General features: G+C 37.6%; 1 protein-coding gene across 1 annotated transcript; it reads left to right on the forward strand.

Moving 5' to 3' along the window:
• Window positions 1-124,594: 124,594 nt before the first annotated feature.
• Window positions 124,595-240,516, forward strand: LOC310643453 (E3 ubiquitin-protein ligase UBR3-like; the record flags this gene model as incomplete). Its single annotated transcript, XM_083367884.1, has 37 exons — window positions 124,595-124,712; window positions 126,129-126,229; window positions 162,299-162,365; window positions 164,515-164,645; window positions 165,535-165,763; window positions 169,176-169,355; window positions 169,762-169,895; window positions 170,625-170,711; window positions 172,067-172,132; window positions 172,227-172,316; window positions 172,975-173,103; window positions 173,198-173,250; window positions 173,371-173,504; window positions 175,577-175,662; window positions 176,423-176,564; window positions 177,006-177,102; window positions 178,086-178,227; window positions 178,630-178,734; window positions 180,557-180,730; window positions 180,936-180,968; window positions 183,368-183,828; window positions 193,451-193,539; window positions 198,511-198,660; window positions 199,223-199,356; window positions 202,702-202,812; window positions 203,030-203,242; window positions 204,198-204,334; window positions 207,686-207,771; window positions 228,603-228,708; window positions 231,832-231,932; window positions 234,494-234,618; window positions 235,464-235,571; window positions 235,717-235,842; window positions 235,920-236,096; window positions 236,908-237,117; window positions 237,557-237,696; window positions 238,062-240,516. 37 exons carry the CDS (start codon window positions 124,595-124,597, stop codon window positions 238,177-238,179), a joined length of 4,890 nt encoding a protein of 1,629 aa, XP_083224010.1. The 3' UTR covers window positions 238,180-240,516.
• Window positions 240,517-269,044: the final 28,528 nt, after the last annotated feature.

A 269,044-nucleotide genomic window follows, 5' to 3' on the forward strand; every position in this document is an offset into this window, starting at 1 on the left:
GTCCAGGAGGTGAAATTTTTTTATTGACTCAAATGTAAAAACTGACACCAGAATGAAATTCAGGGTTGAATTTCTTCCTTAAAAATGGTGTTTTTCATAGTTTATAAAAATCAAGATTTTTTTGGTGTCCGGGAAAGAAAATTCCTGATGCCAAGGTCAGGGATTTTTGTGCCCAGGAGGTGAATATTTTTTTTGACCCAAATGTAAAAATGGATGCCAGAATTAGATTTGAGGTTGAATTTCGTCCTTCAATATGGTGTTTCTCATAGTTTTTAAAAATCAAGATTTTTTTGGTTTCCAGGGAAGATAATTCCTGATGCCAGGGTCAGGGATTTTTGTGCCCAGGAGGTGAAATTTTTTTTTCCACCCAAATCTATAAACGGACGCCGGAATGAGATTTGGGGTTGAATTTCGTGCTTAAAAAGGGTGTTTTTCATACCTTTTAAAAATCAAGATTTTTTTGGTGTCCGGGGAAGAAAATTCCTGATGCCGGGGTCAGGGACTTTTGTGCCCAGGAGGTGAAATTATTTTCCACCCAAATGTAAAAATGCACACCAGAATGAGATTCGGGGTTGAATTTCCTTCTTAAAAATGATGTTTTTCATAGCTTTTAAAAATCAAGAATTTTTTGGTGTCCCGGGAAGAAAATTCCTGATGCCGGTGTCAGGGATTTTTGTGCCCAGGAGGTGAAATTTTTTCCCACCAACAAATCTAAAAACCAACACCAGAATGAGATTCGGGGATGAATTTCATTCTCAAAAATGGTGTTTTTCATAGCTTTTAAAAATCAAGATTTATTTCGTGTCCGGGGAAGAAAATTCCTGATGCCAGGGTCAGGGATTTTTGTGCCCAGGAGGTGAAATTACTTTCCGTCCAAATGTAAAAACACACACCAGAATGAAATTCGGGCTTGAATTTCATTCTTAAAAATGATGTTTTTCATAGCTTTTAAAAATCAAGATTTTTTTGGTGTGCGGGGAAGAAAATTCCTGATGCCGGAGTCAGGGATTTTTGTGCCCAGGAGGTGAATGTTTTTTTTTTACGAAAATCTAAAAACAGACACCAGAATGAGATTCGGGGTTGAATTTCATCCTTAAAAATGGTGTTTTCATTGCTTTTAAAAATCAAGATTTTTTTGGTGTCTGGGTAAGAAAATTCCTTATGCCGATTTTTGTGCCCAGGAGGTGAAAAAAAATTTCTGACTCAAATCTAAAAATGGACACGAGAATGAGATTCGGGGTTGCTTTTTGTCCTTAAAAATGTCATTTTTCATAGCATTTAAAAATCAAGATTTTTTTGGTGTGCGGGGAAGAAAATTCCTGATGCCGGGGTCAGTGATTTTTGTGCCCAGGAGGTGAAATTTTTTCCCCACCCAAATCTAAAAACGGACACCAGAATGAGATTCGGGGTTGAATTTCATTCTCAAAAATATCATTTTTCATAGCATTTAAAAATCAAGATTTTTTTGGTGTCCGGGGAAGAAAATTCCTGATGCCGGGGTCAGGGACTTTTGTGCCCAGGAGGTGAAATTATTTTCCACCCAAATGTAAAAATGCACACCAGAATGAGATTCGGGGTTGAATTTCCTTCTTAAAAATGATGTTTTTCATAGCTTTTAAAAATCAAGAATTTTTTGGTGTCCCGGGAAGAAAATTCCTGATGCCGGAGTCAGGGATTTTTGTGCCCAGGAGGTGAAATTTTTTCCCACCCCCAAATCTAAAAACCAACACCAGAATGAGATTCGGGGGTGAATTTCATTCTCAAAAATGGTGTTTTTCATAGCTTTTAAAAATCAAGATTTATTTCGTGTCCGGGGAAGAAAATTCCTGATGCCAGGGTCAGGGATTTTTGTGCCCAGGAGGTGAAATTACTTTCCACCCAAATGTAAAAACACACACCAGAATGAAATTCGGGCTTGAATTTCATTCTTAAAAATGATGTTTTTCATAGCTTTTAAAAATCAAGAATTTTTTGGTGTCCGGGGAAGAAAATTCCTGATGCCGGAGTCAGGGATTTTTGTGCCCAGGAGGTGAAATTTTTCTCCACCCAAATGTAAAAACGCACACTAGAATGAGATTCGGGGTTGAATTTCATTCTTCAAAATGGTGTTTTTCATAGCTTTTAAAAATTAAGAATTTTTTGGTGTCCGGGGAAGAAAATTCCTAATGCCGAAGGCAAGGCAAGGCAAAGCAAGGCAAATTTCAAATTTCAAATTTCAAATTTCAAATTTCAAATTTCAAATTTCAAATTTCAAATTTCAAATTTCAAATTTCAAATTTCAAATTTCAAATTTCAAATTTCAAATTTCAAATTTCAAATTTCAAATTTCAAATTTCAAATTTCAAATTTCAAATTTCAAATTTCAAATTTCAAATTTCAAATTTCAAATTTCAAATTTCAAATTTCAAATTTCAAATTTCAAATTTCAAATTTCAAATTTCAAATTTCAAATTTCAAATTTCAAATTTCAAATTTCAAATTTCAAATTTCAAATTCAAATTATTTCAAATTTCAAATTTCAAATTTCAAATTTCATATTTCTTTAATTTTATTTAATTTAATTTAAAATCCCTCAGTCCAGGCCAGACAATTCAAACAACCAGGTTTTTAAGTCCCGGCGATTTTTGTGCCCAGGAGGTGAAATTTTTTTTCAACCCAAATGTATAAATAGACACCAGAATGAGATTCGGGGTTGAATTTCGTCCTTCAAAATGGTGTTTTTCATAGATTTTAAATTCAAGATTTTTTTGGTGTGCGGGGAAGAAAATTCCTGATGCCGGAGTCAGGGATTTTTGTGCCCAGGAGGTGAATGTTTTTTTTTTACGAAAATCTAAAAACAGACACCAGAATGAGATTCGGGGTTGAATTTCATCCTTAAAAATGGTGTTTTCATTGCTTTTAAAAATCAAGATTTTTTTGGTGTCTGGGTAAGAAAATTCCTTATGCCGATTTTTGTGCCCAGGAGGTGAAAAAAAATTTCTGACTCAAATCTAAAAACGGACACTAGAATGAGATTCGGGGTTGCTTTTTGTCCTTAAAAATGTCATTTTTCATAGCATTTAAAAATCAAGATTTTTTTGGTGTGCGGGGAAGAAAATTCCTGATGCCGGGGTCAGGGATTTTTGTGCCCAGGAGGTGAAATTTTTTCCCCACCCAAATCTAAAAACGGACACCAGAATGAGATTCGGGGTTGAATTTCATTCTCAAAAATGGTGTTTTTCATTGCTTTTAAAAATCAAGATTTTTTTGGAGTCCGGGGAAGAAAATTCCTGATGCCAGGGTCAGGGATTTTTGTGCCCAGGAGGTGAATATTTTTTTTGTCCCAAATGTAAAAACGGATGCCAGAATTAGATTTGCGGTTGAATTTCGTCCTTCAAAATGGTGTTTTTCATAGTTTTTAAAAATGAAGTTTTTTTTGGTGTCTGGGGAAGATAATTCCTGATGCCGAAGGCAAGGCAAGGCAAGGCAAAGCAAGGCAAGGCAAGGCAAATTTCAAATTTCAAATTTCAAATTTCAAATTTCAAATTTCAAATTTCAAATTTCAAATTTCAAATTTCAAATTTCAAATTTCAAATTTCAAATTTCAAATTTCAAATTTCAAATTTCAAATTTCAAATTATTTCAAATTATTTCAAATTATTTCAAATTATTTCAAATTATTTCAAATTATTTCAAATATCAAATTTCTTTAATTTTATTTAATTTAATTTAAAATCCCAAAGTCCAGGCCAGACAATTCAAAAAACCAGGTTTTTAAGTCCCGGCGATTTTTGTGCCCAGGAGGTGAAATTTTTCTCCACCCAAATGTATAAATAGACACCAGAATGAGATTCGGGGTTGAATTTCATTCTTCAAAATGGTGTTTTTCATAGCTTTTAAAAATTAAGAATTTTTTGGTGTCCGGGGAAGAAAATTCCTAATGCCGAAGGCAAGGCAAGGCAAGGCAAAGCAAGGCAAGGCAAATTTCAAATTTCAAATTTCAAATTTCAAATTTCAAATTTCAAATTTCAAATTTCAAATTTCAAATTTCAAATTTCAAATTTCAAAATTCAAATTTCAAATTTCAAATTTCAAATTTCAAATTTCAAATTTCAAATTTCAAATTTCAAATTTCAAATTTCAAATTTCAAATTCAAATTATTTCAAATTTCAAATTTCAAATTTCAAATTTCAAATTTCTTTAATTTTATTTAATTTAATTTAAAATCCCTCAGTCCAGGCCAGACAATTCAAACAACCAGGTTTTTAAGTCCCGGCGATTTTTGTGCCCAGGAGGTGAAATGTTTTTTCAACCCAAATGTATAAATAGACACCAGAATGAGATTCGGGGTTGAATTTCGTCCTTCAAAATGGTGTTTTTCATAGATTTTAAATTCAAGATTTTTTTGGTGTGCGGGGAAGAAAATTCCTGATGCCGGAGTCAGGGATTTTTGTGCCCAGGAGGTGAATGTTTTTTTTTACGAAAATCTAAAAACAGACACCAGAATGAGATTCGGGGTTGAATTTCATCCTTAAAAATGGTGTTTTCATTGCTTTTAAAAATCAAGATTTTTTTGGTGTCTGGGTAAGAAAATTCCTTATGCCGATTTTTGTGCCCAGGAGGTGAAAAAAAATTTCTGACTCAAATCTAAAAACGGACACTAGAATGAGATTCGGGGTTGCTTTTTGTCCTTAAAAATGTCATTTTTCATAGCATTTAAAAATCAAGATTTTTTTGGTGTGCGGGGAAGAAAATTCCTGATGCCGGGGTCAGGGATTTTTGTGCCCAGGAGGTGAAATTTTTTCCCCACCCAAATCTAAAAACGGACACCAGAATGAGATTCGGGGTTGAATTTCATTCTCAAAAATGTCATTTTTCATAGCATTTAAAAATCAAGATTTTTTTGGTGTCCGGGGAAGAAAATTCCTGATGCCGGGGTCAGGGACTTTTGTGCCCAGGAGGTGAAATTATTTTCCACCCAAATGTAAAAACGCACACCAGAATGAGATTCGGGGTTGAATTTCCTTCTTAAAAATGATGTTTTTCATAGCTTTTAAAAATCAAGAATTTTTTGGTGTCCCGGGAAGAAAATTCCTGATGCCGGAGTCAGGGATTTTTGTGCCCAGGAGGTGAAATTTTTTCCCACCCCCAAATCTAAAAACCAACACCAGAATGAGATTCGGGGGTGAATTTCATTCTCAAAAATGGTGTTTTTCATAGCTTTTAAAAATCAAGATTTATTTCGTGTCCGGGGAAGAAAATTCCTGATGCCAGGGTCAGGGATTTTTGTGCCCAGGAGGTGAAATTACTTTCCACCCAAATGTAAAAACACACACCAGAATGAAATTCGGGCTTGAATTTCATTCTTAAAAATGATGTTTTTCATAGCTTTTAAAAATCAAGAATTTTTTGGTGTCCGGGGAAGAAAATTCCTGATGCCGGAGTCAGGGATTTTTGTGCCCAGGAGGTGAAATTTTTTTTTCCACCCAAATGTAAAAACGGACACCAGAATGAGGTTCGGGGTTGAATTTCTTTCTTAAAAATGGTGTTTATCATAATTTTTAAAAATCAAGATTTTGTTGGGAAGAAAATTCCTGATGCCGGAGTCAGGGATTTTTGTGCCCAGGAGGTGAAATTTTTCTCCTCCCAAATGTAAAAACGCACACTAGAATGAGATTCGGGGTTGAATTTCATTCTTCAAAATGGTGTTTTTCATAGCTTTTAAAAATTAAGAATTTTTTGGTGTCCAGGGAAGAAAATTCCTAATGCCGAAGGCAAGGCAAGGCAAGGCAAAGCAAGGCAAATTTCAAATTTCAAATTTCAAATTTCAAATTTCAAATTTCAAATTTCAAATTTCAAATTTCAAATTTCAAATTTCAAATTTCAAATTTCAAATTTCAAATTTCAAATTTCAAATTTCAAATTTCAAATTTCAAATTTCAAATTCAAATTATTTCAAATTTCAAATTTCAAATTTCAAATTTCATATTTCTTTAATTTTATTTAATTTAATTTAAAATCCCTCAGTCCAGGCCAGACAATTCAAACAACCAGGTTTTTAAGTCCCGGCGATTTTTGTGCCCAGGAGGTGAATTTTTTTTTCAACCCAAATGTATAAATAGACACCAGAATGAGATTCGGGGTTGAATTTCGTCCTTCAAAATGGTGTTTTTCATAGATTTTAAATTCAAGATTTTTTTGGTGTGCGGGGAAGAAAATTCCTGATGCCGGAGTCAGGGATTTTTGTGCCCAGGAGGTGAATGTTTTTTTTTACGAAAATCTAAAAACAGACACCAGAATGAGATTCGGGGTTGAATTTCATCCTTAAAAATGGTGTTTTCATTGCTTTTAAAAATCAAGATTTTTTTGGTGTCTGGGTAAGAAAATTCCTTATGCCGATTTTTGTGCCCAGGAGGTGAAAAAAAATTTCTGACTCAAATCTAAAAACGGACACTAGAATGAGATTCGGGGTTGCTTTTTGTCCTTAAAAATGTCATTTTTCATAGCATTTAAAAATCAAGATTTTTTTGGTGTGCGGGGAAGAAAATTCCAGGGATTTTTGTGCCCAGGAGGTGAAATTTTTTCCCCACCCAAATCTAAAAACGGACACCAGAATGAGATTCGGGGTTGAATTTCATTCTCAAAAATGGTGTTTTTCATTGCTTTTAAAAATCAAGATTTTTTTGGAGTCCGGGGAAGAAAATTCCTGATGCCAGGGTCAGGGATTTTTGTGCCCAGGAGGTGAATATTTTTTTTGACCCAAATGTAAAAACGGATGCCAGAATTAGATTTGCGGTTGAATTTCGTCCTTCAAAATGGTGTTTTTCATAGTTTTTAAAAATGAAGATTTTTTTGGTGTCCGGGGAAGATAATTCCTGATGCCGAAGGCAAGGCAAGGCAAGGCAAAGCAAGGCAAGGCAAGGCAAATTTCAAATTTCAAATTTCAAATTTCAAATTTCAAATTTCAAATTTCAAATTTCAAATTTCAAATTTCAAATTTCAAATTTCAAATTTCAAATTTCAAATTTCAAATTATTTCAAATTATTTCAAATTATTTCAAATTATTTCAAATTATTTCAAATTATTTCAAATATCAAATTTCAAATTTCAAATTTCTTTAACTTTATTTAATTTAATTTAAAATCCCAAAGTCCAGGCCAGACAATTCAAAAAACCAGGTTTTTAAGTCCCGGCGATTTTTGTGCCCAGGAGGTGAAATTTTTTTTCGACCCAAATGTATAAATAGACACCAGAATGAGATTCGGGGTTGAATTTCGTCCTTCAAAATGGTGTTTTTCATAGATTTTAAATTCAAGATTTTTTTGGTGTGCGGGGAAGAAAATTCCTGATGCCGGAGTCAGGGATTTTTGTGCCCAGGAGGTGAATGTTTTTTTTTACGAAAATCTAAAAACAGACACCAGAATGAGATTCGGGGTTGAATTTCATCCTTAAAAATGGTGTTTTCATTGCTTTTAAAAATCAAGATATTTTTGGTGTCTGGGTAAGAAAATTCCTTATGCCGATTTTTGTGCCCAGGAGGTGAAAAAAAATTTCTGACTCAAATCTAAAAACGGACACTAGAATGAGATTCGGGTTTGCTTTTTGTCCTTAAAAATGTCATTTTTCATAGCATTTAAAAATCAAGATTTTTTTGGTGTGCGGGGAAGAAAATTCCAGGGATTTTTGTGCCCAGGAGGTGAAATTTTTTCCCCACCCAAATCTAAAAACGGACACCAGAATGAGATTCGGGGTTGAATTTCATTCTCAAAAATGGTGTTTTTCATTGCTTTTAAAAATCAAGATTTTTTTGGAGTCCGGGGAAGAAAATTCCTGATGCCAGGGTCAGGGATTTTTGTGCCCAGGAGGTGAATATTTTTTTTGACCCAAATGTAAAAACGGATGCCAGAATTAGATTTGCGGTTGAATTTCGTCCTTCAAAATGGTGTTTTTCATAGTTTTTAAAAATGAAGATTTTTTTGGTGTCCGGGGAAGATAATTCCTGATGCCGAAGGCAAGGCAAGGCAAGGCAAAGCAAGGCAAGGCAAGGCAAATTTCAAATTTCAAATTTCAAATTTCAAATTTCAAATTTCAAATTTCAAATTTCAAATTTCAAATTTCAAATTTCAAATTTCAAATTTCAAATTTCAAATTTCAAATTATTTCAAATTATTTCAAATTATTTCAAATTATTTCAAATTATTTCAAATTATTTCAAATATCAAATTTCAAATTTCAAATTTCTTTAACTTTATTTAATTTAATTTAAAATCCCAAAGTCCAGGCCAGACAATTCAAAAAACCAGGTTTTTAAGTCCCGGCGATTTTTGTGCCCAGGAGGTGAAATTTTTTTTCGACCCAAATGTATAAATAGACACCAGAATGAGATTCGGGGTTGAATTTCGTCCTTCAAAATGGTGTTTTTCATAGATTTTAAATTCAAGATTTTTTTGGTGTGCGGGGAAGAAAATTCCTGATGCCGGAGTCAGGGACTTTTGTGCCCAGGAGGTGAAATTATTTTCCACCCAAATGTAAAAACGCACATCAGAATGAAATTCGGGCTTGAATTTCATTCTTAAAAATGATGTTTTTCATAGCTTTTAAAAATCAAGAATTTTTTGGTGTCCGGGGAAGAAAATTCCTGATGCCGGAGTGAGGGATTTTTGTGCCCAGGAGGTGAAATTTTTTTTTTCCACCCAAATGTAAAAACGGACACCAGAATGAGGTTCGGGGTTGAATTTCTTTCTTAAAAATGGTGTTTATCATAATTTTTAAAAATCAAGATTTTGTTGGGAAGAAAATTCCTGATGCCGGAGTCAGGGATTTTTGTGCCCAGGAGGTGAAATTTTTTTCCACCCAAATGTAAAAACGCACACTAGAATGAGATTCGGGGTTGAATTTCATTCTTAAAAATGGTGTTTTTCATAGCTTTTAAAAATTAAGTATTTTTTGGTGTCCGGGGAAGAAAATTCCTAATGCCGAAGGCAAGGCAAGGCAAGGCAAAGCAAGGCAAGGCAAATTTCAAATTTCAAATTTCAAATTTCAAATTTCAAATTTCAAATTTCAAATTTCAAATTTCAAATTTCAAATTTCAAATTTCAAATTTCAAATTTCAAATTTCAAATTTCAAATTTCAAATTTCAAATTTCAAATTTCAAATTTCAAATTTCAAATTTCAAATTTCAAATTCAAATTATTTCAAATTTCAAATTTCAAATTTCAAATTTCAAATTTCTTTAATTTTATTTAATTTAATTTAAAATCCCTCAGTCCAGGCCAGACAATTCAAACAACCAGGTTTTTAAGTCCCGGCGATTTTTGTGCCCAGGAGGTGAAATTTTTTTTCAACCCAAATGTATAAATAGACACCAGAATGAGATTCGGGGTTGAATTTCGTCCTTCAAAATGGTGTTTTTCATAGATTTTAAATTCAAGATTTTTTTGGTGTGCGGGGAAGAAAATTCCTGATGCCGGAGTCAGGGATTTTTGTGCCCAGGAGGTGAATGTTTTTTTTTACGAAAATCTAAAAACAGACACCAGAATGAGATTCGGGGTTGAATTTCATCCTTAAAAATGGTGTTTTCATTGCTTTTAAAAATCAAGATTTTTTTGGTGTCTGGGTAAGAAAATTCCTTATGCCGATTTTTGTGCCCAGGAGGTGAAAAAAAATTTCTGACTCAAATCTAAAAACGGACACTAGAATGAGATTCGGGGTTGCTTTTTGTCCTTAAAAATGTCATTTTTCATAGCATTTAAAAACCAAGATTTTTTTGGTGTGCGGGGAAGAAAATTCCTGATGCCGGGGTCAGGGATTTTTGTGCCCAGGAGGTGAAATTTTTTCCCCACCCAAATCTAAAAACGGACAGCAGAATGAGATTCGGGGTTGAATTTCATTCTCAAAAATGTCATTTTTCATAGCATTTAAAAATCAAGATTTTTTTGGTGTCCGGGGAAGAAAATTCCTGATGCCGGGGTCAGGGACTTTTGTGCCCAGGAGGTGAAATTATTTTCCACCCAAATGTAAAAACGCACACCAGAATGAGATTCGGGGTTGAATTTCCTTCTTAAAAATGATGTTTTTCATAGCTTTTAAAAATCAAGAATTTTTTGGTGTCCCGGGAAGAAAATTCCTGATGCCGGAGTCAGGGATTTTTGTGCCCAGGAGGTGAAATTTTTTCCCACCCCCAAATCTAAAAACCAACACCAGAATGAGATTCGGGGGTGAATTTCATTCTCAAAAATGGTGTTTTTCATAGCTTTTAAAAATCAAGATTTATTTCGTGTCCGGGGAAGAAAATTCCTGATGCCAGGGTCAGGGATTTTTGTGCCCAGGAGGTGAAATTACTTTCCACCCAAATGTAAAAACACACACCAGAATGAAATTCGGGCTTGAATTTCATTCTTAAAAATGATGTTTTTCATAGCTTTTAAAAATCAAGAATTTTTTGGTGTCCGGGGAAGAAAATTCCTGATGCCGGAGTCAGGGATTTTTGTGCCCAGGAGGTGAAATTTTTTTTTCCACCCAAATGTAAAAACGGACACCAGAATGAGGTTCGGGGTTGAATTTCTTTCTTAAAAATGGTGTTTATCATAATTTTTAAAAATAAAGATTTTGTTGGGAAGAAAATTCCTGATGCCGGAGTCAGGGATTTTTGTGCCCAGGAGGTGAAATTTTTCTCCACCCAAATGTAAAAACGCACACTAGAATGAGATTCGGGGTTGAATTTCATTCTTCAAAATGGTGTTTTTCATAGCTTTTAAAAATTAAGAGTTTTTTGGTGTCCGGGGAAGAAAATTCCTAATGCCGAAGGCAAGGCAAGGCAAGGCAAAGCAAGGCAAATTTCAAATTTCAAATTTCAAATTTCAAATTTCAAATTTCAAATTTCAAATTTCAAATTTCAAATTTCAAATTTCAAATTTCAAATTTCAAATTTCAAATTTCAAATTTCAAATTTCAAATTTCAAATTTCAAATTTCAAATTTCAAATTTCAAATTTCAAATTTCAAATTCAAATTATTTCAAATTTCAAATTTCAAATTTCAAATTTCATATTTCTTTAATTTTATTTAATTTAATTTAAAATCCCTCAGTCCAGGCCAGACAATTCAAACAACCAGGTTTTTAAGTCCCGGCGATTTTTGTGCCCAGGAGGTGAAATTTTTTTTCAACCCAAATGTATAAATAGACACCAGAATGAGATTCGGGGTTGAATTTCGTCCTTCAAAATGGTGTTTTTCATAGATTTTAAATTCAAGATTTTTTTGGTGTGCGGGGAAGAAAATTCCTGATGCCGGAGTCAGGGATTTTTGTGCCCAGGTGGTGAATGTTTTTTTTACGAAAATCTAAAAACAGACACCAGAATGAGATTCGGGGTTGAATTTCATCCTTAAAAATGGTGTTTTCATTGCTTTTAAAAATCAAGATTTTTTTGGTGTCTGGGTAAGAAAATTCCTTATGCCGATTTTTGTGCCCAGGAGGTGAAAAAAAATTTCTGACTCAAATCTAAAAACGGACACTAGAATGAGATTCGGGGTTGCTTTTTGTCCTTAAAAATGTCATTTTTCATAGCATTTAAAAATCAAGATTTTTTTGGTGTGCGGGGAAGAAAATTCCTGATGCCGGGGTCAGGGATTTTTGTGCCCAGGAGGTGAAATTTTTTCCCCACCCAAATCTAAAAACGGACACCAGAATGAGATTCGGGGTTGAATTTCATTCTCAAAAATGGTGTTTTTCATTGCTTTTAAAAATCAAGATTTTTTTGGAGTCCGGGGAAGAAAATTCCTGATGTCAGGGTCAGGGATTTTTGTGCCCATGAGGTGAATATTTTTTTTGACCCAAATGTAAAAACGGATGCCAGAATTAGATTTGCGGTTGAATTTCGTCCTTCAAAATGGTGTTTTTCATAGTTTTTAAAAATGAAGATTTTTTTGGTGTCCGGGGAAGATAATTCCTGATGCCGAAGGCAAGGCAAGGCAAGGCAAAGCAAGGCAAGGCAAGGCAAATTTCAAATTTCAAATTTCAAATTAATTTCAAATTTCAAATTTCAAATTTCAAATTTCAAATTTCAAATTTCAAATTTCAAATTTCAAATTTCAAATTTCAAATTTCAAATTTCAAATTTCAAATTATTTCAAATTATTTCAAATTATTTCAAATTATTTCAAATTATTTCAAATATCAAATTTCAAATTTCAAATTTCTTTAACTTTATTTAATTTAATTTAAAATCCCAAAGTCCAGGCCAGACAATTCAAAAAACCAGGTTTTTAAGTCCCGGCGATTTTTGTGCCCAGGAGGTGAAATTTTTTTTCGACCCAAATGTATAAATAGACACCAGAATGAGATTCGGGGTTGAATTTCGTCCTTCAAAATGGTGTTTTTCATAGATTTTAAATTCAAGATTTTTTTGGTGTGCGGGGAAGAAAATTCCTGATGCCGGAGTCAGGGACTTTTGTGCCCAGGAGGTGAAATTATTTTCCACCCAAATGTAAAAACGCACATCAGAATGAAATTCGGGCTTGAATTTCATTCTTAAAAATGATGTTTTTCATAGCTTTTAAAAATCAAGAATTTTTTGGTGTCCGGGGAAGAAAATTCCTGATGCCGGAGTCAGGGATTTTTGTGCCCAGGAGGTGAAATTTTTTTTTTCCACCCAAATGTAAAAACGGACACCAGAATGAGGTTCGGGGTTGAATTTCTTTCTTAAAAATGGTGTTTATCATAATTTTTAAAAATCAAGATTTTGTTGGGAAGAAAATTCCTGATGCCGGAGTCAGGGATTTTTGTGCCCAGGAGGTGAAATTTTTCTCCACCCAAATGTAAAAACGCACACTAGAATGAGATTCGGGGTTGAATTTCATTCTTCAAAATGGTGTTTTTCATAGCTTTTAAAAATTAAGAGTTTTTTGGTGTCCGGGGAAGAAAATTCCTAATGCCGAAGGCAAGGCAAGGCAAGGCAAAGCAAGGCAAATTTCAAATTTCAAATTTCAAATTTCAAATTTCAAATTTCAAATTTCAAATTTCAAATTTCAAATTTCAAATTTCAAATTTCAAATTTCAAATTTCAAATTTCAAATTTCAAATTTCAAATTTCAAATTTCAAATTTCAAATTTCAAATTTCAAATTTCAAATTTCAAATTTCAAATTCAAATTATTTCAAATTTCAAATTTCAAATTTCAAATTTCAAATTTCTTTAATTTTATTTAATTTAATTTAAAATCCCTCAGTCCAGGCCAGACAATTCAAACAACCAGGTTTTTAAGTCCCGGCGATTTTTGTGCCCAGGAGGTGAAATTTTTTTTCAACCCAAATGTATAAATAGACACCAGAATGAGATTCGGGGTTGAATTTTGTCCTTCAAAATGGTGTTTTTCATAGATTTTAAATTCAAGATTTTTTTGGTGTGCGGGGAAGAAAATTCCTGATGCCGGAGTCAGGGATTTTTGTGCCCAGGAGGTGAATGTTTTTTTTTACGAAAATCTAAAAACAGACACCAGAATGAGATTCGGGGTTGAATTTCATCCTTAAAAATGGTGTTTTCATTGCTTTTAAAAATCAAGATTTTTTTGGTGTCTGGGTAAGAAAATTCCTTATGCCGATTTTTGTGCCCAGGAGGTGAAAAAAAATTTCTGACTCAAATCTAAAAACGGACACTAGAATGAGATTCGGGGTTGCTTTTTGTCCTTAAAAATGTCATTTTTCATAGCATTTAAAAATCAAGATTTTTTTGGTGTGCGGGGAAGAAAATTCCTGATGCCGGGGTCAGTGATTTTTGTGCCCAGGAGGTGAAATTTTTTCCCCACCCAAATCTAAAAACGGACACCAGAATGAGATTCGGGGTTGAATTTCATTCTCAAAAATGGTGTTTTTCATTGCTTTTAAAAATCAAGATTTTTTTGGAGTCCGGGGAAGAAAATTCCTGATGCCAGGGTCAGGGATTTTTGTGCCCATGAGGTGAATATTTTTTTTGACCCAAATGTAAAAACGGATGCCAGAATTAGATTTGCGGTTGAATTTCGTCCTTCAAAATGGTGTTTTTCATAGTTTTTAAAAATGAAGATTTTTTTGGTGTCCGGGGAAGATAATTCCTGATGCCGAAGGCAAGGCAAGGCAAGGCAAAGCAAGGCAAGGCAAGGCAAATTTCAAATTTCAAATTTCAAATTAATTTCAAATTTCAAATTTCAAATTTCAAATTTCAAATTTCAAATTTCAAATTTCAAATTTCAAATTTCAAATTTCAAATTTCAAATTTCAAATTTCAAATTATTTCAAATTATTTCAAATTATTTCAAATTATTTCAAATTATTTCAAATATCAAATTTCAAATTTCAAATTTCTTTAACTTTATTTAATTTAATTTAAAATCCCAAAGTCCAGGCCAGACAATTCAAAAAACCAGGTTTTTAAGTCCCGGCGATTTTTGTGCCCAGGAGGTGAAATTTTTTTTCGACCCAAATGTATAAATAGACACCAGAATGAGATTCGGGGTTGAATTTCGTCCTTCAAAATGGTGTTTTTCATAGATTTTAAATTCAAGATTTTTTTGGTGTGCGGGGAAGAAAATTCCTGATGCCGGAGTCAGGGACTTTTGTGCCCAGGAGGTGAAATTATTTTCCACCCAAATGTAAAAACGCACATCAGAATGAAATTCGGGCTTGAATTTCATTCTTAAAAATGATGTTTTTCATAGCTTTTAAAAATCAAGAATTTTTTGGTGTCCGGGGAAGAAAATTCCTGATGCCGGAGTCAGGGATTTTTGTGCCCAGGAGGTGAATTATTTTTTTCCCACCCAAATGTAAAAACGGACACCAGAATGAGGTTCGGGGTTGAATTTCTTTCTTAAAAATGGTGTTTATCATAATTTTTAAAAATCAAGATTTTGTTGGGAAGAAAATTCCTGATGCCGGAGTCAGGGATTTTTGTGCCCAGGAGGTGAAATTTTTTTCCACCCAAATGTAAAAACGCACACTAGAATGAGATTCGGGGTTGAATTTCATTCTTAAAAATGGTGTTTTTCATAGCTTTTAAAAATTAAGTATTTTTTGGTGTCCGGGGAAGAAAATTCCTAATGCCGAAGGCAAGGCAAGGCAAGGCAAAGCAAGGCAAGGCAAATTTCAAATTTCAAATTTCAAATTTCAAATTTCAAATTTCAAATTTCAAATTTCAAATTTCAAATTTCAAATTTCAAATTTCAAATTTCAAATTTCAAATTTCAAATTTCAAATTTCAAATTTCAAATTTCAAATTTCAAATTTCAAATTTCAAATTTCAAATTTCAAATTTCAAATTTCAAATTTCAAATTTCAAATTTCAAATTCAAATTATTTCAAATTTCAAATTTCAAATTTCAAATTTCTTTAATTTTATTTAATTTAATTTAAAATCCCTCAGTCCAGGCCAGACAATTCAAACAACCAGGTTTTTAAGTCCCGGCGATTTTTGTGCCCAGGAGGTGAAATTTTTTTTCAACCCAAATGTATAAATAGACACCAGAATGAGATTCGGGGTTGAATTTCGTCCTTCAAAATGGTGTTTTTCATAGATTTTAAATTCAAGATTTTTTTGGTGTGCGGGGAAGAAAATTCCTGATGCCGGAGTCAGGGATTTTTGTGCCCAGGAGGTGAATGTTTTTTTTTACGAAAATCTAAAAACAGACACCAGAATGAGATTCGGGGTTGAATTTCATCCTTAAAAATGGTGTTTTCATTGCTTTTAAAAATCAAGATTTTTTTGGTGTCTGGGTAAGAAAATTCCTTATGCCGATTTTTGTGCCCAGGAGGTGAAAAAAAATTTCTGACTCAAATCTAAAAACGGACACTAGAATGAGATTCGGGGTTGCTTTTTGTCCTTAAAAATGTCATTTTTCATAGCATTTAAAAACCAAGATTTTTTTGGTGTGCGGGGAAGAAAATTCCTGATGCCGGGGTCAGGGATTTTTGTGCCCAGGAGGTGAAATTTTTTCCCCACCCAAATCTAAAAACGGACAGCAGAATGAGATTCGGGGTTGAATTTCATTCTCAAAAATGTCATTTTTCATAGCATTTAAAAATCAAGATTTTTTTGGTGTCCGGGGAAGAAAATTCCTGATGCCGGGGTCAGGGACTTTTGTGCCCAGGAGGTGAAATTATTTTCCACCCAAATGTAAAAACGCACACCAGAATGAGATTCGGGGTTGAATTTCCTTCTTAAAAATGATGTTTTTCATAGCTTTTAAAAATCAAGAATTTTTTGGTGTCCCGGGAAGAAAATTCCTGATGCCGGAGTCAGGGATTTTTGTGCCCAGGAGGTGAAATTTTTTCCCACCCCCAAATCTAAAAACCAACACCAGAATGAGATTCGGGGGTGAATTTCATTCTCAAAAATGGTGTTTTTCATAGCTTTTAAAAATCAAGATTTATTTCGTGTCCGGGGAAGAAAATTCCTGATGCCAGGGTCAGGGATTTTTGTGCCCAGGAGGTGAAATTACTTTCCACCCAAATGTAAAAACACACACCAGAATGAAATTCGGGCTTGAATTTCATTCTTAAAAATGATGTTTTTCATAGCTTTTAAAAATCAAGAATTTTTTGGTGTCCGGGGAAGAAAATTCCTGATGCCGGAGTCAGGGATTTTTGTGCCCAGGAGGTGAAATTTTTTTTCCACCCAAATGTAAAAACGGACACCAGAATGAGGTTCGGGGTTGAATTTCTTTCTTAAAAATGGTGTTTATCATAATTTTTAAAAATCAAGATTTTGTTGGGAAGAAAATTCCTGATGCCGGAGTCAGGGATTTTTGTGCCCAGGAGGTGAAATTTTTCTCCACCCAAATGTAAAAACGCACACTAGAATGAGATTCGGGGTTGAATTTCATTCTTCAAAATGGTGTTTTTCATAGCTTTTAAAAATTAAGAGTTTTTTGGTGTCCGGGGAAGAAAATTCCTAATGCCGAAGGCAAGGCAAGGCAAGGCAAAGCAAGGCAAATTTCAAATTTCAAATTTCAAATTTCAAATTTCAAATTTCAAATTTCAAATTTCAAATTTCAAATTTCAAATTTCAAATTTCAAATTTCAAATTTCAAATTTCAAATTTCAAATTTCAAATTTCAAATTTCAAATTTCAAATTTCAAATTTCAAATTTCAAATTTCAAATTTCAAATTTCAAATTTCAAATTCAAATTATTTCAAATTTCAAATTTCAAATTTCAAATTTCAAATTTCAAATTTCTTTAATTTTATTTAATTTAATTTAAAATCCCTCAGTCCAGGCCAGACAATTCAAACAACCAGGTTTTTAAGTCCCGGCGATTTTTGTGCCCAGGAGGTGAAATTTTTTTTCAACCCAAATGTATAAATAGACACCAGAATGAGATTCGGGGTTGAATTTTGTCCTTCAAAATGGTGTTTTTCATAGATTTTAAATTCAAGATTTTTTTGGTGTGCGGGGAAGAAAATTCCTGATGCCGGAGTCAGGGATTTTTGTGCCCAGGAGGTGAATGTTTTTTTTTACGAAAATCTAAAAACAGACACCAGAATGAGATTCGGGGTTGAATTTCATCCTTAAAAATGGTGTTTTCATTGCTTTTAAAAATCAAGATTTTTTTGGTGTCTGGGTAAGAAAATTCCTTATGCCGATTTTTGTGCCCAGGAGGTGAAAAAAAATTTCTGACTCAAATCTAAAAACGGACACTAGAATGAGATTCGGGGTTGCTTTTTGTCCTTAAAAATGTCATTTTTCATAGCATTTAAAAATCAAGATTTTTTTGGTGTGCGGGGAAGAAAATTCCTGATGCCGGGGTCAGTGATTTTTGTGCCCAGGAGGTGAAATTTTTTCCCCACCCAAATCTAAAAACGGACACCAGAATGAGATTCGGGGTTGAATTTCATTCTCAAAAATGGTGTTTTTCATAGCTTTTAAAAATCAAGATTTATTTCGTGTCCGGGGAAGAAAATTCCTGATGCCAGGGTCAGGGATTTTTGTGCCCAGGAGGTGAAATTACTTTCCACCCAAATGTAAAAACACACACCAGAATGAAATTCGGGCTTGAATTTCATTCTTAAAAATGATGTTTTTCATAGCTTTTAAAAATCAAGAATTTTTTGGTGTCCGGGGAAGAAAATTCCTGATGCCGGAGTCAGGGATTTTTGTGCCCAGGAGGTGAAATTTTTCTCCACCCAAATGTAAAAACGCACACTAGAATGAGATTCGGGGTTGAATTTCATTCTTCAAAATGGTGTTTTTCATAGCTTTTAAAAATTAAGAATTTTTTGGTGTCCGGGGAAGAAAATTCCTAATGCCGAAGGCAAGGCAAGGCAAGGCAAAGCAAGGCAAATTTCAAATTTCAAATTTCAAATTTCAAATTTCAAATTTCAAATTTCAAATTTCAAATTTCAAATTTCAAATTTCAAATTTCAAATTTCAAATTTCAAATTTCAAATTTCAAATTTCAAATTTCAAATTTCAAATTTCAAATTTCAAATTTCAAATTTCAAATTTCAAATTCAAATTATTTCAAATTTCAAATTTCAAATTTCAAATTTCATATTTCTTTAATTTTATTTAATTTAATTTAAAATCCCTCAGTCCAGGCCAGACAATTCAAACAACCAGGTTTTTAAGTCCCGGCGATTTTTGTGCCCAGGAGGTGAAATTTTTTTTCAACCCAAATGTATAAATAGACACCAGAATGAGATTCGGGGTTGAATTTCGTCCTTCAAAATGGTGTTTTTCATAGATTTTAAATTCAAGATTTTTTTGGTGTGCGGGGAAGAAAATTCCTGATGCCGGAGTCAGGGATTTTTGTGCCCAGGAGGTGAATGTTTTTTTTTTACGAAAATCTAAAAACAGACACCAGAATGAGATTCGGGGTTGAATTTCATCCTTAAAAATGGTGTTTTCATTGCTTTTAAAAATCAAGATTTTTTGGTGTCTGGGTAAGAAAATTCCTTATGCCGATTTTTGTGCCCAGGAGGTGAAAAAAAATTTCTGACTCAAATCTAAAAACGGACACTAGAATGAGATTCGGGGTTGCTTTTTGTCCTTAAAAATGTCATTTTTCATAGCATTTAAAAATCAAGATTTTTTTGGTGTGCGGGGAAGAAAATTCCTGATGCCGGGGTCAGGGATTTTTGTGCCCAGGAGGTGAAATTTTTTCCCCACCCAAATCTAAAAACGGACACCAGAATGAGATTCGGGGTTGAATTTCATTCTCAAAAATGGTGTTTTTCATTGCTTTTAAAAATCAAGATTTTTTTGGAGTCCGGGGAAGAAAATTCCTGATGCCAGGGTCAGGGATTTTTGTGCCCAGGAGGTGAATATTTTTTTTGACCCAAATGTAAAAACGGATGCCAGAATTAGATTTGCGGTTGAATTTCGTCCTTCAAAATGGTGTTTTTCATAGTTTTTAAAAATGAAGATTTTTTTGGTGTCCGGGGAAGATAATTCCTGATGCCGAAGGCAAGGCAAGGCAAGGCAAAGCAAGGCAAGGCAAGGCAAATTTCAAATTTCAAATTTCAAATTTCAAATTTCAAATTTCAAATTTCAAATTTCAAATTTCAAATTTCAAATTTCAAATTTCAAATTTCAAATTTCAAATTTCAAATTTCAAATTTCAAATTTCAAATTTCAAATTATTTCAAATTATTTCAAATTATTTCAAATTATTTCAAATTATTTCAAATTATTTCAAATATCAAATTTCAAATTTCAAATTTCTTTAACTTTATTTAATTTAATTTAAAATCCCAAAGTCCAGGCCAGACAATTCAAAAAACCAGGTTTTTAAGTCCCGGCGATTTTTGTGCCCAGGAGGTGAAATTTTTTTTCGACCCAAATGTATAAATAGACACCAGAATGAGATTCGGGGTTGAATTTCGTCCTTCAAAATGGTGTTTTTCATAGATTTTAAATTCAAGATTTTTTTGGTGTGCGGGGAAGAAAATTCCTGATGCCGGAGTCAGGGACTTTTGTGCCCAGGAGGTGAAATTATTTTCCACCCAAATGTAAAAACGCACATCAGAATGAAATTCGGGCTTGAATTTCATTCTTAAAAATGATGTTTTTCATAGCTTTTAAAAATCAAGAATTTTTTGGTGTCCGGGGAAGAAAATTCCTGATGCCGGAGTCAGGGATTTTTGTGCCCAGGAGGTGAAATTTTTTTTTCCACCCAAATGTAAAAACGGACACCAGAATGAGGTTCGGGGTTGAATTTCTTTCTTAAAAATGGTGTTTATCATAATTTTTAAAAATCAAGATTTTGTTGGGAAGAAAATTCCTGATGCCGGAGTCAGGGGTTTTTGTGCCCAGGAGGTGAAATTTTTTTCCACCCAAATGTAAAAACGCACACTAGAATGAGATTCGGGGTTGAATTTCATTCTTAAAAATGGTGTTTTTCATAGCTTTTAAAAATTAAGTATTTTTTGGTGTCCGGGGAAGAAAATTCCTAATGCCGAAGGCAAGGCAAGGCAAGGCAAAGCAAGGCAAGGCAAATTTCAAATTTCAAATTTCAAATTTCAAATTTCAAATTTCAAATTTCAAATTTCAAATTTCAAATTTCAAATTTCAAATTTCAAATTTCAAATTTCAAATTTCAAATTTCAAATTTCAAATTTCAAATTTCAAATTTCAAATTCAAATTATTTCAAATTTCAAATTTCAAATTTCAAATTTCAAATTTCTTTAATTTTATTTAATTTAATTTAAAATCCCTCAGTCCAGGCCAGACAATTCAAACAACCAGGTTTTTAAGTCCCGGCGATTTTTGTGCCCAGGAGGTGAAATTTTTTTTCAACCCAAATGTATAAATAGACACCAGAATGAGATTCGGGGTTGAATTTCGTCCTTCAAAATGGTGTTTTTCATAGATTTTAAATTCAAGATTTTTTTGGTGTGCGGGGAAGAAAATTCCTGATGCCGGAGTCAGGGATTTTTGTGCCCAGGAGGTGAATGTTTTTTTTTACGAAAATCTAAAAACAGACACCAGAATGAGATTCGGGGTTGAATTTCATCCTTAAAAATGGTGTTTTCATTGCTTTTAAAAATCAAGATTTTTTTGGTGTCTGGGTAAGAAAATTCCTTATGCCGATTTTTGTGCCCAGGAGGTGAAAAAAAAATTCTGACTCAAATCTAAAAACGGACACTAGAATGAGATTCGGGGTTGCTTTTTGTCCTTAAAAATGTCATTTTTCATAGCATAAAAAATGAAGATGGTGGACGTGCGGGCGGCCGTGTGAGGTTGAGCTCTGCAGGTCCGAGAAGATAGGCGTCTTAGGAGCCCCTCAGGGCTTTTTTCTTTATGCCCTGGGCTGGGGGAAGGGTGGCAGCAATGAATTTTGCAACTGTCTAGGTCTTTTTACCAGCTTGACCGGCGTTTCGCTGGGCTGCCGGTTTGCTTTCTGCTCAGCTGCTCAGCTGGTCGTCGGGAGTTTCCGGCTATGTCGGGCGGTCTTGGCTTCTTCGGCGGCGTTTGGAGTTCCCGGCGGCTGGCGGCGGCGGTGCTACGGCGGCGGCGACGGAGCTGTTTGCGACCTGCGTGGCCTGCCTTTTCTACCGCTTTCTTTTCGACCGACCTGCCTCTGCTTTCTGCCTGCTTTCTGCCTGCATCAGCCTAATGGCGACGACGACGGCGGCGGCGGCGGCGGCGGCGTTGTTCCCGGGCCGTTTTCGGGCCACTTTACCATCGATTATTGTGGTTTGGCCTGCTTTTATCGAACCGTTTGTCCCTCTGCCTCCTGGACCTTTTTGGTCCGTTTCTTATCGGCGGTGGCGGTGGCTCTTCCCGGATTGTTTGCGGCCTTGGCGGCGTTCTGATGGCTACGGTGGCTACGGTGATGGCGGCGGCTGTGTCCATAGCGGCTCAGCGGCAGCGGCTTCGATGACTCAGCGATGGTGTTATGCCCGGTTTGCCGGCCCCCCGGTTGGTTTTGCATATCCCAGATGGGTTGGCACCCCCACTGCTTCTGATGGCCCTGAAGGTTCCTGGGCTAGCCGGTTGATCCCGGTGGAGCCCAGTGGGGCCTTGTGGACTTGGGCCATTTTGAAGGACTTTGGAAGATCGGCGGGGAATTTAATGGACCTGGGGGAGCCAATCTTTGTTGACCACAGTCTGGAAGGCCCCAATAATTATCAAACTGAGGGCCTATGGACTGGTGGTCAGTTACAACCTCTGGGAATGACGAGACAACGGGGGTCTTGGCTGTCATCAGAATTGACTATGATGGTTTGTTTTTGTTTTTTACAATCGACTGCGCATTGCCCCTTATACCCCAAAGGACAGAGAATTCTGGGTATGGGCCATTGTGAGAGGATGGCCGAATTTACATCTCCTGCCCCTAGAGGTGAGAGCTCTATGGGGCAGGCCATACCCAGTGGGGTTGCTCCAGACTTCCATCCTCCCCCCGAGAATTGGCTCTGTAACCGTAGTGAGAGGACGGTGGTAGGCCTGCCCGGGGGGCTTATCCAGCTGAGTGGCAGCGGCTGGACGGAGGCCTGGGACTCCCTCTCCGAATAGATCCTCCTCATGGACTATCATCTATGGACTGCCTACGATTCGGACTGCTATTTATGCCTTCCTTTAAATATTCGTCCACGGACTTATGCGCCCTCAGGGGTGCTCCCCCCTCCTGGGTGCGACCCGCCTTGCCAGCCGATTATAACCTCGAGGAAGGGCCCATTTATTGGGACCCTGAGAGTTGGCTGGGCACGGGTAGGGGCCTTCGTCGTAGACCTAATAAGAGGCCCCTGATTATTTTTCTTTCAAAATTTTTTAGGGGGTTAGGGAAGCGGGAGGGTTCTTTTGGTTGTTTGGATAAGGGGGGCTATCCAACTACCGCTGTTCTGGCTAGGGCCGATGGAGATCGCTGGGGGGAGGAGCGGGGGTCGGTCACCTCCGGGGCTCCAGGGCTGGTCGTGGGGCTACCTATTCCCACGACATCAGGGAATGGCAGCAGATGGAGGAGCAGAGGGCCGTATCGATCTCAGGGAAGGCCTCTCCGCTACTTACAAGCGGTGAGGCACTCCGACCCTCTGGCTCTACCCCAAGGTCCCGGGAGTGAGGGTGTGCAGCCCCCTGAGCTCCGGCTGGTGTATTTGAACGCCAGGTCCGTCGCTAATAAGGCTCCTCTCGTTCGTGATCTGGTCGAGGGTGAGCAGGCGGACCTGGCGTGCATCACGGAGACTTGGTTGGGCCCAGAGGGCGGGATTCCTCTGGTTGATCTTTGCCCACCAGGTTTCCGGGTGCTGCACCGGCCTCGGGCTCAGGGTAGGGGTGGGGGTGTGGCTGTTGTTGTGAGGGAGACCTTGTGTCCGCGGGAGGCCACTGTTCCTCAGATAGTCGGGTGTGAGTCTCTCTTTTTGAGATGCGGCCCTGGTGCGCAGTTGGGCTTGCTGCTGGTGTACCTTTCGCCTAGTCATGCAGCAGCAGCCCTGCCTGAGCTGCTCGATGTCCTCTCTGCGCTGGTGGTTGAGTTCCCGAAACTTATAGTTTTGGGGGATTTCAACCTACCATCGCTGGGAGGATCATCTGAGTTGGCCCGGGAGTTCATGGCTTCCATGACGGCCATGGACCTGACGCAGGTAATTTCGGGACCGACTCATGAGGGAGGCCACACCCTTGACCTAGTTTTTTTATCTGGACAGTGGTTAGATGATCTTGGTGGGGGCTCTCCAATTATTATGCCCCTGTCATGGACCGATCATCATCTCCTGCGACTGGTCTTCCGTTTTGCCACCCCCCGCCGTGGGTGTTTGGAACCAATTAAATGGTACCGCCCCAGACGCTTAATGGATCCCCAGAGGTTCCAGACAGCTCTGGGGTCCCCACCTGCCTCCCTTGCTCACAGCTCGGCAGATGCCTTAGTGGAAGCCTGGGAAAGGACGGCCACTGAGGCTCTTGATCGAGTTGTACCCCTGCGGCCCCTGACCCGGTGCAGATCCCGTCGAGCTCCATGGTTCTCTGCGGAGCTTCGGGAGATGAAGCGTCGGAGACGGGGCCTAGAGAGCGGTTGGAGGTCCAGCCGATCCGAATCCGACCGATTGCGACTAAGAGCCTACATTAGGTCTTATCTCGCTGCGATAAGGGAGGCGAGGTCTAACCACTTCGCCACCCTTATCGCGTCCGCAGATAATCGTCCGGCCGCCCTGTTTAGGGTGACTCGCTCCCTCCTAAATCAGGAGGTGAGGGAGGATCCCTTGCAGGGCCGTGCCGAGGAGTTTAACCAACATCTGTCGGACAAAATCGCTCGGATTCGGACCGGTCTGGACTCTGACTGGGCAGAGTCGACGATCAGGACACGGGTGGTCTTGTCGATATCATCTGGGAGGAGTTTGATTCTGTGACTCCGGAGGAAGTGGACAGGATCATGGGGAGGCTGAGCACCACCACATGTTTATTGGACCCGTGCCCTTCCTGGCTGGTTTATGCAGCCCGGGAGAGGACACGCAGCTGGTTCCAGGCAGTTATATCGGCTTCTTTGAGTGAGGGTATCTTCCCCGCCGTCTTGAAGGAGGCGGTGGTGAGGCCTCTCCTCAAGAAGCCTGCCCTGGACCCTGCTGTATTGAATAACTTTCGTCCTGTCTCCAACCTTCGCTTTCTTGCGAAGGTTGTTGAGAGTGTGGTGGCGCATCAGCTCCCTCTGGTCCTGGATGAAGCGGATTATCTAGACCCGTACCAATCGGGTTTCAGGCCCGGGCACAGCACGGAGACGGCATTGGTCGCGCTGGTGAATGATCTCTGGAGGGCTCGGGACAGGGGGCATTCCTCTGTCCTAGTCCTATTAGACCTCTCGGCGGCTTTCGATACCATCGACCATGGTATCTTGCTGCGGCGTCTCAGGGGATTGGGAGTGGGAGGCACAGTTTTACGGTGGTTCTCCTCCTATCTCTTGGGACGTTCGCAGTCGGTGTTGGCAGGGGGGCAGAGGTCGACCGCGAGGTCTCTCATTTGTGGAGTTCCTCAGGGGTCGGTCCTCTCGCCTCTCCTGTTCAACATCTATATGAAGCCGCTGGGTGAGATCATTCGTGGCTTTGGAGTTGGGTATCATCAGTACGCTGATGATACCCAACTTTTCTTTTCGACCCCAAACCACCCCAGTGATGCCCTCGACGTGATGTCCCGTTGCCTGGAGGCGGTTCGGGTCTGGATGGGGAGGAACAGACTCCAGCTCAACCCCGACAAGACTGAGTGGCTTTGCATATCTTCATCCCGGGTTTATTCGGACATTCCACCTCTAACTATGGGGGGTGAATTATTACCCCCCGTAGATAGGGCTCGCAACTTGGGGGTCCTCCTAGATTCACGGCTCACCTTGGAAGATCATATAGGAGCCGTGACTAGGGGGGCCTTTGCACAGGTTCGCCTGGTGCGTCAGTTGCGGCCCTATCTTAGCCGGGATGATCTGTGCACGGTCACTCATGCGCTCGTGTCCTCTCGTCTGGACTACTGCAACGCTCTCTACATGGGGCTGCCCTTGAGGACCACTCGGAAGCTCCAACTGGTACAGAATGCAGCCGCGAGAGTGGTGTTGGGAGTCTCCCGATACTCCCACGTTACACCTCTGCTCCGTGAGCTGCATTGGTTGCCAGTTGTCTTCCGGGTGAGATTCAAGGTACTGGTAACGGTATTCAAAGCACTCCATGGCATGGGGCCGGAGTACCTCAGGGAACATCTGCTGCCGGCATCAAGCTCCCTGCGCCCTGTGCGTTCCCACAGAGAGGGCCTCCTCAGGGTGCCACCGATCAGAGAATGTCGATTGGTGGCCCCCAGGGGGAGATCCTTCTCTGTGGGCGCTCCGGAGCTGTGGAATCAGCTACCGGTAGAGCTCCGGATGGCGCCCGATCTTCGCTCCTTTCGCCGCGATCTCAAGACATTTTTGTTTGTACAAGCCGGCCTAGCCTGAGGGGGAGTGTTGGGGTTGTTTTATTTTTTGTTTTTTAATTTTTCTGGGGGTTTTTAGCGTTGTATCATATTGTTTTTAACTAGGGCAATTGTTTAATCTGTTTTTAATGTTTGTATTGGTTATTTTATTCTGCCCTGTGAACCGCCCTGAGTCCTCAGGGAGAAGGGCGGTATATAAATGTTATTAAATTAAATTAAATTAAAATTTAAAAATCAAGATTTTTTTGGTGTGCGGGGAAGAAAATTCCTGATGCCGGGGTCAGGGATTTTTGTGCCCAGGAGGTGAAATTTTTTCCCCACCCAAATCTAAAAACGGACACCAGAATGAGATTCGGGGTTGAATTTCATTCTCAAAAATGTCATTTTTCATAGCATTTAAAAATCAAGATTTTTTTGGTGTCCGGGGAAGAAAATTCCTGATGCCGGAGTCAGGGATTTTTGTGCCCAGGAGGTGAAATTTTTTTTTCCACCCAAATGTAAAAACGGACACCAGAATGAGGTTCGGGGTTGAATTTCTTTCTTAAAAATGGTGTTTATCATAATTTTTAAAAATCAAGATTTTGTTGGGAAGAAAATTCCTGATGCCGGAGTCAGGGATTTTTGTGCCCAGGAGGTGAAATTTTTCTCCACCCAAATGTAAAAACGCACACTAGAATGAGATTCGGGGTTGAATTTCATTCTTCAAAATGGTGTTTTTCATAGCTTTTAAAAATTAAGAATTTTTTGGTGTCCGGGGAAGAAAATTCCTAATGCCGAAGGCAAGGCAAGGCAAGGCAAAGCAAGGCAAATTTCAAATTTCAAATTTCAAATTTCAAATTTCAAATTTCAAATTTCAAATTTCAAATTTCAAATTTCAAATTTCAAATTTCAAATTTCAAATTTCAAATTTCAAATTTCAAATTTCAAATTTCAAATTTCAAATTTCAAATTTCAAATTTCAAATTTCAAATTTCAAATTTCAAATTTCAAATTTCAAATTTCAAATTATTTCAAATTATTTCAAATTATTTCAAATATCAAATTTCAAATTTCAAATTTCTTTAATTTTATTTAATTTAATTTAAAATCCCTCAGTCCAGGCCAGACAATTCAAACAACCAGGTTTTTAAGTCCCGGCGATTTTTGTGCCCAGGAGGTGAAATTTTTTTTCAACCCAAATGTATAAATAGACACCAGAATGAGATTCGGGGTTTAATTTCGTCCTTCAAAATGGTGTTTTTAATAGATTTTAAATTCAAGATTTTTTTGGTTTGCGGGGAAGAAAATTCGTGATGCCGGAGTCAGGGATTTTTGTGCCCAGGAGGTGAAATTACTTTCCACCCAAATGTAAAAACACACACCAGAATGAAATTCGGGCTTGAATTTCATTCTTAAAAATGATGTTTTTCATAGCTTTTAAAAATCAAGAATTTTTTGGTGTCCGGGGAAGAAAATTCCTGATGCCGGAGTCAGGGATTTTTGTGCCCAGGAGGTGAAATTTTTTTTTCCACCCAAATGTAAAAACGGACACCAGAATGAGGTTCGGGGTTGAATTTCTTTCTTAAAAATGGTGTTTATCATAATTTTTAAAAATCAAGATTTTGTTGGGAAGAAAATTCCTGATGCCGGAGTCAGGGATTTTTGTGCCCAGGAGGTGAAATTTTTCTCCACCCAAATGTAAAAACGCACACTAGAATGAGATTCGGGGTTGAATTTCATTCTTCAAAATGGTGTTTTTCATAGCTTTTAAAAATTAAGAGTTTTTTGGTGTCCGGGGAAGAAAATTCCTAATGCCGAAGGCAAGGCAAGGCAAGGCAAAGCAAGGCAAATTTCAAATTTCAAATTTCAAATTTCAAATTTCAAATTTCAAATTTCAAATTTCAAATTTCAAATTTCAAATTTCAAATTTCAAATTTCAAATTTCAAATTTCAAATTTCAAATTTCAAATTTCAAATTTCAAATTTCAAATTTCAAATTTCAAATTTCAAATTTCAAATTTCAAATTTCAAATTTCAAATTTCAAATTTCAAATTTCAAATTTCAAATTCAAATGATTTCAAATTTCAAATTTCAAATTTCAAATTTCATATTTCTTTAATTTTATTTAATTTAATTTAAAATCCCTCAGTCCAGGCCAGACAATTCAAACAACCAGGTTTTTAAGTCCCGGCGATTTTTGTGCACAGGAGGTGAAATTTTTTTTCAACCCAAATGTATAAATAGACACCAGAATGAGATTCGGGGTTGAATTTCGTCATTCAAAATGGTGTTTTTCATAGATTTTAAATTCAAGATTTTTTTGGTGTGCGGGGAAGAAAATTCCTGATGCCGGAGTCAGGGATTTTTGTGCCCAGGTGGTGAATGTTTTTTTTTACGAAAATCTAAAAACAGACACCAGAATGAGATTCGGGGTTGAATTTCATCCTTAAAAATGGTGTTTTCATTGCTTTTAAAAATCAAGATTTTTTTGGTGTCTGGGTAAGAAAATTCCTTATGCCGATTTTTGTGCCCAGGAGGTGAAAAAAAATTTCTGACTCAAATCTAAAAACGGACACTAGAATGAGATTCGGGGTTGCTTTTTGTCCTTAAAAATGTCATTTTTCATAGCATTTAAAAATCAAGATTTTTTTGGTGTGCGGGGAAGAAAATTCCTGATGCCGGGGTCAGGGATTTTTGTGCCCAGGAGGTGAAATTTTTTCCCCACCCAAATCTAAAAACGGACACCAGAATGAGATTCGGGGTTGAATTTCATTCTCAAAAATGGTGTTTTTCATTGCTTTTAAAAATCAAGATTTTTTTGGAGTCCGGGGAAGAAAATTCCTGATGCCAGGGTCAGGGATTTTTGTGCCCATGAGGTGAATATTTTTTTTGACCCAAATGTAAAAACGGATGCCAGAATTAGATTTGCGGTTGAATTTCGTCCTTCAAAATGGTGTTTTTCATAGTTTTTAAAAATGAAGATTTTTTTGGTGTCCGGGGAAGATAATTCCTGATGCCGAAGGCAAGACAAGGCAAGGCAAAGCAAGGCATGGCAAGGCAAATTTCAAATTTCAAATTTCAAATTTCAAATTTCAAATTTCAAATTTCAAATTTCAAATTTCAAATTTCAAATTTCAAATTTCAAATTTCAAATTATTTCAAATTATTTCAAATTATTTCAAATTATTTCAAATTATTTCAAATTATTTCAAATATCAAATATCAAATTTCAAATTTCTTTAATTTTATTTAATTTAATTTAAAATCCCAAAGTCCAGGCCAGACAATTCAAAAAACCAGGTTTTTAAGTCCCGGCGATTTTTGTGCCCAGGAGGTGAAATTTTTTTCGACCCAAATGTATAAATAGACACCAGAATGAGATTCGGGGTTGAATTTCGTCCTTCAAAATGGTGTTTTTCATAGATTTTAAATTCAAGATTTTTTTGGTGTGCGGGGAAGAAAATTCGTGATGCCGGAGTCAGGGATTTTTGTGCCCAGGAGGTGAAATTATTTTCCACCCAAATGTAAAAACGCACATCAGAATGAAATTCGGGCTTGAATTTCATTCTTAAAAATGATGTTTTTCATAGCTTTTAAAAATCAAGAATTTTTTGGTGTCCGGGGAAGAAAATTCCTGATGCAGGAGTCAGGGATTTTTGTGCCCAGGAGGTGAAATTTTTTTTCCCACCCAAATGTAAAAACGGACACCAGAATGAGATTCGGGGTTGAATTTCTTCCTTAAAAATGGTGTTTATCATAATTTTTAAAAATCAAGATTTTGTTGGGAAGAAAATTCCTGATGCCGGAGTAAGGGATTTTTGTGCCCAGGAGGTGAATTTTTTTTCCACCCAAATGTAAAAACACACACTAGAATGAGATTCGGGGTTTAATTTCATTCTTCAAAATGGTGTTTTTCATAGCTTTTAAAAATTAAGAATTTTTTGGTGTCCGGGGAAGAAAATTCCTAATGCCGAAGGCAAGGCAAGGCAAGGCAAGGCAAGGGAAGGCAAATTTCAAATATCAAATTTCAAATTTCAAATCTCAAATTTCAAATTTCAAATTTCAAATTTCAAATTTCAAATTTCAAATTTCAAATTTCAAATTTCAAATTTCAAATTTCAAATTTCAAATTTCAAATTTCAAATTTCAAATTTCAAATTATTTCAAATTATTTCAAATTATTTCAAATATCAAATTGAAAATTTCAAATTTCAAATTTCTTTAATTTTATTTAATTTAATTTAAAATCCCTCAGTCCAGGCCAGACAATTCAAACAACCAGGTTTTTAAGTCCCGGCGATTTTTGTGCCCAGGAGGTGAAATTTTTTTTCAACCCAAATGTATAAATAGACACCAGAATGAGATTCGGGGTTGAATTTCGTCCTTCAAAATGGTGTTTTTCATAGATTTTAAATTCAAGATTTTTTTGGTGTGCGGGGAAGAAAATTCCTGATGCCGGAGTCAGGGATTTTTGTGCCCAGGAGGTGAATGTTTTTTTTTACGAAAATCTAAAAACAGACACCAGAATGAGATTCGGGGTTGAATTTCATCCTTAAAAATGGTGTTTTCATTGCTTTTAAAAATCAAGATTTTTTTGGTGTCTGGGTAAGAAAATTCCTTATGCCGATTTTTGTGCCCAGGAGGTGAAAAAAAATTTCTGACTCAAATCTAAAAACGGACACTAGAATGAGATTCGGGGTTGCTTTTTGTCCTTAAAAATGTCATTTTTCATAGCATTTAAAAATCAAGATTTTTTTGGTGTGCGGGGAAGAAAATTCCTGATGCCGGGGTCAGTGATTTTTGTGCCCAGGAGGTGAAATTTTTTCCCCACCCAAATCTAAAAACGGACACCAGAATGAGATTCGGGGTTGAATTTCATTCTCAAAAATGTCATTTTTCATAGCATTTAAAAATCAAGATTTTTTTTGGTGTCCGGGGAAGAAAATTCCTGATGCCGGGGTCAGGGACTTTTGTGCCCAGGAGGTGAAATTATTTTCCACCCAAATGTAAAAACGCACACCAGAATGAGATTCGGGGTTGAATTTCCTTCTTAAAAATGATGTTTTTCATAGCTTTTAAAAATCAAGAATTTTTTGGTGTCCCGGGAAGAAAATTCCTGATGCCGGAGTCAGGGATTTTTGTGCCCAGGAGGTGAAATTTTTTCCCACCCCCAAATCTAAAAACCAACACCAGAATGAGATTCGGGGGTGAATTTCATTCTCAAAAATGGTGTTTTTCATAGCTTTTAAAAATCAAGATTTATTTCGTGTCCGGGGAAGAAAATTCCTGATGCCAGGGTCAGGGATTTTTGTGCCCAGGAGGTGAAATTACTTTCCACCCAAATGTAAAAACACACACCAGAATGAAATTCGGGCTTGAATTTCATTCTTAAAAATGATGTTTTTCATAGCTTTTAAAAATCAAGAATTTTTTGGTGTCCGGGGAAGAAAATTCCTGATGCCGGAGTCAGGGATTTTTGTGCCCAGGAGGTGAAATTTTTTTTTCCACCCAAATGTAAAAACGGACACCAGAATGAGGTTCGGGGTTGAATTTCTTTCTTAAAAATGGTGTTTATCATAATTTTTAAAAATCAAGATTTTGTTGGGAAGAAAATTCCTGATGCCGGAGTCAGGGATTTTTGTGCCCAGGAGGTGAAATTTTTCTCCACCCAAATGTAAAAACGCACACTAGAATGAGATTCGGGGTTGAATTTCATTCTTCAAAATGGTGTTTTTCATAGCTTTTAAAAATTAAGAATTTTTTGGTGTCCGGGGAAGAAAATTCCTAATGCCGAAGGCAAGGCAAGGCAAGGCAAAGCAAGGCAAATTTCAAATTTCAAATTTCAAATTTCAAATTTCAAATTTCAAATTTCAAATTTCAAATTTCAAATTTCAAATTTCAAATTTCAAATTTCAAATTTCAAATTTCAAATTTCAAATTTCAAATTTCAAATTTCAAATTTCAAATTTCAAATTTCAAATTTCAAATTTCAAATTTCAAATTTCAAATTTCAAATTTCAAATTTCAAATTTCAAATTTCAAATTTCAAATTTCAAATTTCAAATTTCAAATTCAAATTATTTCAAATTTCAAATTTCAAATTTCAAATTTCAAATTTCTTTAATTTTATTTAATTTAATTTAAAATCCCTCAGTCCAGGCCAGACAATTCAAACAACCAGGTTTTTAAGTCCCGGCGATTTTTGTGCCCAGGAGGTGAAATTTTTTTTCAACCCAAATGTATAAATAGACACCAGAATGTGATTCGGGGTTTAATTTCGTCCTTCAAAATGGTGTTTTTAATAGATTTTAAATTCAAGATTTTTTTGGTGTGCGGGGAAGAAAATTCGTGATGCCGGAGTCAGGGATTTTTGTGCCCAGGAGGTGAATGTTTTTTTTTACGAAAATCTAAAAACGGACACCAGAATGAGATTCGGGGTTGAATTTCATCCTTAAAAATGGTGTTTTCATAGCTTTTAAAAATCAAGATTTTTTAGGTGTCTGGGTAAGAAAATTCCTTATGCCGATTTTTGTGCCCAGGAGGTGAAAAAATTTTTCTGACTCAAATCTAAAAACGGACACCAGAATGAGATTCGGGGTTGCTTTTTGTCCTTAAAAATGTCATTTTTCATAGCATTTAAAAATCAAGATTTTTTTGGTGTGCGGGGAAGAAAATTCCTGATGCCGGGGTCAGGGATTTTTGTGCCCAGGAGGTGAAATTTTTTTCCCACCCAAATCTAAAAACGGACACCAGAATGAGATTCGGGGTTGAATTTCATTCTCAAAAATGGTGTTTTTCATTGCTTTTAAAAATCAAGATTTTTTTGGTGTCCGGGGAAGAAAATTCCAGATGCCAGGGTCAGTGATTTTTGTGTCCAGGAGGTGAATATTTTTTTTGACCCAAATGTAAAAACCGATGCCAGAATTAGATTTGCAGTTGAATTTCGTCCTTCAAAATGGTGTTTTTCATAGTTTTTAAAAATGAAGATTTTTTTGGTGTCCGGGGAAGATAATTCCTGATGCCGAAGGCAAGGCAAGGCAAGGCAAAGCAAGGCAAATTTCAAATTTCAAATTTCAAATTTCAAATTTCAAATTTCAAATTTCAAATTTCAAATTTCAAATTTCAAATTTCAAATTTCAAATTTCAAATTATTTCAAATTATTTCAAATTATTTCAAATTATTTCAAATTATTTCAAATATCAAATTTCAAATTTCAAATTTCTTTAATTTTATTTAATTTAATTTAAAATCCCAAAGTCCAGGCCAGACAATTCAAAAAACCACGTTTTTAAGTCCCGGCGATTTTTGTGCCCAGGAGGTGAAATTTTTTTTCGACCCAAATGTATAAATAGACACCAGAATGAGATTCGGGGTTGAATTTCGTCCTTCAAAATGGTGTTTTTCATAGATTTTAAATTCAAGATTTTTTTGGTGTGCGGGGAAGAAAATTCCTGATGCCGGAGTCAGGGACTTTTGTGCCCAGGAGGTGAAATTATTTTCCACCCAAATGTAAAAACGCACACCAGAATGAAATTCGGGCTTGAATTTCATTCTTAAAAATGATGTTTTTCATAGCTTTTAAAAATCAAGAATTTTTTGGTGTCCGGGGAAGAAAATTCCTGATGCTGGAGTCAGGGATTTTTGTGCCCAGGAGGTGAAATTTTTTTCCCACCCAAATCTAAAAACGGACACCAGAATGAGATTCGGGGTTGAATTTCATTCTCAAAAATGGTGTTTTTCATTGCTTTTAAAAATCAAGATTTTTTTGGTGTCCGGGGAAGAAAATTCCAGATGCCAGGGTCAGTGATTTTTGTGTCCAGGAGGTGAATATTTTTTTTGACCCAAATGTAAAAACGGATGCCAGAATTAGATTTGCGGTTGAATTTCGTCCTTCAAAATGGTGTTTTTCATAGTTTTTAAAAATGAAGATTTTTTTGGTGTCCGGGGAAGATAATTCCTGATGCCGGAGTCAGGGATTTTTGTGCCCAGGAGGTGAAATTTTTTTCCCCACCCAAATGTAAAAACGGACACCAGAATGAGATTCGGGGTTGAATTTCTTCCTTAAAAATGGTGTTTATCATAATTTTTAAAAATCAAGATTTTTTTGGGAAGAAAATTCCTGATGCCGGAGTAAGGGATTTTTGTGCCCAGGAGGTGAAATTTTTCTCCACCCAAATGTAAAAACGCACACTAGAATGAGATTCGGGGTTGAATTTCATTCTTCAAAATGGTGTTTTTCATAGCTTTTAAAAATTAAGAGTTTTTTGGTGTCCGGGGAAGAAAATTCCTAATGCCGAAGGCAAGGCAAGGCAAGGCAAAGCAAGGCAAATTTCAAATTTCAAATTTCAAATTTCAAATTTCAAATTTCAAATTTCAAATTTCAAATTTCAAATTTCAAATTTCAAATTTCAAATTTCAAATTTCAAATTTCAAATTTCAAATTTCAAATTTCAAATTTCAAATTTCAAATTTCAAATTTCAAATTTCAAATTTCAAATTTCAAATTCAAATTATTTCAAATTTCAAATTTCAAATTTCAAATTTCATATTTCTTTAATTTTATTTAATTTAATTTAAAATCCCTCAGTCCAGGCCAGACAATTCAAACAACCAGGTTTTTAAGTCCCGGCGATTTTTGTGCACAGGAGGTGAAATTTTTTTTCAACCCAAATGTATAAATAGACACCAGAATGAGATTCGGGGTTGAATTTCGTCCTTCAAAATGGTGTTTTTCATAGATTTTAAATTCAAGATTTTTTTGGTGTGCGGGGAAGAAAATTCCTGATGCCGGAGTCAGGGATTTTTGTGCCCAGGTGGTGAATGTTTTTTTTTACGAAAATCTAAAAACAGACACCAGAATGAGATTCGGGGTTGAATTTCATCCTTAAAAATGGTGTTTTCATTGCTTTTAAAAATCAAGATTTTTTTGGTGTCTGGGTAAGAAAATTCCTTATGCCGATTTTTGTGCCCAGGAGGTGAAAAAAAATTTCTGACTCAAATCTAAAAACGGACACTAGAATGAGATTCGGGGTTGCTTTTTGTCCTTAAAAATGTCATTTTTCATAGCATTTAAAAATCAAGATTTTTTTGGTGTGCGGGGAAGAAAATTCCTGATGCCGGGGTCAGGGATTTTTGTGCCCAGGAGGTGAAATTTTTTCCCCACCCAAATCTAAAAACGGACACCAGAATGAGATTCGGGGTTGAATTTCATTCTCAAAAATGGTGTTTTTCATTGCTTTTAAAAATCAAGATTTTTTTGGAGTCCGGGGAAGAAAATTCCTGATGCCAGGGTCAGGGATTTTTGTGCCCATGAGGTGAATATTTTTTTTGACCCAAATGTAAAAACGGATGCCAGAATTAGATTTGCGGTTGAATTTCGTCCTTCAAAATGGTGTTTTTCATAGTTTTTAAAAATGAAGATTTTTTTGGTGTCCGGGGAAGATAATTCCTGATGCCGAAGGCAAGACAAGGCAAGGCAAAGCAAGGCATGGCAAGGCAAATTTCAAATTTCAAATTTCAAATTTCAAATTTCAAATTTCAAATTTCAAATTTCAAATTTCAAATTTCAAATTTCAAATTTCAAATTTCAAATTATTTCAAATTATTTCAAATTATTTCAAATTATTTCAAATTATTTCAAATTATTTCAAATATCAAATATCAAATTTCAAATTTCTTTAATTTTATTTAATTTAATTTAAAATCCCAAAGTCCAGGCCAGACAATTCAAAAAACCAGGTTTTTAAGTCCCGGCGATTTTTGTGCCCAGGAGGTGAAATTTTTTTTCGACCCAAATGTATAAATAGACACCAGAATGAGATTCGGGGTTGAATTTCGTCCTTCAAAATGGTGTTTTTCATAGATTTTAAATTCAAGATTTTTTTGGTGTGCGGGGAAGAAAATTCGTGATGCCGGAGTCAGGGATTTTTGTGCCCAGGAGGTGAAATTATTTTCCACCCAAATGTAAAAACGCACATCAGAATGAAATTCGGGCTTGAATTTCATTCTTAAAAATGATGTTTTTCATAGCTTTTAAAAATCAAGAATTTTTTGGTGTCCGGGGAAGAAAATTCCTGATGCAGGAGTCAGGGATTTTTGTGCCCAGGAGGTGAAATTTTTTTTCCCACCCAAATGTAAAAACGGACACCAGAATGAGATTCGGGGTTGAATTTCTTCCTTAAAAATGGTGTTTATCATAATTTTTAAAAATCAAGATTTTGTTGGGAAGAAAATTCCTGATGCCGGAGTAAGGGATTTTTGTGCCCAGGAGGTGAATTTTTTTTCCACCCAAATGTAAAAACACACACTAGAATGAGATTCGGGGTTTAATTTCATTCTTCAAAATGGTGTTTTTCATAGCTTTTAAAAATTAAGAATTTTTTGGTGTCCGGGGAAGAAAATTCCTAATGCCGAAGGCAAGGCAAGGCAAGGCAAGGCAAGGGAAGGCAAATTTCAAATATCAAATTTCAAATTTCAAATCTCAAATTTCAAATTTCAAATTTCAAATTTCAAATTTCAAATTTCAAATTTCAAATTTCAAATTTCAAATTTCAAATTTCAAATTTCAAATTTCAAATTTCAAATTTCAAATTTCAAATTATTTCAAATTATTTCAAATATCAAATTGAAAATTTCAAATTTCAAATTTCTTTAATTTTATTTAATTTAATTTAAAATCCCTCAGTCCAGGCCAGACAATTCAAACAACCAGGTTTTTAAGTCCCGGCGATTTTTGTGCCCAGGAGGTGAAATTTTTTTTCAACCCAAATGTATAAATAGACACCAGAATGAGATTCGGGGTTGAATTTCGTCCTTCAAAATGGTGTTTTTCATAGATTTTAAATTCAAGATTTTTTTGGTGTGCGGGGAAGAAAATTCCTGATGCCGGAGTCAGGGATTTTTGTGCCCAGGAGGTGAATGTTTTTTTTTACGAAAATCTAAAAACAGACACCAGAATGAGATTCGGGGTTGAATTTCATCCTTAAAAATGGTGTTTTCATTGCTTTTAAAAATCAAGATTTTTTTGGTGTCTGGGTAAGAAAATTCCTTATGCCGATTTTTGTGCCCAGGAGGTGAAAAAAAATTTCTGACTCAAATCTAAAAACGGACACTAGAATGAGATTCGGGGTTGCTTTTTGTCCTTAAAAATGTCATTTTTCATAGCATTTAAAAATCAAGATTTTTTTGGTGTGCGGGGAAGAAAATTCCTGATACCGGGGTCAGTGATTTTTGTGCCCAGGAGGTGAAATTTTTTCCCCACCCAAATCTAAAAACGGACACCAGAATGAGATTCGGGGTTGAATTTCATTCTCAAAAATGTCATTTTTCATAGCATTTAAAAATCAAGATTTTTTTTGGTGTCCGGGGAAGAAAATTCCTGATGCCGGGGTCAGGGACTTTTGTGCCCAGGAGGTGAAATTATTTTCCACCCAAATGTAAAAACGCACACCAGAATGAGATTCGGGGTTGAATTTCCTTCTTAAAAATGATGTTTTTCATAGCTTTTAAAAATCAAGAATTTTTTGGTGTCCCGGGAAGAAAATTCCTGATGCCGGAGTCAGGGATTTTTGTGCCCAGGAGGTGAAATTTTTTCCCACCCCCAAATCTAAAAACCAACACCAGAATGAGATTCGGGGGTGAATTTCATTCTCAAAAATGGTGTTTTTCATAGCTTTTAAAAATCAAGATTTATTTCGTGTCCGGGGAAGAAAATTCCTGATGCCAGGGTCAGGGATTTTTGTGCCCAGGAGGTGAAATTACTTTCCACCCAAATGTAAAAACACACACCAGAATGAAATTCGGGCTTGAATTTCATTCTTAAAAATGATGTTTTTCATAGCTTTTAAAAATCAAGAATTTTTTGGTGTCCGGGGAAGAAAATTCCTGATGCCGGAGTCAGGGATTTTTGTGCCCAGGAGGTGAAATTTTTTTTTCCACCCAAATGTAAAAACGGACACCAGAATGAGGTTCGGGGTTGAATTTCTTTCTTAAAAATGGTGTTTATCATAATTTTTAAAAATCAAGATTTTGTTGGGAAGAAAATTCCTGATGCCGGAGTCAGGGATTTTTGTGCCCAGGAGGTGAAATTTTTCTCCACCCAAATGTAAAAACGCACACTAGAATGAGATTCGGGGTTGAATTTCATTCTTCAAAATGGTGTTTTTCATAGCTTTTAAAAATTAAGAATTTTTTGGTGTCCGGGGAAGAAAATTCCTAATGCCGAAGGCAAGGCAAGGCAAGGCAAAGCAAGGCAAATTTCAAATTTCAAATTTCAAATTTCAAATTTCAAATTTCAAATTTCAAATTTCAAATTTCAAATTTCAAATTTCAAATTTCAAATTTCAAATTTCAAATTTCAAATTTCAAATTTCAAATTTCAAATTTCAAATTTCAAATTTCAAATTTCAAATTTCAAATTTCAAATTTCAAATTTCAAATTTCAAATTTCAAATTTCAAATTTCAAATTTCAAATTTCAAATTTCAAATTTCAAATTTCAAATTTCAAATTTCAAATTTCAAATTTCAAATTCAAATTATTTCAAATTTCAAATTTCAAATTTCAAATTTCAAATTTCTTTAATTTTATTTAATTTAATTTAAAATCCCTCAGTCCAGGCCAGACAATTCAAACAACCAGGTTTTTAAGTCCCGGCGATTTTTGTGCCCAGGAGGTGAAATTTTTTTTCAACCCAAATGTATAAATAGACACCAGAATGAGATTCGGGGTTTAATTTCGTCCTTCAAAATGGTGTTTTTCATAGATTTTAAATTCAAGATTTTTTTGGTGTGCGGGGAAGAAAATTCGTGATGCCGGAGTCAGGGATTTTTGTGCCCAGGAGGTGAATGTTTTTTTTTTACGAAAATCTAAAAACGGACACCAGAATGAGATTCGGGGTTGAATTTCATCCCTAAAAATGGTGTTTTCATAGCTTTTAAAAATCAAGATTTTTTAGGTGTCTGGGTAAGAAAATTCCTTATGCCGATTTTTGTGCCCAGGAGGTGAAAAAAATTTTCTGACTCAAATCTAAAAACGGACACCAGAATGAGATTCGGGGTTGCTTTTTGTCCTTAAAAATGTCATTTTTCATAGCATTTAAAAATCAAGATTTTTTTGGTGTGCGGGGAAGAAAATTCCTGATGCCGGGGTCAGGGATTTTTGTGCCCAGGAGGTGAAATTTTTTTCCCACCCAAATCAAAAAACGGACACCAGAATGAGATTCGGGGTTGAATTTCATTCTCAAAAATGGTGTTTTTCATTGCTTTTAAAAATCAAGATTTTTTTGGTGTCCGGGGAAGAAAATTCCAGATGCCAGGGTCAGTGATTTTTGTGTCCAGGAGGTGAATATTTTTTTTGACCCAAATGTAAAAACCGATGCCAGAATTAGATTTGCGGTTGAATTTCGTCCTTCAAAATGGTGTTTTTCATAGTTTTTAAAAATGAAGATTTTTTTGGTGTCCGGGGAAGATAATTCCTGATGCCGAAGGCAAGGCAAGGCAAGGCAAAGCAAGGCAAGGCAAGGCAAATTTCAAATTTCAAATTTCAAATTTCAAATTTCAAATTTCAAATTTCAAATTTCAAATTTCAAATTTCAAATTTCAAATTTCAAATTTCAAATTTCAAATTTCAAATTTCAAATTATTTCAAATTATTTCAAATTATTTCAAATATCAAATTTCAAATTTCATATTTTCAAATTTCTTTAATTTTATTTAATTTAATTTAAAATCCCTCAGTCCAGGCCAGACAATTCAAACAACCAGGTTTTTAAGTCCCGGCGATTTTTGTGCCCAGGAGGTGAAATTTTTTTTCAACCCAAATGTATAAATAGACACCAGAATGAGATTCGGGGTTTAATTTCGTCCTTCAAAATGGTGTTTTTAATAGATTTTAAATTCAAGATTTTTTTGGTGTGCGGGGAAGAAAATTCGTGATGCCGGAGTCAGGGATTTTTGTGCCCAGGAGGTGAATGTTTTTTTTTACGAAAATCTAAAAACGGACACCAGAATGAGATTCGGGGTTGAATTTCATCCTTAAAAATGGTGTTTTCATAGCTTTTAAAAATCAAGATTTTTTAGGTGTCTGGGTAAGAAAATTCCTTATGCCGATTTTTGTGCCCAGGAGGTGAAAAAAAAATTCTGACTCAAATCTAAAAACGGACACCAGAATGAGATTCGGGGTTGCTTTTTGTCCTTAAAAATGTCATTTTTCATAGCATTTAAAAATCAAGATTTTTTTGGTGTGCGGGGAAGAAAATTCCTGATGCCGGGGTCAGGGATTTTTGTGCCCAGGAGGTGAAATTTTTTCCCCACCCAAATCTAAAAACGGACACCAGAATGAGATTCGGGGTTGAATTTCATTCTCAAAAATGGTGTTTTTCATTGCTTTTAAAAATCAAGATTTTTTTGGTGTCCGGGGAAGAAAATTCCAGATGCCAGGGTCAGTGATTTTTGTGTCCAGGAGGTGAATATTTTTTTTGACCCAAATGTAAAAACCGATGCCAGAATTAGATTTGCGGTTGAATTTCGTCCTTCAAAATGGTGTTTTTCATAGTTTTTAAAAATGAAGATTTTTTTGGTGTCCGGGGAAGATAATTCCTGATGCCGAAGGCAAGGCAAGGCAAGGCAAAGCAAGGCAAGGCAAGGCAAATTTCAAATTTCAAATTTCAAATTTCAAATTTCAAATTTCAAATTTCAAATTTCAAATTTCAAATTTCAAATTTCAAATTTCAAATTTCAAATTTCAAATTTCAAATTTCAAATTTCAAATTTCAAATTTCAAATTTCAAATTATTTCAAATTATTTCAAATTATTTCAAATTATTTCAAATTATTTCAAATTATTTCAAATATCAAATTTCAAATTTCAAATTTCTTTAATTTTATTTAATTTAATTTAAAATCCCTAAGTCCAGGCCAGACAATTCAAAAAACCAGGTTTTTAAGTCCCGGCGATTTTTGTGCCCAGGAGGTGAAATTTTTTTTCCACCCAAATGTATAAATAGACACCAGAATGAGATTCGGGGTTGAATTTCGTCCTTCAAAATGGTGTTTTTCATAGATTTTAAATTCAAGATTTTTTTGGTGTGCGGGGAAGAAAATTCCTGATGCCGGAGTCAGGGACTTTTGTGCCCAGGAGGTGAAATTATTTTCCACCCAAATGTAAAAACGCACACCAGAATGAAATTCGGGCTTGAATTTCATTCTTAAAAATGATGTTTTTCATAGCTTTTAAAAATCAAGAATTTTTTGGTGTCCGGGGAAGAAAATTCCTGATGCCGGAGTCAGGGATTTTTGTGCCCAGGAGGTGAAATTTTTTTTCCCATCCAAATGTAAAAACGGACACCAGAATAAGATTCGGGGTTGAATTTCTTCCTTAAAAATGGTGTTTATCATAATTTTTAAAAATCAAGATTTTGTTGGGAAGAAAATTCCTGATGCCGGAGTAAGGGATTTTTGTGCCCAGGAGGTGAATTTTTTTTCCACCCAAATGTAAAAACACACACTAGAATGAGATTCGGGGTTTAATTTCATTCTTCAAAATGGTGTTTTTCATAGCTTTTAAAAATTAAGAATTTTTTGGTGTCCGGGGAAGAAAATTCCTAATGCCGAAGGCAAGGCAAGGCAAGGCAAGGCAAATTTCAAATTTCAAATTTCAAATTTCAAATTTCAAATTTCAAATTTCAAATTTCAAATTTCAAATTTCAAATTTCAAATTTCAAATTTCAAATTTCAAATTTCAAATTTCAAATTTCAAATTTCAAATTTCAAATTATTTCAAATTATTTCAAATTATTTCAAATTATTTCATATATCAAATTTCAAATTTCAAATTTCTTTAATTTTATTTAATTTAATTTAAAATCCCTCAGTCCAGGCCAGACAATTCAAACAACCAGGTTTTTAAGTCCCGGCGATTTTTGTGCCCAGGAGGTGAAATTTTTTTTCAACCCAAATGTATAAATAGACACCAGGATGAGATTCGTGGTTGAATTTCGTCCTTCAAAATGGTGTTTTTAATAGATTTTAAATTCAAGATTTTTTTGGTGTGCGGGGAAGAAAATTCGTGATGCCGGAGTCAGGGATTTTTGTGCCCAGGAGGTGAATGGTTTTTTTTACGAAAATCTAAAAACGGACACCAGAATGAGATTCGGGGTTGAATTTCATCCTTAAAAATGGTGTTTTCATAGCTTTTAAAAATCAAGATTTTTTAGGTGTCTGGGTAAGAAAATTCCTTATGCCGATTTTTGTGCCCAGGAGGTGAAAAAAAATTTCTGACTCAAATCTAAAAACGGACACCAGAATGAGATTCGGGGTTGCTTTTTGTCCTTAAAAATGTCATTTTTCATAGCATTTAAAAATCAAGATTTTTTTGGTGTGCGGGGAAGAAAATTCCTGATGCCGGGGTCAGGGATTTTTGTGCCCAGGAGGTGAATTTTTTTTTCCCACCCAAATCTATAAACGGACGTCGGAATGAGATTCGGGGTTGAATTTCGTGCTTAAAAATGGTGTTTTTCATAGCTTTTAAAAATCAAGATTTTTTTGGTGTCCGGGGAAGAAAATTCCTGATGCCGGGGTCAGAGAGTTTTGTGCCCAGGAGGTGAATTTTTTTTTCACACCCAAATCTATAAACAGACGCCGGAATGAGATTCGGGGTTGAATTTCGTGCTTAAAAATGGTGTTTTTCATAGCTTTTAAAAAATCACGAATTTTTTGGTGTCCGGGGAAGAAAATTCCTGATGCCGGAGTCAGGCCCTGGAGGTGAAATTATTTTCCACCCAAATGTAAAAACGCACACCAGAATGAGATTCGGGGTTGAATTTCATTCTCAAAAATGGTGTTTTTCATTGCTTTTAAAAATCAAGATTTTTTTGGTGTCCGGGGAAGAAAATTCCAGATGCCAGGGTCAGTGATTTTTGTGTCCAGGAGGTGAATATTTTTTTTGACCCAAATGTAAAAACCGATGCCAGAATTAGATTTGCGGTTGAATTTCGTCCTTCAAAATGGTGTTTTTCATAGCTTTTAAAAATCAAGATTTTTTTGGTGTCCGGGGAAGAAAATTCCTGATGCCGGGGTCAGAGAGTTTTGTGCCCAGGAGGTGAATTTTTTTTTCACACCCAAATCTATAAACAGACGCCGGAATGAGATTCGGGGTTGAATTTCGTGCTTAAAAATGGTGTTTTTCATAGCTTTTAAAAAATCACGAATTTTTTGGTGTCCGGGGAAGAAAATTCCTGATGCCGGAGTCAGGCCCTGGAGGTGAAATTATTTTCAACCCAAATGTAAAAACGCACACCAGAATGAGATTCGGGGTTGAATTTCATTCTCAAAAATGGTGTTTTTCATTGCTTTTAAAAATCAAGATTTTTTTGGTGTCCGGGGAAGAAAATTCCAGATGCCAGGGTCAGTGATTTTTGTGTCCAGGAGGTGAATATTTTTTTTGACCCAAATGTAAAAACCGATGCCAGAATTAGATTTGCGGTTGAATTTCGTCCTTCAAAATGGTGTTTTTCATAGTTTTTAAAAATGAAGATTTTTTTGGGAAGAAAATGCCTGATGCCGGAGTCAGGGATTTTTGTGCCCAGGAGGTGAATTTTTTTTTCCCACCCAAATCTATAAACGGACGTCGGAATGAGATTCGGGGTTGAATTTCGTGCTTAAAAATGGTGTTTTTCATAGCTTTTAAAAATCAAGATTTTTTTGGTGTCCGGGGAAGAAAATTCCTGATGCCGGGGTCAGAGAGTTTTGTGCCCAGGAGGTGAATTTTTTTTTCACACCCAAATCTATAAACAGACGCCGGAATGAGATTCGGGGTTGAATTTCGTGCTTAAAAATGGTGTTTTTCATAGCTTTTAAAAAATCACGAATTTTTTGGTGTCCGGGGAAGAAAATTCCTGATGCCGGAGTCAGGCCCTGGAGGTGAAATTATTTTCCACCCAAATGTAAAAACGCACACCAGAATGAGATTCGGGGTTGAATTTCATTCTTAAAAATGATGTTTTTCATAGCTTTTATAAATCAAGAATTTTTTGGTGTCCTGTGAAGAAAATTCCTGATGCCGGAGTCAGGGATTTTTGTGCCCAGGAGGTGAAATTTTTCAACACCCCCAAATCTAAAAACCGACACCAGAATGAGATTCGGGGTTGAATTTCATTCTCAAAAATGGTGTTTTTCATAGCTTTTAAAAATCAAGATTTATTTCGTGTCCAGAGGAAAATTCCTGATGCTGGGGTCAGGGATTTTTGTGTCCAGGAGGTGAAATTTTTTTATTGACTCAAATGTAAAAACTGACACCAGAATGAAATTCAGGGTTGAATTTCTTCCTTAAAAATGGTGTTTTTCATAGTTTATAAAAATCAAGATTTTTTTGGTGTCCAGGGAAGAAAATTCCAGATGCCAGGGTCAGTGATTTTTGTGTCCAGGAGGTGAATATTTTTTTTGACCCAAATGTAAAAACCGATGCCAGAATTAGATTTGCGGTTGAATTTCGTCCTTCAAAATGGTGTTTTTCATAGTTTTTAAAAATGAAGATTTTTTTGGTGTCCGGGGAAGATAATTCCTGATGCCGAAGGCAAGGCAAGGCAAGGCAAAGCAAGGCAAGGCAAGGCAAATTTCAAATTTCAAATTTCAAATTTCAAATTTCAAATTTCAAATTTCAAATTTCAAATTTCAAATTTCAAATTTCAAATTTCAAATTTCAAATTTCAAATTTCAAATTTCAAATTTCAAATTTCAAATTTCAAATTTCAAATTATTTCAAATTATTTCAAATTATTTCAAATTATTTCAAATTATTTCAAATATCAAATTTCAAATTTCAAATTTCTTTAATTTTATTTAATTTAATTTAAAATCCCTAAGTCCAGGCCAGACAATTCAAAAAACCAGGTTTTTAAGTCCCGGCGATTTTTGTGCCCAGGAGGTGAAATTTTTTTTCCACCCAAATGTATAAATAGACACCAGAATGAGATTCGGGGTTGAATTTCGTCCTTCAAAATGGTGTTTTTCATAGATTTTAAATTCAAGATTTTTTTGGTGTGCGGGGAAGAAAATTCCTGATGCCGGAGTCAGGGACTTTTGTGCCCAGGAGGTGAAATTATTTTCCACCCAAATGTAAAAACGCACACCAGAATGAAATTCGGGCTTGAATTTCATTCTTAAAAATGATGTTTTTCATAGCTTTTAAAAATCAAGAATTTTTTGGTGTCCGGGGAAGAAAATTCCTGATGCCGGAGTCAGGGATTTTTGTGCCCAGGAGGTGAAATTTTTTTTCCCACCCAAATGTAAAAACGGACACCAGAATGAGATTCGGGGTTGAATTTCTTACTTAAAAATGGTGTTTATCATAATTTTTAAAAATCAAGATTTTGTTGGGAAGAAAATTCCTGATGCCGGAGTAAGGGATTTTTGTGCCCAGGAGGTGAATTTTTTTTCCACCCAAATGTAAAAACACACACTAGAATGAGATTCGGGGTTTAATTTCATTCTTCAAAATGGTGTTTTTCATAGCTTTTAAAAATTAAGAATTTTTTGGTGTCCGGGGAAGAAAATTCCTAATGCCGAAGGCAAGGCAAGGCAAGGCAAGGCAAATTTCAAATTTCAAATTTCAAATTTCAAATTTCAAATTTCAAATTTCAAATTTCAAATTTCAAATTTCAAATTTCAAATTTCAAATTTCAAATTTCAAATTTCAAATTTCAAATTTCAAATTTCAAATTTCAAATTTCAAATTTCAAATTTCAAATTTTTTCAAATTATTTCAAATTATTTCAAATATCAAATTTCAAATTTCAAATTTCAAATTTCTTTAATTTTATTTAATTTAATTTAAAATCCCTCAGTCCAGGCCAGACAATTCAAACAACCAGGTTTTTAAGTCCCGGCGATTTTTGTGCCCAGGAGGTGAAATTTTTTTTCAACCCAAATGTATAAATAGACACCAGGATGAGATTCGGGGTTTAATTTCGTCCTTCAAAATGGTGTTTTTAATAGATTTTAAATTCAAGATTTTTTTGGTGTGCGGGGAAGAAAATTCGTGATGCCGGAGTCAGGGATTTTTGTGCCCAGGAGGTGAATGGTTTTTTTTACGAAAATCTAAAAACGGACACCAGAATGAGATTCGGGGTTGAATTTCATCCTTAAAAATGGTGTTTTCATAGCTTTTAAAAATCAAGATTTTTTAGGTGTCTGGGTAAGAAAATTCCTTATGCCGATTTTTGTGCCCAGGAGGTGAAAAAAAATTTCTGACTCAAATCTAAAAACGGACACCAGAATGAGATTCGGGGTTGCTTTTTGTCCTTAAAAATGTCATTTTTCATAGCATTTAAAAATCAAGATTTTTTTGGTGTGCGGGGAAGAAAATTCCTGATGCCGGGGTCAGGGATTTTTGTGCCCAGGAGGTGAAATTTTTTTCCCACCCAAATCTAAAAACGGACACCAGAATGAGATTCGGGGTTGAATTTCATTCTCAAAAATGGTGTTTTTCATTGCTTTTAAAAATCAAGATTTTTTTGGTGTCCGGGGAAGAAAATTCCAGATGCCAGGGTCAGTGATTTTTGTGTCCAGGAGGTGAATATTTTTTTTGACCCAAATGTAAAAACGGATGCCAGAATTAGATTTGCGGTTGAATTTCGTCCTTCAAAATGGTGTTTTTCATAGTTTTTAAAAATGAAGATTTTTTTGGGAAGAAAATGCCTGATGCCGGAGTCAGGGATTTTTGTGCCCAGGAGGTGAATTTTTTTTTCCCACCCAAATCTATAAACGGACGTCGGAATGAGATTCGGGGTTGAATTTCGTGCTTAAAAATGGTGTTTTTCATAGCTTTTAAAAATCAAGATTTTTTTGGTGTCCGGGGAAGAAAATTCCTGATGCCGGGGTCAGAGAGTTTTGTGCCCAGGAGGTGAATTTTTTTTTCACACCCAAATCTATAAACAGACGCCGGAATGAGATTCGGGGTTGAATTTCGTGCTTAAAAATGGTGTTTTTCATAGCTTTTAAAAAATCACGAATTTTTTGGTGTCCGGGGAAGAAAATTCCTGATGCCGGAGTCAGGCCCTGGAGGTGAAATTATTTTCCACCCAAATGTAAAAACGCACACCAGAATGAGATTCGGGGTTGAATTTCATTCTCAAAAATGGTGTTTTTCATAGCTTTTAAAAATCAAGATTTATTTCGTGTCCAGAGGAAAATTCCTGATGCTGGGGTCAGGGATTTTTGTGTCCAGGAGGTGAAATTTTTTTATTGACTCAAATGTAAAAACTGACACCAGAATGAAATTCAGGGTTGAATTTCTTCCTTAAAAATGGTGTTTTTCATAGTTTATAAAAATCAAGATTTTCTTGGTGTCCAGGGAAGATAAATCCTGATGCCAGGGTCGGGGATTTTTGTGCCCCGGAGGTGAAATTTTTTTTCCCACCCAAATCTATAAACGGACGCCGGAATGAGATTCGGGGTTGAATTTCGTGCTTAAAAATGGTGTTTTTCATAGCTTTTAAAAATCAAGATTTTTTTGGTGTCTGGGTAAGAAAATTCCTTATGCCGATTTTTGTGCCCAGGAGGTGAAAAAAAATTTCTGACTCAAATCTAAAAACGGACACCAGAATGAGATTTGGGGTTGCTTTTTGTCCTTAAAAATGTCATTTTTCATAGCATTTAAAAATCAAGATTTTTTTGGTGTGCGGGTGAGAAAATTCCTGATGCCGGGGTCAGGGATTTTTGTGCCCAGGAGGTGAAATTTTTTTCCCACCCAAATCTAAAAACGAACACCAGAATGAGATTTGGGGTTGAATTTCATTCTCAAAAATGGTGTTTTTCATTGCTTTTAAAAATCAAGATTTTTTTGGTGTCCGGGGAAGAAAATTCCTGATGCTGGGGTCAGGGATTTTTGTGCCCAGGAGGTGAAATATTTTTTTTTGACCCAAATGTAAAAACGGACTCCAGAAATAGATTTGGGGTTTTTTATAGTTTTTGTAAATGAACATTTTTGGGGTGTCTGGGGGACAAAATTCCTGATGCCGGTGTCAGGGATTTTTGTGCCCAGGAGGTGAAATTTTTTTTTGACCCAAATTTAAAAACGGACACCAGAATTACATTCAGGGTTGAATTTCATCCTTGAAAATGGTGTTTTTCATAGATTTTAAAAATCAAGATTTTTTGATGTCCGGGGAAGAAAATTCCTGATGCTGGGGTCAGGGATTTTTGTGCCCAGGAGGTGAAATTTTTTTATTGACTCAAATGTAAAAACTGACACCAGAATGAAATTCAGGGTTGAATTTCTTCCTTAAAAATGGTGTTTTTCATAGTTTACAAAAATCAAGATTTTTTTTGGTGTCCGGGGAAGAAAATTCCTGATGCCAGGGTCAGGAATTTTTGTGCCCAGGAGGTGAATATTTTTTTTGACCCAAATGTAAAAACGGATGCCAGAATTAGATTTGGGGTTGAATTTCGTCCTTCAATATGGTGTTTTTCATAGTTTTTAAAAATCAAGATTTTTTTGGTGTCCAGGGAAGACAATTCCTGATGCCAGGGTCAGGGATTTTTGTGCCCAGGAGGTGAATATTTTTTTTGACCCAAATGTAAAAATGGATGTCAGAATTAGATTTGGGGTTGAATTTTGTCCTTAAAAATGGTGTTTTTCGTAATTTTTAAAAATCAAGATTTTGTTGGGAAGAAAATGCCTGATGACGGAGTCAGGGATTTTTGTGCCTAGGAGGTGAAATTTTTTTTTCCACCCAAATGTAAAAACGGACACCAGAATGAGATTCAGTGTTGCTTTTTGTCCTTAAAAATGTCATTTTTCATAGCATTTAAAAATCAAGATTTTTTTGGTGTGCGGGGAAGAAAATTCCTGATGCCGGGGTCAGGGATTTTTGTGCCCAGGAGGTGAAATTTTTTTCCACCCAAATGTAAAAACGCACACTAGAATGAGATTCGGGGTTGAATTTCATTCTTAAAAATGGTGTTTTTCATAGCTTTTAAAAATTAAGAATTTTTTGGTGTCCGGGGAAGAAAATTCCTAATGCCGAAGGCAAGGCAAGGCAAGGCAAAGCAAGGCAAATTTCAAATTTCAAATTTCAAATTTCAAATTTCAAATTTCAAATTTCAAATTTCAAATTTCAAATTTCAAATTTCAAATTTCAAATTTCAAATTTCAAATTTCAAATTTCAAATTTCAAATTTCAAATTTCAAATTTCAAATTTCAAATTTCAAATTTCAAATTTCAAATTTCAAATTTCAAATTTCAAATTTCAAATTTCAAATTATTTCAAATTATTTCAAATTATTTCAAATATCAAATTTCAAATTTCAAATTTCAAATTTCAAATTTCAAATTTCAAATTTCAAATTTCAAATTTCAAATTTCAAATTTCAAATTTCAAATTTTTTCAAATTATTTCAAATTATTTCAAATATCAAATTTCAAATTTCAAATTTCAAATTTCTTTAATTTTATTTAATTTAATTTAAAATCCCTCAGTCCAGGCCAGACAATTCAAACAACCAGGTTTTTAAGTCCCGGCGATTTTTGTGCCCAGGAGGTGAAATTTTTTTCAACCCAAATGTATAAATAGACACCAGGATGAGATTCGGGGTTTAATTTCGTCCTTCAAAATGGTGTTTTTAATAGATTTTAAATTCAAGATTTTTTTGGTGTGCGGGGAAGAAAATTCGTGATGCCGGAGTCAGGGATTTTTGTGCCCAGGAGGTGAATGGTTTTTTTTACGAAAATCTAAAAACGGACACCAGAATGAGATTCGGGGTTGAATTTCATCCTTAAAAATGGTGTTTTCATAGCTTTTAAAAATCAAGATTTTTTAGGTGTCTGGGTAAGAAAATTCCTTATGCCGATTTTTGTGCCCAGGAGGTGAAAAAAAATTTCTGACTCAAATCTAAAAACGGACACCAGAATGAGATTCGGGGTTGCTTTTTGTCCTTAAAAATGTCATTTTTCATAGCATTTAAAAATCAAGATTTTTTTGGTGTGCGGGGAAGAAAATTCCTGATGCCGGGGTCAGGGATTTTTGTGCCCAGGAGGTGAAATTTTTTTCCCACCCAAATCTAAAAACGGACACCAGAATGAGATTCGGGGTTGAATTTCATTCTCAAAAATGGTGTTTTTCATTGCTTTTAAAAATCAAGATTTTTTTGGTGTCCGGGGAAGAAAATTCCAGATGCCAGGGTCAGTGATTTTTGTGTCCAGGAGGTGAATATTTTTTTTGACCCAAATGTAAAAACGGATGCCAGAATTAGATTTGCGGTTGAATTTCGTCCTTCAAAATGGTGTTTTTCATAGTTTTTAAAAATGAAGATTTTTTTGGGAAGAAAATGCCTGATGCCGGAGTCAGGGATTTTTGTGCCCAGGAGGTGAATTTTTTTTTCCCACCCAAATCTATAAACGGACGTCGGAATGAGATTCGGGGTTGAATTTCGTGCTTAAAAATGGTGTTTTTCATAGCTTTTAAAAATCAAGATTTTTTTGGTGTCCGGGGAAGAAAATTCCTGATGCCGGGGTCAGAGAGTTTTGTGCCCAGGAGGTGAATTTTTTTTTCACACCCAAATCTATAAACAGACGCCGGAATGAGATTCGGGGTTGAATTTCGTGCTTAAAAATGGTGTTTTTCATAGCTTTTAAAAAATCACGAATTTTTTGGTGTCCGGGGAAGAAAATTCCTGATGCCGGAGTCAGGCCCTGGAGGTGAAATTATTTTCCACCCAAATGTAAAAACGCACACCAGAATGAGATTCGGGGTTGAATTTCATTCTCAAAAATGGTGTTTTTCATAGCTTTTAAAAATCAAGATTTATTTCGTGTCCAGAGGAAAATTCCTGATGCTGGGGTCAGGGATTTTTGTGTCCAGGAGGTGAAATTTTTTTATTGACTCAAATGTAAAAACTGACACCAGAATGAAATTCAGGGTTGAATTTCTTCCTTAAAAATGGTGTTTTTCATAGTTTATAAAAATCAAGATTTTTTTGGTGTCCAGGGAAGATAAATCCTGATGCCAGGGTCAAGGATTTTTGTGCCCCGGAGGTGAAATTTTTTTTCCCACCCAAATCTATAAACGGACGCCGGAATGAGATTCGGGGTTGAATTTCGTGCTTAAAAATGGTGTTTTTCATAGCTTTTAAAAATCAAGATTTTTTTGGTGTCTGGGTAAGAAAATTCCTTATGCCGATTTTTGTGCCCAGGAGGTGAAAAAAAATTTCTGACTCAAATCTAAAAACGGACACCAGAATGAGATTTGGGGTTGCTTTTTGTCCTTAAAAATGTCATTTTTCATAGCATTTAAAAATCAAGATTTTTTTGGTGTGCGGGTGAGAAAATTCCTGATGCCGGGGTCAGGGATTTTTGTGCCCAGGAGGTGAAATTTTTTTCCCACCCAAATCTAAAAACGAACACCAGAATGAGATTTGGGGTTGAATTTCATTCTCAAAAATGGTGTTTTTCATTGCTTTTAAAAATCAAGATTTTTTTGGTGTCCGGGGAAGAAAATTCCTGATGCTGGGGTCAGGGATTTTTGTGCCCAGGAGGTGAAATATTTTTTTTTGACCCAAATGTAAAAACGGACTCCAGAAATAGATTTGGGGTTTTTTATAGTTTTTGTAAATGAACATTTTTGGGGTGTCTGGGGGACAAAATTCCTGATGCCGGTGTCAGGGATTTTTGTGCCCAGGAGGTGAAATTTTTTTTTGACCCAAATTTAAAAACGGACACCAGAATTACATTCAGGGTTGAATTTCATCCTTGAAAATGGTGTTTTTCATAGATTTTAAAAATCAAGATTTTTTGATGTCCGGGGAAGAAAATTCCTGATGCTGGGGTCAGGGATTTTTGTGCCCAGGAGGTGAAATTTTTTTATTGACTCAAATGTAAAAACTGACACCAGAATGAAATTCAGGGTTGAATTTCTTCCTTAAAAATGGTGTTTTTCATAGTTTACAAAAATCAAGATTTTTTTTGGTGTCCGGGGAAGAAAATTCCTGATGCCAGGGTCAGGAATTTTTGTGCCCAGGAGGTGAATATTTTTTTTGACCCAAATGTAAAAACGGATGCCAGAATTAGATTTGGGGTTGAATTTCGTCCTTCAATATGGTGTTTTTCATAGTTTTTAAAAATCAAGATTTTTTTGGTGTCCAGGGAAGACAATTCCTGATGCCAGGGTCAGGGATTTTTGTGCCCAGGAGGTGAATATTTTTTTTGACCCAAATGTAAAAATGGATGTCAGAATTAGATTTGGGGTTGAATTTTGTCCTTAAAAATGGTGTTTTTCGTAATTTTTAAAAATCAAGATTTTGTTGGGAAGAAAATGCCTGATGACGGAGTCAGGGATTTTTGTGCCTAGGAGGTGAAATTTTTTTTTCCACCCAAATGTAAAAACGGACACCAGAATGAGATTCAGTGTTGCTTTTTGTCCTTAAAAATGTCATTTTTCATAGCATTTAAAAATCAAGATTTTTTTGGTGTGCGGGGAAGAAAATTCCTGATGCCGGGGTCAGGGATTTTTGTGCCCAGGAGGTGAAATTTTTTTCCACCCAAATGTAAAAACGCACACTAGAATGAGATTCGGGGTTGAATTTCATTCTTAAAAATGGTGTTTTTCATAGCTTTTAAAAATTAAGAATTTTTTGGTGTCCGGGGAAGAAAATTCCTAATGCCGAAGGCAAGGCAAGGCAAGGCAAAGCAAGGCAAATTTCAAATTTCAAATTTCAAATTTCAAATTTCAAATTTCAAATTTCAAATTTCAAATTTCAAATTTCAAATTTCAAATTTCAAATTTCAAATTTCAAATTTCAAATTTCAAATTTCAAATTTCAAATTTCAAATTTCAAATTTCAAATTTCAAATTTCAAATTTCAAATTTCAAATTTCAAATTTCAAATTATTTCAAATTATTTCAAATTATTTCAAATATCAAATTTCAAATTTCAAATTTCAAATTTCAAATTTCTTTAATTTTATTTATCTAAAAACGGACACCAGAATGAGATTTGGGGTTGCTTTTTGTCCTTAAAAATGTCATTTTTCATAGCATTTAAAAATCAAGATTTTTTTGGTGTGCGGGGAAGAAAATTCCTGATGCCGGGGTCAGGGATTTTTGTGCCCAGGAGGTGAAATTTTTTTCCCACCCAAATCTAAAAACGGACACCAGAATGAGATTCGGGGTTGAATTTCATTCTCAAAAATGGTGTTTTTCATTGCTTTTAAAAATCAAGATTTTTTTGGTGTCCGGGGAAGAAAATTCCAGATGCCAGGGTCAGTGATTTTTGTGTCCAGGAGGTGAATATTTTTTTTGACCCAAATGTAAAAACGGATGCCAGAATTAGATTTGCGGTTGAATTTCGTCCTTCAAAATGGTGTTTTTCATAGTTTTTAAAAATGAAGATTTTTTTGGGAAGAAAATGCCTGATGCCGGAGTCAGGAAATTTTTTTGGCCAGGAGGTGAAATATTTTTTTTGACCCAAATGTAAAAATGGACGCCAGAATTAGATTCGGGGTTGAATTTCACACTTGAAAATGGTGTTTTTCATAGATTTTAAAATTCAAGAATTTTTTGGTGTCCGGGCAAGTAAATTTCTGATGCCGGGGTCAGGGATTTTTGTGCCTAGGAGGTGAAAAAGATTTTTTGACACAAATGTAAAAACCGAGGCCAGTATGAGATTCGGGGTTGAATTTCATCCTTAGAAATGGTGTTTTTTATAGATTTTAAAAATCAAGATTTTTTTGTGTCCAGGGAAGAAAATTCGTGATGCCGGGGTCAGGGATTTTTGTGCCCAGGAGGTAAATTTTTTTTGACCCAAATGTAAAAACAGACACCAGAATTAGATTCGAGTTTTAATTTCATCCTTAAAAATGGTTTTTTTCATAGATTTTAAAAATCAAGATTTTTTGGTGTCCGGGGAAGAAAATTTGTGATGCCGGGGTCAGGGATTTTTGTGCCCAGGAGGTAAATTTTTTTTTGACACAAATGTAAAAACCGAGGCCAATATGAGATTCGGGGTTGAATTTCATCCTTAGAAATGGTGTTTTTTATGCTTTTTAAAAATCAAGCATTTTTTGGTGTCCGGGGAAGAAAATTCATGATGCTGGGGTCAGGGATTTTTGTGCCCAGGAGGTGAAATATTTTTTTTTGACCCAAATGTAAAAACGGACTCCAGAATTAGATTTGGGGTTTAATTTCATCCATGAAAATGGTGTTTTTCATAGATTTTAAAAATCAAGATTTTTTTGTGTCCGGGGAAGAAAATTCGTGATGCCAGGAATTTTTATGCCCAGCAGGTAAATTGTTTTTTGACCCAAATGTAAAAACAGACACCAGAATTAGATTCGAGGTTTAATTGCATCCTTAAAAATGGTGTTTTTTATACTTTTTATAAATGAAGATATTTTTGGTGTCCGGGGAAGGAAATTCCTGATGCCAGGGTCAGGGATTTTTGTGCCCAGGAGGTGAAAATTTTTTTTGACCCAAATGTAAAATCCGATTCCAGAATGAGGTTTGGGGTTGAATTTCATCCTTAAAAATGGTGTTTTTTATAGTTTTTGTAAATGAACATTTTTGGGTTGTCTGGGGGACAAAATTGTCAGGGATTTTTGTGCCCAGGAGGTGAAATTTTTTTTTGACCCAAATTTAAAAACGGACACCAGAATTACATTCAGGGATGAATTTCATCCTTGAAAATGGTGTTTTTCATAGATTTTAAAAATCAAGATTTTTTGATGTCCGGGGAAGAAAATTCCTGATGCCGGAGTCAGGGATTTTTGTGCCCAGGAGGTGAAATTTTTTTTCCACCCAAATGTAAAAACGGACACCAGAATGAGATTCGGGGTTGAATTTCATTCTTCAAAATGGTGTTTTTCATAGCTTTTAAAAATTAAGAATTTTTTGGTGTCCGGGGAAGAAAATTCCTAATGCCGAAAGCAAGGCAAGGCAAAGCAAGGCAAGACAAGGCAAATTTCAAATTTCAAATTTCAAATTTCAAATTTCAAATTTCAAATTTCAAATTTCAAATTTCAAATTTCAAATTTCAAATTTCAAATTTCAAATTTCAAATTTCAAATTTCAAATTTCAAATTTCAAATTTCAAATTTCAAATTTCAAATTTCAAATTTCAAATTTCAAATTATTTCAAATTATTTCAAATTATTTCAAATTATTTCAAATATCAAATTTCAAATTTCAAATTTCAAATTTCAAATTTCAAATTAATTTAATTTTATTTAATTTAATATAAAATCCCAAAGTCCAGGCCAGACAATTCAAAAAACCAGGTTTTTAAGTCCCGGCGATTTTTGTGCCCAGGAGGTGAAATTTTATTTCCACCCAAATGTATAAATAGACACCAGAATGAGATTCGGGGTTGAATTTCGTCCTTCAAAATGGTGTTTTTCATAGATTTTAAATTCAAGATTTTTTTGGTGTGTGGGGAAGAAAATTCCTGATGCCGGAGTCAGGGATTTTTGTGCCCAGGAGGTGAATTTTTTTTTTACGAAAATCTAAAAACGGACACCAGAATGAGATTCGGGGTTGAATTTCATCCTTAAAAATGGTGTTTTCATAGCTTTTAAAAAACAGACACCAGAATTAAATTCGAGTTTTAATTTCATCCTTAAAAATGGTTTTTTTCATAGATTTTAAAAATCAAGATTTTTTGGTGTCCGGGGAAGAAAATTCGTGATGCTGGGGTCAGGGATTTTTGTGCCCAGGAGGTAAATTTTTTTTTGACACAAATGTAAAAACCGAGGCCAGTATGAGATTCGGGGTTGAATTTCATCCTTAGAAATGGTGTTTTTTATAGTTTTTAAAAATCAAGCATTTTTTGGTGTCCGGGTAAGAAAATTCGTGATTTTTGTGCCCAGGAGGTGAATTTTTTTTTGACCCAAATGTAAAAATGGACACCAGAATTACATTCTGGGTTGAATTTTACACTTAAAAATTGTGTTTTTTATAGTTTTTAAAAATCAAGAATTTTTTGTTGTCCGGGAAAGAAAATTACTGATGCCTGGGTCAGGGATTTTATTTGCCTATGAGGTGAACATTTTTTTTTTACCCAAATGTAAAAACGGACGCCAGAATTAGATTTGGGGTTTAATTTCATGCTTAAAAATGGTGTTTTTATAGATTTTAAAAATCAAGGTTTTTTGGTCTCCGGGGTAGAAAATTCCTGTTGCCGGGGTCAGGGATTTTTGTGCCCATGAGGTGAAATTTTTTTTTGACCCAAATGTAAAAACGGACACCAGAATTAGATTCGGGGTTGAATTTCATCTTTAGAAATGGTGTTTTTTATAGATTTTAAAAATCAAGAATTTTTTGGTGTCTGGGGAAGAAAATAACTGATGCCGGGGTCAGGGATTTTTGTGCCCAGGAGGTGAATTTTTTTTTTTGACCCAAATGTAAAAACGGACAGCAGAATTACATACGGGGTTGAATTTCACGCTTACAAATGGTGTTTTTTATAGTTTTTAAAAATCAAGCATTTTTTGGTGTCCAGGGAAGAAAATTCGTGATGCCGGGGTCAGGGATTTTTGTGCCCAGGAGGTGAAAAAGATTTTTTGACACAAATGTAAAAACCGAGGCCAGTATGAGATTCGGGGTTGAATTTCATCCTTAAAAATGGTTTTTTTCATAGTTTTTAAAAACCAAGAATTTTTTAGTGTCCGGGGAAGAAAATTCCTGATGCCAGGGTCAGGGATTTTTGTGCCCAGGAGGTAAATTTTTTTTGTTGACCCAAATGTATAAACGGATGCCAGAATTACATTCGGGGTTTAATTTCACGCTTAAAAATGGTGTTTTTTATACTTTTTAAAAATCAAGAATTTTTTGGTGTCCGGGCAAGTAAATTTCTGATGCCGGGGTCAGGGATTTGTGTGCCCAGGAGGTGAAAAAGATTTTTTGACACAAATGTAAAAACCGAGGCCAGTATGAGATTCGGGGTTGAATTTCATCCTTAGAAATGGTGTTTTTTATAGATTTTAAAAATCAAGATTTTTTTTGTGTCCAGGGAAGAAAATTCGTGATGCCGGGGTCAGGGATTTTTGTGCCCAGGAGGTAAATTTTTTTTGACCCAAATGTAAAAACAGACACCAGAATTAGATTCGAGTTTTAATTTCATCCTTAAAAATGGTTTTTTTCATAGATTTTAAAAATCAAGATTTTTTGGTGTCCGGGGAAGAAAATTTGTGATGCCGGGGTCAGGGATTTTTGTGCCCAGGAGGTAATTTTTTTTTTGACACAAATGTAAAAACCGAGGCCAATATGAGATTCGGGGTTGAATTTCATCCTTAGAAATGGTGTTTTTTTGTACTTTTTAAAAATCAAGCATTTTTTGGTGTCCGGGGAAGAAAAATCATGATGCTGGGGTCAGGGATTTTTGTGCCCAGGAGGTGAAATATTTTTTTTTGACCCAAATGTAAAAACGGACTCCAGAATTAGATTTGGGGTTTAATTTCATCCTTGAAAATGGTGTTTTTCATAGATTTTAAAAATCAAGATTATTTTGGTGTCCGGGGAAGAAAATTCCTGATGCCGGGGTCAGGGATTTTTGTGCCCAGGAGGTAAATTTTTTTTTGACACAAATGTAAAAACCGAGGGCAGTATGAGATTCGGGGTTGAATTTCGTCCTTAGAAATGGTGTTTTTTATAGTTTTTAAAAATCAAGCATTTTTTGGTGTCCGGGGAAGCAAATTCGTGATGCCGGAGTCAGGGATTTTTGGGCCCAGGAGGTGAAATTTTTTTTTTTACTCAAATGTAAAAACAGACACCCGAATAGATTCAGGGTTGAATTTTGTCCTTAAAAATGGTGTTTTTCATCATTTTTAAAAATCAAGATTTTGTTGGGAAGAAAATGCCTGATGCCGGAGTCAGGGATTTTTGTGCCCAGGAGGTGAAATTTTTTTTTGACCCAAATGTAAAAACGGACTCCAGAATGAGATTCGGGGTTGAATTTCATTCTCAAAAATGGTGTTTTTCATAGCTTTTAAAAATCAAGATTTATTTCATGTCCGGGGAAGAAAATTCCTGATGCTGGGGTCAGGGATTTTTGTGCCCAGGAGGTGAAATTTTTTTTATTGACTCAAATGTAAAAACTGACACCAGAATGAAATTCGGGGTTGAATTTCTTCCTTAAAAATGGTGTTTTTCATAGTTTATAAAAATCAAGATTTTTTTGGTGTCCGGGGAAGAAAATTCCTGATGCCAGGGTCAGGGTTTTTTGTGCCCAGGAGGTGAAATTACTTTCCACACAAATGTAAAAACACACACCAGAATGAAATTCGGGCTTGAATTTCATTCTTAAAAATGATGTTTTTCATAGCTTTTAAAAATCAAGAATTTTTTGGTGTCCGGGGAAGAAAATTCCTGATGCCGGAGTCAGGGATTTTTGTGCCCAGGAGGTGAATTTTTTTTTCCCACCCAAATGTAAAAACTCACACTAGAATGAAATTCGGGGTTGAATTTCATTCTTAAAAATGGTGTTTTTCATAGCTTTTAAAAATTAAGAATTTTTTGGTGTATGGGGAAGAAAATTCCTAATGCCGAAGGCAAGGCAAGGCAAGGCAAAGCAAGGCAAGGCAAGGCAAATTTCAAATTTCAAATTTCAAATTTCAAATTTCAAATTTCAAATTTCAAATTATTTCAAATTTCAAATTTCAAATTTCAAATTTCAAATTTCAAATTTCTTTAATTTTATTTAATTTAATTTAAAATCCCTCAGTCCTGGCCAGACAATTCAAACAACCAGGTTTTTAAGTCCCGGCGATTATTGTGCCCAGGAGGTGAAATTTTTTTTCAACCCAAATGTATAAATAGACACCAGAATGAGATTCGGGGTTGAATTTCGTCCTTCAAAATGGTGTTTTTCATAGATTTTAAATTCAAGATTTTTTTTGGTGTGCGGGGAAGAAAATTCCTGATGCCGGAGTCAGGGATTTTTGTGCCCAGGAGGTGAATGTTTTTTTTTTTACTCAAATAAAAAAACGGACACCAGAGGACTTCCGGTGGCTCTGCGGCGCCGGAGACAGCCTTCCCGGGCTGCCCGCTGCTCAGCTGTTGTTTTTTCGCCCGAAACAGCGCCGATCAGCTGTTTGGGCGAATTTGATGCCCCCTCCTCAGGAGAAGAGGAGGGGGTGAGGCCCCAGGTAGGGGTAGAGTTCTCCGGGGCCGCCCGAGCTTGGAGCTTGGGCGGCTGAAGGATTGAACTCCCCCGAAGCCTGGGTTGCTCCCAGCTGGCCAGCGTCTCTGCTCCGAACTTCTTGGAGCAGAGCCAGGCGTCTGCGAACCATCCCTGCCTGAAGAAAGGACTATGATTTAAAGGAGCAGGCAGAGCGGTACAAGAGGGAAAAGGTGAAGAGGATTATTTTACTATACTCTCGAGTTTGTTGGACTTTTTAAATTTTAAGTGAAAGTGCGTCATAATTGAGGAGTAAAAGATGGCGGCTAAACCTCCCCCTAAAACTCTTCGGAGTGGTGGATCCTCGCCTGTGCAACAATCATCACTACAGGTATTGCACCCTCCTGAAGTGCTGACACCGAAGGATTTACGAGATGCTCTGGATAAACTTTTGGACTCAATCAATCAATCAATGGGTGATAAATTTGCACAGATGGAGGAGAAATTGGAGAAACTGGAGGAGAGAATGGAAGAGAGGATGGAACAGAAGTTCAGCGTGATGAAGGTAGACATTTTGTCTTCAGTGCATAAAGTGGCGGAATGTGTGGAAGATTTAGATGAAAAAATGGATGATTTGGCTCAAAGGAATGCAATATTAGAAGTAAAAGCACGGGAGAATGAGAACGCAAGAGACAAAATGGAAAGGGAGTTAAGCCTTGCCCAATATTACCAGATGCAGTTTGCTGTCAGAATTAGAGGTTTAAAAGAGAATATCAAAGAAGATTTAAAGCAGCTGATCTCTGAGGCTCTCGAAGTGGTATTGAACCAGCCAGCATCTGAAATAAGAGCAGCTATGGATAAAGTGTTCCGGGTGAATTCATGGATTGCCAGACAGAGAAAGTTGCCTAGAGATGTGGTGGTTTATTTTGCAAAAAGAGAAATTAGAGATCAAGTTATACAAGCTGCCTATGATGCTAAAGTTGTGATTGCTGAACAAGAAGTCTTGGTTTTAAAAGAAATTCCTCCAAGGATTTTAAGGGGAAGGAAGGACTATACATTTCTCGTGCATGAGCTCAAGCAAAGAGATATAAGGTTCAGATGGGAGATTCCAGATGGGCTGATGGTGATGTATGAAGGTAAAAGGTATCGGCTGATTACTGTGAAGCAAGCGCGTGATTTCTACAATAATGTCTTAAAAGCAACCCCATTAACACTTCTGGAAGCTGCAAAGGGACCTGGAGAAGGAGAACATCAAGAGGATGAAACAGAGGAAAATGGTGCTGGAGGAGATCAAGTTATAACTTCATTGGATGATCCTAGAGAGCAAAGAGTAACGCGTGCTGCTTTAAAACGAGCAAAGAAAATAAAAGAACTAGATCAGCAAAAGTCCTCAGAATCTTCACAACGTACTTATAGCCAAGCTGTGGGAGGAGCACGGCCTAAAGAAGTTAGTCCCATCAAAGCTGTGGTCCAAGAGCTTGTGGAGGATATGCATGGCAACTAAATTTTTAACCTGGAATGTTAATGGATTAAATTCACCACAGAAGAGGAAGAAAGTTTTTCAATATTTAAAACAATTTAAGATAGATGTTATATGTCTGCAAGAAACGCATATTAGAGTTTTGGATCAAAAGTACTTATCGAACCCGAGGCTGGGTACGCAATTTGTTGCTTCTGCAGAGAACAAGAAAAATGGTGTGGTTGTTTATGTTAAAAGTGCCTTAACAGCAGACTTAATTGAAGCAGATAAGCATGGAAGATATGTTATGATTGAGCTGTTGTTAGAAGGTAAAAAGACGCTTTTAGTTGGATTATATGCACCTAACCAACAACAAGCTGACTTTTTTAGTTTACTTCACACAAAGCTTACCCAGTTGGATTATAAATCTTTTATTTTTATGGGGGATTGGAATGGTGTTTTGGATGTACAGTTGGATAAGGCTGGAGCTTTTAAGCACATTCCAAGTCATGCTAGACTGCCTAAATCTTTTTTTGAAATGAAGGATGACCTGGAATTGCGAGATATTTGGCGTGAGAGACACTTACAGGAGAAGGATTATACTTTTTTTTCTGATAGACACCAATCTTTTTCAAGGATTGATTTTATTTTGTTGACTAATGATTTTTTTTTGAGAACTAAAAAGGTGAAGATTTGTGCAAGAACTATCTCTGACCACAGTCCAGTTTGGTTGGAGATTGATAAGGAGAAAGGAGATAGGTGCTCGTGGCGCGTAAATGAGAACTTGTTTAGAAATCAGAGAAATGTGGAAGAATGCAAACAGCGGATGAAGGATTTTTTTGAGATTAATATGAATAAGGGTACCTCTATGGATATGGTTTGGGATGCTAGCAAGGCCTATATGAGAGGGGTGTTGATATATATGAATAATAGACATAGACGTGCAGTGGAAACTAGAAGGAAAGAACTGGAGAATGAAATAAAGGAAAAAGAAAAGGTTTTGATTTTGAACCCAGAGGATGTGAAGATCAAGGAGGCTATTAGACTGCTAAGAGGACAATTTGATAAATTAATGGCTGATCAAGTGGCGACCAATCTGCGGTTTGCTAGGCATAATACTTTTTGCAACGCTAATAAACCAGGCAGATGGTTAGCTTATAGACTGAGGAAAAAACAAAGGGCCTCTAATATAGATAAGATTGAGTATAAAGGAAGGGTTGTGTTTCAACAGAATCTTATTAAGGATGCTTTTGTGGATTTTTATTCGAAATTATATACTAAAGAGAAAATTAGTGCAAAAGATATTGATATATACTTGGAGAATGCTAGCATCCCGGTTCTTACGCATGTACAAAAAGAGGGGATTAATCAACTGATTACAGAAGAAGAAATTTTTACAGCAATTAAGGAACTGAAGGTGGATAAAGCACCAGGCACGGATGGCTTGACTGCGGCCTATTATAAAAATTTACAATTAGAAATGATAAAACCGTTAAAGGAACTGTTCCAGACAATCCAGAGGGGGGGAAAAGTGCCACCGTCTTGGAGAACAGCTTTTATTTCTTTGATTCCGAAGGAAGACCAGGATGCTACTCAAGTTAAAAATTATAGACCGATATCGCTTTTAAATACAGATTATAAGATTTTTGCTAAGGTTTTGGCTAATAGACTGATGAGGGTTCTGCAACAGGTGATTCATGGGGATCAAACGGGGTTTATTAGTGGTAGGCAAATGAAAAATAATGTGAGACATATAGTTGATGTGTTAGAGTTTTTGGAAAGGAACAACCAGATCTCTGCAGCGCTAATCTTTTTAGATGCTGAAAAGGCTTTTGATCAATTGAATTGGCAATTTTTGTTGAAAGTTTTAGATAAAATGGATTTTGGGGAAAAATTTTTACAACCGATTAGGGCATTATATCAAAAACAAACTGCCCGAATTATAGTTAATAATAGCCTGACAGCAGTATGTAATATTGAGAAGGGCACAAGGCAAGGGTGTCCGTTATCGCCCTTGTTATTTGTGTTAACTTTAGAGATATTATTGGTTAAAATTCGGAATTCGGAAAAAATTAAGGGGATACAAGTTGGAGATCAGGACTATAGATTGAGAGCATTTGCAGATGATCTGGTTGTTACACTGACCCAGCCAGAGAACTCTGTTGTGGACCTGATGGAGATAATAACACAATATGGGAAGGTTTCTGGATTTAAAGTAAATGTACAGAAAACCAAAATTTTGGCTAGAAATATGACAGTTTCACAGAAGGTTCTTTTAGAAGGATTAACTGGATTTGAGATTGTTAAAAGGGTTAAATATTTGGGGGTGATTTTATCACCCTCTAATACAAAGTTATATAAAAATAATTATGAAAAATTATGGGGGAAAATTCGAAAAGAATTGGAGAGTTGGGAAAAATTGCAATTGTCTTTGTTGGGACGGATTGCAGCAGTGAAAATGAATGTCCTGCCCAAATTTTTATTTTTATTTCAAATGATACCGATTTTTAAGAAAGATTCTAACTTGGAGGAATGGCAGCGTGGTATCAATAAATTTGTGTGGGCAGGGAAAAAGCCACGAGTTAAACTTAAGATTATGCAGGATACTCGTGAGAGAGGTGGCCTTAAATTGCCTAATTTTAAATTATATTATGAAGCTGCTGCATTAGTAGGAATAAGTGATTGGATTAATTTGACGCAACCGAGGTTATTAAATCTTGAGGGCCATGATTTGTTGTTTGGCTGGCATGCATATTTGTTGTATGATAAGAAGGTAGACAACGTGTTTAGGGTGCATATTTTAAGACAGGCATTGTTGAGAGTTTGGAAGAAGTATAGACATAAGTTAAGTTGTAAGATACCATTGTGGGCAATTCCAAAACACGCAATAGAAAATATACATGCTGGCTTCAAACATGATGTGACTACCTACAAGGAGATTCTTAGTTTGGAAAGAAATGCTTGGTGTTTGAAATCATATAGCCTCTTGCGAGAAGAGAAGGTTGTTCAAAACTGGTTTCAATATACTCAGTTACGGGCCAGGTGGAAAGAGGACCAGAAAAATGGATTTGCAATGACTGATGAAAATTTGATAAAGCAAATTAGAAATCAGGGACCAGCACATATCAAACGGATATATCTTGCATTGATAGAGATCGATTCAGAAACAGAGCTTGTTAAGGATTGTATGATAAAATGGGCCCAAAATATTCAGGAAGTTATTACAATGGATACTTGGGAAAAGATTTGGGTCAGGAACGTAAAATTTACTCAAGCTCAAAATTTAAGAGAGAACTTTTATAAAATGTTTTATAGATGGCATTTAGATCCTAAAAAGCTTGCAAGTATGTATCCGAAGTATCAGCCTAAATGTTGGAGGTGTGGTGATGAAGATGCAACTTATTTTCACATATGGTGGACATGTAAGAAGGTTAAAGCCTTTTGGATAAAAGTTTGGTGGAATATGCAGAAGATTTTTAAACAGAGGATAAAGTTTTGCCCGCAACTTTTCTTGTTGGGAATAATTGCAGACGCTACAGTTGTGGACACTAAGTTGATGTTGAACTTAATTACAGCGGCAAGACTTTTGATAGGCCAATATTGGAAGAAAGAGGAACTGCCGACCATAGAAGAGTGGATTTTGAAGGTTTCCGACCTGGCAGAGATGGCGAAGATTTCGGCCTATTTGAAAGATCACTCGCAAGAACGCTATATTATGGAATGGAGAAAATGGATAGAGTTTATCCAGAACAAGTATAGGGTTAAGAAGTTTTATGTAGCATTCGAATAAGTCTTCTTTCGTTTTCTTTTTTTTTCTTTTTCTATTTTAGTTTTTTTATATATATTTAATATTGCTAAGGTTTGTTTTATCCTATATAAGTGAGAGAGTGATGGATTTTAGAATTTATAGTTGTTAGTATATGATTGTTTATGATTGCTTTTTATATATATACCTTGTATTTAGCTCTGGGAAGTCGGGGGGGGAGGGGGGGAGGGGGGGAGGTAGGGGGGAGGAGGGAGGGGGGGAGGAGGAGAGGTAGGGCGGGAGGGGGGAGGGGGGAGGGGGGAGGGGGGCTTTTTAAAGGAAAATAGTATTTTAAAACTTTTCGATAAGAAGGTAGATACTGTGTTTAGGATGCATATTTTAAGACAGGCATTGCTGAGAGTTTGGAAGAAGTATAGACATAAGTTAAGCTGCAAGATACCATTGTGGGCAATTCCAAAACACGCAATAGAAAATATACATGCTGGTTTCAAACATGATGTGACTACATACAAGGAAATTTTAAGCTTGGAAAGGAATGTTTGGTGTTTGAAATCATATAGCCTCTTGCGAGAAGAGAAGGTTGTTCAAACTTGGTTTCAATATATTCAGTTACGGGCCAGGTGGAAAGAAGACCAGAAAAATGGATTTGCAATGACTGATGAAAACTTGATAAAGCAAATTAGAAATCAGGGACCAGCACATATTAAACGGATATATCTTGCATTGATAGAGATTGATTCAGAAACAGAGCTTGTTAAGGATTGTATGATAAAATGGGCCCAAAACATCCAGGAAGTTATCACAATGGACACGTGGGAAAAGATTTGGGTGAGGAACGTAAAATTTACTCAAGCTCAAAATCTAAGAGAGAACTTTTACAAAATGTTTTATAGATGGCATTTAGATCCTAAAAAGCTTGCAAGTATGTATCCGAATTATCAGCCTAAATGTTGGAGGTGCGGTGATGAAGATGCAACATATTTTCACATATGGTGGACATGTAAGAAGGTTAAGGCTTTTTGGATAAAAGTTTGGTGGAATATGAAGAAGATTTTTAAACAGAGGATAAAGTTTTGTCCGCAACTTTTTTTGTTGGGCATAATTGGAGACGCTACAGTTGTGGACACTAAGTTGATGTTGAATTTAATTACGGCGGCAAGACTTTTGATAGGCCAATATTGGAAGAAAGAGGAACTGCCGACCATAGAAGAGTGGACTTTAAAGGTTTCCGACCTGGCAGAGATGGCGAAGATTTCGGCCTATTTGAAAGATCATTCGCAAGAACGCTATATTATGGAATGGAGAAAATGGATAGAGTTTATCCAGAACAAGTATAGGGTTAAGAAGTTTTATGTAGCATTCGAATAAGTCTTCTTTCGTTTTCTTTTTTCTTTTTCTATTTTAGTTTTTTTATATATATATTTAATATTGCTAAGGTTTGTTTTATCCTATATAAGTTAGAGAGTGATGGATTTTAGAATTTATAGTTGTTAGTATATGGTTGTTTATGATTGCTTCTTTTTTTATATATTTATACCTTGTATTTAGCTCTGGGAAGTCGGGGGGGGAAGGGGGGGAGGGGGGGAGGTGGGGGGGGAGGAGGGAGGGGGGGTGGGGGAGAGGTAGGGGGGGAGGTGGGAGGGGGAAGGGGGGTTTTTTAAAGGAAAACTGTATTTTAAAACTTTTCAATAAAAAAAAAAACGGACACCAGAATGAGATTCGGGGTTGAATTTCATCCTTAAAAATGGTGTTTTCATAGCTTTTAAAAATCAAGATTTTTTTGGTGTCTGGGTAAGAAATTCCTTATGCCGATTTTTGTGCCCAGGAGGTGAAAAATTTTTTTTGACTCAAATCTAAAAACGGACACCAGAATGAGATTTGGGGTTGCTTTTTGTCCTTAAAAATGTCATATTTCATAGCATTTAAAAATCAAGATTTTTTTGGTGTGCGGGGAAGAAAATTCCTGATGCCAGGGTCAGGGATTTTTGTGCCCAGGAGGTGAATATTTTTTTTGACCCAAATGTAAAAACGGATGCCAGAATTAGATTTAGGGTTGAATTTCGTCCTTCAAAATGGTGTTTTTCATAGTTTTTAAAAATCAAGATTTTTTTGGTGTCCACGCAAGATAATTCCTGATGCCGGAGTCAGGGATTTTTGTGCCCAGGAGGTGAATATTTTTTTTGACCCAAATGTAAAAATGGATGCCAGAATTAGATTTGGGGTTGAATTTCGTCCTTCAATATGGTGTTTTTCATAGTTTTTAAAAATCAAGATTTTTTTGGTGTCCAGGGAAGATAATTCCTGATGCCAGGGTCACGGATTTTTGTGCCCAGGAGTTGAATATTTTTTTTGACCCAAATGTAAAAATGGATGTCAGAATTAGATTTGGGGTTGAATTTTGTCCTTAAAAATGGTGTTTTTCGTAATTTTTAAAAATCAAGATTTTGTTGGGAAGAAAATGCCTGATGCCGGAGTCAGGGATTTTTGTGCCCAGGAGGTGAAATTTTTTTTCCACCCAAATCTATAAACGGACGCCGGAATGAGATTTGGGGTTGAATTTCGTGCTTAAAAAGGGTGTTTTTCATACCTTTTAAAAATCAAGATTTTTTTGGTGTCCGGGGAAGAAAATTCCTGATGCCGGGGTCAGGGACTTTTGTGCCCAGGAGGTGAAATTATTTTCCACCCAAATGTAAAAACGCACACCAGAATGAGATTCGGGGTTAAATTTCCTTCTTAAAAATGATGTTTTTCATAGCTTTTAAAAATCAAGAATTTTTTGGTGTCCCGGGAAGAAAAATCCTGATGCCGGAGTCAGGGATTTTTGTGCCCAGGAGGTGAAATTTTTTCCCACCCCCAAATCTAAAAACCAACACCAGAATGAGATTCGGGGATGAATTTCATTCTCAAAAATGGTGTTTTTCATAGCTTTTAAAAATCAAGATTTATTTCGTGTCCGGGGAAGAAAATTCCTGATGCCAGGGTCAGGGATTTTTGTGCCCAGGAGGTGAAATTACTTTGCACCCAAATGTAAAAACACACACCAGAATGAAATTCGGGCTTGAATTTCATTCTTAAAAATGATGTTTTTCATAGCTTTTAAAAATCAAGAATTTTTTGGTGTCCGGGGAAGAAAATTCCTGATGCCGGAGTCAGGGATTTTTGTGCCCAGGAGGTGAAATTTTTTTTCCCACCCAAATGTAAATACGGACACCAGAATGAGGTTCGGGGTTGAATTTCTTTCTTAAAAATGGTGTTTATCATAATTTTTAAAAATCAAGATTTTGTTGGGAAGAAAATTCCTGATGCCGGAGTCAGGGATTTTTGTGCCCAGGAGGTGAAATTTTTTTCCACCCAAATTTAAAAACGCACACTAGAATGAGATTCGGGGTTGAATTTCATTCTTAAAAATGGTGTTTTTCATAGCTTTTAAAAATTAAGAATTTTTTGGTGTCCGGGGAAGAAAATTCCTAATGCCGAAGGCTAGGCAAGGCAAGGCAAAGCAAGGCAAGGCAAATTTCAAATTTCAAATTTCAAATTTCAAATTTCAAATTTCAAATTTCAAATTTCAAATTTCAAATTTCAAATTTCAAATTTCAAATTTCAAATTTCAAATTTCAAATTTCAAATTTCAAATTTCAAATTTCAAATTTCAAATTTCAAATTTCAAATTTCAAATTTCAAATTTCAAATTTCAAATTTCAAATTTCAAATTTCAAATTTCAAATTTCAAATTCAAATTATTTCAAATTTCAAATTTCAAATTTCAAATTTCAAATTTCAAATTTCTTTAATTTTATTTAATTTAATTTAAAATCCCTCAGTCCAGGCCAGACAATTCAAACAACCAGGTTTTTAAGTCCCGGCGATTTTTGTGCCCAGGAGGTGAAATTTTTTTCCAACCCAAATGTATAAATAGACACCAGAATGAGATTCGGGGTTGAATTTCGTCCTTCAAAATGGTGTTTTTCATAGATTTTAAATTCAAGATTTTTTTGGTGTGCGGGGAAGAAAATTCCTGATGCCGGAGTCAGGGATTTTTGTGCCCAGGAGGTGAATGTTTTTTTTTACGAAAATCTAAAAACAGACACCAGAATGAGATTCGGGGTTGAATTTCATCCTTAAAAATGGTGTTTTCATTGCTTTTAAAAATCAAGATTTTTTTGGTGTCTGGGTAAGAAAATTCCTTATGCCGATTTTTGTGCCCAGGAGGTGAAAAAATATTTCTGACTCAAATCTAAAAACGGACACCAGAATGAGATTCGGGGTTGCTATTTGTCCTTAAAAATGTCATTTTTCATAGCATTTAAAAATCAAGATTTTTTTGGTGTGCGGGGAAGAAAATTCCTGATGCCGGGGTCAGGGATTTTTGTGCCCAGGAGGTGAAATTTTTTTTCCATCCAAATCTAAAAACGGACACCAGAATGAGATTCAAGGTTGAATTTCATCCTTAAAAATGGTGTTTTCATAGCTTTTAAAAATCAAGATTTTTTTGGTGTCCGGGGAAGAAAATTCCTGATGCCGGAGGCAAGGCAAGGCAAGGCAAGGCAAGGCAAGGCAAGGCAAATTTCAAATTTCAAATTTCAAATTTCAAATTTTAAATTTCAAATTTCAAATTTCAAATTGACACCAGAATGAGATTCGGGGTTGAATTTCGTCCTTAAAAATGGTGTTTTCATAGCTTTTAAAAATCAAGATTTTTTTGGTGTCCGGGGAAGAAAATTCCTGATGCCGGGGTCAGGGATTTTTGTTCCCAGGAGGTGAAATTTTTTTTTTGACTCAAATGTAAAAACGGACACCAGAATGAGATTCAGGGTTCAATTTCACTCTTAAAAATGGTGTTTTTCATAGCTTTTAAAAATCAAGAATTTTTTGGTGTCCGGGGAAGAAAATTCCGGATTTTTGTGCCCAGGAGGTGAATGTTTTTTTTTACTCAAATCTAAAAACGGACACCAGAATGAGATTCGGGGTTGAATTTCTTCATTAAAAATGGTGTTTTTCATAGTTTATAAAAATCAAGATTTTTTTGGTGTCCGGGGAAGAAAATTCCTGATACCGGAGGCAAGACAAGGCAAGGCAAATTTCAAATTTCAAATTTCAAATTTCAAATTTCAAATTTCAAATTTCAAATTTCAAATTTCAAATTGACACCAGAATGAGGTTCGGGGTTGAATTTCGTCCTTAAAAATGGTGTTTTTCATAGTTTATAAAAATCAAGATTTATTTCGTGCCGAGGAGGTGAATATTTTTTTTGACCCAAATGTAAAAACAGATGTCAGAATTAGATTTGGGGTTGAATTTCACTCTTAAAAATGGTGTTTTTCATTGCTTTTAAAAATCAAGAATTTGTTGGTGTCCGGGGAAGTAAATTCCTGATGCCAGGGGTTAGTGACTTTTGTGCCCAGGAGGTGAAATTTATTTTCCATCCAAATCTAAAAACGGACACCAGAATGAGATTCAAGGTTGAATTTCATTCTTAAAAATGGTGTTTTTCATAGTTTATAAAAATCAAGATTTATTTTGTGTCCGGGGAAGAAAATTCCTGATGCCGGGGTAAGGGATTTTTGTGCCCAGGAGTTGAATGTTTTTTTTTTTTACTGAAATCTAAAAATGGACACCAGAATGAGATTCGGGGTTGAATTTCATCCTTAAAAATGGTGTTTTTCATAGTTTATGAAAATCAAGATTTATTTCGTGTCCAGGGAAGAAAATTCCTGATGCCGGGTCAGGGATTTTTGTGCCCACGAGGTGAAATTTTTTTGTTGACTCAAATGTAAAACTGGACACCAGAATGAGATTCGGGGTTCAATTTCTTCCTTAAAAATGGTGTTTTTCATAGTTTATAAAAATCAAGATTTTTTTCGTGTCCGGGGAAGAAAATTCCTGATGCCGGAGGCAAGGCAAGGCAAGGCAAGGCAAGGCAAGGCAAGGCAAGCCAAGGCAAATTTCAAATTTCAAATTTCAAATTTCAAATTTCAAATTGACACCAGAATGAGATTCGGGGTTGAATTTCTTCCTTAAAAATGGTGTTTTTCATAGTTTATAAAAATCAAGATTTTTTTTGTGCCCGGGGAAGAAAATTCCTGATGCCGGGGTAAGGGATTTTTGTGCCAAGGAGGTTAAATTTTTTTTCCACCCAAATCTAAAAACTGACACCAGAATGAGATTCGGGGTTTAATTTCATCCTTAAAAATGGTGTTTTTCATAGCTTTTAAAAATAAAGATTTTTTTGGTGTCCGAGGAAGAAAATTCCTGATGCCGGAGTCAGGGATTTTTGTACTCAGGAGGTGAATATTTTTTTTGACCCAAATGTAAAAACGGATGCCAGAATGAGATTCGGGGTTTAATTTCGTCCTTGAAAATGGTGTTTTTCATAGCTTTTAAAAATCAAGAATTTTTTGGTGTCCGGGGAAGAAAATTCCTGATGCCGGGGGTCAGGGACTTTTGTGCCCAGTAGGTGAAATTTTTTTTCCATCCAAATGTAAAAACGGACACCAGAATGAGATTCAGGGTTGAATTTCGTCCTTAAAAATGGTGTTTTCATAGCTTTTAAAAATCAAGATTTTTTTGGTGTCCGGGGAAGAAAATTCCTGATGCCGGAGGCAAGGCAAGGCAAGGCAAGGCAAGGCAAGGCAAATTTCAAATTTCAAATTTCAAATTTCAAATTTCAAATTTCAAATTTCAAATTTCAAATTGACACCAGAATGAGGTTCGGGGTTGAATTTCGTCCTTAAAAATGGTGTTTTTCATAGTTTATAAAAATCAAGATTTATTTCGTGCCGAGGAGGTGAATATTTTTTTTGACCCAAATGTAAAAAGAGATGCCAGAATTAGATTTGGGCTTGAATTTAGTCCTTTAAAATGGTGTTTTTCATAGCTTTTAAAAATCAATAATTTTTTGGTGTCCGGGGAAGTAAATTCCTGATGCCAGGGTCAGGGATTTTTGTGCCCAGGAGGTGAAATTTTTTTTCCATCCAAATCTAAAAACGGACACCAGAATGAGATTCAGGCTTGAATTTCATTCTTAAAATTGGTGTTTTTCATAGCTTTTAAAAATAAAGATTTTTTTGGTGTCCGAGGAAGAAAATTTCTGATGCCGGAGTCAGGGATTTTTGTGCCCAGGAGGTGAATATTTTTTTTGACCCAAATGTAAAAACGGATGCCAGAATGAGATTCGGGGTTTAATTTCGTGCTTCAAAATGGTGTTTTTCATAGCTTTTAAAAATCAAGAATTTTTTGGTGTCCGGGGAAGAAAATTCCTGATGCCGGAGGCAAGGCAAGGCAAATTTCAAATTTCAAATTTCAAATTTCAAATTTCAAATTTCAAATTTCAAATTTCAAATTTCAAATTTCAAATTTCAAATTTCAAATTTCAAATTTCAAATTTCAAATTTCAAATTTCAAATTTCAAATTTCAAATTGACACCAGAATGAGATTCGGGGTTGAATTTCGTCCTTAAAAATGGTGTTTTCATAGCTTTTAAAAATCAAGATTTTTTTGGTGTCCGGGGAAGAAAATTCCTGATACCGGGGTCAGGGATTTTTGTGCCCAGGAGGTGAAATTTTATTATTGACTCAAATGTAAAAACGGACACCATAATGAGGTTCGGGGTTGAATTTCGTCCTTAAAAATGGTGTTTTTTATAGTTTATGAAAATCAAGATTTATTTCGTGTCTGGGGAAGTAAATTCCTGATGCCGGGGGTCAGTGACTTTTGTGCCCAGGAGGTGAAATTTTTTTTCCATCCAAATATAAAAACGGACACCAGAATGAGATTCAGGGTTGAATTTCATTCTTAAAAATGGTGTTTTTCATAGCATTTAAAAATCAAGATTTTTTTGGTGTGCAGGGAAGAAAATTCCTGATGCCGGGGTTAGGGATTTTTGTGCCCAGGAGGTGAAATTTTATTATTGACTCAAATGTAAAAACGGACACCATAATGAGATTCAGGGTTGAATTTCTTCCTTAAAAATGGTGTTTTTCATAGTTTATAAAATTTAAGATTTTTTTGGTGTCCGTGGAAGAAACTTCCTGATGCCAGGGTCAGGGATTTTTGTGCCCAGGAGGCAAGACAAGGCAAGGCAAATTTCAAATTTCAAATTTCAAATTTCAAATTTCAAATTGACACCAGAATGAGGTTCGGGTTTGAATTTCGTCCTTAAAAATGGTGTTTTTCATAGTTTATAAAAATCAAGATTTATTTCGTGCCGAGGAGGTGAAATTTCACGTTTGTGCCCAGGAGGTGAAATTTTTTTTCCATCCAAATCTAAAAACGGACACCAGAATGAGATTCAGGGTTGAATTTCATTCTTAAAAATGGTGTTTTTCATAGTTTTAAAAATCAAGAATATTTTTTTTGACCCAAATGTAAAAACGGATGCCAGAATTAGATTCAGGGTTGAATTTCGTCCTTCAAAATGGTGTTTTTCATAGCTTTTAAAAATCAAGAATTTTTTGGTGTCCAGGGAAGAAAATTCCTGATGCCGGAGTCAGGGATTTTTGTGCCCAGGAGGAGAATGTTTTTTTTTTACTCAAATCTAAAAACGGACACCAGAATGAGATTCGGGGTTGAATTTGTTCCTTAAAAATGGTGTTTTTCATAGTTTATAAAAATCAAAATTTTTTTGGTGTCCGGGGAAGAAAATTCCTGATGCCGGAGGCAAGAAAAGGCAAGGCAAATTTCAAATTTCAAATTTCAAATTTCAAATTTCAAATTGACACCAGAATGAGGTTCGGGGTTGAATTTCGTCCTTAAAAATGGTGTTTTTCATAGTTTATAAAAATCAAGATTTATTTCGTGCCGAGGAGGTGAATTTTTTTTTTGACCCAAATGTAAAAACAGATGCCAGAATTAGATTCGGGGTTGAATTTCACTCTTAAAAATGGTGTTTTTCATAGCTTTTAAAAATCAAGAATTTTTTGGTGTCCGGGGAAGAAAATTCCTGATGCTGGAGTCAGGGATTTTTGTGCCCAGGAGTTGAATGTTTTTTTTTACTCAAATCTAAAAATGGACACCAGAATGAGATTCGGGGTTGAATTTTGTCCTTAAAAATGGTGTTTTTCATAGTTTATGAAAATCAAGATTTATTTCGTGTCCGGGGAAGAAAATTCCTGATGCCGGGTCAGGGATTTTTGTGCCCAGGAGGTGAAATTTTTTTGTTGACTCAAATGTAAAACTGGACACCAGAATGAGATTCGGGGTTCAATTTCTTCCTTTAAAATGGTGTTTTTCATAGTTTATAAAAATCAAGATTTTTTTGGTGTCTGGGGAAGAAAATTCCTGATGCCGGAGGCAAGGCAAGGCAAATTTCAAATTTCAAATTTCAAATTTCAAATTTCAAATTTCAAATTTCAAATTTCAAATTTCAAATTTCAAATTTCAAATTTCAAATTTCAAATTTCAAATTTCAAATTTCAAATTTCAAATTTCAAATTGACACCAGAAAGAGATTCGGGGTTGAATTTCATCCTTAAAAATGGTGTTTTCATTGCTTTTAAAAATCAAGATTTTTTTCGTGTCCGGGGAAGAAAATTCCTGATGCCAGAGGCAAGGCAAGGCAAGGCAAGGCAAGGCAAATTTCAAATTTCAAATTTCAAATTTCAAATTTCAAATTTCAAATTTCAAATTTCAAATTACAAATTGACACCAGAATGAGATTCGGGGTTGAATTTCATCCTTAAAAATGGTGTTTTCATAGCTTTTAAAAATCAAGATTTTTTTCGTGTCCGGGGAAGAAAATTCCTGATGCCGGGGGTCAGGGACTTTTGTGCCCAGGAGGTGAAATTTTTTTTCCATCCAAATATAAAAACGGACACCAGAATGAGATTCAAGGTTGAATTTCATTCTTAAAAATGGTGTTTTTCATAGTTTATAAAAATCAAGATTTATTTTGTGTCCGAGAAAGTAAATTCCTGATGCCAGGGTCAGGGATTTTTGTGCCCAGGAGGTGAATATTTTTTTTGACCCAAATGTAAAAACAGATGCCAGAATTAGATTCAGGGTTGAATTTCGTCCTTCAAAATGGTGTTTTTCATAGCTTTTAAAAATCAAGAAATTTTTAGTGTCCGGGGAAGAAAATTCCTGATGCCGGGGGTCAGGGACTTTTGTGCCCAGGAGGTGAAATTTTTTTTCCATCCAAATCTAAAAACGGACACCAGAATGAGATTCGGGGTTGAATTTCGTCCTTAAAAATGATGTTTTCATAGCTTTTAAAAATCAAGATTTTTTTGGTGTCCAGGGAAGAAAATTCCTGATGCCGGAGGCAAGAAAAGGCAAGGCAAATTTCAAATTTCAAATTTCAAATTTCAAATTTCAAATTAACACCAGAATGAGGTTCGGGGTTGAATTTCGTCCTTAAAAATGGTGTTTTTCATAGCTTTTAAAAATCAAGAATTTTTTGGTGTCCAGGGAAGAAAATTCCTGATGCCGGAGTCAGGGATTTTTGTGCCCAGGAGGAGAATGTTTTTTTTTTACTCAAATCTAAAAACGGACACCAGAATGAGATTCGGGGTTGAATTTGTTCCTTAAAAATGGTGTTTTTCATAGTTTATAAAAATCAAGATTTTTTTGGTGTCCGGGGAAGAAAATTCCTGATGCCGGAGGCAAGAAAAGGCAAGGCAAATTTCAAATTTCAAATTTCAAATTTCAAATTGACACCAGAATGAGGTTCGGGGTTGAATTTCGTCCTTAAAAATGGTGTTTTTCACAGTTTATAAAAATCAAGATTTATTTCGTGCCGAGGTGAATTTTTTTTTTTGACCCAAATGTAAAAACAGATGCCAGAATTAGATTCGGGGTTGAATTTCACTCTTAAAAATGGTGTTTTTCATAGCTTTTAAAAATCAAGAATTTTTTGGTGTCCGGGGAAGAAAATTCCTGATGCCGGAGTCAGGGATTTTTGTGCCCAGGAGTTGAATGTTTTTTTTTTACTCAAATCTAAAAATGGACACCAGAATGAGATTCGGGGTTGAATTTCGTCCTTAAAAATGGTGTTTTTCATAGCTTATGAAAATCAAGATTTATTTCGTGTCCGGGGAAGAAAATTCCTGATGCCGGGTCAGGGATTTTTGTGCCCAGGAGGTGAAATTTTTTTGTTGACTCAAATGTAAAACTGGACACCAGAATGAGATTCGGGGTTCAATTTCTTCCTTAAAAATGGTGTTTTTCATAGTTTATAAAAATCAAGATTTTTTTGGTGTCCGGGGAAGAAAATTCCTTATGCCGGAGGCAAGGCAAGGCAAGGCAAATTTCAAATTTCAAATTTCAAATTTGAAATTTCAAATTTCAAATTTCAAATTTCAAATTTCAAATTGACACCAGAAAGAGATTCGGGGTTGAATTTCATCCTTAAAAATGGTGTTTTCATAGCTTTTAAAAATCAAGATTTTTTTGGTGTCCGGGGAAGAAAATTCCTGATGCCGGAGGCATGGCAAGGCAAGGCAAGGCAAGGCAAGGCAAATTTCAAATTTCAAATTTCAAATTTCAAATTTCAAATTTCAAATTTCAAATTTCAAATTTCAAATTTCAAATTTCAAATTTCAAATTTCAAATTTCAAATTTCAAATTTCAAATTTCAAATTTCAAATTTCAAATTGACACCAGAATGAGATTCGGGGTTGAATTTCATCCTTAAATTGGTGTTTTCATAGCTTTTAAAAATCAAGATTTTTTTCGTGTCCGGGGAAGAAAATTCCTGATGCCGGGGGTCAGGGACGTTTGTGCCCAGGAGGTGAAATTTTTTTTCCATCCAAATATAAAAACGGACACCAGAATGAGATTCAAGGTTGAATTTCATTCTTAAAAATGGTGTTTTTCATAGTTTATAAAAATCAAGATTTATTTTGTGTCCTAGAAAGTAAATTCCTGATGCCAGGGTCAGGGATTTTTGTGCCCAGGAGGTGAATATTTTTTTTGACCCAAATGTAAAAACAGATGCCAGAATTAGATTCAGGGTTGAATTTCGTCTTTCAAAATGGTGTTTTTCATAGCTTTTAAAAATCACGAAATTTTTAGTGTCCGGGGAAGAAAATTCCTAATGCCGGGGGTCAGGGACTTTTGTGCCAAGGAGCTGAAATTTTTTTTCCATCCAAATCTAAAAACGGACACCAGAATGAGATTCAGGGTTGAATTTCGTCCTTAAAAATGGTGTTTTCATAGCTTTTAAAAATCAAGATTTTTTTGGTGTCCGGGGAAGAAAATTCCTGATGCCGGAGGCAAGGCAAGGCAAGGCAAATTTCAAATTTCAAATTTCAAATTTCAAATTTCAAATTTCAAATTTCAAATTTCAAATTGACACCAGAATGAGGTTCGGGGTTGAATTTCGTCCTTAAAAATTGTGTTTTTCATAGTTTATAAAAATCAAGATTTATTTCGTGCCGAGGAGGTGAATATTTTTTTTCCATCCAAATCTAAAAACGGACACCAATTCAGGGTTGAATTTCATTCTTAAAAATGGTGTTTTTCATGGCTTTTAAAAATCAAGATTTATTTTGTGTCCGGGGAAGAAAATTCCTGATGCCGGGGTAAGGGATTTTTGTGCCCAGGAGGTGAAATTTTTTTTCCACCCAAATCTAAAAACGGACACCAGAATGAGATTCGGAGTTGAATTTCATTCTTAAAAATGGTGTTTTTCATACCTTTTAAAAATAAAGAATTTTTTGGTGTCCGAAGAAGAAAATTCCTGATGCCGGAGTCAGGGATTTTTGTGCCCAGGTAGTGAAATTATTTTACACCCAAATGTAAAAACGCACACCAGAATGAGATTCGGGGTTGAATTTCATTCTTAAAAATGGTGTTTTTCATAGTTTTAAAAATCAAGCATTTTTTGGTGTCCGGGGAAGAAAATTCCTGATTCCGGAGTCAGGGATTTTTGTGCCCAGGAGTTGAATGTTTTTTTTTACTCAAATCTAAAAATGGACACCAGAATGAGATTCGGGGTTGAATTTCGTCCTTAAAAATGGTGTTTTTCATAGTTTATGAAAATCAAGATTTATTTCGTGTCCGGGGAAGAAAATTCCTGATGCCGGGTCAGGGATTTTTGTGCCCAGGAGGTGAAATTTTTTTGTTGACTCAAATGTAAAACTGGACACCAGAATGAGATTCGGGGTTCAATTTCTTCCTTAAAAATGGTGTTTTTCATAGTTTATAAAAATCAAGATTTTTTTGGTGTCCGGGGAAGAAAATTCCTTATGCCGGAGGCAAGGCAAGGCAAGGCAAATTTCAAATTTCAAATTTCAAATTTCAAATTTGAAATTTCAAATTTCAAATTTCAAATTTCAAATTTCAAATTGACACCAGAAAGAGATTCGGGGTTGAATTTCATCCTTAAAAATGGTGTTTTCATAGCTTTTAAAAATCAAGATTTTTTTGGTGTCCGGGGAAGAAAATTCCTGATGCCGGAGGCATGGCAAGGCAAGGCAAGGCAAGGCAAGGCAAATTTCAAATTTCAAATTTCAAATTTCAAATTTCAAATTTCAAATTTCAAATTTCAAATTTCAAATTTCAAATTTCAAATTTCAAATTTCAAATTTCAAATTTCAAATTTCAAATTTCAAATTTCAAATTTCAAATTTCAAATTTCAAATTTCAAATTTCAAATTTCAAATTTCAAATTTCAAATTTCAAATTTCAAATTGACACCAGAATGAGATTCGGGGTTGAATTTCATCCTTAAAAATGGTGTTTTCATAGCTTTTAAAAATCAAGATTTTTTTCGTGTCCGGGGAAGAAAATTCCTGATGCCGGGGGTCAGGGACGTTTGTGCCCAGGAGGTGAAATTTTTTTTCCATCCAAATATAAAAACGGACACCAGAATGAGATTCAAGGTTGAATTTCATTCTTAAAAATGGTGTTTTTCATAGTTTATAAAAATCAAGATTTATTTTGTGTCCTAGAAAGTAAATTCCTGATGCCAGGGTCAGGGATTTTTGTGCCCAGGAGGTGAATATTTTTTTTGACTCAAATGTAAAAACAGATGCCAGAATTAGATTCAGGGTTGAATTTCGTCTTTCAAAATGGTGTTTTTCATAGCTTTTAAAAATCACGAAATTTTTAGTGTCCGGGGAAGAAAATTCCTAATGCCGGGGGTCAGGGACTTTTGTGCCCAGGAGCTGAAATTTTTTTTCCATCCAAATCTAAAAACGGACACCAGAATGAGATTCAGGGTTGAATTTCGTCCTTAAAAATGGTGTTTTCATAGCTTTTAAAAATCAAGATTTTTTTGGTGTCCGGGGAAGAAAATTCCTGATGCCGGAGGCAAGGCAAGGCAAGGCAAATTTCAAATTTCAAATTTCAAATTTCAAATTTCAAATTTCAAATTTCAAATTTCAAATTGACACCAGAATGAGGTTCGGGGTTGAATTTCGTCCTTAAAAATGGTGTTTTTCATAGTTTATAAAAATCAAGATTTATTTCGTGCCGAGGAGGTGAATATTTTTTTTCCATCCAAATCTAAAAACGGACACCAATTCAGGGTTGAATTTCATTCTTAAAAATGGTGTTTTTCATGGCTTTTAAAAATCAAGATTTATTTTGTGTCCGGGGAAGAAAATTCCTGATGCCGGGGTAAGGGATTTTTGTGCCCAGGAGGTGAAATTTTTTTTCCACCCAAATCTAAAAACGGACACCAGAATGAGATTCGGAGTTGAATTTCATTCTTAAAAATGGTGTTTTTCATACCTTTTAAAAATAAAGAATTTTTTGGTGTCCGAAGAAGAAAATTCCTGATGCCGGAGTCAGGGATTTTTGTGCCCAGGTAGTGAAATTATTTTACACCCAAATGTAAAAACGCACACCAGAATGAGATTCGGGGTTGAATTTCATTCTTAAAAATGGTGTTTTTCATAGTTTTAAAAATCAAGCATTTTTTGGTGTCCGGGGAAGAAAATTCCAGATTCCGGAGTCAGGGATTTTTGTGCCCAGGAGTTGAATGTTTTTTTTTACTCAAATCTAAAAATGGACACCAGAATGAGATTCGGGGTTGAATTTCGTCCTTAAAAATGGTGTTTTTCATAGTTTATGAAAATCAAGATTTATTTCGTGTCCGGGGAAGAAAATTCCTGATGCCGGGTCAGGGATTTTTGTGCCCAGGAGGTGAAATTTTTTTGTTGACTCAAATGTAAAACTGGACACCAGAATGAGATTCGGGGTTCAATTTCTTCCTTTAAAATGGTGTTTTTCATAGTTTATAAAAATCAAGATTTTTTTGGTGTCTGGGGAAGAAAATTCCTGATGCCGGAGGCAAGGCAAGGCAAATTTCAAATTTCAAATTTCAAATTTCAAATTTCAAATTTCAAATTTCAAATTTCAAATTTCAAATTTCAAATTGACACCAGAAAGAGATTCGGGGTTGAATTTCATCCTTAAAAATGGTGTTTTCATTGCTTTTAAAAATCAAGATTTTTTTTCGTGTCCGGGGAAGAAAATTCCTGATGCCGGAGGCAAGGCAAGGCAAGGCAAGACAAGGCAAATTTCAAATTTCAAATTTCAAATTTCAAATTTCAAATTTCAAATTTCAAATTTCAAATTTCAAATTTCAAATTTCAAATTTCAAATTTCAAATTTCAAATTGACACCAGAATGAGATTCGGGGTTGAATTTCATCCTTAAAAATGGTGTTTTCATAGCTTTTAAAAATCAAGATTTTTTTCGTGTCCGGGGAAGAAAATTCCTGATGCCGGGGGTCAGGGACTTTTGTGCCCAGGAGGTGAAATTTTTTTTCCATCCAAATATAAAAACGGACACCAGAATGAGATTCAAGGTTGAATTTCATTCTTAAAAATGGTGTTTTTCATAGTTTATAAAAATCAAGATTTATTTTGTGTCCGAGAAAGTAAATTCCTGATGCCAGGGTCAGGGATTTTTCTGCCCAGGAGGTGAATATTTTTTTTGACCCAAATGTAAAAACAGATGCCAGAATTAGATTCAGGGTTGAATTTCGTCCTTCAAAATGGTGTTTTTCATAGCTTTTAAAAATCAAGAAATTTTTAGTGTCCGGGGAAGAAAATTGCTGATGCCGGGGGTCAGGGACTTTTGTGCCCAGGAGGTGAAATTTTTTTTCCATCCAAATCTAAAAACGGACACCAGAATGAGATTCAGGGTTGAATTTCGTCCTTAAAAATGATGTTTTCATAGCTTTTAAAAATCAAGATTTTTTTGGTGTCCAGGGAAGAAAATTCCTGATGCCGGAGGCAAGAAAAGGCAAGGCAAATTTCAAATTTCAAATTTCAAATTTCAAATTAACACCAGAATGAGGTTCGGGGTTGAATTTCGTCCTTAAAAATGGTGTTTTTCATAGCTTTTAAAAATCAAGAATTTTTTGGTGTCCAGGGAAGAAAATTCCTGATGCCGGAGTCAGGGATTTTTGTGCCCAGGAGGAGAATGTTTTTTTTTTACTCAAATCTAAAAACGGACACCAGAATGAGATTCGGGGTTGAATTTGTTCCTTAAAAATGGTGTTTTTCATAGTTTATAAAAATCAAGATTTTTTTGGTGTCCGGGGAAGAAAATTCCTGATGCCGGAGGCAAGAAAAGGCAAGGCAAATTTCAAATTTCAAATTTCAAATTTCAAATTTCAAATTGACACCAGAATGAGGTTCGGGGTTGAATTTCGTCCTTAAAAATGGTGTTTTTCATAGTTTATAAAAATCAAGATTTATTTCGTGCCGAGGTGAATTTTTTTTTTTGACCCAAATGTAAAAACAGATGCCAGAATTAGATTCGGGGTTGAATTTCACTCTTAAAAATGGTGTTTTTCATAGCTTTTAAAAATCAAGAATTTTTTGGTGTCCGGGGAAGAAAATTCCTGATGCCGGAGTCAGGGATTTTTGTGCCCAGGAGTTGAATGTTTTTTTTTTACTCAAATCTAAAAATGGACACCAGAATGAGATTCGGGGTTGAATTTCGTCCTTAAAAATGGTGTTTTTCATAGTTTATAAAAATCAAGATTTTTTTGGTGTCCGGGGAAGAAAATTCCTGATGCCGGAGGCAAGGCAAGGCAAGGCAAGGCAAGGCAAGGCAAATTTCAAATTTCAAATTTCAAATTTCAAATTTCAAATTTCAAATTTCAAATTTCAAATTTCAAATTGACACCAGAATGAGGTTCGGGGTTGAATTTCGTCCTTAAAAATGGTGTTTTTCATAGTTTATAAAAATCAAGATTTATTTCGTGCCGAGGAGGTGAATATTTTTTTTGACCCAAATGTAAAAAGAGATGCCAGAATTAGATTCGGGCTTGAATTTAGTCCTTTAAAATGGTGTTTTTCATAGCTTTTAAAAATCAATAATTTTTTGGTGTCCGGGGAAGTAAATTCCTGATGCCAGGGTCAGGGATTTTTGTGCCCAGGAGGTGAAATTTTTTTTCCATCCAAATATAAAAACGGACACCAGAATGAGATTCAAGGTTGAATTTCATTCTTAAAAATGGTGTTTTTCATAGTTTATAAAAATCAAGATTTATTTTGTGTCCGAGAAAGTAAATTCCTGATGCCAGGATCAGGGATTTTTCTGCCCAGGAGGTGAATATTTTTTTTGACCCAAATGTAAAAACAGATGCCAGAATTAGATTCAGGTTTGAATTTCGTCCTTCAAAATGGTGTTTTTCATAGCTTTTAAAAATCAAGAAATTTTTAGTGTCCGGGGAAGAAAATTGCTGATGCCGGGGGTCAGGGACTTTTGTGCCCAGGAGGTGAAATTTTTTTTCCATCCAAATCTAAAAACGGACACCAGAATGAGATTCAGGGTTGAATTTCGTCCTTAAAAATGATGTTTTCATAGCTTTTAAAAATCAAGATTTTTTTGGTGTCCAGGGAAGAAAATTCCTGATGCCGGAGGCAAGAAAAGGCAAGGCAAATTTCAAATTTCAAATTTCAAATTTCAAATTTCAAATTAACACCAGAATGAGGTTCGGGGTTGAATTTCGTCCTTAAAAATGGTGTTTTTCATAGCTTTTAAAAATCAAGAATTTTTTGGTGTCCAGGGAAGAAAATTCCTGATGCCGGAGTCAGGGATTTTTGTGCCCAGGAGGAGAATGTTTTTTTTTTACTCAAATCTAAAAACGGACACCAGAATGAGATTCGGGGTTGAATTTGTTCCTTAAAAATGGTGTTTTTCATAGTTTATAAAAATCAAGATTTTTTTGGTGTCCGGGGAAGAAAATTCCTGATGCCGGAGGCAAGAAAAGGCAAGGCAAATTTCAAATTTCAAATTTCAAATTTCAAATTTCAAATTGACACCAGAATGAGGTTCGGGGTTGAATTTCGTCCTTAAAAATGGTGTTTTTCATAGTTTATAAAAATCAAGATTTATTTCGTGCCGAGGTGAATTTTTTTTTTTGACCCAAATGTAAAAACAGATGCCAGAATTAGATTCAGGGTTGAATTTCACTCTTAAAAATGGTGTTTTTCATAGCTTTTAAAAATCAAGAATTTTTTGGTGTCCGGGGAAGAAAATTCCTGATGCCGGAGTCAGGGATTTTTGTGCCCAGGAGTTGAATGTTTTTTTTTTACTCAAATCTAAAAATGGACACCAGAATGAGATTCGGGGTTGAATTTCGTCCTTAAAAATGGTGTTTTTCATAGCTTATGAAAATCAAGATTTATTTCGTGTCCGGGGAAGAAAATTCCTGATGCCGGGTCAGGGATTTTTGTGCCCAGGAGGTGAAATTTTTTTGTTGACTCAAATGTAAAACTGGACACCAGAATGAGATTCGGGGTTCAATTTCTTCCTTAAAAATGGTGTTTTTCATAGTTTATAAAAATCAAGATTTTTTTGGTGTCCGGGGAAGAAAATTCCTTATGCCGGAGGCAAGGCAAGGCAAGGCAAATTTCAAATTTCAAATTTCAAATTTGAAATTTCAAATTTCAAATTTCAAATTTCAAATTTCAAATTGACACCAGAAAGAGATTCGGGGTTGAATTTCATCCTTAAAAATGGTGTTTTCATAGCTTTTAAAAATCAAGATTTTTTTGGTGTCCGGGGAAGAAAATTCCTGATGCCGGAGGCATGGCAAGGCAAGGCAAGGCAAGGCAAGGCAAATTTCAAATTTCAAATTTCAAATTTCAAATTTCAAATTTCAAATTTCAAATTTCAAATTTCAAATTTCAAATTTCAAATTTCAAATTTCAAATTTCAAATTTCAAATTTCAAATTTCAAATTTCAAATTTCAAATTTCAAATTGACACCAGAATGAGATTCGGGGTTGAATTTCATCCTTAAATTGGTGTTTTCATAGCTTTTAAAAATCAAGATTTTTTTCGTGTCCGGGGAAGAAAATTCCTGATGCCGGGGGTCAGGGACGTTTGTGCCCAGGAGGTGAAATTTTTTTTCCATCCAAATATAAAAACGGACACCAGAATGAGATTCAAGGTTGAATTTCATTCTTAAAAATGGTGTTTTTCATAGTTTATAAAAATCAAGATTTATTTTGTGTCCTAGAAAGTAAATTCCTGATGCCAGGGTCAGGGATTTTTGTGCCCAGGAGGTGAATATTTTTTTTGACCCAAATGTAAAAACAGATGCCAGAATTAGATTCAGGGTTGAATTTCGTCTTTCAAAATGGTGTTTTTCATAGCTTTTAAAAATCACGAAATTTTTAGTGTCCGGGGAAGAAAATTCCTAATGCCGGGGGTCAGGGACTTTTGTGCCAAGGAGCTGAAATTTTTTTTCCATCCAAATCTAAAAACGGACACCAGAATGAGATTCAGGGTTGAATTTCGTCCTTAAAAATGGTGTTTTCATAGCTTTTAAAAATCAAGATTTTTTTGGTGTCCGGGGAAGAAAATTCCTGATGCCGGAGGCAAGGCAAGGCAAGGCAAATTTCAAATTTCAAATTTCAAATTTCAAATTTCAAATTTCAAATTTCAAATTTCAAATTGACACCAGAATGAGGTTCGGGGTTGAATTTCGTCCTTAAAAATGGTGTTTTTCATAGTTTATAAAAATCAAGATTTATTTCGTGCCGAGGAGGTGAATATTTTTTTTCCATCCAAATCTAAAAACGGACACCAATTCAGGGTTGAATTTCATTCTTAAAAATGGTGTTTTTCATGGCTTTTAAAAATCAAGATTTATTTTGTGTCCGGGGAAGAAAATTCCTGATGCCGGGGTAAGGGATTTTTGTGCCCAGGAGGTGAAATTTTTTTTCCACCCAAATCTAAAAACGGACACCAGAATGAGATTCGGAGTTGAATTTCATTCTTAAAAATGGTGTTTTTCATACCTTTTAAAAATAAAGAATTTTTTGGTGTCCGAAGAAGAAAATTCCTGATGCCGGAGTCAGGGATTTTTGTGCCCAGGTAGTGAAATTATTTTACACCCAAATGTAAAAACGCACACCAGAATGAGATTCGGGGTTGAATTTCATTCTTAAAAATGGTGTTTTTCATAGTTTTAAAAATCAAGCATTTTTTGGTGTCCGGGGAAGAAAATTCCTGATTCCGGAGTCAGGGATTTTTGTGCCCAGGAGTTGAATGTTTTTTTTTACTCAAATCTAAAAATGGACACCAGAATGAGATTCGGGGTTGAATTTCGTCCTTAAAAATGGTGTTTTTCATAGTTTATGAAAATCAAGATTTATTTCGTGTCCGGGGAAGAAAATTCCTGATGCCGGGTCAGGGATTTTTGTGCCCAGGAGGTGAAATTTTTTTGTTGACTCAAATGTAAAACTGGACACCAGAATGAGATTCGGGGTTCAATTTCTTCCTTTAAAATGGTGTTTTTCATAGTTTATAAAAATCAAGATTTTTTTGGTGTCTGGGGAAGAAAATTCCTGATGCCGGAGGCAAGGCAAGGCAAATTTCAAATTTCAAATTTCAAATTTCAAATTTCAAATTTCAAATTTCAAATTTCAAATTTCAAATTTCAAATTTCAAATTTCAAATTTCAAATTTCAAATTTCAAATTGACACCAGAAAGAGATTCGGGGTTGAATTTCATCCTTAAAAATGGTGTTTTCATTGCTTTTAAAAATCAAGATTTTTTTCGTGTCCGGGGAAGAAAATTCCTGATGCCGGAGGCAAGGCAAGGCAAGGCAAGACAAGGCAAATTTCAAATTTCAAATTTCAAATTTCAAATTTCAAATTTCAAATTTCAAATTTCAAATTTCAAATTTCAAATTGACACCAGAATGAGATTCGGGGTTGAATTTCATCCTTAAAAATGGTGTTTTCATAGCTTTTAAAAATCAAGATTTTTTTCGTGTCCGGGGAAGAAAATTCCTGATGCCGGGGGTCAGGGACTTTTGTGCCCAGGAGGTGAAATTTTTTTTCCATCCAAATATAAAAACGGACACCAGAATGAGATTCAAGGTTGAATTTCATTCTTAAAAATGGTGTTTTTCATAGTTTATAAAAATCAAGATTTATTTTGTGTCCGAGAAAGTAAATTCCTGATGCCAGGGTCAGGGATTTTTCTGCCCAGGAGGTGAATATTTTTTTTGACCCAAATGTAAAAACAGATGCCAGAATTAGATTCAGGGTTGAATTTCGTCCTTCAAAATGGTGTTTTTCATAGCTTTTAAAAATCAAGAAATTTTTAGTGTCCGGGGAAGAAAATTGCTGATGCCGGGGGTCAGGGACTTTTGTGCCCAGGAGGTGAAATTTTTTTTCCATCCAAATCTAAAAACGGACACCAGAATGAGATTCAGGGTTGAATTTCGTCCTTAAAAATGATGTTTTCATAGCTTTTAAAAATCAAGATTTTTTTGGTGTCCAGGGAAGAAAATTCCTGATGCCGGAGGCAAGAAAAGGCAAGGCAAATTTCAAATTTCAAATTTCAAATTTCAAATTTCAAATTAACACCAGAATGAGGTTCGGGGTTGAATTTCGTCCTTAAAAATGGTGTTTTTCATAGCTTTTAAAAATCAAGAATTTTTTGGTGTCCAGGGAAGAAAATTCCTGATGCCGGAGTCAGGGATTTTTGTGCCCAGGAGGAGAATGTTTTTTTTTTACTCAAATCTAAAAACGGACACCAGAATGAGATTCGGGGTTGAATTTGTTCCTTAAAAATGGTGTTTTTCATAGTTTATAAAAATCAAAATTTTTTTGGTGTCCGGGGAAGAAAATTCCTGATGCCGGAGGCAAGAAAAGGCAAGGCAAATTTCAAATTTCAAATTTCAAATTTCAAATTTCAAATTGACACCAGAATGAGGTTCGGGGTTGAATTTCGTCCTTAAAAATGGTGTTTTTCATAGTTTATAAAAATCAAGATTTATTTCGTGCCGAGGAGGTGAATTTTTTTTTTGACCCAAATGTAAAAACAGATGCCAGAATTAGATTCGGGGTTGAATTTCACTCTTAAAAATGGTGTTTTTCATAGCTTTTAAAAATCAAGAATTTTTTGGTGTCCGGGGAAGAAAATTCCTGATGCTGGAGTCAGGGATTTTTGTGCCCAGGAGTTGAATGTTTTTTTTTACTCAAATCTAAAAATGGACACCAGAATGAGATTCGGGGTTGAATTTCGTCCTTAAAAATGGTGTTTTTCATAGTTTATGAAAATCAAGATTTATTTCGTGTCCGGGGAAGAAAATTCCTGATGCCGGGTCAGGGATTTTTGTGCCCAGGAGGTGAAATTTTTTTGTTGACTCAAATGTAAAACTGGACACCAGAATGAGATTCGGGGTTCAATTTCTTCCTTTAAAATGGTGTTTTTCATAGTTTATAAAAATCAAGATTTTTTTGGTGTCTGGGGAAGAAAATTCCTGATGCCGGAGGCAAGGCAAGGCAAATTTCAAATTTCAAATTTCAAATTTCAAATTTCAAATTTCAAATTTCAAATTTCAAATTTCAAATTTCAAATTTCAAATTGACACCAGAAAGAGATTCGGGGTTGAATTTCATCCTTAAAAATGGTGTTTTCATTGCTTTTAAAAATCAAGATATTTTTCGTGTCCGGGGAAGAAAATTCCTGATGCCGGAGGCAAGGCAAGGCAAGGCAAGGCAAGGCAAATTTCAAATTTCAAATTTCAAATTTCAAATTTCAAATTTCAAATTTCAAATTTCAAATTACAAATTGACACCAGAATGAGATTCGGGGTTGAATTTCATCCTTAAAAATGGTGTTTTCATAGCTTTTAAAAATCAAGATTTTTTTCGTGTCCGGGGAAGAAAATTCCTGATGCCGGGGGTCAGGGACTTTTGTGCCCAGGAGGTGAAATTTTTTTTCCATCCAAATATAAAAACGGACACCAGAATGAGATTCAAGGTTGAATTTCATTCTTAAAAATGGTGTTTTTCATAGTTTATAAAAATCAAGATTTATTTTGTGTCCGAGAAAGTAAATTCCTGATGCCAGGGTCAGGGATTTTTGTGCCCAGGAGGTGAATATTTTTTTTGACCCAAATGTAAAAACAGATGCCAGAATTAGATTCAGGGTTGAATTTCGTCCTTCAAAATGGTGTTTTTCATAGCTTTTAAAAATCAAGAAATTTTTAGTGTCCGGGGAAGAAAATTCCTGATGCCGGGGGTCAGGGACTTTTGTGCCCAGGAGGTGAAATTTTTTTTCCATCCAAATCTAAAAACGGACACCAGAATGAGATTCGGGGTTGAATTTCGTCCTTAAAAATGATGTTTTCATAGCTTTTAAAAATCAAGATTTTTTTGGTGTCCAGGGAAGAAAATTCCTGATGCCGGAGGGAAGAAAAGGCAAGGCAAATTTCAAATTTCAAATTTCAAATTTCAAATTTCAAATTAACACCAGAATGAGGTTCGGTGTTGAATTTCGTCCTTAAAAATGGTGTTTTTCATAGCTTTTAAAAATCAAGAATTTTTTGGTGTCCAGGGAAGAAAATTCCTGATGCCGGAGTCAGGGATTTTTGTGCCCAGGAGGAGAATGTTTTTTTTTTACTCAAATCTAAAAACGGACACCAGAATGAGATTCGGGGTTGAATTTGTTCCTTAAAAATGGTGTTTTTCATAGTTTATAAAAATCAAGATTTTTTTGGTGTCCGGGGAAGAAAATTCCTGATGCCGGAGGCAAGAAAAGGCAAGGCAAATTTCAAATTTCAAATTTCAAATTTCAAATTGACACCAGAATGAGGTTCGGGGTTGAATTTCGTCCTTAAAAATGGTGTTTTTCATAGTTTATAAAAATCAAGATTTATTTCGTGCCGAGGTGAATTTTTTTTTTTGACCCAAATGTAAAAACAGATGCCAGAATTAGATTCAGGGTTGAATTTCACTCTTAAAAATGGTGTTTTTCATAGCTTTTAAAAATCAAGAATTTTTTGGTGTCCGGGGAAGAAAATTCCTGATGCCGGAGTCAGGGATTTTTGTGCCCAGGAGTTGAATGTTTTTTTTTTACTCAAATCTAAAAATGGACACCAGAATGAGATTCGGGGTTGAATTTCGTCCTTAAAAATGGTGTTTTTCATAGCTTATGAAAATCAAGATTTATTTCGTGTCCGGGGAAGAAAATTCCTGATGCCGGGTCAGGGATTTTTGTGCCCAGGAGGTGAAATTTTTTTGTTGACTCAAATGTAAAACTGGACACCAGAATGAGATTCGGGGTTCAATTTCTTCCTTAAAAATGGTGTTTTTCATAGTTTATAAAAATCAAGATTTTTTTGGTGTCCGGGGAAGAAAATTCCTTATGCCGGAGGCAAGGCAAGGCAAGGCAAATTTCAAATTTCAAATTTCAAATTTGAAATTTCAAATTTCAAATTTCAAATTTCAAATTTCAAATTGACACCAGAAAGAGATTCGGGGTTGAATTTCATCCTTAAAAATGGTGTTTTCATAGCTTTTAAAAATCAAGATTTTTTTGGTGTCCGGGGAAGAAAATTCCTGATGCCGGAGGCATGGCAAGGCAAGGCAAGGCAAGGCAAGGCAAATTTCAAATTTCAAATTTCAAATTTCAAATTTCAAATTTCAAATTTCAAATTTCAAATTTCAAATTTCAAATTTCAAATTTCAAATTTCAAATTTCAAATTTCAAATTTCAAATTTCAAATTTCAAATTTCAAATTGACACCAGAATGAGATTCGGGGTTGAATTTCATCCTTAAATTGGTGTTTTCATAGCTTTTAAAAATCAAGATTTTTTTCGTGTCCGGGGAAGAAAATTCCTGATGCCGGGGGTCAGGGACGTTTGTGCCCAGGAGGTGAAATTTTTTTTCCATCCAAATATAAAAACGGACACCAGAATGAGATTCAAGGTTGAATTTCATTCTTAAAAATGGTGTTTTTCATAGTTTATAAAAATCAAGATTTATTTTGTGTCCTAGAAAGTAAATTCCTGATGCCAGGGTCAGGGATTTTTGTGCCCAGGAGGTGAATATTTTTTTTGACCCAAATGTAAAAACAGATGCCAGAATTAGATTCAGGGTTGAATTTCGTCTTTCAAAATGGTGTTTTTCATAGCTTTTAAAAATCACGAAATTTTTAGTGTCCGGGGAAGAAAATTCCTAATGCCGGGGGTCAGGGACTTTTGTGCCAAGGAGCTGAAATTTTTTTTCCATCCAAATCTAAAAACGGACACCAGAATGAGATTCAGGGTTGAATTTCGTCCTTAAAAATGGTGTTTTCATAGCTTTTAAAAATCAAGATTTTTTTGGTGTCCGGGGAAGAAAATTCCTGATGCCGGAGGCAAGGCAAGGCAAGGCAAATTTCAAATTTCAAATTTCAAATTTCAAATTTCAAATTTCAAATTTCAAATTTCAAATTGACACCAGAATGAGGTTCGGGGTTGAATTTCGTCCTTAAAAATTGTGTTTTTCATAGTTTATAAAAATCAAGATTTATTTCGTGCCGAGGAGGTGAATATTTTTTTTCCATCCAAATCTAAAAACGGACACCAATTCAGGGTTGAATTTCATTCTTAAAAATGGTGTTTTTCATGGCTTTTAAAAATCAAGATTTATTTTGTGTCCGGGGAAGAAAATTCCTGATGCCGGGGTAAGGGATTTTTGTGCCCAGGAGGTGAAATTTTTTTTCCACCCAAATCTAAAAACGGACACCAGAATGAGATTCGGAGTTGAATTTCATTCTTAAAAATGGTGTTTTTCATACCTTTTAAAAATAAAGAATTTTTTGGTGTCCGAAGAAGAAAATTCCTGATGCCGGAGTCAGGGATTTTTGTGCCCAGGTAGTGAAATTATTTTACACCCAAATGTAAAAACGCACACCAGAATGAGATTCGGGGTTGAATTTCATTCTTAAAAATGGTGTTTTTCATAGTTTTAAAAATCAAGCATTTTTTGGTGTCCGGGGAAGAAAATTCCTGATTCCGGAGTCAGGGATTTTTGTGCCCAGGAGTTGAATGTTTTTTTTTACTCAAATCTAAAAATGGACACCAGAATGAGATTCGGGGTTGAATTTCGTCCTTAAAAATGGTGTTTTTCATAGTTTATGAAAATCAAGATTTATTTCGTGTCCGGGGAAGAAAATTCCTGATGCCGGGTCAGGGATTTTTGTGCCCAGGAGGTGAAATTTTTTTGTTGACTCAAATGTAAAACTGGACACCAGAATGAGATTCGGGGTTCAATTTCTTCCTTAAAAATGGTGTTTTTCATAGTTTATAAAAATCAAGATTTTTTTGGTGTCCGGGGAAGAAAATTCCTTATGCCGGAGGCAAGGCAAGGCAAGGCAAATTTCAAATTTCAAATTTCAAATTTCAAATTGACACCAGAAAGAGATTCGGGGTTGAATTTCATCCTTAAAAATGGTGTTTTCATAGCTTTTAAAAATCAAGATTTTTTTGGTGTCCGGGGAAGAAAATTCCTGATGCCGGAGGCATGGCAAGGCAAGGCAAGGCAAGGCAAGGCAAATTTCAAATTTCAAATTTCAAATTTCAAATTTCAAATTTCAAATTTCAAATTTCAAATTTCAAATTTCAAATTTCAAATTTCAAATTTCAAATTTCAAATTTCAAATTTCAAATTTCAAATTTCAAATTTCAAATTTCAAATTTCAAATTTCAAATTTCAAATTTCAAATTTCAAATTTCAAATTTCAAATTTCAAATTTCAAATTTCAAATTTCAAATTGACACCAGAATGAGATTCGGGGTTGAATTTCATCCTTAAAAATGGTGTTTTCATAGCTTTTAAAAATCAAGATTTTTTTCGTGTCCGGGGAAGAAAATTCCTGATGCCGGGGGTCAGGGACGTTTGTGCCCAGGAGGTGAAATTTTTTTTCCATCCAAATATAAAAACGGACACCAGAATGAGATTCAAGGTTGAATTTCATTCTTAAAAATGGTGTTTTTCATAGTTTATAAAAATCAAGATTTATTTTGTGTCCTAGAAAGTAAATTCCTGATGCCAGGGTCAGGGATTTTTGTGCCCAGGAGGTGAATATTTTTTTTGACTCAAATGTAAAAACAGATGCCAGAATTAGATTCAGGGTTGAATTTCGTCTTTCAAAATGGTGTTTTTCATAGCTTTTAAAAATCACGAAATTTTTAGTGTCCGGGGAAGAAAATTCCTAATGCCGGGGGTCAGGGACTTTTGTGCCCAGGAGCTGAAATTTTTTTTCCATCCAAATCTAAAAACGGACACCAGAATGAGATTCAGGGTTGAATTTCGTCCTTAAAAATGGTGTTTTCATAGCTTTTAAAAATCAAGATTTTTTTGGTGTCCGGGGAAGAAAATTCCTGATGCCGGAGGCAAGGCAAGGCAAGGCAAATTTCAAATTTCAAATTTCAAATTTCAAATTTCAAATTTCAAATTTCAAATTTCAAATTGACACCAGAATGAGGTTCGGGGTTGAATTTCGTCCTTAAAAATGGTGTTTTTCATAGTTTATAAAAATCAAGATTTATTTCGTGCCGAGGAGGTGAATATTTTTTTTCCATCCAAATCTAAAAACGGACACCAATTCAGGGTTGAATTTCATTCTTAAAAATGGTGTTTTTCATGGCTTTTAAAAATCAAGATTTATTTTGTGTCCGGGGAAGAAAATTCCTGATGCCGGGGTAAGGGATTTTTGTGCCCAGGAGGTGAAATTTTTTTTCCACCCAAATCTAAAAACGGACACCAGAATGAGATTCGGAGTTGAATTTCATTCTTAAAAATGGTGTTTTTCATACCTTTTAAAAATAAAGAATTTTTTGGTGTCCGAAGAAGAAAATTCCTGATGCCGGAGTCAGGGATTTTTGTGCCCAGGTAGTGAAATTATTTTACACCCAAATGTAAAAACGCACACCAGAATGAGATTCGGGGTTGAATTTCATTCTTAAAAATGGTGTTTTTCATAGTTTTAAAAATCAAGCATTTTTTGGTGTCCGGGGAAGAAAATTCCAGATTCCGGAGTCAGGGATTTTTGTGCCCAGGAGTTGAATGTTTTTTTTTACTCAAATCTAAAAATGGACACCAGAATGAGATTCGGGGTTGAATTTCGTCCTTAAAAATGGTGTTTTTCATAGTTTATGAAAATCAAGATTTATTTCGTGTCCGGGGAAGAAAATTCCTGATGCCGGGTCAGGGATTTTTGTGCCCAGGAGGTGAAATTTTTTTGTTGACTCAAATGTAAAACTGGACACCAGAATGAGATTCGGGGTTCAATTTCTTCCTTTAAAATGGTGTTTTTCATAGTTTATAAAAATCAAGATTTTTTTGGTGTCTGGGGAAGAAAATTCCTGATGCCGGAGGCAAGGCAAGGCAAATTTCAAATTTCAAATTTCAAATTTCAAATTTCAAATTTCAAATTTCAAATTTCAAATTTCAAATTGACACCAGAAAGAGATTCGGGGTTGAATTTCATCCTTAAAAATGGTGTTTTCATTGCTTTTAAAAATCAAGATTTTTTTTCGTGTCCGGGGAAGAAAATTCCTGATGCCGGAGGCAAGGCAAGGCAAGGCAAGACAAGGCAAATTTCAAATTTCAAATTTCAAATTTCAAATTTCAAATTTCAAATTTCAAATTTCAAATTTCAAATTTCAAATTTCAAATTTCAAATTTCAAATTTCAAATTGACACCAGAATGAGATTCGGGGTTGAATTTCATCCTTAAAAATGGTGTTTTCATAGCTTTTAAAAATCAAGATTTTTTTCGTGTCCGGGGAAGAAAATTCCTGATGCCGGGGGTCAGGGACTTTTGTGCCCAGGAGGTGAAATTTTTTTTCCATCCAAATATAAAAACGGACACCAGAATGAGATTCAAGGTTGAATTTCATTCTTAAAAATGGTGTTTTTCATAGTTTATAAAAATCAAGATTTATTTTGTGTCCGAGAAAGTAAATTCCTGATGCCAGGGTCAGGGATTTTTCTGCCCAGGAGGTGAATATTTTTTTTGACCCAAATGTAAAAACAGATGCCAGAATTAGATTCAGGGTTGAATTTCGTCCTTCAAAATGGTGTTTTTCATAGCTTTTAAAAATCAAGAAATTTTTAGTGTCCGGGGAAGAAAATTGCTGATGCCGGGGGTCAGGGACTTTTGTGCCCAGGAGGTGAAATTTTTTTTCCATCCAAATCTAAAAACGGACACCAGAATGAGATTCAGGGTTGAATTTCGTCCTTAAAAATGATGTTTTCATAGCTTTTAAAAATCAAGATTTTTTTGGTGTCCAGGGAAGAAAATTCCTGATGCCGGAGGCAAGAAAAGGCAAGGCAAATTTCAAATTTCAAATTTCAAATTTCAAATTAACACCAGAATGAGGTTCGGGGTTGAATTTCGTCCTTAAAAATGGTGTTTTTCATAGCTTTTAAAAATCAAGAATTTTTTGGTGTCCAGGGAAGAAAATTCCTGATGCCGGAGTCAGGGATTTTTGTGCCCAGGAGGAGAATGTTTTTTTTTTACTCAAATCTAAAAACGGACACCAGAATGAGATTCGGGGTTGAATTTGTTCCTTAAAAATGGTGTTTTTCATAGTTTATAAAAATCAAGATTTTTTTGGTGTCCGGGGAAGAAAATTCCTGATGCCGGAGGCAAGAAAAGGCAAGGCAAATTTCAAATTTCAAATTTCAAATTTCAAATTTCAAATTGACACCAGAATGAGGTTCGGGGTTGAATTTCGTCCTTAAAAATGGTGTTTTTCATAGTTTATAAAAATCAAGATTTATTTCGTGCCGAGGTGAATTTTTTTTTTTGACCCAAATGTAAAAACAGATGCCAGAATTAGATTCGGGGTTGAATTTCACTCTTAAAAATGGTGTTTTTCATAGCTTTTAAAAATCAAGAATTTTTTGGTGTCCGGGGAAGAAAATTCCTGATGCCGGAGTCAGGGATTTTTGTGCCCAGGAGTTGAATGTTTTTTTTTTACTCAAATCTAAAAATGGACACCAGAATGAGATTCGGGGTTGAATTTCGTCCTTAAAAATGGTGTTTTTCATAGTTTATAAAAATCAAGATTTTTTTGGTGTCCGGGGAAGAAAATTCCTGATGCCGGAGGCAAGGCAAGGCAAGGCAAGGCAAGGCAAGGCAAATTTCAAATTTCAAATTTCAAATTTCAAATTTCAAATTTCAAATTTCAAATTTCAAATTTCAAATTGACACCAGAATGAGGTTCGGGGTTGAATTTCGTCCTTAAAAATGGTGTTTTTCATAGTTTATAAAAATCAAGATTTATTTCGTGCCGAGGAGGTGAATATTTTTTTTGACCCAAATGTAAAAAGAGATGCCAGAATTAGATTCGGGCTTGAATTTAGTCCTTTAAAATGGTGTTTTTCATAGCTTTTAAAAATCAATAATTTTTTGGTGTCCGGGGAAGTAAATTCCTGATGCCAGGGTCAGGGATTTTTGTGCCCAGGAGGTGAAATTTTTTTTCCATCCAAATATAAAAACGGACACCAGAATGAGATTCAAGGTTGAATTTCATTCTTAAAAATGGTGTTTTTCATAGTTTATAAAAATCAAGATTTATTTTGTGTCCGAGAAAGTAAATTCCTGATGCCAGGATCAGGGATTTTTCTGCCCAGGAGGTGAATATTTTTTTTGACCCAAATGTAAAAACAGATGCCAGAATTAGATTCAGGTTTGAATTTCGTCCTTCAAAATGGTGTTTTTCATAGCTTTTAAAAATCAAGAAATTTTTAGTGTCCGGGGAAGAAAATTGCTGATGCCGGGGGTCAGGGACTTTTGTGCCCAGGAGGTGAAATTTTTTTTCCATCCAAATCTAAAAACGGACACCAGAATGAGATTCAGGGTTGAATTTCGTCCTTAAAAATGATGTTTTCATAGCTTTTAAAAATCAAGATTTTTTTGGTGTCCAGGGAAGAAAATTCCTGATGCCGGAGGCAAGAAAAGGCAAGGCAAATTTCAAATTTCAAATTTCAAATTTCAAATTTCAAATTAACACCAGAATGAGGTTCGGGGTTGAATTTCGTCCTTAAAAATGGTGTTTTTCATAGCTTTTAAAAATCAAGAATTTTTTGGTGTCCAGGGAAGAAAATTCCTGATGCCGGAGTCAGGGATTTTTGTGCCCAGGAGGAGAATGTTTTTTTTTTACTCAAATCTAAAAACGGACACCAGAATGAGATTCGGGGTTGAATTTGTTCCTTAAAAATGGTGTTTTTCATAGTTTATAAAAATCAAGATTTTTTTGGTGTCCGGGGAAGAAAATTCCTGATGCCGGAGGCAAGAAAAGGCAAGGCAAATTTCAAATTTCAAATTTCAAATTTCAAATTTCAAATTGACACCAGAATGAGGTTCGGGGTTGAATTTCGTCCTTAAAAATGGTGTTTTTCATAGTTTATAAAAATCAAGATTTATTTCGTGCCGAGGTGAATTTTTTTTTTTGACCCAAATGTAAAAACAGATGCCAGAATTAGATTCAGGGTTGAATTTCACTCTTAAAAATGGTGTTTTTCATAGCTTTTAAAAATCAAGAATTTTTTGGTGTCCGGGGAAGAAAATTCCTGATGCCGGAGTCAGGGATTTTTGTGCCCAGGAGTTGAATGTTTTTTTTTTACTCAAATCTAAAAATGGACACCAGAATGAGATTCGGGGTTGAATTTCGTCCTTAAAAATGGTGTTTTTCATAGCTTATGAAAATCAAGATTTATTTCGTGTCCGGGGAAGAAAATTCCTGATGCCGGGTCAGGGATTTTTGTGCCCAGGAGGTGAAATTTTTTTGTTGACTCAAATGTAAAACTGGACACCAGAATGAGATTCGGGGTTCAATTTCTTCCTTAAAAATGGTGTTTTTCATAGTTTATAAAAATCAAGATTTTTTTGGTGTCCGGGGAAGAAAATTCCTTATGCCGGAGGCAAGGCAAGGCAAGGCAAATTTCAAATTTCAAATTTCAAATTTGAAATTTCAAATTTCAAATTTCAAATTTCAAATTTCAAATTGACACCAGAAAGAGATTCGGGGTTGAATTTCATCCTTAAAAATGGTGTTTTCATAGCTTTTAAAAATCAAGATTTTTTTGGTGTCCGGGGAAGAAAATTCCTGATGCCGGAGGCATGGCAAGGCAAGGCAAGGCAAGGCAAGGCAAATTTCAAATTTCAAATTTCAAATTTCAAATTTCAAATTTCAAATTTCAAATTTCAAATTTCAAATTTCAAATTTCAAATTTCAAATTTCAAATTTCAAATTTCAAATTTCAAATTTCAAATTTCAAATTTCAAATTTCAAATTGACACCAGAATGAGATTCGGGGTTGAATTTCATCCTTAAATTGGTGTTTTCATAGCTTTTAAAAATCAAGATTTTTTTCGTGTCCGGGGAAGAAAATTCCTGATGCCGGGGGTCAGGGACGTTTGTGCCCAGGAGGTGAAATTTTTTTTCCATCCAAATATAAAAACGGACACCAGAATGAGATTCAAGGTTGAATTTCATTCTTAAAAATGGTGTTTTTCATAGTTTATAAAAATCAAGATTTATTTTGTGTCCTAGAAAGTAAATTCCTGATGCCAGGGTCAGGGATTTTTGTGCCCAGGAGGTGAATATTTTTTTTGACCCAAATGTAAAAACAGATGCCAGAATTAGATTCAGGGTTGAATTTCGTCTTTCAAAATGGTGTTTTTCATAGCTTTTAAAAATCACGAAATTTTTAGTGTCCGGGGAAGAAAATTCCTAATGCCGGGGGTCAGGGACTTTTGTGCCAAGGAGCTGAAATTTTTTTTCCATCCAAATCTAAAAACGGACACCAGAATGAGATTCAGGGTTGAATTTCGTCCTTAAAAATGGTGTTTTCATAGCTTTTAAAAATCAAGATTTTTTTGGTGTCCGGGGAAGAAAATTCCTGATGCCGGAGGCAAGGCAAGGCAAGGCAAATTTCAAATTTCAAATTTCAAATTTCAAATTTCAAATTTCAAATTTCAAATTTCAAATTGACACCAGAATGAGGTTCGGGGTTGAATTTCGTCCTTAAAAATTGTGTTTTTCATAGTTTATAAAAATCAAGATTTATTTCGTGCCGAGGAGGTGAATATTTTTTTTCCATCCAAATCTAAAAACGGACACCAATTCAGGGTTGAATTTCATTCTTAAAAATGGTGTTTTTCATGGCTTTTAAAAATCAAGATTTATTTTGTGTCCGGGGAAGAAAATTCCTGATGCCGGGGTAAGGGATTTTTGTGCCCAGGAGGTGAAATTTTTTTTCCACCCAAATCTAAAAACGGACACCAGAATGAGATTCGGAGTTGAATTTCATTCTTAAAAATGGTGTTTTTCATACCTTTTAAAAATAAAGAATTTTTTGGTGTCCGAAGAAGAAAATTCCTGATGCCGGAGTCAGGGATTTTTGTGCCCAGGTAGTGAAATTATTTTACACCCAAATGTAAAAACGCACACCAGAATGAGATTCGGGGTTGAATTTCATTCTTAAAAATGGTGTTTTTCATAGTTTTAAAAATCAAGCATTTTTTGGTGTCCGGGGAAGAAAATTCCTGATTCCGGAGTCAGGGATTTTTGTGCCCAGGAGTTGAATGTTTTTTTTTACTCAAATCTAAAAATGGACACCAGAATGAGATTCGGGGTTGAATTTCGTCCTTAAAAATGGTGTTTTTCATAGTTTATGAAAATCAAGATTTATTTCGTGTCCGGGGAAGAAAATTCCTGATGCCGGGTCAGGGATTTTTGTGCCCAGGAGGTGAAATTTTTTTGTTGACTCAAATGTAAAACTGGACACCAGAATGAGATTCGGGGTTCAATTTCTTCCTTAAAAATGGTGTTTTTCATAGTTTATAAAAATCAAGATTTTTTTGGTGTCCGGGGAAGAAAATTCCTTATGCCGGAGGCAAGGCAAGGCAAGGCAAATTTCAAATTTCAAATTTCAAATTTCAAATTTGAAATTTCAAATTTCAAATTTCAAATTTCAAATTTCAAATTGACACCAGAAAGAGATTCGGGGTTGAATTTCATCCTTAAAAATGGTGTTTTCATAGCTTTTAAAAATCAAGATTTTTTTGGTGTCCGGGGAAGAAAATTCCTGATGCCGGAGGCATGGCAAGGCAAGGCAAGGCAAGGCAAGGCAAATTTCAAATTTCAAATTTCAAATTTCAAATTTCAAATTTCAAATTTCAAATTTCAAATTTCAAATTTCAAATTTCAAATTTCAAATTTCAAATTTCAAATTTCAAATTTCAAATTTCAAATTTCAAATTTCAAATTTCAAATTTCAAATTTCAAATTTCAAATTTCAAATTTCAAATTTCAAATTTCAAATTTCAAATTGACACCAGAATGAGATTCGGGGTTGAATTTCATCCTTAAAAATGGTGTTTTCATAGCTTTTAAAAATCAAGATTTTTTTCGTGTCCGGGGAAGAAAATTCCTGATGCCGGGGGTCAGGGACGTTTGTGCCCAGGAGGTGAAATTTTTTTCCCATCCAAATATAAAAACGGACACCAGAATGAGATTCAAGGTTGAATTTCATTCTTAAAAATGGTGTTTTTCATAGTTTATAAAAATCAAGATTTATTTTGTGTCCTAGAAAGTAAATTCCTGATGCCAGGGTCAGGGATTTTTGTGCCCAGGAGGTGAATATTTTTTTTGACTCAAATGTAAAAACAGATGCCAGAATTAGATTCAGGGTTGAATTTCGTCTTTCAAAATGGTGTTTTTCATAGCTTTTAAAAATCACGAAATTTTTAGTGTCCGGGGAAGAAAATTCCTAATGCCGGGGGTCAGGGACTTTTGTGCCCAGGAGCTGAAATTTTTTTTCCATCCAAATCTAAAAACGGACACCAGAATGAGATTCAGGGTTGAATTTCGTCCTTAAAAATGGTGTTTTCATAGCTTTTAAAAATCAAGATTTTTTTGGTGTCCGGGGAAGAAAATTCCTGATGCCGGAGGCAAGGCAAGGCAAGGCAAATTTCAAATTTCAAATTTCAAATTTCAAATTTCAAATTTCAAATTTCAAATTTCAAATTGACACCAGAATGAGGTTCGGGGTTGAATTTCGTCCTTAAAAATGGTGTTTTTCATAGTTTATAAAAATCAAGATTTATTTCGTGCCGAGGAGGTGAATATTTTTTTTCCATCCAAATCTAAAAACGGACACCAATTCAGGGTTGAATTTCATTCTTAAAAATGGTGTTTTTCATGGCTTTTAAAAATCAAGATTTATTTTGTGTCCGGGGAAGAAAATTCCTGATGCCGGGGTAAGGGATTTTTGTGCCCAGGAGGTGAAATTTTTTTTCCACCCAAATCTAAAAACGGACACCAGAATGAGATTCGGAGTTGAATTTCATTCTTAAAAATGGTGTTTTTCATACCTTTTAAAAATAAAGAATTTTTTGGTGTCCGAAGAAGAAAATTCCTGATGCCGGAGTCAGGGATTTTTGTGCCCAGGTAGTGAAATTATTTTACACCCAAATGTAAAAACGCACACCAGAATGAGATTCGGGGTTGAATTTCATTCTTAAAAATGGTGTTTTTCATAGTTTTAAAAATCAAGCATTTTTTGGTGTCCGGGGAAGAAAATTCCAGATTCCGGAGTCAGGGATTTTTGTGCCCAGGAGTTGAATGTTTTTTTTTACTCAAATCTAAAAATGGACACCAGAATGAGATTCGGGGTTGAATTTCGTCCTTAAAAATGGTGTTTTTCATAGTTTATGAAAATCAAGATTTATTTCGTGTCCGGGGAAGAAAATTCCTGATGCCGGGTCAGGGATTTTTGTGCCCAGGAGGTGAAATTTTTTTGTTGACTCAAATGTAAAACTGGACACCAGAATGAGATTCGGGGTTCAATTTCTTCCTTTAAAATGGTGTTTTTCATAGTTTATAAAAATCAAGATTTTTTTGGTGTCTGGGGAAGAAAATTCCTGATGCCGGAGGCAAGGCAAGGCAAATTTCAAATTTCAAATTTCAAATTTCAAATTTCAAATTTCAAATTTCAAATTTCAAATTTCAAATTTCAAATTGACACCAGAAAGAGATTCGGGGTTGAATTTCATCCTTAAAAATGGTGTTTTCATTGCTTTTAAAAATCAAGATTTTTTTTCGTGTCCGGGGAAGAAAATTCCTGATGCCGGAGGCAAGGCAAGGCAAGGCAAGACAAGGCAAATTTCAAATTTCAAATTTCAAATTTCAAATTTCAAATTTCAAATTTCAAATTTCAAATTTCAAATTTCAAATTTCAAATTTCAAATTTCAAATTTCAAATTGACACCAGAATGAGATTCGGGGTTGAATTTCATCCTTAAAAATGGTGTTTTCATAGCTTTTAAAAATCAAGATTTTTTTCGTGTCCGGGGAAGAAAATTCCTGATGCCGGGGGTCAGGGACTTTTGTGCCCAGGAGGTGAAATTTTTTTTCCATCCAAATATAAAAACGGACACCAGAATGAGATTCAAGGTTGAATTTCATTCTTAAAAATGGTGTTTTTCATAGTTTATAAAAATCAAGATTTATTTTGTGTCCGAGAAAGTAAATTCCTGATGCCAGGGTCAGGGATTTTTCTGCCCAGGAGGTGAATATTTTTTTTGACCCAAATGTAAAAACAGATGCCAGAATTAGATTCAGGGTTGAATTTCGTCCTTCAAAATGGTGTTTTTCATAGCTTTTAAAAATCAAGAAATTTTTAGTGTCCGGGGAAGAAAATTGCTGATGCCGGGGGTCAGGGACTTTTGTGCCCAGGAGGTGAAATTTTTTTTCCATCCAAATCTAAAAACGGACACCAGAATGAGATTCAGGGTTGAATTTCGTCCTTAAAAATGATGTTTTCATAGCTTTTAAAAATCAAGATTTTTTTGGTGTCCAGGGAAGAAAATTCCTGATGCCGGAGGCAAGAAAAGGCAAGGCAAATTTCAAATTTCAAATTTCAAATTTCAAATTAACACCAGAATGAGGTTCGGGGTTGAATTTCGTCCTTAAAAATGGTGTTTTTCATAGCTTTTAAAAATCAAGAATTTTTTGGTGTCCAGGGAAGAAAATTCCTGATGCCGGAGTCAGGGATTTTTGTGCCCAGGAGGAGAATGTTTTTTTTTTACTCAAATCTAAAAACGGACACCAGAATGAGATTCGGGGTTGAATTTGTTCCTTAAAAATGGTGTTTTTCATAGTTTATAAAAATCAAGATTTTTTTGGTGTCCGGGGAAGAAAATTCCTGATGCCGGAGGCAAGAAAAGGCAAGGCAAATTTCAAATTTCAAATTTCAAATTTCAAATTTCAAATTGACACCAGAATGAGGTTCGGGGTTGAATTTCGTCCTTAAAAATGGTGTTTTTCATAGTTTATAAAAATCAAGATTTATTTCGTGCCGAGGTGAATTTTTTTTTTTGACCCAAATGTAAAAACAGATGCCAGAATTAGATTCGGGGTTGAATTTCACTCTTAAAAATGGTGTTTTTCATAGCTTTTAAAAATCAAGAATTTTTTGGTGTCCGGGGAAGAAAATTCCTGATGCCGGAGTCAGGGATTTTTGTGCCCAGGAGTTGAATGTTTTTTTTTTACTCAAATCTAAAAATGGACACCAGAATGAGATTCGGGGTTGAATTTCGTCCTTAAAAATGGTGTTTTTCATAGTTTATAAAAATCAAGATTTTTTTGGTGTCCGGGGAAGAAAATTCCTGATGCCGGAGGCAAGGCAAGGCAAGGCAAGGCAAGGCAAGGCAAATTTCAAATTTCAAATTTCAAATTTCAAATTTCAAATTTCAAATTTCAAATTTCAAATTTCAAATTGACACCAGAATGAGGTTCGGGGTTGAATTTCGTCCTTAAAAATGGTGTTTTTCATAGTTTATAAAAATCAAGATTTATTTCGTGCCGAGGAGGTGAATATTTTTTTTGACCCAAATGTAAAAAGAGATGCCAGAATTAGATTCGGGCTTGAATTTAGTCCTTTAAAATGGTGTTTTTCATAGCTTTTAAAAATCAATAATTTTTTGGTGTCCGGGGAAGTAAATTCCTGATGCCAGGGTCAGGGATTTTTGTGCCCAGGAGGTGAAATTTTTTTTCCATCCAAATATAAAAACGGACACCAGAATGAGATTCAAGGTTGAATTTCATTCTTAAAAATGGTGTTTTTCATAGTTTATAAAAATCAAGATTTATTTTGTGTCCGAGAAAGTAAATTCCTGATGCCAGGATCAGGGATTTTTCTGCCCAGGAGGTGAATATTTTTTTTGACCCAAATGTAAAAACAGATGCCAGAATTAGATTCAGGTTTGAATTTCGTCCTTCAAAATGGTGTTTTTCATAGCTTTTAAAAATCAAGAAATTTTTAGTGTCCGGGGAAGAAAATTGCTGATGCCGGGGGTCAGGGACTTTTGTGCCCAGGAGGTGAAATTTTTTTTCCATCCAAATCTAAAAACGGACACCAGAATGAGATTCAGGGTTGAATTTCGTCCTTAAAAATGATGTTTTCATAGCTTTTAAAAATCAAGATTTTTTTGGTGTCCAGGGAAGAAAATTCCTGATGCCGGAGGCAAGAAAAGGCAAGGCAAATTTCAAATTTCAAATTTCAAATTTCAAATTTCAAATTAACACCAGAATGAGGTTCGGGGTTGAATTTCGTCCTTAAAAATGGTGTTTTTCATAGCTTTTAAAAATCAAGAATTTTTTGGTGTCCAGGGAAGAAAATTCCTGATGCCGGAGTCAGGGATTTTTGTGCCCAGGAGGAGAATGTTTTTTTTTTACTCAAATCTAAAAACGGACACCAGAATGAGATTCGGGGTTGAATTTGTTCCTTAAAAATGGTGTTTTTCATAGTTTATAAAAATCAAGATTTTTTTGGTGTCCGGGGAAGAAAATTCCTGATGCCGGAGGCAAGAAAAGGCAAGGCAAATTTCAAATTTCAAATTTCAAATTTCAAATTTCAAATTGACACCAGAATGAGGTTCGGGGTTGAATTTCGTCCTTAAAAATGGTGTTTTTCATAGTTTATAAAAATCAAGATTTATTTCGTGCCGAGGTGAATTTTTTTTTTTGACCCAAATGTAAAAACAGATGCCAGAATTAGATTCAGGGTTGAATTTCACTCTTAAAAATGGTGTTTTTCATAGCTTTTAAAAATCAAGAATTTTTTGGTGTCCGGGGAAGAAAATTCCTGATGCCGGAGTCAGGGATTTTTGTGCCCAGGAGTTGAATGTTTTTTTTTTACTCAAATCTAAAAATGGACACCAGAATGAGATTCGGGGTTGAATTTCGTCCTTAAAAATGGTGTTTTTCATAGCTTATGAAAATCAAGATTTATTTCGTGTCCGGGGAAGAAAATTCCTGATGCCGGGTCAGGGATTTTTGTGCCCAGGAGGTGAAATTTTTTTGTTGACTCAAATGTAAAACTGGACACCAGAATGAGATTCGGGGTTCAATTTCTTCCTTAAAAATGGTGTTTTTCATAGTTTATAAAAATCAAGATTTTTTTGGTGTCCGGGGAAGAAAATTCCTTATGCCGGAGGCAAGGCAAGGCAAGGCAAATTTCAAATTTCAAATTTCAAATTTGAAATTTCAAATTTCAAATTTCAAATTTCAAATTTCAAATTGACACCAGAAAGAGATTCGGGGTTGAATTTCATCCTTAAAAATGGTGTTTTCATAGCTTTTAAAAATCAAGATTTTTTTGGTGTCCGGGGAAGAAAATTCCTGATGCCGGAGGCATGGCAAGGCAAGGCAAGGCAAGGCAAGGCAAATTTCAAATTTCAAATTTCAAATTTCAAATTTCAAATTTCAAATTTCAAATTTCAAATTTCAAATTTCAAATTTCAAATTTCAAATTTCAAATTTCAAATTTCAAATTTCAAATTTCAAATTTCAAATTTCAAATTGACACCAGAATGAGATTCGGGGTTGAATTTCATCCTTAAATTGGTGTTTTCATAGCTTTTAAAAATCAAGATTTTTTTCGTGTCCGGGGAAGAAAATTCCTGATGCCGGGGGTCAGGGACGTTTGTGCCCAGGAGGTGAAATTTTTTTTCCATCCAAATATAAAAACGGACACCAGAATGAGATTCAAGGTTGAATTTCATTCTTAAAAATGGTGTTTTTCATAGTTTATAAAAATCAAGATTTATTTTGTGTCCTAGAAAGTAAATTCCTGATGCCAGGGTCAGGGATTTTTGTGCCCAGGAGGTGAATATTTTTTTTGACCCAAATGTAAAAACAGATGCCAGAATTAGATTCAGGGTTGAATTTCGTCTTTCAAAATGGTGTTTTTCATAGCTTTTAAAAATCACGAAATTTTTAGTGTCCGGGGAAGAAAATTCCTAATGCCGGGGGTCAGGGACTTTTGTGCCAAGGAGCTGAAATTTTTTTTCCATCCAAATCTAAAAACGGACACCAGAATGAGATTCAGGGTTGAATTTCGTCCTTAAAAATGGTGTTTTCATAGCTTTTAAAAATCAAGATTTTTTTGGTGTCCGGGGAAGAAAATTCCTGATGCCGGAGGCAAGGCAAGGCAAGGCAAATTTCAAATTTCAAATTTCAAATTTCAAATTTCAAATTTCAAATTTCAAATTTCAAATTGACACCAGAATGAGGTTCGGGGTTGAATTTCGTCCTTAAAAATTGTGTTTTTCATAGTTTATAAAAATCAAGATTTATTTCGTGCCGAGGAGGTGAATATTTTTTTTCCATCCAAATCTAAAAACGGACACCAATTCAGGGTTGAATTTCATTCTTAAAAATGGTGTTTTTCATGGCTTTTAAAAATCAAGATTTATTTTGTGTCCGGGGAAGAAAATTCCTGATGCCGGGGTAAGGGATTTTTGTGCCCAGGAGGTGAAATTTTTTTTCCACCCAAATCTAAAAACGGACACCAGAATGAGATTCGGAGTTGAATTTCATTCTTAAAAATGGTGTTTTTCATACCTTTTAAAAATAAAGAATTTTTTGGTGTCCGAAGAAGAAAATTCCTGATGCCGGAGTCAGGGATTTTTGTGCCCAGGTAGTGAAATTATTTTACACCCAAATGTAAAAACGCACACCAGAATGAGATTCGGGGTTGAATTTCATTCTTAAAAATGGTGTTTTTCATAGTTTTAAAAATCAAGCATTTTTTGGTGTCCGGGGAAGAAAATTCCTGATTCCGGAGTCAGGGATTTTTGTGCCCAGGAGTTGAATGTTTTTTTTTACTCAAATCTAAAAATGGACACCAGAATGAGATTCGGGGTTGAATTTCGTCCTTAAAAATGGTGTTTTTCATAGTTTATGAAAATCAAGATTTATTTCGTGTCCGGGGAAGAAAATTCCTGATGCCGGGTCAGGGATTTTTGTGCCCAGGAGGTGAAATTTTTTTGTTGACTCAAATGTAAAACTGGACACCAGAATGAGATTCGGGGTTCAATTTCTTCCTTAAAAATGGTGTTTTTCATAGTTTATAAAAATCAAGATTTTTTTGGTGTCCGGGGAAGAAAATTCCTTATGCCGGAGGCAAGGCAAGGCAAGGCAAATTTCAAATTTCAAATTTCAAATTTCAAATTTGAAATTTCAAATTTCAAATTTCAAATTTCAAATTTCAAATTGACACCAGAAAGAGATTCGGGGTTGAATTTCATCCTTAAAAATGGTGTTTTCATAGCTTTTAAAAATCAAGATTTTTTTGGTGTCCGGGGAAGAAAATTCCTGATGCCGGAGGCATGGCAAGGCAAGGCAAGGCAAGGCAAGGCAAATTTCAATTTCAAATTTCAAATTTCAAATTTCAAATTTCAAATTTCAAATTTCAAATTTCAAATTTCAAATTTCAAATTTCAAATTTCAAATTTCAAATTTCAAATTTCAAATTTCAAATTTCAAATTTCAAATTTCAAATTTCAAATTTCAAATTTCAAATTTCAAATTTCAAATTTCAAATTTCAAATTTCAAATTTCAAATTTCAAATTTCAAATTGACACCAGAATGAGATTCGGGGTTGAATTTCATCCTTAAAAATGGTGTTTTCATAGCTTTTAAAAATCAAGATTTTTTTCGTGTCCGGGGAAGAAAATTCCTGATGCCGGGGGTCAGGGACGTTTGTGCCCAGGAGGTGAAATTTTTTTTCCATCCAAATATAAAAACGGACACCAGAATGAGATTCAAGGTTGAATTTCATTCTTAAAAATGGTGTTTTTCATAGTTTATAAAAATCAAGATTTATTTTGTGTCCTAGAAAGTAAATTCCTGATGCCAGGGTCAGGGATTTTTGTGCCCAGGAGGTGAATATTTTTTTTGACTCAAATGTAAAAACAGATGCCAGAATTAGATTCAGGGTTGAATTTCGTCTTTCAAAATGGTGTTTTTCATAGCTTTTAAAAATCACGAAATTTTTAGTGTCCGGGGAAGAAAATTCCTAATGCCGGGGGTCAGGGACTTTTGTGCCCAGGAGCTGAAATTTTTTTTCCATCCAAATCTAAAAACGGACACCAGAATGAGATTCAGGGTTGAATTTCGTCCTTAAAAATGGTGTTTTCATAGCTTTTAAAAATCAAGATTTTTTTGGTGTCCGGGGAAGAAAATTCCTGATGCCGGAGGCAAGGCAAGGCAAGGCAAATTTCAAATTTCAAATTTCAAATTTCAAATTTCAAATTTCAAATTTCAAATTTCAAATTGACACCAGAATGAGGTTCGGGGTTGAATTTCGTCCTTAAAAATGGTGTTTTTCATAGTTTATAAAAATCAAGATTTATTTCGTGCCGAGGAGGTGAATATTTTTTTTCCATCCAAATCTAAAAACGGACACCAATTCAGGGTTGAATTTCATTCTTAAAAATGGTGTTTTTCATGGCTTTTAAAAATCAAGATTTATTTTGTGTCCGGGGAAGAAAATTCCTGATGCCGGGGTAAGGGATTTTTGTGCCCAGGAGGTGAAATTTTTTTTCCACCCAAATCTAAAAACGGACACCAGAATGAGATTCGGAGTTGAATTTCATTCTTAAAAATGGTGTTTTTCATACCTTTTAAAAATAAAGAATTTTTTGGTGTCCGAAGAAGAAAATTCCTGATGCCGGAGTCAGGGATTTTTGTGCCCAGGTAGTGAAATTATTTTACACCCAAATGTAAAAACGCACACCAGAATGAGATTCGGGGTTGAATTTCATTCTTAAAAATGGTGTTTTTCATAGTTTTAAAAATCAAGCATTTTTTGGTGTCCGGGGAAGAAAATTCCAGATTCCGGAGTCAGGGATTTTTGTGCCCAGGAGTTGAATGTTTTTTTTTACTCAAATCTAAAAATGGACACCAGAATGAGATTCGGGGTTGAATTTCGTCCTTAAAAATGGTGTTTTTCATAGTTTATGAAAATCAAGATTTATTTCGTGTCCGGGGAAGAAAATTCCTGATGCCGGGTCAGGGATTTTTGTGCCCAGGAGGTGAAATTTTTTTGTTGACTCAAATGTAAAACTGGACACCAGAATGAGATTCGGGGTTCAATTTCTTCCTTTAAAATGGTGTTTTTCATAGTTTATAAAAATCAAGATTTTTTTGGTGTCTGGGGAAGAAAATTCCTGATGCCGGAGGCAAGGCAAGGCAAATTTCAAATTTCAAATTTCAAATTTCAAATTTCAAATTTCAAATTTCAAATTTCAAATTTCAAATTTCAAATTGACACCAGAAAGAGATTCGGGGTTGAATTTCATCCTTAAAAATGGTGTTTTCATTGCTTTTAAAAATCAAGATTTTTTTTCGTGTCCGGGGAAGAAAATTCCTGATGCCGGAGGCAAGGCAAGGCAAGGCAAGACAAGGCAAATTTCAAATTTCAAATTTCAAATTTCAAATTTCAAATTTCAAATTTCAAATTTCAAATTTCAAATTTCAAATTTCAAATTTCAAATTTCAAATTTCAAATTGACACCAGAATGAGATTCGGGGTTGAATTTCATCCTTAAAAATGGTGTTTTCATAGCTTTTAAAAATCAAGATTTTTTTCGTGTCCGGGGAAGAAAATTCCTGATGCCAGGGTCAGGGACTTTTGTGCCCAGGAGGTGAAATTTTTTTTCCATCCAAATATAAAAACGGACACCAGAATGAGATTCAAGGTTGAATTTCATTCTTAAAAATGGTGTTTTTCATAGTTTATAAAAATCAAGATTTATTTTGTGTCCGAGAAAGTAAATTCCTGATGCCAGGGTCAGGGATTTTTCTGCCCAGGAGGTGAATATTTTTTTTGACCCAAATGTAAAAACAGATGCCAGAATTAGATTCAGGGTTGAATTTCGTCCTTCAAAATGGTGTTTTTCATAGCTTTTAAAAATCAAGAAATTTTTAGTGTCCGGGGAAGAAAATTGCTGATGCCGGGGGTCAGGGACTTTTGTGCCCAGGAGGTGAAATTTTTTTTCCATCCAAATCTAAAAACGGACACCAGAATGAGATTCAGGGTTGAATTTCGTCCTTAAAAATGATGTTTTCATAGCTTTTAAAAATCAAGATTTTTTTGGTGTCCAGGGAAGAAAATTCCTGATGCCGGAGGCAAGAAAAGGCAAGGCAAATTTCAAATTTCAAATTTCAAATTTCAAATTAACACCAGAATGAGGTTCGGGGTTGAATTTCGTCCTTAAAAATGGTGTTTTTCATAGCTTTTAAAAATCAAGAATTTTTTGGTGTCCAGGGAAGAAAATTCCTGATGCCGGAGTCAGGGATTTTTGTGCCCAGGAGGAGAATGTTTTTTTTTTACTCAAATCTAAAAACGGACACCAGAATGAGATTCGGGGTTGAATTTGTTCCTTAAAAATGGTGTTTTTCATAGTTTATAAAAATCAAGATTTTTTTGGTGTCCGGGGAAGAAAATTCCTGATGCCGGAGGCAAGAAAAGGCAAGGCAAATTTCAAATTTCAAATTTCAAATTTCAAATTTCAAATTGACACCAGAATGAGGTTCGGGGTTGAATTTCGTCCTTAAAAATGGTGTTTTTCATAGTTTATAAAAATCAAGATTTATTTCGTGCCGAGGTGAATTTTTTTTTTTGACCCAAATGTAAAAACAGATGCCAGAATTAGATTCGGGGTTGAATTTCACTCTTAAAAATGGTGTTTTTCATAGCTTTTAAAAATCAAGAATTTTTTGGTGTCCGGGGAAGAAAATTCCTGATGCCGGAGTCAGGGATTTTTGTGCCCAGGAGTTGAATGTTTTTTTTTTACTCAAATCTAAAAATGGACACCAGAATGAGATTCGGGGTTGAATTTCGTCCTTAAAAATGGTGTTTTTCATAGTTTATAAAAATCAAGATTTTTTTGGTGTCCGGGGAAGAAAATTCCTGATGCCGGAGGCAAGGCAAGGCAAGGCAAGGCAAGGCAAGGCAAATTTCAAATTTCAAATTTCAAATTTCAAATTTCAAATTTCAAATTTCAAATTTCAAATTTCAAATTGACACCAGAATGAGGTTCGGGGTTGAATTTCGTCCTTAAAAATGGTGTTTTTCATAGTTTATAAAAATCAAGATTTATTTCGTGCCGAGGAGGTGAATATTTTTTTTGACCCAAATGTAAAAAGAGATGCCAGAATTAGATTCGGGCTTGAATTTAGTCCTTTAAAATGGTGTTTTTCATAGCTTTTAAAAATCAATAATTTTTTGGTGTCCGGGGAAGTAAATTCCTGATGCCAGGGTCAGGGATTTTTGTGCCCAGGAGGTGAAATTTTTTTTCCATCCAAATATAAAAACGGACACCAGAATGAGATTCAAGGTTGAATTTCATTCTTAAAAATGGTGTTTTTCATAGTTTATAAAAATCAAGATTTATTTTGTGTCCGAGAAAGTAAATTCCTGATGCCAGGATCAGGGATTTTTCTGCCCAGGAGGTGAATATTTTTTTTGACCCAAATGTAAAAACAGATGCCAGAATTAGATTCAGGTTTGAATTTCGTCCTTCAAAATGGTGTTTTTCATAGCTTTTAAAAATCAAGAAATTTTTAGTGTCCGGGGAAGAAAATTGCTGATGCCGGGGGTCAGGGACTTTTGTGCCCAGGAGGTGAAATTTTTTTTCCATCCAAATCTAAAAACGGACACCAGAATGAGATTCAGGGTTGAATTTCGTCCTTAAAAATGATGTTTTCATAGCTTTTAAAAATCAAGATTTTTTTGGTGTCCAGGGAAGAAAATTCCTGATGCCGGAGGCAAGAAAAGGCAAGGCAAATTTCAAATTTCAAATTTCAAATTTCAAATTTCAAATTAACACCAGAATGAGGTTCGGGGTTGAATTTCGTCCTTAAAAATGGTGTTTTTCATAGCTTTTAAAAATCAAGAATTTTTTGGTGTCCAGGGAAGAAAATTCCTGATGCCGGAGTCAGGGATTTTTGTGCCCAGGAGGAGAATGTTTTTTTTTTACTCAAATCTAAAAACGGACACCAGAATGAGATTCGGGGTTGAATTTGTTCCTTAAAAATGGTGTTTTTCATAGTTTATAAAAATCAAGATTTTTTTGGTGTCCGGGGAAGAAAATTCCTGATGCCGGAGGCAAGAAAAGGCAAGGCAAATTTCAAATTTCAAATTTCAAATTTCAAATTTCAAATTGACACCAGAATGAGGTTCGGGGTTGAATTTCGTCCTTAAAAATGGTGTTTTTCATAGTTTATAAAAATCAAGATTTATTTCGTGCCGAGGTGAATTTTTTTTTTTGACCCAAATGTAAAAACAGATGCCAGAATTAGATTCGGGGTTGAATTTCACTCTTAAAAATGGTGTTTTTCATAGCTTTTAAAAATCAAGAATTTTTTGGTGTCCGGGGAAGAAAATTCCTGATGCCGGAGTCAGGGATTTTTGTGCCCAGGAGTTGAATGTTTTTTTTTTACTCAAATCTAAAAATGGACACCAGAATGAGATTCGGGGTTGAATTTCGTCCTTAAAAATGGTGTTTTTCATAGTTTATAAAAATCAAGATTTTTTTGGTGTCCGGGGAAGAAAATTCCTGATGCCGGAGGCAAGGCAAGGCAAGGCAAATTTCAAATTTCAAATTTCAAATTTCAAATTTCAAATTTCAAATTTCAAATTTCAAATTTCAAATTTCAAATTGACACCAGAAAGAGATTCGGGGTTGAATTTCATCCTTAAAAATGGTGTTTTCATAGCTTTTAAAAATCAAGATTTTTTTGGTGTCCGGGGAAGAAAATTCCTGATGCCGGAGGCATGGCAAGGCAAGGCAAGGCAAGGCAAATTTCAAATTTCAAATTTCAAATTTCAAATTTCAAATTTCAAATTTCAAATTTCAAATTTCAAATTTCAAATTTCAAATTGACACCAGAATGAGATTCGGGGTTGAATTTCATCCTTAAAAATGGTGTTTTCATAGCTTTTAAAAATCAAGATTTTTTTCGTGTCCGGGGAAGAAAATTCCTGATGCCGGGGGTCAGGGACGTTTGTGCCCAGGAGGTGAAATTTTTTTTCCATCCAAATATAAAAACGGACACCAGAATGAGATTCAAGGTTGAATTTCATTCTTAAAAATGGTGTTTTTCATAGTTTATAAAAATCAAGATTTATTTTGTGTCCTAGAAAGTAAATTCCTGATGCCAGGGTCAGGGATTTTTGTGCCCAGGAGGTGAATATTTTTTTGGACCCAAATGTAAAAACAGATGCCAGAATTAGATTCAGGGTTGAATTTCGTCTTTCAAAATGGTGTTTTTCATAGCTTTTAAAAATCACGAAATTTTTAGTGTCCGGGGAAGAAAATTCCTAATGCCGGGGGTCAGGGACTTTTGTGCCCAGGAGCTGAAATTTTTTTTCCATCCAAATCTAAAAACGGACACCAGAATGAGATTCAGGGTTGAATTTCGTCCTTAAAAATGGTGTTTTCATAGCTTTTAAAAATCAAGATTTTTTTGGTGTCCGGGGAAGAAAATTCCTGATGCCGGAGGCAAGGCAAGGCAAGGCAAATTTCAAATTTCAAATTTCAAATTTCAAATTTCAAATTTCAAATTTCAAATTGACACCAGAATGAGGTTCGGGGTTGAATTTCGTCCTTAAAAATTGTGTTTTTCATAGTTTATAAAAATCAAGATTTATTTCGTGCCGAGGAGGTGAATATTTTTTTTCCATCCAAATCTAAAAACGGACACCAGAATGAGATTCAGGGTTGAATTTCATTCTTAAAAATGGTGTTTTTCATGGCTTTTAAAAATCAAGATTTATTTTGTGTCCGGGGAAGAAAATTCCTGATGCCGGGGTAAGGGATTTTTGTGCCCAGGAGGTGAAATTTTTTTCCCACCCAAATCTAAAAACGGACACCAGAATGAGATTCGGAGTTGAATTTCATTCTTAAAAATGGTGTTTTTCATAGCTTTTAAAAATAAAGAATTTTTTGGTGTCCGAAGAAGAAAATTCCTGATGCCGGAGTCAGGGATTTTTGTGCCCAGGTAGTGAAATTATTTTACACCCAAATGTAAAAACGCACACCAGAATGAGATTCGGGGTTGAATTTCATTCTTAAAAATGGTGTTTTTCATAGTTTTAAAAATCAAGCATTTTTTGGTGTCCGGGGAAGAAAATTCCTGATTCCGGAGTCAGGGATTTTTGTGCCCAGGAGTTGAATGTTTTTTTTTTTTACTCAAATCTAAAAATGGACACCAGAATGAGATTCGGGGTTGAATTTCGTCCTTAAAAATGGTGTTTTTCATAGTTTATGAAAATCAAGATTTATTTCGTATCCGGGGAAGAAAATTCCTGATGCCGGGTCAGGGATTTTTGTGCCCAGGAGGTGAAATTTTTTTGTTGACTCAAATGTAAAACTGGACACCAGAATGAGATTCGGGGTTCAATTTCTTCCTTAAAAATGGTGTTTTTCAAAGTTTATAAAAATCAAGATTTTTTTGGTGTCCGGGGAAGAAAATTCCTGATGCCGGAGGCAAGGTAAGGCAAGGCAAATTTCAAATTTCAAATTTCAAATATCAAATTTCAAATTTCAAATTTCAAATTTCAAATTTCAAATTTCAAATTTCAAATTTCAAATTTCAAATTTCAAATTTCAAATTTCAAATTTCAAATTGACAACAGAAAGAGATTCGGGCTTGAATTTCATCCTTAAAAATGGTGTTTTCATAGCTTTTAAAAATCAAGATTTTTTTGGTGTCCGGGGAAGAAAATTCCTGATGCCGGGGGTCAGGGACTTTTGTGCCCAGGAGGTGAAATTATTTTCCATCCAAATATAAAAACGGACACCAGAATGAGATTCAGGGTTGAATTTCTTTCTTAAAAATGGTGTTTTTCATAGTTTATAAAAATCAAGATTTTTTTGGTGTCCGTGGAAGAAACTTCCTGATGCCAGGGTCAGGGATTTTTGTGCCCAGGAGGTGAATATTTTTTTTGACCCAAATGTAAAAACGGATGGTAACAGACAACACATGTGTTTCACTTAGTGATGTGTTTCACTTAGTGGCGGAGAGGGCAAGTCAATGGTAACAGCCAATGCACGTGTAGGTCACTTAGAGATGGCAAGACCAACTCAATGGTAACAGACAACACATGTGTTTCACTTAGTGACGTGTTTCACTTAGTGGCGGAGAGGGCAAGTCAATGGTAACAGCCAATGGACGTGTAGGTCACTTAGAGATGGCAAGACCAACTCAATGGTAACAGACAACACATGTGTTTCACTTAGTGACGTGTTTCACTTAGTGGCGGAGAGGGCAAGTCAATGGTAACAGCCAATGCACGTGTAGGACACTTAGAGATGGCAAGACCAACTCAATGGTAACAGACAACACATGTGTTTCACTTAGTGACGTGTTTCACTTAGTGGCGGAGAGGGCAAGTCAATGGTAACAGCCAATGCACGTGTAGGTCACTTAGAGATGGCAAGACCAACTCAATGGTAACAGACAACACATGTGTTTCACTTAGTGACGTGTTTCACTTAGTGGCAGAGAGGGCAAGTCAATGGTAACAGCCAATGCACGTGTAGGTCACTTAGAGATGGCAAGACCAACTCAATGGTAACAGACAACACATGTGTTTCACTTAGTGACGTGTTTCACTTAGTGGCGGAGAGGGCAAGTCAATGGTAACAGCCAATGCACGTGTGGGTCACTTAGAGATGGCAAGACCAACTCAATGGTAACAGACAACACATGTGTTTCACTTAGTGACGTGTTTCACTTAGTGGCGGAGAGGGCAAGTCAATGGTAACAGCCAATTCACGTGTAGGTCACTTAGAGATGGCAAGACCAACTCAATGGTAACAGACAACACATGTGTTTCACTTAGTGACGTGTTTCACTTAGTGGCGGAGAGGGCAAGTCAATGGTAACAGCCAATGCACGTGTAGGTCACTTAGAGATGGCAAGACCAACTCAATGGTAACAGACAACACATGTGTTTCACTAAGTGACGTGTTTCACTTAGTGGCGGAGAGGGCAAGTCAATGGTAACAGCCAATGCACGTGTAGGTCACTCAGAGATGGCAAGACCAACTCAATGGTAACAGACAACACATGTGTTTCACTTAGTGACGTGTTTCACTTAGTGGCGGAGAGGGCAAGTCAATGGTAACAGCCAATGCACGTGTAGGTCACTTAGAGATGGCAAGACCAACTCAATGGTAACAGACAACACATGTGTTTCACTTAGTGACGTGTTTCACTTAGTGGCGGAGAGGGCAAGTCAATGGTAACAGCCAATGCACGTGTAGGTCACTTAGAGATGGCAAGACCAACTCAATGGTAACAGACAACACATGTGTTTCACTTAGTGACGTGTTTCACTTAGTGGCGGAGAGGGCAAGTCAATGGTAACAGCCAATGCACGTGTAGGTCACTTAGAGATGGCAAGACCAACTCAATGGTAACAGACAACACATGTGTTTCACTTAGTGACGTGTTTCACTTAGTGGCAGAGAGGGCAAGTCAATGGTAACAGCCAATGGACGTGTAGGTCACTTAGAGATGGCAAGACCAACTCAATGGTAACAGACAACACATGTGTTTCACTTAGTGACGTGTTTCACTTAGTGGCGGAGAGGGCAAGTCAATGGTAACAGCCAATTCACGTGTAGGTCACTTAGAGGTGGCAAGACCAACTCAATGGTAACAGACAACACATGTGTTTCACTTAGTGACGTGTTTCACTTAGTGGCGGAGAGGGCAAGTCAATGGTAACAGCCAATGAACGTGTGGGTCACTTAGAGGTGGCAAGACCAACTCAATGGTAACAGACAACACATGTGTTTCACTTAGTGACGTGTTTCACTTAGTGGCGGAGAGGGCAAGTCAATGGTAACAGCCAATGCACGTGTGGGTCACTTAGAGGTGGCAAGACCAACTCAATGGTAACAGACAACACATGTGTTTCACTTAGTGACATGTTTCACTTAGTGGCAGAGAGGGCAAGTCAATGGTAACAGCCAATGCACGTGTGGGTCACTTAGAGATGGCAAGACCAACTCAATGGTAACAGACAACACATGTGTTTCACTTAGTGACGTGTTTCACTTAGTGGCGGAGAGGGCAAGTCAATGGTAACAGCCAATGCACGTGTAGGTCACTCAGAGATGGCAAGACCAACTCAATGGTAACAGACAACACATGTGTTTCACTTAGTGACGTGTTTCACTTAGTGGCGGAGAGGGCAAGTCAATGGTAACAGCCAATGCACGTGTAGGTCACTTAGAGATGGCAAGACCAACTCAATGGTAACAGACAACACATGTGTTTCACTTAGTGACGTGTTTCACTTAGTGGCGGAGAGGGCAAGTCAATGGTAACAGCCAATGCACGTGTAGGTCACTTAGAGATGGCAAGACCAACTCAATGGTAACAGACAACACATGTGTTTCACTTAGTGACGTGTTTCACTTAGTGGCGGAGAGGGCAAGTCAATGGTAACAGCCAATGCACGTGTAGGTCACTTAGAGATGGCAAGACCAACTCAATGGTAACAGACAACACATGTGTTTCACTTAGTGACGTGTTTCACTTAGTGGCAGAGAGGGCAAGTCAATGGTAACAGCCAATGGACGTGTAGGTCACTTAGAGATGGCAAGACCAACTCAATGGTAACAGACAACACATGTGTTTCACTTAGTGACGTGTTTCACTTAGTGGCGGAGAGGGCAAGTCAATGGTAACAGCCAATGCACGTGTAGGTCACTTAGAGATGGCAAGACCAACTCAATGGTAACAGACAACACATGTGTTTCACTTAGTGACGTGTTTCACTTAGTGGCGGAGAGGGCAAGTCAATGGTAACAGCCAATGCACGTGTAGGTCACTTAGAGATGGCAAGACCAACTCAATGGTAACAGACAACACATGTGTTTCACTTAGTGACGTGTTTCACTTAGTGGCGGAGAGGGCAAGTCAATGGTAACAGCCAATGCACGTGTAGGTCACTTAGAGATGGCAAGACCAACTCAATGGTAACAGACAACACATGTGTTTCACTTAGTGACATGTTTCACTTAGTGGCGGAGAGGGCAAGTCAATGGTAACAGCCAATGCACGTGTAGGTCACTTAGAGATGGCAAGACCAACTGAATGGTAACAGACAACACATGTGTTTCACTTAGTGACGTGTTTCACTTAGTGGCGGAGAGGGCAAGTCAATGGTAACAGCCAATGCACGTGTAGGTCACTTAGAGATGGCAAGACCAACTCAATGGTAACAGACAACACATGTGTTTCACTTAGTGACGTGTTTCACTTAGTGGCGGAGAGGGCAAGTCAATGGTAACAGCCAATGCACGTGTAGGACACTTAGAGATGGCAAGACCAACTCAATGGTAACAGACAACACATGTGTTTCACTTAGTGACGTGTTTCACTTAGTGGCGGAGAGGGCAAGTCAATAGTAACAGCCAATGCACGTGTAGGTCACTTAGAGATGGCAAGACCAACTCAATGGTAACAGACAACACATGTGTTTCACTTAGTGACGTGTTTCACTTAGTGGCGGAGAGGGTAAGTCAATGTTAACAGCCAATGCACGTGTAGGTCACTTAGAGATGGCAAGACCAACTCAATGGTAACAGACAACACATGTGTTTCACTTAGTGACGTGTTTCACTTAGTGGCGGAGAGGGCAAGTCAATGGTAACAGCCAATGCACGTGTAGGTCACTTAGAGATGGCAAGACCAACTCAATGGTAACAGACAACACATGTGTTTCACTTAGTGACGTGTTTCACTTAGTGGCGGAGAGGGCAAGTCAATGGTAACAGCCAATGCACGTGTAGGTCACTTAGAGATGGCAAGACCAACTCAATGGTAACAGACAACACATGTGTTTCACTTAGTGACGTGTTTCACTTAGTGGCGGAGAGGGCAAGTCAATGGTAACAGCCAATGCACGTGTAGGTCACTTAGAGATGGCAAGACCAACTCAATGGTAACAGACAACACATGTGTTTCACTTAGTGACGTGTTTCACTTAGTGGCGGAGAGGGCAAGTCAATGGTAACAGCCAATGCACGTGTAGGTCACTTAGAGATGGCAAGACCAACTCAATGGTAACAGACAACACATGTGTTTCACTTAGTGACGTGTTTCACTTAGTGGCGGAGAGGGCAAGTCAATGGTAACAGCCAATGCACGTGTAGGTCACTTAGAGATGGCAAGACCAACTCAATGGTAACAGACAACACATGTGTTTCACTTAGTGACGTGTTTCACTTAGTGGCGGAGAGGGCAAGTCAATGGTAACAGCCAATGCACGTGTAGGTCACTTAGAGATGGCAAGACCAACTCAATGGTAACAGACAACACATGTGTTTCACTTAGTGACATGTTTCACTTAGTGGCGGAGAGGGCAAGTCAATGGTAACAGCCAATGCACGTGTAGGTCACTTAGAGATGGCAAGACCAACTGAATGGTAACAGACAACACATGTGTTTCACTTAGTGACGTGTTTCACTTAGTGGCGGAGAGGGCAAGTCAATGGTAACAGCCAATGCACGTGTAGGTCACTTAGAGATGGCAAGACCAACTCAATGGTAACAGACAACACATGTGTTTCACTTAGTGACGTGTTTCACTTAGTGGCGGAGAGGGCAAGTCAATGGTAACAGCCAATGCACGTGTAGGACACTTAGAGATGGCAAGACCAACTCAATGGTAACAGACAACACATGTGTTTCACTTAGTGACGTGTTTCACTTAGTGGCGGAGAGGGCAAGTCAATAGTAACAGCCAATGCACGTGTAGGTCACTTAGAGATGGCAAGACCAACTCAATGGTAACAGACAACACATGTGTTTCACTTAGTGACGTGTTTCACTTAGTGGCGGAGAGGGTAAGTCAATGTTAACAGCCAATGCACGTGTAGGTCACTTAGAGATGGCAAGACCAACTCAATGGTAACAGACAACACATGTGTTTCACTTAGTGACGTGTTTCACTTAGTGGCGGAGAGGGCAAGTCAATGGTAACAGCCAATGCACGTGTAGGTCACTTAGAGATGGCAAGACCAACTCAATGGTAACAGACAACACATGTGTTTCACTTAGTGACGTGTTTCACTTAGTGGCGGAGAGGGCAAGTCAATGGTAACAGCCAATGCACGTGTAGGTCACTTAGAGATGGCAAGACCAACTCAATGGTAACAGACAACACATGTGTTTCACTTAGTGACGTGTTTCACTTAGTGGCGGAGAGGGCAAGTCAATGGTAACAGCCAATGCACGTGTAGGTCACTTAGAGATGGCAAGACCAACTCAATGGTAACAGACAACACATGTGTTTCACTTAGTGACGTGTTTCACTTAGTGGCGGAGAGGGCAAGTCAATGGTAACAGCCAATGCACGTGTAGGTCACTTAGAGATGGCAAGACCAACTCAATGGTAACAGACAACACATGTGTTTCACTTAGTGACGTGTTTCACTTAGTGGCGGAGAGGGCAAGTCAATGGTAACAGCCAATGCACGTGTAGGTCACTTAGAGATGGCAAGACCAACTCAATGGTAACAGACAACACATGTGTTTCACTTAGTGACGTGTTTCACTTAGTGGCGGAGAGGGCAAGTCAATGGTAACAGCCAATGCACGTGTAGGTCACTTAGAGATGGCAAGACCAACTCAATGGTAACAGACAACACATGTGTTTCACTTAGTGATGTGTTTCACTTAGTGGCGGAGAGGGCAAGTCAATGGTAACAGCCAATGGACGTGTAGGTCACTTAGAGATGGCAAGACCAACTCAATGGTAACAGACAACACATGTGTTTCACTTAGTGACGTGTTTCACTTAGTGGCGGAGAGGGCAAGTCAATGGTAACAGCCAATGCACGTGTAGGTCACTTAGAGATGGCAAGACCAACTCAATGGTAACAGACAACACATGTGTTTCACTTAGTGACGTGTTTCACTTAGTGGCGGAGAGGGCAAGTCAATGGTAACAGCCAATGCACGTGTAGGTCACTTAGAGATGGCAAGACCAACTCAATGGTAACAGACAACACATGTGCTTCACTTAGTGACGTGTTTCACTTAGTGGCGGAGAGGGCAAGTCAATGGTAACAGCCAATGCACGTGTAGGTCACTTAGAGATGGCAAGACCAACTCAATGGTAACAGACAACACATGTGTTTCACTTAGTGACGTGTTTCACTTAGTGGCGGAGAGGGCAAGTCAATGGTAACAGCCAATGCACGTGTAGGTCACTTAGAGATGGCAAGACCAACTCAATGGTAACAGACAACACATGTGTTTCACTTAGTGACGTGTTTCACTTAGTGGCGGAGAGGGCAAGTCAATGGTAACAGCCAATGCACGTGTAGGTCACTTAGAGATGGCAAGACCAACTCAATGGTAACAGACAACACATGTGTTTCACTTAGTGACGTGTTTCACTTAGTGGCGGAGAGGGCAAGTCAATGGTAACAGCCAATGCACGTGTAGGACACTTAGAGATAGCAAGACCAACTCAATGGTAACAGACAACACATGTGTTTCACTTAGTGACGTGTTTCACTTAGTGGCGGAGAGGGCAAGTCAATAGTAACAGCCAATGCACGTGTAGGTCACTTAGAGATGGCAAGACCAACTCAATGGTAACAGACAACACATGTGTTTCACTTAGTGATGTGTTTCACTTAGTGGCGGAGAGGGTAAGTCAATGTTAACAGCCAATGCACGTGTAGGTCACTTAGAGATGGCAAGACCAACTCAATGGTAACAGACAACACATGTGTTTCACTTAGTGATGTGTTTCACTTAGTGGCGGAGAGGGCAAGTCAATGGTAACAGCCAATGCACGTGTAGGTCACTTAGAGATGGCAAGACCAACTCAATGGTAACAGACAACACATGTGTTTCACTTAGTGACGTGTTTCACTTAGTGGCGGAGAGGGCAAGTCAATGGTAACAGCCAATGCACGTGTAGGTCACTTAGAGATGGCAAGACCAACTCAATGGTAACAGACAACACATGTGTTTCACTTAGTGACGTGTTTCACTTAGTGGCGGAGAGGGCAAGTGAATGGTAACAGCCAATGCACGTGTAGGTCACTTAGAGATGGCAAGACCAACTCAATGGTAACAGACAACACATGTGTTTCACTTAGTGACGTGTTTCACTTAGTGGCGGAGAGGGCAAGTCAATGGTAACAGCCAATGCACGTGTAGGTCACTTAGAGATGGCAAGACCAACTCAATGGTAACAGACAACACATGTGTTTCACTTAGTGACGTGTTTCACTTAGTGGCGGAGAGGGCAAGTCAATGGTAACAGCCAATGCACGTGTAGGTCACTTAGAGATGGCAAGACCAACTCAATGGTAACAGACAACACATGTGTTTCACTTAGTGACGTGTTTCACTTAGTGGCGGAGAGGGCAAGTCAATGGTAACAGCCAATGCACGTGTAGGTCACTTAGAGATGGCAAGACCAACTCAATGGTAACAGACAACACATGTGTTTCACTTAGTGACGTGTTTCACTTAGTGGCGGAGAGGGCAAGTCAATGGTAACAGCCAATGCACGTGTAGGTCACTTAGAGATGGCAAGACCAACTCAATGGTAACAGACAACACATGTGTTTCACTTAGTGACGTGTTTCACTTAGTGGCGGAGAGGGCAAGTCAATGGTAACAGCCAATGCACGTGTAGGTCACTTAGAGATGGCAAGACCAACTCAATGGTAACAGACAACACATGTGTTTCACTTAGTGACGTGTTTCACTTAGTGGCGGAGAGGGCAAGTCAATGGTAACAGCCAATGCACGTGTAGGTCACTTAGAGATGGCAAGACCAACTCAATGGTAACAGACAACACATGTGTTTCACTTAGTGACGTGTTTCACTTAGTGGCGGAGAGGGCAAGTCAATGGTAACAGCCAATGCACGTGTAGGTCACTTAGAGATGGCAAGACCAACTCAATGGTAACAGACAACACATGTGTTTCACTTAGTGACGTGTTTCACTTAGTGACGTGTTTCACTTAGTGGCGGAGAGGGCAAGTCAATGGTAACAGCCAATGCACGTGTAGGTCACTTAGAGATGGCAAGACCAACTCAATGGTAACAGACAACACATGTGTTTCACTTAGTGACGTGTTTCACTTAGTGGCGGAGAGGGCAAGTCAATGGTAACAGCCAATGCACGTGTAGGTCACTTAGAGATGGCAAGACCAACTCAATGGTAACAGACAACACATGTGTTTCACTTAGTGACGTGTTTCACTTAGTGGCGGAGAGGGCAAGTCAATGGTAACAGCCAATGCACGTGTAGGTCACTTAGAGATGGCAAGACCAACTCAATGGTAACAGACAACACATGTGTTTCAGTTAGTGACGTGTTTCACTTAGTGGCGGAGAGGGCAAGTGAATGGTAACAGCCAATGCACGTGTAGGTCACTTAGAGATGGCAAGACCAACTCAATGGTAACAGACAACACATGTGTTTCACTTAGTGACGTGTTTCACTTAGTGGCGGAGAGGGCAAGTCAATGGTAACAGCCAATGCACGTGTAGGTCACTTAGAGATGGCAAGACCAACTCAATGGTAACAGACAACACATGTGTTTCACTTAGTGACGTGTTTCACTTAGTGGCGGAGAGGGCAAGTCAATGGTAACAGCCAATGCACGTGTAGGTCACTTAGAGATGGCAAGACCAACTCAATGGTAACAGACAACACATGTGTTTCACTTAGTGACGTGTTTCACTTAGTGGCGGAGAGGGCAAGTCAATGGTAACAGCCAATGCACGTGTAGGTCACTTAGAGGTGGCAAGACCAACTCAATGGTAACAGACAACACATGTGTTTCACTTAGTGACGTGTTTCACTTAGTGGCGGAGAGGGCAAGTCAATGGTAACAGCCAATGCACGTGTAGGTCACTTAGAGATGGCAAGACCAACTCAATGGTAACAGACAACACATGTGTTTCACTTAGTGACGTGTTTCACTTAGTGGCGGAGAGGGCAAGTCAATGGTAACAGCCAATGCACGTGTAGGTCACTTAGAGATGGCAAGACCAACTCAATGGTAACAGACAACACATGTGTTTCACTTAGTGACGTGTTTCACTTAGTGGCGGAGAGGGCAAGTCAATGGTAACAGCCAATGCACGTGTAGGTCACTTAGAGGTGGCAAGACCAACTCAATGGTAACAGACAACACATGTGTTTCACTTAGTGACGTGTTTCACTTAGTGGCGGAGAGGGCAAGTCAATGGTAACAGCCAATGCACGTGTAGGTCACTTAGAGATGGCAAGACCAACTCAATGGTAACAGACAACACATGTGTTTCACTTAGTGACGTGTTTCACTTAGTGGCGGAGAGGGCAAGTCAATGGTAACAGCCAATGCACGTGTAGGTCACTTAGAGGTGGCAAGACCAACTCAATGGTCATTGCTTCAGATGTACCAGAATCAAAAGCGGGTCAGTGGAGGCAACAGGAGACTTGAGTCTTTGCAGAGTCTGGCTTGCAATTTTGCTAATTTCTCCCAGTCGCAGGTGCATTCACTGATCTAGTCGGTGTGGCCCAGGTAGAAGGGTGGGGCCAGTCCTATAAAAGCCTGCTGGCTGAGCTGAGCGTTTCAGTCTTTTGGAACCAGCCTTGGGGGAAAGAAGTACTGCTGGATGGTGGCCTGTCCTGCAGGCTGTTAAAAGGATAAGTAGTCAATGGGGAATTTGGGGTGTCTTTCTTTCTTTCCCAGTTTCACTGAGGTTCAGGCTTTTTCCTTTTAATGTGATGGGGATGGAAATTGAATGTGTTTGGGAGCCAACTAAAAGCTGTAACAGGCAGTGGGAAATAACTGTATTTCTTACTGCCTGTTGCAGCTTTTAGTTGGCTCCCAAACATACTCAATTGCCACTCTAAATATTGCAGTTTGGGTGGGAAATAGCAGGATATGGACCTTTTGAAATGTCTTCCCACAGCCCAGGTCCAGAGTTTTGCAGTCTACTGCAAAGGGCCCTTTAGCTTGCCTGCCAGGTGGTGCTTGTGGGCCCCACTTTCCAGGTATTTAGAGACAAGGTAGGAACGCATCTCTTTTGCCGAGCTTTTGATTTCTGAACAATTCTCTTGTGTAATTTTAAGAGCAATTTTAATTGCATTATTTATAGATTACCTGTTAGTATTTTTTGAGGCACTTAGATGGTAGAAGAAACAAAAGCTGGATAGACATAAAGCAACTTAGAAATGTACAAATGTAAAACTAGAAATAGCTCTAAACATAGGTTATACCTTAAACCTTAGTCTACTAAGCAATAGGAATAAACTTAACCTAAACTTTTAAAATTGCTAAGGTTAATTGCTGCCCACAGTTATAACATAAAAAAAACCCAGAAATGTAACCATCACTGTGCCTGCAGCACCAGTACTTTTGTTTTTTTAAATCATCAAGGTGCCTACCATGATAAAAAAAAATACCAATTGAAAATTGGAGCAATGTTATGCCATTGAAATTAGTTCAAATTAAGCTTTGGGAATAAGTTTCAGATCGAAGCTCGGTCAAAGAGATGTACAATTATCCTATTCTCAAATCCTCTGAGGGTTGGGCAAAGAGGAGAGATTTAGAAAGACCTCCAGGGTCCATCTCAGCAACAAAATCCAAAACAAAGAGATAGGACAAGGTAGTTGAGTAGCTTTGCGGCAAGCTAGTGGGCTGGTGAAACGCAGAATTGTTCCAATAGTTTGGGTCCTATTCAGTTCACACTCTTTTTTCTGAGCATAGATAGGGTCAACTTCAGTAGCTGTTTTGTATTAAGCAATTTAGCAATTTCCATTTAGCACTCTTTGGGGACAAGAAGCAGTCTGTAACCACCTGTTTCTCCCTCTTTCTAGAATTAGCCTGCTCGATGGATGGACGTAGAGCCCTTCTGCAAAGACCGTTCATCAGCCTGCCTTTTGGAGAAGAGAGATACCAAGAAGATCACGTTTGCCTTTGTGTGGCGGGACAGTGAGAGCTTGGAGTTTACAGGTAAGGAGCGGGTGATTTGAGTCACATTTCTTAATGGGCACTGTTTTTTACTTAAGCTTTTTTTGTCCTTTTTTGCAGAGTAAACGTATTCAGCTCAGAAGACATTGCACCTGCATGTTTCCAGATGAAGGAAGGGGGGCCCCCCCTACGTCATCGCAGATGGAGTTACTTGTACGCTGCTGCAGCTGCTGCAGCTGCTGCTACGAAGGAACCCCGGGAAAGAGCTTTGACACATGCCCAGAATGATTGAGATGGAGGAGAACAGAGCAGAGAATGGGTGGGGTGATGGGTGGGGTGGCTTTTTTTGAATGGAAAGCTGGCACAGCTACCCTTAAGTGTAATGTTTTTTTTCTTTCATTCCCTTCCTTGACTTTGGTGCCGCCATTACTTTAACTTGCCACCAGTGTACCCGCCGTATCTTTTTCTGATCTTCAGAGAGCCTGCGTGCCTCGCTTCTGGCACTGCAACTCTCTGATGCTTTCATTCCCTTCCTTGACTTTGGTGCCGCCATTGCTTTAACTCGCTGCCAGCGTACCCGCCGTATCTTATCTTTTTCTGATCTTCAGAGAGCCTGCGTGCCTCGCTTCTGGCACTACAACTCTCTGATGCTTTCATTCCCTTCCTTGACTTTGGTGCCGCCATTGCTTTAACTCGCTGCCAGCATACCCGCCGTATCTTATATTTTTCTGATCTTCAGAGAGCCTGCGTGCCTCGCTTCTGGCACTACAACTCTCTGATGCTTTCATTCCCTTCCTTGACTTTGGTGCCACCATTGCTTTAACTGGCCGCCAGTGTACCCGCCGTATCTTATCTTTTTCTGATCTTCAGAGAGCCTGCGTGCCTCGCTTCTGGCACTACAACTCTCTGATGCTTTCATTCCCTTCCTTGACTTTGGTGCCGCCATTGCTTTAACTCGCTGCCAGCATACCCGCCGTATCTTATATTTTTCTGATCTTCAGAGAGCCTGCGTGCCTCGCTTCTGGCACTACAACTCTCTGATGCTTTCATTCCCTTCCTTGACTTTGGTGCCACCATTGCTTTAACTGGCCGCCAGTGTACCCGCCGTATCTTATCTTTTTCTGATCTTCAGAGAGCCTGCGTGCCTCACTTCTGGCACTACAACTCTCTGATGCTTTCATTCCCTTCCTTGACTTTGGTGCCGCCATTGCTTTCACTTGCTGCCAGCTTACCTGCTGTATCTCATTTTTTTTCTGATGTTCTCATTGCCTGTGTGGTTCCATTCTTGCACTGCCACCACTTGGCATTGACTCTCTCACCTTGGCACTCTTTATCTCTTAAGTGTAGTCTGCCTTTTTCCCCCCCTTCCTTTGGTGCCACCATTGTTTTCCTTTGCTGCCAGAGTACCCGCCGTATCTTCTCTAACTGATGTTCATTGCCTACATGCCTCAATTCAAGCACAGCCACCACTGATCAGAGTTGTCAGTGCCCAGTGGTGGCAGGGCCACAATGGCGGCACGCAGGCAATAACAACAAGAAAGCTAGAGAAGATACGGCAGGTAAGCTGGCAGAAAGGGAAAGCAATGATGGTACCAAAATCAAAGAAGGGAACAAAAGCATCCAGTGGATTATACACTAAAAAGACAAAGAGTGGCAAGTTCAGAGAGTCAATGCCCACTGGTGGCAGTGCTGTGATTGAGGAATATTAGGCAATTTGAACATGAGAGCTGGAAAAGATAGGGCAGGTACGCTGGTGGCAAGGGAAAGCAATGGCGGCACCAAACTCAAGGAAGGGAACAAAAGGCAGACTACACTTAAGAGACAAAGAGTGGCAAGATCAGAGAGTGGTGACAGTGTGACTGCTTTTTCTTGCCACCAGCTTACCTGCCATATCTTCCCTTGTTGTGATATTCCCAGGGCCTGCGTACCCCTGATCCTGCCAATCTTTGCCCCTCGGCAAGGCAAGGCAAGGCAAGGCAAGGCAAGGCAAGGCAAGGCAAGGCAAGGCAAGGCAAGGCAAGGCAAGGCAAGGCAAGGCAAGGCAAGGCAAGGCAAGGCAAGGCAAGGCAAGGCAAGGCAAGGCAAGGCAAGGCAAGGCAAGGCAAGGCAAGGCAAGGCAAGGCAAGGCAAGGCAAGGCAAGGCAAGGCAAGGCAAGGCAAGGCAAGGCAAGGCAAGGCAAGGCAAGGCAAGGCAAGGCAAGGCAAGGCAAGGCAAGGCAAGGCAAGGCAAGGCAAGGCAAGGCAAGGCAAGGCAAGGCAAGGCAAGGCAAGGCAAGGCAAGGCAAGGCAAGGCAAGGCAAGGCAAGGCAAGGCAAGGCAAGGCAAGGCAAGGCAAGGCAAGGCAAGGCAAGGCAAGGCAAGGCAAGGCAAGGCAAGGCAAGGCAAGGCAAGGCAAGGCAAGGCAAGGCAAGGCAAGGCAAGGCAAGGCAAGGCAAGGCAAGGCAAGGCAAGGCAAGGCAAGGCAAGGCAAGGCAAGGCAAGGCAAGGCAAGGCAAGGCAAGGCAAGGCAAGGCAAGGCAAGGCAAGGCAAGGCAAGGCAAGGCAAGGCAAGGCAAGGCAAGGCAAGGCAAGGCAAGGCAAGGCAAGGCAAGGCAAGGCAAGGCAAGGCAAGGCAAGGCAAGGCAAGGCAAGGCAAGGCAAGGCAAGGCAAGGCAAGGCAAGGCAAGGCAAGGCAAGGCAAGGCAAGGCAAGGCAAGGCAAGGCAAGGCAAGGCAAGGCAAGGCAAGGCAAGGCAAGGCAAGGCAAGGCAAGGCAAGGCAAGGCAAGGCAAGGCAAGGCAAGGCAAGGCAAGGCAAGGCAAGGCAAGGCAAGGCAAGGCAAGGCAAGGCAAGGCAAGGCAAGGCAAGGCAAGGCAAGGCAAGGCAAGGCAAGGCAAGGCAAGGCAAGGCAAGGCAAGGCAAGGCAAGGCAAGGCAAGGCAAGGCAAGGCAAGGCAAGGCAAGGCAAGGCAAGGCAAGGCAAGGCAAGGCAAGGCAAGGCAAGGCAAGGCAAGGCAAGGCAAGGCAAGGCAAGGCAAGGCAAGGCAAGGCAAGGCAAGGCAAGGCAAGGCAAGGCAAGGCAAGGCAAGGCAAGGCAAGGCAAGGCAAGGCAAGGCAAGGCAAGGCAAGGCAAGGCAAGGCAAGGCAAGGCAAGGCAAGGCAAGGCAAGGCAAGGCAAGGCAAGGCAAGGCAAGGCAAGGCAAGGCAAGGCAAGGCAAGGCAAGGCAAGGCAAGGCAAGGCAAGGCAAGGCAAGGCAAGGCAAGGCAAGGCAAGGCAAGGCAAGGCAAGGCAAGGCAAGGCAAGGCAAGGCAAGGCAAGGCAAGGCAAGGCAAGGCAAGGCAAGGCAAGGCAAGGCAAGGCAAGGCAAGGCAAGGCAAGGCAAGGCAAGGCAAGGCAAGGCAAGGCAAGGCAAGGCAAGGCAAGGCAAGGCAAGGCAAGGCAAGGCAAGGCAAGGCAAGGCAAGGCAAGGCAAGGCAAGGCAAGGCAAGGCAAGGCAAGGCAAGGCAAGGCAAGGCAAGGCAAGGCAAGGCAAGGCAAGGCAAGGCAAGGCAAGGCAAGGCAAGGCAAGGCAAGGCAAGGCAAGGCAAGGCAAGGCAAGGCAAGGCAAGGCAAGGCAAGGCAAGGCAAGGCAAGGCAAGGCAAGGCAAGGCAAGGCAAGGCAAGGCAAGGCAAGGCAAGGCAAGGCAAGGCAAGGCAAGGCAAGGCAAGGCAAGGCAAGGCAAGGCAAGGCAAGGCAAGGCAAGGCAAGGCAAGGCAAGGCAAGGCAAGGCAAGGCAAGGCAAGGCAAGGCAAGGCAAGGCAAGGCAAGGCAAGGCAAGGCAAGGCAAGGCAAGGCAAGGCAAGGCAAGGCAAGGCAAGGCAAGGCAAGGCAAGGCAAGGCAAGGCAAGGCAAGGCAAGGCAAGGCAAGGCAAGGCAAGGCAAGGCAAGGCAAGGCAAGGCAAGGCAAGGCAAGGCAAGGCAAGGCAAGGCAAGGCAAGGCAAGGCAAGGCAAGGCAAGGCAAGGCAAGGCAAGGCAAGGCAAGGCAAGGCAAGGCAAGGCAAGGCAAGGCAAGGCAAGGCAAGGCAAGGCAAGGCAAGGCAAGGCAAGGCAAGGCAAGGCAAGGCAAGGCAAGGCAAGGCAAGGCAAGGCAAGGCAAGGCAAGGCAAGGCAAGGCAAGGCAAGGCAAGGCAAGGCAAGGCAAGGCAAGGCAAGGCAAGGCAAGGCAAGGCAAGGCAAGGCAAGGCAAGGCAAGGCAAGGCAAGGCAAGGCAAGGCAAGGCAAGGCAAGGCAAGGCAAGGCAAGGCAAGGCAAGGCAAGGCAAGGCAAGGCAAGGCAAGGCAAGGCAAGGCAAGGCAAGGCAAGGCAAGGCAAGGCAAGGCAAGGCAAGGCAAGGCAAGGCAAGGCAAGGCAAGGCAAGGCAAGGCAAGGCAAGGCAAGGCAAGGCAAGGCAAGGCAAGGCAAGGCAAGGCAAGGCAAGGCAAGGCAAGGCAAGGCAAGGCAAGGCAAGGCAAGGCAAGGCAAGGCAAGGCAAGGCAAGGCAAGGCAAGGCAAGGCAAGGCAAGGCAAGGCAAGGCAAGGCAAGGCAAGGCAAGGCAAGGCAAGGCAAGGCAAGGCAAGGCAAGGCAAGGCAAGGCAAGGCAAGGCAAGGCAAGGCAAGGCAAGGCAAGGCAAGGCAAGGCAAGGCAAGGCAAGGCAAGGCAAGGCAAGGCAAGGCAAGGCAAGGCAAGGCAAGGCAAGGCAAGGCAAGGCAAGGCAAGGCAAGGCAAGGCAAGGCAAGGCAAGGCAAGGCAAGGCAAGGCAAGGCAAGGCAAGGCAAGGCAAGGCAAGGCAAGGCAAGGCAAGGCAAGGCAAGGCAAGGCAAGGCAAGGCAAGGCAAGGCAAGGCAAGGCAAGGCAAGGCAAGGCAAGGCAAGGCAAGGCAAGGCAAGGCAAGGCAAGGCAAGGCAAGGCAAGGCAAGGCAAGGCAAGGCAAGGCAAGGCAAGGCAAGGCAAGGCAAGGCAAGGCAAGGCAAGGCAAGGCAAGGCAAGGCAAGGCAAGGCAAGGCAAGGCAAGGCAAGGCAAGGCAAGGCAAGGCAAGGCAAGGCAAGGCAAGGCAAGGCAAGGCAAGGCAAGGCAAGGCAAGGCAAGGCAAGGCAAGGCAAGGCAAGGCAAGGCAAGGCAAGGCAAGGCAAGGCAAGGCAAGGCAAGGCAAGGCAAGGCAAGGCAAGGCAAGGCAAGGCAAGGCAAGGCAAGGCAAGGCAAGGCAAGGCAAGGCAAGGCAAGGCAAGGCAAGGCAAGGCAAGGCAAGGCAAGGCAAGGCAAGGCAAGGCAAGGCAAGGCAAGGCAAGGCAAGGCAAGGCAAGGCAAGGCAAGGCAAGGCAAGGCAAGGCAAGGCAAGGCAAGGCAAGGCAAGGCAAGGCAAGGCAAGGCAAGGCAAGGCAAGGCAAGGCAAGGCAAGGCAAGGCAAGGCAAGGCAAGGCAAGGCAAGGCAAGGCAAGGCAAGGCAAGGCAAGGCAAGGCAAGGCAAGGCAAGGCAAGGCAAGGCAAGGCAAGGCAAGGCAAGGCAAGGCAAGGCAAGGCAAGGCAAGGCAAGGCAAGGCAAGGCAAGGCAAGGCAAGGCAAGGCAAGGCAAGGCAAGGCAAGGCAAGGCAAGGCAAGGCAAGGCAAGGCAAGGCAAGGCAAGGCAAGGCAAGGCAAGGCAAGGCAAGGCAAGGCAAGGCAAGGCAAGGCAAGGCAAGGCAAGGCAAGGCAAGGCAAGGCAAGGCAAGGCAAGGCAAGGCAAGGCAAGGCAAGGCAAGGCAAGGCAAGGCAAGGCAAGGCAAGGCAAGGCAAGGCAAGGCAAGGCAAGGCAAGGCAAGGCAAGGCAAGGCAAGGCAAGGCAAGGCAAGGCAAGGCAAGGCAAGGCAAGGCAAGGCAAGGCAAGGCAAGGCAAGGCAAGGCAAGGCAAGGCAAGGCAAGGCAAGGCAAGGCAAGGCAAGGCAAGGCAAGGCAAGGCAAGGCAAGGCAAGGCAAGGCAAGGCAAGGCAAGGCAAGGCAAGGCAAGGCAAGGCAAGGCAAGGCAAGGCAAGGCAAGGCAAGGCAAGGCAAGGCAAGGCAAGGCAAGGCAAGGCAAGGCAAGGCAAGGCAAGGCAAGGCAAGGCAAGGCAAGGCAAGGCAAGGCAAGGCAAGGCAAGGCAAGGCAAGGCAAGGCAAGGCAAGGCAAGGCAAGGCAAGGCAAGGCAAGGCAAGGCAAGGCAAGGCAAGGCAAGGCAAGGCAAGGCAAGGCAAGGCAAGGCAAGGCAAGGCAAGGCAAGGCAAGGCAAGGCAAGGCAAGGCAAGGCAAGGCAAGGCAAGGCAAGGCAAGGCAAGGCAAGGCAAGGCAAGGCAAGGCAAGGCAAGGCAAGGCAAGGCAAGGCAAGGCAAGGCAAGGCAAGGCAAGGCAAGGCAAGGCAAGGCAAGGCAAGGCAAGGCAAGGCAAGGCAAGGCAAGGCAAGGCAAGGCAAGGCAAGGCAAGGCAAGGCAAGGCAAGGCAAGGCAAGGCAAGGCAAGGCAAGGCAAGGCAAGGCAAGGCAAGGCAAGGCAAGGCAAGGCAAGGCAAGGCAAGGCAAGGCAAGGCAAGGCAAGGCAAGGCAAGGCAAGGCAAGGCAAGGCAAGGCAAGGCAAGGCAAGGCAAGGCAAGGCAAGGCAAGGCAAGGCAAGGCAAGGCAAGGCAAGGCAAGGCAAGGCAAGGCAAGGCAAGGCAAGGCAAGGCAAGGCAAGGCAAGGCAAGGCAAGGCAAGGCAAGGCAAGGCAAGGCAAGGCAAGGCAAGGCAAGGCAAGGCAAGGCAAGGCAAGGCAAGGCAAGGCAAGGCAAGGCAAGGCAAGGCAAGGCAAGGCAAGGCAAGGCAAGGCAAGGCAAGGCAAGGCAAGGCAAGGCAAGGCAAGGCAAGGCAAGGCAAGGCAAGGCAAGGCAAGGCAAGGCAAGGCAAGGCAAGGCAAGGCAAGGCAAGGCAAGGCAAGGCAAGGCAAGGCAAGGCAAGGCAAGGCAAGGCAAGGCAAGGCAAGGCAAGGCAAGGCAAGGCAAGGCAAGGCAAGGCAAGGCAAGGCAAGGCAAGGCAAGGCAAGGCAAGGCAAGGCAAGGCAAGGCAAGGCAAGGCAAGGCAAGGCAAGGCAAGGCAAGGCAAGGCAAGGCAAGGCAAGGCAAGGCAAGGCAAGGCAAGGCAAGGCAAGGCAAGGCAAGGCAAGGCAAGGCAAGGCAAGGCAAGGCAAGGCAAGGCAAGGCAAGGCAAGGCAAGGCAAGGCAAGGCAAGGCAAGGCAAGGCAAGGCAAGGCAAGGCAAGGCAAGGCAAGGCAAGGCAAGGCAAGGCAAGGCAAGGCAAGGCAAGGCAAGGCAAGGCAAGGCAAGGCAAGGCAAGGCAAGGCAAGGCAAGGCAAGGCAAGGCAAGGCAAGGCAAGGCAAGGCAAGGCAAGGCAAGGCAAGGCAAGGCAAGGCAAGGCAAGGCAAGGCAAGGCAAGGCAAGGCAAGGCAAGGCAAGGCAAGGCAAGGCAAGGCAAGGCAAGGCAAGGCAAGGCAAGGCAAGGCAAGGCAAGGCAAGGCAAGGCAAGGCAAGGCAAGGCAAGGCAAGGCAAGGCAAGGCAAGGCAAGGCAAGGCAAGGCAAGGCAAGGCAAGGCAAGGCAAGGCAAGGCAAGGCAAGGCAAGGCAAGGCAAGGCAAGGCAAGGCAAGGCAAGGCAAGGCAAGGCAAGGCAAGGCAAGGCAAGGCAAGGCAAGGCAAGGCAAGGCAAGGCAAGGCAAGGCAAGGCAAGGCAAGGCAAGGCAAGGCAAGGCAAGGCAAGGCAAGGCAAGGCAAGGCAAGGCAAGGCAAGGCAAGGCAAGGCAAGGCAAGGCAAGGCAAGGCAAGGCAAGGCAAGGCAAGGCAAGGCAAGGCAAGGCAAGGCAAGGCAAGGCAAGGCAAGGCAAGGCAAGGCAAGGCAAGGCAAGGCAAGGCAAGGCAAGGCAAGGCAAGGCAAGGCAAGGCAAGGCAAGGCAAGGCAAGGCAAGGCAAGGCAAGGCAAGGCAAGGCAAGGCAAGGCAAGGCAAGGCAAGGCAAGGCAAGGCAAGGCAAGGCAAGGCAAGGCAAGGCAAGGCAAGGCAAGGCAAGGCAAGGCAAGGCAAGGCAAGGCAAGGCAAGGCAAGGCAAGGCAAGGCAAGGCAAGGCAAGGCAAGGCAAGGCAAGGCAAGGCAAGGCAAGGCAAGGCAAGGCAAGGCAAGGCAAGGCAAGGCAAGGCAAGGCAAGGCAAGGCAAGGCAAGGCAAGGCAAGGCAAGGCAAGGCAAGGCAAGGCAAGGCAAGGCAAGGCAAGGCAAGGCAAGGCAAGGCAAATTTCAAATTGACACCAGAAAGAGATTCGGGGTTGAATTTCATCCTTAAAAATGGTGTTTTCATAGCTTTAAAAATCAAGAATTTGTTGGTGTGCAGGGAAGAAAATTCCTGATGCCGGGGTCAGTGACTTTTGTGCCCAGGAGGTGAAATTTTTTTTCCACCCAAATCTAAAAACGGACACCAGAATGAGATTCGGAGTTGAATTTCATTCTTAAAAATGGTGTTTTTCATAGCTTTTAAAAATCAAGAATGTTTTGGTGTCCGGGGAACAAAAATTCCTGATGCCGGAGTCAGGGATTTTTGTGCCCAGGAGTTGAATGTTATTTTTTTACTCAAATCTAAAAATGGACACCAGAATGAGATTCGGGGTTGAATTTCGTCCTTAAAAATGGTGTTTTTCATAGTTTATGAAAATCAAGATTTATTTCGTGTCCAGGGAAGAAAATTCCTGATGCCGGAGGCAAGGCAAGGCAAGGCAAATTTCAAATTTCAAATTTCAAATTTCAAATTTCAAATTTCAAATTTCAAATTTCAAATTTCAAATTTCAAATTTCAAATTTCAAATTTCAAATTTCAAATTACAAATTGACACCAGAAAGAGATTCGGGGTTGAATTTCATCCGTAAAAATGGTGTTTTCATAGCTTTTAAAAATCAAGATATTTTTGGTGTCCGGGGAAGAAAATTCCTGATGCCGGAGGCAAGGCAAGCAAGGCAAGGCAAGGCAAGGCAAATTTCAAATTTCAAATTTCAAATTTCAAATTTCAAATTGACACCAGAATGAGATTCGGGGTTGAATTTCGTCCTTAAAAATGTTGTTTTCATAGCTTTTAAAAATCAAGATTTTTTTGGTGTCCGGGGAAGAAAATTCCTGATGCCGGAGTCAGGGATTTTTGTGCCCAGGAGGTGAATGTTTTTTGTTTACTCAAATCTAAAAACGGACACCAGAATGAGATTCGGGGTTGAATTTCTTCCTTAAAAATGGTGTTTTTCATAGTTTATAAAAATCAAGATTTTTTTGGTGTCCGGGGAAGAAAATTCCTGATGCCGGGGTCAGAGATTTTTGTGCCCAGGAGGTTAAATTTTTTTTTTGCCTCAAATGTAAAAACGGACACCAGAATGAGATTCAGGGTTGAATTTCACTCTTAAAAATGGTGTTTTTCATAGCTTTTAAAAATCAAGAATTTTTTGGTGTCCGGGGAAGAAAATTCCTGATGCCGGAGTCAGGGATTTTTGTGCCCAGGAGGTGAATGTTTTTTTTTTACTCAAATCTAAAAACGGACACCAGAATGAGATTCGGGGTTGAATTTCTTCCTTAAAAATGGTGTTTTTCATAGTTTATAAAAATCAAGATTTTTTTGGTGTCCGGGGAAGAAAATTCCTGATGCCGGAGGCAAGAGAAGGCAAGGCAAATTTCAAATTTCAAATTACAATTTACAAATTTCAAATTTCAAATTGACACCAGAATGAGGTTCGGGGTTGAATTTCGTCCTTAAAAATGGTGTTTTTCATAGTTTATAAAAATCAAGATTTTTTTGGTGTCCGGGGAAGAAAATTCCTGATGCCGGAGGCAAGGCAAGGCAAGGCAAATTTCTAATTTCTAATTTCTAATTTCAAATTTCAAATTTCAAATTTCAAATTTCAAATTTCAAATTTCAAATTTCAAATTTCAAATTGACACCAGAATGAGGTTCGGGGTTGAATTTCGTCCTTAAAAATGGTGTTTTTCATAGTTTATAAAAATCAAGATTTATTTCGTGCCGAGGAGGTGAATATTTTTTTTGACCCAAATGTAAAAACAGATGTCAGAATTAGATTCGGGGTTGAATTTCACTCTTAAAAATGGTGTTTTTCATTGCTTTTAAAAATCAAGAATTTGTTGGTGTCCGGGGAAGTAAATTCCTGATGCCAGGGGTCAGTGACTTTTGTGCCCAGGAGGTGAAATTTATTTTCCATCCAAATCTAAAAACGGACACCAGAATGAGATTCAAGGTTGAATTTCATTCTTAAAAATGGTGTTTTTCATAGTTTATAAAAATCAAGATTTATTTTGTGTCCGGGGAAGAAAATTCCTGATGCCGGGGTAAGGGATTTTTGTGCCCAGGAGGTGAAATTTTTTTTCCACCCAAATCTAAAAACGCACACCAGAATGAGATTCGGGGTTGAATTTCATTCTTAAAAATGGTGTTTTTCATAGTTTTAAAAATCAAGAATTTTTTGGTGTCCGGGGAAGAAAATTCCTAATGCCGGAGTCAGGGATTTTTGTGCCCAGGAGTTGAATGTTTTTTTTTTACTCAAATCTAAAAATGGACACCAGAATGAGATTCGGGGTTGAATTTCGTCCTTAAAAATGGTGCTTTTCATAGTTTATGAAAATCAAGATTTATTTCGTGTCCAGGGAAGAAAATTCCTGATGTCGGGTCAGGGATTTTTGTGCCCAGGAGGTGAAATTTTTTTGTTGACTCAAATGTAAAACTGGACACCAGAATGAGATTCGGGGTTCAATTTCTTCCTTAAAAATGGTGTTTTTCATAGTGTATAAAAATCAAGATTTTTTTGGTGTCCGGGGAAGAAAATTCCTGATGCCGGAGGCAAGGCAAGGCAAGGCAAATTTCAAATTTCAAATTTCAAATTTCAAATTTCAAATTTCAAATTTCAAATTTCAAATTTCAAATTTCAAATTTCAAATTTCAAATTGACACCAGAAAGAGATTCGGGGTTGAATTTCATCCTTAAAAATGGTGTTTTCATAGCTTTAAAAAAATCAAGATTTTTTTGGTGTCCGGGGAAGATAATTCCTTATGCCGGGGTCAGGGATTTTTGTGCCCAGGAGGTGAAATTTTTTTTCCGACTCAAATGTAAAAACGGACACCAGAATGAGATTCAGGGTTGAATTTCGTCCTTAAAAATGGTGTTTTTCATAGCTTTTAAAAATCAAGAATTTTTTGGTGTCCGGGGAAGAAAATTCCTGATGCCGGAGTCAGGGATTTTTGTGCCCAGGAGGTGAATGTTTTTTTTTTTTTACTCAAATCTAAAAACGGACACCAGAATGCGATTCGGGGTTGAATTTCTTCCTTAAAAATGGTGTTTTTCATAGTTTATAAAAATCAAGATTTTTTTGGTGTCCGGGGAAGAAAATTCCTGATACCGGAGGCAAGACAAGGCAAGGCAAATTTCAAATTTCAAATTTCAAATTTCAAATTTCAAATTTCAAATTTCAAATATCAAATTTTAAATTTCAAATTTCAAATTTCAAATTTCAAATTTCAAATTTCAAATTGACACCAGAATGAGGTTCGGGGTTGAATTTCACTCTTAAAAATGGAGTTTTTCATAGCTTTTAAAAATCAAGAATTTGTTGGTGTCCGGGGAAGTAAATTCCTGATGCCAGGGGTCAGTGACTTTTGTGCCCAGGAGGTGAAATTTATTTTCCATCCAAATCTAAAAACGGACACCAGAATGAGATTCAAGGTTGAATTTCATTCTTAAAAATGGTGTTTTTCATAGTTTATAAAAATCAAGATTTATTTTGTGTCCGGGGAAGAAAATTCCTGATGCCGGGGTCAGTGACTTTTGTGTCCAGGAGGTGAAATTTATTTTCCATCCAAATCTAAAAACGGACACCAGAATGAGATTCAAGGTTGAATTTCATTCTTAAAAATGGTGTTTTTCATAGTTTATAAAAATCAAGATTTATTTTGTGTCCGGGGAAGAAAATTCCTGATGCCGGGGTAAGGGATTTTTGTGCCCAGGAGGTGAAATTTTTTTTCCACCCAAATCTAAAAACGCACACCAGAATGAGATTCGGGGTTGAATTTCATTCTTAAAAATGGTGTTTTTCATAGTTTTAAAAATCAAGAATTTTTTGGTGTCCGCGGAAGAAAATTCCTAATGCCGGAGTCAGGGATTTTTGTGCCCAGGAGTTGAATGTTTTTTTTTTACTCAAATCTAAAAATGGACACCAGAATGAGATTCGGGGTTGAATTTCGTCCTTAAAAATGGTGCTTTTCATAGTTTATGAAAATCAAGATTTATTTCGTGTCCAGGGAAGAAAATTCCTGATGTCGGGTCAGGGATTTTTGTGCCCAGGAGGTGAAATTTTTTTGTTGACTCAAATGTAAAACTGGACACCAGAATGAGATTCGGGGTTCAATTTCTTCCTTAAAAATGGTGTTTTTCATAGTGTATAAAAATCAAGATTTTTTTGGTGTCCGGGGAAGAAAATTCCTGATGCCGGAGGCAAGGCAAGGCAAGGCAAATTTCAAATTTCAAATTTCAAATTTCAAATTTCAAATTTCAAATTTCAAATTTCAAATTTCAAATTTCAAATTTCAAATTTCAAATTTCAAATTTCAAATTGGCACCAGAAAGAGATTCGGGGTTGACTTTCATCCTTAAAAATGGTGTTTTCATAGCTTTAAAAAAATCAAGATTTTTTTGGTGTCCGGGGAAGATAATTCCTTATGCCGGGGTCAGGGATTTTTGTGCCCAGGAGGTGAAATTTTTTTTCCGACTCAAATGTAAAAACGGACACCAGAATGAGATTCAGGGTTGAATTTCACTCTTAAAAATGGTGTTTTTCATAGCTTTTAAAAATCAAGAATTTTTTGGTGTCCGGGGAAGAAAATTCCTGATGCCGGAGTCAGGGATTTTTGTGCCCAGGAGGTGAAATTATTTTCCACCCAAATCTAAAAACGGACACCAGAATGAGATTCGTGGTTGAATTTCTTCCTTAAAAATGGTGTTTTTCATAGTTTATAAAAATCAAGATTTTTTTGGTGTCCGGGGAAGAAAATTCCTGATACCGGAGGCAAGGCAAGGCAAATTTCAAATTTCAAATTTCAAATTTCAAATTTCAAATTTCAAATTTCAAATTTCAAATTTCAAATTTCAAATTTTAAATTTCAAATTTCAAATTTCAAATTTCAAATTTCAAATTTCAAATTGACAAAAGACTGAGGTTCGGGGTTGAATTTCGTCCTTAAAAATGGTGTTTTTCATAGTTTATAAAAATCAAGATTTATTTCGTGCCGAGGAGGTGAATATTTTTTTTGACCCAAATGTAAAAACAGATGCCAGATTTAGATTCGGGGTTGAATTTCACTCTTAAAAATGGTGTTTTTCATTGCTTTTAAAAATCAAGAATTTGTTGGTGTCCGGGGAAGTAAATTCCTGATGCCGGGGGTCAGTGACTTTTGTGCCCAGGAGTTGAAATTTTTTTTCCATCCAAAACTAAAAACGGACACCAGAATGAGATTCAAGGTTGAATTTCATTCTTAAAAATGGTGTTTTTCATAGTTTATAAAAATCAAGATTTATTTTGTGTCCGGGGAAGAAAATTCCTGATGCCGGGGTAAGGGATTTTTGTGCCCAGGAGGTGAAATTTTTTTTCCACCCAAATCTAAAAACGGACACCAGAATGAGATTCGGGGTTTAATTTTGTCCTTAAAAATGGTGTTTTTCATAGCTTTTAAAAATAAAGAATTTTTTGGTGTCCGAAGAAGAAAATTCCTGATGCCAGAGTCAGGGAATTTTGTGCCCAGGAGGTGAAATTATTTTCCACCCAAATGTAAAAACGCACACCAGAATGAGATTCGGGGTTGAGTTTCATTCTTAAAAATGGTGTTTTTCATAGTTTTAAAAATCAAGAATTTTTTGGTGTCCGGGGAAGAAAATTCCTGATGCCGGAGTCAGGGATTTTTGTGCCCAGGAGGTGAATGTTTTTTTTTTTACTCAAATCTAAAAACGGACACCAGAATGAGATTCGTGGTTGAATTTCTTCCTTAAAAATGGTGTTTTTCATAGTTTATAAAAATCAAGATTTTTTTGGTGTCCGGGGAAGAAAATTCCTGATACCGGAGGCAAGACAAGGCAAGGCAAATTTCAAATTTCAAATTTCAAATTTCAAATTTCAAATTTCAAATTTCAAATTTCAAATTTCAAATTTCAAATTTCAAATTTCAAATTTCAAATTTCAAATTTCAAATTTCAAATTGACACCAGAATGAGGTTCGGGGTTGAATTTCGTCCTTAAAAATGGTGTTTTTCATAGTTTATAAAAATCAAGATTTATTTCGTGCCGAAGAGGTGAATATTTTTTTTGACCCAAATGTAAAAACAGATGTCAGAATTAGATTCGGGGTTGAATTTCACTCTTAAAAATGGTGTTTTTCATTGCTTTTAAAAATCAAGAATTTGTTGGTGTCCGGGGAAGTAAATTCCTGATGCCAGGGGTCAGTGACTTTTGTGCCCAGGAGGTGAAATTTATTTTCCATCCAAATCTAAAAACGCACACCAGAATGAGATTCGGGGTTGAATTTCATTCTTAAAAATGGTGTTTTTCATAGTTTTAAAAATCAAGAATTTTTTGGTGTCCGGGGAAGAAAATTCCTGATGCCGGAGTCAGGGATTTTTGTGCCCAGGAGTTGAATGTTTTTTTTTTACTCAAAACTAAAAATGGACACCAGAATGAGATTCGGGGTTGAATTTCATCCTTAAAAATGGTGTTTTTCATAGTTTATGAAAATCAAGATTTATTTCGTGTCCAGGGAAGAAAATTCCTGATGCCGGGTCAGGGATTTTTGTGCCCAGGAGGTGAAATTTTTTTGTTGACTCAAATGTAAAACTGGACACCAGAATGAGATTCGGGGTTCAATTTCTTCCTTAAAAATGGTGTTTTTCATAGTTTATAAAAATCAAGATTTTTTTGGTGTCCGGGGAAGAAAATTCCTGATGCCGGAGGCAAGGCAAGGCAAGGCAAATTTCAAATTTCAAATTTCAAATTTCAAATTTCAAATTTCAAATTTCAAATTTCAAATTTCAAATTTCAAATTTCAAATTGACACCAGAAAGAGATTCGGGGTTGACTTTCATCCTTAAAAATGGTGTTTTCATAGCTTTAAAAAAATCAAGATTTTTTTGGTGTCCGGGGAAGATAATTCCTTATGCCGGGGTCAGGGATTTTTGTGCCCAGGAGGTGAAATTTTTTTTCCGACTCAAATGTAAAAACGGACACCAGAATGAGATTCAGGGTTGAATTTCACTCTTAAAAATGGTGTTTTTCATAGCTTTTAAAAATCAAGAATTTTTTGGTGTCCGGGGAAGAAAATTCCTGATGCCGGAGTCAGGGATTTTTGTGCCCAGGAGGTGAAATTATTTTCCACCCAAATCTAAAAACGGACACCAGAATGAGATTCGTGGTTGAATTTCTTCCTTAAAAATGGTGTTTTTCATAGTTTATAAAAATCAAGATTTTTTTGGTGTCCGGGGAAGAAAATTCCTGATACCGGAGGCAAGGCAAGGCAAATTTCAAATTTCAAATTTCAAATTTCAAATTTCAAATTTCAAATTTCAAATTTCAAATTTCAAATTTCAAATTTTAAATTTCAAATTTCAAATTTCAAATTTCAAATTTCAAATTTCAAATTGACAAAAGACTGAGGTTCGGGGTTGAATTTCGTCCTTAAAAATGGTGTTTTTCATAGTTTATAAAAATCAAGATTTATTTCGTGCCGAGGAGGTGAATATTTTTTTTGACCCAAATGTAAAAACAGATGCCAGATTTAGATTCGGGGTTGAATTTCACTCTTAAAAATGGTGTTTTTCATTGCTTTTAAAAATCAAGAATTTGTTGGTGTCCGGGGAAGTAAATTCCTGATGCCGGGGGTCAGTGACTTTTGTGCCCAGGAGTTGAAATTTTTTTTCCATCCAAAACTAAAAACGGACACCAGAATGAGATTCAAGGTTGAATTTCATTCTTAAAAATGGTGTTTTTCATAGTTTATAAAAATCAAGATTTATTTTGTGTCCGGGGAAGAAAATTCCTGATGCCGGGGTAAGGGATTTTTGTGCCCAGGAGGTGAAATTTTTTTTCCACCCAAATCTAAAAACGGACACCAGAATGAGATTCGGGGTTTAATTTTGTCCTTAAAAATGGTGTTTTTCATAGCTTTTAAAAATAAAGAATTTTTTGGTGTCCGAAGAAGAAAATTCCTGATGCCAGAGTCAGGGAATTTTGTGCCCAGGAGGTGAAATTATTTTCCACCCAAATGTAAAAACGCACACCAGAATGAGATTCGGGGTTGAGTTTCATTCTTAAAAATGGTGTTTTTCATAGTTTTAAAAATCAAGAATTTTTTGGTGTCCGGGGAAGAAAATTCCTGATGCCGGAGTCAGGGATTTTTGTGCCCAGGAGGTGAATGTGTTTTTTTTTACTCAAATCTAAAAACGGACACCAGAATGAGATTCGTGGTTGAATTTCTTCCTTAAAAATGGTGTTTTTCATAGTTTATAAAAATCAAGATTTTTTTGGTGTCCGGGGAAGAAAATTCCTGATACCGGAGGCAAGACAAGGCAAGGCAAATTTCAAATTTCAAATTTCAAATTTCAAATTTCAAATTTCAAATTTCAAATTTCAAATTTCAAATTTCAAATTTCAAATTTCAAATTTCAAATTTCAAATTTCAAATTGACACCAGAATGAGGTTCGGGGTTGAATTTCGTCCTTAAAAATGGTGTTTTTCATAGTTTATAAAAATCAAGATTTATTTCGTGCCGAAGAGGTGAATATTTTTTTTGACCCAAATGTAAAAACAGATGTCAGAATTAGATTCGGGGTTGAATTTCACTCTTAAAAATGGTGTTTTTCATTGCTTTTAAAAATCAAGAATTTGTTGGTGTCCGGGGAAGTAAATTCCTGATGCCAGGGGTCAGTGACTTTTGTGCCCAGGAGGTGAAATTTATTTTCCATCCAAATCTAAAAACGCACACCAGAATGAGATTCGGGGTTGAATTTCATTCTTAAAAATGGTGTTTTTCATAGTTTTAAAAATCAAGAATTTTTTGGTGTCCGGGGAAGAAAATTCCTGATGCCGGAGTCAGGGATTTTTGTGCCCAGGAGTTGAATGTTTTTTTTTTACTCAAAACTAAAAATGGACACCAGAATGAGATTCGGGGTTGAATTTCATCCTTAAAAATGGTGTTTTTCATAGTTTATGAAAATCAAGATTTATTTCGTGTCCAGGGAAGAAAATTCCTGATGCCGGGTCAGGGATTTTTGTGCCCAGGAGGTGAAATTTTTTTGTTGACTCAAATGTAAAACTGGACACCAGAATGAGATTCGGGGTTCAATTTCTTCCTTAAAAATGGTGTTTTTCATAGTTTATAAAAATCAAGATTTTTTTGGTGTCCGGGGAAGAAAATTCCTGATGCCGGAGGCAAGGCAAGGCAAGGCAAATTTCAAATTTCAAATTTCAAATTTCAAATTTCAAATTTCAAATTTCAAATTTCAAATTTCAAATTTCAAATTGACACCAGAAAGAGATTCGGGGTTGAATTTCATCCTTAAAAATGGTGTTTTCATAGCTTTTAAAAATCAAGATTTTTTTGGTGTCCGGGGAAGAAAATTCCTGATGCCGGGGTCCGGGATTTTTGTGCCCAGGAGTTGAAATTTTTTTTTTGACTCAAATGTAAAAACGGACACCAGAATGAGATTCAGGGTTGAATTTCACTCTTAAAAATGGTGTTTTTCATAGCTTTTAAAAATCAAGAATTTTTTGGTGTCCGGGGAAGAAAATTCCTGATGCCGGAGTCAGGGATTTTTGTGCCCAGGAGGTGAATTTTTTTTTTTTACTCAAATCTAAAAACGGACACCAGAATGAGATTCGGGGTTGAATTTCTTCCTTAAAAATGGTGTTTTTCATAGTTTATAAAAATCAAGATTTTTTTGGTGTCCGGGGAAGAAAATTCCTGATACCGGAGGCAAGACAAGGCAAGGCAAATTTCAAATTTCAAATTTCAAATTTCAAATTGACACAAGAATGAGGTTCGGGGTTGAATTTCGTCCTTAAATATGGTGTTTTTCATAGTTTATAAAAATCAAGATTTATTTCGTGCCGAGGAGGTGAATATTTTTTTGACAGAAATGTAAAAACAGATGTCAGAATTAGATTCGGGGTTGAATTTCACTCTTAAAAATGGTGTTTTTCATTGCTTTTAAAAATCAAGAATTTGTTGGTGTCCGGGGAAGTAAATTCCTGATGCCAGGGGTCAGTGACTTTTGTGCCCAGGAGGTGAAATTTATTTTCCATCCAAATCTAAAAACGGACACCAGAATGAGATTCGGGGTTGAATTTCTTCCTTAAAAATGGTGTTTTTCATAGTTTATAAAAATCAAGATTTTTTTGGTGTCCGGGGAAGAAAATTCCTGATACCGGAGGCAAGACAAGGCAAGGCAAATTTCAAATTTCAAATTTCAAATTTCAAATTGACACAAGAATGAGGTTCGGGGTTGAATTTCGTCCTTAAATATGGTGTTTTTCATAGTTTATAAAAATCAAGATTTATTTCGTGCCGAGGAGGTGAATATTTTTTTGACAGAAATGTAAAAACAGATGTCAGAATTAGATTCGGGGTTGAATTTCACTCTTAAAAATGGTGTTTTTCATTGCTTTTAAAAATCAAGAATTTGTTGGTGTCCGGGGAAGTAAATTCCTGATGCCAGGGGTCAGTGACTTTTGTGCCCAGGAGGTGAAATTTATTTTCCATCCAAATCTAAAAACGGACACCAGAATGAGATTCAAGGTTGAATTTCATTCTTAAAAATGGTGTTTTTCATAGTTTTAAAAATCAAGAATTTTTTGGTGTCCGGGGAAGAAAATTCCTGATGCCGGAGTCAGGGATTTTTGTGCCCAGGAGGTGAAATTTTTTTTCCACCCAAATCTAAAAACGCACACCAGAATGAGATTCGGGGTTGAATTTCATTCTTAAAAATGGTGTTTTTCATAGTTTTAAAAATCAAGAATTTTTTGGTGTCCGGGGAAGAAAATTCCTGATGCCGGAGTCAGGGATTTTTGTGCCCAGGAGTTGAATGTTTTTTTTTTACTCAAATCTAAAAATGGACACCAGAATGAGATTCGGGGTTGAATTTCGTCCTTAAAAATGGTGTTTTTCATAGTTTATGAAAATCAAGATTTATTTCGTGTCCAGGGAAGAAAATTCCTGATGCCGGGTCAGGGATTTTTGTGCCCAGGAGGTGAAATTTTTTTGTTGACTCAAATGTAGAACTGGACACCAGAATGAGATTCAGGGTTCAATTTCTTCCTTAAAAATGGTGTTTTTCATAGTTTATAAAAATCAAGATTTTTTTGGTGTCCGGGGAAGAAAATTCCTGATGCCGGAGGCAAGGCAAGGCAAGGCAAATTTCAAATTTCAAATATCAAATTTCAAATTTCAAATTTCAAATTTCAAATTTCAAATTTCAAATTTCAAATTTCAAATTGACACCAGAAAGAGATTCGGGGTTGAATTTCATCCTTAAAAATGGTGTTTTCATAGCTTTTAAAAATCAAGATTTTTTTGGTGTCCGGGGAACAAAATTCCTGATGCCGGAGGCAAGGCAAGGCAAGGCAAATTTCAAATTTCAAATTTCAAATATCAAATTTCAAATTTCAAATTTCAAATTTCAAATTTCAAATTTCAAATTGACACCAGAAAGAGATTCGGGGTTGAATTTCATCCTTAAAAATGGTGTTTTCATAGCTTTAAAAAATCAAGATTTATTTTGTGTCCGGGGAAGAAAATTCCTGATGCCGGGTCAGGGATTTTTGTGCCCAGGAGGTGAAATTTTTTTGTTGACTCAAATGTAAAACTGGACACCAGAATGAGATTCGGGGTTCAATTTCTTCCTTAAAAATGGTGTTTTTCATAGTTTATAAAAATCAAGATTTTTTTGGTGTCCGGGGAAGAAAATTCCTGATGCCGGAGGCAAGGCAAGGCAAGGCAAATTTCAAATTTCAAATTTCAAATTTCAAATTTCAAATTTCAAATTTCAAATTTCAAATTTCAAATTTCAAATTTCAAATTGACACCAGAAAGAGATTCGGGGTTGAATTTCATCCTTAAAAATGGTGTTTTCATAGCTTTTAAAAATCAAGATTTTTTTGGTGTCCGGGGAAGAAAATTCCTGATGCCGGGGTCAGGGATTTTTGTGCCCAGGAGGTGAAATTTTTTTTTTGACTCAAATGTAAAAACGGACACCAGAATGAGATTCAGGGTTGAATTTCACTCTTAAAAATGGTGTTTTTCATAGCTTTTAAAAATCAAGAATTTTTTGGTGTCCGGGGAAGAAAATTCCTGATGCCGGAGTCAGGGATTTTTGTGCCCAGGAGGTGAATTTTTTTTTTTTACTCAAATCTAAAAACGGACACCAGAATGAGATTCGGGGTTGAATTTCTTCCTTAAAAATGGTGTTTTTCATAGTTTATAAAAATCAAGATTTTTTTGGTGTCCGGGGAAGAAAATTCCTGATACCGGAGGCAAGACAAGGCAAGGCAAATTTCAAATTTCAAATTTCAAATTTCAAATTGACACAAGAATGAGGTTCGGGGTTGAATTTCGTCCTTAAATATGGTGTTTTTCATAGTTTATAAAAATCAAGATTTATTTCGTGCCGAGGAGGTGAATATTTTTTTGACAGAAATGTAAAAACAGATGTCAGAATTAGATTCGGGGTTGAATTTCACTCTTAAAAATGGTGTTTTTCATTGCTTTCAAAAATCAAGAATTTGTTGGTGTCCGGGGAAGTAAATTCCTGATGCCGGAGTCAGGGATTTTTGTGCCCAGGAGGTGAATGTTTTTTTTTTTGCTCAAATCTAAAAACGGACACCAGAATGAGATTCAGGGTTGAATTTCATTCTTAAAAATGGTGTTTTTCATAGCTTTTAAAAATCAAGAATTTTTTGGTGTCCGGGGAAGAAAATTCCTGATGCCGGAGTCAGGGATTTTTGTGCCCAGGAGGTGAATGTTTTTTTTTTTACTCAAATCTAAAAACGGACACCAGAATGAGATTCGTGGTTGAATTTCTTCCTTAAAAATGGTGTTTTTCATAGTTTATAAAAATCAAGATTTTTTTGGTGTCCGGGGAAGAAAATTCCTGATACCGGAGGCAAGACAAGGCAAGGCAAATTTCAAATTTCAAATTTCAAATTTCAAATTTCAAATTTCAAATTTCAAATTTCAAATTTCAAATTTCAAATTTCAAATTTCAAATTTCAAATTTCAAATCTCAAATTTCAAATTGACACCAGAATGAGGTTCGGGGTTGAATTTCGTCCTTAAAAATGGTGTTTTTCATAGTTTATAAAAATCAAGATTTATTTCGTGCCGAAGAGGTGAATATTTTTTTTGACCCAAATGTAAAAACAGATGTCAGAATTAGATTCGGGGTTGAATTTCACTCTTAAAAATGGTGTTTTTCATTGCTTTTAAAAATCAAGAATTTGTTGGTGTCCGGGGAAGTAAATTCCTGATGCCAGGGGTCAGTGACTTTTGTGCCCAGGAGGTGAAATTTATTTTCCATCCAAATCTAAAAACGCACACCAGAATGAGATTCGGGGTTGAATTTCATTCTTAAAAATGGTGTTTTTCATAGTTTTAAAAATCAAGAATTTTTTGGTGTCCGGGGAAGAAAATTCCTGATGCCGGAGTCAGGGATTTTTGTGCCCAGGAGTTGAATGTTTTTTTTTTACTCAAATCTAAAAATGGACACCAGAATGAGATTCGGGGTTGAATTTCATCCTTAAAAATGGTGTTTTTCATAGTTTATGAAAATCAAGATTTATTTCGTGTCCAGGGAAGAAAATTCCTGATGCCGGGTCAGGGATTTTTGTGCCCAGGAGGTGAAATTTTTTTGTTGACTCAAATGTAAAACTGGACACCAGAATGAGATTCGGGGTTCAATTTCTTCCTTAAAAATGGTGTTTTTCATAGTTTATAAAAATCAAGATTTTTTTGGTGTCCGGGGAAGAAAATTCCTGATGCCGGAGGCAAGGCAAGGCAAGGCAAATTTCAAATTTCAAATTTCAAATTTCAAATTTCAAATTTCAAATTTCAAATTTCAAATTTCAAATTTCAAATTTCAAATTTCAAATTTCAAATTGACACCAGAAAGAGATTCGGGGTTGAATTTCATCCTTAAAAATGGTGTTTTCATAGCTTTTAAAAATCAAGATTTTTTTGGTGTCCGGGGAAGAAAATTCCTGATGCCGGGGTCAGGGATTTTTGTGCCCAGGAGGTGAAATTTTTTTTTTGACTCAAATGTAAAAACGGACACCAGAATGAGATTCAGGGTTGAATTTCACTCTTAAAAATGGTGTTTTTCATAGCTTTTAAAAATCAAGAATTTTTTGGTGTCCGGGGAAGAAAATTCCTGATGCCGGAGTCAGGGATTTTTGTGCCCAGGAGGTGAATTTTTTTTTTTTACTCAAATCTAAAAACGGACACCAGAATGAGATTCGGGGTTGAATTTCTTCCTTAAAAATGGTGTTTTTCATAGTTTATAAAAATCAAGATTTTTTTGGTGTCCGGGGAAGAAAATTCCTGATACCGGAGGCAAGACAAGGCAAGGCAAATTTCAAATTTCAAATTTCAAATTTCAAATTGACACAAGAATGAGGTTCGGGGTTGAATTTCGTCCTTAAATATGGTGTTTTTCATAGTTTATAAAAATCAAGATTTATTTCGTGCCGAGGAGGTGAATATTTTTTTGACAGAAATGTAAAAACAGATGTCAGAATTAGATTCGGGGTTGAATTTCACTCTTAAAAATGGTGTTTTTCATTGCTTTTAAAAATCAAGAATTTGTTGGTGTCCGGGGAAGTAAATTCCTGATGCCAGGGGTCAGTGACTTTTGTGCCCAGGAGGTGAAATTTATTTTCCATCCAAATCTAAAAACGGACACCAGAATGAGATTCAAGGTTGAATTTCATTCTTAAAAATGGTGTTTTTCATAGTTTATAAAAATCAAGATTTATTTTGTGTCCGGGGAAGAAAATTCCTGATGCCGGGGTAAGGGATTTTTGTGCCCAGGAGGTGAAATTTTTTTCCCACCCAAATCTAAAAACGCACACCAGAATGAGATTCGGGGTTGAATTTCATTCTTAAAAATGGTGTTTTTCATAGTTTTAAAAATCAAGAATTTTTTGGTGTCCGGGGAAGAAAATTCCTGATGCCGGAGTCAGGGATTTTTGTGCCCAGGAGTTGAATGTTTTTTTTTTACTCAAATCTAAAAATGGACACCAGAATGAGATTCGGGGTTGAATTTCATCCTTAAAAATGGTGTTTTTCATAGTTTATGAAAATCAAGATTTATTTCGTGTCCAGGGAAGAAAATTCCTGATGCCGGGTCAGGGATTTTTGTGCCCAGGAGGTGAAATTTTTTTGTTGACTCAAATGTAGAACTGGACACCAGAATGAGATTCAGGGTTCAATTTCTTCCTTAAAAATGGTGTTTTTCATAGTTTATAAAAATCAAGATTTTTTTGGTGTCCGGGGAAGAAAATTCCTGATGCCGGAGGCAAGGCAAGGCAAGGCAAATTTCAAATTTCAAATTTCAAATTTCAAATTTCAAATTTCAAATTTCAAATTTCAAATTTCAAATTTCAAATTTCAAATTGACACCAGAAAGAGATTCGGGGTTGAATTTCATCCTTAAAAATGGTGTTTTCATAGCTTTTAAAAATCAAGATTTTTTTGGTGTCCGGGGAACAAAATTCCTGATGCCGGAGGCAAGGCAAGGCAAGGCAAATTTCAAATTTCAAATTTCAAATTTCAAATATCAAATTTCAAATTTCAAATTTCAAATTTCAAATTTCAAATTTCAAATTTCAAATTGACACCAGAAAGAGATTCGGGGTTGAATTTCATCCTTAAAAATGGTGTTTTCATAGCTTTAAAAAATCAAGATTTATTTTGTGTCCGGGGAAGAAAATTCCTGATGCCGGGTCAGGGATTTTTGTGCCCAGGAGGTGAAATTTTTTTGTTGACTCAAATGTAAAACTGGACACCAGAATGAGATTCGGGGTTCAATTTCTTCCTTAAAAATGGTGTTTTTCATAGTTTATAAAAATCAAGATTTTTTTGGTGTCCGGGGAAGAAAATTCCTGATGCTGGAGGCAAGGCAAGGCAAGGCAAATTTCAAATTTCAAATTTCAAATTTCAAATTTCAAATTTCAAATTTCAAATTTCAAATTTCTAATTTCAAATTTCAAATTTCAAATTTCAAATTTCAAATTTCAAATTGACACCAGAAAGAGATTCGGGGTTGAATTTCATCCTTAAAAATGGTGTTTTCATAGCTTTTAAAAATCAAGATTTTTTTGGTGTCCGGGGAAGAAAATTCCTGATGCCGGGGTCAGGGATTTTTGTGCCCAGGAGGTGAAATTTTTTTTTTTACTCAAATGTAAAAACGGACACCAGAATGAGATTCAGGGTTGAATTTCACTCTTAAAAATGGTGTTTTTCATAGCTTTTAAAAATCAAGAATTTTTTGGTGTCCGGGGAAGAAAATTCCTGATGCCGGAGTCAGGGATTTTTGTGCCCAGGAGGTGAATTTTTTTTTTTTACTCAAATCTAAAAACGGACACGAGAATGAGATTCGGGGTTGAATTTCTTCCTTAAAAATGGTGTTTTTCATAGTTTATAAAAATCAAGATTTTTTTGGTGTCCGGGGAAGAAAATTCCTGATACCGGAGGCAAGACAAGGCAAGGCAAATTTCAAATTTCAAATTTCAAATTTCAAATTGACACAAGAATGAGGTTCGGGGTTGAATTTCGTCCTTAAATATGGTGTTTTTCATAGTTTATAAAAATCAAGATTTATTTCGTGCCGAGGAGGTGAATATTTTTTTGACAGAAATGTAAAAACAGATGTCAGAATTAGATTCGGGGTTGAATTTCACTCTTAAAAATGGTGTTTTTCATTGCTTTTAAAAATCAAGAATTTGTTGGTGTCCGGGGAAGTAAATTCCTGATGCCAGGGGTCAGTGACTTTTGTGCCCAGGAGGTGAAATTTATTTTCCATCCAAATCTAAAAACGGACACCAGAATGAGATTCAAGGTTGAATTTCATTCTTAAAAATGGTGTTTTTCATAGTTTATAAAAATCAAGATTTATTTTGTGTCCGGGGAAGAAAATTCCTGATGCCGGGGTAAGGGATTTTTGTGCCCAGGAGGTGAAATTTTTTTTCCACCCAAATCTAAAAACGCACACCAGAATGAGATTCGGGGTTGAATTTCATTCTTAAAAATGGTGTTTTTCATAGTTTTAAAAATCAAGAATTTTTTGGTGTCCGGGGAAGAAAATTCCTGATGCCGGAGTCAGGGATTTTTGTGCCCAGGAGTTGAATGTTTTTTTTTTACTCAAATCTAAAAATGGACACCAGAATGAGATTCGGGGTTGAATTTCGTCCTTAAAAATGGTGTTTTTCATAGTGTATGAAAATCAAGATTTATTTCGTGTCCAGGGAAGAAAATTCCTGATGCCGGGTCAGGGATTTTTGTGCCCAGGAGGTGAAATTTTTTTGTTGACTCAAATGTAGAACTGGACACCAGAATGAGATTCAGGGTTCAATTTCTTCCTTAAAAATGGTGTTTTTCATAGTTTATAAAAATCAAGATTTTTTTGGTGTCCGGGGAAGAAAATTCCTGATGCCGGAGGCAAGGCAAGGCAAGGCAAATTTCAAATTTCAAATATCAAATTTCAAATTTCAAATTTCAAATTTCAAATTTCAAATTTCAAATTTCAAATTTCAAATTTCAAATTTCAAATTTCAAATTGACACCAGAAAGAGATTCGGGGTTGAATTTCATCCTTCAAAATGGTGTTTTCATAGCTTTAAAAAATCAAGATTTATTTTGTGTCCGGGGAAGAAAATTCCTGATGCCGGGTCAGGGATTTTTGTGCCCAGGAGGTGAAATTTTTTTGTTGACTCAAATGTAAAACTGGACACCAGAATGAGATTCGGGGTTCAATTTCTTCCTTAAAAATGGTGTTTTTCATAGTTTATAAAAATCAAGATTTTTTTGGTGTCCGGGGAAGAAAATTCCTGATGCCGGAGGCAAGGCAAGGCAAGGCAAATTTCAAATTTCAAATTTCAAATTTCAAATTTCAAATTTCAAATTTCAAATTTCAAATTTCAAATTTCAAATTTCAAATTGACACCAGAAAGAGATTCGGGGTTGAATTTCATCCTTAAAAATGGTGTTTTCATAGCTTTTAAAAATCAAGATTTTTTTGGTGTCCGGGGAAGAAAATTCCTGATGCCGGGGTCAGGGATTTTTGTGCCCAGGAGGTGAAATTTTTTTTTGACTCAAATGTAAAAACGGACACCAGAATGAGATTCAGGGTTGAATTTCACTCTTAAAAATGGTGTTTTTCATAGCTTTTAAAAATCAAGAATTTTTTGGTGTCCGGGGAAGAAAATTCCTGATGCCGGAGTCAGGGATTTTTGTGCCCAGGAGGTGAATTTTTTTTTTTACTCAAATCTAAAAACGGACACCAGAATGAGATTCGGGGTTGAATTTCTTCCTTAAAAATGGTGTTTTTCATAGTTTATAAAAATCAAGATTTTTTTGGTGTCCGGGGAAGAAAATTCCTGATACCGGAGGCAAGACAAGGCAAGGCAAATTTCAAATTTCAAATTTCAAATTTCAAATTGACACAAGAATGAGGTTCGGGGTTGAATTTCGTCCTTAAATATGGTGTTTTTCATAGTTTATAAAAATCAAGATTTATTTCGTGCCGAGGAGGTGAATATTTTTTTGACAGAAATGTAAAAACAGATGTCAGAATTAGATTCGGGGTTGAATTTCACTCTTAAAAATGGTGTTTTTCATTGCTTTTAAAAATCAAGAATTTGTTGGTGTCCGGGGAAGTAAATTCCTGATGCCAGGGGTCAGTGACTTTTGTGCCCAGGAGGTGAAATTTATTTTCCATCCAAATCTAAAAACGGACACCAGAATGAGATTCAAGGTTGAATTTCATTCTTAAAAATGGTGTTTTTCATAGTTTATAAAAATCAAGATTTATTTTGTGTCCGGGGAAGAAAATTCCTGATGCCGGGGTAAGGGATTTTTGTGCCCAGGAGGTGAAATTTTTTTTCCACCCAAATCTAAAAACGCACACCAGAATGAGATTCGTGGTTGAATTTCTTCCTTAAAAATGGTGTTTTTCATAGTTTATAAAAATCAAGATTTTTTTGGTGTCCGGGGAAGAAAATTCCTGATACCGGAGGCAAGGCAAGGCAAATTTCAAATTTCAAATTTCAAATTTCAAATTTCAAATTTCAAATTTCAAATTTCAAATTTCAAATTTCAAATTGACACCAGAAAGAGATTCGGGGTTGAATTTCATCCTTAAAAATGGTGTTTTCATAGCTTTAAAAAATCAAGATTTATTTTGTGTCCGGGGAAGAAAATTCCTGATGCCGGGTCAGGGATTTTTGTGCCCAGGAGGTGAAATTTTTTTGTTGACTCAAATGTAAAACTGGACACCAGAATGAGATTCGGGGTTCAATTTCTTCCTTAAAAATGGTGTTTTTCATAGTTTATAAAAATCAAGATTTTTTTGGTGTCCGGGGAAGAAAATTCCTGATGCCGGAGGCAAGGCAAGGCAAGGCAAATTTCAAATTTCAAATTTCAAATTTCAAATTTCAAATTTCAAATTTCAAATTTCAAATTTCAAATTTCAAATTTCAAATTTCAAATTTCAAATTTCAAATTGACACCAGAAAGAGATTCGGGGTTGAATTTCATCCTTAAAAATGGTGTTTTCATAGCTTTTAAAAATCAAGATTTTTTTGGTGTCCGGGGAAGAAAATTCCTGATGCCGGGGTCAGGGATTTTTGTGCCCAGGAGGTGAAATTTTTTTTTTGACTCAAATGTAAAAACGGACACCAGAATGAGATTCAGGGTTGAATTTCACTCTTAAAAATGGTGTTTTTCATAGCTTTTAAAAATCAAGAATTTTTTGGTGTCCGGGGAAGAAAATTCCTGATGCCGGAGTCAGGGATTTTTGTGCCCAGGAGGTGAATTTTTTTTTTTTACTCAAATCTAAAAACGGACACCAGAATGAGATTCGGGGTTGAATTTCTTCCTTAAAAATGGTGTTTTTCATAGTTTATAAAAATCAAGATTTTTTTGGTGTCCGGGGAAGAAAATTCCTGATACCGGAGGCAAGACAAGGCAAGGCAAATTTCAAATTTCAAATTTCAAATTTCAAATTGACACAAGAATGAGGTTCGGGGTTGAATTTCGTCCTTAAATATGGTGTTTTTCATAGTTTATAAAAATCAAGATTTATTTCGTGCCGAGGAGGTGAATATTTTTTTGACAGAAATGTAAAAACAGATGTCAGAATTAGATTCGGGGTTGAATTTCACTCTTAAAAATGGTGTTTTTCATTGCTTTTAAAAATCAAGAATTTGTTGGTGTCCGGGGAAGTAAATTCCTGATGCCAGGGGTCAGTGACTTTTGTGCCCAGGAGGTGAAATTTATTTTCCATCCAAATCTAAAAACGGACACCAGAATGAGATTCAAGGTTGAATTTCATTCTTAAAAATGGTGTTTTTCATAGTTTATAAAAATCAAGATTTATTTTGTGTCCGGGGAAGAAAATTCCTGATGCCGGGGTAAGGGATTTTTGTGCCCAGGAGGTGAAATTTTTTTTCCACCCAAATCTAAAAACGCACACCAGAATGAGATTCGGGGTTGAATTTCATTCTTAAAAATGGTGTTTTTCATAGTTTTAAAAATCAAGAATTTTTTGGTGTCCGGGGAAGAAAATTCCTGATGCCGGGTCAGGGATTTTTGTGCCCAGGAGTTGAATGTTTTTTTTTTTACTCAAATCTAAAAATGGACACCAGAATGAGATTCGGGGTTGAATTTCGTCCTTAAAAATGGTGTTTTTCATAGTTTATGAAAATCAAGATTTATTTCGTGTCCAGGGAAGAAAATTCCTGATGCCGGGTCAGGGATTTTTGTGCCCAGGAGGTGAAATTTTTTTGTTGACTCAAATGTAGAACTGGACACCAGAATGAGATTCAGGGTTCAATTTCTTCCTTAAAAATGGTGTTTTTCATAGTTTATAAAAATCAAGATTTTTTTGGTGTCCGGGGAAGAAAATTCCTGATGCCGGAGGCAAGGCAAGGCAAGGCAAATTTCAAATTTCAAATATCAAATTTCAAATTTCAAATTTCAAATTTCAAATTTCAAATTTCAAATTTCAAATTTCAAATTGACACCAGAAAGAGATTCGGGGTTGAATTTCATCCTTAAAAATGGTGTTTTCATAGCTTTTAAAAATCAAGATTTTTTTGGTGTCCGGGGAACAAAATTCCTGATGCCGGAGGCAAGGCAAGGCAAGGCAAATTTCAAATTTCAAATTTCAAATTTCAAATATCAAATTTCAAATTTCAAATTTCAAATTTCAAATTGACACCAGAAAGAGATTCGGGGTTGAATTTCATCCTTAAAAATGGTGTTTTCATAGCTTTAAAAAATCAAGATTTATTTTGTGTCCGGGGAAGAAAATTCCTGATGCCGGGTCAGGGATTTTTGTGCCCAGGAGGTGAAATTTTTTTGTTGACTCAAATGTAAAACTGGACACCAGAATGAGATTCGGGGTTCAATTTCTTCCTTAAAAATGGTGTTTTTCATAGTTTATAAAAATCAAGATTTTTTTGGTGTCCGGGGAAGAAAATTCCTGATGCCGGAGGCAAGGCAAGGCAAGGCAAATTTCAAATTTCAAATTTCAAATTTCAAATTTCAAATTTCAAATTTCAAATTTCAAATTTCAAATTTCAAATTTCAAATTTCAAATTTCAAATTTCAAATTTCAAATTGACACCAGAAAGAGATTCGGGGTTGAATTTCATCCTTAAAAATGGTGTTTTCATAGCTTTTAAAAATCAAGATTTTTTTGGTGTCCGGGGAAGAAAATTCCTGATACCGGGGTCAGGGATTTTTGTGCCCAGGAGGTGAAATTTTTTTTTTGACTCAAATGTAAAAACGGACACCAGAATTAGATTCGGGGTTGAATTTCACTCTTAAAAATGGTGTTTTTCATTGCTTTTAAAAATCAAGAATTTGTTGGTGTCCGGGGAAGTAAATTCCTGATGCCAGGGGTCAGTGACTTTTGTGCCCAGGAGGTGAAATTTATTTTCCATCCAAATCTAAAAACGCACACCAGAATGAGATTCGGGGTTGAATTTCATTCTTAAAAATGGTGTTTTTCATAGTTTTAAAAATCAAGAATTTTTTGGTGTCCGGGGAAGAAAATTCCTGATGCCGGAGTCAGGGATTTTTGTGCCCAGGAGTTGAATGTTTTTTTTTTACTCAAATCTAAAAATGGACACCAGAATGAGATTCGGGGTTGAATTTCATCCTTAAAAATGGTGTTTTTCATAGTTTATGAAAATCAAGATTTATTTCGTGTCCAGGGAAGAAAATTCCTGATTCCGGGTCAGGGATTTTTGTGCCCAGGAGGTGAAATTTTTTTGTTGACTCAAATGTAAAACTGGACACCAGAATGAGATTCGGGGTTCAATTTCTTCCTTAAAAATGGTGTTTTTCATAGTTTATAAAAATCAAGATTTTTTTGGTGTCCGGGGAAGAAAATTCCTGATGCCGGAGGCAAGGCAAGGCAAGGCAAATTTCAAATTTCAAATTTCAAATTTCAAATTTCAAATTTCAAATTTCAAATTTCAAATTTCAAATTTCAAATGTCAAATTTCAAATTTCAAATTTCAAATTTCAAATATCAAATTTCAAATTTCAAATTTCAAATTTCAAATTTCAAATTTCAAATTGACACCAGAAAGAGATTCGGGGTTGAATTTCATCCTTAAAAATGGTGTTTTCATAGCTTTTAAAAATCAAGATTTTTTTGGTGTCCGGGGAAGAAAATTCCTGATGCCGGGGTCAGGGATTTTTGTGCCCAGGAGGTGAAATTTTTTTTTTGACTCAAATGTAAAAACGGACACCAGAATGAGATTCAGGGTTGAATTTCACTCTTAAAAATGGTGTTTTTCATAGCTTTTAAAAATCAAGAATTTTTTGGTGTCCGGGGAAGAAAATTCCTGATGCCGGAGTCAGGGATTTTTGTGCCCAGGAGGTGAATTTTTTTTTTTTACTCAAATCTAAAAACGGACACGAGAATGAGATTCGGGGTTGAATTTCTTCCTTAAAAATGGTGTTTTTCATAGTTTATAAAAATCAAGATTTTTTTGGTGTCCGGGGAAGAAAATTCCTGATACCGGAGGCAAGACAAGGCAAGGCAAATTTCAAATTTCAAATTTCAAATTTCAAATTGACACAAGAATGAGGTTCGGGGTTGAATTTCGTCCTTAAATATGGTGTTTTTCATAGTTTATAAAAATCAAGATTTATTTCGTGCCGAGGAGGTGAATATTTTTTTGACAGAAATGTAAAAACAGATGTCAGAATTAGATTCGGGGTTGAATTTCACTCTTAAAAATGGTGTTTTTCATTGCTTTTAAAAATCAAGAATTTGTTGGTGTCCGGGGAAGTAAATTCCTGATGCCAGGGGTCAGTGACTTTTGTGCCCAGGAGGTGAAATTTATTTTCCATCCAAATCTAAAAACGGACACCAGAATGAGATTCAAGGTTGAATTTCATTCTTAAAAATGGTGTTTTTCATAGTTTATAAAAATCAAGATTTATTTTGTGTCCGGGGAAGAAAATTCCTGATGCCGGGGTAAGGGATTTTTGTGCCCAGGAGGTGAAATTTTTTTTCCACCCAAATCTAAAAACGCACACCAGAATGAGATTCGGGGTTGAATTTCATTCTTAAAAATGGTGTTTTTCATAGTTTTAAAAATCAAGAATTTTTTGGTGTCCGGGGAAGAAAATTCCTGATGCCGGAGTCAGGGATTTTTGTGCCCAGGAGTTGAATGTTTTTTTTTTACTCAAATCTATAAATGGACACCAGAATGAGATTCGGGGTTGAATTTCGTCCTTAAAAATGGTGTTTTTCATAGTTTATGAAAATCAAGATTTATTTCGTGTCCAGGGAAGAAAATTCCTGATGCCGGGTCAGGGATTTTTGTGCCCAGGAGGTGAAATTTTTTTGTTGACTCAAATGTAGAACTGGACACCAGAATGAGATTCAGGGTTCAATTTCTTCCTTAAAAATGGTGTTTTTCATAGTTTATAAAAATCAAGATTTTTTTGGTGTCCGGGGAAGAAAATTCCTGATGCCGGAGGCAAGGCAAGGCAAGGCAAATTTCAAATTTCAAATATCAAATTTCAAATTTCAAATTTCAAATTTCAAATTTCAAATTTCAAATTTCAAATTTCAAATTTCAAATTTCAAATTTCAAATTTCAAATTTCAAATTTCAAATTGACACCAGAAAGAGATTCGGGGTTGAATTTCATCCTTAAAAATGGTGTTTTCATAGCTTTTAAAAATCAAGATTTTTTTGGTGTCCGGGGAACAAAATTCCTGATGCCGGAGGCAAGGCAAGGCAAGGCAAATTTCAAATTTCAAATTTCAAATATCAAATTTCAAATTTCAAATTTCAAATTTCAAATTTCAAATTGACACCAGAAAGAGATTCGGGGTTGAATTTCATCCTTAAAAATGGTGTTTTCATAGCTTTAAAAAATCAAGATTTATTTTATGTCCGGGGAAGAAAATTCCTGATGCCGGGTCAGGGATTTTTGTGCCCAGGAGGTGAAATTTTTTTGTTGACTCAAATGTAAAACTGGACACCAGAATGAGATTCGGGGTTCAATTTCTTCCTTAAAAATGGTGTTTTTCATAGTTTATAAAAATCAAGATTTTTTTGGTGTCCGGGGAAGAAAATTCCTGATGCCGGAGGCAAGGCAAGGCAAGGCAAATTTCAAATTTCAAATTTCAAATTTCAAATTTCAAATTTCAAATTTCAAATTTCAAATTGACACCAGAAAGAGATTCGGGGTTGAATTTCATCCTTAAAAATGGTGTTTTCATAGCTTTTAAAAATCAAGATTTTTTTGGTGTCCGGGGAAGAAAATTCCTGATACCAGGGTCAGGGATTTTTGTGCCCAGGAGGTGAAATTTTTTTTTTGACTCAAATGTAAAAACGGACACCAGAATGAGATTCAGGGTTGAATTTCACTCTTAAAAATGGTGTTTTTCATAGCTTTTAAAAATCAAGAATTTTTTGGTGTCCGGGGAAGAAAATTCCTGATGCCGGAGTCAGGGATTTTTGTGCCCAGGAGGTGAATTTTTTTTTTTTACTCAAATCTAAAAACGGACACCAGAATGAGATTCGGGGTTGAATTTCTTCCTTAAAAATGGTGTTTTTCATAGTTTATAAAAATCAAGATTTTTTTGGTGTCCGGGGAAGAAAATTCCTGATGCCGGAGGCAAGACAAGGCAAGGCAAATTTCAAATTTCAAATTTCAAATTTCAAATTTCAAATTTCAAATTTCAAATTTCAAATTTCAAATTTCAAATTGACACAAGAATGAGGTTCGGGGTTGAATTTCGTCCTTAAATATGGTGTTTTTCATAGTTTATAAAAATCAAGATTTATTTCGTGCCGAGGAGGTGAATATTTTTTTGACAGAAATGTAAAAACAGATGTCAGAATTAGATTCGGGGTTGAATTTCACTCTTAAAAATGGTGTTTTTCATTGCTTTTAAAAATCAAGAATTTGTTGGTGTCCGGGGAAGTAAATTCCTGATGCCAGGGGTCAGTGACTTTTGTGCCCAGGAGGTGAAATTTATTTTCCATCCAAATCTAAAAACGGACACCAGAATGAGATTCAAGGTTGAATTTCATTCTTAAAAATGGTGTTTTTCATAGTTTATAAAAATCAAGATTTATTTTGTGTCCGGGGAAGAAAATTCCTGATGCCGGGGTAAGGGATTTTTGTGCCCAGGAGGTGAAATTTTTTTTCCACCCAAATCTAAAAACGCACACCAGAATGAGATTCGGGGTTGAATTTCATTCTTAAAAATGGTGTTTTTCATAGTTTTAAAAATCAAGAATTTTTTGGTGTCCGGGGAAGAAAATTCCTGATTCCGGGTCAGGGATTTTTGTGCCCAGGAGGTGAAATTTTTTTGTTGACTCAAATGTAAAACTGGACACCAGAATGAGATTCAGGGTTCAATTTCTTCCTTAAAAATGGTGTTTTTCATAGTTTATAAAAATCAGGATTTTTTTGGTGTCCGGGGAAGAAAATTCCTGATGCCGGAGGCAAGGCAAGGCAAGGCAAGGCAAGGCAAGGCAAGGCAAGGCAAGGCAAGGCAAGGCAAGGCAAGGCAAGGCAAGGCAAGGCAAGGCAAGGCAAGGCAAGGCAAGGCAAGGCAAGGCAAGGCAAATTAAATTTCAAATTTCTTTAATTTAATTTAATTTAATTTAATTTAAAATCCCTCAGTTCAGGCCAGACAATTCAAACAACCATTCCTGCCCCAGTTAAAGCCTCCCTACCATCTCATCTCAACAGATAGAAGCCTCCTTAACACTTCCATTATTCGAAATCTGTCTGAACCTTCAGGGTATGTAGTCCGTCTTCTCTTACTTTTTGCTTTCCTTTTCAAGTCAGTGGATTTTGTCATATTCTTTTTTTTTCAAATTTGTTTTTTTTTTTGCTGTTCTTTTAGAAATAGACACGGCAGAAATTCAGCCAACAAAACGTTCCCTTTTGTATTGTTGAGATTGCCACATTTCTGCAGGTCACTTTATTATAAACAGTAAAACTAGTCAAAAACGATCTCTTCTTGAAAAATCACAATTCATATCACTAGCAGTAATTCAAGTTCAGCTTTAGAATATGACTTTTTCTGATGCTATTTCAGAGTAGTTTTCAGCTATGGTTGAAGAAATAAATTTATTTATTTATTTATTTATTTATTTATTTATTTATTTATTTATTTATTTATTTATTTATTTATTTATTTATTGATGGGATTTATATCCCGCCCTATCTCCCGAAGGACTCAGGGCGGCTAACAACAAAACATATAAAAAGTACAGAAATTAAGATAAAAATAAAATTAAAATCATCTGTGCAATAAATTAAAATTAAAAACTAAAAGATAAATTAAAAATTGTAAATATAATTAATTAAAATGCCTGTCAGTCCAGGTCAGCCTGGTGGAAAAGGAGTGTTTTGAGGCTGCGGCGAAAGGATTGGAGATTTTGGGCCATCCGAAGCTCAGGGGGGAGCTGATTCCATAGGGCTGGCGCTCCCACAGAGAAGGCCCTCCCCCTGGGGGTCGCCAGCCGACATTGCCTAGCTGATGGTACCCTGAGGAGGCCTTCTCTGTGTGAGCGTACTGGGCGATGGGAATTTGTTCCCGGCAGCAGATGGTCCTGCAAGTATCCCAGGCCTGTTTCTAATCTCAGTAAACGACCATACCAAACTGTATTTATAGGAGAAACAGAATGAGGTCTTTAGGCCCACAACAAGGTAGAAAATATTAGTTGAATCACAGGATCTGTTACACCCCAGCACTACAGTATTATTTATATTGGTATAATGTAGTGTACTGTGGCTTACTTTAATCTTTTTAACTCAAATAAAACCACTGAAATTGAAATCAATTTCCTATATTAATGAAGCAAACCAGAAGGATGCCTCTATTTCCTAAGTCTCTATGCAAAATTAGACACAAAGAAATAAGACTCTGAAAGCCTTGGATGTATCCCCCAGGATTAGTTTGGAAATTGCCACAAAATCGTAATTTTTAATACGACACAAGAGAGAAAAAGTTCCCTAAGGGATAATCTTATTAATTAAAGTTAATTTATATTTGGCTGTTTTGTCCTAGTAATACCTGCCTTTTGAAAATGGCCTCTGCAATTTGGTCTGCAGACTATTGCATACCCCAAATATATAGTAAGGGAATTTAGACGGATATTTGCTACCGGGATCTTTTCAGGTGGGGCTGGACAGAATAGGGCATCCAAAGGTATTGTTTGTTGTGTTGAAAATTGATTTTCTTGTTTCTGAGTAGGTAAAAAAGGAAATGAATGTTTAACACCAATATACGTGGGTTATTTAATTTTGCAATTTTAAGATATGTCACTAAATTCTTTATTAATAAATTTTTCTATGATAAGAGAATTTTAAAATCCATATTGTTAGGGAATTTTTATATAAATGTAAATCTATACAAATAAGATTTAAAATCTTAAAAATCAATTCTCTCTGATTTTTCTACTCAGATGAAATTAAAGATAGCATATTTACTTCCAAGAAAATAATAAATCTAATGCCTTTTTGAATGATATTGGTGTATTGCAACTGTTTTTGCTCCAGTATTTATTCCTATTTTTATATATCAGTTATATAGATATTATATATATAACGTAGATATTATATATAGTATGTCATATGAGAGAATCGGTGGAGATCTCAAACAGTGAAAATGTTATCTCCTTTTCTAAAGTTAATGATTCTGCCTTTGATATTTATTTATGTATTGAATTTAAGTGAACATCATTAGGTTTCTCTGAATAATTAGATTTCCCTGTCTTGAAGGGAGGATAAATACTTAATTGGATTTTAATTCAGCAGAATGCCATTATACTATTTCAGTAGGTTGCCATTATAAACAGTGGATACAAAATGTCTACGCACCCCTTTTAAAATGCCAGGTTCTTGAGATATAAAAAAAATCAAACTAAGATAAATCACAACCTGGCATTTTAATAGGAGAGTGTAGACTTTTAATATCCACCCTATGTTTCCGATTGGTTGATGGAAGAAATGTCTTGCACTATGTAATAATTAGATATTGGGAAATGCTTCAGATGTGAGAAAATACTTCAGATTCTTCTAATAGTACTGAAACTTTGAATGTTTCCAGTCATTTTCTAATAATTGTGATCTTTTGCAAGTGTTTCTAATTGAGTGCATTGTAACCAAACAGTATTTGCTTCTAAACAAATATGCTTATAATTAAGGGACTCTTATATAGTATTTTTATATAGCATTTTTCCATTAATTGGCAAATTCCTCATTGATTATGTTTTCCAATCTTAGCTTAGAGCAGGGGTTCCAAACCAGGGGTGCTCGCACTCCCTGTGTGTGCGAGATGATATTCCAGGGGGTGCAAAAATTCGGGTTTTCAAAATTATAGTGTATATGCATAATTCATTGCGGTTATTTCGAACTTTTGTAAGGAGTGTGAGAATATATCAGAAGTAATCTAGGGGTGCGGGGTATGGAAAAGGTTGGGAGCCACTGGCTTAGAGTTTTAGTAGTTCTTTAAAGACAGTTTATGTGGGATAAGATCCCCAAGTGATATAACCACAACAGAAGAACATTTAAACAAAAGGACATTTAAAAGAGACTATAAGAAATTTTTTGATAAAGAATATATTTTAATAACCTATTTGTATTAAATAACATGCTAATATTTAGCTTGAAATACTGGACGCATTTCTGAATAACATATGGCCGTAAAATAATGTTCTTAGGGAGAGTCTGTTTTCATATCCCCCCCCCCGCCCAGCACAGTATAATAGATCTTATGTTAGATTTTTCTATTTATCCATTTTCAATCTCTTTATTTTAGGAAGATCAGGATGGTAACCAAGGTGTGGGAAAGTGCAAGAGAGTGAAACTAAGTACCACCACCAAAGGTATATAGTAAATAGTTTGTTGGATACTTTCTAGTTTATAACTAGTTTTATCCAATTGGTAGTTTTGAACTTCCATGGATGAAGATGAATGTGCTTTCAAGATCTGTAATGTGTATGATATTATAGAAGCAAAAGTAAGTGCATATGTATGTGTGATAGATAGGTATGGGGATGGAGGGATGAATGATAGATAGGTTGGGTTAAATGTAATCTGGTTCAAGACATGAGCTCCATGCAATGGGGTGAGCTCCCGTTACTTGCCCCGACTCCTGCTTACATAGAAGTTCGAAAGCATGCAAATGAGAGTTGATAAGTAGGTACCACTTTGGTGGGAAGGTAACAACTTTCTGTGCACCTTTGACGTATAGCCATGCTGGCCACATAGCCATGGAAATTGTCTTTAGACAATGCTGGCTCCCTTGGCCAAGAAACAGAGATGAGCATCATGCATTACTGACAGGAAAATCTTTACCTTTATTTATTTATTTGTACACACACACTTTTGTTTCTATAGTATTGTATATGTGAGCAATATAAACCGACTACAAGACTTGGTCTTCCTAACTTAAGTAGAGTGCTATGCATTTTTAAATCCTAAGAGGAAAAATGGCTTATGGCATAGCTGGATAAATATTTGCCCATGTAAGGAAGATATTCCATGTACACAGTCTTAAACTACTAAAAAATGTGATGTATATATGCAATCGATACATAAATAATTGGATGTAGGCATTTGCAGAAAAGAGCTCTCCCATCCATTAATTTCCTTCATATAAGACAGGGGTCCCCAACCCCGGGTCCGTGGACCAGCACTGGGCCACTGCATGCCAGAAACTGAGCCGCACAAACAAGCAAAGCCCCATCCACAGGATGCAGGCAGTATGTGAAACCAGTCCCCCTCTGGTCCATGGAAAAACCTCTCTCCAAGGAACCGGTCTGTGGTGCCCAAAAGGTTGGGGGCCACTGATACTGATCTCATTTCACACAACCAGACTTTAACTCCTAATATTCAGCTGGTGAAAAAAAATGTGAACAATGTCTACAAAAGAGGATCCCTTTTATTAGCCTTACTACACATCCTTCTTTAATTTGTATTTCCTTGAATGATGTTCCCAGTATAGGGCTAAGAACGCAGAAAATAATTCTAATTAAACTTGAACCCAAATTAATTAGACATATGGTAAAAGGTAGACTTTATTCAGAATGAACTATGGGTTTTCTCTACAGGGATATAAGGAAGTTGGCTTAAGAGCAGAACGGGAGTAAAGGATAGAAGTATATCTGTTCTATTCTCAGTGGCAAGACTTTGACTTTGATTCAGGACATCATGAATTATTATTCAGGTTTTCAGCTGTAGGTTTAAAAAATGTGGAAGCTTTTGGCTAAAGGAGACTGGGTCACCAAGCAAGCTACTTATTCCTATTTCAGTGGAGAATTGCTGGATTTGTCAGTCATCGTAAGATGGTTTCCAATGAAATCATTTTCCACAAGCACTGATAGATTCAATCTGCTGGATCATGCAAGTACAACAATGACTGAATTCAGATATGTACTTTCTTCCTATGGCCTTGGGCCACCCGAAAACATGGTCCACAGGATTGGGTGACGCTCTGTTAGCAAAGTGAAATGTAGAAAAAAAGGTGGGATTGATAGAAATAGCCTTTCTTAGAATGAAGATGTTTTGCTGAACTTTATACACTTCTATAAACATACCCTTCATTCCCTTCTATAAACCTTTCAATTTATGGAATGGCTATTTTGAATCCCAAACCATTGTGATCTGTAACAACATAGACAATGTGTTGTACACACACTAATTTTTGATTATTTTTTATTTGCACATTCCTGATGACATTAACATCTTAACATGATTTTAAAATTAAAAAAAGAGCTGCACTATCCCATTAAATTAGCTAGTAAAATAGACACAATCATGCACCATTTTGATATTTGTTACTAGAAAGTAAATTATTTGCATTTATGATAAAAAAAAATCACTAACTCTAATCCTGTTAATTAATTTGAGAACATGATTTATGCTTAATATGTTGCTGGAATATATTAATTTGTTAAGATATCAATACTAGTAAAGCCAAAATATGTTTGCCTTGAACCTTTTCATCTAGCTTTTGTTTTCATTTTTGTACAGATCAGTCCATCATGGATGTTTTGAAGCATAAATGTTTTCTAGAAGAATTATTATTTTGGACAATAAAATATGAATTTCCTCAAAAAATGGTAACTTTTTTGCTCAACATGCTTCCAGATCAAGATTATAAGGTATTAGTGTATTTCTTCTTTCTTTTGTTCAGACAGTTCTTACAGCAATTTGTGTGAAATCATTTGTAGTAGTCTAAGGCCATTGTTAGAGGAAAAAGTCCAACAATTTAACACAATATTCAGTGTACTAATAGAAAGTAATATAGAAAATAATACGAACTAAATTGAGTTGGTGTTGATTCTTAGCAATAATATGGATAGACCTTAGGATTACTAATTCAAAATACATTAAAGTTGCTGCTTAGTACCCTCACAAATACTTTTTTGCTTCTTTTTTTAAAAAAAAACCTCAATGTGTAACACGCATAATGCATTGTAATTTATCACACTGGGAGCTAGATACTGGAAGTTCTGTTAGTCAGTTGAACTCATTCACTTATCTAGTGAACCATTTGACTTCCACTTTTGAGCAGTGATGTTTTTTCATTTGTCCTTTATGTTTTAACAATCAGATTTGATTTATTTTTAAAATTTATTTTTACTCATTAAATTTATATGCTGCTCATCTCGTTATCAAGCAATGTATTGTTTTTCCCTGACCATGTGACCATGAGAGAATTAGATATCATAGCTTTCTTTCTATGCAACAGGGTGGCCTTTGAGGTGAAGTTGGCCCCTTATGACCATTTGAAAAGCTCGTCAAACCTGACTATTTCAAAGATAAGAATTGAAGGGTAGAATGAATTATAATGTGCTCTTCATTGAGAAATTGTGCTATGGATATTGTATTTTGAGTTATTGTTTTTATTATCGACATTTGATTGTACTGTTTGACTTTTGTAAACCTCTCAAAATCAGCCAGATTGAAATAATACACACAGTACATACATATTGTGACATATATGAAAAGAGCAAATTGTAATACTGATATTTGTTTTATACATTACAGATTGCTTTTACTAAAACATTTGTGCAGCATTATGCTTTTATTATGAAAACACTGAAGAAAAGCCATGAATCTGATACAATGTCTAACAGAATCGTACACATTAGCGTCCAGCTGTTCAGCAATGAGGAATTAGCACGTCAAGTGACAGAAGAATGCCAGCTGCTTGATATTATGGTTACTGTCCTTCTATATATGATGGAGAGTTGCCTTATTAAAAGTGAGCTACAAGGTAAGTATGCATCTTGCTTTACGATAATTTTTCTCACAACAGTGTTCAAAATTGTTGGATTTTACTTCTAGTAAGTCCACGCTGGATGGAATTAAAGAAATTGAAACCCACCATTTGTTGAGGTCATCATGTTGCTTTCAGGTTATTTAAGAGACTTGGATACTGTTCTGTTGTAACACTTATAATCAAATGAGTTCTCCCTCGTGTGAAACAATTCATCCAACCTCTCTAGCTAAATCATTTAAGCAGGTAAAAAGGACTCTTTTCTAGTCCACTGCACAAATACATGAAGGCACAGCATATTAACCCATGTCCTTTGTAAATCTTAAGCACCTGGTAGCTCTGGTTTCTATGAATAGGCCTCCAAGATAGGCTGGCAGCAGCTTTACTTCACCAAATTATGAAGATTTCCTTTGATGGGAAGGGATTTTCTTCTGTCAGAAGTCTGATATGCATAGGATTAAAAATGATTATGGCTAAGTATGGCTATAATCCAACATCATTCTATTTAATCTTATTTCTCATATCTATAATGCCATGCCTTTTCACCTCTGATGAAGTTGCAATACCAGAAGCAGAACCATGTTTTACTAAAGTATTATCAATAGCAACTTCTGTCTCAGCATTGTCCACTTCACACTCTTTCAGATAGGAACATAGAAGGCCTGTGGACCTTTTCAGATGTTGCTTTTAGCTATCTACCTGTTACTATCACCAATGCTAATATAGCTTTTGAGGACCATTTCAAGCATTTCTCTGACTGCTAGCTTTTATTGGAGATGATGTCTGAATATTGGCCATCATTGAGCAAGGAGAAGTCAGGTATTGCCACAAGCCCCTAAGGACTACTGTGGTTACTCCCTGTTTTCCCATTTGGGGTACTTCCATAATCTTGGAAAAGATGCTGTTAAATCTATCCCATTTGGTGATTGGTGCCAAGGGCATTTACTATTGCTCTTCTATCAATACTGAAGTACGATAACTGCATGTTTTCTGTCCCCCTAGATATCCTTAATAGATGGTTCACTTTTAGATCTTTCTAACATGCACTTCCATATTGCCATTCAGTGCAAACATTGTTAGTTTCTTTTATTCATATGCGAGGACCTTCATTACCAATTTTAGGTGCTTCATTTTGGAATTTTCATAGCAGCACATTTTCACAAAGAATCTAGGCTTCATTGTTATTTATATGTAGTTTTCAAGGAATTCTGGTGTTCCCATACATCAGTGATTGTCTCCTTTTGTCCTTTTCTGCTCTCCATTTCTGTTTCTATTACATCTTTGGCATCTAATTTCCATCAATGATCTGAAATGAAGAGATCCAGAGAAAATATAAAGTAGGGACCATCTCAGACTAAATAATACCACTTTACAATGCCTTGGTAAGGCCACACTTGGAATACTGCATCCAGTTTTGGTCACCACGATGTAAAAAAGATGTTGAGACTCTGGAAAGAGTACAGAGAAGAGCAACAAAGATGATTAGGAGACTGGAGACTAAAACATATAAGGAATGGCTGCTGGAGTTGGGTATGTCTAGTTTAATGAAGAGAAGGACGAGGGGGGACATGATAGCAGTGTCCCAATATCTCAGGGGCTGCCACAAAGAAGAGGTAGTCAAGCCATTCTCCAAAGCGCCCGAAGGCAGGACAAGAAGCAACAGATGGAAACTAATCAAGGAGAGAAGCAACCTAGAACTAAGGAGAAACTTCCTGACAGTTAGAACAATTAACCAGTGGAACAACCTGCCTCCAGAAGCGGTGAATGCTCCAACACTGGAAGTCTTTAAGAAGAGACTGGACATCCATTTGTCCAAAATGGTAGAGGGCACGGGTAGGCAACCTTGGCTCTTTTATGACTCATGGACCAACTCCCAGAATTCCTGAGTCAGCTGACTCAGGAATTCTGGGAGTTGAAGTCCATGAGTCATAAAAGAGCCGAGGTTGCCTACCCCTGGTATAGGGTTTCCTGCCTGAGCAGGGGGTTGGACTAGATGACCTCCAAGGTCCCTTCCAACTTTATTATTATTATTATAAATTAGGCAATGGAAGTGGATCAGCCACACATTGAGAATGTCTGACAACCGACTCCTAAAGCTGGCATTCACCAGCTTCAGTGAACATAACATGAAAGACCTCCATGGTAAGGATTGCATTTCAGTAAAAAAAAAGCTCATTTGAAAAGAAGCAGAAGACATTTTACTGAAGGCCCTAAACATTAGCAGTAAAGAGTGTCACTGAAACTGGCAAGTTCAACTAGCAATAAGTGGAAATTAATGGTAAAAGAAATAAGTAGTGAGATCAAGTGCCACTACACCAATGGATGGGTGTAGTATCAATAAGCAAGTTAAGCAAGCCCCATCTGAGAAATTCCCATCTTTGGTGCCTGTCATACTTTTCTCTTTTTTAGGCAAATATGGATTTACATTCCTTAAATTTTTGCAGTCTGATATTTTTAAGTCTTTTATATTTCTGTAGTATATGCTTTGTTATCTTTTACAGTTATAAATAAATTTATATCATGTAGGGATTTTACACAGATAGCTTTCGTTATTTAGAATATGTAGCCTTCTTCTCTGCAGTCTTCCTCCTCGGCAGTTAGTAAATGGACACCAGGCTTCAGTCTACACATAAAAGTATTTCTTATACTCTATTTGGCTATATTTTGGGTGGTTTTCCACACGCACAAAATGGCAGACAGGCTTTTGTACATATATAAATTATATTTTATAAGAATTAGTGTTAGATTACTACCTAGGTATTTCTCTGTGCTCCTTCTTCTCTTCCGTTGGGCATAATGTCTTTCTCTGGGTCCGCTCAGTCATGAGACTCCATGTAGCTTACTCGTGACGGTCTGAGGAAGGAGGAGTACTGCTGCTGCTGTGAGGAAGCTATATGGAGTTTCATGACAAGGTTGGTACAGAAACATCCGCTGTGATTGAGTGAGGAGGGAAAACTACAAATACATTATGCAGATAACTCCTATGGGAGAGAGTCTGAGGTAAACAAGCAGCTGACCATAGGCTCTGCAACCTAACCCTCCAGTTCCCACAGACCCAAAATTCTTTATTCATAGAATCTATGGTTCTTTATCCATAGAATCTATGTATAACAGGTGGTTTCAGAGTTCATGATGTATAGAAAATAAATAAATATCCTTAAGCCTTTCCCATTGAACTATTCTTTGCATCCTAGAAGCCATAATACTAATCTTGTCTCCTTCTCTTTCGCTGAGGCTTGAAAAATCAAAATCTGCTTCTAATAAGAGAAAGACATTGTTATACAAGGTACTGGCTTGTATATGTAGAAATCCTATAATGCAGAGGTTTATTTCTGTGTTGTTGCTGGAGAAAGTCTTTTATCTAATTTTACATCTTCAACACATTGTTAACATTTGTTTTTTCTTTTAGATGAGGAAAACAGTTTACATGTAGTTGTGAACTGTGGGGAAGCACTGTTAAAAAACAATACTTACTGGCCACTTGTCAGTGACTTTATAAATATCCTTTCGCATCAAAGTGTGGCTAAGAAATTTTTAGAAGATCACAGGCTATTAGTAACATGGATGAACTTTGTATCATTTTTTCAAGGTATGTGATGCTTTCATTAATGATACACTTTATTTTTGATTAGAGAAGCAGTTTGACAAAATATTTTAAAGCATATGGAGGGTGTTTATAATGATTATTTTTCAAAAACTCAGTTACAAATATTGAAATTGGTTATAGTTAATAGGATACTACTATTAGAACAGTATTCCAACTGTTGTAAGATTGGTTTGCAGTGAACAAAGGCTGTAAAGGGATTAGGTTTCTAATTTTTATTTTCTGCTTGGCTATTTTCCTTGCTTTTAATGCTTATCCCACACATGTTTGATAACTAACTTTGTTGTTTAAAACAGTTTTTGTAAATAGCTAACAATGGGAGTTATTGAATAGTGAGAAAATGCATTATTATTCATAGGTAAAATGTACACTGTTGTCTCAATCTTTTAAGGCATGAATTTAAATAAAAGAGAACTTAATGAACATGTTGAGTTTGAATCCCAGACGTACTACGCTGCTTTTGCTGCTGAACTTGAGGCTTGTGCTCAACCAATGTGGGGCTTACTGTCACACTGCAAAGTCAGGGTAAGTTGAACTACGTTTTTCTCTCCCTTGTGGATCTTTATGATTGTATATTTAAAAAAGCAGTATGTAGTGGTGTCAAATCAAACATCAATCTGTGTTAACTACTGTGTCTTGTGACCCGTTGGACCAATACAATATTTTATGCCAGTTGGCCTGAATACTTGGTCAGAAAGAGGCATTCAGTCATTAGACCCAACCATAAGAAATTGAAGCCAAGAAAAGAGAGAATATAATTCATGGGAATACTGGCTAATTCCCAACGTGTGAAGAACAAGTCTGCAGTTTTCCTGAAAAATGCATAACTGTTTCTTATTTTTCCTGAATTCTATAATGCTTTCTTGCTTTCTCCCTTAATTCCAATATTAGCATTGGACTTTCCTTTAAATGCAAATCCTCTTTCTGTTCAGGAAGGAATTGAGGGAAGCAGGGAGGGTTTCCCCTTCCCCTTTTCGTGCAAGGCCCCTCTCCCCATCTGCAGTAGTGTAAAGAAGGTCCTTTGGGGGGCAGCCTTTCCAGCCACTGTTAGGTGAGAAGTAATGGCAAAAATCACCTCTCTGTTTAATCTTCCCATGATTGGAGCTCTGCAAATCCAAGGCACTTTAGGGGGAACAGAAAAGAAACACGGAAGCTGCAGCCTTCCCGCAGCCTTCCCGTTTATCTTACTTCGTCTTTGAAGTGCTGCAAGCCTTTGTTTTTTTCAGTCTGTGCAACATTTGTAATTCACTTCAGGAGACGCAAGAGTACACACGAAATGTTGTTAGATACTGCCTAGAAGCACTTCAGGATTGGTTTGATGCAATCAACTTTGTAGATGAGGTGGGTATATCCTGTATATTTCATTTGATGTTGACTATTGTATCATACCATATAATGCTATCATATAATTTTGGAATTAAATGTACTGATTTTTTTTCTTTAGCTTACATTTCTTGGTTTGCCAGTTCACATTTGATATTTCTTCTGCTCAGTTCAGAATTTTCTGCCTTCATAAATATGTAAACATATAAATTCATTGGGATATGTTGAAATTTAGATGATTTTTATCAATATTCAATTAAAAACATAGACAAGCAATATTTCAGTAAACCAGTAATATGCTTGTAATTAGAATTGGTGGGCTGTCTATGCAGGGAGCAGTTACACATTGCAGGCCAAAGATTTTTTTAGAAGATGCAGTGACTCCTATGATTTGTAAAGGATCTTTGTTAATGAAATAACAAAAACACTTGCAAAGCTTTTTTTAAAAAAATTCTTACATGGCATTTATCTTTACCTGCCCGCTATCAGATTTTCCCTTCAAATTCATTTTTATGTTACTGGGTACTTCAAAGACACATTTACTTTATGAATTGAATATTCCAGAAAATATTGATAAACGGACTCAGTGACCTTGATTTTCAGGGCAAAATTATTATAATACCCAAGCTGAATTTTTTATGAGTAGAGTAGAGTAGAGTAGAGTAGAGTAGAGAAGAGAAGAGAAGAGAAGAGAAAAGAGAAGAGAAGAGAAGAGAAGCGAAGAGAAGAGAATTAGAATAGAATAGAATAGAATAGAATAGAATAGAATAGAATAGAATAGAATAGAATAGAATAGAATAGAATAGAATAGAATAGAGCTGGAAGGGACCTTGGAGGTCTTCTAGTCCAGTCCCCCCCTCAAGCAGAAGAACCTATACCATCTCAGACAAGTGACTGTCAAGTCTCTTCTTAAAAACCTCCAGTGATGGAGCGCCCATCTGAAGGCAAGTTGTCCCACTGGTTAATTGTCCTTACTGTTAGGAACTTTCTCCTTAATTCTCTCTTTGATCAGTTTCCAACCATTGTTTCTTGTCCTGCCCTCTAGTGCTTTGGAGAATAATTTGACCCCATCTTCTTTGTGGCAGCCCGTCAAATACCGGAATACTGCTATCATGTCACCCCTATTTCTTCTTTTTTTTAGTCTAGCCAAACCCAAGTCCTGCAGCCGTTCTTCATATGTTTTTGTCTCCAGACTTTTGATCATCTTAGTTGCTCTTCTCTGAACTTTTTTCCAAGATCTCAACATCTTTTTTGTAGTATGGTGATCAAAATGGGTTGTGGTATTCCAGGTATGGTCTCACTAGGGTTTATATGTAGTCTAATATAATAGTCTAATAGTTCTTTTATAATAGTCTAATGTCCTTTTGTTGCAGCCTACTCCTAATCAGGTTACGTTTCATCTCCCATTGCATCGCTACTATGCTATGTTTCTGAGTAAGGTAGGTAAATCATTTTTGCAGAGTAAAATTGGGCATTCTACAGATAGATTTGTGGTTTACATCAGGATAAAATATGCACTTACTTTATTTATAGGCTGTTAAATGTCAAGAGCTAGATTTAGATTCACTTCTTCCAGACCAGGAGATGTTGATGAAACTAATGGTTCATCCACTTCAAATTCAGGTAAATCTTTGCTTATCTCAGCATATTATTACATAAACTATTGAGAGGTGTCAAATAGTGATCACTGATGAAATTTCATAGACAGTGTACCTTGGATTTACTGGAAGCAATTGATTTATAGCTGAAAGTGTGACTCTAGCTGTCCAACTTGAATGTATTTTTCAAACTTGTCATTATGTCAAAGCATTTTATTTTATTATATTTCAATTTATATGTTCATAAGGAACACAGTAAAGAAAGATGAATTGCTAGATAATGTGACTTTACAAAGAACAAAAGCAAGAGAAAATGTTCAAAGGAAGTTAAATACAAGAAAAATAGGCAAGATACTGTCGGGACTACTGCTTTATTTTATTGAATATTTAAATTTATTCTAGGAGCTGAAGATGACAGTCATTGAACCAAAGCATAAAAAGAAACTTAGATATGTTACTACTTTCTTGAGATAGCGTGTATATAATATGTGGTACTAAAAAGAACAAATATTTTGATAGGTTTCAATCCTGACGGAGGTCTGCTGCAAAAACGGTATAACTCAATATAAGAATGTATTTTCAGAAAATAAAAATAATAACGTGTAGTCAATAGATTATATGTTTATCTACAATTATAAAATACAATAATATGAAAATTATTTTCCTTTTTTCACATTTGGTAGGCAAGCCTTTCTGAAATTCATAGTAATATGTGGGTAAGGAATGGCCTGCAGATTAAAGGACAAGCCATGACATATGTGCAGTCTCACTTCTGTAATTCTATGATTGATCCTGACATTTATCTGTTACAGGTAGGTCAATGCTGTCTTTGACTACATTGTTTCTTGTTAGTAGATAACTGAATGTGATAATTAACGTATGTGTATATCTGCTTTTTCTTTGAAGGTTTGTGCTTCTCGACTTGACCCCGATTATTTTATTTCCTCAGTTTTTGAAAGGTAAAATGGTATTGTATAAAAACAATCTGTTTATTCTGTTTATATGAATTCAAAGGTTTCTTTAAACCCATACACCCTGTGTTTCTGAATTTGATTTTGTTTTCTTTTTTATCCCTATAGGTTCAAAGTGGTCGATCTCTTAACAATGGCTTCCCAACATCAGAATACAGTGCTAGATTCGGAGCATGAGAGGTCAATGTTAGAAGGCGCTTTAACATTTCTTGTCATTCTTTTAAGTCTACGTTTACATTTAGGTGAACTTGCCATCTTTTCTTCTATGCTTTAGTTTTTAGCAGTTTATCTATGTAGGTGTGTGTAACACAGACCTTAATGAATTTTGAATTATTGGGGTGAGGGCAGGTAATTAATAGTAACAAGAGGTACAGACTATTTGGTAACAATTTTATTTCTTGCAATTTGGTTAAATATGCACTCTTTCTTTTTTTGCCTTTTTTCTTTTTACAAATGATTGCTATACTAAAGGCATAGTTAAGGAAGCCAACATGTAATTCTTAATTTGAGTGCCGCATTGGCAGAAGTTCAACAATGTTAGGGATAAAAATAGAAGTATGACTTGACCCTTGCTTGGACATCCTGGAAAAATAATCTGGTTCTCCTTACTTAGTTTGTTTTGTTACTGGTTGAGACTTCTGAAGTCTCTGGGATGCCTGCAACAAAACAGCCAACTTTTTTTTTCCACCTCTGGAAGAGAAGATGTTTATTTTATAGCAAGGTAGATGAATACTCTAGTTACCCCTGCTGTCCACAACAGAATTAGCCAGATCCAAAAAAAATTTCTGGTTTGGCAATGGGTGTGTGTGTCTTTGCTCTGCTCTCCAAACTTTAGCTAGATTGTAGGGCTAAAGTTAGCATTAGGATTACTTCTGTTCTATCCCAGCCCCAAACTACAACTGCAAAAAAAGCTTTGGCTTTTCTTATCCTACTTATTTCCACGAAAGGGTGAAATCTAGAGTCAGTTGGAAATATGATCAATAATGGTTAGCATTTGCTCTTTGCTTGAGCTTTTGTCTTTCTTTATTAAGGAAGTAGTTCATTTCTGATGATTTAACTAAATTCAAGCTTGTATTGGGGCAAATGATCAGATGAATTTGCATCACTTTGTTCTTGTGTATGCACTGTATTCATATAAGCTCTTTTCAGGTTTTCTGACTTATCTGGGGATTTATTGTTGATAGGTAAATTAATTGTTTTGATAGTTTATTATGGTCATGGACCACCATAATGAGGGTGGGGTAGAAAGTATTTTTAAAAACTAAAATACATGTAAACAAAAAATTAACACAAAATTTAAAACATTTTAGTTGCTTATGTGATCAGTTTATTTATTCAATTTATATCACTACCCATCTGAAACCTATGAATCTTGGCCACTAACAAAGAATTAAAACAGGTAAAAAGCATCATAACAAAAGGAGCAATAAATATGGCAGCTGAGATCAATCTAATCAGCACAATCAATATACCTACGATACAGACTCAACTTCAGAGTCACAAAGACAGTCAAAGGCTTGGTAACAGTTGCTTTTTAAGTTTCTATTTTTTAAAAAAAAATACTGTTTGTGAGGTTTTTAAAAAGTCAATAATTATATAATGTATGAACTAAACAGTACCTTAATAACCTGAAATTAAAATCTGGTGATAATTTCTCACTGGCTTAGTAGCTTCTCCTCTCCCCCCGCTTTTTTTGGGGGGGGGGCGGGATGTTAGCATCAGATTGAGGATAATGTTAATCTACTATGCATTTTATATATGTATGTTACCCAGAAATAAGCCTAAATGACTCAGTGGGACTCAATATCTAATTAAGGTCTCTTACATAGGATTGGGCTTGTAACATCATACACATGTATTATACTTTGATTTCTTCAATATACTTTAGGCCAGGGGTGTCAAACTCAATTTCATTGAGGGCCGCATCAGCATTGCAGTTGCCCTCAGGGGGCCGGGTGGGTATGGCCTGGGTGGGCATGGCCTACTGGGTGGGCGTGGCCAGCTCTACATCGTTCGCATCAAGGGTGCCTATGGGGGCCTGGGCAGGAGTGAGACAGATCTGAGGGTCTCTGGCATAAGGAGGGTTTCTGGGCCAGGGCCAAGGCAGTGGGGGCCGTTCCCTCACTGTTTCCAGGATGGCTTCGCGGGCCACATGAAACCACTTTGCGGGCCGGATCCGGCCCTTGTGTTTGACATGTCTGCTTTAGGCCATTTAAACAGGTTTATCATTTAGTTGGAAAGGTGTATAGTAAACACAAATCTTATTTCTTAAGTTTTTGATTATATTAATTTCCTTATCAATTTTTTTTTCTAGGGATGACAGATGATGAGATTTTAAGAGCTGAAATGGTAGCTCAGCTCTGCATGAATGACAGAACTCATAGTTCTCTACTGGACCTTATATCCTTGTGTTATATGAAATTATTTGATTTATGATTTCAGGCATTCTGTTGCATTTTGCTTTCATTTCTTTTACAAATAAAAACTATTTGGAACTTGTGTTAGTTGCATCAGGCTAATCCTTATTTGTGGCTAAGCTTTGCATACAAACATCGCCTTAACCTTGCAGTAAAGTTTAAAATTTGTGATATTACTAAAAGTTGGCAAAAATACTGTCAGCAAGACAAGTCTTTCTAACTTTGATGACAGAAATCTATCATACTTTATCCTCACTTGTTTCACATTGTGTTTCTAAAGGAGCGACACAAGATTTAAAACCTGTGTGTATTTTGGCATTTAGGTAAAGTGCCTTGTCTTTGTTGGGCCTCGAATTCTGAGTAGGGATAGAGGGAGCCGGGAGAAAGAAGCAGATCTTAGGTAATTGATTGTTTAAAACATAAATCTGTTTAAAAGTTATGTAATGTATACAAAGAACCAGAAGAGTGCAGTATACCATTATTCTTCTAGTGATCTAAATTTTGGTATTTAAAGATGTAGTACAAATTTAATTCCTCTAATCCCCAAAAGACTAAAATGTAAAATTAGAATGGGGTTCAAATTTTAATGATCTAATAGAGACATCTTGTGGTGAAATTCTGCATTTGCACAATATAAGGGTGATAGGTTTTTCCTCTAAACAGTTAAATACAATGCTTATAGGCAAATCTTGCTGCTGAAATGAGCTCCTTAATGATTCTTATTGTCTTAACCAAATAATAACATTCCAGAAAATCCTAATCCTAAAAGTGGTATTATTCCTGGAAGTTTAAGTTTTGAATCAATGCTGTCTGCTGTGGCTGATTTTAAAGCCCCTGTATTTGAACCAGGGGGTTCCATGCAGCAAGGAATGTATACACCTAAAGGTAGGATAAAATGTATTAATGTCCTGTACATTTGCAACTTATTTCAAGCATTCTAAAAAGTTCAGAAATACTACTATTTCATTTTTAACACCAGTTACATAGATTTAATTATATGATGTAGGTTTGAATGATATGTGCTTTTCCTTTCTCAATCACTTGATTTAAAGAAACAGTATGGTGGCTTTTGACGTGTAAAAAAAACAATATAAGGGATAATATTGCTCAGTTTTAATCTTAGAGAAGAAAGACTGTGATAATGGAGATTGTGATGAAAAACAAAGTGCATTCTGTTATTGATCTATCCATCTATATGTACATACATAGCTGTGTGTGTGTGTGTTTAAAATTACAAAATTAAATTGTGTACATTATGAATTATAAAATCAAGACAATAAAATATGAATAATTAAATATTAAATATATTCTGACTCTTTCTAACAGCTGAGGTCTGGGATGAGGAATTCGACCCAGTCATGGTAATTCTCCGAACTGTTTATCGTAGAGATGTACAGTCTGCAATGGATAGATATACAGCATTGTAAGTAGATATATTCTGAGTCATAAAAAAGGAAGCCTGTTATATAACAGAAATAGGAAGCTGTTGACTATTTGGAATCTCTTTCTCTCTCCCTCACCCTCTCTTTCTTTGTCTCTGAATTAATTAATTTTCTGTTTAAGTGCATTACAGAAAAATTAAAGGAAGCAAAAAATAGCTTTCCTTTAATAAAGGCTTAGCAATTAAAACTGGCCATCTTCAGCTAAAGGGTGATTTTTTAATTTTAACACTGGTTTGTTGGCAGCAGTATCCTGCTTATTCAGGAAAATAAACACTGCATCAGAAATAGTAATAATTATTATTTTCTATGTTGGGTTTTATGTTAGGCCCAATCTGGGTGAATTGCAAGCTGCTTCTAAATATAATGGGATATTTCTTGTGTTCAAGCCAAGTACTAGAGAAATAATCTGTGAATATGCAGGACTCAGAATTGGATATTGAATCAATTGTGCATGGAATATAGTCAAGAGAAAATCCGTTAGTGTGGATAAGCTCTAAAATCTGATCAATATTTATATATGGTTTCAATTTAGCCAGGGAAAAACTGCTTTATTTACAGATTATGACAAGTTATCTCTTATTAGGATGCTACATAGCAGTTACATGTATATTTTTTGCATACTGCAAAAATTTTATGAAATGCATGGTTCTGAGCTAGATGTGGTCTATGTTTTTATTGCTTTGGTTTTTAAAAATGATATGTCAGAATGATGTATCACCAGCCAAATTTCACAAATATATAACCTTTTCATTTTTTTTAGTGAATTGAATAATGTGTTCCTTCAGGCGAAGTAAAATCAGATTGGAAGTCGACCTTTTGAGTTTCTTCTTTCCTCAGACTTCTATTCCTTTTTCTCCTCCAACTCTTATATCCTTAGGTTAAAAAGTTGTCCAAATTCAAGTATATAGTTAATCTTCATTTTTACAAGTAAAGAATATTCAGTGTAGAATTTCTGTTTTTACAGTTTAAAACAGAGTGGAAAAGTCCATGGGAATCCTTGGCCACCCTATAAGAAACGAACACATTTGCACCCAAGTTATAAAGGACTCATGAAACTCTTGTACTGCAAAACTTTACACATTGTGCTGTTCACTCTACTCTACAAGGTAATTATTGGAAAGGCTGGGATCAAGAATTTGAAGCTAAAAATGACTTTTAACATTGTTTTAAATTTTGTGTGAAAAATAATTGTTTTTATTACACATAATACAATGCAAGACAAGACTTTTTACATGTTGTCCTTTTTCCCATTGTATTTCCAAAGGAGAAACTAAACACAAGTACATATATTAGTATGCAGCTTATTAGTCTGTATGTACTTTTTCAGTTTGTTTGGGTTGTTTTTTTTTAAAAAAAATAAAGGATAATATTCTTATGGTAAAAGGATTTTTCCAGTTGTAGCTGGCATTTCTTGTAACATTCATTTATATATGGGGGAGTTTTTATTTCCCTGAATTCTAAATTGGAAAAGTTTAGAGAGTAAAAAAAATGTGTTTATTTTGTTATAGATATTAATGGATCATCAAAATTTGTCAGAACATGTCCTTTGCATGGTTTTATATTTGATTGAATTGGGACTAGAGAATTCTTCTGAGCAGGAATCTGATGAAGAAGTAAGTGCTAATTAAAGCATTTTTAGATAGAAAACAAATGGGTTTTTGCATTAAAATGATGCGTCGTTGTGCTTTTTTCAGGCTTCTAGCTACTCCAGGTTTTCTCCAGTTTTCCCTTCATCTTATATTCTGCCATATTCCCTGCCTACTGAGTATGTGTTTCTTTATCCATGTATAGGTTTTCTCTTGCACCTGTACTGAAGACTCAGTTTCACCTTCAATTGTGAAGGTATCTTAGAAATATTAAATATGACTGTGAAAGTGTCCTACTCAAATTTTACATTATTTTTTTCATTCCTTTATATATACTTTCTCCTGTTCCAGCCATTCCATTCTGTTTTCTTCTGCCACTTTAGTTGATTATCCCCATTCAGGTCAACCTATATTCCGTATATGTTCTATATTCTTATGTTACTGAATTACTATGGCAAGGGTGTCAAACTCAATTTCATTGAGGGCCACATCAGCATGGCGGTTGCCCTCAGGGGGCCAGGTGGGTATGGCCAGGGTGGGTGTGGCCTACTGGGTGGGCATGGCTAGTGCGCATATGGCCTACTGGGTGGGCATGGCCAGCTCTACATCGTTCGTATCAAGGGTACCTATGGGGGCCTGGGCAGGAGTGGGGAAGATCTGAGGGTCTCTGGCAGAAGGAGGGTCTCTGGGCCAGGGCCAAGGCAGTGGGGGCCGTTCCCTCACTGTTTCCAGGATGGCTTCGCAGGCCGCATGAAACCACTTTGCGGGCCGGATCCGGCCCCCGGGCCTTGTGTTTGACATGTCTGTACTATGGGATAGTTTTTAATCATTCCTACAAAATTGTGCCATTTGCAAAGATTTGCACATCTGCTAATATCTTTTTTGTATGGATGGATGACATGATTTTAGTTCTATTTCCACAACATGAGAAATCTCCAATATATACTAGTATATGCCCTTGTGATGCAGTCTACTGTATTTTAGAGATTTATATGTTTCTCCTGGGGTAAAGATAGATGTATTTAAAAGGTGAAGGTAAGCTCGAAGGAAAAATAATATAGCATGTCAGCTAAAAATGAGCATTTTAGCCAAGCTAATCTTGTACAAGTTACCATTTCTTCTCCACTTACCAGGCATCGTATAGGAATAGCAGCAAATCACAAACCTCTTTGAAGGTTACCAAAAAAAAAAAAATGTATTGCTGACCTTGGCATATGGAAGTATGGATTCCATAGGATTGCTATCTTAATTTTGGGGGGTTGCATTTATGTATGAGGGTAGATTAGGATTTTTTTTAAAAAAAATAGCGTATTGAACATGTCACAATAATCAGGGACTCATAAAATGCTAAAATGTTAAAAAGAAAAATATATGATAATAATGTGACCCTGGAATGTAGTAAAAGTATTATGTGCCCAAGTTTTCTGAGTAATTTGTAAAGCGAGATAATACATGTTAGGGCTATGCAACCCATTTGGGGACTTCACTTGGTTAGCAATTCCAGGAGACTCACATCCTGGACAATTCTTGAGACTTTTGAAGTTCCCCCGATAAGACCTGAGGTGACACAACCACTCTTAAGAACGTCTCTCCAAATGTTTTTGCACAGCATGAATAAGTATAAATTCTGTTCTATCTTAAACATACTTCCCCCTCCCTCCCCCAAAAGGAGATATCCTTAGAATTGGTCTATATTTTTATTGCTGTTAAACTAGTTACATGGCTAAATAGAGAACTAGGTATTTTTTTTGTACATGCTGAAGTTGATATTTTTATATATTTATTATTTGTGCTAATTGAATCCTAGAATGTGGATCATTGGTTTCATGTACTACGGTTGATATTCTAGGATTCCATGGGAGGCCACGAACGTTGCCATGATAGCTGGTTTCCAGGGAATAATTTGGTGTCAAACATGCGTCACTTTATTAACTATGTGCGGGTACGAGTACCAGAGACAGCACCAGAAGTGAAAAGAGAACCACCTGCGAGTACAAGCTCTGATGGCTTAGCAACCTGTCAGGTAAAGTTGTAACCTCTTTTTTTGTGTGTGTTACTGTGGTAATGTTAGATGTCTTAATTCAGCGTATATTTTTAATCTTTTTATAGGGAGTTCAAGTAAGCTTTGCTTAAAATATGTTTTTCTCTGTCACTGTGTACATATCTGGTATTTAGCAATATGGTTCTAAAGGATTGTTAACCTCCTCCTTTTTCCTCCAACTTATCAGAATCCAAGGCGCTCTAAAGGACTCCAGAGAGAGGTAGATTTGTGTGTATTTTGTAAGCCTAATGCAACGTTGCTTTAACTACGCTGGCCCTAACATTATTGCACTTCCACAGTCGTTTCAAATTACCGAGGAGCAGTAGTCCTTAAAATATTCGTATGATTGTATTAAAAGATATATGAACATAGCCCTTTAGTTCGGTTCTAAATTCAGTATGCGAGCTGCCATAAATAATAATTAACCTGTCAATGGAATACATGCCAGCTTGCTTTGTTTGAGTATTTGTGATTTTTTTTTGCTGGAAGTATTGTTAATTAATAATTTTGCTGTTTAGTTTCCTCTTTTCTCAGTAAACATAGGCCTTTGGTACTGTTAGAAATAATTTGAGTTGAAAAATTATTCAATTTTTAATATTTTATTTTATTTATTAATAATATAAACAAATTATTGTTTACATGCTTCATAACTAATTCACAATTGGGCTGCTACCTCTCAGATGGAAAATTTAAAAGATCCCTAGTCTGTTGTCTTATGTAAAATGAACGTGCATTCTTAGATTTTATTGGAATTGAGATTATGATGAAAAAAAAACTCTACTAAATGGAAAGCAAGTATCCTACTTTAGTTTTTTTTTAAGGGTGGCAACAAGCTCGTGTTATACTATGACCTACAGCTTCTTGTGAAATATATCACATGGTGTGGAGTTTGATTCTTCAGTTCATCACTAGAATTTCTCTTAAGCATTCTATATGTTTTGGAATATTAAATGTACAGTTTTAAGGAAGAAAAAATGTTACATGTACTCCCCTTCTAAAAATGTTAGGCCACAAATCGATAAAAATGCCCACAATAAGAGAAGTTCCAGAATCTTACTTTGGATTTTAAAAAATTGATTAAATGTACATTCTGGTCCTTATATAAGAGTTTATTATTTCCCAAAAGTTCAGTTTGGGATGTGTTCCTATTCCATTGTTAATTTGACTTAACTTTCGCTTTTTATATTGCAACCTGCTGAAGTGTATTAACTTATATTGCCAGCAAACCTTAATTTGAAATCGTGGTTTGAAGTTGTCTTACGAATCTCCTTTTATAGTGTTTGTGGCCTCTTGTTCCATCCAAATTTCATTACTTTACTTAATTTTAGTTGATTTTTTCATTTTGTTCTTTTCTTTGGTATAAAGGAGAAAGACAGCTAGGGGAAAAAACCTTACACAAGCATTTTAAGAACTTCTCACTCACAGTTCACAGACTTCTCTGTCCCTCTTTAGTTTGCCTATCATTCCTTTCCCAGATCCTTTTTGACAAGCATTCCTGTGTCTTCACAACTCTCCTCCATTTTACAAGGAGCGACAATGAACATTTACCTCTGTCTCATAAAAGATACATATTAAAAGTGCACAATTGCTATATGGTAAACTAAAGCTGTTCAACAGTTTGAATACTTTGTTTTAAAACCTACCAAGCCAATACTAAATACTGTTTCTGCTCCAATCCTTACAGTATTTACATTCAGGATCAAATTACTGTAAATAACTGTACTTCTTGTTCCCTACCACTAACATTTTAGTACTGAAAAAAGAAATAGAAATAGAAATAGCAGAAAATATGTGTTGGGGGAGTATTTATTACTTTTTATTATGTACCTCCTCCTCAAAATTCTGAGTGGTTTACAAGTTCTGTCTGTTGGTCTATCTTCCCCACGAAACATTTAAACATAAACCTGTCCATGCTGTCAAATCTAGGTTAAAAAAATAAAAGCGCCTTCAAAAAAGTATAGCTGAGTTTTACTACTCCAATTCAAAGGCTAGATAATTTTGGAATATCTTTCTGGTCCTGTAGTTTTGTAAAACAACCCATACATTGAGTAGGATTTTAGCTTCTTCAATGAACCATGTTTAGCAATGCACACAAATGCAGCTAAAATTTTTAAATAATCAAAGCTTAGCTTATGGATTCAGTCAGTTTAAATGTAGAAGAGGAAGATGGGATAAGGAGCATTTGATCCTTCTGATTGCATTATCTGGTGTAGCAGTTGAGAGACTTATGTACACTTTAGCCTTACAGAGCGTGTTGTTCGTTTAAGATGCATTTGCATATAATGCTTAGCTAGTATTTTTAGAAAAAAAATGTTTAACAAGCTAACATGGCCTGATTTCACACACACTGCTAAACTGTTACAAATAAATTTCCATTCCACGCCAAACTAAGCGCATTATGGTTCAACATTATATATAAAGGTTAAAGGTTAAATACTGTAATATGAAATAAAATTTGTAATATAAAATCTTCCACGTTACAGTATTTTTCATTTGTCAGTTTCATTTTAGATTAAACTAAAAGAACACATAAGAATACTTTTGATGATCTTTTGCTGTTGCTGCTAAAAAGTGGTTGTTGCGGTATCTAATGCAGTGCTCATATTCTTACTTTTTAAGAATTCAGGGACTGCACAAGTGTTCAGTTTGGTTGCAGAGCGTCGAAAGAAATTTCAGGAGATAATTAATCGCAATACTACTGAAGCCAGCCAGGCTGTTCGACCGAAGTCTTCAATGAAATGGTCTGCTCCTGGTGCAACACCTCAATTAACAACAGCTATTTTAGAAATCAAAGAAAGCATACTGTCTTTGCTCATTAAGCTTCATCATAAACTGTCAGGAAAGCAGAACTCCTACTATCCTCCTTGGTTGGACAACATGGATACTTTAATTCAGCATGAAAACCCAAAATATTTTCATGGCGATGGAATGACTGCTGTAGAAAGGATTTTATTAAAAGCTGCTTTTCAGAGTAGATTAAACAAACACATCATTGAAGAAATATGTAGAAGAGTAACTCCAACTGTGCCACCAAAAAAGATTAGTCCAGCAGAGAAGAAAACTTTGGACAAAGAAGAAAGGTAAGTTTTAAAGTGTGGACAAGAGAAGCATGGTGTTATTATTTTGTTCTTAAACTGTTAATGTTGCCTTATTTTGCATTTGAAAACTTACTGTAAAGAAGTGAGTTGCATGCAAAGACTTCCGTATGGGTAATACAAGTCAGGTTCTAATTTAATCCTTTATTTTATCTTATTTTACAGTTGTACAGTATATTTTCTAGTAATTGGTGGGTTTGACTTGTTTAGATGATAACAAAATCTTAAGTTTCCTTAAAATATTTTAATACATTTCTATCATTTTCCACAAAATATTAATGGCATATCTAGATTTGGATGGAATACAAATTCTTAAACCTAGCATGAGAGCAGAATACAAATTATCTCACTATGGTATTCTTTCAATGCCCCTGAACTCTGCCCTTCTGAACCTGGTGGTGAATGGTTTCATTAATTAGGAGCAAAATTAAACATTATTTGAAATATTTTTTTGTAGGAGATGAGAAGACTGAGCTGGAGGGCAGGTTTAAATGTGTAATTAGTTTGGAGTCATTTCACATCCACAGGAGATCCAAGTCCAGCCCCGCATGAATTCCATTGACCCCATTCTAGTTCCAAATTAGCTTGGACCACTAGTTCTCAGATTCTTGAGTACAGGTGAAGAAAGTCTTAGTGCTTTGCACACAATTCCTGCTCCAGATTATTTGTGCCTGACAATTTTGTAGTTTTGAATGACAGAATAAGATATAGTGAAGCTATAGTAAAAAAAAAAGACAAGAAATTTGCCCCTACATAATGTTTCAGTTAAAGTTAATTCCTGTGTCTGTTCCAATTGCTAGCCACATTGTCAATGGGCATCTAGTAAAATGCAAGCATCTAGAAAAGCATGTGAACATCAGCGGAGACGGGCTGTGGGCTGTCAAGACTTGTGGAGCTGAATGTCTACGAACTGGAACAAAAGTAAATACATGGTGAATGCGAAGTTGGTCAGGGCGCAGTGAAGAATCAGATGAATCAGAAGCAGATATCTGGTTAAAATGGGCAAAGTACAAGAGCTTTTAAGATGGTTGCCTGTATATGAACATATAATACAAAATTGATGTTCTAAGGCAGGGGTGTCAAACTCAATTTCACTGAGGGCCACATCAGCGTTATGGTTGCCTTCAGGGGGCCGGGTGGGCGTGGCCAGGTGGGCGTGACCAAGTGGGCGTGACCGGGTGGGCGTGGCCAGCTCAATGCTGCTCACTCAGCGCAGCTTACTCGAAATGCCTAGGTCAGGAGAGAACAAGTTGCACCAGCTAATTTGATGTGGGGACATTTCATTGCCCCACAAGCTCTTCACCTCCCCAAACATCTGCAGCCAAGCATGTGCAGAGGATGGAAAGGGCCTTCTTCCCAAGCCCAGGCATGATTGGTAGTTTGTTAGCTCAAATGTAGATAGCCTCCTAGTCTCCAAGCTTGGAGAGAGAGAGTGTGTGTGTGTGTGTGTGTGTGTGTGTTTCTTCTTCTGCCTTGACAGATCTCTGGAGAGCAAGAGGAGGCAGGGAGCAGCACTTCCCAGTCCTGCATGAGGGAGGCTGGCCCTTCTTGAAAGGGAAACCCCATTTCCACTCATGCGTGGAAAGGATGCTGGCTGGTTGGAGCAGCCTTCCCTCATGCAGCTTCCCTGCCACCTTATGCTCTTCTCCAGAGATCTTCCCTCAGCAGCGGCCGGCAAAGTAGCTCGCACGCGAAACAAGCCCGGCAGAGGAGCTGGAGCAGCGAGCAAAGACGCCCGGCCTGGATCCGGCAAGGCCCGGCCGAGACGCGTCCCCAGCAGCGGAGCTGCTCCAGCTCCTCTGCCGGGCTTGTTTTGCATGCGAGCTACTTTGCCTGAGGCTGCTGGGGGCGCGTCTCGGCCGGGGCCTTGCAGGATCCGGGCCAGGCACCTCTGCTTGCCCTCAGAAGCACCTGGCCCAGAATTGCATGCGAAAGAAGCCCAGCAGAGGAGCTTCAGCACAGATGCGCCCGCGGGAGCTGAGCCGCTTGTCTCCTCGTTCGGGCGCTGCGGAGGGCGAGCCGAGGCGCCCAGCCCGATCCTGCAGCGCCCCAGCCCAGACGCGCCCGCGAGAGCTGAGCCGTTAATCTCCTCGTTCGGGCGCTGCGGAGGGCGAGCCGAGGCACCCGGCCTGATCCTGCAGCGCCCCAACCCAGATGCGCCCGCGGGAGCTGAGCCGTTAATCTCCTCGTTCGGGCGCTGCGGAGGGCGAGCTGAGGCACCCGGCCTGATCCTGCAGCGCCCCAACCCAGACGCGCCCGCGGGAGCTGAGCCATTAATCTCCTCGTTCGGGCGCTGCGGAGGGCGAGCCGAGGCACCCGGCCTGATCCTGCAGCGCCCCAACCCAGACGCGCCCGCGAGAGCTGAGCCGCTTGTCTCCTCATTCGGGCGCTGCGGAGGGCGAGCCGAGGCGCCCGGCCTGGATCCTGCAAGGCCTGGCCGAGATGCGCCCCCAGCAGCGGAGCCGCTCCTCGCCCTCCGCAGCGCCCGAACGAGATTAATGGCTCAGCTCTCGTGGGCGCGTCTGGACTGGGGCGCTGCAGGATCGGGCCGGGCGCCTCGGCTCGCCCTCCACAGCGCCCGAACGAGATTAACAGCTCAGCTCCCGCGGGCGCTTTTGGGCTGGGGCGCTGCAGGATCAGGCCGGGCGCCTCGGCTCGCCCTCCGCAGCGCCCGAACGAGGAGACAAGCGGCTCAGCTCCCGCAGGCGCATCTGGGCTGGGGCGCTGCAGGATCAGGCCGGGCGCCTCGGCTCACCCTCCGCAGCGCCCGAACGAGGAGATTAACGGCTCAGCTCCCGCGGGCGCGTCTGGGCCGGGCGCCTCGGCTCGCCCTCCGCAGCGCCCGAACGAGGAGATTAATGGCTCAGCTCCCGCGGGCGCCTCTGGGCTGGGGCGCTGCAGGATCGGGCCGGGCGCCTCGGCTCGGCCTCTGCAGCGCCCGAACGAGGAGATTAACGGCTCAGCTCCCGCGGGCGCTTTTGGGCTGGGGCGCTGCAGGATCAGGCCGGGCGCCTCGGCTCGCCCTCCGCAGCGCCCGAACGAGGAGATTAATGGCTCAGCTCCCGCGGGCGCCTCTGGGCTGGGGCGCTGCAGGATCGGGCCGGGCGCCTCGGCTCGCCCTCTGCAGCGCCCGAACGAGGAGATTAATGGCTCAGCTCCCGCGGGTGCCTCTGGGCTGGGGCGCTGCAGGATCGGGCCGGGCGCCTCGGCTCGCCCTCTGCAGCGCCCGAATGAGGAGATTAATAGCTCAGCTCCCGCGGGCGCCTCTGGGCTGGGGCGCTGCAGGATCGGGCCGGGCGCCTCGGCTCGCCCTCCGCAGCGCCCGAACGAGGAGACAAGCGGCTCAGCTCCCGCAGGCGCGTCTGGGCTGGGGCACTGCAGGATCTGGCCGGGCGCCTCGGCTCACCCTCCGCAGCGCCCGAACGAGGAGATGAAACGCCAAAGCATGCCAGCAGAGGTAACAGAGCGGCTCTTTCTCTGGCCTCCTCAAGTCTGCCCCCACCCGCACAGCAAGTAGAAAAAGGTCCCACTCACCTTTCCACTCCTCCTGTTTCTTCCTCCGTTGACTCCACGTGCAGTCCAAAGAAGCAAAGAAGTTTGTAGGAAGTCCCACAAACCAAAGAAGTTCATTCAATCAATTCGAACTTTGAGAGTTGTTTTTTTTTTGTGAGCAGTTTGAATTGATCGATTGAATTTTTTTAGTCCCACTTTTTTTTTGGAACTGGGAGGAGGCTGCCTGGGCTCTGGCCAATGAGCTGTTGAGGGGCTAATGAGCTGCAAATGTTGCTGGGCTCCACCAGCACTTGCCTCCTACTGAGCAGGTGCTCAGCCGGGCCGGCGCCAAGGTGGTGGGGGCCGGACCTTTGTAATTTCTGGGAGAGTTGTGCGGGCCGGATTCAATCATATGGCGGGCCGTTTGTGGCCCGCGGGCCTTGTGTTTGACATGTCTGTTCTAAGGGATAGCTTTTGTGTATGTTTGTGCCTTTGAGTCAGTCTTGACTCCCACCGATTCCATAGGAAAAGTCCTGCAGTTTTCTTGGGAAGGTTTTTTCAGCGGTGGTTTGCCTTTTTCATACAGCTGTGAGAGAGGTCCTAGCCCAAAGTCACCCAGCTGGCTTCGTTTCAATGGTAGGACTAGAAGTCTCCGAGTTTCCAGCCCAGTGCCTTTAACCACTGTACAAATCTGTCTCTCAAAGGAATAGTTACTGATTAGTTATTTGTTGCCTGTCTTTAGAGAGAAGAACTACAGAACCGAATTGAATCGAATATGCATATCCAGTGACAATATCTAAAGATTTGTTAAAAGAGTTTTCCCTTTCTCAGGAGTGAGGGTCATATGGCTGAGGCAAAAGGTCTTCTTTGTGGGAGCTCTCACGCTTTAGCCTAGAAGTCTGTAAAGCTTCCTTGTGATTTTTAGACAGCTTAATTTTAGTGAGCCTTCAACTTTAAATAAATTTTATTGGTGTCCATCTTAGAGTATTATTATTATTATTATTATTATTATTATTATTATTATTATTATTATTATTATTATTATTATTATTAATTATTATTATTATTTCTGTTGTTTTTCATCATTTGGATGTATTTATGCTATAGCTTTTACAATGTTAATGTGTTGTAAGCCTTACAGAATATACTGAGTTCAGTGAGCTATGAAACTGGTAAATATATAAATCTCAATCTCTTGTCTAGCAGCTTTCAGATGTATTAGTTGTTACTGTATCAGCAGCGATCTGAGGAACCTTCCATTTTAATGTAATTGTTTTTAATTTGTCATTACAACAGAGTATTCTCCAAAATTAAAAAAAAAACAACAACGAAAATGCCAGAGAGAAGAGCAGAGGAATTTTGTTGTTGTCATTGATTTGTTGAGTAGGTTAGGCCTTCAAACACTTACGCATACTTCTTTTATGTAAATGGTGCTCGGAGTGACAGAACATTTTACAAACATGGCACAACAATCTCGCGTTGCAATTTAAAAATTCTTCCCTACAGCAGGAATACATCTAGCATCTGCAACTCTGACAATATTCCCAGTAAAAATGAGTGCATGTGTAAGAACTTCAACTCTTTATAATGAGCGCAATCTAAATTTGTAAAAAGTATTTTTACAGTAGTATGGTAGAATATATGCCACTGCCATGTATTTTATTTCGGTAAATACTCACCTGATAGGTTTAGTTTAGTTTATTATTAGACTTATATACCGCCCTTCTCCCGTAGGACTCAGGGCAGTTCACAAGGTTTTTTAAAAGAAAACAATACAACAATTACAAAAATTAAAAACAATTAAAATGATTACATTAACCTTGAATATAAAAATCCCAATTAAAATCCAATTAAACCCCCAATTAATACTCTCAGTCCAGGCCATAAAGCTCAAAGAGTAAGGTCTTCAGGTCCCAGCAGAATGAGCGGAGGTCAGGGGCAGTCCTAAGCTGTACAGGCAGCTGGTTCCAAAGGGCCGGTGCACCCACAGAGAAGGCCCTCCCCCTGGGTATTGTCCGTCGGCAATCTTTTACCAGCGGTACCCTGAGAAGACCTTCCCTATGGGAGCGCACAGGACGAAGGGAGCTTGATGCCGGCAGCAGGTGCTCCCTCAGATATCCCGGACCCATGCCATTTAGGGCTTTATAGGTCATCACCAGCACCTTGAATCTCACCCGGAGGGCAACCGGAAGCCAATGCAGCTCGTGGAGCAGAGGTGTTACGTGGGAGTATCAGGAAACCCCCATCACAAACTGCGCGGCTGCATTCTGCACCAGCTGAAGCCTCCGGGTGGTCCTCAAGGGCAACCCCATGTATAGAGCGTTGCAGTAGTCCAATCGGGAGGTCACAAGCGCATGAGTAAACATCATACTATTTTGGTATAGATAAATTTGCATAAATTGGAAATTTTACAATGGAAAATTGAGTTTCCAGAACACAGAGCCGTATTTCTGATCTGAGTCATGTTGTACAGACATTCTTAGAAGACCTATGCCAATAGAGAACAGATTGTGGCAATGTTGTGTGCTAGATCTTTTATAGTATGTAAAATCATTGCACAGACATAAATATCCAATATGACTTGCTTTATTTCAACTGAACATGAATCACAATAAAGTTCTATCTGTCAGTGCTTCTTGCAACTGCCATCTCTCAGCCAGGATGTTGAGAAGCTCAGCTATTGCTGTTGGTGCTAGAAGAAAAACCAAGCATAAAGAGGCTGGATGACCTATTTTCTAGCTTATTCATCTTAGGCAAACTTGGCATCGCCGGCAGAATTTGTTGCTATAGGAACTAAGGCATAGAAAAGAATTTTGCTGGGTTGCTTTGTAATACTTTCAGTCTTTCTGCGTGGACCCCCTTGGGGCATTGCGGAAAATTACTGACTTGTACTGATTCTGTCAGTTTGTTTCTGTCTCCTTATTAAGGCTTTCTATTTACAGTTAGCCAGTTTAACAAAGACATAGTGGAGGGAGATATCTTGGGAAAATATGAGTTGCCACATATTCTTGATGTAAGTTTCTTTTGAGTGATTACAATTTACTTACGTGCTGAAAACATGTTTAGCCCCCTTCCAGTTTAATACCTCACGATGGTACTATTCCGTATTTGTGGGCACTGTTTTTTAAAATTTATATACAGCGTGTCCTTGTTTTATTTAATGTTTTGTTTTATTGTATTCTATACTGTTTCGAATTATATAACCTGCAATTACATAGTTGGAAGGGGCCATTTAGATTTAGATTTTATTAGATTTATATACCGCCCTTTCCCGAAGGACTCAGGGCGGTTTACAGGGTATTTAAAATCAAACAGTACAAAATACAAAAGTTAAAAAACAATTAAAAAAGATTAAATTATCCCTTAACTAAAAACCTCAGTTAAAAATTCTCAGCCTGGGCCGGAAAGCTCGAAGAGACAGGTCTTCAGGTCCCGGCGAAATGAACGAAGGTCGGGGGCAGTCCTAAGCTCCGCAGGCAGCTGGTTCCAGAGGGCAGGCGCCCCCACAGAGAAGGCCCTCCCCCTGGGTGTTATCCGCCGGCAATCTTTTACCGGTGGCACCCTGAGAAGACCCTCCCTGTGGGAGCGCACAGGACGAAGGGAGCTTGATGCTGGCAGCAGGTGTTCCCTCAGATATCCCGGACCCAAGCCATTTAGGGCTTTATAGGTCATCACCACCAGATTAGGGGTAGGCAATGTTGGCTCTTCAATTCTGGGAGTTGAAGTCCACGAGTCGTAAAAGAGCCAAGGTTGCCTACCCCTGGTTTAGATCAGTAAACCTATCCCTCTCAGTCACAAATTAAACAGTCACAATAGATCCCCATCCAGTCTCTATCTAACACATCCAGAGAAGGAGAATCCACTATATTGTCTCCTTTAGGATGAGACAACTTCAGCAGTCTTTCACATATTTCAAAGATGTAGCTATCAAGCTACCTTGTTCTTCTTTTTTTTTCCTGGTCCTTGTAATGGTATTTGGGAGTGACCTTGGAAGTTAAGGGCAAGAGCTGCAGCAGACTACCAGCATGTAAAAGGTATTTCAGCCCACAGAAGGAGGGAGGGCATTGGAAACATTTCAGAAAGGACACCCCCCCCCATACCAGTTGCCCAGAGAGTAAAAGGAAAGGAGGAAAGAAATACTTTCTATCTTGCAAGATTAGGTTAATTTTTCCTTACAATAAAGATAGTGCTAGCACACCTAGTTGTGCTTTTTGTCTGGGCTACCTTTATCATTCTCATTTGATTTTTTTAAGTTCCCTTGATAATTTTCTAAAGCATATTTTTATGTGGACATAACCGTAAAGTTAGTAAAGGTTTGAGAAAATTTCTGATATCCTTTCAGGCAAAATAACTAATTGGCCTGGATGGTGTTGTGTTTTGATAGCATGCAGTCAGTTGAACAATTGCACCCAAAGGGTACTCATAAATCAGGCATGTCAAACTGCTGGCCCGTGGGCCGGATACGTCACGCCGAAACCGTGCCCACTCCATTGCCAGCAATGGGGGAAAAGTCCCGATACATCACGAGTTTGACATTCCTGTCATAAATGATTTGACATTGCCGTGAGGTAGTCTCAGGTAGAACCCCACAGTTCTCCATCCTTAGCCCAGTACTGTTTGATATTTTTAAAATCATCCAGTGATGAAGCAGAAATTTGCAAGTGGTATTAGGTGTATTGGCTAGAATCCTAAAGAACAAAACCAGCATTTAAAATAGTCAGTGAGATAATGTTTACCTGTGACAAGTATAACATTCTGCACCTGGCTACAGGATGAGGAAACCTGGCTTCACAATGGTGTGTGATAAAATTCTAGGAGTAATATGAGCAAAAAAAGTACAATGCAATTCTGGCCTGTATTAACAAAAACATCACATCCATTTCACAGGAGGAGGTATTATTTCCAGTTGTATTTTTTACTGGTTAGATTACAATTAGAATATTTTACCTGGTTCTGGACTCTGCACATTAAATAAATATGGAAAGGCTGCAGTTTGGTTCAAGGTGTTAAAAGAGAGAGGTATGTTTAACTTACAAAAGAGAAGACTAAATAGAAATACGATAGTGCTCTATAAGTGACATAAGCAAGAGGGATTGTATTTATTCTTGTTGGAATTGAGAGCAGGAGGAAGATCAACAGATTGAATTGAAAAGAAAAGAAAGATACAGGCTGAGCAGTAGGAAAAATTATTGATGGTAATACTTGTTAATAGAATACCTTGAATAGTAGAGTGGAAAACACAGACACACTACTCGTGGGAACTTTTCCAATGGAGGCTGGATGGCCTCCTTTTCAGAATAATTTAAGGATTCTTGCGCTGGTGAAGATGTTGAATCTGATAACAGATTATGGTGATGATGATATCCCTTTAATTGTGTCTGATTCTCATCGATTCTGTGGACCAGCTTTCTCCACATTTTCCTATCTTGAACCACTTCCTTGTTTTATGATCTGGCTGGTGTTGCAGACCCTTTCAAAACAATATACTAGGATTCTAGGGTATTAGCTATTTTGTGTTGTCTGCAATTTTTATAATCAATGTCATTTACTTTTTCATCCAGTGGTATAAATGTTGAGGAATATAGGTCTCATGACCAGCTCCTGTGGCATTTTACTTGATGGCTGATTCCAGTTTGATAGGATACCATTGATTAGTGTCCTTGAATGCAGTTTTCAATCCACTTATGTATTCGTCTAATTGTATGTCTTTCGGCACGTATGCAAATAGCTTGCTAATCAAAATAGCATGCATTGATGTCTTTTGATCTGTTAGTCCTTGAGCTAGTCTATTATTTGGAGCTAAGAACATTTGTCATCTTTCAGGATTTCTCAGAAGTAATGCACAGGTAACGAGTTATTTCTTAACTGAAACCATGAACCTTTCTTGTAATGATAAAGAAGCTCCCATTTTCTGCTTCTGACCTAGCAGGCTAGAAGAGAAAGCAATAAAAGAAAAGTTGAAACACTTGAAAGTGACTTTGGGGCAAAAATAACCTTTCAGATTTGAACAGGAAAAAAATAATGCAAATTTCTTCCCATATCAATCTATAAATAGACCTTATAAATAAATGTCAACAATCACTTTATAATTATCCCCCCTTTTTTATTTCATTAGACGACAAAAGGCCAGGGAACGACAGCAGAAGCTTTTGGCTGAATTTGCATCAAGGCAGAAAAGTTTTATGGAAACTGCTATGGATGTTGGTAAGATGTGCAGTCTGTTTGCATCAGTCATTGTTCTTGACATTGGGAAATGAAGTTAAAAGTCAAATGAGGAAGACTAGAAACTCTTTTGGACTGAAAGGAACAAAGTAGTATCTCCTCTTTAGATTCCATTTTAGAACAAATAGGAAAGAGTAACTATGGAAATAATTGTTTACATTCAAAATGAAGTTCCAGACAAACAGTGATGATGAATCTCTGCTCTAAATATATAAGCAGTTTTGTTTCCATGTTAAACATACATTGAAAAAAGGAATAGGTCTTTATATTTGTTGTAGTAGTTGCATCTGAAGCAGACAAGGATACTTCAGTTTTAGCATGGGCACATTCATTACTGCTCAGCTATTCCTTAAAGGTCCCACACTTTTCTTGAGATTTACACGGTATTGACATGGACTCAGGTAAATATACTTTTGAATTAAGATAGGTGGCAGGATGTGTGATGATGAGTCATCCCTGAGGTGACATCTCCATAATGTTGCCAAAACTAAAACTTGTATTTTCCCGAGTCTTTCATTGCTCCTATGCATGCCCGGGCACAGTAACTGAGGTTGTTGGCTTTAAAATGTTATTTATTTATGTACAGGTAGTCCTTGAGTTACAACAGCAATTAGGATCAGAATTTCTGCCACTAAGCAGTGTAGTCATAAAGCATTATGTCCCATGACCACATGACTTAGCGATAAACAATCCCTGCAGTTCCCCGTCGTGGCTGTCATTAAGTGAGCACTGAGGGTCATTAGGTGAGCACCTCCTTGCAACTTCCTGCCAGCTTCCAAGATCCAAAGTCAGTAGGGAAGCCAACGGGAAGCTGCAAGTCCCCAGACAGCTTGCAAGCAGGCCAGCACCCAGGTAAGTGGCTACCGCTGGGTGGCAGAGCGGGGGAAGGGGTATGCAGGGCAAAGCAGGGTTGGGGTGGCTGCTGCTGGGTGGGGGAGGGTGTGCAAGAGTGTACAAGTGGCTGAGAGGGTGTGGACAAATGCAGCAAGGCTCAGGACTAGTGTATGGGTGGGGAAGATTTACCCAAGCAACTTGCAACCTTCCTTGCTAGCTTCCCTAGTGACTTTGATTGGGAGCAGTTGGCAGGGAAGGCTGCAAATCACAATCACATGACTGCGGGACGCTGCAACTTTTGTAATGGCAAGCCAGTTGCTAAGTGCACAGATCTCAACCACATAACCACGGGGTGCCGGAGCCATGGGAACTTTTGAGGACCTATCATAATCATTACTCATTCAGCACGGTCAAAACTTCGAATGGTGGTGAATCAGTGGCTGTTAATCAAGGATTACCTAAGTGTAATTTATATCTTTATATCTTTAATTCAAAATTAATTAATTAATTCAAAATATAAATTTATATCTTTAATTCAAAACCCATGATGATATTATGTGCACCATCCTGTTTTTCTCCATCACAGTAAACTTATGAAATTGGCTAGGCTTGACTCTCTACCAACACCTTGAATTTAAGCTAAAAACATACAGGTAACCCATGTACCTGGTCACATGCATTCTGGGCCAGTGGTTTTCAAAGGCAGCTGTGTAGTCTTTTTGGAAAAGGGATTTTTCAATAAATTATGTATATTAGAAACTGAAGCTCTCAGTTATAAAAATGAACCCCTTCTTTCTTACTCCAGGCTATAGGAGAGTCTGGGGAGAAATGTATCACCTGTTTTGGACACTCAGTGTAACTATCCTCCAGACTTCTGAAGCATAAGGTTTCTTCTATTTAAATATCTCCCAATTGTCTGATTCAATCCTGGGTTTGAACAAATTACAATGTGTAGCCCTCAGGATAATCTAAAGTATCTGAATCAATATTTTCCAGTCACTCCGAGGATTGTCTTAAAGGGTAGACAGGTAATCCTCGACTTACAACAATTCATTTAGTGACCATTCGAAATTACAACGGCACTGAAAAAAGTGACATGATATTTGTCACACTTAGTGTTGCAGCATCTCCTTGGTCACATATTCAAAATTCAAATGCTTGGCAACTGACTCATATTTACAACTGTTGTAGTGTCTTGGGGTCATGTGATCACCTTTTGCTACTTTCTGATAAGCAAAGTCAAAGGGGAAGCCAGTAACAGTTGTGTTACTAACTTAACAACTGCGGTGATTCGCTTAACAACAGTCTTAAGAAAGGTCATAAAATGGGGCAAAATTCACTTAACGATTGTCTTAGCAAGAGAATTTTTTGGCTTAATTGTGGTTGTAAGTCAAGACTACCTGTACTGTTGTCTTATTTCAAATTATTTGAAATTAAAGGTTTTCCTTGAATTATATTTCCCTTTATTTTAAATAGATCATTTAAAACTAAGTAAATACTTATATTTTAGCTAATTTAATTTACTTTTCAAATCAGTTTATTTAATAAACTTATTTTAAAGGTTTTTTTTTAGCTAATGCCAAATAGAAGTGGTTAGGAGAATGAAATTGGCATTGAAAGAAGGTGGACATGTCTTTTTCTAGATTTCTTGATAATTGTTTTTTGTTTTTTGTAAATGCTCTGCTAACTGCAAATCATCTTGAACTGATTATATATAGTATTATCTCTGCAGAAGGTCTGTGGGTAATTCCCTTGGTAGAGCAGGAAAAATTTTTGCCTGTAACTTCAAAAACTACTTATGGTCAAAGCCAATAAAACTGGATCAGGAGCCTTATTCAACATACAGCAATTTCCTATGTTCTTTCCTTAATCATGTTTGGTTTAGGTCAGGGGTAGGCAACCTTGGCTCTTTTATGACTCGTGGACTTCAACTCCCAGAATTCCTGAGCCAGCATGAGCTACCCCTGGTTTAGGTCTTTAGACAGGAAATTGATGAATTTCAAGTTGTTATAAGGCAAAACAACATGTACTGGTAATAATAATTCATGGCTGGCCAGTTTTTCATTGCTGCCATAAATGATGTCTTTAGAACAGCTGTTCTAAGGGAAAAATTGCATCATTTTGCATAAAACTGTATGACCTTCAAATCTGACTAATATGATCGTATGTGATATATTCAGAAAACTGTAAAATTAATGTGTGAATTTTAGTTATCTGAGAATTCACAAAGAGTATCCATTTAAACTGTAGTGTAGGTAGAGTTGTTTTCCCCCCCAATCTCTTATTAATATTGCATCATTTAGCACGCTCAGTTTCTGACGTAACGCTTTTTGAAAAGTTGAAGGTGAGAAAGAGAGAAACCGCACGGCACCGTTTTAGAACATAAATAGCTTGCACTGGTCTTCTGAGAACACACATGCTATGTTAGACCAACCAATCATTATCCTGCTGATTCTGGGAATTATCTTGATGCTGCAGTTTCATAAGGGCAGCGCTGCTTCCAGTTACACATTGTAAACTCTTTAACTTTTTGGAATATTAACTGTTTTTGGGTGTTTACATTTAAAAGATATGAAAACAGAAAACATTTAACTATCAAATTCTGGAGCAGAGGTATCAAACTCACAACATCATGTGACGTGTTGTAACGTATCGTGACTTTTTTTCCATTGCCGGCACAGTTTCGGCATGACGCATCCGGCCCGCAGGCTGGCAGTTTGACACCCCTGTTCTGGAGGATCAGAAAGGTCTGTGTTTGTTCCAATAATCCAGGACTGCCTGTTGTTGTTTCTAAACACACACACAAACACAAACACAAACACACACACACACACACACGTTTGCTGAAAGTTCTCTTGATCTCCCAAACTGCAATAACTAGTAACTATTCTGTATATTTATTTTCTATTTATTTGAATACAAGGTAGACATTGGCGATATATTGTCTGGTCTGGTGCTAAAATGCCAAATAAGAGTAACTCTGGATTACTGAAAATGGGAACTTCTCAAAATAAATCAGTTCATAAAAACAATTAAGATTAATGCTGTGAATTTTGTTTTGGAGTTCTTCAGCTAATTAAGTAAATGTACACATGATCTTAAGTTTAGCTGAGCTAAACCTGAAAGATATTGGGCATTCAAAGCGTTAATTTAAATACAGGAGTATTATGGCTTATTTTTTAAAAAATGTATATTGTAAAATGAGAGCCACTTTGGCCCAGTGGTTAAGACACCATGCTAGAAAGCAGGAGACCATGAGTTCATGGTTTCAGTAGTCATCTTATTTCATTTCATTCTTTATCTATTCCGATGCACTGATGGCTCTTGTCGGATATAGTTTACAATAGTTCTCTTTTACTCTGCTGGCCTCAGCCATCTGTCTATCTTGGAAAGTTCTGTTCCACTAGTGCCAATACTTCAGCTCTATGGCTCAGATGGCTTTGTTATTTTGTCTTTGGGAAGGGTCACATAGTGGGCTCCTGCAAACATTGCCAGGCTTTTATTAAGCAGGCCTACTGTAGTTAGTCATTCCATTTGTTAGTCACTCTGTGAGAACAAATCCTAAGGGCAGCAGATCCCTGAAGCCACTAACAATGAGTCAGAGATATTAATTGAACTTTTGAAGATCTTCTCCAAGGTCATACTATCCAGGCTGTATCAAACAGCATGACTGTTACCCAATAAATAAGCAAACAAGATGAAATGAAGTCTATGCCACATTTGAATCTTATTTTTCAGCTTTGACATTAGCATTCAGTTGTCATCTTGGCGATTTGCGTGCTGATATCTTCACAGTGTCCTGGTTGACCAACTCAGCTATATTTGGTTGACCACTCATGCTGTGTACTACAGTTACATATGAACCTAATAAGTCCATTATGTTGCAAAATCTAATAAATAAATTTTCCAACATTGCAGAACTAAAATACATACCAGGCTCCCAGGCTGTTCTTATAGCCTGTTACAACCAACACTTTTAAAAGCATGGAGATGATGTATTGCATCGGTAAGGTCTGACCGTAAAAAAACATCCTCCAGGGGAAAGCAATAAACTTCACATTATAATAGTTCAAATTGCAATTAATTTTCCCTATTCAGTCTTATTTCTCCATTCTTTAGAATCACCAGATGCTGATATTGCTATGGAGATTGCAACAGCAGAAGAACATGTTTCTGAAGCCATCTATGATTGTGTTATTTGTGGCCAAAGTGGCCCTTCTACTGAAGAGCGACCAACAGGATTAGTTGTTTTCTTACAAGCTTCTTCAGGTATGGCTTCAAAATCAAACTCTAGTGGCACCAACAGATTAGTGAGATGAAGAATATATTTGTCTAAGAATATTTGCTACTGTACTGCAAAGGAACTAATAAGGAGAATGAGAGGCAAGGCACATACCTCTTTATACGCAGATATAAATTATCCAAGTTCTCACTTATTAGAGAATAGAAACATTAGGTTAAATAAAATATAAGAGTACAATTAGGTTAAATAAAAATTAAGAGTACAATTTATGTATGTGTGTGTGTGAATGAAGAGAAAGGCATTAATACAAATAATATTTTAACTGCTTGTTAAAATAAAATGTAACATTTTCTTGATCGTATTGGCTTGATAATATAATATCCATACAACAAATAGTTATTGTTCAGTGCAAGTATTTTAATCAGTTCTGTGACTCTTAACTCACTTACCCTGCATGGATGGGCACTTTAATTCTGTTTTGTGATATGCTGTAAATATCTTCTCTCTTTCTCCCTCTCCTCTTCCTCCTCCTCCCCCCCTCTCTCTACCTCTCCCTCTCCCTCTCTCTGTCTCTCTCTCCCTGTCTAGTTTTGGGGCAGTGCCGTAATACTACTGAGCCTAAGAAGTTACCAACATCTGAAAAGGAACAAATATATCCTAATGATACTTGTGCGGCAATATTTGAAACACGCCTTGCAACTTTACAGCAGTTCTTTAAAGATGTACGTAGATTTTGTAGCTGCATGGTGGAAGACTACTCCATTTGTTTTCTTGTATTGAACTTATTTAGAACTAGAGTTTATGTTATAAAAGTTTTGCAAGGATGATTTTGTTGAAGGAAATCTCGTCACATTCCTTTCCTGATCTGGAACCATTCTGCTTCATTATGTTCTGCTCACATGCTGAATATATGTTGAGACAAGCCAGTTTGGAAAAAGGTAACTGTGGTTTTAAAGTTAGAGGAACAAACATAAATAACCTGCACTATTCCGGGAACTCTCCTTTAATAGCGGAAAATGCCAAAAACTGCAAATGAGCAGGAAGCTCTAGTAATGAAAGTCAAGGAATATATTGAAAAAGTAGGACTACAACTAAATGACAGCAATACAACAAACAGGCATGGAACTGGTTAGAACAACATTAAAGTTGACATAGAATGGTGGATAATTTTTGCTTTTGGCGCTGTGCTTTCAACAGTAAGGGAATCAGTTGTCAAGAAATATACAACAGATTTGTAACCATAAAGGTCTTGGAAAAGATGCTCAGGAGTCTATATCAAATAGTTAGAACAGTGTAGATAATGGCTTTCTTGTGATGCAGCTATGCATGCAGAAGTTGGAATTTAAAGAAGCAGGATATAAAGTATAAATACTTCTGAATATTAGCGTTGGAGAATGGTCTTCAGAATACAACGGATAGCCAGGAACATAAATAAATGGATCATAAAATAAAGCAATCTAGAATTCTCAAGACACAAATGACAAAGTATTATATTTTGGATATTATGCAAAAGTTCTGTAATATTTAGTCTAAAGCAACAGACCAAAAGTTCAAGTCCCGCCTTGGCCATTAGCAGTGGGCTAATGCCTCCTTAAGTAACACCAGCTGCCTGCAATTAATGCAGGTTCGCATCCCACCAGGCTCAAGGTTGACTCAGCCTTCCATCCTTCCGAGGTAGGTAAAATGAGGACCCAGATTGTTGGGGGCAATTAAGCTGACTTTGTAATAATGCTGCTTGGGATGTGTGTGAAAGCCCTAATAAGCAGGCATATACATAGAATGAAGGCTACTGCTAAGCTTGTAAGCCGCTCTGAGTCTTCGGAGAAGGGCGGGATATAAATGGAATTAAAAAAAAAAAAGTCAGCTGGGAGACCATGGGCCAGTCACTTTCTCTCAACCCAACTCATCTCACTGAGTTTTTGATATGGGGAAAATAAGTGGAGAAAGGTGTGTGGGATATATTCACCACCTTGAATTATTTATAAAAACAAAGGTAGGAAATAAACAAAATCACCAGCAGCAGGGTGGGTGGACTCAATTACAACAGCAGTGAATACACTATTGAGAGATTTAAAAAGCTAGATGCAGGACAGATTATCTTGGAGAAATTTTATGTATGAAGAAACTATACTAAGAGTCAACATGTCAGCACTTAAATGAAGCTACATTAATTATCTCTTTAATAGAGTCTTGTGTAATTTCTTCAAAAACTTGAAACTAATCTATACATTAATATTTATGGACTCAAATGATTGTGCTTTCTAGAAAATTAGTTGCTAAAGTAATTATAGCGAGAAAAATAAATAAATTTTGGTTAGAAGAAAAATGTATACCTCTGAAATCCTTTGAATTGTCTGCTGAAATGCTCTGAACAGTAAAAATAAATCCTGTTGCTAATTTCCTTAACAGTATATATAATTATAATAGTATATATAATTAAAATTATTAAGGAAGGTTTCAAGAGATAATTTTAATTAGTTACAAATTTGTTTTTAAAATGTTAAAGCTTTACTCTGTGTTGAAAATTGTATTCCAAATGCAACCGCTATTACTCAGTGTATATAATAATAATGTTTTCTAGGCTAATTTCTGTAGTAATAACAACACTTATAACTGTAACAGTTCTGGGATTTCTGTGAGGGCATTTATGATGAGAATTGTGGCTGGATGCTGGACCCAGGTTGGCGAATCTCTCTAGAGGAAGGCAAGATTGTTGAGATTATTCAAGTGATTCCAGAAGCCACCATTCATGAGCAGATTATTTTGTGATCGGTTTATGAATTGAATGACTAGGAATCTGGATTCCATCAAGCTGGCCCTTGTAATGTAGCCTTTTATGGACATTAAGCTCAACCAAGTCATGTTTGTTAATCACTCTTTGGATTTCTTTTTTTTATTGTACTAGAAAAATTAATACCTTTCAGACTGGTAAAGTTTTACTGTATTTGTCAGCTGAAGGCCCTTCTCCTTAGAGGAAGGGTGTCAAACTTGCCATGTCACGTGACGAGTCACGACATATCACGACTTTTTCCCCAGTGCTGGAGCTGGGATGGGCGCAGTTTTGGCATGATTCATCCGACCCGTGGGCGGGCTGTTTGACACCCCTGCCTTAGAGGAAAGTAGCATAAATGTGATTTTTAAAGTTTTGTAAATATATGGATTTTTTTTAATTATGCAGCAAAAGGGTGCTTAGAATGTGGATTTTGGAAAGTTAACAGATTTGGAATTATAGCTTTGAATTATTGTTGTTGTTGTTGTTGTTGTTGTGTTGTAATGAAGTTGCCGAACTAGAACAAGTTGCAACGGATAATTTTGAAATTATTTTGAAGGAGGTTTTAAATATGATAAGCAATGAGAAGAAAATGGAGAAAGATATGGGCACACAAATGGAACTGACGGATAATTTACTCCTTATTGAACCAAGAAACTGACTTGGATAACTTTTTCTTACTGGAAAAAAGAGAGCTCTGTTATTTCTTGAAGGATTTTATTAGGTGACAAACAAAAAGAGAAACTTTAATTATTGGATATGCAAAAGAAATCTGTTATAAGTTGTGAAAGATTTCTGGTTTAAAAAAAACTAGTTCTGGGACTCATTTTGAAGGGGTTAAAATAAGATTCTTAAAACAGGGAAGGAATATAAGAGTTAAAAGTAAAATAATGTGGTTTGCTGAACTTTTGTTGACAAAGCTTTGGGATTTTTTTTTTACTGAAGAGATGAACTATGGGGCTGAAGACAAATTATATTGTATTTAGAAATTGATAAGCTTTTAAAATTGTCTACTGAGCTAAAGGGGGATGTTACTTTATTTTCTTTTTTTTTCTCCCTTTCTTTTTCAAACTTTTTTGTAATACTTTTTTTGTAATTTGTATTTGTTTTTATTCTTTTCACTCATAATACAGTACAATTATTTAGTAACCACAGCAGTCCTTTTTAGATTTAACAGTGTCTATACCATTCTTGCTCATTAATAAAAATATGAATACCTTAATGAATTAGTGTCCTGTATTTTAAAGTAATGATGTATCCACGTGTATTATCTTAAACGTAATGCTTTACTGTTTAGAGTTCTTGTCTGCAATCAGTATCGATTGGCTGGGAAGGAGGTGTATATGTGCAAACATGTGGCCATACATTACACATAGATTGTCATAAATCCTACATGGAATCTCTACGGGTAAGACAAAATGAAAAGTTTCTTTTATAACATTTTTTATTCATTATGAGAAGTTTCCAGTAGATATTGGTGAAACTTCGGTGAACTTTTAATGTATAAGAAATGAAATCCACATTTATAAACATGCTGCAGTACTTCATCCATTTCATAAACAACACAGTTACAATTATAAATGTTTGCCATTTCTGAAATTCACTTATTTTGTTGTTTCTTTTAGAATGATCAGGTTCTCCAAGGTTTTGCTGTGGACAAGGGAGAATTTACCTGTCCTCTGTGTAGGCAGTTTGCCAACAGTGTCCTTCCATGTTATCCTGGCAACAATGTAGAGCGAAATCTTTCTCAGTGTCACAGTACCAAGAATATGCAGGAGCTCATCAAGGAGGTGGAAGAACTTCAAGAGCAGCTGGGAACTTTCCCAGTAAGCATCAGTGTAAGGCAGAAAGATCCTTTGTTAATTTGTCTTTCCATCTTCTTTCTGTTTCTCTCCTCATAATTCATCACCTGTTTGGTAAAATTTCAAAAGTTGAACATTCTCTACCATTTCTCCATTAAATGCAAATGTTTCAGGAAAATTAATGTTTCAAATAGATAGATTCAATTATATCACCTTTAAAATAAAGTTACGGTTATCTCAGCATTTTGCTGTTGAATTTTAACATAAGTATTTATTGATTATTAAATCCATGCTTTCCAGCTTCTTTTTATAGAACTAAATCATATTTCAAGCAGTGTTGTAATGGTGTAAAAATGACTGCATTTATGACTGAAAACTATTTAAAATCTTCCAGTTTAGAAGGTTTATCATTATGGATTATTCATTTTATCATAACCTTTTATATATAGTTTTCTATTTTGAAGCTTTATAATGACATTCACTTTCGTTTATAAACTTTGGGCTCCAATTTACCCAAATCTGCCTGGAAATAAATTACAATTCTATACTTTTGAGCAGATATTACAATACTGATTAATATGTTCCAGTTAATACGTTTTAGTTTTTTCTATTTCTTCTTACTTTGTACTGCTTAGCTTTTAAAAGAATATAGCCTATTTTTTATTAAAGTGAACTTTATGTTTTGTATTCAATCACATGTGCTGATTTCAGAAACAATAACACAACAAAAATATAAATTATGTCTAATCTTAATGAAAGGCTAGCATGTTGGAAGTGTTTGTTTAAAATATCTCTGTCAGTGAACTCCAGTGAATACTTTATTGAATAGCTAAGAGTTTGTTGAGCATCTCTCTGTTAAGGTTTAATGTAATATTGCAAAATTCTATTTAATGTTTCACCGTCTTATATTTGCAGAACTCTTTGTCTTGTGTTTTTTCTGTTACTGCTGCTGGTTTTGCTAAACATATTCAAGCCCTCTTTTCTTTAACAGTCAGAAACCAATTTAAGTAAAGAAATGGAGTCAGTGATGAAAGATATCAAAAATACTACCCAGAAAAAATATACTGACTACAGCAAGACTCCTGGATCACCAGACAATGATTTTCTTTTCATGTACTCTGTAGCCAGGTGGGTAAAGCACTGTTCTAAAGATTGCTTCTGTTTGTCACTCATTCGGGTTGCATTAATGAACAACCCTCAACTTACAAGTTTATGGTATGAGGAAATGTGGGTGCAACAATGAATAAACGGGGATTGATGAACTTACCAAGCATTTCCCACATAACCTTGGTAATAAAAACCAAAAACAATTCAAAAATTTTGTATCAGACCATGTCTAATTTATTTACTTCAACAGATTTTATCCTCAAACTATCGCTCAAACACTTCTTATATTTTTAATGATTTTATTGTTTTTTTGTGAGTCACCCAGGATTCTGGTAAATATGACGGAACGGCTATATAAGTTTTTAAATAAAATAAACATGTCCCAGAGGATTCTATTAAAGAGCCCTTTGACTTTGGAAAAACCTTCACTGGGTAGATAGAGTTGCAGGGAAAAGAGTATTGCCATCACAATTGTAGCTTGATAATATGCAGTTATTACAGAAGTATTACAAATTCCGATTTCTAGTAATTCTTATAGCCTGCCCCATGTGTTCAGAATGGATGCTTGGTTACTTTTTGTAGCTTTTCTTGACATTGTGATTATTATTATTTTTTATTTTGACACCATTAGGTACTCTGAAAATCAGTAGAATTATCTCAGGGCATACTTGCACATGATACATCAGTTATTAATGCATGTGAGTATTTCAGGAAGATAGTAACCTTTTCTTGAGCCTTCAAGAAGACAGTAAAGCTATGAAGAACGGTGATTTTTCTAAGCTGATGAATGGTTGTATACTTTGACCTTTGTAAAAGTAATAAGAACTAAATTTAGTTTATGAGTTTTTTGGTTGTTACTTATTCGTACACTGGGATTTTTCTTAAAAGGTTTCAGAAAGTTCTTTTTTCGTGTTATTGGACTTTACATCTTTTAAAGGTCATATACTCCAACCGTTTGCAACAAGAAAAAATGATTTCTGCAAAACATGTTAACCAAGAATGAGATTATAGTACTATAATATAAATATAAATTATATATATGTATGTATGTATGTATATGTATATGTATATATATATGTATGTATAAAATTGTCCGAGGACGTCTCCGTGGTCATGTGGCTGGCATGACTAGACACCAAAGGCGCATGGAACGCTGTTACCTTCCCACCGTAGTGGTCCCTATTTTTTCTACTTGCATTTTTACGTGCTTTCGAACTGCTAGGTTGTTTACTTGTTTCTCTTACTAAAAGTGGTGGGCTGATCCCACTCATTCAAAATCATTATATAGATGTCACCCGATACCTGACAGGTAGTTTCACTGTATTGAAAAAAATTCTAGAAATGATCACGCAAATATGTTGCTTTGGTTAAGGAAGAAAGCTTTTTATTTGGAAGGTAGAATGACTGAAGAGGACAGAGGGCAAAATCCCAAGAGATTTAAGAAAAACCTTTGGGTTCTTCCCCAGTTAACATCTAATAGCCATTTCACCAGACCACAGCAGAGGGAGTGACAGGAAGCAGGGCCAATCTTACTAGCTCAGTTGAGAGAGCACAGCCCTGTTATTTTTTCTTTGGGGCAGCTTTGTTTTCCTTTCCCCTCCTAACTCATCTCTTTCTGTGCAGTCTTTTTCAAGGACAGGGACCACCTTTTGTTATTTCTCAGGAATCAATAATGTCTTTGTTTTAGGGAACGGTTGCTGGAATTGGGTATGTGTAGTTTAACGAAGAGAAGAGTGAGGGGTGACATGATAGCAGTGTTCCAATATCTCAGGGGCTGCCACAAAGAAGAGGGAGTCAAGCTATTCTCCAAAGCACCTGAAAGCAGGACAAGAAGCAACGGATGGAAACTAGTCAAGGAGAGAAGCAACCTAGAACTAAGGAGAAACTTCCTGACAGTTAGAACAATTAACCAGTGGAACAACCTGCCTCCAGAAGTGGTGAATGCTCCAACACTGGAGGTTTTTAAGAAGAGACTGGACAGCCATTTGCCTGAAATGGTATAGGGTTTCCTGCCTGAGCAGGGGGTTGGACTAGATGACCTCCAAGGTCCCTTCCAACTTCTTCTTCTTCTTCTTCTTCTTCTTCTTCTTCTTCTTCTTCTTCTTCTTCTTCTTCTTCTTCTTCTTCTTCTTCTTCTTCTTCTTCTTCTTCTTCTTCTTCTTAACAACAGTGGGTTACTACCATTCCTTTAAAGAAAACTGAAGAGATTTCAGGAAATAAGTATTTTAATATTCATCTAGTTATCTAAGGTGTGATTTGCATTTTTTTCCTGTTCACTAATATGAAATCTGTGTCACAGCTTTGCTGTTAAGTTTTTAGAAATTCAGCAAGTGCTGTAAATTGCCTGAAGAGTGGAAAATTCCCTAGTCATGTGGCTGGCCTTATCAGCAGCAACCAGATGGAGCTCAAAGCCCAAACATTTTCACTGTTAAATTGCTTTTTCTCAATGTAAGGAGGATTAAAGCCTTCCTTCAAAAAATGGTGACATAAGCTGCAAACTCAAATAATATTATTATTTGAAATGCTACTATTTTAGTAATGTGAATATGTTTTAACAAACATTTTGTACAAAAAGAGTTCTTTTCTGACATATGCCATTGGTATTTTTGCAAAATAGTTTATACTCGATGAAATCCTTCCAAGTGCTTTACATTATTTGGATTAGTTATGCTGTATCTCAGGGATGGGCAATCTGGTGCCCTGCAAATATTGCCGATTTCAATTACCATCTGCCGCTCATTTGTACAGCAACTGGAGGAGTTAAAGTTCACCTTTGTAGGGTACCAAATTGCTTTTACCCTGATAGCAGTAGCATTTAGATTTATATACCGCTCCATGGTACTTTACAGCACTCTCTGGGCAGTTTACAATACCGAAGCATTATTTACATATTTTCTCAAACAATCTGGGTCCTCATTTTACCGACCTCAGAAGAATGGAAGGCCGAGTTAATATTCAGCCTCATCAGGATCAAGCTTCAAGCTGTGGACAGAGTCTGCCTGCAATACTGCATTCTGACCACTTTAACCACTGCGCCACCAGGGTTCCCTTTATCCTGATGCAGGGCAAAGCAGTAGTTTTGTAGTTCCAGACTGCCTTTTTTAATTTTTTGTTTTCAGTCAAGAGCTGTAGGAATCTGGGCAATATTTTAATTATACAACTGGCTGATGGGATGATGACCTTTTTGGCTGCACAAAACAGGGAGTGGGAGAATTTACGCTTCAACGTAATACCACAGTTTAGTACGGCATGCATACTCTGTCATTTTCTTGCTCCCTTTCATTTGGGGGTACAATTTTACAGATAGATTGAACAATTGTTTTAGAGCTTGTAAATAATTGAAATAAGGCTATTCCCTTCCTGTTTATTCAGGACAAACTTGGAACTTGAACTGGTTCACCGGGGAGGCAACCTGTGCCTAGGGGGTGCAAGCACAGCTGGAAAGAGATCCTGTTTACGTATGTATATTTAGATTTTATATAATTTAGCTAGTTTAAGTAATTCATACTGGAGCCAACTTAAAATAATTCGAGCAACCTTTAAAGAGTTTGATTGTATTTTTTATCCATTAGTTTAATTGGTTAGACTTGTGTACAATTTCTTTGTCCTCAAGAATGTGGTCTCTGTACAAGTCAAGAACATTGCTGAATATAAATTGCATATCAAATTTCCATTCCGAAATAATCCTTAGCAAAAACCACTCCTTGAGTTACTGATCAAGAAGATGAGGTGATTTTTGTTTACCAGGCATTATTTGATCTCCAACCTGACTTTGAAATTGCTCACTGTTGGATAAGGAGACAACAGAATGGTAGCTGACTGACTCATCAATAGATGGATAAAAAAAAACTTCCTTTAATTACCTACTTTAAAAAAAATGTGTCACTCTCAATCTCCCTTTTTTTAGCTTTTTCTTAACTGAACTGCACTTTTTTCGAAAGAAAAAAATCCAGTTTGATGTCTTGTCACATTTATGTGTCTCTTAATATGATAACTAAGAGAAACAAATTTCTCTTCAGAGAAATTACATACAAACACACACACACTTCTGAAGTTTGCTGGGAAAGGGGATAACAATCTTAATATTGTTTATCTAATATAATTTTATTAAGCATATTAGGAGTATAAAGTGAAAATGCAAATAGTGGAGAAAGGGGAAAGAGAGAAGTGAAGGATGAAGGGGAAAAAGCATTAACTTTTCAGCAGTAGAATGAACAATTACATTACAGCCTCAACTTCTTACTTCTCATATACTAGACATTTTTCTAACAAAAAACCTTGTCTAATCAATAAATCACAAAGTTAAGCAAGTTTCATTTTTTTTCTATCTCAAGCCCAAAATCTAGAAGTGATTTCCAGATAGTTAGATGTATTTTAGTTGTTGATTAAAGCAGTTAATATGACCATCTCTCTTCTATTATTCTTCCATTGTGGGAATTAATATATCTTCATTTTTCTGCATAAAGCATTCCCGCTGTGATCAGTGGGTATAACAACAGTTCCATTTTTTCAGGTTCTTTGTCCATTAATCCTAGAAGAAAAGTCTCTGGTTTAATTTGTATATTTATTTTAAGAACCTTCTATATTAAAATATGAATTTTACCCTAATATTTCTTTGCTTTGTCACAAGTCCACCAAAGATAGTAGAAAATTCGTTCTTTATATTTATGTTTCCAACATACATTTGAAGTACCTTTATAAATCTTTGTCAATTTATTAAATACCAACAGTACATTTTATAGAAAAAATATTTTAAATTATAGTTCAATGTAAATTTTAAGCCCTTTGCCCACCTCTGTTCCCGTTGTTCCAGCATTATACCCAAAATTCTTTACCCATTAAATCATACATTCCTTCACATATTCAGTTTCAATAAGAGATTATAAATCTTGGTAATAACCTGTTCATCATTACCACAAAATACAATTTCAAATTCATTTTTTGCAAGGTCAAACCCATAACATTTTGTCTACTTTAAATCTTTCTTTCAATTGTGTCTATGTGAGCCAATTATAGACACATCCTTCTAACTAACTCCACCTTGATTAAAAATTATTCTCTGACCATAAGTCCATCAGTCTGGGCTTGACATCATTTCTTTTCTGCAAAAAGCCTGAGATGATACCCAAAGAGGTACCTTCATAGGGAATTTTATTTTATATTTATTACCAACCCTTAGGGTGGCATGGCTAACAAAATGATTCTTAAAGTCAACATTCATCTTAATTTTGTCATGCCATAAGTAGGTCTGCCATCCAAATCTTAATTCATGCCCCTCTAACTCAAGTAATCTTTGTTTTGGAGAGTCACCCACTTTTTCATCCAGATTAAACAGCAAGCATCAAAGTACAATTTCAAATCTTGTAACCTAAATCATATCTCTTTTTTGGCATCTTGCAATAATTTGTATCTAATTCTCAGTTTTTCCCTTGCAATATGAATTTAGAAATATCCTTTTGCCATTGCTTAAATGGTATGTCAGTTGTCAATACTGGTAAAATCTGAAATAAAAATACCATTTTTGCTAAAACATCTTAATTACAGAGATTTTACCCAATCTTGATATGTCTGTTTCAGTGTCATTCCCTGCAGACACAATGGAGTTAAGACACTTAATCTTTTTCTCCACTTTAAAACCTGACTTTCTTGTCAATGTTTCATATTACTGAAACATTCATATTCGTATTATTTTCTGCTTATTTTGAAGCCTGGTAAAGGTCCAAAGTCATTTAGCTTCATTATCAAGTGTTCTATACCAGTTCTGGGTCTTGCAGGAATATAACTACATCGTCAGTGAAAACTCTCCGTTTATAAACTTTTTTTAACTTTTATGCCTGTTATCTTCTCATCCTAATATCTCTATTCAAAACTTCCAGCACTAATGATCTTGCCATACTATTTTTTTTTTTTATTGAAAAGTTTTACAATACAATTTTCCATTAAAAACCCCCATCCCCCTCCACCCTCCCCTCCCTACCTCCCCCCTACCTCTTCCCTCCCCCCTTACCTCCCCCCTTCCCCCCTCCCTCTTCCCTCCCCTACCTCCCCCCCACCCCCCTCCCCCCCGGACTTCCCAGAGCTAAATACAAGGTATATATATATAAAAGCAATCATAAGCAACCATATACTAACAACCATAAATTCTAAAATCCATCACTCTCTAACTTATATAAGAACAAACAAAACTTAACATTATTAAATATATATAAAAAAAAATAGGAAAAGAAAAGAAAAAACACGAAAGAAGACTTATTCGAATGCTAGATAAAACTTCTTAACCCTATACTTATTCTGGATAAACTCAATCCACTTTCTCCATTCCATAATATAACGTTCTTGCGAGTGATCTTTCAAATAAGCCGATATCTTCGCCATCTCTGCCAGGTCGGAGACCTTTAAAGTCCATTCTTCTATGGTCGGCAGCTCGATCTTGCCATACTATTTTATGTGGATAAGCTTGTAAGCCGCCCTGAGTCTTCGGAGAAGGGCGGGATATAAATGGCATTAAAATAAATAAAAAATAAAAATATAGAGAAGCTAAATGCATTATTATCACTGGCACAAGATTTTTTTCCCCTTCTGGGTATACAAGCAACATTTTTTTCATAATAAAAATTGGTTAAAGTTAAATGGTTCATCCAGACTGACTTTCACCAGAGGGGGAAAATGGTAATTCAAGAATCATTCATAGTTGCACAATGCCCAGATTACCTACATTTGGAGTTAGTTTGTAAGAAACTACTGATGTTATTTGCGATTCTAATGATTTAAGGGCTGGAGAGAGTGAGATTCTTCTTGGGGGTTTCATAAGGGGCCACGAATGCTATGCTTCCAACTCCTGATAAAAATATAGGAGTTAAAAGAGTTTGCTTTACTGCTTTAGTATTTTGATCTTTTATGGAAAAAAAACATGGTTAGTTAATTTAATTAGCAAGGGTTAGATGAGCAGATTGTAGCCCATATATATTCACAGATTTGAAGTCCACAGTGGACATTTCCCTTAGATATTTCTGAAGACTACTAAGATTCATGAATGATTCAGTTATTTTAAACAAGTCCTTAATTCCTGTTGTGTTTACACCAGCTGGCATTCTAAAGCCGATCATGGCATCATCTGCCCATTTTAGAGGAGCCGTGTAAAACCCATCTCCCGTATTCTAATAACACCCTATACCAGAACTAACAGAACCAACGCTATACCAGTTTAACATGGTCAGGTATCACCTGGATCAGGTCAACAGTTGTCATGAAATTTTAAGCTGGGCTTCAGTGTTTTAGCAGAATTTGCACTGAGTGGGAAGTTGGAGTGGTTCTTTACAACTCTTTGATTAAATAGCCATTATTGACCTCAGCTAGCTCAGGAAGTGAAGCTATGTGTCCTTCTACACATCCAGGGTTCCTAAGTGCAGCAATATGGAGCCAAAATTGGCCAACTGACTGATAGAATACTTTGTCAGTGAGTATTGTATTCTCTCTATTTGTGGGGACTGTTTTGTTTTTCTTCAGAATCAAAGCAAAATCTTTAATTCTTTAACCTAGGAACATCTATAAAGGATCTGTTGGTTTTACTCTTGTTACCAAATTCTTCCCTTGTTTGAAATTCTGCCGTTTCTTTAAAAATATATGAAGTAAAATGGCGATGTGGATCATGAGGAAAACTACAAATGCAGAAACATTTTCTTAATCTTTAAGTAATTGTATTAACTTTGAGACACAACTAGGAGAGATTATTTGTCTTTTTGTCTGTACAAGGTTAGAACTTTGATCCAGGATTGTGTCATAGATAATATATTTTGATTGGAAAAACTACCTTCACTGTCATTCTGACTTCCTTGGTTAAATTGCACCCTGGAAGGAAGATTGTATAATCAAAATTTGTGGTTAACTGTATCATCCAGACTTCAGATTTATCCCATTTTGTGTATCTGGCAGTTAGCAATTAGAGACTTACATAGAGCTTAAGTACTGGACCCAGTTTCTAGAAATGCAAAATCTGTTAGTTCTTTTGGGCTCACAAGACATGAGAAAACATAGATTTTAAGTCAAAAGCCACATGTCCTCATTAACTGACATTTTTAACTTAATGTGCTGTATTTCAGAATACAATTCCTGTCATTCCCTTGGCATTAGTTTTGGTGGCTATTGCCACTGGGCACTATAGTCCAAAATATCTGGAAAAGGCCATATCAGGAACTGCTTTGTTGAAATAAGCCTATAATCATGATTAATGAATCTGAGGTATCTTAAACAGTTCTAGTACTTCAGATGTAATAGTACTAAAATTGATAATATCTCATCTTTTTGCAGCTCGATTAAAAGAAGGTGAACACATTGGCAGATACAGCTTGTTGGCTTATCTAAATAACATAATACTTTTGGTTCATCAACAATAAAAACATTGCTAAAACTTTGCATAACAACTACATATATTAATATAGAACCTATTTTGCTCTCTACTTTCTCTATTGTAGCCTGATCTTCCACTGTATTGCTGTCTCCAGAACACTACCCAAAAGACCAAGTATGGCCTTTGGGTCAAATATAGTTATATATTTTTGGGGGAAAAGTAGGAGGTTTTGGCATATTACTATCAACAGCAAATTTAGTTTTGTCCTGTCTCCATCTTTCCTTTGGGGAATACAGCTCTCAGCATACTCCTTAAAATCAATTGTATCTCTTTGCTTGAGAAATACAGAAGATCCTCATACATGGAATCTTGATAGCTCTTCAGTCACAGGGCTATTCTTTCTAAAGCGTATCACATAATCACTCTATTACTGCTGCATCCAAAATAGGCTAATTTCCTTGCTTTGTTTTCTCCCTTCCTATTTACTCAAGGCACAGCCTGCCCAGAGCTTTTCAAAATTATACAGGATGTCATTGGTATTAAAAAAATGTAGCACTTTGCTAAAATGTCTCTATAGTAGCTGTTTACCTCTCAGTATAGGAATAGAAACTCTAATTTTGATTTGGCAGATTCACCCCATCTTCGTCTAAGACTGAAAAATATTTATAGTGCATTTATGTTTTAGATCAATAAGAAGCACTACATGCAATTTATTGATATTTGGATTTTGTTGTTCTCCCTCGTGCAATTAAAAGTCTTATACCTTTTTATTCCCCCCACCTCTCTCAGTCTTTCCTTGAATTTTGGTTAATGAAGTGTCTGTCTTGTGACTGAACACAGTGTTGTTCTGTGTTAATCGTACAACTGCAAAATTTGTTGATTAGATAGGAAATAATGACGTTCCCGGTGAAGTTGTATAGCAGCAGGTGTCTTTGAAGATGTAGGAGCAAATAGGTCAAGTGTTGTTTTAGCACAGGGGTCTTCAAACTCGGCCCTTTTATGACTCATGGACTTCAACTCCCAGAATTCCTCAGCCAGGCACACTGGCTGAGGAATTCTGGGAGTTGAAGTCCATGAGTCATAAAAGGGCCGAGTTTGAAGACCTCTGTTTTAGCAGATGCAAGAGGACAGCTGTGTGTGTTGGGAAGTAAAATTAGGAATGATTAATGCAACTACTGTTGCTGAGATGGTATGAAAAGGATAGGGAGCTAAATGTCAGTCTGAATGGTTCTAATTAAAGCTTAGCCCTTGAGCCATATGTGAGATTTCAAACACAGAGTATTTTCAGTATTATCAGAGAAACAAGAAAAACAGAAGACATTGATTCTGAAGGAGCAGAAGATACTTCTGGAGATATTTCTGGATTCATCTTTCTTTCTGAATGCTTGAATGGTGGCTGTGGCTAGGAGTGTCCTTTACCAATTTCAGCATCTTTTCTTGGATCAGCTGGTTTTGAAGATATTTCAGCTTGGTGGAAATTGCCAGACTTTTAGGTGACATTTAGAGCAGATTCAATCCACCAGTCCTACAGCTGTATAAGCCATTAAATTGTTTCTAACACAAGTTGTATTTTCTTATGTAGTAATCTCTAAAAGGTTTGGGGTCATAGTTACAGTGGTGAATGTATTTGTAATTTATGTAATTGAAGCCCTATTTTACAACAGCAGTGTGGGTGGAATCGTAGCACAGGATCGGTAATGTCACTTTTGAGTCTAATGCTGCCCATGAAAAACCAGAAGTAAAGCTTGACCGAAAAATGACTTTTTAAAAAATTTAGTATGGGTTTTACATTGTATTACATTTGTATATTTTAGGGTTTTACCTCTTGGGATTAAAGTAATATTTGAAAATAGCCAATAATTAAACTATGTAGGAATGATTGCAAAAATCAGAGTTGTTTTTGAATTTTGTCTATCTAGCTATTTAATGTTCAAAGAGCTGTTTTTTGTTTCATTTACAAGTATGAAGGAAGCAAATTAAAGAATAAAAGAATGAATTAATTACAATCAAAGGATAAAAATAGTCGACAGAAGCCAAAATATTAAATTTTTAAAAAGCTTCTTTTTTGAAATTCAATACAATGATTGCAAATATTCATTAAAGGTTTCTAATTTGTTATCTTCTAATTTTGCTAAGTGGTGCTGCATCCATTTTTAAAAGTTCAAACATTGAAGTATACCTATGATGGTGTGTTTAGGTTGGAGTCAGACAACTTTTTTCGACTTTTAAGCCTCCATAATTCCACTTTTAATCACTTTTTGCAATCACTCAGTAGTTGTTTTTAGAGCTTATATTATTAGGTCAAAGCTGATAATAGGTAAATGGTTTTTTCACAAAGCTGTGCTTGTCTTATGCTAATCTCAACTCCCTTGAAAATCCTTGTAAAGTCTGTAGCCCAAAGCTACAATCCTTCAAGTAAAATAGTGTTATTGAATTAGTTTTACATATGACTAAGTAACATAATTAAGACCACCCTGTAAATACCATGTGCATGAGCCAAAAATTATATTGGCTCATCCTCCTAAGTAACAACCTAATGCTACTATTGTGCTCTTGCTGGTGACTGAAACTCAAAGTCACAAAAATGTTGTTACTTCTGCCCTAGATAAAACTTGACATTAATTAAGCAGCATTGTCTTGTGTTGCATAAAATCTGCATGGATGCCTATTATCTAATCTTAATAGAAAAGGGATGCGAAGAAGAGAATTAAGAGTAAGAAGTGGATTATTTACAAGGATTCTGTTATATGTCACATTTAGAATTAATACTGACCAAAAATGCTAGATGGGTATTTGCTCATTTATACGGTATTATGTGGACTTTTTAATTAGATTTATTGATTGGTATATTTTATCACATTTGTTACTGTTTTGTCCCATTTTATAGAATGCTATGGACTTTTTCAGGGTACATCTTAACAGCTTTCAGGATTCTCCTAAAAACAATTTGTTCCCGCAACCATTTTAATTTACTGAATGAACAGACTGTTAATATATTAATATAGGTGAAAGAGTCCCTGTGGATTTTACTCTGCTAGTTGTTGCTGACCAGAGGGAGCAGTATTCATCTCCATTTCAAGGCCATTGAGGCAACACTGTCTGAAGACATTTCACAGTCATGTGCCAGCATAATGTTATGGACAGTGCTTTTTTTCTAAAAAAAAAAAAGTGCTGGAACTCTCATCTTGGCGGGCGAGGGGGTGAGGGTGGCAGTGCTGCTGCGTTCACAGGTGCGAAGGGTGTTGGCGGGCTCCCCTCCCTGGGGCCGAAGCTGGCGCGGCTGGTGCTGTGGGAGCAGCAGAGCCCACTATATGGCGGGGCTGTGCAATGCGGGCAGCGGAGGCGGTGCGGGCCAGGCGATGTTTTAATCTTATGATTTTAAAAATATATTTTTTCTATTGTAAGTTTCCCCAAACCTCGCCATGTGGATTGCATACAAATATTACATAATTGGTAAATAAAGGTAGAACATATGTTAAATATACATCAAATGATAATATGCTTTCCTACAAAGTCAATTCTTGCTCAATGACAGACCAAGGAGTTAACTCGGAAAGGCAAGAGGAAAATCTAGAAGAGGTCTGTGCAGCTCTTCAACATCTTCATCAACTATTTGGATGAGGGGATAGATGGGGAACTCATCAAATTTGCAGACACCAAGCTGGCAGGAATAGCCAATACTCCAGAAGATAGTCTTAAGATACAGGAGGATCTGGACAGACTCGAACACTGGGCACTAACTAACAAAATGAAATTCAATGGTGAAAAAAATATTATTAGGTCAAAGCTGATAATAGGTAAATGGTTTTTTCACAAAGCTGTGCTTGTCTCATGCTAATCTCAACTCCCTTGAAAATCCTTTTAAAGTCTGTAGCCCAAAGCTACAATCCTTCAAGTAAAATAGTGTTATTGAATTAGTTTTACATATGACTAAGTAACATAATTAAGGTAGGAATAGTCAATACTCCAGAAGATAGGCTTAAGATACAGGAGGATCTGGACAGACTCGAACACTGGGCACTATAACAAAATGAAATTCAATGGTGAAAAAAGTAAGGTTCTACATTTAGGCAGGAAAAATCAAATGCACAGGTATAGTATAGGTGGTACCTTGCTCAATAGTAGTAACTGTGAGAGGGATCTCAGAGTCCTAGTGGACAATCACTTAAATATGAGCCAGCCGTGTGCTGCAGCTGCCAAAAAAGCCAACACAGTGCTAGGCTGCATTAACAGAAGGATAGAATCAAGATCACGTGAAGTACTAATACCACTTTACAATGCCTTGGTAAGGCCACACCTGGAATATTGCATCCAATTTTGGTCACCACAATGTAAAAAAGATGTCGAGACTCTAGAAAGAGTACAGAGAAGAGAAACAAAGATGATTGGGGGACTGGAGGCTAAAACATATAGGGAACGGTTGCTGGAATTGGGTATGTGTAGTTTAACGAAGAGAAGAGTGAGGGGTGACATGATAGCAGTGTTCCAATATCTCAGGGGCTGCCACAAAGAAGAGAGAGTCAAGCTATTCTCCAAAGCACCTGAAAGCAGGACAAGAAGCAACGGATGGGAACTAGTCAAGGAGAGAAGCAACCTAGAACTAAGGAGAAATTTCCTGACAGTTAGAACAATTAGTGGAACAACCTGCCTCCAGAAGTGGTGAATGCTCCAACACTGGAAGTTTTTAAGAAGAGACTGGCCAGCCATTTGTCTGAAATGGTATAGGGTTTCCTGCCTGAGCAGGGGGTTGGACTAGATGACCTCCAAGGTCCCTTCCAACTACTACTACTACTTCTTCTTCTTCTTCTTCTTCTTCTTCTTCTTCTTCTTCTTCTTCTTCTTCTTCTTCTTCTTCTTCTTCTTCTTCTTCTTCTTCTTCTTCTTCTTGTTATTATCATCTTGTAGAAAGGAAAGGCCCACACTGATAAATTAAAAATCTTTGTGGTCTGCAAAGGAATGCTGGTGGGCTAATCAATGATTTGGTGACTTGAGGAGCATCTACAGTGTTGGAGCTTGTGGTTATGGTAAGCCATGAAAGCTGTAGGCAACATAACTTTCAGGGCAGTGGTGGTGATTTTGTTACTTTAAAAAAAAAGTCTGTCCTCTGTCCAAGGGTGCTTGGTAGGCTGCATGTACAGGTCTGGTCTATTTTGGAGCATTCAACTATCTAGAGCAGGCATGTCAAACTCATTTTGTTTGAGGCAACTTTTTATAAAAGAATTGCCATTAATTTGTTTTAATATAATTTAAATCAATTTTTCACTTGATTTCAAATTAAATGAATGAGATTTTTTTTGTACAATTGCCAAATGCAATAAACTGGTTTTAGGTATATGTTACTGGAAGGAAAAAGCAATCCCTGTTGCGTTGCTGATCCCAGAGAAACATTTGCATGTATGCAGGTATCCTTAGGGTGCCATAGTTATGGATGAGAAATATTGGTTGCAAAGTTGGCATTTCTGGATGTAATACAGATATTTTGGACTTATTTTTATTTCTTTGCATGTTTTATATTTTTAAAAAGGCATATGCTGCTGACTACGTTTATGCACAAATGTAACATGATCACTGCTTGTCCAAAATTTTACTATACAGATAATACCCCCAGAAATTATTTTAGCCTTTTTAATAAATGTTGTTATTGATGTTAAGCTCACCAGGGAAAACATCATATATTGTTATGTATATACTAGGTTAATTATTTAAAGACTGAAGTGCAACATAACTAGATTATAAATAATCTATTTTTCAAAACACACAACAGTCCAAACAGTAAAAGTAAAGTCCAAATTAAGAATATTTCATTCTTAAGAATTGTTTAGATTCAAAATAGTTTTCAAGAGTGTACAAAAGATACTATTTTTTTTCTAGAATCAGCTAAATTAGACATATTACATTAAGAAAATTGTTTCTCATTTCTTTCCTGTTACCTTTGATTTCATTGCAGAAATGTTAACATAAGAAATAGATTATTTTGTTATCTAATTTTACCTTCCAAAAGACAGAAGCAGATGAAAAATGTGAGGTTCTTTCCTGTTGGCTTTTCTGAATTAGCTGTTTTAGATTCTAAAAGTTTAGTTCCTAAAGAAGTAATCCTGTAAATAATTTTAATGTCCTCCTCTAGTGCTGGGTCTTTTATGACTCAAGGACTTCAACTCCCAGAATTCCTGAGCCAGCATGACTCAGCTTGGAAACCTCTCCCTTTCCCCTCAGCATGGCTGGCTCAGGATTTCTGGGAGTTGAAGTCCACGAGTCATAAAAAAGAGCCAAGATTGCTAGCCCTGCAATAGGCTTAGGAAAACCAATAAGGGAGCTGGGTTGTTTGTTTGTTTGTTTGCAAAAAAAAGGTTCCGGAACACCGTTCTGAGCGTTCTATGAGAAAAAAAGCCCTGGTTATGGAGCTCTGTTATCTTCCCACTGAAGTAGTACCTGTTTATCTACTGGCATTTGCATGCTTTCGAACTGCTAGGTTGACAGAAGCTGGGGCATGATGGGAATTCACCCTGTCACGTGGCACTCGGGCCTTGAACCTAGGCTGCTGGCTTTTGTAGCCAGCAAGCCCTTCTCTCTCTCTCTCTCTCTCTCTCTCTCTCTCTCTCTCTCTCTCTCTCTCTCTCTCTCTGTGTGTGTGTGTGTGTGTGTGTGTGTGTGTGTGTGTGTGTGTGTGTCATGGTGGCTCAGCGGTTACATATTAGTATAGATGTATCTAATTGGGCGATTATGTTGCTGTGTTTTTTTAACCTTTTGGCAAACTACTGGCTTGATTATAATTTTAAATGTACAATAAAATCTCTATAGTAAAAGTACAGTTAAAAAACACTACCATTTAAGCCTGCTTTGAAAAAAGGAGTTGTTGTTAGCTGTGAAGTCGTGTCCGACCCATTGCAACCCTATGGACAATGTTCCTCCAGGCCTTCCTGTCCTCTACCATCTTCTGGAGTCCATTTAAGCTCACACCTACTGCTTCAGTGACTCCATCCAGCCACCTCATTCTCTGTCGTCCCTTTCTTCTCTTGCCCTCAACTTTTCCCAGCATTAGGCTCTTCTCCAGTGAGTCCTTCCTTCTCATTAGGTGGCCAAAGTATTTTGAGTTTCAACTTCAGGATCTGGCCTTCTAAAGAGCAGTCAGGGTTGATCTCCTCTAGGACTGACCGGTTTGATTGCCTTGCAGTCCAAGGGACTCGCAGGAGTCTTCTCCAGCACCATAGTTGAAAGGTCTCAATTCTTTGGCACTCAGCCTTTCTTATGGTCCAACTTTCACAGCCATACATTGCAACTGGGAAGACCATAGTCTTGACTATACACACTTTTGTTGACAGGGTGATGTCTCTGCTTTTTAGTGTGCTGTCTAAATTTGCCATGGCTTTCCTCCCCAGAAGCAAGCATCTTTTAATTTCTTGGCTACAGTCCCCATCTGCAGTGATCTTGGAGCCCAGGAAAATAAAATCTGTCACTACCTCCATTTCTTCCCCATCTATTTGCCAGGAATTGAGAGGGCCGGATGCCATGATCTTCGTTTTCTTAATGTTAACTTTCAACCCAAGTTTTGCACTCTCCTTCACCCGCAACAAGAGGCTCTTTAGTTCTTCTTCACTTTCTGCCATTAGAGTGGTATCATCTGCATATCTTAGGTTGTTGATATTTCTCCCGGCAAACTTAATTCCAACTTTTGATTCATCTAGCCCTGCTTTTCTCATGATGTGCTCTGCATATAAGTTAAATAGGCAGGGCGACAGTATACAGCCTTGCTGGACTCCTTTCCCAATTTTGAACCAATCAGTGGTTCTGTGTCCAATTCTCACTGTTCCTTCTTGACCCACATGTAGGTTTCTCAAGAGACAAATAAGATGGTCTGGTACTCCCATCTCTTTAAGAACTTGCCACAGTTTGTTGTGATCCACACAATCAAAAGCTTTAGCATAGTCAATGTAGATGTTTTTCTGGAACTCCCTAGCTTTCTCCGTGATCCAACGTATGTTGGCAATTTGATCTCTAGTTCCTCTGCCTCTTCAAAATCCTGCCTGCACTTTTGGTAGTTCTCGATCTACATACTGTTGGAGTCTAGCTTGTAGGATTTTAAGCATAACTTTACTAGCATGTGAAATGAGTGCAATGGTGCGATAGTTTGAACATTCTTTGGCACTGCCTTTCTTTGGAATTGGAATGTAAACTGATCTTTTCCAATCCTGTGGCCACTGTTGAGTTTTCCAAATTTGCTAGCAAACTGAGTGTAACACTTTTACTGCTTCGAAAAAAGCAGTAACAGTACCTAAATTTCTATATGTTAGGTCTAGCTGAGTCCACCAAAGACCACATGGCTTTATGTATCCTGTTTTTTATTCATCTAAAAATAGCAGAATCTAGCGATCTGGACACTGTTAAATTCCATCTAGCTGACTAGAAATGCTAGTGCTAACTGTTTAGTAAAAAGTATAGATGCATTTTTAGAATTGCAAATTCAGTACTTATAAAGAAAGAAGACATATTTCTTGCCCTTTTTCTTTAGAACCATCTTCCCATTAGAGGGCAATATTTGCCTCCCCCCACGTTTAGTGGAAGGAAAAAATAAAATTACATAGTGTGTGAATCAATGTTATTAAAATTTTGTTTTAAATTACTATATAAGTTTTTTTCTTTATAATAACATAATTACATGTATGGATTCTAGGTGAACCTAATTTGGTACTAATAATCTAACCTGAGTAGTACTTGCTATCTTCTAAGTGTCACAAGCAACATTTCTTGGTGTATTATGCTGCTTAGGGGTCACGTACAACTAAATATAGGTTTATTCTGAACCAGTATGTAGTGGGTGAAGTCCAAAATATGAAATGCCACCCTATGGTTACTGTCTTTATGCATTTGTACTTAGAAATAAGTGCCTTTGGATTTTACAAGTTGTTCCACCAATAAGTAATTAAGATTTCAACCTTAATATTAATTTGCAGATAATTTTCAGAAAAAGTAAATGCAATTTATACAGGAAATGAATGAATTTAAGTTTATTTCCATGTTTTCTTTATAACAATTTGGTTTTCTTTGATAGCTGCAGGACATGCTATTGAGGATAGCATATTTTACCTTGAAACAGGACAATATGTTTTTTTTCTTACTATCCAGCAATGGAATGTTTGCTTAGAACAAAAGCATAATTATAATACAGATAGAAGTGATCCTGATCATTTCCCCCCTTTACAATGAAAACAGATAATATCAATCCACAAAAAGAAATATAAATGACTTATGACTTTTGGTACTAGCTATGAATGGTATTGAGTGAACAAACATGTTTTTCCCTGGGTCTCATAAGAAGTTCCCAGCCATATGCCAGAATTTCTGTACTGTTTCTACAAATCATGATATAGCTGTTTGTTAGATAAAAAGCAGACTATACATTGCTGGGAATTTATGTGTATAAAATTGTATTAGCATCAAATACCCAGAGAAAAGATGCGTGAATCTGTGATTATGCCAAACTGTGTTTTGAGGTACTACAATTGAACCAATACCAAGAGGTATATGTAATTGTGCCCCATCCAGTGACTGGTTTTGTGACTGGAAAACTGAAGCAGGCTGTTTTCCAGAGATTTGAAGAACCTTCTAGAACTCCATTGGAGGTGGCAACAAGGTTCTGTAGAAGAGCATCAACGAAAACAGCAATCCTTCTCTTTGCCTTTCGCAAACAGGATCTTCTAAATCTAAGAGCCTCCCCAATAAAAACACAGTTTTATGTTCCACAGCTACAACCCCACAACTCTTCGTTTCCATAGGAGATTTTTTTTAGCCTGGGTGGGTGGGGTTACTGCTTATGTAAACGTATACAAGTCAAAGAACAAAGGAATGAATGTTCACTAAACATCTCTTGCCAGTTTGAATGGGAGCTCATTTTGTCCTAATTCACTGCTGCCAATTCAGAAAACAGGTGACAGCACTTAGTTCCAATGTCATCTGTGCCTACAATTATTTGGCAAACCAAGAAGTTAATTACAGCCCTCAAGCTCTACATGAAGCAGCTGACTTCAGCATGAGCCTGTTTTGGCCTCCCAAGTGTCTATGAATAATCGTCTATTTGTAGAAAATAAATTAATTGCTTCTGTGATTTATATTTACACGTGGCATTTTTAGGAGCCCCTACAAGTGCTAGGGACAGTAGGTTAGAAACAGAAGTAATAAATCAAGTAAAGAGAAAATATAAATAAGTTTTTGGGTGGGACAAAAAAAAATTTGGAGCGCCTCTATACTGATACCAACTAAAAATTTCATTGTCTGCACTATTTTGAAAGGAACAGTCTAGTAAAATTGAATCAAAATATACATGGGAATATAGGGGAAAAAACTGAAAACAGTTGAAAACATGGGATTCCCAAATACGAAGTAATTCTGATTAGATCTATATTTGAAAGAGAAATTACCTAGTTTAAATAGAAGGGAAATAATATGAAGTATTGTTATTTCCCCGGGTTCATTTTGTGTAATTCTTATAGCAGCCTTTATCTGTAGATCCGAAAAAATTAAACCTCAAGTACCCTGTTTCATTTAGCTCCTCTTCGACCTCTTTATTCTGAACAGGGAAGAGATGTGGGCTTTGGTTGCATAAAAATTAACAGATAATCTAGATGTGCCTGTGGACGCAGCTGGACTATATTCTAGATATCAAAATGAATAACAGGATTTTGGCGGATCTGTTTGTCCATCCATCTGTATGTAGCAAAAGCAGTGATGGTAATAGTTTGGTTTTTTTATGGATGCATAACTAAGTGCAGTAAGAACATAGAATTCAAAAAATGCATATTACAATCAGTTATATCATATTGTAAAATAAACCTGTAAAGTGAAATGTCTGGCATATATATTAACTTGGAATATATGAAGTATTAGATAAGAATGCATTGAATGACTGATTTTGAAGCAACTTTGCAGGGACCCATGGGGGGGGGAAAGCATTTTTAATGCTTTTGAAACCTTCAGTGATTCAGTTCCAAATGTGGTCTTGAATGAAGCTTATTCCAAAAAAACAAGTCAAGTGAGAAAAAGTTCTTCGTTGGGATGTGACTGTTCCACAATGTGATAGTAGCAAAAGACTGATAATGGGAGTCAGGTGTGCAGGGATGTGAGCCAACAGCAGGTATTTCAAATGTGTGTGTAATTCATCAACCCCCATAATTTGTGTTACCATGTTTCCCCCAAAATAAGGCCAGGTCTTATATTTTTTTTGCCTCCAAAAGAGGCACCAGGTCTTATTTGGGGGGGGGGGATGTCTTACTTTAGGACCACCACAGTCAGGCCTGCCACGCCCCAATACCTGCCATGCTGCTGCCTGCCTGTCTTCTGCAGCTGCTTGCAGCCACATGCCATGTGGCGCATCATGCCACCATCGCTAGCAGCAGGAGGCCACACAGTGCATCACACTGATTGCACTGGTGCCACAACTTGCTGCAGGAGGCCGCAAGGTTTGTTGTGCTGATCGCAAGTGGATGTGATCGGCATGGCAAGCCTTGTGGCCTCCTGCTGTGAACGGCGGCACTGGTGCAATCGGCACAACGAGGCATGTGTCCTGCGAGTGGTGGCAGCGGTACAATTGGTGCAACAAGCCTCATGGCCTGCTGCTGCAATTGGCAGTGGTGTGATGCGCCACGTGGCATGAGGCCCCAAGCGGTCACAGAAAAACTCGGGCAGTGGTGCGACAGGTGTCTGGACGTTGGAGGCTGCAGTGGTTCTAAGGTAAGCAGGTGTGAGGCGCCTGGGGCAGCTTCACCACCCCCGCCCTAGTCTGATTTTTTTTTATGTGCACCTCGCCCCAAAATGAAGGCTTATTTTTGGGCGCACGTGTAAAAATCAAGCTAGGGCTTATTTTTGGGATAGTCCTTATTTTTGGGGAAACACGGCAGTATCTTACTTGAATTTCCAACTAATGCAATGATTAGCAATAAAAAGAGTTGAAGGCAATGTAAGGAAGGTCCAAAATAATATCACTAGCAACATCAAGGGCTGGAGTAAGCTCTTGAGTAACCTAGCTGTAAGCTTGCTACATTAATGCAAGCACAAAAAGTAAAGCATGAACTAAAACCCTTGGCTAACCTAGTAGTGAGTTTCCGATTCTTAAAGCTTTTACTCCATGGACCTAGCAAAGGTATTTTTCAATTTGGATTGTTAGGTTCCTCACAAATGGGGGGGAATCTGTAACTGGCAACCTTGAACCCCAGAGGAGGGATGAGATGAACAAAGTAAAGTACAATAATTTCTTATTCATTCTTCAGTTAAAGGTGATACAGTACATTCAGTCTCAAATCCTGCCTAGGCAGTTGGAGAGCAATGCCAACATCATGTCATCCAAGGCAGTGACCGGCAAATCTCAAGGGTCTAGGACAGGGGTAGGCCTACCCCTGGTCTAGGAGAACTCACCATAGGACAACTCACTTCAGGACAAGAGTTAAACTAATATCAAATAAATGGTAGAATAGAATCATTAAAGGAAGGTTGCCATAGGACAGAATCGGACAGTCTTGAGCATGTTATCTGGACTGAGTTCGATCCTGTTTCCCCTGATGATGTGGACAGGATTATGGGGAGGCTGAGCTCCACCACCTGTTTATTGGACCCATGTCCCTCCTTGCTGATTTATGCGGCTCGGGAGGAGACACGAAGCTGGTTCCAGGCAGTAATAACTGTCTCTTTGAGAGAGGGTGTTTTCCCCGCCGCCTTGAAAGAGGCGGTGGTGAGGCCCCTTCTCAAGAAGCCTGCCCTAGACCCAGCGATTTTGAATAACTATCGTCCAGTCTCCAACCTTCGCTTTCTGGCGAAGGTTGTTGAGGGTGTGGGGGCGCATCAGCTTCCTCTGTTCCTGGAGAAAACTGATTATCTTGACCTGTATCAATCGGGCTTCAAGCCCAGGCACAGCACGGAGACGGCATTGGTCGCGCTGGTGAATGATCTCTGGCGGGCTCAGGATGGGGGTTGCTCCTCTGTCCTAGTCTTATTAGATCTCTCAGCGGCTTTTGATACCATCGACCATGGTATCCTACTGCGGCATCTCGGGGTTGGGAGTGGGAGGCACTGTTTTACAGTGGTTCTCCTACTATCTCCTGGGCCACTCGCAATTGGTGTTGACAGGAGGGCAGAGATCTGCCACGAGGCCTCTCGTTTGTGGAGTTCCTCAGGGGTCAGTTCTGTTGCCCCTCCTGTTCAACATCTATATGAAGCCGCTGGGTGAGATCATTTGTGGTTTCGGGGTGGGATATCATCAGTACGCTGATGATACCCAACTTTTTTCTCCACCCCAAACCAACCCAGTGATGCCCTCGCCATGATGTCCCGTTGCCTGGAGGCGGTCCGGGTCTGGATGGGGAGAAACAGGCTTCATCTCAATCTTGCCAAGACTGAGTGGCTGTGCATACCGGCATCTCGGGTTAACCAATTTTTTCCATCGTTAACGATGGGGTGAGGCGTTACCCCCCATTGATAGGGCTCGCAACTTGGGCGTCCTCCTGCATTCACGGCTCAATTTTGAAGATCACATAGGAGCTGTGACCAGAGGGGCTTTTGCCCAGGTTCGCCTGGTGCGCCAGTTGCGACCCTACCTGGACCGAGATGCCCTATGCACAGTCACTCATGCGCTCAAGACCTCCCGGTTAGACTACTGCAACGCTCTCTACATGGGGCTGCCCTTGAGGACCACTCGGAGGCTTCAGCTGGTGCAGAATGCGGCCGCGCGAGTTGTGATGGGGGTTTCCCGATACTCCCATGTAACACCTCTACTCCGCGAGCTGCATTGGCTTCCGGTTGCCCTCCGGGTGAGATTCAAGGTGCTGGGGATGACCTATAAAGCCCTAAATGGCTTGGGTCAGGGATATTTGAGGGAACACCTGCTGCCGGCATCAAGCTCCCTTCGTCCTGTGTGCTCCCACAGGGAGGGCTTTCTCAGGGTGCCGCCAGTAAAAGATTGCCGGCGGACAATACCCAGGGGGAGGGCCTTCTCTGTGGGTGCGCCAGCCCTTTGGAACCAGCTGCCCGTGGAGCTTAGGACTGCCCCTGACCTTCCTTCATTTCACCGGGACCTGAAGACCTGGCTCTTTGAGCTTTCCGGCCCAGGCTGAGAGTTTTTAATTGGGGTTTTTATATTTTTTCAGGGATCAAATTTAATTGTTTTTTAATTTTTGTATTGTATTGATGTTTTTAAACACCTTGTAAACCTATGGGAAAAGGGCGGTATATAAATCTAATAAACTTAAACTATAAATAAACTTAAATAATTAAATTGAATTATTGAGTTGGCCATGGCAAGTTGTCCCATTCTGAATCTCAAAGATTAGCAAAAAACATAGTAGTAAAATCAGAGCAGCTAGAGAAAGATTATACAAAGAGAATAAGAGATACCCGAGGTTGAGTTCTAAGGAGCTCTTGCTATTAATGAGAAAGATTGAAAAATGGAACCATTCCATGAAACTAAGAATATCTTGTACAGCTGTTTCCAGCAGGTGGAAGGGGTGATGGCAGCAGGGGGAGGAGAGGCGTTGATATCACGCACATGCACACACTACTTTCACAAACGCAGCTTTGTGCACGCTCTCGCACCACTTTCGTGGCTCGGTCCCAAACGGGCTGCAGCCCGGCAGTGGGCTGCGCACCAAGGGTTGGAAACCCCTGATCTTGTACATAGATCAGATTGAAATGTTCACCTGTAGCACCAAAGAAATTTGGTTGTGGCAGTAATGTTTTATACTCCTGGCTATGACAAGTGGTCAGTATATCTGTCTAATAATAGCACTAATTTTGAAGAAAGATGGTTCATCATAATTATCAACAGGTCATTCAGGTGAACTACAAGAATATCTCAGTAGAAAACATGATCGGAATAGGACCAAATGATTTGCAGAACCTCAGGTAAAAAGGGAAGGAGAGACATTGGAACAAACAAGAATCAATGGAAGACTTGAAATAAAGGGCATTCATGAGTATGAGCCTTTGCTTTGCGCTGCCTCTCTTGCGCTCTCTGCTTTTGAACTGTCTCTCAATCTCCTCCTACCCCTATATAGAATTCCTCTTCCAACTAACCCTTGATCACCACTTCTCCCATATTTTGTTGCAAAAGCTCCTCACATTTTTAAGTTATCTTTCCCCTCTCCCAATTTTGAGTTTATCTAGATCCATGTAAAGTAAAGGACAGTGTAGGAAAATGGAGATCAGAGCTTAGTTTGAGAATAAATATAAGTTTCAATGCCTAGAGCTTTTTTTAAAAAGGAAATCCAGAATAACTTAATATTTCCAGGATAGCCAAAACTGACATGTGATCATTGTGTTGCCAACTTTCAAATTGACCTTTTTCTGGTCCAGACAGCCTTTCCTGACATTCACAATGTACTGTTCTGAATTATAAATTTGGAAAGCAATTGTAAATTGTAAATTCCAAAGGAAATGCAGAAAGTATAAGCAATTAACAAGTCTACACAAAAAGCTACTAGCACCTTCACTCTTCTTGTAGCTCCTTACCTGTTTTCAAAAAAAACGGTAAAGCAGAGGTTGTAAAAACAACTGTTGGCAGTTGGATATCCTTTAAAAGTCCAGGAAAAACAATTATATAGCAAAATCCTAATCAGAAAGCACCCTTCAATAAGCCTTTTTTTAAAAAAACTGTAATACAAATTCAAAAATCTGTGACTTGGCTATTCAGTTGTTTCTCAGCATGGTTTATAGGGAAGTATGTCTCATTTTATCTTTGAAATGGTGAATGAGCTCGATTAAATAACAATGAGTACTCAAAGTCATCCAGTGCACCTCATTGTTTTATTTAGGATTGGAATTTGAGTCTAGTTCCAGTGAACTATATCAGGGCTTAAGGAAGTCCTCTCAGACAGATATTTAAAAATGCTGAATAAACCTTTTCAAAGGGATATAAAATCGAGAAGTTTCATCTAAAAACCCCCCTCTTCATTTCTTTTTCTATAGATCAGCTGTTTCACGTGTTGGCTATGCACATGAGACTCTACAGCATTGATTCTGCTTACAATCCATGGAAGAAACTGACACGGTTGATACAGGATGAAGAATTGGAGTAAGTATAAAGATACTTTTAATGTTCACCATGTTTTAATCAATCCTGTTTAGGATAAACAACCACAGCCTCAAGCATTGCATGCAGTTTCTGAACTTTTTTTTTTTCTGGTGTCCAAATCCGCTCAACACATAATTATTCCAAAAATTAGTTTTTGCATTTTTTTTGGCCTTGGGGGCAGGATGCATAAAACAGAAGTATAATCCCTAAAATAGCCTTCCAGACTTCAAAACACCCTTATATCAGACAATATCAGATCTACCCAGTTAGCAATATTGTTTGTGTTCCTTGGTTAATTGAAGCATATTAAGTACACCTCTACAAAAGTACATATTAGCCAAATGAGTGATAAACTTTATTTCAAAGAGTGATTGTGGCTTGTTCAGCAGGTCATTGTTTTATTTATATATAAGGTAAAGGTAAAGGTTCCCCCGTACATGCGTGCTAGTCGTTTCCGACTCTAGGGGCCGGTGCTCATCTCCGTTTCAAAGCCGAAGAGCCAGCGCTTGTCCGAGGACGTCTCCGTGGTCATGTGGCCGGCATGACTAGACGCCAAAGGTGCACGGAACGCTGTTACCTTCCCACCGTAGTGGTCCCTATTTTTCTACTTGCATTTTTACATGCTTTTGAACTGCTAGGTTGGCAGAAGCTGGGACAAGTAACAGGCGCTCACTCTGTTACGTGGCACTCGGGATTCGACCCGCCAAACTGCCGACCTTCTGATCGACAAGCTCAGGGTCCTAACCCACTGAGCCATCGCGTCCCTCTTTATTTATATATATGTATGTATATATATATGTGTGTGTATGTGTGTGTATGTATATAATACACACACACATACATATATATAAACACACTCTGTGTGTGTGTGTGTGTGTGTGTGTGTAGGTCTTGGTGTATTCGGGTCTTTTTCCGTGTAAGATTTTACACGGGAAAAGACCCGAATACGCCAAGACCTACATACCTGTACCTGTGAAAATCTACGAAAACATACATATGGTGTCCCTACCACCCTCCCTTTACCTTTGCCTTGATGATCATAGTTCTCAATCATTCCTTAAACTTCAGCCTCTCACTCTTTATGACCAAGAACATCTATGGGAAGCATGTGAGACTTAAGCTCATTAAATGAGGATGCCACTGTAGCCTGGCCCTTTAATTGCACCATACCAGCTTCCCATTATTTTTTTACTTAAAAGAGGTTGCACCATTTCCCTCAGAAAGTCAGAAAAGACATGGAGTCTAGCATGTATGAAACAGACTGGGCACTTGGCTTGATGTTATTTATTATTTCTTTAATATTTTATTTCCCACATTTTTTTATAAATAACTCAAAGTGGTGAACACACACTATCTCCTTTAATCTCCAAGGACTCGGACTGAGAGAGAGTGAGTGAGTGACTGGCCCAAAGTTATCCAGCCAGCTTTCATGCTTAATTCAGGCTAGAACTCGCAGATTCCTGGCTTCTAGCCTAGTGCCTTAACCACTAAATCAAACTAGTTCTTATTAGCTTAGTGTAGCCATAGTTTATTTGTATAGATTGCATTTGGAAATCTGGGTCAGCAATGAGGAAACCCACCTTTTTTGTTCAGCCATGATTCCCAGCAATGTTGTCGATTTCTCTGAATTTGGAATATGCAAGCTCTTAAACCAACTTGGCAAATTTTTGTTCAACATGCAATAATTGTGGTCTTTTCCCCTGGAAAATATTAGGGCTTTTTCCTCACTAACTGCTTCTGTGGGTGCATTGCAAAGCTATATTTATCAACTTGTCTCATAGGCATTGAAGGGATTAGTAGAGTGGATATTCTATACTGCAAACAGACTTTTAAAGGACAGTTCCATATCATGATGAAGTTGCTTAAGCTTTTAATATATGACAGCGTAGATTTAAGGCTTAATTTACTCTGGTGCTTGACATAAACTAAAGAAGCTTATCTAAAAGGCATTTTCTAGAATTTTACTCTTTCACTTCTAGTGAAGGAACTAAATGCATTATTTGTTTATGCAAAGATCAAATTCTATTTGATTTCTGAAAGTTTAGCAACCTGTTAAAATATACTTGAAAGAGAAATGAATGTTGCCAATTATTGAGAAGATTGAATACATGTAAAATATTTTTTTTATTTTTTTATTTTAATTCCATTTATATCCCGCCCTTCTCCGAAGACTCAGGGCGGCTTACAAGCTTAGCAATAGCCTTCATTCTATGTATATGCCTGCTTATTAGGGCTTTCACACACACACCCCAAGTGGCATTATTACAAAGTCAGCTTAATTGCCCCCAACAATCTGGGTCCTCATTTTACCTACCTCGGAAGGATGGAAGGCTGAGTCAACCTTGAGCCTGGCGGGATGCGAACCTGCACTAATTGCAGGCAGCTGGTGTTACTTAAGGAGGCATTAGCCCACTGCTCCACCAAGGGTTAGTTGGGTTAGTTTTAAGTTGGGTTAGTTTTACTTGCAGTACTATAATAATCATTTTAAATGTGCTTATCAATTCCTATTTAGCATAACTATTTTATATCTCTCTGTTCACATTTACATAGCTATCCGCACATTTTTTTTAAGTTCGGGAAGTTAGAATGCCAATTGGAGTTTCATATAACCATGAATTGAATTTTTTTATTGAATTTTTTTACAGTAAGTTTGGTGAATCAGCAGGGAAGCCATTTATAAGCTAAGCAAAGCTTTGCTTGTACAATTTGCTTCATGTGTTTGCTTTTGCTTCGGTTTGCTTCATGTGTTGGTTTTCCCATTTGTCCAATTTTCATTCTATAATTAAAAAACCCCTCAAAGTACTTACTTTGTGCTTTTGTACTGAATCTGCATTCATCTATTGCCAATTCATCCTTTTGATGAATTATCTTTTCTTGTTTTATCACACAAAAGTTCTTAAATACCGCTTTCCCACTGCATTCAACTTAATTTTGTTTCTTCACATGTCACAAATATGAGTAGATGATCAAGGTGAAATAAATTCAGTCTCAGTCCAAATATTTCCAATTTTACTTTTAAATTATGTTCCCTTTGCTACTTACAATCAAATAGCAATGGATCAAGAAATGTATTTAAATCTTGAGAAAATTAATATGGATTTTAATGACATGTATTTTTGTCAGGATGTGCAGTGAGGATCAGCCAGAGGTTCCGGTGCTTTATAAGGATGTCACATCTCTTTTGCTCATCCAGATCTTAACCATGCCTCAGCCACTGCGCAAAGGTACATTGCAAAAGTTTCAAAAATAATAGACAGAGGGCAGCAGTTATCTCTCTTGTGATTTTGAGAATTGCAGCAAATCAATCTTATTTTAGGAATGACTTTACCTTATCTTTAGAAGTTGGCAGCGGGCAGAATTTTTGTTGTGACTTTGGCAGCCATATCTGTAAGTTTTGTCTTCTCAGCTTTATCAAATAATAATGGAGGGAGACCAGGAGGCCCAAGAATTTCTTTAAATTCTTTGAGTTGCAGGAGCATGGAAAGTTTTTTTCCCTCTTTGACCTTCTTTCATTTGTTTGCCGAATAAAAGTATTGAATATTTTACATTGCATTGTGAATGCTGGAGAGCGGAGGGGGATGAATAATTTATTTTTATTATGCAAACTAGCATTTTTGGCACAGAGGACAGTGGTAGCTGCTATAATACAGTTTGTGTAATGGTTGTTGCATGTACATATATTCAAGCATTTTATTGGAGTCTGAAGATCTCTTGGAAGCAGGAATTCTTTATTACTGTATGTTTTGAAATCTTTAATTTTATCATTTTGAAAAGGCTAACCTAATTACTTTTGTGCAGCTGTATTACAGGACACATTTTGTTATTTTATTACAGTATAAGCAAACATTTCACTTTTTATAAGGTCAGTTGAAATGCTGTTGGCTGGCTGCACTCTAGTGATTTTTTTTATATCTCAGCTGAGTTCCTTTAAAGGCATAAACAGCTGTGCAAGAATTTTTTTCTCTGTGAATAAATGAAGATAAGACTTGTCTAAAGTTAAAAAAATAAAGCCTTAAGGAGGCAGAAGATGGACACTGTAAGAGCTCATCAGAATTCTGAATATATTCTAAATTAACAATTTTAAAAAAACTGTTCATTATAGAGAAGTGGAGCTTTTGTTTTGTTTTTTTAACTTGAAAAGTATTTGTTTGCGGTTCTCATGAATTCTAAAAATACATGAAACGCAGCAGGTAAGCAATTTTTAGGGCTGTCTGGAATAAACAGTTAGGAGTAAGGTTAATGAAAGGTTTTCTCTCAGTGCTATGAGCACCTGCAGAGTAGAGCAACCTGCTTTAGGATTATGGGAGAAACAAAGGGATTTCTCCCTTGTCCTTCCTTCCATGCAGTTCCATTCATAATTGCATCTCCTTGCAATTACTGTAGTTTTTGTGTGTCTCTCTCACACCCACACCCACACCCACAAAAACATGCAGAGAGAGTCATACACATACATTTAGCATATATACAGGCTCACACTGCAAGTGTGAGTAGCATCCTATTTAATCTAGTTCTTATTTAGATCTGTTCATGGCAATGAATCTTCTGATACTTGTTAGCTTCTACTATAGTGGCATGGTGTGTTCAGTTACCTGGGAACTAAACAGGTCAATGAGGTAGTTAACATGATGGGATGAAAACCTCAACTTGGGCAATTTGAGAAATAAGAAATAAGAAAAAGTTAAGGCTATGTGGAAGCTTGTTCCTAAATTCTACATCTTAATAGGAGATGTAGAATTTAGGAAGAACTCTGGAATACAACATTCAAAGCATGGGTGGAGAACCTTTGTTCCTTCTGATGATGCCTAATTACAGCTCCATTTGTTTTGACCAGCATGGGCGAGGACTAATGATACCAGGGCTGTAGTTCAGCAAAGTGGAAGCACAAATACTTGTTCTTAAAGCAAGCTAGTTTAGCACAGATCCAGCATTATGCCATGTACTATTTGTGGAAGGAAGGCCAATCCTATTTAATTTAAATTATGACAAACATAGCATAGAATGCTATAGCAATAAGCGTAAAGTGTACTTGTAATGTCATTCAGTATTAGCAAGCACCCTTTCAGTTACGGCTACAGCGTTTCAAGAAATATGTTAAAATTAAGAAGTTGTATAGAAAAGTTCAAAACAATGTGTGGATTCTGTGAATATCTAGAAGACAAATTCGGAAAGATGTTTAGTTTTCTTGGCTTATCATGTAATTATATTTATAATTATATCTTTCTGCACATTACGAAGCTTAGGTGTTTCTGAGGGATAGACAGCAAAAAACTACACATTTTTGGTAGATCCAGTATCATTAAAATAACTCTAATTATGCGGTTTATTCATTGTGCTGCCTATTAGGAGAATCTTGGTCTAGTCTACCAATCTTGATTATTAGTGGCAAGAACTCATTATTGTGATCAGATAATGAATATTTTAGATTAGTGTATTTAAAAGGCAGTGATATCTTTTTTTAACATGGCTTTGACAAAAGTTTTGAGATTTGTTAAATTATTCACACAGCACAAGAACTATTGCCTCATTACTCACGTGACTTGCAGAATAAACGAAGAGTAGTACAGATTAGTAAATTTATAACATGAACTAAATAATAAAACATTGATTTAAACCAGGACGCTTAAAATTAGAATGGTTGTCTCAACAGTATAATCATCTTGATGTTTGATTGCTCATCTGGGAAAAATACTTGCAGAGTTATAGACTGTACAACTGAGGGACCATATTTTAATATATAAAAATGTGAGGCCCAAGAATGTCTAATGATATTTTTGTATTGTTACAGAACACTTTGTCTGTATCGTAAAAGTGCTTTTCACATTGTTGTACATACAAGCTCTAGTCGCACTTTCTGTGAAATGCAGCCCTGAGGACAAGATGACTTGGATGAATTCAGGAGCTCTGAAAAAGGTTGGTTTATTTAATAAAAATCTGAAGCAAGACTGCTAAGGAGGTAGTTGTCTCTTAGTTAAGCACCAGTCGAATGCTTTTGTTGGAATGTAGCTGTAGGAATTTGCAGTGCTTTACACTTTTCTGAGATAGGAAAATAGAAGGCTGCCCTACTGTGGTAGTGTTGAGAGTCAGTGATATTCAGAGCCAATAAATCATCCTGTGACATGTGGCATGGAAGCTTCATTGCACAACTGTTAGTGCAACTTCACAACATTACTGCCATTTTTATTTTAAAATGTATTCATTATAGGAGTCAGTATTCAAGCAGAAGGTCTTGAAGGTCTGGTTTTATCCCAAGCCTGCTGGTGCTACTCTGTGCAAGGGGTGGTTCTCTAAACTTGACGCTATTTTCCAGGTCGTGATGCTTCTTCCCGCCCAGGAAGTACATGCAAATGTTCTGACCTACAATCAGAATGTTGCTTTCCAATTAAATAAAAATAGGTTCCACATTTGAATTTTGTTTAAGAGCATTGTTCTTTTTTGTATGTTTGAATAAACAAGCCTCTGTTGACTTGTCCATAAGACAGTTAGGATGTACAGCCCTCCCTCCCTGCCAATTTCTTACCCAGTCTAGAGCATTATGAGTGCTTTGATGTATAAACACTTGGGCTTCTCTGGTGGGGCCCATTTTTTACATATGCAGAAGATTTGCATTCCCTACTGAAGGGAATAATAGAACCCTTCTTGGTGGAATTATTTATTAATGCATTGAAATGTTTATCTCCGTTGGAGGATCCTTTGTGGGAATGACTGCGTTTTATTTATTTTTCCTCATTTGGTGATGAATTTCTTCTTAATTACAGAATGCCATCAATGCAGAAAAGCCTTGTCAGGTGTTGCTGAGCCACGTGATCAGGGAACTTCTGAAAGGGAAGGTTTATGAACAAGAACAAGAGGAAACTGAAGATATGGTATATAGTATATGCATATCATTTGGTCAAGCTTTTTTTTTTTAGCGCCTGCTATGTCTCGCTGAGAAATTGCATGCGTGGTTATCAACTCGACAGCTAAATAGTTAGAGTAAAGTCCCTGTTTTGTTTGCTTCTATTAATTTAGGATAGCTCCAGTGCTTGGTGCTTACACTCCATAGAAACCTATTTGCAGCAATTCTGCCTGCCTTTCCTCAGGATAACCAGCCTTCTTCAGCATCACCTCTTTGGAGGGGAGCTACCCAGCTGCCAGGTCTTGTGAAATTTTATTCCTTTTTGAATATACTACATCTAGCTCTTTCCCTTTTGATGGTTTCGTTTCTTTCACAGGAAGATGAAGAATTTACTGTCCTTGCCAATTGCCTGGGTTTGCTACCATCTTCTTTTCAGTCGTCAGAGTTTCCTAGTGCCTCTTGCCTTGACTGGTCTGTGTCAGCCTTTGACATTGTATCCCAGTGGTGTTCGGAATTGGTCTCGTTTGCCGACAAGCATCCAACGCAGATCAAGGTAAGTAAACCATTTTTCAGATATTCATCAGGAGAAGGCCGATAGCACCTTTTCTGACTCCATCACACTTCAAACTCATGAAAGCTCATGGCTTTTAATCGAATGTGTTAGTCAGGAAAAGGTGCTACTAGACTCCTTCTGATACTTTGCCACCATAGATTGGCAGGGCTCTCCTTTTACAGAGCCCGCAGTGGGAAACATCAAGTTTTAATGTAATACTTATCCAGTGGGCTAACGGTAGTACTCGTTACATGTATAGTGGATGGCCTTTTTTTAACAGATCAATTTTTGCTTTGAATGTGCTGCAGTGTCACACTGTTTTCAACTACAGTTATTCACAATAGATGTGTAAAACAAAAGAGAAAATTAAGTTAACATATCATAAATTACTTTTGCGGGGAGGCGCTTTTTTTAAAAAAAAAAAAAAACTAGACCTACAAATCACAAAGCGATTTCAGTTGGGTTGAGTGAAAAGACAAAGCAACCAGAATCTTACTTTCCTGGAAGGGAAATGGTTCTGAGAAGAGCCCCATTTTGTTGCATGGGTGTCTCTGGAAAACCAAAGCAGGGACAGAGCTGGAAAAGTGTATTTGGCCTCCAATTTGCTGATCATTCAGATGGTTCATTCCAGTCTGGGTCATTTCTTCCTTTATCTATAGAAAAAAGTATTTGAAAGTGTTTTAACTTGACAAAGTCAAGAGATGCCAACTTACTTTCACAAGGAAACAATTGCATATTCAGAGCACATAAAGATATTATTTAACTTTTTTTGTGTTTGTTTGTTTTTTTTTAAAAAAATCTTCTTTTTCAGGTCTTACTTATACAAAAACCTACCTGGGACTTACCACACCTCCTACAATTGCCTGAAAATTATAATACTGTTTTTCAGTACTATCACAGAAAGACTTGTTTCATCTGTTCCAAAGTTCCCAAAGATCCTGCAGTTTGTTTAGTTTGTGGTGCTTTTGTGTGTTTGAAAGGACTGTGCTGCAGACGGCAGAGCTTCTGTGAATGTGTCTTGGTAAGAGACTCTTAAAAGTTACTGTTCTGTTGCCAAAAAATATGTTAGAAAGGAAAATATTTTTAATAATGCATTAGATGAATTGCTTCTTTCAATTAAGCAATTATTGGAAAGAATGAAAAACAAATATTTTTTGGTAAGCCTGGTTCCCAATTGCTAAAAGTCTAAAAGACGGTTGGTTGGAATCAGTTTCTCTTTTAATGCTAAATCATCTGTATACTGTGCATGCTTGCCTTTGATAATAAGGCAGATTTTGGCTCATAAATACAGTATGTTCATACTTTAAGTCAGAAAAGCTGTTCTGCAGATACAGAAGAGGCAAGGATAAGATTGTTCTAAGATGGTAGTTATTCATTAAAGCAAAACATTTTCCTCTTCATTGTAATTGCACTCACAAAATGTCATCTCTTCTTCCTACTGCTCTTTAATGAAACTTCAGCATTCGCAAAATTGTGGAGCTGGAACGGGTATTTTCCTTTTGATCAATGCATCTGTAATCATCATAATTCGTGGCCATCGGTTTTGCCTTTGGGGCTCCGTTTACCTGGATGCTCATGGTGAAGAGGACAGAGATCTCAGGTAATTTTTCCAACGTGGTTAATGGGCATTTGTGCCTGTATTGGCCAGCTTTTATTTTTAAACAAGAGTTCTGTTGTAACAGTTTGGGTCTATTGCTAGCTGAAGAAATACTTGTGTGTGTAAATATCATGGGTTCTGGGTAGCACCTGGGTGGGATTCTGTGGCGGCCGGTGGAAAATGGGGTGTGGGCCAAAGTAAAATGGTGCAAATGAACCAAGTGATCACTTGAGACAAAGATGCCAATGAAAGATAATGGATTTCCTGCAGAGCCCCAGACATACAATGTAGTTGAGGGTGTGTGTGTTTAAAATAGTCAATTACCTTGCATCAGCCTTGCTATTTTTCTGATTTTTTTTTCTTTACAGGCGTGGCAAACCACTCTATATATGTAAGGAAAGATACAAAATGCTGGAACAGCAGTGGGTATCACATACATTTGATCACATCAACAAACGATGGGGGCCACATTACAATGGTTTATAGGTCACTAACTGTTGTGCTGTCACGTCTCCTTCATTACATTTACTCCTTGATTAGCTTTTGCTTTGAACCCAGTCCTTTTCTTTGCTGGGAAAGCATGAAGCCAGGTCATGAAATCAAGCCCTATATTAATTAGGTGCTGATAATTTTTAAAAAATACAAAGGAATTAGTTCTCCTGATTTGATATGGAATCTAAATTAATTTTATAGTTGTTGCTTTCTAATCCACTAATAAACAAGCACACATTGTACTTTAAAAATGCCACTAAATGGCCATTGAGTCTTTTATTTTTCCCTGATTGGGGTGGTTTGATTGTGCTGATGAACTGTATATCTGTAGACACCTGCTAAATACGTTGCGCCTTTTTTCTTTCTCTTTTCTTTGTGTTTTAAGATTTTGCTCAATATGCATTTGTAAGTATGTAAGAGTTGTAACACTTTCAATTGTGGAATTGTATAGAAATGTGTAAAAGATTTTTAGAAAATAATTCGCTTATTGCCAGAGAGCTATTGAAATAGTTTCAGGCATTGCTGAAAACCTTATTCATTCTCAGGAATTTCATAGATATACTCCAGAGATTAGTGAAATAGCTGTGTAAAATAAGTAGTTCAGCACTCTGAATATAATACAACATGTATACAATGTTGTGTCTGACATTTCAGTTAATTTAATTACAAAGAAATCCCAAAACATCTATTCAACTGCCTGTGTACCTGCAACAAATGCTCCACGTGGTCAGACAGTGGTCCAACCAAGCATGCCCTTTGTCTCATTCCCATTAGCTGACTTGTTTTGGGTGGGTTGTTGTGCAGGAGAAGGCTTCATTTTGCCAGTGGGTTGTTACTTGGACACTTAATTGAATTTCAAGCAGCTCAGGGTAAGGGATTGAGTTGCAGGATGGCAGTGCTCAAATGGTTCCTCTCCCTCACCCTACCCCCCCCCCCTTTGCAGCTCAAGTGAAGGATGCTTTGATCTAAAAGACAGTGGAGCAGTCAGGACTTCAGAACAACCCCCCCCTTACACACGCCATTGACCCCCTGATTACATGTATGTATCTGGTTGCATAAATTGATTTACAGACAGGCTGGGAGGATGTGAGCAGGCCTTTGTGCTCTAGAAATTATCAACAGAGCATTTTGGTTTTGAGGAATTTGAAATCAGCCAGGATAGGCATCCTTGCCAAAAATGAAGCACACAGGCAAGCAGTACTTTTCAGTACTAATACATTGCTGCCAAAATGCTTTTCTTCTTTTTTGCAGAGTTGACAATTTCAAACAATGCTTTTGAAGGCTTTTGTGACATTTACATACTTTAAACATAATTTCTTTCCTGGCGGGGAAAAAAAAGCCTTTACCTGGAAACTATTTTTTTAAGAAGTGTTTTAATTATAAAGCCTTGCATTTGATTGAAAGCTGCTTTCTCTTCAGCTATAGAAAAGCACATGGGCCAGGCTGTGGGATTATTTGTGTAAGGATCTTCAAGGCCCTTTCATTTTAATATATATATATATATATATATAATACACGGCAATATATTTTATCAAAAATTGTGTAGACAAAGACATGAATGCAAATATTTGGAGTATTCCTATAAGTCTGTATATTGTTCCATCATTATTGGAAACATTATTATTATTATTTTTGGTCTAAAACATGGCTTCATTTGTCAGTACATCAGAAGTTCTCCTGGCCCCCTCCTCTCTTCTTTTTGCATTGCTCACCAATGAGGAGAAGCCATTTTATGAGCATCGGGGATAAGACGAAATATCCTGGGCATCTCATGGCATAACAATATGACAGGGCTTCTCCTTTGTATAGTTTGAAACTTCACAAGAGATAATGTTTTCAGAAAATGACTAAAAAGTGTTATTTAAAATGGAATGTTTTTGATGGGTGTATATGGCTGCGAAGTAAAATTATTAGCCTTAACTTTAAAAACTTTGGTATTTCACAATGTTCATTTTGATACTAGTGCGTTAGTCACTGGTCAGTTTAAAGACAAAAGACGAGACACTTGTTTGGAAATCCTACTTGAAATATGCCTGCATGCTGCTGAAACAGAAGTTGGATTCCTCCTATAACTTCTTGAAAAAATCTGCTTTATTAAACTTACTTGGAGAGCATAACAGGTCCAAGCTAGAACGGCGTGTGTGCTGCTGCTGCTGCTTCTGCTGCTATTATTCCTCCAGCGTCCTGGTGAGATAGCTTGTATGAATGGAAATCTAAGTACAGTACATTACTGTAGAAACAGAATTGACATGTAAAACTAAAACTACATAATCAATATTGTAAAATATGTTAATAAAAGTCTACTGTCATTATCTGTGTGTAAAGGCTCCTCTTTTTATCCTTTTCTTTTTTCGCATGAGTAGATTCAAGTAATTCAGAGGTCGATCAGTTTTAAGATTGTCCCCCCCCACACACACACACCCATTTCTGGGTTGTTGTTTTTTTGTGTTTTTGCATTTCAAATTATGAATTGTAGTCAATAAGAGTTGTGTCCATTTGTACCACAGGGACAATCATTCATGTTATATTGTAAGATGAGGTGAATGAAGAAAACACTTCGGTGCCAAATCATATACAGCAGGGATCCCCAACCCGCAGTCCACGGCCTGGTGCTGGGCCGTGGCCTGTTCAGAACTGGGCCGCAGAAGTGGTGGGTGAGTGCGTGTGTGCAACTGCATTTGTCAAAGCAGTGTGCATCCGTGAAACTATCCCCTCCCCCCCCCACCGTTTCCACTCTCCCCCCCCCAAGCCAGAAAGGTTGGGGAATGCTGATATACAGTATCAGATGTTAGGATGTAATAAATAACATGCATGTATTATGTGAAGATACCAGTGCAACCCATCTGTGGCCAGTATTCCTCATCTAACTTCATTCCTTACAGATATTCACACCACTCTAGCAAAGGTAGGATCTTAATGGTGTCTTGCAAACTGACAAACCTGTCTGTTACCCATCACTTGGACGGTCTGTGCAACACCACCAGGATACTATTCCCAGTATTAATCGATCTTATTAGTCATTTTCAGTGTGTTTTCTAGGGTAATGTAAATTGGCAATTCAGTAATACTGAATAATGATGATTTATCCTGGAATGTTTGGATCAGAAATAACTTTTACTTACTTTGAACAGAACAATGATAAGTCCCTTTTACATTTTCCCCTTAGTTACCCAAAGATTCCTGAAGGGAAAATTTTTTAACCAATGAACATAGGAAATGGGGGACATTCTTTAGACAATAGAAAAATTGAATATTTTTGTAATGTATGTTGTTAACAATTTTTTGGGGGGGAATGTCAGGCAGTGTGGCATGAAAATGTCAAGTCAGGTGTGACGGTGTAGCCTGAAAGCTCACTCAATATTTACAATTCATTTTTGGTCCTAATAAAAGTATATTATTCAACTAAACTAGGTCTTAGCCAAGTGGTTTCTCTTAAGATCATATAAATCTTATCCAACTATTATTTTTTTAAAAAATCCTACGGAGCAAGCCCGTGTCTTCTATTTCTAGATGAAAATGACCTCAGCTTTATTTAAAGCCTTATCTTTTTGCTGAGATGTAATGCAGTTGCTTGGTTCTAATGAAAGATATGAACCCCTCCAAATGAGATTCATTCAATACTTTGTGATATGTACATAAGCCATGCCTTAGTGCAAGATGTGAAACCCGTCTCTTAAGAATAGATCTTGATTTTTCTCCCAATTGTCTTCTCCCTCCCCCTCCTCCCAATTTTATGTCACCTCAGCCCTTCCTTTCAGGTGGAGTAAAGGCTAATGTAATCATTGCAGCCTTCTCTTCCTTCAACATTCTGTGGCTAAGTAGGAGCCCCGTCGGTCCCAGAGCTGATGTTATGACAAATGTCTTCATGTTTAAGGTGAACTATTGACACTTAGTGAGGCTCAACATTTCCTAGGTTGAGATTGCGTGCGTGCATGTATGCGGGTATTTAACTGAATGCATACATTGCCTTACATTGTTGACCAAAAAGAAATCAACATTGTCGGGTAACCTCACTTTGCAAGTCAGATGCAAAATTGAGGAAGTCAGCAGACCTGCACTGCAGCATGCTTAACGGTATTCCAGGCAAGTCCGTGAGCTTCCTCCGGGAGTTTGAATAAGTCTCAGGTTGCAACGAGATGCAGAAAATGACCTGCAGAAAGCATTTTAATAATGTTATTAATAGTGAGGCAGTGAGGGGAGGTCACTGGGATCTATTAGCATTATTTTCTATTGCACCGTGCATTTGGGTGGATTTCTTCCCTCTTCAACCTCTTTGACCTTCAGCTCCACCTCGTACAGTGCAATTTACTGCAGGGCATGCGTACTTTCATTCACAAAGCCCAGCTTGCTTCTGGAATGTTAAAACCTTGAATATGAAAGCCTGGTTGTCATAGCAACTATAAATGAGTGGGAGCTGTCCCAATTTAGATGATTGGCCTTTTTAAGTTTTCTTGGGCAGTGTGTGTAGACTTATGTCACACAAGCCAACAAACCTACCCACATTTTCTATAGCCACCAATCAGCTGTGGATACCAGGATACTTTAATTTCAATAATTTATTTAATACAATTTCATTTCCATTACTGTCTTGTCAGATTTGGAATTCATTCCTAAATCATTTCAGATGTATGTAATCCATCCCATCCACCCATGGTAGGCTATTAATGTCTTTGTTTTATTGGGGGCTGTATACACTGTGTCACAAGCTATGGAATTTGTTTTGAATAAGTAAAGGAAGAAAACCTGGTTTAGCATTTGAACTACTAAGCAACTATCCCCAAAAGAGGAAACCAATGAAACTTCCAATAAAGCTGTCAGAGGTCCCAACTACAGACCTAAGCCCAACAGAAGACAAGACATTGGGATCAAAGGAAACCAGGTTTATTTGGGTACAGCTCTGGCTTGCACACTAAATAGGCAGATTCCCCCCCACACCTAACCAGCATCCGAAACGATGAACGTGAGCGCCCAGCTCCCAGCAGCCGGCCCCTGCCCTCAATGGTCAGCCTGGCTTGGGCTCTGGTCCACGGCAGCAGCCTCCAGCCTCTCATGGCCTCTGGTCCATGGCAGCAAGGCAGCAAAGCAAGCAAGGGCTGACTTTAAAGTCCCCGCCATTTCTCTGCGCCAATCAGCTGTTCAGTGGAGTGCAGAACAGCTGAGCCGGCAAAACCCAGAAATCCACGAGCGCCAGCAAGCCAGCGACAATCACTTCAAATGCCCCCCCCCCGGTCAACAAGTAGGTACAGGGGAGAGGGCTGTCACTGCTGCTGCCTCCTTCAGCTGTCGCTGCCGGCCTCCACCATCGCTCCGGATGCACACGTGTCCCTCTCCCCTCCTGGTTAGTGGCAAGCCCGTGGGGCTTGACAAAAGCTGTTTCTCAACCTTCTTTCTTTCCTTGGCCTCTGTTTGGCTCACAAGCTGCAGGAAATAAAATCATTTTATAGCTAAATCACTTTATAGTTTCTATCTCAGTAAGGGCAAAAAGAAGAATTTTTGCACACATGCTATATTCACAAAGAACCATTGTCCATAGCTGGTAGTTGGTGCCTCACATTCATATACTGTGCTTCCCTGAAAACAAGACTGGGTCTTATATTAATTTTTGCTGCAAAGACGCATTAGGCCTTATTTTCTGGTTAAGGCTTATATTTGGGGAAATATGATAGTAAGTGCATCCATCTGGCTGACGATCTTAACTGGGGCTTATTTTGGGGGTGGGGCTTATATTACAAGCATCCTGAAAAAAATCATGCTAGGGCTTATTTTCCAGTTGGGTCTGATATACGGGGAAACACGGTAGATACTGCATTCATATCCCCCTAATAAAAAGGAAGAGAGCCAGTTAGTGTAGTGTGAAGGCATCAGGCTAGAATCCGGGAGACCAGGAGTTCTAGTCCTACCTTAGGCACAAAGCTAGCTGGGTAACCTTGAGCCAGTCCCTCTCTCACTGCCCTAGGAAGCTGGCAAGGGCAAGCCACTTACAAACCCTGCCAAAAAAATTACAGGGACTAATCCAAACAATCACCAGGAGTCAGAAACTGACTCAAAGGCAGAAGCAAAAGAGAAGGAAATAAGCTATTTTTGTTTTGTTTTCTTTGTTTGTTTACTGTCAGATCATAATTGGTTAGACTCCATAAAACAGTGATTGTGAACCTTTTAGAGACTGAGTGCCCAAACCGCAACCCAAAACCCACTTATATATCGCAAAGTGCCAGGGCTGCATCAGCACTGTGGTGCCCGCGCAGAGGGGGGGGTGGCCCACCGGGTGGGCGTGGCTATGGTGGGTGTAGCTGTAGTGGTCACAGCAGACTGGGTATGGCTGGGGTGGGCATGCCCACCTCAGTGTTGCTCATGGGGGGATGCCTGTGGGGGCCGGGCAGGGTTGGGGGAGATCCAGAGAGTCTCTGGTGGGTTGGGCCTATTCCCTTCACACACACTTTGCCCCCACATCAGGCCGCTGCCGCCAGCAGCTTGCACAGGTCCATTAGGCTGCCCCCACTGCCCAGAGTGGCAGCCCCACCCAGCAAGCCAAAGGCCACCCCGAGCGGGGAAAGCCGGATCCCCATCGGTGCCATGGACCCCTGGTCCCAGCTAGGATTGCATGCCTCCTCCCATCTCTGCTGGGCCTGGGTGGCCTTTGGCTTGCTGCGCGTGGGCATACACTATCACTTCTACTCGAGCTTGCCTCGCCAGCTGCTTTGCCTCCTTTGTGCTGGATGGGGCTGTCGCTCTTGGCAGCGACGGCCTAATGGACCTGTGCGAGCTGCTGGCAGCGATGCATGTGCCCCCAGAGAGGGCTCTGAGTGCCACCTCTGGCACACGTGCCATAGGTTCGCCACCACTGCCATACGGGAGAAGGGTGGTATATAAGTCCAATAAACATAAACATAAAAGAAGTCTCTCTTGACTTCAGAAAATGTTTTTGGATCCAAAGACTGGCTATCTGTGGTACGTAAAGCAAATGTATTTGTTTTATGCACCTTAGAGCACATTAGCCACATAACAATATTTACATTGCGTGCACATCCTCTACTGTTGCAGAGAAAATTTTCAGAGAATTGTCACATTATTTTAGTTTCCAAAATTTATTTTTCTACTACTAGTATTTTCAGCTAAAGGTACAAAGAACTGTCATATGTGAAAGTTACTAATTATAGTTTGTTACAATCTTTAAAAGTTATAATCCATCATTCCATTTTTTTCCTTTTTATGACCTGTGAGCCCTTTATTTGGGGTAGGGTCGGGGCAACCGGATGGAGCCGAGCGAATGATAATCCATCATTCCATCAAATCCAGAATTTTTTTTAAGACTTTCCTTTGACGTGCTATCCATTCTTAAAATGTGTGATGGAGAGGGAAGACACTGTGTCTTTCATTCCATGTCCCATTCAATATTGATTTTGCACTGGTTTGCTACATAAAAGGCAATAAATAGCTTGACAACCAGGAAAAGTGTTTGATCACAATGTACAGTGACAGGAAGAATGGAAATAAAAGTGTTACTGAGAAATCTGGCTCAGAGGAAAGTGTTGGCAATTGTCCAAGGCAAAGAACAGCAAGCAGGCAGGGGGAGAAATCAAAGCAAGTAAGAAAATTGTCTTTCACAAAGTCATTGCAAGAAGTTACCATGGCAGCTCTAATCTTCTAAACTACATTCTGTGGACAACTCCCCTTAACGAACTAGATTCATCAACCCCTCCGTCCTTTTAAATTGATTTTAATATATAGGCTAGAAAATGTAGCCCATTTTTTTCTGAAACTTCAAAAAGTATAGGTTTATAAGTAACAGGTCTTGGGCTCATTTCTCAAATGATTGTGAAAAAGTCTTGAAAGCTGATGCTCCTCAGTGTAAATTCCAAGGAATGAGGGATTTGTAGTTCTCTAGACTTTGCTGAGCTCAGTCTAAATGTCTCTGGTAGCAGATTTCAGCAACTGGCCATCCCAATAGTTGATGGAAATTAACCTAGGTAAATTCCCAAATGCTATGAGGTATAAAAGCTGAGAAGCTTTAGGAGCAGAGTATCACATTTCAAATAGCTGAGAAGACTGAAATAGATTCATCTTAGATAAGAGAAATCTAAGGTTGACTCAGCCTTCCATCCTTCCGAGGTAGGTAAAATGAGGACCCAGATTGTTGGGGGCAATTAAGCTGACTTTGTAATAATGCCGCTTGGGGTGTGTGTGTGAAAGCCCTAATAAGCAGGCATATACATAGAATGAAGGCTATTGCTAAGCACATTGATTTGTGCTTAGATTGTAAGCCGCCCTGAGTCTTCGGAGAAGGGCGGGATATAAATGGGATTTTTAAAAAAATCAAATTGATGGATCTTGAAGAAGTTGCCTTGTCTAACATCTGAAAAAGCTGGCCCAAACTAGATATCCTCAACTGAATCTTTCTTAACCTGGAGAGAGTTCAGAGCTTTCAAAGTTGCAAGGATCAGCAATATTAAATGCTGAAACTTTTATTTACTAACAAAAAAATTAGAAGCTGAAAATATCTTATTTGCATGGCTAAACTACACTTCAGCCATTTCAATCAGATTTTAGAAGACATACTCTTAACAGTGTGGGTACTTGCAAATGTGCCAGAAAAAAAAATCTGTTTATTTGACTTGTGCCTTTGCCAAATGTAGACAACAGAAGAAAATGTCATTAGATAAAAATGAAGATGACAGTTTAAGAAAAGTGTGTTTAAAAGGGAGCCATGAAAGGGCGCTCCAAACTCGAAACTTGGGATGTTATAACAGAAATTAAGGACAAGGAAAATTATTTTTTATTCTAGTTCTCTTCAAAAACATGAAAAATAGATTTTAAGGGAGACAACAGATAATTTCCATCCTTCTATAAAGAGAAAGTCCTTGAGATTTTGTGTGCTGTGGATTTCCATCAAATGCAGAGAGACTATTAAAGATGTTTTGAAAATTGTTCCTAAATCAGAGGGAAGCTGTATCAATAGGTTGCTAGTAAATGTTTTGGAAAGAGGATAATTAAAACAGAAATAGCAAACAGGATGCAGCTAAGAGAAGAACATAGAAAGAACTACGAAATGCAGCTTCGGTGTTTTAGGTTCATGCATGAGGAATCAAATATTACCAATATAATTTAATCTAGAGGTTAATTTTCAGTCACTTGCCAAAGATTTTCCATCTTTATAATGTATAATTAAACACATAATAAAGAATTGCCTAGTTTCAGCATAGTCTGCTTGCAAAACTATAATGTTATCTTTGGAAAGATTCTCCAATTTTCCCAACAGTTTAATTTTTTTTTATGTGGAAAAGTGATAGTCCCAAGGTTAGCTGCATAAAATCTAGTTGCATGGTGTCATGGGCCTGTTATGGGTTGCAGTATATCATGAGTAAAATCATTCTATTTACTGTCTCCATTTATCAGATTTTTACTACATTTATTAATATCTATAAATTATCTGTTAGATAACAGATAAGGAAAAGTGGGAAGAAAGTTTGAAGGAATTAGAAGTTATAGATATAACTTCGTAAGTGTATTACATACTACATGTACTATTATGAAGCCTATGCAAACCAACACCATCTACTGTAACTGTAGAATCCTAGGGTCAGCTGTTAAGTACCTAGATTCCTTCCTCTCCATAAGTGTTCTGAACTTTTTAAAAATGCTTACTCAAAAATAATCTTTTCCTTCTTAAAATGTACTCAAATGCAAAAATTAAGAATATCTCATATTTTTGTAGTTTTGGCAAAAATGAACTGAAGTAGTTATGGCTCAATTACAAATTAGATGCGGTGTTCTCAGATATGTTAAAGATGTGCTTTAAAACTTAGACGAAGGTAAGTTCTTCTTTTCAACGTTGAGCATTTTTTTCAGATATAGCGATGGCCTGCTTCTAGAAGCAAGGTCCTATGTTCCATCCCATAATATCAAAATCCCACTATTTTATTCCTCTATGGAGAACTGAGAACGGAGGCCCATAGAATCATATGGAAGAAGCAATGTAGATCAGAGTTTCTCAACTTCAGTAAATTCTGGGAATATCTATATATCTTGAAATGGCAAAGGTTGAGAAACACTGATGTAGAAAAATGAATCAAAGCCCCAGCTCTACTCAGGATTCCAAATTACAGCATCAGTGAGGTATGTTTCTCCTAACCTTCAACAGATCGTATTCAGTAAGGACAATTGGTTCTACTACTAATTTTCTAACACTCAGTCAGAATCTGCCTTCTTTAATGATTTTTCAATGTTTCTCAACCTTGACAATTTCCATGATTACTGTTGAGAATTATGGGAGTTGAAGTCAATAGCTCTGGAAGTTGCCTAGGCAAGGAAACAGTATGTAACTCTCTTGAGTGACGTACATGGATAACCCTCATGCTATTCCATTTGAGAGTAAGGAAAGTTAAATAAAAGAAGGAATGAAATAAGAGGGATAGAAAAATTAAACGGAACACTCTGTTTATCATCCTTTTATATTGCTTGAATGTATGGCTAAACATTGCTAATTCCTTCAGACTTTCTTCCCACTTTTCCTTATCGTCAGTGTTGCCTTTTCAAATTCTCTAAATTGAGATGCTGCAAACAGGAGACATCGAATTAACAGGGAATAAAATGTATTGATAATCTCCTGGACCTAGGGTTTGGAAATTGTCCTTTAGTTGATGTTATCTCAAATGGTGTTTGCCTTTTTTGCATCCACATCTACTTCTGACTCTTTTTTTTTTTTGGCCATGGTATCCTGCTTATCCTTGCTCTTAGTTTATGAAAATCTTAATCTATGAAACTCCTAAGTGATTAGAATCAACTTTTGGTTGATGATAAATAGATAGATATAGATAGATAGATAGATAGATAGATAGATAGATAGATAGATAGATAGATAGATAGATTGATTGCATGCCATAGATAGATAGATAGATAGATTGCATGCCATAGATAGATAGATAGATAGATAGATAGATAGATAGATAGATAGATAGATAGATTGCATGCCATAGATAGATAGATTGATAGATAGATTGATTGCATGCCATAGATAGATAGATAGATTGATAGATTGATAGATTGCATGCCATAGATAGATAGATAGATAGATAGATAGATAGATAGATTGCATGCCATAGATGATAGATAGATAGATAGATAGATAGATAGATTGATAGATTGATTGCATGCCATAGATAGATAGATACATAGATAGATTGATTGCATGCCATAGATAGATAGATAGATAGATAGATAGATAGATAGATAGATAGATAGATTGCATGCCATAGATAGATAGATAGATTGATTGCATGCCATAGATAAATAGATAGATAGATAGATTGCATGCCGTAGATAGATAGATAGATAGATAGATTGCATGCCATAGATAGATAGATAGATAGATTGCATGCCATAGATAGATAGATAGATAGATAGATAGATAGATAGATAGATAGATAGATAGTTGGATTACATGCCATCAAGTTGCTGTTGAATCTTAATGACCACATAGAGACAATCTGTCCTTTGATCTTTCAGATTTTCCAAGAGTGCACCCATTACTACTGTACAGGTAGTCCTCAATTTATGACCACAACTGAGCCCAAAATTTTTGTTGCTAAGTGAGAAATTTGTTAAGTGAGTCTTGCCCCATTTGTTAAGTGAATGACTACAGTTGTTAAATTAGCAACATGGTTGTTAAGTGAATACGACTTCCCCATTGACTTTGCTCGCCAGAGGGTTGCAAAAGTTGATCACATGACCCTGGGACACCGCAACCGTCATAAATATGAACCACTTGTCAAGCGTCCGAATGTAAATCATGTGACCATGGGGATACTACAAATCATAAGTGTGAAAAATGGTCATAAGTCACTTTTTCCAGTGCCGTTGTAACTTTGAACGGTCACTGAACTGTTCCCTGTAACAGGCTAGGTCCATCTTACTGCTGGTTGTTCTCTCCATCATTAGCGGTTTCTCCAGAGTGCTTTGCATAATAATAGTTATCTTTAGCTTCCTTTAAAAATGAAGAACTCCACGTTATACAGTCACTTTCCCTTAGTGTTCCTGCCACTTTTATCTCCGCAATTAAATTTTCACGATTGGTTATTATCAGCTCAATAATAATTGAACCTTTTGAGCTTTCCTCCACTCTCGTAAAGGAAAAGCAAAAAACTGTCAACAAGACAAGCCAGGGATTTCCTGGAAGGACATGCTTGGCATCGTTATTTCCCAACAGGCGTCAGGATAATTAAAGTTCCACCTCACTACTGCTTCATGCTTCTTTGAAAGATCTTCAATTTGCCTTTGGAAAGCACCTTCCTCTTGACTGAGTGGACAACAATAGACACCAACAACAGCATTGCTTTTATTTGCTCCTTTGCTTACTTTCATCAGATGCTCTCTATGGCGTCAAGTATTATGGGAAAAAGAAAAAAAACCTTCCTCTTGTCCATTTTATCCACACAATCGCATCATTACATAATTTTGCACGCCTCAAATCATTACTCCCCTCATTCGCCTCCTTTCTGACTAAAAAGTCCCATCTGTCACCATCTTTCCTCCTAGAGAAGCTGCTCTAACTCCTTGATCGTTTGGAAACTACTCTTGCTCCACTATATCCTTTTTGAGGTGTAATGACAAGATCTGTCGACAGTATTCCAGATGTAGTCATAGCGTTGATTTATATTTATGATACTGACATCTCTGTTTTCAATAGTTTCCTATATTATCCCTAACATGCTGTTGCCACACTCTGTCGACACCTTCATTGAACTGTTAGCCTTCGTGAAGAATCTCTTTCCATGTCAGTCACTAGTACTAACTCAGATCCCAATAGTTTGTGTGAATAGTTAGGATGTTTGATAGTAATGTGCACTGCTTTACCCTTGCTGATGTTAAATAATATCTGTTGTTTTGACGCCCATTCCCCTAATATTTAGAGATCCTTTTAGAGTACTTCATGGCCCCTTACATTTTTTACACTGTAAACAATGTAGCATTGTCAGAAAACTAAACTATTCCACTAGTCCATAGGTCTGCAACCCGCGGCTCCGGAGCCACATGCGGCTCTTTCAGCCGTCTCCTGCGGCTCCCGGGCCTCTGCCATGTGCAGTCCAAAAAAAAAAATTGGGACTAAAAGAGTTCAACCAATCAATTCAAATATGCAGGGTAGGTGCATATCTCGCCTTGGCTCCACTCTTCAGTCAAACCCTGTTCTGCGCATGCGCACATGTACGCGCATGTGCACACAGTTTTTTGCGGCTCCCAGTTTTTCCTTTTGTGAGGGAACCGGTTCCGAGTGGCTCTTTCACTGTTTCAGGTTGCTTACCCCTGCACTAGTCACACCTGAGACAGTATAAATGTGGGTTGGCTTATGACCATTTATTCAGCCATAGTTCAAAGTTTCAGCATCGCTGAATAAGTGGTACTTACAACTGGTCGATGAAGTTCCAGCTATCTCGGTACCCCATGGTGGAGTGATCATGATTTGGGTACTTGGCAATTGGCTCACATTTATGACGGTTGCAGTGTCCTTCAGGCACATGATGGCCATGTGTGACTTTCCCTCTTAGCTTTCCACAAGCAATAGGGAATTAATAGGTAAGCTGGCAGGGAAAGTGGCAAGTGGTAAGTTGCTTCCACCACTTTTTCCTGCTAAGGAACCCAGTCTACATAGTATGAGATCCCAGGGATCTCATTTATTTGCTCTCTTCTGAAACTTCTCCCAGGGATCTCATACTCCATAGCAGCCGTCCCTCTTTCCACACTCCATAGTGTCCCCCTTCCCCCAGCATCCCCTGCTCACCCACATTCCATAATCCCTGCCCACCAGCCTTCAGCCACTATTGGCCTGTGGCTTCTGAGGCCTGCCCATGTTTCATAATGCCTACTACAGTCCCTGCCAATCTGCCCACCGCACCCACCCCTCACAACCTTTGCCTGGGACTCCTGCCTCTTCCTACTTGATGTTCTATGTGGTCCTGGGGCTATGATAGCAACTGGGACTGCCAGGATTACAATCACTAATCAATGTGGTGACACAATGTTGCACTTTAGGACTGCATTGCTTAAGAGCAGACATTTCAATCCCCCGTTGTTATTTCTACATGTTAAAAAGTACCGGTCCTAGGATAGAATCCTGAGGAACCTTACTAGTTACATATCCATTGTTACATATCCAAAGAGTCCATTTACTCTTAATCTTTTTTTCTTCTTCTTTAGCCACAAGAAAACCTGTCCTTCTATTCCCTGGCTGTTAAGCTTACTGAGAAGTCTTTGATCAGCGACTTTATCGAGGGCTTTTCTAAAATCTAAGTGGATGATGCCTACTGGCTCACCCTTTTCCACATGTTTATTAATACCCTTAAAAACTCCAGAAGCTGAAATAGGCAGGAGCTTGTTGGGTATCCTTGAGCAAGTCTTCCAAATGTCTTGAAATCTCCAGTAATTCTACCTTTAATAGCCATTTCTTCTATCTTCCTTGGAACAGATGTGTCAGGACCCACCCCAAACCACGTCTTAGGAAGACAAAAACTCTTGGAGTCAGTTCTAGTCCAAAAGGAATCTTTACTAGGACATGCTTGGTTGTGGGAATACAAGACAGGACTTAGTATTGTTTTACAAATTGAAATTTTATAAAGGGTACCCGGTTCAACCCCCCCTTCCCTCAACCCCATTTGGTCAGCCCCCATCCTTCTACTTCATGTCATCCCTTTCGTGGGAAAGACAAAAAAAGGAACTTCGAATCTTTATGGTTATTGTCTTCTTCCTCTCCAGAATTAAAAGAAAACACAAGCCATATACCTTCCTCCCTTTTGATCCCCCAGTTCAAAAGGTTTCCTTGGGCTTTGAAATAACCTAAGGCAGGCTGAATCCACATCCGCTCCTCCTTCCTCGGGAGATGGCAGAATCCATATGGGGGGGGGGAATAATGTTTTAAACATACATTTATGAATGTGATATAAATGGATTCTGACAAGATGTTAAGTTGACAGACTTATAATTTTCTGGATCTCCCTGTGAACATTTCTAAAAAAATTGGAGTTATGTTAGCCTCCTCACCTACAGAGACTGAGCACAGAGGCATTGTTCCTGTAGCCAACTACCCATTTCCAGCATTCTTTCATTTTTCAGTTCATTTTCACGGACTGAAAACAATGGATGGGAAAATCATATAAAACTCCAGGTTCTTGAGCTTTCTTCCTAGACTAGAGCCTCAAAGTCCAATGGTGGTGCAATTGTAGCAGTTCTTTGCAACATCCATTATCTCTACATTGATTAGATGAAAGAGTGTATTGTCAGTGGATGAAGTTGTATCATATCCTTGTCTTGCGTGCCTTTCCAACAGCAGACTCCATGTCCCCTAGAGTCCGGCCGATATAGGTAATCTTCAACTTACAAACATTTGTTTAATGATAGTTCAAAGTTACAATAACTTTGGAAAAAGTGACATGATTTGTCCTTGGAGCTATGACTGTCATATCTCCCCACAGTCAAGTAATTACAATTCAAGCACTTGACAACTGGCTTGCACTGTAGACACATGAACACAATTTGCAATCTTCCCAGTTTGCTTCTGTCAAAGTCAATTGGGGAAGTCAGATTTGCTGAATGACCACATTGTTTACTTAAGAACCATCTGATTTGCTTCTTGATTAGGATAAAAATGGTCATAAAATTGGCTCTGGTCACATGATGACTTGCTTAATGACCATATCACTTAGTGACTGAAATTATGATCCCAATTGTGATCATAAATTGAGGACTACCATGTATGCATTTGTATTTATTTATTTTTGTATCGAGTTGCCAGGCACCTAGACTCTTTCTGTTACCATGCTGGACAGAAGGACATCCCATCCTGGTTACCGTTCCACAGTTTCATCCCCTGAAAGCAAAATTCGCCTTTTCCAATGGTTTAAAAGCTATTTCTGAAATAGCTTTCATAGTATTTTTTTAATTGAAAAGTTTTATCATACATTTTATCTTTAACAAACCCCCCTACCCCTCCCCTGTCCCTCCCTCCTTACCCCTCCCCCCCTCCCCACCCCCACCCCCGACTTCCCAGAGCTAAGTACAAGGTATAAAAAACAAAAAAAGAATCATAAACAACCATATGCTAACAACCGTAAACTCTAAAATCTATCGCTCTCTAGCTCACATAGGATAACTACAAACACTATTAATATAAAATATATAAAAATATATATAAAAAAAAGGAAGAAAGAAAGGAAGACTTATTCAAATGCTACATGAAACTTCTTAGTCCCGTATTTGTTCTGGATATACTCAATCCATTTTCTCCACTCCATAATATAGCGTTCTTGCGAATGATCTTTCAAATAGGCCGATATCTTTGCCATCTCTGCCAGGTCAGAAACCTTTAAAGTCCATTCTTCTATAGTCGGCAGTTCCTCCTTCTTCCAATACTGACCTATTAAGAGTCTTGCTGCCGTAATTAAATTCAACATCAACTTAGTGTCCACAACTGTAGCATCTGTAATTATTCCCAACAAAAAAAGTTGCGGACAAAACTTTATCCTCTGCTTAAAAATCTTCTGCATGTTCCACCAGACTTTTATCCAAAAAGCCTTAACCTTTTTACAAGTCCACCATATGTGAAAATATGTTGCGTCTTCGTCACCGCACCTCCAACATTTAGGCTGATAATTCGGATACATACTTGCAAGCTTTTTAGGATCTAAATGCCATCTATAAAACATTTTATAAAAATTCTCTCTTAGATTTTGAGCTTGTGTGAATTTTACGTTCCTCACTCAAATCCTTTCCCACGTGTCCATTGTAATAACTTCTTGGATATTTTGGGCCCATTTAATCATACAATCTTTAACAAACTCTGTTTCTGAGTCAATTTCTATCAATGCAAGATGTATCCGTTTGATATGTGCTGGACCCTGATTTCTAATTTGCTTTATCAGATTTTCATCAGTCATTGTAAAACCAATTTTCTGGTCTTCTTTCCACCTGGCCCGTAACTGAATATATTGAAACCAAGTTTGAACAACCTTCTCATCTCGCAAGAGGCTATATGATTTCAAACACCAGACATTTCTTTCCAAGCTCAGAATCTCCTTATACGTAGTCACATCATGTTTGAAACCAGCATGTATATTTTCTATTGCGTGTTTTGGAATTGCCCACAGTGGTATCTTGCAATCTAGCTTATGTCTATACTTCTTCCAAACTCTCAACAATGCCTGTCTTAAAATATGCACTCTAAACACATTGTCAACCTTCTTGTCATACAACAAATATGCATGCCAGCCAAACAACAAATCGTGGCCCTCAAGATTTAATAATCTCTCTTGTGTCAAATTAATCCAATCACTTATTCCTACTAATGCAGCAGCTTCATAATATAGTTTAAGATTGGGCATTTTAAGACCACCTCTCTCACGAGTATCCTGCATAATCTTAAGTTTAACTCGTGGCCTTTTCCCTGCCCAAACAAATTTATTGATACCTCGCTGCCATTCCTCCAAATTAGAATCTTTCTTAAGAATCGGTATCATTTGAAATAAAAATAAAAATTTAGGCAGGACATTCATTTTCACTGCTGCGATCCGTCCCAACAAAGACAATTGCAATTTTTCCCAACTCTCCAATTCTTTTTGAATTTTCCCCCATAGTTTTTCATAGTTATTTTTATATAACTTTGTATTAGAGGGCGACAAAAGCACCCCCAGATATTTAACCCTTTTAACAATCTCAAATCCAGTTAATCCTTCTAAGAGAGCCTTTTGCGAAACTGTCATATTTTTGGCCAAAATTTTGGTTTTCTGTATATTAACTTTAAATCCAGAAACCTTCCCGTATTGTGTTATTATCTCCATCAGGTCCACAACAGAGTTCTCTGGCTGGGTCACTGTAACAACCAGATCATCTGCGAATGCTCTCAATCTATAATCCTGATCTCTAATTTGTATACCCTTAATTTTTTCCGAATTCCGTATTTTAACCAATAATATCTCTAATGTTAACACAAATAACAAGGGCGATAACGGACACCCTTGCCTTGTGCCCTTCTCAATATTACATGCTTCTGTCAGGCTATTATTAACTATAATTCGGGCAGTTTGTTTTTGATATAATGCCCTAATCGGTTGTAAAAATTTTTCCCCAAAATCCATTTTATCTAAAACTTTCATCAAAAATTGCCAATTCAATTGATCAAAAGCTTTTTCAGCATCTAAAAAGATTAGCGCCGCAGGGATCTGGTTGTTCCTTTCCAAAAACTCTAACACATCAACTATATGCCTCACATTATTTTTCATTTGCCTACCACTAATAAACCCCGTTTGGTCCCCATGAATCACCTGTTGCAGAACCCTCATCAGTCTATTAGCCAACACCTTAGCAAATATCTTGTAATCTGTATTTAAAAGCGATATCGGTCTATAATTTTTAACTTGAGTAGCATCTTGGTCTTCCTTCGGAATCAAGGAAATAAAAGCTGTTCTCCAAGACGGTGGCACCTTTCCCCCCCTCTGGATTGTCTGGAACAGTTCCTTTAGCGGTTTTATCATCTCTAATTGTAAATTTTTGTAGTAAGCCGCAGTCAAACCATCCGTACCTGGTGCTTTATCCACCTTCAATTCCTTAATTGCTGTAAAAATTTCTTCTTCTGTAATCAATTGATTAATCCCCTCTTTTTGTACTTTCGTAAGAACCAGGATGCTAGCATTCTCCAAATATATATCAATGTCTTTTTCATTAATCTTCTCCTTAGCATATAATTTAGAATAAAAATCCACAAAAGCATCCTTGATAAGGTCCTGTTGAAACACAACCCTTTATGCTCAATTTTGTCTATATTAGAAGCCCTTTGCTTTTTCCTCAGTCTATAAGCTAACCATCTACCTGGTTTGTTAGCGTTGCAAAAGGTATTATGCCTGGCAAACCGCAAATTGGTTGCCACTTGGTCAGCCATTAATTTATCAAATTGTCCTCTTAACAGTTTAATAGCCTCCTTAGTCTTCACATCCTCTGAATTCAAAATCAAAACCTTTTCTTTTTCCTTTATTTCATTCTCCAGTTCTTTCCTCCTAGCTTCCACAGCACGTCTATGTTTATTGTTCATATATATCAACACCCCTCTCATATAGGCCTTGCTAGCATCCCAAACCATGTCCGTAGAGGTGCCCTTATTCATATTAGTCTCAAAAAAATCCTTCATCCGCTGTTTACATTCTTCTACATTTCTCTGATTTCTAAACAAATTCTCATTTACGCGCCACGAGCGCCTATCTCTATTCTCCTTATTAATCTCTAGCCAGACTGGGCTATGATCAGAAATAGTTCTTGCACAAATCTTCACCTTCTTAGTCCTTAAAAAAAAATCATTAGTCAACAAAATAAAATCGATCCTGGAAAAAGATTGATGTCTGTCAGAAAAAAAAGTATAATCCTTTTCCTGCAAATGTCTCTCGCGCCAAATATCTCGCAGTTCCAAGTCATCCTTCATTTCAAAAAAAGATTTAGGCAGTCTAGCATGACTTGGGACGCGCTTAAAAGCTCCAGCCTTGTCCAACTGTACATCCAAAACACCATTCCAATCCCCCATAAAAATAAAATATTTATAATCCAACTGGGTAAGCTTTGAATGAAGTAAACTAAAAAAGTCAGCTTGTTGTTGATTAGGAGCATATAATCCAACTAAAAGCGTCTTTTTACCTTCTAGCAGCAACTCTATCATAACGTATCTTCCATGCTTATCTGCTTCAATTAAGTCCGCTGTTAAAGCACTTTTAACATAAACAACCACTCCATTTTTCTTATTCATTGCAGAAGCAACAAATTGCGTACCCAACCTTGAGTTCGATAAATACTTTTGGTCCACAACCCTAATATGCGTTTCTTGCAAACATATAACATCTATCTTGAATTGTTTTAAATATTGAAAAACTTTCTTCCTCTTCTGTGGTGAATTTAGTCCATTAACGTTCCAAGTTAAAAATTTAGTTGCCATGCATATCATCCCAAAGCTCTTGGAGCACTACTTTAATAGGACTATCTTTTTTAGGCCGTGCCCCTCCCACTGCTTGGCTGTAAGTACGTTTTGGAAGTTCCATAGACTTCTGCTGATCTTGTTCTTTTATTTTTTTTTTATCGTTTTAAAGCAGCACGCGTCACCCTCTGCTCTCTAGGATCATCCAAAGAAGTTGTAGCTTGGTCTCCTCCAGCACCGTTCTCCTGTCTGTCCATCTTCAGCCTCTTGATGTTCTCCTTCTCCAGATCCCTTTACAGCTTCCAGAAGTGATAGTGGGGTTGCTTTTAAAACATTATTGTAAAAATCACGCGCCTGCATCACAGTAGCCAAACGGTACCTTTTACCTTCATGCATCACCATCAACCCAACTGGAATCTCCCATCTGAACCTTATATCTCGTTGCTTGAGCTCTTGCAAAAAGAAATGTAAAATCCTTCCTTCTCCTTAAAATCTTTGGAGGAATTTCTTTTAGAACCAAAACTTCTTGATCAGCAATCACAACTTTAGTATCATAGGCAGCTTGAATAACTTCATCTCTAATTTCCCTCTTTGCAAAATAGACCACCACATCTCTAGGTAGCTTTCTCTGTCTAGCAATCCATGAATTCACACGAAACACTTTATCCATGCCTCCCTTTATTTCAGATGCTGGCTGATTCAATACTACATCCAGAGCCTCAGAAATCAGCTGCTTTAGGTCTTCCTTAATATTCTCTTTTAAGCCTCTGATTCTAACAGCATACTGCATCTGGTAATATTGAGCAAGACTCAGTTCTCTGTCCATTTTGTCTCTTAAATCTTCATTCTCCAGTACTTTTGCTTCTAATATGGCATTCTTTTGAGTCAAATCTTCCACTTTTTCATCCAGATCTTCCACACATTCAGCCACTTTATGCACTGAAGACAAAATGTCTACCTTCATCACACTAAACTTCTGTTCCATCCTCTCTTCCATTCTCTCCTCCAATTTCTCCAATTTCTCCTCCATCATTGCAAATTTATCACCCATTGATTCCAGAATTACCTGGGCATGTTTTTCAAGAGCATCTTGTAGATCCTTCGGTGTCAATACATCAGGAGGAAGCAACGCCTGCAATGATGATTGTTGCACCGGAGAAGTTCCAGCACTCCGAAGAGTTTTTGGGGGAGGTTTAGCCGCCATCTTTACTTTCACTTACTACGCACTTTCACTTTAAGTTTATAAAGTCCATTAAGCTAGAAAGCAGCAATAAAAGTCCTCTTCACCTTTTCCTCCTGTACCGCTCTGCCTGCTCCTTTTATTCCATGGTCTTTCCTTCTGGCAGGGGTGGTCGCAAACGCCTGGCTCCGCTCCAAAAATCACGGAGCAGAGACGCTGAACAGCTGGGAGCAACCCAGGCTACGGGGGAGTTCAATCCTTCAGCCGCCCCAGCTATAAGCTCAGGCGGCCCCGGAGAACTCAAACCCTACCTGGGGCCTCACCCCCTCCTCTTCTCCCGAGGAGGGGGCTTCAAATCCACCCAAACAGCTGATCGGCGCTGTTTCGGGTGAAAACAACACAGCTGAGCCGCGGGCAGCCCGAAAAGGCTGTCTCCGGCGCCGCGCCGCCACCAGAAGCCAAAATAGCTTTCATAGTATTGTTCGTGTCTTTTGTTTTTGACTGTCACTCCCACTCATTTGACTTGTCTCTTGTCTATCTTGTAGAGTATTACAGTATTTCCAAGGTCAACCCCAGTTGTAGCACCTCTTTTATGTAGTCTGACATATTTTTATTTGTTCTTATCAGCTGAAGAATGGCCACTTGCTGCTCAAACGTTTCAACCCTTCTGAACTACTGCTATAAGCTTGCACATACTGAAAATGCCTGTCATACCATTTTTGATATCCCTATCATAAATCTGTCGCAGGTGCTGCAAGAACCAAGTGAACAAACCTGTATATTCATTTGTACTTTTGTTTTTTAAAAATCCGGCAGAAGAGGCATGCTGCGAGCCTCGTCTGTTAGCAAACTGGTGATTGTGAAGAAGTGGGCCTTCTCTGTCATGGTGCCCACTTTATGAAACATTTCCCCCTCTCCCTGATGTCAGGTCAGCTCCATCCCTCTTTATTTTCTGAAAGTCACTCAGGACCAGGTTTTGTCATTAGGCCTTGTGTGTGTGTATGTGTGGGTGGGTGTCTTAGGGGACTAGTGAGATATCCACAATTCCATTCAGCTGTCTTGAAAATGGCAGGGATTGTGCCATGTGGCTCAGCAATGGAGCAGGTTGCTTCGCTTCCCTAATGTGACGTCTGGAGCTCTGGAAATCTTCAAAAGCTAAGTGTGTGATGGCAGACGCAGGATGAGCAGGAGGGGTGTGAGGTGTGAGGTGGGAAGCCTGTGGGGATGGGTGCCTCAGGGGATGGGGGGAGACCTGGGGAGACTGGGGCAAGGCCTGTGCTAAGCCTCCAGAGCCTCCCCAGGGCCCGCTGAGGCACTCTTTGTTCCACTGAATGACTCATACTTTTGTTTAACAACCATATTGGGGAGACCAAGGATTGGGAGGGGTCCTACATAATGGCCACCATGACTTTCAACTGTATGGCTCTATTACAGTCATGAATTGAGGACTTTCTATACTGTTGTTGTAGAAGAAAGGATTAGAGAGTCTCTCACTAAACCCTCTTTACAAACCCTTGTATGTTGCAGTCAACTGGCTGGCTTGTTTGTTCATGGACAAACATGATACTGGCCTGCTTGATTTTCGCCTCAGAATGTTACATGAACTCAATAAGCAAAGCACACTTAACATGATGTGTGTGTCAGAGGTTCTGAATTCCTGGGCCTAAGTTTAACATTCCAATAATCTGACCACAATGAATTACAACTATATGTATGATGAGTTGATTGTTAAAAAAAAGAAAGAAAAAAGAGAAAACCAACGAAGAAGAACAATTTACAGAACCAATTCAAAGGAAGACATTTCTCAAGGCAATTTATTTCTTTCTGATTAACCGCCTGCTTGTAATTTGATGTATTGTGCAAGGTCGTGTCGACCTTCCTTGCAGTGACAGCATTCTGGTGAAAACTGAGTCATGGCTTCCTACTAGGCTGACATGACACTGAGCTTTTCTTTTTGAATACTTTGCCATATTTGGGAGGTACCATCGGAGGGTATTACTCAAGCTGCCAATGTGATGACAAAAGCCCAGCATCCTACTTTCCTCCACAGAGATAATCGTGGTAAATGCATCCAGAGTCTTATGCTGTTCAAATGACCTCTCCTTCGTGTGGAAGGCAAGATATCAGATACCCCATTCCTGCCACTTCCATCCTCTCAGCTGGTGTCCACTTACGTTTACCTGCACACAGATAATAACTCTCCCTCCAGGAAACAAAACTCAAGCTGGAAACTGAGGAAGACTGAGGGTGCAGAGTCAACAGGAACAGCCCCATCTTCCTTCTTGCATATCCCAACTTCCAACTCAGGCCCGTGTCTGAGCAAGACTGTTTGGACAGGCTGACCAAACAGCTGCTGACTCAATGATCAATAGAGAGAGATGGGCCAAGGCTTTATTATAACCCTTTCCAGGACGATGCAGTTGTGGGATGCCTGCCAAGATATTTACTCCTCAGTACTGGAATGACTATGCAAACTCAGATTTACTATCTTCTCTCAGCCATACCTGTTTGCATTCTTGTTTTTATGAGCTGGCTCCCTAGTAGTGTAATAGAAAGATTGATCGACATTATCTCATATAGTCAAGGCTTTCCATATCGGGCTGCAGAATTTCCTACAGGTAATGTAATATGCTTTTCTTGTTTCCTTTTCCCCTGTTGGCTTCTTTCTCTCTCCTCTTTCTTCCCCTCTCTCCTGTTTTATATATTAAACAAATAAAAGTTTTTTTTAAAGGTCACTATCAGGCCTAGCCCAAGAACAACACAGAACAATTCAGCTAAAGTTCAGTCTTTTTTTTTTACACATGCTGTATAGACAGAACTTTGCCAGACTAAATTTATACTATCCTAACCTAACGGGAAAAAGGGACGCGGTGGCTCAGTGGGTTGGGACGCTGAGCTTGTCGATCAGAAGGTCAGCAGTTTGGCGGGTCGAATCCCGAGTGCCGTGTAGCAGAGTGAGTGCCTGTTAGTCATCCCAGCTTCTGCCAACCTAGCAGTTCAAAAGCATGTAAAAATGCAAGTAGAAAAATAGGGACCACTACGGTGGGAAGGTAACAGCGTTCCATGTGCCTCTGGCGTCTAGTCATGCCAGCCACATGACCACGGAGACATCCTCGGACAAGCGCTGGCTCTTCGGCTTTGAAACGGAGATGAGCACCGGCCCCTAGAGTCAGAAACGACTAGCACGCATGTGCTGGGGAACCTTTACCTTTACCTTTAACCTAACGGATCTGGGAAATTCTAGGAAGTGGCTATCCTAAATCTCTTCCTCTTCTTACAATCCGGCTCTGGACTGTGCTGTCTTTTGTCTCTGTCCTCTCCTTGGAATGTGCTCCCTCCTTGCTTTGAACCTGCAGCATTAATCTATCACATCACCTCCCCTTTCATAGACAATTCCATCACAGTCACACTATGGGGGAAAAAAGCGCTTTGGCTACAAGCTCTCACAAACAGGAACAGCAGGAACAACCAAGGAGAACTGGGACATTCCCAGAAATCCCACTTCTCTTTCTTGCATTAGGAGTGACCCCATATATGAGAAACATTGTCAGACAATTGGAACACAATCAATGAATCAGAATAGAGCTGGAAGGGACCTGGGAGGTCTTCAAGTCCAGCCCACTGCTCAAGCAGGAGACCCTCTATCATTTCAGACAAGTGGCTTTCCAGTCTTTTCTTTAAAAAAGTCGATTGATGAAGAACCCACAACGTCTGAAGGCAAGCTGTTCCCCTGGTTAATTGTCCTCATTGTTAGTTTCTTCTTAATTCCAGGTTGCTTCTCTCCTTGATTAGTTTCTGTCCATTGTTTCTTGTCTTGCCTTCTGGTGCTCTGAAAATAAATTGACCCCTTCCTCCTTGTGGCAGCTCCTTAAATACTGGAATACTGCTATCGTGTCCTCCTCCCTCCTCCCTCTTTTCTCTAGAATGGCCATTCCCAAATCCTGCAACCGTTCTTCATGTTTTAGTCTCCAGACCTTTAATCATCATTGCAAACTTATCAGCCAGACAACGCTATCATTTGCAGGCAACTCTTCTACTGAGTAGATCTGCACAACTCTGCAGGATACAATTAATTTAAATTTGGGGAAACAGTTGGAATCTGGATGGAGAACTTGGTGGAGTCATTCAAAAACTACACTTCTGCCACATGGGATGGCTTCAGCTTGCCTGCTTCCAGGCATCAAACTGAGACGAAAATGTTAGTGGCAGCAGCTGACTCCAGTATAGCAGTAGCATCCTTCCTCCCTCCCTCCCTCCCTCCCTCCCTCCCTCCCGTGTAACCAGATGTATTGAGGACATATCTTTGCTATTTGTACATACTGACTTTGAATTTAACAAAAGTTACTTGGGACAAAGTTATGTGAAAGTCCACTTTCTCCTACATATTCTTAATTGACTAATAAGATCATTGTCTAATACTCCATGTCCTCTAATTAAATGGGAGTTAATTATCAGTCTCTTTCTCTTCACCAGCTCTTCTAAAACAATTTAGTTACTTCAAGCCTCTCCATTCTAACTTCTTTGTATTTGTCAGTTTTTACTGTGGTGTTGGAGCGCAGAGGTGTATATATAATGGTTTTGTGGGTTCCTTGGTGCTCTCTAAGCTTGGTGGTTTTCTTGCAGATGTTAAACATTATAGTTAAATAGATACAGACTAATATAAACTACAAAAGAACAAAAAAAATAGGAAGTGCAGGAAAAAAGAATAATAAAGAAAAATAGAGAAAAAAGAAAAAAAATAAGAATTTAGCAAAAAAGAGAGGAAAGAAATATAGAAAGAAGTGACTTTCCCCTTTGTCATAAGTATAAACAATGTTAACAACTTATCACCTTCTACATACAACAACCTCTTCAGTTCATATCTCATGTCTTATCTATAAACAGATCCTAAGTACCTCGTTATTCAATCCTGATCACAGCAAAAGTCCATTAAGAGTTACCATATATAACAACATATCTATTTTTACCTTGGTCAAATAAAATAACTTTATATTCCTTCCTTTTACTTTTAACAATCTTGAAATTTAACTACTTCAAATAAAAATCTATAACTTCTTTTCTTTCCATTTTTTTTCTTTGTCCTTTCTCACAAAATCCTTCAGAATTAATATATCTTTTATAAACCCAATATAAGAAAGTTATCCAAGTTATTCTTTTGGTTTACCATTTCTATATCCCTTTTAATCATTAAAACATTATCCAGTCTCATTTGTATATCCAGTGTAATATCTTTTACTATGTTGGCATATTGCTCCCAACAATTTGGGTCCTCATTTTACTGACCTCGGAAGGATGGAAGGCTGAGTCAACCAGTCAGGATCGAACTCTTGGCTATGGGCAGAGATTGCCTGCAATACTGCTCTTTAACCACTGCACCACCAGGGCTCCTGTAGAGCTCCACCCTAGTCCTAGTCTTGAGGGTAAGGTGCCTAGTGGCAAGGTCCTGGATTGGATGGTGTGGACTTGAATTGTCTCTTTTATTGTTATTATTCATAGTACCATTAATGTAGTATTTATTACATTATTTTCATATAATAAAAGTTTTAGGGGTGATGAATTGTCTGAAACCTCATGAAGGTGTTGATGAGCTGAAGAGTTTGGGAACCCCTCCTTTAAATGACAAATTTCACTGTCATGGAATCAAAACCAACACTGACCTTTGTGTGACATTTCCTGACAGTATTTGAAGATTGATATCAAGTGCTTTTTCAGCCAGCTTCCCCAAACTATATTTGCCTGGTTCCTTGTGGAATGTGTTTTCAGTATCATTAATCACCTTTATTGCCCTCCTCTGAACTGACTCCAGATGTGTGAAAAGTCTGGGAAATAACACTGAGGATAAATATGCCCACCACACACACAGAGAGAGAGGCATGTGTGCTCCTCAACTGGTAGACTCACTAAATCCATTCAAGCAGTTTTTAAAACTCTTTGGAGAATAGTTATTGGAAAGGCAAGTGCAAATGGAAGCCACACAGCAATATCAGAAAGGGCTGCACCAAATGTTCTTGAATGTTGATCATCACTTTACTGGGCAGGTACTGGAAACAATCAAATCTCAGGTTCACATCTCCAGCCATTTCATTAAATGTATGACTTTGACTCTCTTACAATTGCTCCATTTACATCCCTTCACAAGTTCATTTGCAACTGGAATGAGGCAGAAGCAGAGATATCTGGGATTTGTGTGTGTGGGGGGGTTTACTTGTCCATTTGTGGATTGCAGCTCTGGGACAAGGTGTGGCAAATTTTAGAAAACTTTGGTCATGCCCAGATTAATTTTAGTAGGCACACATATCTGTCTCCCTTTTCTCAGGAGAGGCACAAGAGTTGCATTTCCCCCCTCATATTATTATTTTGAAAGGCTCTTCATTTATATCTGCATACTTGTTTTCAAAAACAGTTTAATGTATTCATTAAAATTTGTTGATATGTATTAAAAGTTTAGAAGTTTTGTAAATGGCTTTGCTTAAAGCAGAATGAATTTTGGGGACTGAGACTTTTAATGCAGTTGAAATGGACCAACCTCTTATTTCAGCAGAGTATAATAAATGACACATTGATCCTAATGCACTATGCAAGATATTTCTCTTGGGAATATTTGTGTGTCTCCAGTATGACTCTGCCAATGTGGTATGAAGTAGGATTAGAATGAGCAGATGTCTTCCATTTGTCAGGAATAACCTTAAAATGTCTTCTGGCTTTTTGAGGATCTTGGGGGGTTTTTTTGGTTAATTTGGGACTATGGCTTTGTAAATGTTGCTTTCTTTCCCTTGTCCTTCAACAGTCTTGTCAACCTAGATTTACTTACTTACTTGTTTGTTTGTTTCCTGATTCCAGCAAACGGCTTCAATCAGTGGTGGGATTCAGCCAGTTTACACCACTTCAGCAGAACCGGTAGCTAATTTTTTGTTGCCCAGGGCCAGAATGGACTTCCGGAAGCGGCATCCACCCAGAGAACCGGTTGTTCACCTATTTGAATCCCACCACTGGCTTCAGTTCAGCCCCTTCAATCTAAGAACACTCAAGTCTGTAGATTGCACGATTCATCATATATTTCTATGCTGAAATTTGAAAAGTATATCATCATAGTTTCTATATTAGCACTAGCATGTGTTCAGGAAAATAAAGATTTGTTGAAAAATACTGTCGTTGAAAAAAACAGTCTTTGTGATGCTGGAAAAAATAATTTCATACACATGTAGGCCTAAGCATTTTTTTTTGCATTTTTTCACTGCAATGTTTGTTGCAGATGCCAATAATGTTAAACAGTGAGTGTATCCTTCATTTGTCATTCTTTCCAATTGCCCATGACCTCTCCCTCTTCAGATATCCAATGTACCTTAAGTAGGATAGGTATTCCCTCTGTGGTATCTGTAGACACGTATGTTTGTAGAGAAGTTAGGGAACCCTTTCAGTACTAAACTGACAATAGGTAAATCCAGTACAACTGAAGGGGAATGATTCATTGATGTCATTTCTTTGAAAATAAAATGTTGGATCAATGAGCAAAACCAGTACAAAAAATTAAATAAGATTATAAGCATTCTGATTCCCTTTGCAACTGTGTTGGATTAGGATTTCCCGCAGGTGTTTCTGTAATGCCCAAATTTCAACCAGAAATAAAGATGGAAGAAATTACAGTGGCTGTCACGTGAAAACCCAGATTTCAAGAACTATGGAGTAAGTAAGCAAGTTCATCTTCCCCATTACAAATGGCCATAATTTAATTGCTTATTGCTTTTGTGGTTTGTTACCTACAAATTAACATTATAAATGTGCATGTTTATACCAGTTTGTGTACGTGTGTGTGTATACAATATACACATACTGTATACAGGTGTAAAAATAATATATAAATTGATGTACTTATTTCTTACTCAGCCCTAAATCCAATGAAATGATTTGGGCTTATTCATGGGAGAAGGAGTACAGTATATAAGTCTGGAATACTGCAAGTTTGAAAAAATATGTTCAAGGAAAGGAAGATATAATGGAATTAAATGTGCCTGTTTTATAAAATCACTAGAAATTGGAGGCCATTAATTTAAGAATATGAAACAAAGTTCCTTCAGAATTGAGTTTTGAGTTATCTTAAGCTGGACAATAATTAAAATAAAATAATATTTTTTAAAAAGTCTGGGTTTGTGGCAGGAACCATTATGTCCTGCGTACATTGTTGTGACTGTAACAACAAATCTGAAATAGAAGCAATTTCCAAAAAATAAAATAAAGGCACATCTGATTTGGCAAAATGGCAGCTTCAGAATCAATGTGGATAAATAGCAATAAATGGTTTAGCTCTGGTAACATAAGTTGTAATTGTAGAGGGTCGGTAGCTACTAATCAGTTCAAAGAAGACAGCCCAGTGAAATGGAAACCTGTAAAGAAAGAGAGGGCTAGTTTGTAAAAGGGGAAGTCTTCAGCATCATTTAAACTATGAAATGTCCTTAATGTTGGCTTGCCTGGTGTACATCACACCAGCAAAGAGTCAGAACATTTTTCTTGTACTTTGCCCACCAGTGTCAAATTTCAAAACAGAATAGAATAGAATTCTTTATTGGCCAGGTTTGATTGAACACACAAGGAATTTGTCTTAGTCAGTGTACATAGAAGCAACAAGTGATAAATCATGACCATAATCATAAAATAAAATCATCATAAATCTTAAGATGCAACATTCAGTGATAGTCATAGAATACTAAATAAGCAATCAACAGAAATCATACTAGGATACCAATAAAAGCAATCGACATAAATCATAATATACAAACAACAAAGTTATAGTCATAAGAAGAAAGGAAATACTATAGGTAATAGAAAAAGTGAGAAGAATAGAAGAATAGAATACAGCCCTACTTGGTGGTTTGACATCCCATAGACATAAGACAGTATTGTAGGAATTAGTTATTTAGCAGACGGATGGCATGGGGGAAAAACCTAGCCTTGGGTCCAGCTGTTTTGGTGTGCAATGCACTAGAGCAGTGGTGATGAACCTATGGCACGCGTGCCACAGGTGGGACACAGAGCTCTCTCTGTTGGCACAGACGTCGTCGCCCCAATCCTAGGCCTTCAGCTGGGTTTTAGAAAACCTTTTCACTTTAGACTTTTGCCACTGTGTACAAAAAAAATGACGATGTCCATTGTGCTGTATGAGTTCATGGTGACCTAACCCTAATCCTAAGTGGAATTTTCATCCAATGGGATTGTCCCATGTATTTTACCAGGAGAAATAGATTGGGCAGACTAAAAAGGTAACTGCCCCCTTAACCATACCCAAGCACTCTGAGTTTGTTGGCGATGTCCATTTTCTTGTATGAGTTCATGGTGACATAACCCTAACCCTAAGTGGAATTTTCCTCCAACGGAATTTTCCCATGTATTTTACAAGGAAACATAGATAGGGCAGCCTAGAAAGGTAAGTGCCCCGATAACCATACCAAAGCACTCTGAGTTTGTTGGCAATGTCAATTTTCCTGTATGAGTTCATGGTGACCTAACCCAAGCCCTAAGGGGAATTTTCCTCCAATGGGATTTTCTGATGAATTTTACCACGAAACATAGATAGGGGAGCCTAGAAAGGGAAGTGCCCCCCTAACCATACCAAGCACTCCGGGTTTGCTGGCGATGTCCATTTTCTTATATGAGTTCATGGTGACCTAACCCTAACCCTAACCCTAAGTGGAATTTTACTCCAATGGGATTTTCCAATGTATTTCACCAGGAAGCATAGATAGGGCAGCCTA

Source organism: Vipera ursinii, assembly GCF_947247035.1.
Source record: "Vipera ursinii genome assembly, chromosome: 1".
In the NCBI taxonomy this organism is placed as follows: Eukaryota; Metazoa; Chordata; class Lepidosauria; order Squamata; family Viperidae; genus Vipera; species Vipera ursinii.